General features: G+C 37.0%; 1 protein-coding gene across 5 annotated transcripts; it reads right to left on the reverse strand.

The window, feature by feature from the left end:
- Window positions 1-52,188: 52,188 nt before the first annotated feature.
- On the reverse strand, window positions 52,189-243,580 carry C2H8orf34 (chromosome 2 C8orf34 homolog). 5 transcript variants are annotated; one of them, XM_064507424.1, is made up of 14 exons: window positions 242,997-243,580; window positions 213,602-213,749; window positions 212,653-212,784; window positions 204,345-204,473; window positions 190,982-191,010; window positions 183,937-184,106; window positions 180,164-180,330; window positions 138,401-138,536; window positions 118,523-118,608; window positions 113,157-113,230; window positions 103,619-103,739; window positions 99,110-99,612; window positions 93,784-93,877; window positions 52,189-52,428 (listed from the first exon to the last, which is right to left on the reverse strand). In XM_064507424.1, the coding sequence occupies exons 1-14, from the start codon at window positions 243,063-243,065 to the stop codon at window positions 52,343-52,345; spliced, it is 1,944 nt and encodes a 647-aa protein (XP_064363494.1). In that variant the 5' UTR covers window positions 243,066-243,580; the 3' UTR covers window positions 52,189-52,342. The 5 variants fall into 5 exon arrangements, with proteins under 5 accessions (XP_064363494.1, XP_025971022.1, XP_064363492.1 ...); XM_026115237.2 differs by lacking the exon at window positions 52,189-52,428 and adding an exon at window positions 81,947-82,975; XM_064507422.1 differs by lacking the exon at window positions 52,189-52,428 and adding an exon at window positions 82,984-84,860.
- Window positions 243,581-243,793: the final 213 nt, after the last annotated feature.

Here is a 243,793-nt window from a genome sequence, read left to right on the forward strand (position 1 = left end):
TGCTGTTACAAAAACCTTCATCAGCACTGTATAACAGTAAAATAGATGGCTGTATACCATCCATGAAACAATGTTATTTAAGAAAATAAATGTCCTTCTTCTCTCATGACTTTTTAACATATGTCTTGCTTTTGCACTGTATCTTAAATTCAAATGTGATTAGTTTCATTTATATGTTAACATTACTTCCATTTGGCCTTCAGATGGGTAACATGATTACAAAAAAAGCAGATGTACGGGGTGGTAGTTGTTCTGGCATTTGGTCATGCTCAAGAGTAATTTCATCTGATTGTATTTGAGCCATCCCTCATGAAATGATCTAAATCCTGCAGTGGCACGGTGTTGGCCTTGGTGATCTAATAGGTCACTGTTTCTAATCCTGTGATCACAAGCCAGCATGACAGGAGCAACTTTAACAGAGGTTAAAAAGGTCGGGGCTTGCATACTTAATTCCGCAACATGAAACTTGATAAAGTGCTGTGCTGAGACTGAATAAACAGTGAAGATACATATTTTCCTCAATATACAATGAACCTGCATGTGAATAATGACGGCACTTCTCCTGTCCAGAGGGTGAATAATGAGGGCACTTATCCCACCCAGGGTGCACCGCCTCTCCGCTCCACTCCCGTCCGGGAACCCCGCGCCGTCAGCCTGTGCACACAGCATGGACCCGCGCGTGGCACGCGGCCAGCGGTTAATCGCATCGGCGCTTCCCGTTGTTATACAACACCACCACGTGCTGTCAGCCAGCTCAGGGATATGACGCACCAGCACCTCAACAGCATCAGGCTGGCTCAGCACTAAGCAAACCAAGGCCGTCCTGGGGAAGGATGGGGTAAGGTGTCTGAAACGTGCAAACACATTTCCTATTTTTCATCCTTTCATCTTCATCTTTTCATCTGCATTTTAGTTGTCTCATAAGTTTTGGGTTCAAAAAAATATAAAATGCAAAAGACAGTTGCTTGAAGACACTTTCTCTTATGCCCAGACTGAATAAGGTGGCCAGGTACGGCCTGATTCCTTTGCTCGCTAGTCATTACACACATGCAGTCCCACAGGAGTTTCGTGCCTCTAGCACAGGAGAGGGCTGCGCTATGTGATAATCGGCCACGTATCTCCCTCTGCCCTACGCAGATCACCGCTGCCACTGTGTATCTTTTTAAATCTCTTCCAAGCCATCCAACTACAGTAACTCAGCCTCAGACCATGTTTCTGGGCTCACTTTATAACAAAATTAACAATGCTGTTGTTGTTGTTGTTGAGGTTAAGAATTCCTAATAGGATTCATTTTTAAGAGTTGAAGGGAAACCTTAAATATCTGGTGATTGTAGGGAGAAAGTTCTGGGCCTGGTCCTGCTCCTCCTTGACCTACTCTGGGCTTGCATGAGAAAATGAGAATAGCACAAGGAATTTCCATCTCCACAGCAAAGCGTTTCATATAATAAGAGACAACTATGAGAACAATTTTGAATAAAAACGGAGGTCAGAAAGTATTTGGCTTTTTACCAATTCAATTTGTGGATGCAAAACTGATGATATTTCAATATTCTGCAAGAAACTTTTTGCCATTGTTAACAGTTCTCTGTGGTCACTAGTAACCCTTGTCACTAGGCAGTAAAACAACCTCATCAGATTCAAATAAGTTCAGAATCAAGCAAAATTAAAATGAAAACCTCCCTGACCCATCTTAATAGTTCCTTTCCTAGCCTCTGGAATAGACCCAAACTGAGCAAAGAGACTAAGAAGTGAAAGAGAGTAGATGCAACACTTCCCTTCCCTCCCTACTGAAGCACTGCAATTTCAATTGTAGAGTGAAAAATTACATTCTACATTTATTAAAAGAAGTTGCCTTATATAACACAAGTACAAGAAGTATGTTAACCTTGCATATAAGTTTTAAAATTAAGAAAATATATGTTAAACATTAAACAAGCACTTCTAGGATTCTATGTGTAGCTGCAGAGTTTATCTCCAAAATGGAAAACATAAATAAGTAGAGTGTGATTCCAAGATAGGTCTCTAAGCTACTGGAATAACCTGCACACTAGCTACCTCTGTTCTCACCACTGAGAACAGAAGATTCAGGACGATTATCTTGGAGAACACAACTCAGGCTTAAACTTCCTACTATGCTCTAGCTATTGCTTCCATTTTGGGCATGAAAATCCACACTGAAAATGCCTACTGATGTCAATCCTGCTAAGACTTCATCTTGCTTATTGTCTTAAATGTCTGAAAAGATAAAAACTAACCAAGAATAAGACAGTTAATTATTAGTAACATGATTTAAGTGTTTTAGAAATATTCTACATGCTGCAAACTTTTGGTTCACATGGTGCACTGAAGAAGGGCTAGGAAAGCTAGGGCAACTATTTCTATTTTCTCTTCAATTTGCTGCAAGAGTCACCAATCAGGTTTGTGGGGACACATTTTTCAAAGGCTGGCATGTTGGATGTATCTGCAAACCCTCACTTAGATTTATTCAGATTGCCTTTTTGTACAAATGGAGTTGCACAATTCCCTATCTGTGCATCCTAAAGAGAGAATGCTTTTCCTTCTCTTTTCTGGCAAAAAATTATCTGTTCATTCTGTTACTTTGAATGCTGAGTCCGCAAAGGAATCTAAGCCCAGGAGTCGCTGACCAGCTCTTGGAAGCCTTCACTGAGATCCAATGCCTGAAAAGGTGGCAGGAATTGTAGTGGTGCTTACTCAGGCAAATAAGGGATTTTGTATCTCATTCAAGCACAGCTAAGTGAATAGCTGTCCAGATACATGCACAGTAATATCTGTAATAAATGTGGATGTGCATTTATTTAATAGTTATAGCTTTTGGGTGATAAAATGAAAGCCCTGCTCAAAAAAATACTACCTTTATGGATACATTCTTTTGCTTACATACACAACATTCACTTCAGAAAGCTAAGTGATTTTCTCTACAGCTTGTTTTTTTGTTCTTCCCTGCCGTACACTGTGACTGAACCAGTCACAGCTATAAGAACTTAGAGATCATAGCAGTATTTGGACTTACATAAGTCATAAGTAAGACATGAAGTATGTCAATGACTACATGCAGGATGATAAAGCGTGATGGAGAAGAATGCCCTCATGCATTCACCATTTTCCAAGTCAAGGACACACACAAAGTTCTGCACCTGGGATTGAATAACAGCATGCAACACTTCAGGCTTGGCACTGATGTGAGAGAAAGCTCTCCAGAAAACAAGCAGAAGTGAACATCAGGTAGCAGTGTACCCTGCAGATATGAAGGACAGTCACATACTGGGCTGCAGTAACAAAAGTATAGCCAGTAGGTCAAGAGAAGTGATTATTCTCCATTCAGCACTTTGAGACCACATTTGGAGTACTGTGTCCAGTGTGGGGCTCCCCAGTACAAGAAAGACATTGACAAACTGGAGAAAGTCCAGTGAAAGGCCATCAAGATGCTGGAGGTTGTTCAATTCAAAAAGGAGAAGGCTGAAGGGGGAAATATCATTGTTGCCTTCAACTACCTAGCAGATGGTTATAGGGAAGATGGAGCCAGAGACACACTGTGATATTATAAGAGTTACCAGACAAGTTGCAGCAAGGGAAATTCCAATTGCAAATGTGGAAAAAGCAAAAGGTTTTCTAAGAAAGGTTATGGAATCTCCATCCTTGGAGATTTCAAAACTCGGCCAGACAAGACCCTAAGCAACCTTGTTTAAATGTGGAGCTAGCCTTGCTTTGAGCAGGGGGCTAATCCAAATGACCTCTACAGGTCCCTAAATTATTCAAAAAAAAAAAAGTTATAACAGTTGAAAAACATTCTTGATCACAGCCCTTCCATGCAGTATAGAGATGCTAATACTTTCACAGTGCAGAAGAAAAGATAATACAAGTTAGGTGATATGAATACACTGCCACTTACTGAAGTTGGATGTAAATTTATGATGAAAGGGGTTTACTCTGAAAAACATAGGTTCATCAACATACTTTGTGATATATATGCCCAGCAGCTGGGCAGATCTGGGGAGTCGGCTCTAAGCCCATGCAGCTAAGCCTTGCCTGGGACCTGTGCGGCTTCCTGCCTTCCTAGGCACCAAATGCCCTCCTAGGCCATGGGCGAGAAGGCTGTGAATTACACTGCATATTAATATTCATTAGTACCTCCCATCAATTTCATGTGTGAAATTTTAATTTTCTTTCTGATGTTTTATCAGAAACCTTTTAAGTGGCAAAATAAACATCATGATCAGTTTACACTGTTTGGCAACTGCCAGGAAGGGCAAGCAAAAGAAAAAGTTAAGCTTAGCCTTAACATTTCCAGGACTCAAGGCTGAAAATATATTGGGCTCAAAGGCAAGTGTCTTTACTTGGGATCTAGAGTGAAACTTGACATTCCTTCAGTTCATTTAACCTTACCTGTCAATAACATTGCTGTCACATTAAATTTCTCTGTTATTGAAAGATTACCTCTCAGACCGAGGACATCTACAAGTAAATGAAAAATGTCTCCATTTGCTTTGTGAAATCATTCCCTTGTCTTCATGGAGTACAGCCAAAGGACTGTTTGTGATGGAGATGATTTATGCAGAAACCAAGTCTGATGTGAAAAGCCCTGAGAACAGTTATTTTATCTTTCAACTTTTACTTTCTCTTGCAGCAAGAAAGACATACACATTTGTCCTTCCATGGAAACCAAAGCCCATAAATTATTATAGCGAATTCCTTACTGCTGAGAATCTGAGATGATTTTTATATATGGACAACATCACATAGTGTCATCTGGTTCATTACTGAAAGCTTTTAGCTGACTGTGGAGAACAAACACACACACACACACACACACACACACCCTCCAACCCAGCTATGGGCTTTCTCTTTCCCTGAGTATCATTCAATTTAGAATGGATCACCATCATTTTGGTGAGACTTTCTGTTTCACTGTACTAGAATAGTGTTTTTACCCCCCCATGTATGCATCTGGAGAATGCTCTTTTACCTTGATCTTGCAGCTTCTTACACTGAAAGCAATAACTGTTGTTGTCATATATTATTAATGATAATGTAATTTATTAATTAATGATAAAAGCTTCATTCTTCTTATGAAAGGTAAAATAAAAATTGCAGATGTTCATGACTCCTTCTGCATTTCTTCTATGCAATCTAGTTTCATGGTTCCAAAGCAAATGGGTGTTTGGAATCTCTATCTTTAAGTCAAAGCGGAGTTCATAGGTCTGCTAACATAAATAACAATTAAAAAAAAAATCCTCTGCTATCTATCACTACTGGCTACAGAAAACTTCTAGAAACTGACTGGGAGATTCTAGCATATGGAATTAAAGATTTTCTTTTCCTCATCCAAAGTTGAAACCCAAATCTTTAACTTTTGAGCCAAGCAAAATATAGTTTTGGCAAAGGACATTCGTTAATGTTGCTTTTTTAAAGAAAGTGTACAATTTCCAGAGCTAGCAAATCAGCAATTTTTTTTCTAACTGCCAAATCCATTGCATTTTATGCTATTTACAGACATGACATTGACTTCAATTTGAATAGACTTAGTCTTATGAGACTGGACTGGTGAATCTGAACTTCTAGAATATAATTGCTGCCAGGGTAACTTAAGGTAACTCTTCAAACATGTCTTTCGTACCTCAAAGGTTTCCCCTTGAGGCTTTATCTATCTTTGACCTCCTCCTTGGGCAAAAAATAGTAGTTCTTTCTTATATGAGGTAACAATGAAAATATTAAAAGAAATGGTTCAACATGCTTTATTAGGAAACTCAGGGTAAGATTTAATGTATTATTTAAAGATCTTGTGAATTGCATATGACTGTGCAGATTACTTAACAATTGCATTAAACACCAAACCAAAACACCTACAATTACACCCACCCTCACCCCCCCACATATACACCCCCCGACACACACCCCAGCTCAGTTTCTTTTGTGTATTTATGTACAAGCAATTCACACCATTAAGCAAAAAGACTGAAGCTCATCCACGCTTTTAAACATGTGCTACTGTAGTGTTTCTGACTACAGGTTTATCAGCAACAAAGAGGTCTGAGCAATGGGATTTGTGCCTGCCTGCCTCCTGAGCCTAGTACCCAGCCAGCTACAAGAGCTGCAGTGCTTGTGCCTCTTCAGAAATTAGTGGCTGAGAAAGCAAGAGTAGTAGAGCTGAGTGTCAGCAGGAGAAAAGCAAACTGCAACTTTCCTAAGGATACCACTAATAACTGCGGCTCTTATTCGCAATTTGTCATAAAGAAGCCCATCTACCTGTCTCCTCTAGCCACTGGCAAAACATTGAAATACTATCATTCACATGTTTGCCACTGCAGATGGGAAAGGGCATGCTAACCTGAGTTTTCTCAAAGCTTTATCGATGTAAGAATAGGATCTGCAGATTCTCTCATTGCTGCCGTTTCGCTAAACACCTTATTACGCTAAAACTCCAGCACATATTAGGTTTCCATGATGCTGACTAGCTGAGTTCTCACACTGTGTTTCTTAAACATTAACTAACACACTAATGGAAGCTAGTGAAAATAGTCAGCTATTACCTAGCTGAAGATAGTTTGCTTAAAACAAATTGCTTTGAATTGTTGGATATTATCTTTTCAGAACTGTCATGTTGATGGAATATCCTGAGCAGAAAGGGAAGGATAACTTACAGCTAATACCTTTCTCAAACACACTTTGGAATTTAACTTCTACTTCACTCATGTTTGTAACATGCCTCTTCTGATGTTTGGGCTGCACAAATATTTTAGCAAACCAGTTTACTGGGAAGAATGCTCTGTTGAGAAGGCTTTCAAGAAAGTTTTAAAACTTTCCGAGGGAAGAAAATGAAACGGGAAACAATTTGTCTCATTAGAGTCTCAAAAGCAGTTAGTATTTACTTTTTTCAGTCAGAAGGAAATGTGCTATGCTATAAGGTCTAAATCCCTCAGCTTTCGACTGAGTTCTTTTATAAGCAAGCTACAGAGCAGACAAGTATCTATTTGCAACAGTTTGGAACCACAAATAAAAAAGTGAAGAACACACTGTTCTGTTCAAGAATAAAATGCAAACAGGAAGGGATGAAATTAATGGAACAAATTCTGAGTTTCAAGTGACCCCTTTCCAGTGATAAACAAACCACAGTTTTAAAAGTTACCACCAGAGAATGTGAAATTTTCTGAAGACAATTATTTCCTCTGCATAATCACAGCTTTGGTATCTGATACAAGGTCAGGGCTGTTCCATTAGAAACCTGTGCCAAACTAATGTGCTGATTTTGCATATTAAGCAGCATTAGAAACAGCTGATGTTTCAGTGCAGAAGTTAGCTCTCTGTGTGTAAAATCCACACTAAATTAATACTGAATTATTTTCAATGAGCAGATGTCTGATATTGATTGTCTTGATTAACTTCTGTTGTACCTGGGCACCATATAATGCCAATGAAGTTACTGAAATTGAATTAACTTTGTCTTTTCATGGTACATTATCCCTTTGATGACTCTAGATCATGGTTTGATTTAATGCTCCTGGTGATCAGAGACACTAAACGTTAAAGCTTGCCATATGTGATCAGAGCTGAAAAACACTTTAGCAGGGACTTTTGTTAACAAAATAAAAGCTTTTCAATCTACCTCAGAAAAGATTGCTAGAGAGAGACATCCTTTCCGTTGTACCTTGGCAAGGTATCTTGTACCTAAGTACTAAAATTTGCTTTGTGGATTATTAATTCTTCAGCAAAATTCTCATTTTTATTTCCATCTGTTTCTGTATTTTCAATGGAGTTGCTTTCAAAGAGAAACTGCTTTTTAGGGGGGCAAAATAGAAGTGAAACATTAGCCACAAAGTTTTGCATCTCACCTACGAAAACTCTCCTGTCACTACTGGGGAAATGTATAGTGGAGAAGGCACCAAGATTTTAGTCCCTTAGTTTCAAGCAAATCGTGGCTTTGTTTTGGGTTTTGGGTGTCTTTTTAATCATTTCATTAAGTGAATATTTTTTCTCCCCTTCTTCCCCTCCAAGTTTGTTAATGTCATTTTGATCTAAGAGAGGGAAGCAAAAGCCTGAAATTCTTCCCTCTGGCAACAATTTTATTTTTTAAAAAGGCAGCAAAATTAATTGTAGTAACGTTTGATGTGATTTAGCATGTGGTAGAGCCCTTTGTACCTTTAGAAACTTGCATGGTTTCTTATTGTGAAAAACCGTCAATACTCTAAAATACATGACACAGCCTTATTTTCAACTCTTTGGAGCCATATCTGAGGGAAGAAGATATTTTACAACAGACAGTCAATAGGCAATAACTCATACTGAAGACTTGAAAACGAGAACATTAATTTAAATGCCTAACTACATATTTAGGAGAAACATTCTGAGGCATCCCAGCCTGAAAGAGCATGTATTTACACATGCTAATGAAATATTTGTTTATGAATAGAAACATGGTGGATAGGAGGATGTATTAAGTTTGTACTACAGAACAATTCAATTTATAAAAATTATATATTGGTGTTAGACACAGTATATGAGCTAAGTTTCAGTGATCCAGTGGGAAGGTGATGTCTATTGACTCTCTGTATGTTTTGGACTCTCTAAAGCTTTAAAAGAATTATAGATTTTTAACTTTCTTTTCTCACATGACAGCAAACGATAAGATCATATAGGCTACTTCCATATTCAAGAAGTTTTAGATTAAATATTTTACTGAGTACTAGTTAGGAGGCAGTGAGAAATGTATGAAAAGCTGCAGATTTAAATGTGTGCCAAATGTGGCATACAGTACGCAATTAAATAAAATTGTTGCTTAACATTCACAGTTCTAAGAGCACTTAAAATTTTATTACTCCACAGATTGTTTTTCCCTGAGAGGAGGGGTAATTAAACCCAACTTTCATCTAATAAGCTATTTTAATAGAAAGCTTCTTGTTCACTTGAAAAATGTAAAAGAAAATAAATCAAACAATGCCTATACTTTTGAACTGATCTCTCGGCTATCGAAATTACGGGAGGAGAGGAGAAACAGAGGAAGTGTAAACTTCAATTTAAGGAGACTAGATGGAAAAGGTGAAATTCTAGCCTTCTTGGCCATATATATACTAGTAGGCGCTGTTAGATTGCTAGAAGAGTCCCTGGCATGATTTTGGCCTGGGACAATTAGCTCTCACCAAATCAACTCTTGTGTATGACTCAGGAGCTTGCATGGACGCAGAGCTACTCCCAGGAGGCAGCTTGAGCGCAGCAGCGCAGAGAAGTCCCAAGCATTTCTGATCTACTGGCACAGTCAAAGCTATTCAAGTCAGTGACTAAACTCCCACTATGTTCAGTGTAGCCAGGATTTTACCCAGAGCTTTCTGTTTCTAAGAGAGAACTTATGAGAACCAATGAATGAGCTTAAGGAGCAAATCTGCATGTTAGAGCTCATTAGTTCTCTTCAGCTGACACTTCATAGTTGGTCTGTGTAAAATATGGTATTCGTCACATCTATTTTCTTACAGGCAGATATCAAGCTGTAGAGGGCCATTATAAATGACTGTTTTATTTATGGTCTCAGGAACTCCTCCTGAAACTTTGGGCGTGGGGGGGGGGGGGGGAAATCACTGTTTTAAGCTTTACAACACCATGGTAGGTTGCTGTTGTTTGTTTTTTAAAGACTCTTAGGATGAACTGTACCTTAAAGTAGAACTTTTTTTTTTAAATTAGAAGTTAGGAATCATATTTTGACATGTTTGTCAGCTTTTAAAAATGTGCTATTGAATCTTATTAAGCTGTCAAAAGTATGAATAATACGTTAAGAAGTAACATGATCTTGCTGTAAATCAGTATTTCAGAGTAACAGATCTCAGAGCCAGGAGAAGAGGGAAGAAAGGCATATGTTTGTAAACTTCTTACCCTGACATTTTGTCCTCTCTGTAGAGGCATTTAGATGCTTTATGGACGACGTAATCCAACCTAGGAAGCTGGACACAAAAGGAAGTGGGGACAGGAAAAATGGAGAAAGTACTTCCAAGGTAGCACTTTTGGTTTTCCTGCAATTTCAGCTAAGAGTCGGCATTTTCTACAGGAAACTGTGATTCACAAAAGAGTCATTCAATAAAAAAACAAACTGTCCTTAATAGTTTTGACTGAAGACTTTCAGTAAACCCTGATATTAAAGTAAAGGATATCAGGGAGAATGAACCTCTGTCAAGATTAAAGCTTCAGCAGTCAAACACAGAGAAGCACTCTACTTGTTTGCTGGAAGGGGCATAGGGTTGTATTCGTTGACTACAGACAGAATCACAATTGAATTTTTGTCTACATTAGGAAAAGGCCTCTCAGGTTTAGTTTCATTAGGAGTGAAATTGCTTGTCAGATATATTAAGATAGAATACTGGGTCATACTTTGTTATTTTTATTGATCAAATGATCTATCTTCCATTTGCTCATGCATTCCCAATGTGAAAGAACAATTGACATCTGGAACAGTTTTCAAACTATTTGATGTAACCATTTTCAAAAGAAAACTAAGCTGAATAAAATAATTATTCAGTCAATTGAAATCAGAGTTTATTAGTAACAGCTGACTCTTGCATTTCTGGCTTAGCTAGAAACAGCCCTGTAATCCCTGCTATCTAACAATTTTCAGTGGATGCTGTAAACACAAAAGGTATATTATTTGTAAACAGCAAGCTCTTTGCTGTTTTGAATATGTAAATAGTAACCTTCTAAAGGTTACCCTCCTCTCTAACTAGTTTTATTTCCCTGTATACCTCCAAAAAGTTTTGAACAGACTTAAAAGAACTTAAAGAACTGGAGATGATGGCAGCACCTAGTGAGTGCACACCATGGTTTGGCTGGGACATGGATGATGGTCACTGCAGAGTCCTTCTAGCCAGGGCTTTGGGGTTTCCTTCCCCTGGAAACCTGGGTGGGCTGTGGCACACTGGGGTCTCACCCAGAACTTGGGAGCATGCAAGGCTCCATATGTCCAGCCATTTAGATGTAGCCACCACTGTTTCTTTCACTTACAGGGTGGTGGCGGCAGCAGCTGCTGCTGCTCCTGCTGCTGCTGCTGCTGCTGCAGCAAAGAAACACAAAAGACTGAGTTGTTCAGATGCTACAGGGAGAAGAGCCAGGTAAGAATCAAAAGGAGAGAAGTATGTGTTAGGCAGGAAACAGTGTATTGTTTCAATGAATTTTCATCATTTACTACCCCTACTGTCCAAAGGAGTTCAAGCAATTTATTTTAAAAATAATAAAAAAAAAAAAATCTCAAACTACTTCATGTGAAGAGTCTTCAAATTATTACTTGAGATTTCCTCACATGGACCTCCTGGACGTCCATGAAAATTATAGACAGTACCAGTTCCTTCCTCTAGCCAACCTATTCATCACATACTCAGCCAAGCATATTAGGGTAATTTGGGGTCTTGGCTACGTAAAGGAAAATGAAGCTGGATGCCTCACATAAATGAGTCTGTTTTTCCCCCAGTTGACTATGTGACTGTCTTAGAAAGCTCTGATCGTGGTTGTTTAACTCTGCAAAGTATCTTGTGTGCTTGAATGACTATTTACCTTTCAAATCCTGGGCCAATATCATGAAACCAGATGGAAATTCTTTGAAAATTGAGTAAAGGATAGAGTTACTCCAAAATCAGTGCCCAATGAGCTGGGAGTTTAAGAAAAAGAGAACCAATTGAATAATTTTTTTCCAAATTTGGTATGCCTAACAGAATTAATCCAAAATTGCATGTGATCACCATATCCACATTCTTTTTATTTTCTATCTTTTATTAACTAAAAGAAAACAATGTAATTTGTCAACCCATTACCAAAAAAGCACATTTTATTTTGCCTACTATTTTTTATCATTTAGTTATTTCTTCACACTTACTCCATGATTAAAACATAACAAAATACAGTGTTCTACTTGAAGGAAATATTCCTGCTTAAACTAACAAGCAATATATTCTATTTTGATGTAATTTTCTGTAAACACTGCATAAACATACCTATATTATACATTCCAATACAAAAGACATGAAAATATTATAGTATCTGCTTTCCTTATTTTATACAACTTTAGGTTTTGTATTTTCTGATCAATCAATACTTCTCGAAACTTTTTTAATGAGGGAATGTTTAACTATCATAATTTCCTAAATAAATACTTCACTAGGATATACATGTGTACACATATTTATTCTTTCTTTTGATCCTCCTCAGTACTTTTATGGCAGTAGGTAAACCTCTCATGGTTTCGTTTTAGGCTGTTATGTTCATTTCTGTGTTCCTAATATAAACCAAAGATAGCTGAAATATCAGATAGGTGTTTTTTGATGTTTGTATACAAAATCCAGTGCTACATGAAATCACTAGACTAATGACTATTTTAGTAGATGCAGTACCAGGAAAAAGAAACTTGCCTATTGCTAATGGTGAGGCTGTCTCAGTTGTCTATCAATCAGAGCACAGAAGCAAGTGCTTATTTTTATGCACAGCAGACAACAGAACAAGCAACAAGCCTAAAATAAAGCCCATGTTTCCATGGTGGATGCCAGTATTATGCTCCTTCTACATGAAGAAGCTTTCAATGGGCACTGAAGGTACCTGCAATAGGCATTACAGGCCATACATGGAGATACTCATAATTTTAATATATATTGGTATGATTCTTACATGACTGCTATGTATAGGGAAGGTAAGAGCCACAGTGACCAGTTGTACTGAGAAAACTGAAGGAACAGAAAAAACACATCACTAGATAGAAGATATTCTGTATCAGTGCTGCTGTTTTATAGGGCAATTCAGAGCAGAAGTCTTGACTACAGGTAATTTGAACTGTCTTTTAGAGGAACCTATACAGACCTTTAGCCTACCTGGTCTACTGCTGGTCTTTGTGAATACATTCTCCCTTATACATTCAGATAATACATTACCCAGATCACCTTGTGACTTAATCACTGTAGTTAGTCCTAGGCACTGTAGTGCATTTCTGGCCCTCTCCAGCAGACTTCCCTTTGCTTCTGAAGTAGATATATTACATGTCCTGATGATGTGTGTCTGAAGCCTGCAACTTTCTTGTGACTTTTGGCAACAGTATTAGTGTTCAAACGTTATAAATCTGTGTGCTAGGTTTTACAGAGCAGAACATTCAAAAATGATCACAGTATTGTGGGCTGGTTTCAGCTATGGTTTTGATTAAAAGCCTGATAGAAACCTCAGAAAAATGACAACATGGTTCCACAGATAAGCTCTGCAACATTTATATCCCACTTCACTGCACTGAGTTGATTCAGAGTGTATTTGCTTTTCCTGGCCACAATTTAAGTGCTCAATAAAGTTACATTCTATTATTAAGTGCTGACTCTTTTTGCCTAGATGAATGGGTTTTAGTTGTCCAGAGAAATGAAATCTTTTGAAGAGGATGAAATATACTGAACTGAGTAACATCACAGATATTGGGCTTTTGCCCTTTTATGGTATAAAGGAAAGAAAAGCTTTTTCCAGACCTGTGGCCTAAGATTATTTTATTCTTTGTGCAATTTCTTATGAGTTTTAGGAAAAATCAGAGTATTTTTTCTAATGAAAATGGTTAAATGTGCCTTTTTCCACAAATGCCCACGAAGTAGGCTTGACACTGTAACATGACCCAGCAATGTAAATGAAAGGCTAGCTTGGAGTGATGATAAAGAGCTGAACAAATTCAATTTTCCTTACCCTATCATTTAGCAAATTTTGTGATTTCTAAATGATTAAATAATTTTATATATTCATTCTGTGCTGCTTGTCTGATCACATACTGTTAACAGACGATGAATCATGCAGGACGTAGCTATTTATCTACAGTCACTCTAGCAGGACTCTGAGCAGTACATTTCCTATCAAATAGCTTGGGAGCAGACTACTAAGTGTCCAATTTCTATTTATTACCACTACATGGCTATCTTAGTGCCACCTGAACATATTAGAAATGCTAGGGTAGCAACATCATCATCCTAGGCTTCATCACTGCATACTCGTTGCATACTTATCACTTACCCATCTGAAATAGTGATACAGTCAAGAGCCCAGTTGCATATTTAAGCCAGATATTGGCTATTATACTTCTTCTTTCTTTAATGAGAGGAATTACATATAAATGTAAAACAGACACCACTGCAAGAATACTGGCAGAACAGCAGATATGACTCTATATTTGGAGAAACTCTCCAAGGAAAAATATATGTTGGCAATATTGTTTCATCTACATCTTAAGTGTGGGCTTGAGGATACATACTCAGTGTAAACATAACATTCATGCAGGAATGTTCTCAGAAATAACTCTGTAGGTCATATCTTTTTCCCTCTTCCAATAGTCATGCCAAATGCTGGACATTTCAGGAAGGGAGAGAGAGAGAGAGAGAGTACATGCACAACAAATACCTCTGCAAAAGGCTAAAAGAACTAAGAATAAAAAATTCAGGTTTGTATAACTACAAAATGAAAGTACTAGTGAGAAAATATCTGCCATTGTTGAATGGGATACATCCTGAGAAAGCCTTTGTCTTCCACCTGCTAGTCAGAGGACTGAACAGTCACAGGCCAGCACGAAAGAGTATGAGGACATCCTACTGACACAGAAACCAGCAGACACTACTTCTATGTCCTTGCTGTAGCAGCTTGTTTTCAACAGGAAGAACACTCACGAACAGCTATATATCTTGGACTTCAGTCAGCAGGTGCCTGGTAAGCACAGTGCACATCTCGCAGTCCAAACTATTGAAAGAATGACCTCTCCTCCTTCCACCTGGCCCTTCTCCATCATTCTTATGTCTATCTGAGCCTACTACCTACAGGAAGGAAAATACCTCCTCCAGTTTCATGTTGCAGTCTTCCCATGTCCCAAGGGATTTGTGACTGACATCCTGTCTCACTGAATTAAACAGCAAAATTCCCCATTACTTCACTAAAGTTGGAACTTTTCTCCTTGGAGTAGACCCTCGGCTGGACGTAAGTCTCAGTTCAGTTCAAGGCAACTATTGTACCAGCTGAGGATGTTCCCTGACATGTCTTTCCAGGGCAAGAAAACTGTCACAATCCCATTTCACCTGTGTCGGCTGGATCTTCAATTGCAGCAATCTGGCAAGGGGAAAGCTAACAGCAACAGCCCAAATCTAGAATTCTACACTGAGTTCATTCATTTACAGAACATGACATTCCCCACTGTCTTTGGCTTTTCAACTGGAGGTGCACTTCTGCAGAAATTGATAGCTTGGGCACACTGCTGGGAGTTTACAACTCAGTGCTGGCAAAGGCTGGAGCAGCTAATTCATATGCAGCAAACGTGGGGGGGCAGCGCTGCTGAGGTAAGATAAAACAGGTGCTAATTCCAGTAAGCAGCCGTTGTAAGATCAAGTCATCATGTAAAACAGTCCGCAGATGAGCAGGGGCAGGATTAGTGGGCATTTTAAACGGAATTTCCAAGTCAGGAGGCCCCTGCAGGCAGTATAATAGCAGTGACTACGGGAGGCCCCAGAGGCTGAAGAGCATACAGACTGCAGGTCGCACATCTGCATGCCTGACCTGCACACTCATATGCATGCACCAGTGCTGCTTCGGCACTGGGATGTGCTATATGGCAATATATGCAACAGAAATAGCTGTAGCATCAGCAAGCAATTGTTTGTCTCTCGACTTCGTTATTATGGCCTAAGAGATGACAGGCTGAAAGCACTAGGAACTGAAAGCTGCTTTATGTAGTGGGAAAGACACTGAATAAGAGGAGGCAGGATTTCTCCACGTGCTTTTGTCAATACAGCTGCTTGTTTTTACTTTCCTTTTTTCTTCATGCTTGGTTTTACCATTGCAGAGTGAAGGAGGGAAGCGTTAACAGCTCAGCCCTCAGACCGGCACCAAGCTGCTTTCCTGGATAATTCTTCCTTGTCCTGACCCTCCCGCTATACGTATTCATGCTGCTTGCGGGCCAGTGAATTTGCTCCTCACCAGTCATTGCTTTTACCAGGTTATGTTTCCACAGGGGGTTTGGCCCCACCAAACATAGGTCTGCTGAACTATTCTCTCCAGCCCTGCCAAAGGGATCAGTGTTTCTTCTTCAAATTAAAGCTAGTGCCTTTTGCATCAGCCCCAGCTCCTGCCAGCACTGCCTCTCTCCTGGAAACTGCCGGCAGTATGTGCACAGGCCACGTTTGCACACAAATGTCTACGTGGAGTAGATTCCACCCAGGTATTCCGACAGCCCTTGCTTTTATCGGTCTCTAGGGAAGATGCATCAGTCCAGAAAAGAACCGTCTACATGGATCCTGATCTAAAAAAACACATGCACCTTTCTTGAACCTTCAGAAAGGGATGTTCGAAATTCCAGGGTGGCCAAAAGCTCTTTTCTGAGCACAACAGGGTGCTTTTAGCAGGTTCCTTTGCAGAACAGTCAATGAGGCAAGTCTCGGTGATGGAAAATGTTTTGGCTCAAATTCCCCATACCCTGTGTCATATTTCCATCTCAATGACATGAGACTTCTATTCATGTTCCTAATCCCCTAATCAAATCTCATTCTGTTTGTCTGGGTCATATCATAACATTTTGGTCTACAACAAACACACTTCTCAGTAACAGTGAACTCACTTCAGCTGAATTTGTGGGGCCCCAGACCGGCTGAAGAATTGCTCTACAGTTATAGCAAAAGGAGTGGTACCTGTGCCTGCTGCTATGAAAAGGTTTAACAAGGTGGACTGCAAATATTATTGGAGAATGCAGGCTGTAATGATTTTTACCTGGTGGGGAGTTATTTGTCTGAATGTCGTTTTATCATTTCAAATGTTACTTGTGGGAAGGGAATGTCACAGCTCGCCAAGAGCTACATTATGTCAGCTGCCATACTCTATAAATAGATTACACACACCTTATATAAACAAACTGTGGTTAGCTAATTATCCTGAACAAAAATACACACACACAGAAGAAAATTCATTTCAAAATGATTAATTATATAAATTTTAGTTTCACTTCAGCAACATATTTCCAATATTCCCATGTGTAGCTGCAGCTTAGTAAAACTCCCTATAAGATTACCACCACCTAGTTGGTTCCACAAGTTCAGATTGTTGTACGGAATCATGCCATGTTGTGAATTCAGTACTAACCACATTATAAACTATGACCTAACTTGGCGGAGAGGATGTATATATTGTAAATAGATATTATGACAGGTGTATCAGCTAGTGCCAACAATCAACTATTTAAAAATATACAGTATCAAATGCCTATGGCCATAAATAAGCTAGAAAATTATAAATGGCTTATTAAAATATTCAGCAAAAATGCTTTACTCAGAAGTTCATTTCTCATTACCCATATCACCAAGTAACATTTAAGAAGTGAAATGCCAAGTCAGGCCAATGCATTTTACTCCTTTTTTCCACAAGTTAGATGTAGTATAGGGCAATAGATCCTTAGAAAAAAAGGCTTAAGAGCACTATAATTACCTTTTGCAAAATAAGAGGGAGTGCAATAAAAACTGTTACATCACTGCCTTGTATATGTCTTCCTTTAAGAAAGCTTAAAGGAAGACATATACAAGGCATTGATGTAACAGTTTTTAAAATCTGCATTAAGAGTATGAAGACTGAAGCAAATATCACTTTAAGCAAGAAAAAAAATATGACATCCAAATAAGATCATAGAAGTTTCTCTAAAAATACGTTCAAAGCATGATTCACTGGAATTCCAGGACCAAGATGCTCAAAGGAAGAGATTAACTAGTAAAGTTATTGATTTTAAATACATACTTCCCAATGCTAATGTACAGCATTAAATACAGCAAACAACTTAACTGATGTTGATAGAGCTTACGAATGGTCCCCATATGTGGTTCCCAACTATGTGTATACTGGGTAGTATATTTATTCCAGCGGTAAATAAAATCTTAATTCAGCAACTCAGCGGTTTACCGATAGGGTATGTGTGGATATCCAGCTTTTAAGAAAAACATTCATAGCGGTATTCATAGCCACATTACAAAACCCTGCAGACAGGGTGTCCCTCATGAATTTCCATTGGAATTCCAGCCTAATATGGAACTCATGAATATAATAAGGATTTGATTTTGTGACATCTAAGGCAAAACACTGGTTACAAACTGCTAGAAGTTTTGCATGTAAGTACAGAATTGACATCTTCAGCATATTCTGCAATATAATAAAAGTACATACCGGTCAGGTCACAGATCTCATGGAGTATCTCCATAAAGCTAATTGTAGCAAGAATTATGTCAACATAGCATAATAAGATCCTATTTTATTCCAGCAATAGTTACCGACAAATATTCTCATGAAAGCATTTCTTAGGAGAACTGAAGCACTAAATATAATTATGAGGTAGTGGAGATGCTCTCAGTTCTAAGAGTTTATTTCACATTGTTATACCAGGAATTATTTACAAATATATAAGAAAATATTATAGAGGAATGAAAACGGAACTTTTCATTGACTTCTAAAATCACAGTTAGATTAGTATACTGCTTAATTTAGCAAACTTCTCAAAAAAGAAAAAAGACAAACTTAGAAAACATTACTAAAAAGTTAATGTTGCAAAAATTAAGAAAAGTTAACAACAAGATAGCCCATGTGGCTAGAAGCTACTATTCTGCAAATATATTGAAGAGACTGTGAAATTAAAGACCATAATGTACTATTTTTTCTTCAGGGCTTCTATCTGACTGACTGTGGAAAGGAGACAACTACCTAGCGCAAATCTGACTGTGAGTACCTATTAATTGCAAAACCTCTGCTCACACATTTGCTGCAGAAGTTGAATGAAACACAGGGTACGGTGTAGTAAAGTGTCTGGAAAGAAAAATGGTTCTCATGGTAAGCTGGTTTTATGCTCCCTGCCCCAACGTTCCTAGGTGTTGCTCAGCAAGACATGACATCCAAATGCATCACAGTGGTCACTTGGTGGAAGCAGCTTATCACTATGTGTTCAAGTCATGACCTGGAACTGAGTACCCAGAATGAACAGACTACTTCTTTTTAAAAAAAAATCCATCTTAGTATTTTAATATTTAGATTAATACTGTTTGAAAAAGCTTGATAAAGTTAATCTTTTACCTCACGGCAGTGTTAAAAAATAGTGGATTTTTTTAAAGCATTTTTTTTTAATCTAAGTGATGAATCTCTCAGAAACCACTATGAAGGGAGTAGCAAGGTAGTACACAGCAAGGCCAGCAGAAACACAAAGAGGAGAAAAAATCAAATGGTTGCTTATTAAGAAAGTACTCTGTACATTGAATAAGGCAGAGATCTTGTGGGGGAAAAGTACATGATTGCAGAAGTTACAGACAATCTAAAAACAAATCATTGGAGAATTAAATTTATTTTGCAAAAATAAACCTTAGTTCTGATATTTTCTAACTTACGACTTCATGAGCTTGCATCCAAAGGCAGTCTTCAGTATTTGATTTATTTGCTTTGGAGGGATGAGTTAAATCTATAACTGAAAATCTTTCCTGTGGATTCTTAAAAGGCATATTTCTAGGAAAATTTTAAGATTCACAACACAAACTTTATCTGAGCCACAAGTGACAATATCAGTTGGTTGTCACTTGTTACATATACCAGATGGAGGGGACAAAACCTGAAGTTTCGTCAATAAGTGGCTTAGATGTCTGCTGACAGCATAGAACCAGGCAGACCGAGGAATCCCAGGCTCCATCCTTAACAAGTTCCCTAGTAGTGATGGGCCTTTTTCCCCTCTGTTCCCAAACCTGCCCCAACTTTCACTATTTGTTCCATTTTCTTTCCTACTTAAGCTAACCAAATATTCCTTCTCCCACCTCATCCAAGGCTTTCAATGGCTTCTCTAGAGGTTTCCTAGCAGAGGAGACTTCCAGAGGGTGCAAACACAATACAATAGACCTTATGGTATTCTCCCCAGTAGTTTATAAACGAAAGGGAGGTTTGGATCCAATCCAAGGCCTGCTGGAGACCCCAACTTCTCCCTCTCCCCTTTCCCCACTTACTGCACCCCACCATAACTTCAGGCAGGAGTCACAAGGCTCCCACACTCCAGTCACCCCGTATCAGCTGCTCCCCAGAAGCTGCAGCCTGAGGGCGAAGGGAGCACATTGCACACCTCTGAACAGTACCTGAAGCAATCAGTTATCTCTATGCAGCAGCTCAACAGAGTGGAACATGAGAAGCAAGAGAAAACACAGGAACTTGGGAGGCAGATGAACGAGGGTGAGCATGCAGCTGAAATACATAGGGAATAGGACTGGAGCTTGCAGCAGAAGAATAGGAGAGGTAAGGAGCATTGGCAGAGCTTGTGGTTGAAGATGTGTGACAGGACGGAGGAGGACATAAGGCTCATGATGGAGCAGCGGACTAAATGTACAGCAAGTTATCTGTAAACTTTACTTGGAGTCTTGCCCATATTTAAATGACTACTTTCATGTTAACACATAATTCAACACAAAGATAAGCACTAACCAATAGCTACAAGTTACCAGTAAATATTCAAAGCAATGCACATATTTTCATGAGTTACTCCAGCAAGGCAGGCAAACAGAGAACATTGTGCCTTGCTTTTCCATGAAAAGAGAAAGGCAGAAAGGCGCAGCTCCGCTAGGCCAGGATTTCAAGACAGGCATACCTGACTCCCAAACACACTCGCTCTTTCTAGCCCCATCATGCTTCTGGTTTTTATTCAGGATATTTTCTGTATTGGGGGGGTTCCCACTAAGCCATTTCATGAGGCTCTGATTATGCATTATCATCTGCCAGCTGCACCATGCAGCATGTCTCTGTTCTCTGCGCAAGGAGGGAGGGAAAGAAGGTTTGCCAGTGTGCAGTATTTTGGTCTTGTCCTACAATCCTTTCTCACCTAGCTACTATATATACACACACTGAGTAGCAATATTTAAGGCTACTTAAGTTTATTGATTCATTGTTTATCAGGACAGAGAAAGCCAGTTTGGTCACTGAATATGACCTCTTGCATATGAGAGGTCATCCTGCATCTAACCATGAGCTGGCCTTTCTAATAACTGCCTTGCTAAAACACCCAAAAAGCTTTCTCTTCTCCAGCTGTTAAACTTCAACTGTAGACACAGCGTATATGATTTAACATTATCCAGGAGTTGCTTAAGGGTTAAACTACAACTTTTTCTTCTCTATAAAAGCAGGGAAATCTCTAAGCAACTGACAAAAATATTCTCAGGAATTGTTATGTTCAGCAGTAACAGCTGAAAGCATTTAGTTTATGAGCCAGTATTCATCTTCAAAGACTTCATTCTGCCCAGAAAAGAAAGAACAAGAGATCAATTAAGATCTCATCCAGTGTGCTAGTAACAGTGGGAAACATACCTCACACAAGTAATATTATCTTGGAACACATCCTAAGCAAACCAAAGTCTGATTTTCACTTTCTTACCTTTCATAGAGTGTAGAGATGACCAATTTGGGAGAAATGTGAACAAAAAGAACTTTGAGGCACAATTGCGAATAAGGCAATTAAATGCAAGGTTCATCATTATTTAGCACATGTTATCCAGGTGGCAGATGAGCAGTCCTCCTCCTCTTTTACAGTAGGATGTCATTCCCATGTAAAAGCTATCATGTATGGAGGCCAAAAACGGCATGTGGGACATTTCCCTATTTAATCCTCAGTGCAACGCCATGCAAACTGTCATTTTTATATTAAACATGGAGTTAATTATAAGATTATAACATTTCATAGCAAGGGTTATAAAACTACTGTTTATTCAACTGAAAATGCTTAATTAAGTTTATTTATAACAGGTTTTCCTATTTTGTTTAGAACATTCCATTATGTTCCATGAAGAAATACAGTCCCCTTTGACATGGGACTCAAGCACAAGTCTGGGAGCCACGCTTGAATTTTCCTGAAGACGAAAGTTTCTCAGATCACATTCCAGCTTGGCTCGCTACAAAAGTACAGACAACGACTCTTATAGTGGTGAGAATTTCCTCTAACTTCCAGAAGGAGAGTTGGTATAAGCTGCTCTCTAATTTTAATGGCAGTAAGGAGCTGGTCTTCTGCATGGAGAATAAGGGGAACAGCCTCTCCTCCCACTGGTTTTCTATGTCAAAATCAGAACTTTTGCAAAGGTGGGTTGTATTTGGGGGGGGGGGGTGCATTTTATGGCCACTGTAAATTCTGTGTTCCAAAGTCTCGAGACTAAAAGGACTAATGTAAGAAAACATATAACATGTAGCTGTGGCCCTTATAAATCTTGGCTGCACACAAAAGAGCAAAGAAAATAGAGAGACAGTGAACAGACTTTAAGACCAGGAGAATAAAAGAAAGTTTATTTAGAGGAGACTCACTACCAGACTGGTTTGACTTCAATGACATTTGTAATCTGTAAAGAGGCTATGTTATGTGAGGTGAATACAGAGAAATATTCCTCAGGGGGGAGAGAATGCTTTTTAGAGCTTTATCGTAACTCTAAAAGTACTTCTTACTGTGGAGTATGATGCACAGCACAGAAATGCAATTCTAAAGCTCTTATAAAGACTGAAAGTAAATAATCCAATAGAGTAGGATTCACCAACATGCATATCAGGTAAATTATATTGGTTGCAGATTACTTGGCTATTTTTAACAAAAACATTAGTTAAACTATTTAAATAAATGAACCTCTTCCCTCTCTGGTTCACTGTGCAAGCAAATGCTTCTGCTAGCAGAAGGCAAGGGAAAAGCATGGCAAAAGAAAGTGGCTGGATAAGACATTTTCAGTCCTCATGTGTTCAGTGGGTTCTATCAGCTCAAAATACAGATGCAGCTACCATAGTAATCTAGTTTTGAGTCCAGGCTTTGATTTTTCTTTTAGGGCAACAGTTCAAACACAGCATAGTTAATAAGCAGCATAAACACCTCCATACCATTTTCAGACCTGTTCTTCCACAGATTTTAGGAGAGGTATACCTAAAGATCTGTACTTGTAAAGCCTTTTATAGAATGCTCTCTCAAGTCCTCTCATTTACTGCAGGCAAGATCTTTTTTCAGCAATTCAGTTTAGACAAGCTGTGGAGAGCCTCTCACAATATTCATCTGCAAGGAATAACGTTATCAGCATATTTTGGAGGAAAAATTATATAATTGGGCAGAGGATTGATTTGACCTACACTAGTTAACAGAAAGTTAATTCCAGAGCTTCTGACTTTGCAGACACAGTTAGAGCTCAATTTGGTCTTAGAAATCAGGAAAGTGGTTAACTGTTTCCAGCTGGACTGACAAGACAAGGCCACTTTCAAAAGAAACTTTTACTTTGAAATTTTTAGACGTGACACCCATAGGTCTGACTTTACCAATTCTTCTGTAAGAGACCACAACTACATCTTATTTTTGTATGTAAGTACATATAAAATCATATTTCTACTTGGGTATGAACATGTTTACACAGTCATGAAAGTTTTGGAGAAATACAGATGTTAACATCCTACTCAGTGCAGGTGCATTACAGTCATGATTTTTCTTTATAATAGCATGATTCATCTCATTTAAGACACAAAAATGAAGACAAAAACCACAGGCAGTGATGTGCTACATTTCAGTATCCTGTGTATAATCCCTGCAGGAAGAATGCCTGCATAGTTTATAAAACCTTCATCTTTTTTATCCACTCTAAACTTCCTGAGAGTAATTTTATTAAATATGAACAACTCCCAAAGAATTCTTTCCCTGACCCAAGACAACTTTTTCTTCCCCAAAAAGCAGATTGATAAGAAATCCTGCTTGCACGTTCAGCTTCAAAAGCCACCAGACATTTCAGCATGTGGGATGGGCTGATGCTTTTGGCAGGATACATTTCATTTTATTGTAAGTTGTGGAAAAAGGCAAGAGCACCCTGAAATGGACCAGCTGTTAATATCTGTGGCAGCTATTTGTAAGGTATTTCACTAGTATATGGTGGGTGCAGACTCAGATTACAGAGTTGAACAATTTGCTATGTAGAAAATAGGAAATGGTGGTTGGATAATGTAATACGGTAGTGCCACAAATTAGCATTATAAGATGTCAGCAACTTTTTGTTGAATTATAACATGATTTTCTAGGTACCAAATACAGTGCAGTCTCAGTGCTACTACTTTACACTTTCCCTGTGTGCTTTTCATCTGAGAACTTCTAAAGACGCTTTACAAAATAGAAGTGAGATACAGAATACACTGCCTCTGGGGTGAAACTGAGCAGCTGTTTAACATCATGTTCAACAGCACAGTTTAGGACATCAGTTGCTAATGTGGGAAAACATACCCAGATGTTGACTCCTTGTCATTTTAGGATCACATCTTGCTTAGATATTCATGCTCAGAAGACTGAACTCTTTCATGCCTTCAAAAATTCTCTTTTCTCCTCAAATTCACATACAAGGGGAAACCATTATTTTTTTCCACATATAAAAGCAAAAAGTATATATGGCTTTACTGACATTTCTTAAAGCTCCTGCTTTCAAGACTTTGTTTTATCAGTCTTCAGTACTGTGGTGACCCATACATGAACATTTGCACCTTGAAAGGCATTGGGAGGAGAAAGGATTTATGGCCTTTACTTCCAGATATAGAAAAATCAGAAGGGATCTTCACAAGGGTCATGCAAACATCCTTAAGGACTGGCAACTAATTTTGATGGCCACACTAAAAGTTGTCTCAAGACCAGAAACCAATTTTCCAGGCTAAAGCAATTTCAAATCCACAAAGCATTAGCAACCTTACTTAAGTCCTTTAAATTTTTATTTTGAGATTCTTTTACCCACAAAGCAATTCTAAATCATTTAAACGTGGAAGGACGTCCAACATGCCTGTACATGAGCAATGCTTTCTAATAGGATGAGCAATGCTTTCTAATAGGTGCTATGACTCAGAGCCACAAAATGCTCCCAGGTGTTCTGCCTGACTAGAAAGGCCACAGATTGCCGCTTCATATATAGAATATATGTAAAAGGTACTTTATATCCTGAGCCAAGTGTAACCCAGGTTACCCAGCACACAGCTGGAACAAGGTCACAGGAGCAAGCAGAGAGCTGTGCTTTGGGAGCACCGCTCCAGACTAGGCAGCAGCTGGCTTGGTCCTTATCGATGCCCAGTTCATTCAAACTGTCTGAATATCCTCTTCGGCTCATGCTGTGGCACTTTGCTAGGACTTAAGCTTTTCCACAGGGGACTGTTGCAGAGCTCAGTACAAGTCTATAGCTAAGCAGGGACTGGTTTATTGCATGTAAGCAAGTCTGACAACAAGCACAGTCTGGCACTTGACCGACTGGGTAAATATAGCTCAGTTTTCACCTGGAACCACACAGAATAAGTGTGACTACAGAAAAAGCTTAAAAGAAATCATTTTCTTTCTCCTTCATGAAGCAGTGAAATTACTCCATGTTATTTAACTTTAATGGGCAGGGGAAGGGGGACACAATTAATCTGAATGTGTAATTTATGCATCCATTTTGCCACATAATTTTGATACTTCGTCACACTTCTCCAAAGCCCAAACACTAAGTGTTCAGTTTTACATTTACCAGTTCCAGCAAATCTCCTATCTATGGGTTGCACTAGCCAGGCAACAACACTTCAAGTGATAATGACATACCAGCACTGTCCCAAAACAGGTGTTACAAGGATGTCACCCTTAAGGCATGGGTTTGGACAGGAGACTGATCCCCATGAGACTGTCATATAGTGCCATTAATAATCATCCATTTCTCAAAGTTTTTGACTCAGTCTTGGAAAGTTCAAGGGCTGAAACAGACCTGGAAGAAGTTCACCCCAAGGACTACCATAAGGACAGCTGCTTTGGGGTGACGAAAAGCAGTGACCCATGCTTCACAGTGGAGATGGATGGAGTCCAGTCAAGAGACAAAGCACAGACACAAAATTAATAGCTCTGCTTTTAACTGTGAAGTTTTGATACAAAGGTGATTCTGAAGCTCTGAACAAAGTAAAAGGTCTTAGGAAAACCTGGCTAAAGGAACTAAAATGCTATGATTTCCTTAATGACGTCCCCCTAAAATATTTCTGCATATGGTAGTAGTTTAAATCAGAGCCTTGGAGCTGATATTTTAACTAGAGTTAACTAATACAGTTAGATACACATGTATACCATGTGAAAACTCAGGGCAACTGAAGGTTTCAATGCATAGGGACAGGTATATCTAACCTGTCCTATTCAGGCAGACAAAAAAATGCTCAGCAAGGTAAGAAGCACCAAAACCTTTCCGAAAAATATTTCTTTTTAAATCGCATCAATGATTTTAAACTTAAACATTTAAAAACAGCAAGAAGCCAAGAGCTAACTAAAAAAAGCAAATGGTACCAGACCAAATCCTTCAGGCATCCTGGGAGAACACATGATCATCCAAACAGTCTTATCTCTGGTCTCCTTCCTAGACTAGTAGGAAGGTTTAAAGGAGGGTAAGAAGGTTAGAAGGAGATTTTCAAACCTTTTTTCTCCATCTCCTCTCCAGAAAAGAGCAAAAAAAAAAAAAAAAAAAAAAAAAAAAAGGTAGAGATTAGAAAACACAAAGACAGAAAAACAGTTTGCTAGGGAGAGAGGAAAGATTATCACATCCTTCAATTACATGAAAAGCTCTTGTCAAGAGGAAAAGAATCATCTGTTCTACTTGTTCATGGTGGAAAGAACAAGTAGTGACAGCATCAAAGGTTAAACATTAAGAGCAAGCATTGAAATAGATTTTCTGGATAGGTCATGAAAATGGAAATCACTGGAAAAGGTTAGACAAACATCTTTCAGGAAAGAACGTAGGTATAGCTCATCTTAATTTAGGGACTTCATGACCTCGCAAAGTCTATTCCAGGCCTATTTTCTATGATTCAACAATTTAAGCAGTAATGACAAACTTTACAACCTTTCCTTTGAACTCCTCAGATGTCATTAAGATTATCCAGACCCTCTATTCTAACAGTTCCTCATTATACAGATAACCAAGGCAGAGTTTGTAGGGAGAGATGACATCTTCTATTTTTGCAGTGACATTGGTTGGTATAAAAAGGTTTGGGGGTGTGGGACACATGTGGTTCTCTGAGGATAGCAGACACAAAAGCAATACACTCCCGTTGTTTAAAAAGACTGTGAGATGCCAACTGGAGAAAAGTGGGTGTACTTTGCACTAGTTTTTAATATGAGATCATGATATTACATCATTTATATGGAAACAGCAAAAGTTAATGTGTTAAAGCATCATATTTAATACCAGAAACAGATTATAGTTTAGTTAGCATCTTGACTACTCCAGTTAAAAATGTACATTTACCTGCACTGTTGCTTCTCTTCTATATTTCATACTGAGAGCGGAGATGTAAGGCTCCAAGGGATAAGGTTTGCTCATGTGATCTGAACTATGATTTTTTTCCCATGTCTTTAAGAGGGGGATAAGATAAGGGTCAAATGGGGATAATGGAGAATTCAGGCATCACCCTCAGCATATGATGAAGGACTCCAGTGACATGGAGAGACAAGCCTCAGCCTGGTCTGACAACATGGCTGCCGTTGACACTTCTGTAATATAACTCCTGAAATGTGCACTTGTATTCTGGTTGTGACAAATATTCACCCGGCTGTGCATCCTTCAAGAAGAGTACAGCAAGGTCCATTACAAGAGCAATTCTTTCTTCCTATCCTAGTCTGCACCTGAGGACATCAATAGAAGGGAGAAAGAAAAAAATGGGAAGGATTTTTCATGAAACTACAATTTAGCCTTCTCTGTGCAGAGGAGATTACTACAGGAATAAGTTATGCAGAAAAAGCACTTGTAGGAAATTTTTTGCATGCAATTATTCACAATTTCACTGCCTACAAGAAGTATAACCATTTCAGCCACATGAAAGACAACAGTGCTATCGCACAATACTGTACCTCCCACTTCACCCAAAATAAAACTATAAGCTAATGCCTGTAGCCTTCTTTACAAATCTTATATTTCCTTAGCATTGTTCCCTAGTACATAATCAGGCCTGCACTTCACGCTAGTTATATACTTTCTATTTATCTCTACAGTGGCCAAAGGAAAGAATTCAGGAGACTCTTCTGGAAACTGTATTCTACAAACTTTACACATCTGTTGAGAATGAGTTTTCCTCAATCTTCCTTGAATAAGCTTTCAACAGATTTTTCTCCTTTCCAGGAAAACATACATTCTAGCTTGTTTCTGCATCCTTGATCTCAGTCAGAAAAAGTCTCTATCCCCTAGATTTGTATTCTTGTACTTTATAGGCCTTGGTACCAGATATTTGAAACATGACATCAGGCAGTATCTACACCACTGGACACTAATCACATTACACCATTGCAGACCAGCCTATTAGATCAAAATTTAACTAGCCTTTCTCCTCCACTACAAACACCATGAAAGAGCTGATACTGCCATTGAAATCCCTTTTATATGCAAATCAACAAGTCTAAGACACAAACAAATATAATTTGAGTTGTAAGCTATAGCCTAGAGACTCTGTTTGCCACATTTGGGCAAACAGAAGCAGAGGCTTCTCCCTGGTGATCTTCTCTTTTACACAGATCAAAGAGTCTAGCCTTTTATGGGAGCCACGTTAAGAATTAAAAGATAGCTCAGTCTTATTCAAGCATCAGACTTCCATAACACTGGAAGGGAATGGAATGAGAAAGCCTTAACAAAGGCCATAGATTAGAATTTCCCCTCCATCCAAGCTTAGGATAAAATCATATTTTCAATGTTAACTATATAGAAAGCAAAACAACCTCTCTGCTAGCTAATAAAAAATTTAAGACATTTTAGCTATACAAAGTCTCTAATATGTTTATCTATTTGAAGGAACTAAGCCCTCACTTCCAGATGGATCAAGTTCAGCACTTATTAAAATTAAACCAAACCAGTTTATAGAACAGAAATGACGTCCTTATTTATTATCCAAGTATTTTTATCTACTGCTAGTGAATATATGGGGTCAGCTGTACCTTTGTGAGAAAATAAACATAGGAAAAAAATTCAAAGTGACCGCTCATGCAAAAAACTTCCAACTAAGCAGACTAAGTCTTCTCTGGAAGACTTCAACAGATCTTCCTGTGTAAAATGCCTGTGTATTAGTTGGCTACAGCAGCATTTGGCTCTCAAAGTATGTCTCAAAGACAGCAGTGAACTTCAATATCCATATAACCCTCATGCAGTATAGCAAGACATTGATTCAGCATCCTGAGCAATTGCACTGCCATGGAGAGAAGCTGCACATGCAAAACAAGCACTACAGCATCAGCATGGAAGAAATATATGTCAATAAGAGACGAATGATGCAGAACGCTATTTGTCTCCAACTCCAAACTCAGATGGACTATAAATGATTACACTGAATGGTGTAACACTGACTTCTGCATTTTCCCAGATCAGAAATGGACTTTACATTTTCTGAAAGTAGAACAGTCGTCTGGACCTCTATCTCCCAATTCATTTTAGGTAGTACTATGTAAAGTAACATCTAGTTACCAGGCATGATTGAGTGAAGGGAAAAAAGTACGTTAAGCAAAATAAGAAGTAATTATTCAGATAAAGTGCCACTACATGGCAGTCTACAACTACTGGAGCAACATGCTAAAGCTATTCTGTCCCAAGGATACGCAATAGTTTTGTTTTGTTTTAAATTTTGTGTTAAGAACAGCTTATTAATTTAAACATCTTCAGGTAGAAGAATAAGAGTGAAAGCTATCTTTGGCTAATTTTCTTATTGGTCATGCACAGCAAATTAGATCTGCATTACCATTTGCATTACCACATTGTAATAGCACAACTTCTACCTATGATTTTGAGGAGTAATTTCAATAAATAATGTATTAATGTATTTACCTAGCTAAATATTACTGCACATTTCCTGCTCTTTCCTTCATACTCCATACATGTATTCATGTATCAGTAAGCCCAGTGCATTCTTTTGCCAGAAGTTTGTTCTAAAATATCCTTATTTATAACATACATTATCTCTGCCTACTAAGTAAAATTACAGAAACTCTGAGAGAAGAGAGGAAGATAAAAGAAGAGGAGAAGAAAGAACAATATTCTTTTAATCTTCTGTGGGTTCTTTGTAACGTCAGGTACTAATAGATATCCTCTCTCCAGAAACTGGCATGTGTCTTGTTCCAAAGACAGATGAGCAGAGAGCCATGCACTAGGGAGGTGGGGGGGAAAGATGGCATCAACTGCCTAAGAAGGTATTCCCAAGCAAGCCAAAAGCCTGGTTTATAAGGCTTGCTGGGATGATCATCCTTTTGGATATCTGCAGACCAAACCACAGAATGTCTTTTCTTCCTAAAAAGAGGAATAGATTTAAAGTCAGATGCACAGAGAAAAAAAAATTGTTCTCAAACACTTATGCCAACAAAAAGGATTTGCAGGTTGCATATCCTATGATTTTTTGTTCTGCTGCCTATTTATCAGCTGGGAAAAAAAAAAAAAACATATTACCAAATGATAGTTCATAGAATTTCTTCAGAGTACAATCCAATATGGCACTATTCTGTTGCTGTTTGCCATGTTTCACATGAAGTATTTCAGAAAGTTAAAAGGACAGTGTAAGTGATACATGAATGGATTTGCCTTCACCCACTCAAAAATCAGCAGTTCACATATACACACACTGTAAAGCTTCAGAAATTGATTGCTGGAGAGAAAACAGGTAGATGAAACACCACAGAGACAGCCTGGCTGCTGTTTGGTGCTCCTAAAATGTCTTCTAGTGCCCAGCCTCCCTGAATCCTGGAGTCCTGGCTAGCGACTGCCTCCAGACATTCTCTAGAGAGAGATGCGAGTGAACAAGTTTGCCGCACAGTTCAGCTGGGGCTACGAAACAGGACACTTATTCATCAAAAATGGAGCCAGAAAGGATCTCAGAAAGTTATCTAGGCAGTTCCTCATTCCTGTGCAGGATCCCCCATGCCATGCCAGTCCAGGTAAAATCCAGATTGTGTCTTCTTGTATGGGGAATAGTATTCAAGGAAGCATAGGGGACAGTTGCAATATGCCCTATCAACAGTATTCCTCATCAATTATTCTGGTACTTCATGGGTGGAAGCGTGATGCCATGGAGCACAGGCTGAACACAGTAACAGGCAGGAATTAAGCTGAATTAAAGGGGAAATGCCTGACAGTTAAATCCATTCTAATAATATAGAATAACATCATTTAGTTTGCTGGAAGCAAAGGAGGCCAAATCACTTTACAGCATTCCCTCTCTCACAAAATTTCACAATTTTCCTCTTGATGACTACCACCCTCATCCCTCTTCTCTGTAAATGCCCTTTTGCAATGGTCCTTCCTGTGATTTTGACACATTGGAATTGCAAGCATGAACAAGTACCGTGCTTTTCTATCACACCATGTAAGTACAGCACATTTAAACTAATAAATGTTCATTCTTCCATTTTTTAAATAGTTTTATTACTGATAATGGGAGCTTCTGTACTTACCCATTACATTTGCCAAGCTCTTCTCTAGCAATTGATTCTGAGTTTATATTACAGTACGTTCTGGATTAATATTAACTTATAATTCTAAGCCACTTTTGTCTTGCCTGACTGGAATTATTTAATGTCATTTTAAAGGCACAGCTCTGTGTTACATCAATGTTACATCATTACACTGCCAGATTTATAATAGTCAATGAAGTCACCATTATAGCTTCTCATAATTTTCCTCTTTCACCAGTGGTCTAATATCCCGTTAGTCCTACTTTTCAATTATGAATCTAGCTTTTGGACAGGTAACCTTTACTTAGAATACAATATTTAACTCACAATAACAGTAAGAATTACTTTATAGTGACATTTTGATTAATAAACCACAAATCAGTATTACCAAATTCAAATATATTTCAGATGCAATGGAAATGAGAAAGAGCATTAAAATATAAGGGTTAATATTGAAAGTTTTGCCAATGTTTCTGCAAGAACTATAATTCTTCTCAATTTTTTAAATCTAGTTCAAAATCTTGTCATTTGTAGTGTTAGTACGTATTTGTAGCATAGAAGCTTCTTGGTATAAGAACATGCAATATGAAGCTAGAATCAGCATTATATGGAAAAAATACATTGCATATTGTGCTTTCTGTTCTTCTACCCTTGTTAATGAGTGATTCAATATGTTTGTGCTTATGGCATTATGTCTAACATTGCTGATATATAGACTAGGTGTGAAATTAATAACTTTCTGTAAAAACATTGATTTTTGGCAGTTCAAAAACTTTCAGCTGTAAAATGTACACTGGGCAAATGGTACCCTTATATCTGCATGCTTGCTCTAGGCTGAGTCATGTTGTCTCATTTGCATTCTCTCAGTTTTAGGGTATCTTGGATGACAAACAGGGCCACATGCCTCTTCTTTCTGCCCCAGTGTAGTGTTGGAGGCCCAAAATATTTATTCTCATTTCTTAACATTTCGGCTTTTTAAACGTGTGTGCTGAATGGTGCCACAGTTTTGATTGATGACAAAAGGCTCAGATCACAATGAAGTAGCAGATGAATAGCTGACCGTGGTGGTCGGACAGGACTAGGTTTTCCTCTAAAAGGAGGATTCTTTGTCACAACAAAAACTAACAACCAATGTATCTGTCTACAGAGATAATTTGCATAGCTATGCCTCAATGGGTTCTGAAATTAATTTCAGATCAACAGTCATGATTTTGATGCCCGAGGCTAATACGGCAGTTGCAGATAGATTTATGTTGTCATGGTTTCTGACATTTTTGTAAGCAAGGGAAAATAGCTTATTGACAACCTAATCATATGAACAGTATTTTCTGTTCCAAACTTCAGATGTGCTTAAGAAATAAACAAGCATTTGTGTGGTCCTTCTCCCCCTTCCTTGCTTAACAATGATTCTATCTGTTTCTTGAAGGATAGAAAAAGGAAGATAATGGAAACATGGTGACTTGGAAAAGTAGCAACAAGTTAGAGAATGAACAGAAAAGAGGAAAAACCTGAAGGACAAAGCAAACTGAGTACTACTCCTCACCAAAGTTTCCCTGGATATTACAAAACATACATTATACTATTATACACATTTTTCATTTATTACCAAGCCTCCATTCTGCACATTCAGCCATCATCTCCGTGCATCTCCATTCATTTCAGAGCTCAAATGAGAAACAAAGATGTAAAGGTTGTTCTTTGCATAGCACCCAAAGTATTTATGGGCATAATTTTCCTTCAGGATCTCTCTGCAAACTCTTCTCTTTGCCACTGGGTGAACTGTTGCTGTCACACACACATCAATGACTACTGTCAATGTGAAGAAGAAATACTGGTTCCACTTTTTACATTTAAGCTTTTCGGTCCAGGGTTAAATTTACAAAATGTCATCATACATATTTTTGTATCCTTGCTTACCTTTCAAAAAAAAGGGGGGGGGGAATAATATTTCCCCCCCCCCCCCAAAAAAATGTGTAACTTTCATGAAACAAAAAGTTGAGTACCAGTCACTGGTTTAACTATATTTTGCATGAAAGGATCAAATGTCCATATCCCTCACAACTCAAGATAATGAAAAAAATATAAACATGAGCTTTGTCCTTTGTTATGGGGTCAGGAGATACAATCACTCACTTAAACTATCAAATGTAATGCATACAGGCATAGGGAGATGAAAAGTGCCAGTTTAAATTAGCTTGACCTGCAGTGTTGACTCCTGGACAGATGGCATAATATACCCTGACTTCATTGCCAAGGCATTAGAAGTACACAGCAAGAGCCCATTGTGATATTAAGAAAAAGCTCAGAAGCAAATTCAGACTGAGAACCAAAAACCTGCTGGCCCCCCGTGAGGCTCTTGGCTTCCTTTTACCAGGCCTTTTACAATACAGAATGAAGTCCTCTCAGTTTTAGCTAAAGCAACGCGGTGCTCAAGCAACAAACAGTCACTTTCTACTTCGCCATCCATTAGACTTTAGGATGAGATTCAGAGTCCTAAACACGAGGCTGACAAAGGGCAAACCAATCAAATTCAATATATTCTTCCTAGGAGAAAGAAAAGCTAAACGTATCAGAACCCCACTCTTGACAAAACTGGCAATCTGTTTAAGAGGAACCCCACAGGCATAAAAATTAGGTAGATCTGTAAATCTGCATATAGTATTTCTAAAGTGACAGCAAGAGTCATCGAAAGAGTTTCTACCTACAAAACTTTCTACTGTTAGCAGAAATTGAAGCATCTCCCCCCCACACTCCATACACATAGGTCTCTTTAGTAGATTTTAAATTAGAAGAAAAACAAAGTGCTTATCCAACTTCCCCTTTTGCATTCATTCTTGAAATTGCGAGGGATGTCTCTGAAGTGAATAGATAACTCACTGTCTAACATCCTGAGAAACAGAAGCAGGGGTACAGTGCAGCGCAGAGCACTAACAAAACAGTATGTAAAAACAAAGAACTGAAGGCTAATGGCAAGTGAAAGGCAGTTGGGAAAGAAAAGCAATTAGCCATTTTCACAAAGCTTGAAAGTTGGCATCATGAAAATGGTTGGCTCCAAATATCCATGATTTACGTCCAGCAAAGGTTTGCTGCTACGCACTTGGGGAATTTAGATATTATGGGATCTAAGTGGAAAGGACACCTCACAATACAAATGCTCGTTGCTCCTCAAGCAGGGTCACCCACAGCTCTAAAGGCCATCTGGGATCTGTTTTGTTATCAGGTCCCTTTATAAAACTAGAGAAAATAATATCCCTGAAATCTCCTCATGTTGCCTGTCCTGCAAAGGCAGAAAGCATAACAAAGGGCAAAGAGAGCCAAGAAAAGATATGGTGATACTGTATGAGCCTTGCACAGAAAGGAGTCATGCTCTGCATGCCATGTTTGCATTATTTTCAATAACCCTGCCCAAGTTTCTGATTCTCTTTAGTCATTTTTTCATTTTTTTGTACTGAGACAATCCTACAAGAAGCCAGAAAGTGATTTATTCCATAAAATGTATCCGATTCAAATTGTTCCTGCCAGTGACCACACTTTCCATTTTGTTTTGGAGCACAGCATAATCCTTCCTGCTCTCTCTCTTCCCTCCCCCCCACCCCGGTCTTTATTATTTTATGGACCATAACCTTGTGGAAGTTCCCATTTAAAGGAAGAAAAGAATAAAAAATGAGAGAGAGAGAATATTTTGTCAACTACAAATGAGCTTAACATGTAACTACAATCAATCAGCCTCAAAGCCCCACAGCAATTTGTGGCTTTCATTAGGGGCTTCGCTACATTCTGTGGATTCTCCAGGCATTTGCCCTTTAAAATTGTATTCTACCTTTGTTAAATGGCTCGCAGAAAGTCTACAATCAAGTATAAAGTGTGGCTTATTTTCAGCACAGAACATCTCTTAAAGTGTGAACAGTTTGTCCAAAATTTTCAAAGTATATAAGAAGAGAAAGAATTATGTTTCAAAGTCTGTTTTTTCTAACTATATCTGTTAATCTAATAGAAGATATTTAATCTGACAAATACTGCCTTGCCTAAAATTACATACCTGAGTAAGAAGTCTGGGTTTAGCCCTCATCTAACTGAGGCCTTCTGGCACCTGCTCCATTAACTTAAAGCACCCTCTTAAACATGGTAAAGCACCAGCTCCAAAAGGGTTGGGCAGTTTCCATCCATATCTGAAGAAGAAGGGAAAAAAAATTATTTCCCTGCCTGAATTTAATCGTGCATATTAAAAATGTTGGCTTTTATGACTAATGGAAAGTCAAAATACTTTCTTGGTATATTATTTTAAAGGGCTTGCAACACAGTGGAGCTTTCTGAGCGACCACAACACTGCGTGTATGTACGCTGCCTCTTGTTTACGTGCGGTAGCGCTGAGGCCGTGCATAATGGCCCCATTGTTGCAGTTACTGTACAGGCAAAACTTCTGCAGTAACCTTTGCCAAATGTACAGTTTGAACTAATACCAAGCTGGAGCTGAAGGGCTAATCAGAGCGCACTCAGAGCAAGCGAGGGAATATTAAAAGCTCCCTCACAGTTCAGAGCAAAGGGAGGCCTCTAAGTAGGGCAGATCTCCCTTCCCGGCTGTCAGAAGGCTGAGTTGTAACATGAGCTGGGCTACATTTGCTTTTCCATTTATATAAAAACCTTTTTGTTTCTTTTGTTATAAACTTAGACCTCCAGAGTAAAGCCTGGTGGAGAGAGGGGAGGGGGAGAAACACTTGCTGCCTGAAAGATTAGTTTGTTGTTTGACCACCTTATACAGCACGCAGTTCCCAGATAGACGGGGAACTCATAGCAGTCCCTCCCTGCCAGTTACAATCTGCTAAGAAACAAAGTACTTTCCACATCCAGAGAGCCCAACCCAGTCCCTGCCCCTAGGACGCTACACTGCAGAGGACAGGGAGTAAAGCACAGCAGGAGAAAAAAAGCAGGCAAAACTGTCTTCTTTTAAAATACTCCCACTTATGGAGTAAGTCCATCCTTAGGAGAAGTTTTATGATGGGAAGACCTTGGCAAATCAAGACTGCAAAAGCATTGCAGGGCAGAGAGGAAGAAATTGATAGGATGGGAACAGGGTTAGCCTATTAAGAAAGCCCCGAATTTAGCATTACTGAAGGCAAGGGAAGCAAACCTTGGAGAGGAGAAGATAAAGTTGGGGGAGACATCTTAGAGAAAAGGCTGTCTCCAGGGACAGCTATAGTCGTCAAGAAGCTAAGAGGAAGCAACATGATAATAAACGAAACTAATATATTGATCATGCCAGAATAGTATATCTTGCCACCTTGCTACACTTCAGATTAGAACAAGAAGAATAATAAGTAAAAGAAGAAAATGAGATTACAAGAATTAACATGAGAGTTGACAAGTGAAAGTGCAAATATGAGCATTTTAGTTTTCTGCAAGAAAAGATATGTTTCCCTTTTAATCATGCAAGGAAAGAAGCAACACAAATTCTTCTCAGCATGGATGTGTCCAGAAGGGAACTATAAAGAGACATAAAGGCTTTCCTGAGTCAAGAATTACGAATAGTAATAAACAACAGCAACTACGCTTTTCATAAGATTTCAATTTTCATCATTGCTTTTATGAGGAGCCCATATCATTGCTCCCTTTTTATAGATGCAGGAAAAATTATGTGTACATAAGTGATAAAAATCACCCAAAGTTGCTGAGGAGGGAAGTACAGAGGCAAGAACGGAAGCACATTTCACTCATGAAGCTATATGCCTGCTGAAGCCAAATACAACTGCTGCTAAAGGTAGCATATAGTGAAAACTCTTTCAACTCAGCAAGTGATGTGAGATGAACAAGGAGAGACAAGGGGCCTCCAGGTGAGACCTTCGTGTGTGCCTGTGCATTAGATGGACAGATCACTATATAGAGGAACAACAAAATCTGTCCTCTCCATAGATTCCATATGTAGTATTCTATATTGAAGTATTCTTTAGTTATTTAGTTACTCCTGTTGGAGTATCACTGGCCTGTAAAGACAACAAAACCACATCTCGAATCATTTTTGCTGGAATAAGATATGTGTTATTATAGTTGATAAGAACCAGATATATAAGCAAACCAAATAACCAAGCAACCCAGAAAAACAAACACTTCTAACACACTAAAGAAGAACCTAAGTGCCCGAAATGAGAGAAATTACTTACCATTGCTTTCAGAATCCTAGGAAAGCACCATCTTTTTAGAAACCATCATAAGAAAGTTATGTGTTGCAGTAGCAGAAACCAATGCTAGACACCTGGAAGAAAGGGAGCCACAGTAAATTACAACCAATTATTATACTCTTTAGGACTGTGCCTGTTTTACTATGCTAAATTTAAAGTGAAAAAAGCAAAGATGGGTCTCATAAAAGGCTATCTCCAGTTTGGAAACGACTACTTCTCTGTGTTTTGTATGAGCTCTATAACTTCAGCCACTAGAGGAATTAAGCAAGGTTTTAGATTTATCAAATGCCTACCAATCAGGCTTTACAGAAGATAAATAGCCAGCAATTTTCAGAGATCAGCAGAACAATAGGAACTTTGATTTTTCCCTTATCTCTGCCCTCACATGTGTTTTCTCATTTAAACGTTATAGGTTATACGGGAGAGCTCCTCATCGCAAGCACTTTAGGCATTATGCATATTGTAGATTTGTAAGGCTATATGTTTAAAGGGGAGGAGAAAGAAATGAGTGATCTGGGAAATAGCTGCCATATTCAAAGGCAATATTTAGGGTCTCTTGAATTAAGTATACACACTTCTGTGGTATCACATAAAATGGCAAGTAGTGGTTTATTACTATATATGTCAATGAAGCAGCCTGCTCAAAAAGACAAAAAAGTAATGTAATTAAATATATGTACGCTGAGGAAGCTAGAGGAAATATAAAGGCGGCATAACATCTCCTACCACACTCCGCAAGACCCACAGTGCTTGCAGGAAACATATGGGCTGAGGGAGAGTTTGTAAGGTTTGAAAGGACTTAATATGGCAATGGTGAAGATAATACTTGGATGATAGTTCTTCCGTACTCTGCTCCATTGGAACCTCTCTGCTTCCCCACCAATGGAGCAGAAAGATCTAAACAGCTCCAGCTGGGGTAGCGGACTGCATTGGTCTGAGGTAAGAGGAAAACAATGGGAGAAACTAAGCTCGTTTTTTCCTTCCCTTCTATGAATCCCACATGGTCCTAGAAACCACATTTTACATCAGTTTTTGAGGGCCGAGTTCTCAGCCAGTGTTCTGTAAAACATGCTTTTTCATGTTATAAAAACAGAAAAAGCCAACAGCTTTAGCATTTAAAAGTCTATTCTGTTAAAACAGGCTTATTTCTACTTTCCCCTCAGTTCTCTCTCTCTCTCTCTTTTTTTTTTTAATTGTTCCAAAGCCTATAGTAGCAAGTTTGATAGTTGGCCAAGCTTCAGTTTGAAATTTTATGGCTGAGATAATATAAACTTCTATAAATTGAAGTAGCAAAATGCTGCCAATTAGCTTTAACAATAACCGGAAAAGGGAATATTGCTTCTGAAATAAGAGCCCCTTTCCCCTACTTGTGTTAATATAAGTGCTGAAAGAGATTACTTTTTATAGGTACTATTTCTCTTCTGCTTCTCCATACCATTGATTTATAAATATATACATAGATATATTAAAAACACATAGAAGTAAAATATTGAATAGCACAGCTATATGTAGGGTAAGTCTCAGGGTCTTCTATCATCCTGTTTTTCAGTAGCACAGCTCCATGCATTTAATTGACCTATTCCTGATTTATAAGCAACAGAAGGAGAGCAGAATCAGATCCACAGAGCAATAGGATCTTTCTCTCTAAAATTTGGTTTTAAATGTTAAATAGTCAGTGCCGCAGTGATCAAAAGATGCCACAACAGTAGCAGCATCTCTGTTATTCTGAAATTTTCTTGCTTGTAAACTTCAGACAAAACCTCTTTTTGTTTGTTGATGTGAGCATTTTAACAGGAAACAGGAGTTCAGCCACTAAAAAGCACTTTTTTTCCGACACAAATTTCACCATTGTGCTGTGATTGACAGCCATCCCAATGTCTATAAACAACCTACAAGCCTCCCAAATTGACCATTCAGTTCCTGCGTCCAACATTTAAACACTGAGCAGTTTTTGCGCTCAATAAAATTCCTTTTCATTTCACCCTGGGTTGCCATGTCTCTTCAAACAGAGACAGAAAAGCAGTGCTCTGTGTCAGACAGATTTTAATTTTCAGTCCTCATCCATTCGTTCAATGTAGACACAAGCAAACAAACCCTACCCAAAGCCTAGCAACCCACAGTTTAAACAGTCAATGCGTATGAGCTACGGGATGAAGGCCTGGACCTGTTCACACATGAATAAAGAAGATTAAGATTTTCTTTCAAAGACATGAAGCCTTTTTGACAGCCTGTGTCAACAGCGCTGTCTGCCTCTCAATGTGAAACAGTCTTCTATCACAGGTTCCCACAGGGAGGTCTTGCTTATTAGCATGCTTTACACTTCCATTCCTTGTCAGTATTTAATTTAAGAATAAGGGTGCAAAGTTTTGCAAACCCTTACTTACCCACAATGAAAGGATAACTTACTGGAGACGCTGAAAGGAAATACCAGCTAACAGGAACACCTACAGGGTACATTTTTAAAAGAGGATAACCTAGAAGCAAAAAAAGCAACGGATACAGTGGTGTTTTCTGTTAGCCATTGCTGAAATGTACCGGTGGATTTGTAGTCAAAGAATATCTCTTTCAGGAGGTTGCTCTCATAGAAGCCCTGACAGCCTACAGTTTAAATGTAACACACGTGCTCTGTGCAGGGCAATATTTCAACTAAAATTTGGTATATGAAAGCAAAAATCCCTATCCAAACGATAATACTGACCAAATTCATCTAGAAGCGCAGGACTGGAAGGGATCTCCAGAGTCATCAAGCTGAGTCCCCTGCTCTCACAGGCAATGTCATGTAACCCTTTTCAGAAAGTGAGCCAGCGCTCTCTTAAAACAACTGCCTTTCTCACAACACTGTGCATCTCAAAAAGTCAAAAACAAGATTTTCACTGAGGAGAAAGATTAGTCCTAGCGGAAACAATTTCGACTCCATTCTTCTAATCGAATGACAGCATCAAATCACCATTACGTACTGATGTTATCATATTGTTTAAAATCAAAATATTCTAAGACTCCAGTCTTCCAAACATACTTAGGGAGCTGTTTAGATAACAAAGTGAGTGGTCCCAGCAAAGGTAATTGCCTCATACAGATGTAGAGCACATGCAGCTTTCTGGATTAGAGTTTAAATTTCTTCAGAGCAAAAAATAGTAGGGATAAAAACATACCTCCTTCAAAACTGGCATAACTGTTGTTTTCAAGAACACGGAAATGTGTTGTATTAACTCACTGCCTAGGTAACACCGCAGATTTGTTATCAATTAAATCATTTAACATAAACTTGAGAATGTATTTTGAAATTCTGACAGGAGAAAGTTACAATGCTCAGTGCAAAAAACAGTTTCAACAAGGAACTGATTATGTCTCAGTGAAATAAGTGGGAAATGCTCCAATTTTTCTCAACATTGAACTTAAAACAGCAAGATTAAATGACTATAGTCCTGTAAGCCAAACCATAATCCATATCACAGGAAGCAACATCTCAGGCAAGAAAATGACAAAGATTTCTTTCCCAAATTACTAAGAGTTTTGTTAAGGCCCAAAGAACTGTGCATCTGGATTTTGAGGGGGATTTTTTTTTTTTTAATCTTACAACCAAAATAAAAGGAAATGAGTTGTTCCTGGCTGTAATGTAAAATTCAACAAGTGAGGTACAGGAAAAGAGCAGAATGACCTTGTAACCAGAAATAAACAGTTGAGACAAGGAAGGATAACTAGGATTACATGGATCAACATTAAATACATCAAAAATCTTCCTTTAAAACTATGTACTATATACAGTACTGATTCACAATCTTTCACAAGTATCTGCATAGGAGATGCATTTTAATAGGATTCTTGATTTCTTCCTCACTCTCTGAAATTTGTAATTTAACGTATGAAAGCTAATAGAATTACACCAGAGATTCACCTCCCTTTTATCTTGGTATAAGATATAGCAAAGAAATAGTCTGGGTTTTTTAATTAGTTGTTTTTAAAGCAGTACACTTGGAGTTCTACAATTTGATTCTAGCAAATTAAAACTTGAGCCAACATTTATTTCTGTCAAGCAAATATGTGACTTAGTGCACTGCTGTTATAATTTGTAACATATTTAGTTATGTTCTCAAAGCTACATATTTGTTTAACAGAAATAAACATCATCTCAAGTTTTAGTTTAGTAAAGCTAAATTTGCCTAGACATCTAGAGAAAAATTACATAGGTCAAAACACAAAGATAAATAAGTAAAGAAGATGTACAAATACAGTTTGTGTGCAAGAGTCTGGATTTTATTCTCTCCAGTGTCAGTTATTTATAGGTATTAATTTTCAGATGGAACATTAGGTTCTAGCAATAGTTAGTGGCAGGCCTATAAATAAAGCACCATTTCCACCATGAAAGCAAAAAACAAATAAAATTGTTGATTTTTATTTTTTGATCAGGTTTTTAAAGTCACAACATAACAAACGATAGCATACATCCATTCTTTTTTTGAAAACTCATGTAGGTTTTCTGCATCTTTTTTCACAATTTAATTCATTCACTGCCTTCCAGGGTCTCAGGGTGCAGTCTTTTGTTTTGCTTTCTTTCATTTGAGAAAGATGGATTATTTGGAATAAAACATGCATTTTAGGTTTAGATGTACTATCTTCAAGAACAACTCTGAAAACAGTTTGGGGAGTCCTGTGTAATTTCACTCACAGGGAAGGATTCCTCAGAGCCTCCACATTTGTTTAAAAAAAAAAAGTGCTAAAAAACCCTTGAGTTAATATAGGTTCTTAGCAAAAGAAAAATTTAGAGATTTCCTGTCATTTTTCTTTTGTGATCATTAAAGAGGTTGAATAGTAATGTCCTTCAAGAGAGAAATTTCACAAAGCCTTGTGAAGTCCCCCTTTCAAAATGGCTGGCATCTCCCCTTGCTCTTCCGCAGTCAACCCCAGGGGCTGTGATTTTGCAAATGGCATTTCTAACCTTTTGTTCTTAATGGGACTCTCTGGTCTCCATCTCCTAACCAGATGGGAGATCATCCCTTGCCCTACAGGCATTTGGCTTTACTGTCCTTGAGTACAAGGGGAAAGAGCCACCCTTCAGGCACTTCTCAATGAGTTTCATGCAGTACAAGATTTGAGGGAACAGTGTTGTTGCTATTTCATAACCTCCAGTTACAGCAAGCAGTAGTAAATGTGCCATAAAATACTTCTGAGACATCCCTGCTCACACTAGATCTACTCAATGCAGTGGGCAGAAAAGAGGAAAAATTTTTTTAAGTGCACACCTGAGTGACAGAAGGGAAAATTTAGGAATATGTATCAGGGAACAGGGAGCTGAGAGAGACAGGGTGAAGGCTGGCAGATGGAAGAGAGAAGGAAATAAGGGCATGTTGCTTAGCTGTGAGCAGCTACTCCCACTCATTTTTATCTAGAGTATCTTTAGAAGGCCTGTGCTATGGCATATAGGAAGAACTGCTGGTTGCCAAATGCAAGAGTGAGCAGAATTTGTGTGTGATTGAAAAGTCCTGGCAGTTGTAGACATTTTAGTCATCAGAGAGAAATCCAAGCTCCCGTCATTTAGCATGGGCACCCATGCTTCAGCTGCTCACACTCACAGGTGGCATCTTAGCGCTGAGGTGCCAGGCTGTCCTGACCAGTCACAGACACTCAAATTCGGTAATCATAATCCTGCAGTTACTGTATGAGACATGTAGGGCAAAATTAGGTTGAAGTGGCTGTTCTAATTCTGTATTTCTGTAATTTAGCAGTTGTAAAGCCCAGTTCCAAACCTTTGGAGTACATTGTCCCATGCGACCATAGCGCCTCTCCATATTACTTTAAGCCACATGTGTTTCCCTCCTGCAGGCTCAGAAAATCAAAAAAAGCATGTGCTCTGCCAAAGGTTTGGACTTCTTTTAGTGAACTATGGTGACATATTTAAACTGAAAACCAAAATTGCTTATTTTGAAATACCATTGCTGTACCTTAGACCTTCTCTCATATGCCTGCTTCCCTGGTCAAGCCATCATTTCCTCTGGAGTTCCATAAATTCCTCTGCTGGTACATAGGCTATGTGACTTTAACACCCATTGGCAGCTTCTTAGGAAATTTTGTTTTGAGGATTGAAATGTTTCTATACCCCAAAATGACATTTTACAGATAGTTACTAGGTGTCACAACTGTTGTGATGTCAAGGTGATCAGGATTCACACCTCTCAGAACTAGTGCTCCAGGACCTTTTCAAAGGTAGTTTTACAAGCAAATGTATTTCAAACATATTTTAAATGACCCGAAGATTCAAGGATGTATCACTGTGTGTATCACTGATGAATTGCATGCCTTTGGGGGTTCTTCAGACTGTGTTCATAGTCAATGAAAAGCTGTCCCTACAGAAAGCAATTTTTCTTTGGAAAATAAACTCCTTTAGAGTGGCCAGCTACAGGAACATGATATAAAAAGTGAGACTGCCGTGTCCATTTTATCATATGACAATTCTCAAACCTTTACTGATCCTTCTTATTGTCATATTCAGGCATATTCAGAATGCAAATGTGGCCCAAAGGTTTAGAGTACCTACCTGATAGTCTCTCTTGCAAGCCAATGGACAAGAATCAATCAGGTTGAAGTTAATAAAGAGCAGTTCTCCACTCCTTCTACTGTGAGGCTAGTTGACCAGACCCACAGGAGACAGTAAATTACTTCAGAAGATTTTGGTGCTGCAGAGCAAATCTGGGAGAAGGAAAGGAAACTGAGGGACCAGAACAGGGTGAGAACAATCACTTGAAGAAAGGGAGAGCAACAGCTGCTCATGCTGGCATTGGCCAGGGAGCCATGGCCCCAGATACCATCTGAGCACACCAGGTACCAGCTTGCTGTTTAAGCCACCAGTACTTCTAGTTTCTGAATCCCAGTCAAGAAAGGGAGCAACTATTCCTTGGATCCAGATGCTTGGACTGGGGCAGTTCTCAGCAGGTGAAGAATCTCAAGCACACAAGAAGCATCACTGAGGTCCAACAGGATGATACCTAGTGAATGGTTGCACCCGTAGAACAAGGATTTTGTAGGAAAAAAATGAATGTTGGACCCAATTCAGAGCTGAAATTTAATCCATAGTATTTCAAAATTCTATGACAAGACATGTTCTCTGATCAAACAGATTCCCAGTTGTCCCAATACTTCTATTAGCTTCACCACAAACAAGGGAAAAAAACAGTTGCTTCATGTTTTCGCAGTTTATAGTATGTTCAACATCCATCCAGCTTACACATCTTCATAATCCTAAAATACTCAGCTTTAAAATAGGGTATTTTACAGATTTTTACAACTTAAAAACATCTGCACCAAATATTGTGGGACCAAAGTTCCAAAATTACACACTATTTAATAAAAGTTGTTTATGTTGGTTAAACAAGAGTCAGCTATTGAAAACAGATTCATGGAGGATAAACAGCTCTAGTATATGAATTGTTTAGGTTTATTGCATTGTCTTTAAGTATATTTAGATATGGTAAGTTATTAAATTAGTTTACTAAGCTAGGTCAGCCTTATAAATCCATATTTGGAGACTTTGTATAGCATTTGATTATGGCACAGCACTAAGCCACTTATTAGCATTTTAAAATTAACCTGTTTGAAGAGTGACTAATAAACAGGAACAGCAATAGCAGGAATTGTTAAACAGCTATTAATGTGTTTATCTGAGAAGTTTTCCTGTCCATTTACAATTATACAACCATTTCTGCATTGCCGCTGATGATGACTGATTGTGATGAGTTTATCTTTCATAATTACGGCTCCTTTCAATGTGTATTTATGCTAAATCCTCCAGTACAGCATAGATGTGCTCTCTTTAGTACCAGAAAAGTTACTTAAGGCCCCAAAAGAAGTGCAGTGAGATCTGTCTTAGTGAAATAATTTATTTTTCTGGATATTGCTCAATGTAAACTATGTTTTCTCTGCTATTTTAGTGTAGTTTTAAGAAGCTGTAGTAAACTGCAATTCCTGCTCCAGCATGCCAATAGTCTAAACTATCAGAAATATATTCGATAAAACAAGCAGACAGACTAGTTGATATCAAAGTATCAACAATTAGTGGCTTTCTTCAACTTTTTTGTCTGCATATACTTTTCTGACAGTAACTACTAGTATCACACTACCCTAATGATTGTACTCAGTCTATAGACTAGTGAATGCATAGATTACCTTTACAAAGCATTGCTAGCAGATGAAAAGTAAGGAGTGGAAATGAGGGAGGGAAAAAAAGAAGAATGAAAAGGATGTACTGCCATTAGCAGGCATCTTTCACTTAGAGTATACTTAAGAGGGCATATGTCACGTGTTTGCCCAAGTACTTGTTCTCTATTCCCCGTTCACATGTCCTCAGAGGCAGCTGGGCATTCCTTTATGAGGGCAAGAAGAGCTTAGCTAAGTTAACATCAGGATTGGGAATTTCTCTCCAATGTTCTTTTTCCTTGAAACAACATATTCCTTTCTCCTTCAACAATACTTGGCTCGCTAATGGGGGAACATGACAAAACCTGTTTAAGAAGGCATCCAAGGTTTATGGATGGAGCCAGCTCTTCCCACCACTTTCTGCCAGTCACTTAGCAGATGTTATTCTGCAGGTAATGCCAGGGTCCGAGTGCTGCTCTTGCTGGAAAAAGCCATCCTACTCATCTGCTGGAGACAGGAACTTAACTGTGACTGTTTCTGCAGGCAGCTCATTTACTCAAACTAGAACAATCCAATCTCTCCCCAGGGTTAAAGGACCCTGGACCGTAGGAGACACAGATGCCTTACTGGATAATTGAGACCTGAGCATGGCTAGACAGGAATTGCAGCCTCCTGGGTTTGCACACAGCTGCAGCTTTCCTTCTGCCAGGGACGCAGGACCTATGCACACTTCTGAGAAAACATCATTTGATAAACTCCCAAACACCCAGCAGTGGCATACTTCCTTCTTTGTTCTCTGCAGTACAGAGCAAATGGTTTGATTTATGCCTTTCCATAGGCAAGACTAACTGTCTCTCAGTGTATCTAAAGAGCAGTACCAATGTGTTGAGACTACATATCAGACACGGTAAGAGCAAAGGGAGGCACACTGATGCTTCGGTCCCTGCAGCCATCAGCAGGGACGGAGATTTGAACAGTTCCCTCCCAGAACAACACTGAACCTCTTATGACATAACACAACATGCCAAATAAGCGGTGAACAAAGGCATACACATGCCCATTTGGGTCATAAAAACAGAATAATTACAAGTAACCAGGTCCCACATTAATATCATTAAAACCTTTGGCATTACGACTTATCACAGCTTCGTCAACACCATGCATAAGTTCTTGTTTAATACACACAAAAGTCTACTTCATATTCAAGGAATAAAACAAACCCTTCACAGTTCTGAAGTTTATTCTTTCCAGGTTCTGACAAGACCTGGTCATAAATTATTAGATAGGATGGGACCACAGCGTGACTGTAGGCAGTAATGGGAGATCTTAAGCTGTTCAGTAGGTCTAATAGAATAGCAACAAAACACAGCTGAAGAATACAGTACCACAAACCATAAAGCCTTATTGTCAGTACTGGAAAAATCAACTTTTATGTGACTAGCCCCACCTCTAACAAAACATTCACTTTTTCCACAAGTGAAATATTGGGTGATTTGGTTGTTGGGAGTCAGCTGAGGTTTGATATGCCTGGTTAGTCTTTGGTGGGTAATTCATTTAGATCTTGAACACCTAAACCAGATGTTTGTATTTAATAGGTCAGTGAGTCTCATAAGCAAGTCATTATTTAATAGTAGAATTGGGTATTTCAACATCTCTCTCTCCTTTTCCACTACCAAGCAGACATGGTGTCACACATACATACTTTTATCACTTGTGTGCAGCATACTCTAAGCATTTAATAGCTTTAAGAGTTGTATGTAGAAGACTGATGTAATTTTTTAGCAGTTTATTGGAGCTCTAACTGTAGGTTTATAGGATACAAAGGTTTAAGTATTCTATGTCTGGGGCAGATTCAGAGGTGAAATGAAAAAAAGAAAGACATGCTTGAAATATAATACAGATACGTTCCAAATACCACAACAGTAATCTATTAAGTCCTCCTCCTGACTAATTTGAATCACTATTCATTCAATTCATTTGAATGAAAGACTAATTTGAGTCTGTTGTATTCATTAAATTGCATTCACAGCTAGATACTTTACAGAGCTGTCGGCCTTTCTGTAATGTGAATCTGGAGTGAGTTTATTGGGGTAAGTTGGAGTTCCAGGTTGAATGTTCATTTTCTTTACTGAATTATTTTGGATTTACTCCAGTTTGGCCCATCATTTCAAAGATTCTAGTAATTTCAAACATTGAGTTGTCAGCAATCCTATGGTATCCGTAATCTATAGATATATCTATTTACCAACTGAATTCAGATTTAGAGACAAATAAGTAGAAAATGGTCAAGATGTGCAAATTTGAAGCTCTACTTTGCCTCTTTTTCTCCACTCTAAAAGCTCCAGTTCACATTAAACATAAGCAGTTTCCAAGGTGACAGGGCAGAATTTGGCCTCAAAACTGCCAAAGAGACAAAATAACCCCAATTCTTAATCCCAAATGTCTTTATTTTTAAATATTAAATGACAAAATCACATTTTCAAGTTTTTTTATTCAGAAACATATCTTGTATAATCCAGAATTTTAGAGTAGGATAGTCTCCTGCCAAAATGTCATTTAAAGACAGTTTTTAAAATCAAGAAATGGTCCCTTAATATGAACAAAAAGATCCTTATAGGTACATGATTTAATTAAAAGCTAAATATTTAAGCCTAGTAATGTAATTGTAATAGATAAACTTTGTCACAGTACAAATAAAAAATTAAATGGTGGAATAAACATTGAATTAAATATGGAATAAATTCAACAGAATGCCAAAGTTCACTGCATGTTAAACAGTAGTGGTAGCAATGCCTAACTGCCTGACTTTTTTTCAGTAAGTTTCTGTTTTGAGTTGTTTAGAACTTTGCCACATTTAAACTGTTCCTGCTGAAGTATGTCATGCTGTTTGCTTGCTTCAGGCTGAGCTCTTCTAGGGCGTTTCAGCTAAAATGGTTTACCTATTTCCAGAAACAATGATAAGAGCTATGGCACTATTTACATTAAAATGTTTCCAGCTGGTTCATTAGGAAATCTAGTATCTTTACATCTTGGAATAGGGGCATGATACTGCCACTAGGTTTCTCCCTACAAAAAATCTTGCGATTAAAGTTGATATAGACACTGGTGGAAGGCACATGCTCAGGAGCTGGAGCCTGGCAGCTAAATTCTCCAAGGATCCTGAGTGCCTTGAGCATGCCTCATCTCCACAAAGCTGCTGTGTGCTGGCCACAGGGCAGTGCTGACAGCGCTCCTGACTCTAGCCCCTCTCTTGCGCCATATTATGTTTTTCTTAAAATGCCAACTTCTGAAGTCCTGCTGCTCTTAAGAGAATCTTAGCTGCCAATATTTTTTTAGAGTAGGCTTCCAGCACTCACAATTACAATGAAAAGTTTGAAAACATGGTGCAAGTACATGTTGAAGTCTCAGAAAAAGATTTTGAAAAACCTCAAAACCGCAAAACTCTAATATAAGGAACAACAGAAGTGTTTTTTTTTTTTTAAGTCTTAAGACTGTAAAGGGAGTTTCATGATTTGTTGTGGTCTGCCCCATGATTTTTTAAATGCTTGTGGCTGACAATACTGAAAATAGGCATGCGCTTCCCTGGGAGAAGGGCTGCACGGGCTGCACTAGTGTTGTTGCGCAGTTACTGCAGAGCTGAAGTCCAAAAACCATTTTCTAATGGGCGTGCTGTTCACATTAGTGCACTGGCAGAAAAGGAGGCAACAACTTGACTCAAAGGCAAAGAGAGATGGATGAGGAACAGAAGGAGGTGTGCTGAGAGAGATCAGAAGTAGAAGCTAGGGGCCAACTGAAAGCAAAGGGAGCAGAAAAGCACTGGAGAGCAGAAATGGAAGTGTCTATAGCTGGCAGTGAAAATACTCCCTTCAGAAATTTGGGAAGAAATGCAGCAGTCCTGAGTCTCATATTCTGCTATTGTTTAGTGCAGTGAAACCCACTGCTGTGAAACCCATTGCTAAAATGTGTGGCTGGTCTGCATACTAGATAATAACCTACAACTGCAACCATAGACAACTCCAATGGCTGAAGGAGTTTTACGCTTTTACCCTCATTTTACCTGGCTAAAAACATACAGAATTAAACCCAGAAAACAACATATCCACCCCCAAAAGTAAAAAAAAAAAAGTCAGAATTAAAGTTGTTACAAATCAATTCTTTGCACTGCTTCATTATGACAGTCTTCAGTGACACAGTCATCTCTTTCTCCCACAGCATCCTTCATGTGATTACAGACTATCATCACTACGTGGTTGGCTATTCTATATTTCTTCTCATATCTGAATATTCAGTGTGCTAATTTCACATCTAGCTAAATCATGCTAAGTACAGGATAACTATTTCCTTCTGGTTTTTGACTTCAATCCTAATGTTTTTTCTGTTGTCATGCTTCACAAATAAGCACTTCTTTTCCTGAAGGATCACGCTCTACATTTTTTACAGCTAACACTGGAATTGGCAATACGTGGCCGTGAAACGGTTAATTAAAATGATTTGATCACTACCATATGAAGAACTCCATAGCAAAACTAGAGATAAGTTCCAGTTCATCATTGCATTGTTTTCAAGTTTCTCGTAATACTAATATTGTCCTTTCGCTTCCTGAAAGCCTCTGTTTTATTCACTGACACCTTTCAGCTTCTGCAAAAATATATTGTGTTCCTGCAAGCAGACTCGTGCAATAAATCCGGTGACCAAAGCTCTGTAGACACAGGACTAACTCTTGCTCTTGGGATTTCTTTTAGCAGGTTATGTTGGCACCATGACTTCTGGCTCTAAGCCTGGCCATGCAGAGAGACACGTGTCTCCCACCTCCTCCTTTCACAAGGATATCATCAAGGCAACCCCTCAATCTACGCATCTGGCCAGATGGAAGAAAAATGATAGACTAGATGGAAATATCACAAGCCAGAGCTGGATTAACAGTTTGATCTTACTCTCGTAAACACAGTATGTTCTACGCACTTAATAATTAGTGCATTATCATGCAACTAAAGAACACCATAACATGTGCATATAAGTAGGCTGAATTAATATTGCTTAGGCAGCCTTAACCCCAGCATTTTTTAATTTCTGAGTGCTTGACTTACAATCTTAACATTCTTTTAATATAATTTTCTGGATGTAACAGTCCCTGCATATCTGAAAATGTTTCATGCTTCATTTGCCAGAAATGTTATGAGCTTTGAGTCAACACATTAGGAGTATGTCTCAGTTTTCAGTGGCAAAAGGCCAACTTTTAATTTCACTTTTTTGCCATTGGCTAAGCTTTGTCATTTCCTAAACATTTCTTAATTTTTAGAATAAATTTCTAACCAGTATTGCAACATAACAAATATAAAGTTCAAATGACGGTAAGCAAGAATAGAAATACTTAAGGTATTAAAGCATTACATATAGTGGAACTCAAAGTTTCCACTCCATTTTTATTTTGATATCATGAGGTGAAGGTATTTGTATATATTCTGCTGTGTTTCAATTTAAATCTTTTTTGGGATTTGGCCCTATTCTGCTTTGAGCAACATTTTGTTCAGTTGGCTTTCAGTTTTGCATTCATGATATATAATGCTAGAGAACAAAACAGCAGTCCAAACTGCAGGTAGTTTGGGTGTCCTTAGAGGAATGGGTAATATGGATCAACAAGATTTGGCTGTGCCCAATAAAACATTTGGCTAAGGATAGATAATAATATTAAGTCAGATGATTTTACTGTAACCAGATCTGTCAGAGATTGTACTGTCGTAAGAAAATACACATGGCTGTAAATAAAATCTTAATATTGCATAGAATTCACAACAAAATAATAATATATAAGGCAGCCTTTTCTCCTAAAAAATGAAGAGATGCTTCACGAGCTAGCACCTACAGTATACATAGCAAATGTGGAATATAGCCACTGCTGAAGGACAATGTTGGGATTTTTTTAATCTACTGTTTTGGAGAAAAAGTGAAGCTGAACCTATCAAGAGGAACTCATGACAAATGGGATGAGAACAATGTTAAGAATTAAATGTGATCTGTAAAGAGAATTTGTATCTGGAATAGCAGGAAAAATATTACTGCCTAAAGTGCACCAGATTTTCACTAAGTCATACGACAGTTTTAATATTCATCTGAATGTTGCGCCTTCAGAAAAAATGGACTTTTCCTTCTTCATACTAGATTAAACTGTTGATTTATTATTGAATTTGATTACTGAGGTATCACCATCATCATTCCCAGAGGTCACTCCCAATAAAAAACAGGTCTGTTTGACCTTCTCCAACCTGACTTTTTAATTAATTTTAAGACTTTGTTGTATTGAAGTAATTTTAAAATCTTAAGTCATCACAGATTGTAAGCAACTTCAGGGAAGATCCATTTCTGCTTCAAAAGAAAATGGCCTTACTGTTCTACAGTTAAAGAACACATAGTAATTGAAAACAACCTGTAGCAATTGTCTTTTGTTTTCAGCATGGTAGGTAGGTGAAAGATACTGAGCATTAAGACATCAGTGAAAGTGTCCCAGACAGCAAACAATCATAATAACTGATGTCAGCAATTCTTAATTTTATAGCCCTTTATTTGAAGTACTGTAATAAAAAACCTATAAGTCAAATCCTGAAATGTGATTAACATGGTCCTATATTGAAAAGTTCATTCCATATTTCCATTGAAATTTCCATTTCATCTTCTCAAATATCCATTGCATTAATTCAACGTTTCCATCTGTGGGAGAGAGACAATTTACTTTAAGTATCCATTACATGTATTTTTTAGATTGTATTTAAGGCCCTCGGGAAATGTATATGATGTCCACTTGAACACCAAATTAAGTCATCAAGATAAGCACAATTTCGTTAGTGTTAAATCAATATATAGTAAAAGGATGCTTTTTTGTACTGATAATTTATGGAAAGATTTGACTGTTATAGCTCCCAGGAAATCCTTACTAGTGTGTCTGTAATCTTACTATGCTGAAAGTATTATAGATGGTAAAAAGATGTTTAGGTATCAGTCTTGGAGAATATACTATACCTTAAGGCACCATGGAATGTTCATCCTCAACATCCTTGTTTTTTACTTTAGGGAACTTCTAAAATATTTTGTGAAGTGGGCTCTTTCTTGCCTTCTCCTAATGCTGTCTTATCATTCTATTATGTGAACCCTCCACTGAGAGGAAAAAGGGGTAACAGAGGGATAAACCCAAGAAAAGATATCATGCAAAGGGGTTTTTATGAACTGTGCCACAATTATTTCTATTAACTTGAAAAATCTCAATGTTATCACAGTTCATATTTTGAATATGAGGTAAGTGTTTTCCAAAATAGGTACCAGATACATTTTTTACTTAAATTTTACAGGCCACGCTCTTAAATCAGTGTCAGTCCATCTGCATTAGCTTGCAGTTCCACTGCAGTGTAAAGTAATTTAAGTCTGAATTATCATGGTCTACAATGATGTCCCACCATCCTCCTTGCACCAGCAGCAGGACTGAGAGATGGCAAAACAAGCTGCCAGAGGGAGCTGACTTGCTGAAAGCACCTCCACCAAAAATATTAGATTTAGGTTTTTGGTCTGCATCAGCTCCCTGAACCACCTCACTGTGCAAGCATTTGGGCAGAACAATGTGGCTAAAGACAGAGGCTCTGAAGGAGTCAGAGAAGGCAGCCTGGACTTCAATCAGCTCAAGCCACCGTGGAACTGCATCTCTGATATGTGTCACTGAAATCTATCAAATCACAATCCCAAATCATGTTGCTTTTGTGCAAAACGAACCTTGCCGCCACCAGAACGGGATAGTTTTTGAGGTGAAAGATGTTTAGATAACGTATAACTGGTCTGTAAAACCCCAAGACCATGATAGTTTGAGAGACTGATTAAGCATGGCAGACTGATCCAACAAATGCTGGATCATCCAGCTTCCTGATTCCCTGCTAGAAAAAAAAAATTAAAAAACCAAATATATCATAATTCTTCAGTGCACAGATGTGCAGCAGAGATGTGGGTTAATTGCTGAGGCTGCAGTTACAGTTTGCTTTGTAGTAAGATCATGAGGAACATGATATGTGGCTGTATCTACACTGGCAAGTAGTACAGCCCAACATGAGTGGATCTGGAGACTGAAACAGCCAGTGCCAAGGACCTGACTTCCAAACTATCTGTGTTCTAGGGGAGTGGGGGCCTAGTTCAGACTAGCTCTAGTCTGGCCTTGTGGAACAAATGCCAGTTAGCAGTTGGGGTGCAATAGCTCAGCTCTTGGAGCACATTTTCCAACTTGGCTTAATCCAAAAGGCAGCCAGTTTGTGCGCTCTGAGAGCACTCTGTGATGCAAATTCATGGCAAGTGGAGATGATTCTCTTCAGAAGTGCTCTACTGGTCCAGACTAAAATGCTGATAAAGATGCACCAATATATGTGTACAAATGCTTATTGTGATGGAGCATTTCTAGAAAGAGAGAGTCCATCAGGGAAACTGGTGAAAATAATGTGTGTGGAATAACGCTCCATGTGTTCTCTTCATTTTTAGATATATGTACATATGAGACAAAGTTCAACTTTGATACCTGTAATTGCTTTTGTTAATGGTGTTTTTTTCTTCATGGCCAAATGTTATATAAAGCCCTATATATCCTCCAGCTTATTTCAGGCATTTTGCCTGAGTAAAGACTTTAGGATCAGGCTATAGGTTTTAAATTCTTATGATCCTTCGGGAGACATAAATCATGACTGAATATAACTTGGCTGATTTAAGTGAAAGAAAATACATGTAAGAATGTGTACGTGTTAGAAAAATATGTTTAAAGATGTATTGAAAAAAATCACGTCCTGTAGCACTGATGTCATCTACAAAGGTGGGGCACTGCCTGTGAGGTACTTCAATGTTTTGTGGGTTCCTATAAAACTTGGCCAAGGAGCAAAGGCATTTCAGTTTAACAAGCTAATAAATAGCTTTGAATAACCCACCTTGTGTCTCATAACATCTGGAATTAAAACATAAAGCAAAGGTAAGGAGGACAGAAAATAAAGAAATGCAAGGCTGCCCTCTGCTTCTTACACTGGTAGGATTATAGGTGATAGTGATGGAAATGGTCACTTTTGGACATATGTCCTCCATAGGCTTTTCTATTTTATACCCTCTGCTTTAGTAAATGGGGAAGTATCGTGTATTAGCATAAAATTTAAAAGATATTCTTACACAGATGGAAGATTTGCTACAGAAAAAAAGTGCTGAGCAGGACAGTTTTCAGAGAATTATTGGATCTCCACAGCCATGCAATAACATTCAAACCGTGCATGAGGCAATCACACTCTATCTTGAGATCCAGCCTAGAATTGATGGAGTTGATTTGCATTTAATATTTATGGTCAACCCTTTTCTAGGGCTTTTTATGTTTTGGGGGGATTGCGAGAGTTACCTTGGTGATGGCATTACAGAGTCCTCAGCTGCTAGATAACCCGCCAATGCCAATATGACCCAGCCAGATATCTCCAAAGTGTGAGAGGAAGTGCAACAGAAGGAGCAAGGCCATGTTCACGTAGGACAAGGGCAGCTGAGTGAATAGACCCTGCATATTACCGCTAGCAGTCACTATAAAAAGCAACAAAGTGATTTAGTTGTAAAACAAGGACAAGTGAAAGGAGCATTATCTCCAAAGTTTTCATTGTTGATTTCATTTATGGTTGAAAACCAAGTTGTTTAAGCTGACAAGTTTTAGCTTCTAACCTGAATTTGAGAAACAATGTTTATTTGTAGCTGGTATCTAGGGTAGGAGGAATATGAGAAGTAGATGACTAGGATAATACAACTCAGTGGTAGCCCTAATTATACCGCAGTTGTTTTGATCTTTAACAACTTGTTTTAGCTATGTTTTTTGGGAACCCTTAGGCTTTTGCATGTGGAATACCAGAAAAAAATAAAAATAGTAAATTTTAAATATCAATTTCATATATGAAGTATCATGCCACAGGTAACATCTGCTTTTTAGCTTCAAAAGGGGCAAGACTGAACCCACACATAGACTCTCAACCAGTTCTTCTTATAGTTCATATAAGATCACATGAGCATTATGTGACCACTGTGGGGCCATTATGCAAGTTAAACCTACAAATCTTTAAGTGTCTTCCATCTTCAGTAATATCTGAGTGCCCTAATTTAAAGCAGGGAATTAAACATGTAGCAAATGAGAATCACATGGGCAACATTTGGAAAATAATTACAATAAGTATGTTGATGGAAATCATCCAAGAAAAGCTTTGGTAAAATGAGCCCTGAAGTACACTTCATCTGTGTTTACATTTCTAACACTAAAATACAAAGTTTATATTGTTCTCCTTTAGTCCACCTGGGAAGCAAGGGATATTTCTCTTCTGTGTTTCCAAAAAAACAAAAATAAGATTGGAAATAAATGTTAAACTGCTAGCTTAATGGCATATTTTCATCTTGCTTGGAGCAATAATTTTTAATAGCATTAATAAGAGGCACACATACTGGGAGAATAAATCCATCTGGGATAGTGTGTCAAAGGTAGGTGAGCTCAGCTGTGCATATGTCTTTTTGTGGAACTGATCCAAGCATACTTGTATCTTATATGCACAAGTACCTCAGTGACAGTCTTTGCCAGTTAGTCCCTGCAGAAGTACTTAATAATTTGTATTACTTAATTTTATAGTATTTCAAAAATAAATTATATACATTGCACGTTAATTTTCACAGTGGAAAACACTTATGGAAAAAAATACTTGCCAAAGCCTGCCTATGTGACTATATTACAAACACAAAGCTCAGAAGAGGATGAGATCTCAGATGAAGGTGTTACTGTTTCTATTTATTTCTCTACTAGAGAAGCATGTACAACTTTCAAACAAGGGCCTTAGTGTAGCAAACACTGTACGTAGCCCAGACTTTGCCTTGCAGAGACCTGTAGTCTTCTCCTGTGTCCCAGCTGTTCACTAGTACCTTCCAAAGACCCGTGAGGGAAGCTATGCAAGCACCATGCAGTCAGCTTCACTTCTGCTGACCAAATAACTATCAAAAAAGTTAGAGGCACAATATACAACTTCAGCTAATGAAATAAGGTAAGGCAGCTTCTCAGCTAGCATAATCTGAGATGGACCATAATCACAACTTGAAGATCTGTTTAGCTGATGAGTTTAGAAGAACAGCTGATGTTTTGACTTACCTCTTGCTAGTGCTTACTCTAGTAAGCTAGTGCGCTGCAGTGCCCTACAGCGCTCTGCTGCTTACTGCTTATGCACTGCAGTAGAGTGGCAGGGATTTAAACAGACTAGATGGGGCCTGCCTGCCTGCCTGGAGTTTTCCTGTGAAAGCATGAAAGCATCTAAGAGGCAGCAGGAGATGGCTGCTGAGGCTGGCAAGACTGGCTTTGCCAAGGCAGAGGTCAGATGCTGGATAATCCAGCAGAGGCTAAGTGGTACAGGAAGGCTAAAACAGGGGTGGATGGAGTCAATAAACAGATTAACACAAAGTGGAAGGTAAGGAGAGGATATGCGCTCAGGTTAACAAGCTAGAAAGAGGATCCTAGAGCTGACATTTTGAATTCACTCATGTTCATGGTTAGCATGAAAGCAGGAGGGAAGAGATTACAGGATCTGAAGTTGCTCTCTGTAGCAATTAGCCACCTGAAATAGATTAAACAGACTTTCTTCTGTGACCTAAGCAGCTATAATTTACACCTCCAACAGGTAAGACAGCTAAGATACAACCAGACCTGGCATGTAATTACATGTACTACTAAAGTCACTGTGATTTAAAACAGCAAAAGGAGATATGAACTGCACTGAGGTTAATAAGCACAGACCAAAAGGCAACAGCATAGATGACACCATTCAAATAAATTAGTAAGAAAATAAACAGAAGTAACCTAATTTTGTGAACTAGGAGTGGCATTACTCTTACAGCAATAGCTCTGTTAATACACAGATAACTTTTGTGTAAAATGATTAAAGCCAACCAATACAATTCCACTCTCAAGTATTTCACTACAACCACTCAGTCAAAATTAGCAAAACAACTACAGTAGAGTCTTCACAAGAGGGACACAGTTTTCCTCCACAAAAAATAATCACCTTCTAACCGACACTTAACTTCTGAATACAATTAAAAATTAAACCTCTTACAAGTCTCCTTCCCTTTAATTCTATAGACTTGCCATGGCAGATCACATACACACACACACTGCAGTGCAAAAAACTCAGAAAAGGGTCTGTAAAGTTCATTCATAAATCCTCGAATCAAATGCAACCTCAACGTCAGCACATGCAAGCTTCCTCCAGTGTCAGCAGTGGGAAAACTATGTGAAATGTAAATTAAACATAGGATTTGCAAACTGATAACAGGTGATTAGACTCTTAGCCCTCAAGCTTAGCTTGATTTCAGTTCAGCACATACCTAAATTACTAAATTGTCAATCGAAGAACCTGGTCCTAACTTTCATGGTTCACTATTCTGGAGAGAAACAGCAGTCTGTGTACTCCCCTACTTCCAAAGTCTCCCAGTACAGACACCAGGTGCCATCCTTTCTTTTTAAGGCTTTTTGGGAAATCAAGTAGGTACTGCCCACCTCGGGACAGCAAAGAGGCTTTCTCTCCTCTTTCAACAGAAGTGGAACCAACAAAAGTGCACTTTTGTTAGTGGTAGTGATAGACAGTTTTCTTCTGCTCTGCCATATATATTGACGCCTATGTGAATCAGCAACTACATACTTACGATGAGGAACTAAGGCACAGAGATAATGACATTAAGGCATTTAGGATTGCCTAGTGGAATTTCCTACAAGTGGAAATCTTTGACATCTACTGAATTATTTTAATTGTCTTCATGCTTGACTCTCCTGGAAATCCTGCCACAAGAATCTCTAAGCTCCTGAAAACCTGCAAAAATTTGGCCTCAAATGACTTGACCTGGGAAGGTCAGGGCAGGTCAGGTAACTCAAAGTGTGTCTCTGGGTCACAGTCCCATCTCTCAATTCACCTGTATATAAAATTACATAACATGTCCCACAGCACTGTGTATCATAAATGTAAAGCCCATTGAAAAAGCCTTGAAGTTTTCTTGTAATTTTGATGCTCTGAATCATCATACATAGGAGCTCTTCTTTCTCTACTAACTATAGAAGGACCTGAAGGTAACTAGCCACCAAACTCCTCACGGTCTCAGGCAGACACTAAATCATCACAGTTTTTGAGGACAATAAATGAAGAACAAAATCAGCACAAACTGTCTGGGTGACAACACAGTAACTACCTCTGCAGCAACACATGATACATTTAAATGTGCAGTGCAGAAAAAATAAGAAATAACAGATAAGATGCATCATAGTCTTTAGAAAGACACAAACCATAATTTTCTTTATATATGCAACCACATGCTGTAGAATATTTGCTTCAGCGAGAGCTAAGCAAATGCCTCATAAAAATATTTGTGAACTTTCCTTAGAATATTTAATCCAACCAGCTTTGAACGTGGCTTTTCTTGTATTCCCATCTCAGATAACTGGAATATTCATGGAAATAGGCAGCCAATTTTAAATCAGTACTGGACATCATCAAATAGAGGAAGAACAAAGGAAACTTCAGCTCTGTATGTGTTGTTAAAACCAGAGTTAGAACTCAGCCAGTTTGTTCCTCTACTGCTCAGCTTCAATAAGTTAGTCACTAAAAAATAGTTACTCCCTATTATACGTTCATTGGCTGTTTTCCCCTTTGCCCTTTGAAGTATACAAATGTTTATTGTCCTTTACAGAGAAAAGGCAGGAGTTCAAATTCCTGAGGGAAGTAAGGAAGGTAAATAGCAGAAAAAGAACCTCGACTTCACAAAAGTCAACTTCAGCTTGTTCAGGGACTGGGTAGGCACGTTCCCCTGGATGGCTGCCCTGAAGGACCCAGGGGAGCCAGTTGACCTTCAGGGAAAACCTCCTCCAAACACAGCAACAATCCATTACACCTGGAGGTGGCAGGAGGTTGGTGTGGCTCCTCACAGGACTTAAATGCAAAAAGGAAGTACGCAGGAGGTCTACAGGCATTGCCCTGGTGAGCAGGACAGGAGCTGGTAAAGCTGCTTTTCAGATGACTGAAGTTCAATAAGAAAGGCCACCAGAGGTACAGCAGCATCAAGAGTACAACTAAGGAACATGTGGCCTCCCTGCTGAACAGTGTTGGGGGCCTGGTGACAAAGGACACAGAAAAGGCTAAGGTACCAGCACATGTTTTTGCTTTTTGCTCTTTCCTGGCAAGAGCTGTGCTGAGCTATTCTCATTGATTTTCCTACTCAAAGACCACTTCTAAAGAGACATCCACATGGAAGGTTCAAAAAATTGTGTCCTACCTTATATGTGCTCCAGCATGCCTTATATTTTGCTCTGTCATGTTGTGTCCTTGCCTTGCAAAGTAACTAGTATGGTGGTTACTTCATACTCAGACTCATAGCTGTCTTGAGTATTCTTTCTGAAACTTTTTAAAGCTCTTGCCTTTATTGCAACTAATCTGGAAGGAGTTTGGCTAACACTAGAAAATATTCTTGGAGGAGGTTGCGTACTGTAAATTTTTTAAAAAATTGTTAAGTTGGTAGTAGTGCTGATGATAAATATCCGTATGAGGGACATACCTGAAATTAACTATCTCTACTTCCACCATTTTCTGGGACAATAAAAGGATAGCAAGGTCATATTCCTCAAATAATTCGCAGCTCTTTGACACTTCTTGAAGTGATCTATTGCTTAGTAAATTGCTTTTCTTCTGCTATTGATTTTGAGCAAGAGCCATTTTGTGGAATCTTTCACATATTTCAGGAAAGGGCCTTCATTTCATCACCATGAGAAGGTGACCAGAGCCTCTGTGACAGAAGAACCAGAAAGACTCACACTATGGGAGATAGACTGTATGTCGAGAGCCCTTTGAAATGGATTTCTGTCATAAACAAACTGTTACCACTGGGCTAAATTTTACATGCACATATACAATGTTACAACGTGGAAAGAAAAAGAAAAATCCATCAAGCTCTCTTACTGACTGCGGAGTATGCATTTTGTTTACTCCCTGTACAGTTTATAGGAAAGTCAACAGAAACAAAAATGTGTTTTTAAGTTGCCAGTTGCCAACATGATATCATGCTTACAAACAAATCACAATCTTCTTTCTAAATTAAAAGCATCATAGATAGATAAATTATCTAACAAACTTGCCAAGCTTTTTCTTTCTGTCAGTTTAGACACAGTAATAAAAATCAACTTGAAATAATAAAATGGTTTATGAAATGCAGCTACTGTCTGTTCTACATTTTTATTTTTAAGTAAACTTGTGCCAAAAGGAAAGCTCACATAGAGCCAGAAAGTCTGTATGAAATCATTTATTACCCCCAAAAATGCACTGAAACGAAATTAAGTTCTGAACTTACACTAGTCTGTAATAGGGCTCCCTACAAGAAGTTTATTGTTCATGGGCCAACACTAAAAATGTAATTAATTCCAATTTGGAAAATATGCTTTGATCATAATTATTACATCTTTGAATGAATCATGAAAAAAACTTTTGAGATGGGATTGCAAGTAGATTGTTCTAAAGCAAGGTGTAAGTGGGGAGGAGTGGTTTGGAAGAAGAAAGAGAGGCAACAGGTAACTTGCAAAACAGGATGGCGTGACTTTGCATGCACTAATACTGATTGCAATAAATCTTTTCTACTTCAGATCAGACATTCCAGGTCTCTATCACTGATCAAATTCAGATCTCAAAAGGCTGCAGCCAGAAAGCCTGGTTTCAATCCACCATTGGAATGGGGGCATGGGTGGAGGGAAGGAAAAATGAATTTAACTGAAGATGATGAGATCAGCTTTTAAAATGCTTGCATGTACTGTACAACATAGTGTATTTTAACTGTGGTTTAAAATATATAAATATATAAATTCAGGATGTCAGCTGTCATGTTCAGAGACAGTATGAGGTTGGTCCAGTCGTGGCTGGTGAAAGTGAAACTCTAGCTGAGCAACATAACGGAAAAATAAAGTTTTGGAATCAAATTAGATTAAAAAAAGAGGTGATTGATTCAAAGTATGTTCTGAGAAAACTCAGAAAATAACAAACTAATCCAGACTTTGGACTGTTCCTCTCAGAGTCCAAAAAAAGCATAGGCTACAAAACTACAGCAAAGCTTTAGCAAATACTGATTGCTTCAACACTGACATTTTGGCAGACTAAAGATAAGGTGGGTTTGTCTTTGCCCTGAGTGCATTCAGCAGGAGTGCTGGATTATAGTATTGTCTTGGGATTGGTGGTACTGTAGTGATTGTCCAAGATACATAATCTATTTGGAATAAGACCTAGACTATGTAAACATCACGGCATAAATCATTGCATGTCTGGGTTTAATGGTCAGGTGCTCCAAGGAGATCACAAGAGCTTGATTACAAACTTAATGTGAATTAAGGTGGCTCAATATATCACAGCTTTGAGGATTTCAATGGTAACAGGGTTGGAACTAGCATTCTGATCCTAAATTAGGTGGGAACTGAAAGAGATGATGTAGGATTAACCAATAGCTAACTACAGACTAAGTCAGGAGAGTTTTTCAAAAGCCTGCAAAGAAACTCTAATAAAACATTTAGAATGCGTTGCAAGGTATAGGACAGAGAGGGTAAAATGAATTTCAGAATAAAACAAAACAGAAGTATACTGCCCACTACTCACAAAATAGTATAAAAGGAACAATTTACCTCCTGACAAAATGACAAATTTAAGTCCTGGCCATAAAGGCAATGTTGGAAGAGGTTCTCACCACAGTGATGGGTACAGCTTAGAGACCCAAACAGAACAGAGCACAGTCCCAGTAGTACTTAGGAAAAATATGGTCTTCGGAGCTCACAAATTCTTGCAGTACTGCAGTCCATCATAGCATCCATCATTTTGTATATGGAAAAGTTACAGTGGTTATGCCAACTAGCAAGAACACACTGGCAAAAGGTCTGCAGGGAAAAAAAAACGTATTCAGAATTAGGCTTTAACAGTGTGGTACGTTGGACACAAGGACAGGAATGGTTGACCTCCCCTCAAATAAATTATGAAGAATTACTTGTTGCTGGATCCAAGCTCTGGATGTCTTTCCAGAAGCCAGCACCCAAAAGCTGGCACTTCACCAGCTGATTACGAGGACCTTGAGATCAGTACTGGATTTGTTCCTAAGTAAGATTCCACCTGCAAAAATACATGGTAATGCTACGTGATGCAGGTCACAGACTGTGTGATATTGCATCGGACTGAAAAATAGCTCTTGAAGTCTTTACAAGGCGAGCTAAATTGCCTTTCCTAAGTATAGGTCACAAATATTTATATCCTTATGAGAATGGTTGGCCTTTACAGTTGATTAAATGCGTCAGCGTGACACTTACCTGAATAAATGTAAGATCTGCAAATCTAAATGGATGAACATGTCATCCACTAACTATCAGTAGGGAAATCTGTATTGATTAGGACAATGGTGTGATCTAGAAATGTCATTTAGTAACGTCTACACTAATAATTTCTAAATTTCATGTTGCCTTGGCATTAGCAGAGCTGGTTTTTGGCTCAGTGACACCACATGGCAGAAGGCCAGTAGTGCAGAATAAAGCAGAAACATGACCATTCACACATCTATTTTGGCTACCAGCGCTAGGAACTTGTGTACCTACTAGGTACTAGGTACAACTCTTCAAAACAATTTAAAAACTTTAACCATTCCTTCACGAAAGCACTCAGAAGTAGAGAGGGGCCAAGAATTTCCAATGAAAAATTTTATAACTGGAAAATATTAATTACAGAATCTTCATGTTGGAAAATACATAGCCCTTCAGAGAAGGTTGGGCTGTCTCTTGAAAAAAAAAAAGACTGAGTGGCCATGAACCCATACAAGTGTGTATCCTCACAACTAGGGCACTGACTGTTCTGAGACATGTCTTTGGCCTTCCAGGGCAGTTCCATATTTCATAAAATTTTGGTATTCACAAGCACAGAGAAAGTGAATGGCAAAGCCTAGTTTTGTATCCTGCTACCTGAAGTTGTTGGAAAATCACAGTCAAAATCTTGTTCTGAATCAAGAACAGAAACATGCAGCTCTCTTTCTGTAGGAAGTCTCTTGAACACCAGAGAGAGCTAGAGAGGAACCATCTTGCTCTTTCCACCTTTCACTTTTTGAAAGACCACGATATAGTACCTATCTAAAGTGCTAAATACTGCTTTTCTATCTGAAAGGATTCAGGACATTTAGTATCAGCTTTTACACTGGAGCAGTTAAACTTCAACATTTATGTGTGTGCCCACTAAAGTGGAATCTGTGTAAATAACTTGGTTTGCTTTGGATATGACTGAAGCTAAATCAAAATAAGACTATGTTAATTCTGAGAGACTCTGCATACACATTTAGTGACATCTATCAAAGGAATAATGCATTCTGTTCATTTGGATTACATTGCCTTAGTGTCCCTATGTAGCCAGAAATATGTCTAGCAGTTTGAATTCCCTGAAATTGCCTGAAAGGACAGGAATAAAAAAAAAGGTAAGAGCTAGTGGTTCCTTAAACTGTAGGGCTGTGGGAAAAAGCACATGAAAATCTTAATGCATACACTTTGAACCCCCATGCACATCTCTCCTTGCTCTCAGTGGAAGTAGGAATACCTACCTTAGAGAATTAAAAGACAAAAAACAAAACCCAATTTTAGTATAGCTGAAATATGGACAATAGCTTTGCTGTGATCACAATTTCACTTGGCAAATGCTAGCATTCATGTCAAAATTGAGAAATAACAGCATATTTTAAATGCTGGTTTGTGTTTTTAATGCTCCAGTTTGTCTCTGTTCTGCACGGGAAAAGTGGCTGAACTATTAAACTTAATTGTTTTATAATACAGTGTAAGTATAAATGGAGCTGTTAGAAGAGATTATTTAACCAATGTCCACATGAGACCTGAGATAAACCTTTTTTAATTAGCTGTCAAGTTAGGTAGATACAGTTTTGATGTTTTTATAAGAAAAGGTCATTAAAAGTCTACCATGATCTCTGTTGGATTTTATTGATAATGGGTAGGAAAAGAACTAGTGCTATAATCCAGCCAGGTCCCATGGGGAGCTGAATAACATGCTATTCAGAAATATCTCACATAGTGAGTCATAATATAGCTATTTTCCATAGATTCTATATGAACAATATCAAAGAGACCACAAACTGTAATAATCAAGTTGGCTCAGCTTTAGAATAATCTTCTTATCTGCTCTATTACTCTACTATTCAGACATTGTTGTTAATTAAAAAAAATTAAATCGTTAAATAGCTTAACATGAAAATGTGAAGTACAGCACAGTCTACAGAATTCTTCATTAAAATCACACATGAATGCACAAGTGCCTTGCTGTATGCTATTGGTTGCCACCGTCGGTTATGTTTACACTGTGAATGGAAAAGTACCTTTGAAACTAGATCTGATTTTGGTTACAAATACTTTCCAGTTTTGACATTTGAATGGACTGATTTGTCACCTCTACAACATTGATTTAATGTAAACAGAGGTATACAGCAAAATAATTGCAAGGCTCCTCTTTTGGTTAGGTTACAAAAATAAGGTCTAATTTAGTTTGGGATGATTCTATATTTTATGCCCTAAAGACCTTGGTTAAAAAAAAAAAAAAAAGAGGGAGCCCTCAAAATGAGGCCATCTAAAAATGCTCAAACTGGAAGTATTTTACATTCTTTAAATCTCCCTGGCATTCATCTTATGGTTGTCCCCTTGGAATAAGATAGCACTGACTGCGCCAACAGCACATGCAATATCAGCTGACATGATCTGTCAAAATCTTAAAATATATACCAAAAACATTTACAACCTAAGTATTAATCATAATGGAATTTAATTTAGCATTTCATGATTTATCTACAGCAGGACAGTAAGAGAAATCTTTTTGAAGTATGATTACTCTTAGCATGGGATTTTTCAAATTCCTGGCACACTTTTAAAACTTATGTTTCACCATTCATTTGTGTATGTTTTTATGAACACACAAATCCAAAAGAAACTTCTTCCATTGATAGAAAAAGGTGCTGATGGGTGAGGCTGCAATGGATTGCAACAGCACATCCAGTTGGGCTTCAACCTTAATTATTATTGGAGCCACAATGCATTCTGTATTTCTTTCAATTCTGCTTTTATCAGTCATCCGAAGCCAAAGATTTTATAAAATGAATATAAACAGATAGGAGGTACTATGAAAGATATCTCTCAGACCTACACAAAACAAATAGACTTTAATATGACCTGACTTTCTACCATTGTCACACACTAGTCAAAAACTTAAAAGCAGAGAAAGCAGGTGCTGTACTAGTGAGCAGCAAAAAAGCCATCTTATGAAATTCAGTTATATTCTCAGCTATTATGAGAAAAAAAGGTAAGTGAAATTTGACCAAGACTTCTCCAAACATGCCTATTAATAGAAAATGCTATTGCTGTTGTGTATCTTAGATAACTTTTATTTGGTGTTGAGATGTAGTCATTTATAGTGTTTCAAATTAATTACAATATAAACATGAAACAAAGGAACACATCCATCATAGATAAATACTAAATCCCTGATAAAAAATGATCTTATCAGATCATGACCTATTTTTCTGGATGTTCTTGATTAATTGTCAGTTTTATTCAGAATAACTCACTACAGTATCATGTTGTGCCATGTTTACAGCATGCGCTTCTACAAGTACTATTGGTAACCAAAAAGTCAAACAGCCTGGAAAGGTTCCCAAGATGACCAGTTATTCTTCTCTCTGTGTCACAACTTGTTACCCCTTCAGTTTGCTCTTTTGTTTTGGGGGAACTCATCATCTGAGTGATCTGGTGTGGAGCTTGGATACCTACCCTTCAATGACCTCACTGTGCTAGCATGGCTTTCTGGGATTGTGCTGTGAAACAGATCTGTGTGAAAAAAACCCACTATTTTTGGTTTGCTACTTATTCCTCCAACTGGGAAAATTTTTCAATCCAGCTCACATTGCAACCACCACAAACTGTTGTGCCAGCAAAATTAAGAAGGGCAGCACACATCAGCGATGGCAAACATGTAGTTGGGGGAAGAAGGGCAGGAATACTTATACCAGTACTGCGGTAAGCACTCATTAATCTCAAACCAAAGTGACAGTGAAGAAATGTCACACTTGATCCTTTTAATGGCAGGAGAATCCCCACAGGAAGCTTGTGGGTGAAACTGTGTAGGGCCCACATTTTATCTATATGGCATGTGTCCTTGTTTCATGTGTCTGTCCTTCCTTCCTTCCTTCTTTCCTTCCTTCCTTCTGTGAGTGAAATAATATAATACAAAGCCAAGAACTGATTACACAGGTAGTCAAATTATGTTTGTTTTTCAAACATCTACTATCAATTAGGTAAATAACTGTAGGTAATAAGAGAAATTAATAAGAAATGATTGATTAAAAAGATGATACACTGAATGCATCAAGCTCTTTTTATGATTCATTGATGATTCTGGACCTCAGCATGGGATAGTTACCCATGTTCTCAAACTCATGCACACAAAATTCATCCTGAGACATGGCCTGCTGATAAAGTAATGGTCCATATTTTGTTATTGCCCATTTACTTCAGACAGAGGCACTTAAGTGCAGGGAAGCCACATGAACAGCAGCTGGTTCCAGGAATAGACTAACCAGGCTGTAATCATTGCACTGATTTCCATCTCTGTTCTTCCCAAGCGCACAGCCAGCGTGCCAGAAGTGCCACTTAGACATACGGTCCCTGGGCCCCAGGCCGAGCTCCCACTGGCACCTGTGGAAGTCTTGTGACTCACAAGTGTTCAGCGTGTTTATCTGGCAGAGCTGTTGTAAAACAACACACTCGAAAGTGTCAAGATGAATGTGGAACAAGCAAAAGGGTTAATCTGAGGATCCTGTGTGAGGCGAGACACATCACAGAGGTACCTGACTTTACTTTTAACAATTACCTGGGAAATGAGTTTACAACTGCTGATGGACTATTTCAAAACCTTTCCCACAAGGTACACAGTGCACTTAGTGCTTTTATATACATATATATACAAGTATGTTTTGAGTGTATTGGATGACACGAGGGCAGAACCTGCTTAGGACACCAATGTATGAATTCTCCACAATTTCAATCTAACTATAGCCATGAGCAAGGGAAGTATGATCGAGCGCATTAATTGGCAAATGCAACTCTAATGAAGACTAGTAGCGGAAGAATCAAAAGCTTGCATTAAGAAATACAGCACAAGATTGTCTTGTTAGGGCAACCCAGAGTTGCCCAAATATGAAACTGTCATGTGATGTGGCTACTAGTAACCATAGCTGTAGACCACAGGAATGGAAGAAGATGAACACCCAAAGGCATGGTGAAGAATGTAATCAAAATGCACCCTTTACAAATAGAACGTAAGGATACTTAAGTTATGCACTTAAGTATTGGGCTTTAATGTGCACCATTTTAAAAGTACAGAACTGCAGCACATCAACATCTGTATGCAAAGGACCATGAACAGGAACAAAGAATAAAGTAAACCAGATCTTTTCCCCAAGACATCAGCATGCTCAGGACTTCCCACCAGCTATTCTGTGCTATGGAATTCAACAGGCTAATGAAACAGGGCTATCACAAGCTACAAAGAGGAGTGTCACCAGAAGATAGAAGAGGATGTCACGGCAATTTAATGACAGTTTAAAATGTTAAAAAATATTTTCACCTTCACTTACCAGAAATACTCCTTCCTTCATCATATCCTATCCTGCCTTTACATCTAGAAAACAGAACTGGTAAGAGACATCTGGTCCAAGTTACAGAGAAATCATCCCTACCTGTGTTGTTCTTGGCTGTAATCAGCCTTCTGAGAGAACTGCTCTACCATCATTTATACTTGTGTTCTGCCACAGAGTCTGTTTGAAAATGGTGCTGCAAAACATAGGGAGAGTTTCTGACTCTTTTTGAGTCAGAAATACCTCAAAAAGTGACATGTTTTTGCCTTCAGGGTATTTCTTATATCCTTTCCATCATAAACAGTCAATATATTAGGAATTTTGGCAACTGTTATTTGCTATTCTACCATCACAAAAACTAGTAAAAAGTAGGGACAAGCCCATTTCATTGAATAACAGCTATCCCTCTCTCAAGTCTCTTGGAAAAGTTCCTATTTACAGCCTTCACTGGTAATGGCAAACTGGTGGTTGAAGGAGATCAAGGACTTCTCACACCAGAGTAGCACAAGCAGAGAAAGCTGCTTTTCTTGCTCATTAATTGTAAGAAGATAGTGTTGTGCTAATATCTATTAAAAATAGATGGCATTAGTTTAAAAAAGAGCCTGGAGATTTTCCAGAGACCCTTTTAGCTAATCTTTCAACTCACTCTGTGGTTTTACAGCTAAAGTGAGCTAAGAAGTTATTCAGCTAATTTGCAACTGGGTAAAGTAACTTCTCTTCCTTTCTGTCTCCACAGGAGTCAAACAACTTTGGGAAGTTTATAAATGTTCAATGAAACCCACCATATAATTTGTCTGACTTCAGATGTTCCACTTAAAGATTTTTAAAGAAGATCCAGACTTCTTAATCTGCTAAAAAAGAGATACAAGCATGCTGCTGATGTCATTTTAATTGCCACAGAACAGTTACTAAATTTAAAGGATTATATACAGTAAACAAATATAATGCTTGGCAATAATGGTGGTAGTAGTTTCTTCTGCTTTCTGGAAGGTGGCATTATGACCAACATTCTTGGAACCTAAGAGAAGACTCTCCCTCTTGAATTAGTCCCAGATAACTAACAAAGTCTGACCACAAAAGGTATGAAACCCCGCTGCTGGAATATCAAAGCTCCTAAGGTTTTAGTGGTTTCGGTCTACAGCCTATAGTTTGAAGTCTCTCATCACTTCAGTCTAAAAGCTGTATCTCTCTAATCAGCCAAGTTCCTTTTTTACTGCATTTTCATCAAAGACAGTAAAAAGTAACTGTACCTTATTGTACAGGATAGTTGATTGCAAAGAACAAGAAAGAAAAAAACAATTCCTTTATGTGTTCCGTTTCATCATAGTCATTCTTTTAGTTCTGTATCCAGTAAATACTGGTGTTCAGCTTAGATGAATTTAATATATGTTTATCTTTGACATTTATATAGGCATATTTGGTATCATTTTCATATTTACTTGGGCAGAATTTAAGATTCTCTTTCCCAGAATAAAATATTGTTTGTCTGAAAAAGTATAGCATTAATTAGTGGATCAGGCAAGAATAATGAATTCCCATCAGCATTCTGCTAAGGAAATATTATATTGTTTATTATTATATAATCATCATCATCATCACCACATTTTATCTTCATGCCAACCCAAGGAAATATATCCAAATTAATGGCTTGACAGTGAGAAAACTGCTGTAGAGGCTCTATTGGAGCTGATCGACATCAAATGCATATCTCCGTATTTCTTTCTACACAGAGACACAAGAAACGCACCTCAGAATCCAGCCTCCCAAAATGTAGGCAGAATGCCTTAGAAATGTGTATCATCCACATTAATATGATGCAAAACATGAGTAAAATTTTAAATAGTACACATCGAGAAGTCATATATTTAGGAGTCTGAAGATGCTGACAAGTTCTTGACAGTACTTAGGTGCTCCTTCATTAAAAGGTGCTTCTTCATTTAGTAATAAAATTACTAAATTTATACAATAACAGATAGTAGTAGACAAACCATTGTGGTTTGATGTAGCTGAAATGAATACACAAACAACTGGGGTGGGGGGAGAGATAAAGATAGTACTTCATTGAATAAAAAAAAAACATCAGGAAGCCATTTAACTGCACAGGTTAATTTATGGAAATTTCTACATAAAAGTTCTGCAGAGATAAGGAGCAGGAGTCCAGGGAGGTGCTCCTCAGATAACCTACTGTTAAGTAGTCATAAGTCTATCCCCTCTGTGACATCCGATAGGGATGTTCAGAAAGTTTTGATGAGACCCATCATAAAAGAATACTTACTCAAAATTAAATGCCAACATTTTGTGTTCAAGATTAATAAGTATTTTTGTGTGCAGGGGCCTGCAAACAACTGAACATTGGAAAAGTGTACTGTGAGTCTCATCGAGACCTCGGCAGTGTCCAGCCAGTCCTTATTACCATTCTTGAGGCAGAAGGAGTTGAATATATACCTTATTTTTCTACCAGGTTAGTCCATTTTCCCGCTCCTCAAGTACAAAAATTGTCACTCATGTACTTCCCAGAACTTTTTTCCCCAATTCTAACATCACAGCACTCCATTCTGACTGCAGATACAGAAAATGTGTTTTGAGCTCACTCTCTCTTATCACTTAATTCCATTTTCCATTAGAGAAGAAATTATGCGATCAGAAAGTGCCTGACACAACTCCCAGTAAAGTCAATGGAAGTTCATAATTGATTGCGAAGGCAGCTTGGCCCAGAGGAGAGGCTGCAATCTCAGAGAATGTATATTGACCACTTTTGTCAACATGTGGTTTTACTGTTTGTTTATTTATTGGATCAGCATTCCTCCCTGCCACTCCCCCGGCCTATATGCCTACAGTGCAATCTTGCAATTTGCATCTTGGATCCAAGACGGGACTGAGGTTTATAGAGACCTGGAGCTAGTTCAAATGCAAATACCAGTACACTACGGTAATATGCAAATGATGAACCAGATCATGAACCCCTAAGGAACCAGGTCCAGGAAACAATCTGGCTGAAGGTGACTGACAAAAGCCAATACTTAGTTTTCAGATCCTGATCTTTGTCACCACACAACTATGGAAATGTTAGTGCTGGCACAAGGGACGGGGTAGTTTCACAGCAGTGGCTGGCATGGATCCAGTACTAAGAGAAGAGGCCCTGATGACCAGAGGATGCTGCTGGCAACCGAGGGGCAAAGCTCTGCACGCACCATAATAGGAAAGCAGCACAGAAAAGTTGCCAGCTGGGGACAAATATGTTGAGCAGCATGCCTCTGCATGAAGATGGTCTGGGATGTCTAGTGGCGACATCACTAGACAAAACAAAGAACTTCCCTTTTTAACTAGCCGCAAGGAACCAGTGTATAAATAAAGTGCGTACAATTAAATACCAAATTGACCTCCTTTTAGCCATACCACAGTGCCCTCCTACAGTCCTGCATGTTAGCAGTCACTGACCTCAGTGAATTCCAATAATAGATATTTTTACAAGTCAAAACAAAACCTTTCCTCTTCAAATTCTAGGTCAAGTTTTCATACCTCCACTCTTGTTCCAATATGCAGCACACCATTTAGAGCTTAAAAAATAAAAAGAAATTACACGGAGGAAAATTTTTATTGTGAAAAATTTGGGATGTTCTCTCTGAAGTTGTGAATGTTAAGGGGGCCTGATAGGAACATTTCCCCACACACTCACCCTCTCCACTTCTAGTATAAATTAAAACTATCTACTGATATAAATTAAAATAAAACTGTGGATTACATTATGAAAATTCATTCTATGACACTTTTTTGTCATCATGTATTTCAAAAACACAGTTTGAAAACAAGCTGGCACACTCGATAATTGAATAGTGTCAGAATAATGCAATGAAGTTCAAAAGCCCAGAGCCCAGTTATAAAGAATTCGGAGTGATATAATTATCAGTGCTTTCTGCTATCAATCAATGTGCCACAATGCAGCATCCTCTGTCTTAGTGGAATCGGCTGGGAATAAGGTTCACTGCTTTGTGTGCTACTGACATAGGTCTTGAACAGTGTAGGTGGTGAAAATTGCCATATGGTGAATATTAAATGAAAGTTGCTCTGCTATAAATCAAAGAATGGTGCTGGCTGTCATCCCTGGAAATACACAATCACTTTCCAGTAGGGTAAAAGGCTGCTACTTTTTTGTTTTTGCACTGGTCTACATCTCAAGAACTAATTTCCCTCATACAAAAATATATTAAATTTTACAGTGATAGTTTAAATATTGTATCTACCTGCTTATTCTACCTGTTTCCATAGTCTTCTGTTATCCCTACCTAAAATCTCATTCCTCTGAAATATGCCAGTATTCCAGTCACTGAAAGTTATTCTATGCAATACAGAACTCCATAATCACACACAGACGTGAGGAATATTTTATTAAATCAATAATTTAAACTTCAAGGCAATACAAGCAAGTAGAAAAGTCTTGATTTCCAAATATTTTAGTATAGGGCCTTTATATCTTACCAAAAGGGAATTTTTAGAATGCAAAAATTGAAAGTACAGAATAATTTCAGAAGGATGTGTAACACATTGGCAAGGATTCCTCCTCTTTGTGACATAAATTTTCCTTTCCACTTTTATTGACAATACAGTTTCTTCCTTCTGTAAAGGTATAGGATCACTGACCATCTGAATAATTTCTCCCTCACCAAAGAGAAAACTGGTACCTCTTTATACAAATGCACAAAGTAAATGACAGGTGTGAAAACTCTGCAGGTCAAAAATGCATCACAATAAATACTGTCTGCAAGTCAAGTGGTGGGATTGGGTGAAACAGTTTCCGCAGTGCTTTACCACATAAAAATCTAACCAATCACAAATCAATGGTTTTCAGAGAGCATTTTTAATGTCTTCTAACACTCCTGTCCTGAGCTATATAGGATGAGCTCAGCAGCATTGGCAACATTGAATTTTATCACCTTAAGAACAACATCCTTCACTTGTGAATTTAGCTTGTTCTCAGGCATTCCTGAGGCAGGAACATACAGAAAGTTTTAAGGAGACCCATCATAAAAAGGATTCTTAGGAACATTCATCTTGGGATGGTAACAGGCACCCTTGGGGTACACCAGAGTGGGATGATCACTGAAGACTCAAAGTGCTGTCAGTGGGGCAAGGGGACTATGAGAGGTCAGTGGATTTGAGGGCCATCAAAGGTTTTCACTGAGGATCTTTTTGTTTCCCAAACTGATCGAGTCATCTGCTTACTCAGGGGCCTTCAGTTCACAGTGATGAAGCTAGCAGCAGTGGCATGGGCCCCGCAGAAACATATGGTCAAGCACTTGGGCAAGTCTGGATGTTCACTGTGAGCAACATGGAGACCTTCTATCTGGTATAGGGAGAATTCCCACCCAGCGCCACTTGTGCAAAAAGACAGAAATACAGAGATGTACAGAAATATCCATATACACACAGCCCACACAGAACTACAGAAACACACTTGTACAAACTCCCTTTGCTTCCCAATGCACATAGAGACCTTTCTATTCCTATGAACACACAAGTTGAGGCCATTCCCATACTCCAAAGAGCAGAGCTACAATAGCAACAGAGGAGCCCAACATACCTACAAAAGGAAAGGCTTCAAGTGGCTACATGCTGAAGACAGAACAGGGAGAGCAAAAAAAAGGGGGGCTGCATTAATGCCATTACCACAGCTTTAGAGGCTTGCAGAACTTGGAGCCCTGGAAGGAAGAAAAACACATTTACAGCTCGTGGAGCTCAGGACAGATTTTCACGCCACTCTACTCTCCGCCCTTCAGTCTTGTACACTTGGCAATACCTACACTCAGGACCTGTAAAAAACTATTAGCCCCTTACAGGTTGCCATAATCTAAACTGAGGCTCAGCTACATATTCCATGTAGCTAAATGCCAGAATATTCACCCCAGTAACTAAACTAAACAAAACAAAACAAAGCAAAACAAACAGCAATGTCTTCCTACCCCCCTGAAAGTTCCTCTTATGTGGAAGCATGTGATATCCTAATAAGAAAGTTAATACAAACTAAAATATAAGTGAAGCCCACTTCTGTTTCATTGGAGAAGAATGGAGAAGATCAGTCTCACTAAAAATTCACACTAGCCTATAAGAGTTAAATTTTAGTTAGCTGAGGAAAAGCCTAAATTTGACACTTAACTGAACTGTGATCAAATTTCTCCAACAGTGAAAAAAGATGAAGACTGCAAAACAAAACACTATAGAATTCATATGACATCATAAAATATGAAATTGTGTGCCAAGTCTTTGCACACAAATAGATCTTCAGTATGAAACAAACAGGGAAAATAATAGTGTACTATTCTTATCTGTGCTGTATTAGCAGCATAATAGTTCAAATATTAAAACAAATGAAGTATCTTAAGCATTCTTATTAACAGCCTGTCATAGTTGTATTTAGACCAAGACGTGAAATTGGAAAGAAGGATCTCAGCTTCCCTTTGGAAAGAAATATCCTAGGGTTTGGGGTGGGCGGGGGGTTCCTTCCTTGCCAAGGTACTAATGAAACATGAATCCATGCAATCTACTTCCTTGTGCTGAAAGAAACAAACAGCTGTGTTCCAATTCAGTAAGCAATATTTTAAAAGAATTAGAGGGACGGAGGGGGGAGACCTAAATATGCCCCTTGTCCCTAAGCACCTTTAGTAAATTGAGCCAATTTGAGTTTCAAGTCTATCCCAGTCATCACCCTAACTCTCCTCCAAATCCTGTGGTATTGGGAAATTACAATCAGAAAGGTAAAACTAATATTGCTTCCCAGAAACACTCAAAAATGCTTAATTTGGATTAGAGTAGCCACCTCAAGTACTTCAACCAGTATTTAGTATGGGGGCAGCAGGAGGAAGGGGAATAGCTATTCTAATATCTATATGGAAAAATTGTAGCCCTGTAATTAATCTGTGTCAAAGTTCTCCTATCCCCCAAAGAAATATTTCCGAAAGAATGATTAAAACTTTCAGATGACATTTAATAAATGTCCAAGAATAAAACTGGATGACTTCCAAGCTCATAAAACACCAGGACTGAAAGACTTGGAACTTCACTGTACAGTGTAGAGTCTACTGCAAACAGCAGCAAGGATATGGATAATCCTTTAGTATGCCAAGAGGATGGAACTGCTGGGATACCACTGCCTACTAGGACAACTTTGCCCACCAAAGAAGCCAATACTCCTGTTTAGAAGGACAACAGAGAAATCTGGATGTGATGCTTTTAACAATTCGGAAGAAAGTTGGTTTTTTGAGCATAGAATTTGTTAATGTTATAAATAACAGAAGGCCGTTCTAATGGAAGTAGCAGAAACTGTGTCATGGAAGAAGCGAACACTATGCACACAAGGGTTAATAGTAATATTTCCTCTCTATCAGTAACTACAGGAGAAAACTTTATTTAAGTCTCTATGACAATAGACCTATGCATTTTAATAGATGACATGATAACAGACTTAGGCATTAATTTAATAGATATGTTTATCATATTTTTTATTTTATTTTTTATTTTAATTAATAGATGATATAATTAATTTAATAGATGACATAACAATAGAGCTAGGCATTTTATAAATAGACTTACTTTAGGGCAGAAAAGTATCAGAAGGCAGCTAAGCAGTTTAGCTGATTAGCTAAAAGAATGACATGACCAGCAGAGTTTGAAGTCAAGCAAAAATCCACATCAATATCCTACATACTCCATGCAGTTTATTCCTTGGTACTGGTAATCTATCATTGCATCTCTCTGAAGAGACAGGGACCTTTCAATGGCACTTGTCATGAATTTCAAATTTCTGAATCACCAGTGAAGACAGAATTACTATTAAAAGTATATTAAAGGTCTTGGTAAAGTGTATCTTATCTACATGAATGTGGTTCCAGTGGAATGGGGCAGAGAAGGGTATTGCATTTTTTTTTACATGGAGTTAGATTATGCCCCAGATAAAACATTCTGACCACAACTATCTGTTTTGTATTTAAGAATAAAAAAATCCGCATTCCTGAAATTGATTCTCATATATTTTTTTAATCTGCAGGGTACAAAATTTACTTTTCTTGAATGAGTTAACCTTGTTCTGACATTTCTAAAAGCTGAAAATCAGTATGTTCCAACATCTGAATTTGGTATTGTCCTCTGCAAACATTTAGCATACAGAATAGGGGATAATAGATAATGTTTAAGTTGGCATTGTTTGAACTGATTTTAAAAGGAAATAGTGAGCATACATCTCTATCTGGAGTTCTGGCTATGTTCTGACCTGAAGAGCTTTAGCTCTGTCTTTTAAAAAGCTCACTGTCTTTGGGTACAGCAGCCACAGAATTACGGATGAGGTTGATGCTACAGCCTCTCCCAAAAGGGCCATGTATCACAATACCCCAGGCAAGCCCATCAGATGTTTTCAACACACAGTCTTAGAATTTTAAATTCTGTAAGAACTGTGTCCAGATGAAAAGTCAATAACAGATAATGTGTTCTGGACACGGAAACACAGCATCACCTGAGGGGATAGGAAGTATAAGTTGCCTTGGAATCTCAGCTAAACGGCCCCATACTTTATTAAACCTGGAGTTGTGAGCGTGTAGGTGTTGGATTACACACATCAATAGGAAGAGAATGATTTCTGGAGGCACTTATGGAGAGATTTTGAATTATGGCACTTATCAGGCCCCAGGGAGAATTTTGGCAAGTTTTTGAAATGCGCTCTTGAATTCCTCATGTAGTTCTTGCAGACAGCTATGATGACTGAAGCATGGAGGCTTGAATGACCTTTTGCTGTTTCATCACATGTGATTCCCTGTGCAAAAGCCAGGGCTTCTCAGAGCAGCAAAACGCGCACCCTGCAGAGCACAAGTGCTTGCTGTCCGTGGCTGACACATCTCATGGCCTGTAACAATGCTTCTTCAGTAACCGTGTCCATATCACTTGGGTGAAAATCCGGCCACAGTTAAATGAATGTAAAAATTCAAAAGATTTCATGGGACCAGTATTTCACACTAATGTTTTTGGGTAGCATCTGAATTCAATGTTATCTGAGCAGAAACAAGATGAAAACAATTAGGATGTGAATAATCTCTTCAAGGGGAAAAGATTTTGTCCCAAGAAAACACCGTCAAGCAAAAATACAAGCACATGGCTACCTGTCCTCGTAAACGTAAGGAGAGGGAAGCATGAAATAGATTGCCTGACTGTGGGTTCTCCATCCCCAGATGTTACCCAGACCAGACTAGACAAACATCTGTCAGAAATGGTTTAGCTGGAGTAAAGCTGCTTTAGAGTTAGAGACTGGATGATATCTTGAAGTCCTTTCCAGCCACATATCCTATTACACTTTCTCTGTAGGCAAACACATGTGTACACTTATGGGAGAAGAGGTCTTTGGTTATAATCCGCCACTGAGCATTCAAGTCACAAGAGGAACTATTTATGTTCTCTCTCCTGAGGTATCTCTTTAGTGCTGTGCTGCGGTTTTCCTGAGCAAAAAGAAGATACTTGTGTCTATCTTGCAATTTAGAACAATATTAAATCACTACCATGCTCTCTAAAGAGGGTCCGTGAATCTACAAAGGACATTTATTCCACAACTCTACCTAATTATTTCAGAACAGGAAGCATTCTTCAGAATTGGTTGATGATTAATTACATTATGAGAAAAACAACGCGAAGCTCAAGAAATGTGAGAAAGATTCTATTCATACAATACATATACATTAGTTGGAGAGTGTGTCAAACGATGGTAAAATTTCTTCTGGAATAGAAGATGGCATAAATCTTTAATATTAATCATTAAAGCACTGCCATTTTCCAATAACAGAGATAAGTAAGAAGCTTTCTAGATGAAATTCCAATTCACAACAAGGCCAGATTTATAGGTTTGTACTATGTTTGCATCAGTGAAAACACCCCTACTTCTTTGCCTGTTAAACTGAACTTAAGCTCTAGTACAGCATTTTCACTTAACAATCCATTTTGATAGGTTTAAAGTTGTCATAGAGGAAACTTCTATTGATAGTATGCATGATAGAACTTGTAGCATGCTCTCTTAGGCACACAAGCCAGATAAAAGAATACTTGACTATACTACCCAGAGGGCAGGGTTCATTAAACTGGGTCCTATTTGGTTACATTTTAGTCTTATTCAGAATATCATAAAATAAAACAGCAAGCAAAGTCACAGTGAACAGAGATGTGTCAGAATTCTAACTTATAAAGAAGATATAATAGGTCTTCTTTTAATCAGCAATTGGGTAACAAAAATACTTAAAAATAATTTGACTAACAGTTCAGATAATATGACAGCAATATCCTATTAAATTACCCAAGGCTGCCAGACCAGTGTTTTATTTTAAACATACTGGATTAATCTCAAGCTTCAGCACTTTCACATAAAAGTATAAAGAATAAAGACATTTACAAAATTAGGTATTAGGTTAGGTATCAGGCATTAGACTAGCTACTGCCTAATCCTAATAGCGTAGAATCCAGGGCCAAGAGTGAAGGGGCAGCAAACTTTTACAAGCATAGGAAGAGCTACTTGTCCCAGAACAGACATTTTTAGACAGCCCTATCTGGTGGGACACCGCCTGGAACTAGCTGCAGAAAGCTCCTGCAAGCGTGGTTCTGCAACCCCAGGGTTAGTGTACTTGCTGCAGCAAACTCCAGGTTGCTGTAACCAGTTCCAGGGGCGCTTTTCTGTATTTATATTAAAAGTTCATTGGATTAAATATATAGCATGTCCACATACATGCTATACAGTCACAGTAATGAAACAATACAGTATCACATACACACATGAGTTGGCTTTAAATTAGTTCATACACCTCTATCAGTTTAGCTGTTGTAATAGAGAATTTCCCATGCTCTTAGCTGTTACCTTTGTAACTGAAACATAGACATACCTGAAGGAATGCTCCAGGGAGCAGGAAGCAAGTCTCCCTTTCTCTTTTGTAATTACTGACTCAGGAGAAAGAGACTTAAACTGTGAATAAAGCCAGATTGTTATGAAGCATATTCCCACAAGGCCTGAAACCTTTGTTAATAGTATATGTGCACAGAGCAGCTGGTTGTTAGGTGTTTTTAAATATTGCTTAAGTTTTTCAAGATAAGGATTTGCTCAGGGAAATCTTCCAATGAATAATATTTCAAAAGAAATTGTTTCACTTTAATAACTTCTGCAAATAAAATTTCTTCTCCAATTCTCCCTCAGCCACACACACAAATCCTAGAGCTAGACACTGCAGTAACAAGAAGTCATTCCATCAAATCTGCCAGATAATGAAATTACTTGATATAGAGCAGTACTGAAGGAAACCTATTAATATTATGTTATTGAAACAAATAGAGATATATTAGGATTGCTTTTATGATTATTCAGATAATGTATCAATGGTGTGAAATTTTTAAAAGGGAAGCAGCAGAAACACATATGGTAATAAAAACCATTTAATCATAAATAGGTTTTTGAAAGACAGTTGTTTATTAGACAAGCTACATGCAGTTTCATATACTGAGAGTAAAATGTTTGCATCTCAGTACTACTGAGAATATTATGCCCCTATATTACCGCATTAGAAAATGTTTTAAAAAATTAAGATGTATGGCTAGAAAATTGTATCTGTTTATCATGGCTCTTTTTCCATCAAAAGCAATAAGTGAATAGCATTAGCAATGACCCACGAAGTATCATTCTAAAAAGCACTAAATCTACTCTATTCCATACAACTAGAAGGAAGCACATTTCTATACAGCTTCCACTGAACTTTTTGCGTTGGCTTCAAAGTGCTGCCTGTTGCAGTCAAAAACAAAACAAAACAGAAAAAAAACACACCTTGATACTCTTGCCAAACCAACTAGAGCAGCATCAGCTTGCACAGCTGACTCTCAATTCAGTTAGGCACCATGGAGGCCGAGTTTATTCCATAAGCAACTGACAAATGGAAACTGCTTCCTGAAGCCAAAAAGGTCAAACAGAAAACAAGCATGGCTTCCCACAGCTCCCCCACCCACAAGGTGAAAACAAGTTTATCACACATGCCTTCCGCATGGCCTTCCCAGCTGCTGTTTATCCTCCCCAGTCCCTAAGCCCAGCTGCTTGTTGCCTATTAAGCGCATCTCAGCTCCTGCTTGGAGCTCTGCTGACTTGTTACGCTTCATCGCCAGCATGTTGGCAGTCGGAGTACCAGGTGGCTGCTTCCTTCTCCAACGGCAGCGCTGGTTGCTGGCTGAGCACTTGCAGCCGCCAAGACTGCTTGCCATACGCTTTAGAGAGAGTAGCACCCGCCACAAGTATTAAAAAGTTATGAGATCATTTGAAAAACCATGAGAATTAAAAGGAAAAATGACATTGGATTTTTTATATTTCATTGTGAAAATAAAGTCATAATTTTCATGCTTTCATCCTCTACCCTTCAGGTTAGAAAGCATGTTAGAAAAATACTCTGATCTCCTAAAATGAGAAGAGCCAGGAGCCCGGGGCTTCACAGATTGTTTGAAGGAACATGTGTAGAACTGGGAGCCCTGAAGAGTCAAGCCGTCCTGTCCCACTTCGTGACACTTGCACACAATTTGCACTTGCTGAATTATTACTAGTCATTCTAATGAGAGTTGATGGTGCACACTGCATCCGTACCTGAGCAGAAAAGTTTTTGTGTTCAGGAAAGCAGGAGCAAAATTTATATTCTGCCTACCTGCATAAAGCTTGTCTTGTGTTTCTGCACATACAATGAAAATTACAAAATAAGAGATATCCCTGACCAAATCAGTCTGCATTACCTAGCCAAAAGTGTCCTTCAAGTTCTCAGACATGTACGAGTTTCTAGAATCAAGATGCTTCTGAATTCTCATTTCTTTCTCAACATGTTGTGGGCAATCTTAGCTCCACTGAAGGCAATGAGATTTTTCCCAGGATTAAATGTGATCATAATTTCACCTGCAATATTTATGGCAGGTGATAATGGCATGAAACAGAAAGAATGGAGCTTCACAAGATGTTCAGTGAAGCAACTGGAAGAAGAAAAGAAGACAAACCTATCATATATATTTTGGTTTTGTCAAGGTAAAATATGAAATGCAGGACACTAAGGAAGAATAAAACCCACAAAAAGGGGATATTATTTTCACAGGAATATTTTACAGAGCCTAACTGGCCGAATACAACATATCAGTGAAAATATATTCCCCCATATTCAAATGTGTCTTCAAGCATATTTCAAATAAACATGATGTAATAAATTTTCTTCACTGATGACATATCAAGTGAAGCCCCTTCCTGCAATGCACTTCAAAGGACTATTCCCAGGGGGCTCCAGTAGGCTGAGCGTTTGACATAAAGGAAGTCTATGCTGCGATGATACATACAGCAAGTACCTGTTCATCAGGATGCTATCTTCCCTGACCAAGACAGACCATACACTTTTTAAAATACATTTTAACTGCTTTCTGTGCTAGTACTGTATGTTTCTGAGACAGGAAAAAAAGTTCACACTGTGGAGCATTCATGACAGAGAATTGATTTTTATTTCTTAAACAAACAGATGGTTAGTTATATTTATTTTTAATACTTGCAAGCGATTTCTTTATATCATTATGTCTAAGATACCGAAACCCAGCATACATAACTGAAGACAAAAGAAACTGAAAACACGCTTGACAGAATTAACAGATAAACGAAATCAGGAAATGCAACTGCCACATTCCTTCATTTGGTATCTGTGCAAAAGCATCTTCTAAAATTCCAAGCACACAGCATACACCAGTTAGCTTATTGCAAACAGCAAATTTGTTTCAGTAATCTATATGGGTAAATAATGTTTTATCATATATACGAAATTCCTTTAGGTGCTTTATTTTCACATGCATGCTTCATTCTATATTGATATGCTCCCTTTTTAACAGAGTCTTTATTTGTTTTAAAGATCAAAGTAGATAAACTCAATACAAAGCTATGTGACACAGGCAACACCTGTTTCGGCTACCCACACACATACTCTTTCACTCACTGCCCCTTCTGACCTCTCGCTGCAGGTGACTATGAGTGAACAGCTAGTTCTCTGTGAGACCTGAATGGGACATACATATTGGCAGATGTGGGCAAATACTTTAATGTTTATTAATCTAAAAAAGAGTAAAGATTACAAAAATATAAGGAGTAGAAAACCTTAGACAAGTTAAAATACATAAAATCTCTAGGTAAAATTTATTTTGACCAGGCAAAGTTTAGTTTATCAAATGTCAATCCAAAATAACAGGGGTATAAACTGAACAAAAACATTATAGTAACTTTATACTAAAAGGCAACAGTTACCCTTCTTTCCTAAGGCCACTGTACCACAGTAAATACTCTGCTTCAGTGCATTACAGCATCCACATATAAGAGTGATTCCACTTACGTACTGCTGATACTAGAAAAATAACTTGATTTTAAATTATGTATAAACTAAAGCAAATTTGCATGTGTAGTTTCGATCACCATTATTTTATTTTAATTAAATTGTTCTTCAACAATCCCACTGATTTCACAAACCTGTGAAATCAAAAAGAAAAACACAGAAATTAGAGCTGAAATTTAATGAATACAAAGATTGGATTAAAAGGAAGATTAATCTTTTGCTGTGTTTGCATTTTGTAAAAGTTTTCCATAATGCTGGACTCACAATGAAATAAGCAATTTGGATCAATATTTTGATGAATTTGGATTCTTTTTCACTACGAAAATGTTCAGAAACACATCACAGCTTCTTTATCTTTTTTTTCAATTATTTAGTGTTTTGGAGGTTTTTTCTACCATTTTTTTTTAAATTAGTGATAGATTGCAAAAAAGGAGCAGTTTTGTTAAAAGCATTAAACATACTAGGTAAGTGCAATTAATCAGATAAGCTGAGAAAGCAATGTTTTCATTTCTAATTATGTGTTCGCATATTGCAAAAATTCACATTGAAAACCTTCCCCAAAGCAAAATGGAAATTTAGCTTTTACAAACATTTACATATCCATACTGAAGTAGATGTTTTGCAAATGTTGCTGACTGTAGCACAAATCAAAAACCGCAAAAAGTTTGTAGAAAATAAAGTAATGCTGCAGTTGGACCTAGTACATGGATCCACTTAGAGAATCTGGGTTATAAAAGGGAAATAAACACCCCAACCAAATTTAATTACACAGACAAGGTCCATTAGTTATCTTAGAAGCCTTTACCTTGCCCTTTTTAAACACTGAAGGAAGCAGGCACAGTGACTTCACATTTATTCACTCCTTTTCCATACACAAATATGCGGCCTCACTTTGGGAGAGCAAAGACACTTGTCAGGAACAAACTATTCTAATCATCTCCTGGTAATCAGTTAAATACAACTGGAACAAGATCTTTAGTTTCACTTTGCCAGGTGATAAGCCTCGATTTTGTATCTAATACTGTACTGTATTGATATACAACAGAGTAAGGTACCTACCTTGAAAATCTCTGCATCAAAAAAGAAATAAAGCCTGGGAAATTCTAGCAACATTTCTTACCCTTTACTAATCTTATATGTATTTTTTGTCACTTATGTTTTATGTTTAACAACTATTTTCTCTTGAGGCACTTCATTTAGCAGAGATTCAAACATTGTCACAGTTTGATTTTTAAGTAACAAAATTTCTCTTAAGGGGGGAAAAAAAGAAAACAAATATATGTAAGCCTGGTTCTTTCGCAAATTCTTCTCATGACTGTTACCCACAGAAGTCTGGGGACTTCTTAGCTGCAGAGGTAAATGGGATCCCAGCCAGAAAATACATTCCATGCTACCCCATAGCCATTAGACAATTCATGACTTCTCTCCAGTAGAAATGACATTAATAGCATCAAATCAACTTTGAGATGACATGAGATAGAAAAGGGTCTGGCTGGAGATGCAAGAGAGGAAAGAGACACCTCTGAAGGGGAGGAGGGATGCACTGCAACTATCTCAGTCTCCCAGCTTGGACTAGACTCCTTCACTTTTTGATAGCTGAAGTTAGGTGAGATGAGTCACACCTGACAGCCTGATTTTTCCAGTGTAAAAGAGAATGACAATAACACAAACAGGAAGCAACCACTGTTTAGTAAAATAGTTGAAAAACTACAGTAATTTTAAAGTAGCTGAGATCAAAGCAGAAAGAATTGGGGCCTACAGTCATGACGTATTATACAAACTTTAACTGGTGATTTCTCATAGTTTTGCTGTGAGTTATCACATTTTATCATCTTACTTCACAAATAAGGAAAATGAAAAACAGAGAAATTAAGTGTTCGCAAGATTCTGCTGTAACACTCACACTGGTACTACGTATTGCCGGACAAGATCTAATCAAAACGAACAGAAGTCTCATATCAAGGATCAAGCCTCCTCTCTTCTCCTTTCCCCCAGTCCCCATATTCATTGACCTGCTTACTGACAGGGTTAACAACAGTCACAGTTATTAAGAATTCATTAAAAATTTTTAATCTTTGCGATTACAGACTTTTTCCTATTTGAATGCAAAATCTTTCCTCTTCATGATAAAGAGCAATTTCTATAGTTTTGGCTTAGAATAAATCTCAGCTTTGTAAAATACATTTACAGCAATAGGATAATAAGGAGTGTTAAACTTTTTAGAGCGTGAAGAATTATGGGCCATTGAAAGAAAACACATTTCTTTCATAGATCCTTCACCTCCTGGTCATTTTTGTACCCTGGGACTACAGTCAAGCATTCTACATTTTTTTCTGTTTTCTGCAGCAATCTGACCCCTCTGGTGAATCAGTCAGTCAGCTGTGGAGCCAAGAGCCTTTCAAGGACTTATTTAATGCAAAGCAGTGTGCTCCCTGCTTGCTGCTCCCAGGGTCTAGCACTTCAAGGGGGCATGCACACATGCAAAGTGAGTGAAAAGTACGTGTAGGACATGAACAATGTGCTTCGGTTGGACTTCAGGGCCATTTCATGCTCTCTCTTCACTGCTGCAAATGACTAAGCAAGGCACTGGTGAAAGAGGACTGGGTTCAATGTCTCCTGAAAGAGGCTGTTACAATTAAGACTGTGACAATTAAATGGAGTAAAAAATATACATTGGTTTGCAGCAACATCCTCTATGTCTATGGTGAAAGAATTCAGCCAGTGTAGCAAAGAAAAGAATCAAGAAAGACAGAAAAGAATGAGCTCAACAGTGTGGTTTTGTGTTAGCTCTTTCCACTGCTCCGTAGTATGAAGGACACATTAAATAGCCAGTTCTTTCCAGATGAAAAGTCTGTACAGTAGCTCCTGAGCAGAACAGCCCATTGATTTGCACCTCCAGGCCAGATGCAGTCCCATAGGATGGCAGCACACATCACAAGCTTCATAGGGCTATAGTCAGTTGGGTCTTTACTAAAACTCTGAGAGTATGGTTTCATGAGCATTTTTTGGTTGAAAAGCCAGCTGAAGCAGTCTCAGCTCACCAATGCTAGACTCTCAGATCTTCTCCATACGTCTTCCTGACATACGCTGCACAAATGTCAAGGCAGCCATAGGGCTGAACCACAATAGAGGACTGAATAGCTGCATAAAAACATTGTAGTTTCGCTAAGTGATTTTTCAGCCAGATCAGTTCTCTGCTTTGCTTCAGTGCCTGCCTTCACAAAGAGCTACATTTAAGTTGTTACTTTTACTCATCAAAGCAGATGTTTTAGAAAAAAAAGTCTAAAAGTGGATCATCTGATATAATCAAAATTAGATCAAGTGATTTAATTTCTTTCATCAACATGCAGCAAATTATGCTGCATTACCATTAAAAAGTTACATTTCTTTGTTATAATGGCTAGCCTTATTAACTGGCTACCAATGATTAGCTAATGAAATCTTTAGTTTATTTTATTCTCCTAAATTCTTTAATTACTATCAGAGAAGAGGTTTACTTTCCTAGAAGATTATGGGGTTTTTGATTCTGATCTTTCAGACTAATCTTTTAACAGCACAATATTAAACAACCTGTGTTTCAAAACATAGACCATACTTTGTGACTCAAATTAGAGTTGCTGTATCAATATATAGGTTGCTATATCAACATATAGCTAGTGCAGTATTTTTTTGTGATATATGCAGATCATAAAACAGGTCTATATTCTTATTTGGGGATAAAATTTTAATATGGTTCAGTAGAGTTTCTGGACAATCAGTATAGATAATTATCTGTTGCATTTACTGGTATAGCTACCCAGAGTGTTTTTTATGATTTGAAATGTACAAACTTTCGTGATTACCTAGAACATATTAAAGCCTTAATAATATTTTATTAATATCTTTATTATGGTCAATATGAATCCAGAATTCTCATATCTTGTATTTTCCAGGTTTACTTTATTTTAGACTACTGAAGACACATATTACTTTATTCAGAGGCATTGTGCCATCTCCAGTAAATGATCTTTATTAATATTTTATATTCTGAGGAACAAAGTATGATAATAAAAACAAATGGTGGGAGTTTTACAGTCTAAAATCACTATATAAACCTCAGCATAAAAACACAATGTGTGTATATATGTACATACAGTTATGTGCATTTTCAAGGGTTTGTCAAAAAACAGGTGTTTTTCAGTCCTAAAGACACAGCTCATTCCATTTTTGACTCAGTGTAATGTTCGCCTACCTACTGTTGGCAGACTAAGAATTACTTCGAATGTGTCAGTTGAAACTCAGATATAAGGAAGCTTTTGAAGAAAGTAAGCCAGCATAAATGTAGACTCATATGATCATTACATCATGCTCTGCTTTATCAATGCCTAGCAAGCAGTATGCTGGAAAGCAACTGAAACAGCACATCTAGATGGCCCTTTATGAGCATAAATAAGTACATTCATAGACACTAAGACAAAAAATTCTACTATGATCATCTATTCTGACCTCCTGTGTACACAGCACACAGAATTTTTCCCCTGGATTTAAAGCCTGTCATTTAGAAAGCCACATCACCTCACCTTAGTAACTGCAACTTCATTGCCACCCTTAACTTGCGGCTACAATGCTTAAGGCTCCTGGTTGCTAGGAAATAGCATTTAATTTCCTTTTTCACAGTTTGACGAATTGCATCCTCTCCATTTGAGTATCTGCACACAAATATCTAGTAATCGCCAAGCTTCCTAATTCAACGCCTTTAGCTGAGGTGAACAGCTAACAGGGTTTCCCAAGCCCCGATTCATTTTTAGTCATCTTCTGAAATGTCTCAAGTAACTCCAATCTTTCTTAAGGGTTGGATACGAAAACTGCAGTTTTTTATTGACAGTATGTGGAAGAATTACTTTGCTATTTATCCTTTTAGGCATTCAAGGAATGCTCTACCCTTCTTTGTGAGAGCATTACGCTGAGAGCTCATGCTGAGATGACGTTCTACAATGATCCTAAATCTATTAGGTCACTGCTTTCCAGGACAAAGCCTCATTATTCTGCAGAAGAGACATACCCGTTTCTCTGATGCCAGATATATTTCATTTGGTTCAAATATATCTCATCTGGTTATAATAAAATGCATTTTACTGGAATGTGGCCATTTTACCAGGGGATCCATATCACTTAATAACTTCAGCTTGTCCTCCCCACCAATTATCCAAAACTAAGAGACCCTAATGAGCCCCATTCATCTACATCTTCCCATTAAAAACTTTATTTTTGATTCCTCACTGAGTCATTTTTTAATCTACATAATGTGTGCCCTGATAATTCCATATGTCATTTTAAAAATTATAATGTCATTTGTTATTACATTAGATGTCTTTGGGAATCCAAGTTTATTATAATAATACAAGTTGCGGGAAAATATATTCTTTGGTTTGGAAAAAAAAAGCTCGCAAAAAAGCTTTCTGCACTGATTTCTTTCTCACTACAATGGTTCCTCCCCTGCCCCCGCCCCAAATATTTAATTCAATGTGAAATGAAAAAAGTATTAGAAGAAACAAAAGTGACATGAGCTAAAGTCAAAAAAGCTTAAGGAGAAAATGACAGCTTTGGATTTAAGAACAGGAACATTTAAATACAGGAATCCTCAGTCTGGTTCCAACATTTTCTAGCTGTATTTGAAGCCCCTCCCACACACACACTTTCCAAGATGACCTAACTACTAGTAGAAATAAAGTCAATCTCTACTTCTGTTTCACTGTCTATAAATGTTTATACCCAAGTGTCCTATTCTTGGGCAAGTTTCCAAGCTAGAAAATTGTTCTTTCTCTCATTTTCGGATTAAAAATATGAAATGCTGCAGCTTCAGCAATGGGTATACAAGACCTCCAGCCAAGAAGATCCAACAGGCCGAGACAAGCGCCAATTAGAGGTAAACAATCTTGACTGGTATCCCATTTCCTAAGTGGAAATAGAGCTGGCTTAAACTGATATACCTAGCTAGGCACTGATAATGAGAGCGAGAAAAAACAGCTCTTTAAACTTGTGGTGAACCTGTAGTCTCTATCTAACATGTATTTTTTAACATATGTGCCCACAGGAGAAACTGAGAAAATGACTCATACCCCAAAGCAGACCAAAGCCTGATGGCACTTCCTAGAAAGGTTGTGTGGGATGGGGGGAAATGACTCATTGACTTTTTTATTCCAGTTTATATTACAACTCTTGAGATATTTGATGAAAGGAAGGTACCAGTAAGTTTCCCATAAGTTTTGTGAATGTCAAATTAAAATATCCCAGAAATTCAACCTGGATTCACTTTTGGGACAAGAAAAGCATATTTTTGTGAATTTACTATTCATTGTGAAAAATCTCCAACAATAAATTCTATGTTCTTATTAACAAGACCTGTAATTGAGTAATATCTTTGTGCAATGCCTTAGAACTAGCTTGCTCTCTAGAGAAACCAAATCCGGTCTTGCCCTAAACTCATACCCCCTGAAAGAGATTTTGCCAGTGCTGGTATATTCCATCAGAGCACAAAGAACAATACAAGTAGCTGAATTTGATTAATAGAAGTGGAATGTGTTTGAGCTGCTGTCATAAATATTGCAATCAACTGTTGCTGCTCTGACCCTGATTCCATCAGTCATCTTACTCATACTGAACAGTACCCAGCTCCAGCACAAGGAAATTTTCTCAGCAAAAATGTATTCCAGCAGTACCCTCTTCTTTATTAGCAATTCTCATCAAGCAGTTTTCTAAATCTTAGAAACATTTGTTTGCATAATTAATCAAGAAAAATAACTGTTTAACCACATGATTTTGCTCAGCATAAGGAATTGTACCAATGGACAAATACTTAAAATTTGGAATTATCCTGGAACACAACCTGAATTTCTCCAGTGTGCAAAAAAACTGTCTTTGATTTCCTCAGTCTTTTTCTTAAGTAGACATTTGGGTAGAATGGGAAAGTGAAGGTTTTATTCAATGCCTGTTGAATTCATTAGCCGAATGCCTTTGACTGCAGTGTTTCAAGACCAGCACATGAATGAATGCAGTGGAAATCCTACTTTTTCCCAACAATTAGTTTTGATTTGTCAGCAGTAGACCTTCCACTGCAAACCCTTAGAAAAGAGTTTGCATCTGTAGAATGGCAAAATATTTAATTTTCTTGCTACAGATCTGTAGGTGAGAGTTCAAGCCTTGTTCCAGATGCGTACAGAAATATTCTCCATCAGCCCAGCTAGAAATGAGTATCTAGTGCTGCTGCTGGCAAGTTGGAGTGAAACAATAGAAGCTACATCATTTTGTGTGCCAATAACTACAGAAACTGATGTGCCTTAACCAGATTAGGGCAAAGGAATACATCTATATCCATATCTATATATATGTGTCTACATTAATATGGATTAAACAAGCAGTAAGTTCTCTAACAGCCCAAGTTATTCACCTTTCATGCACGTCTGACAAATGGATTGATTCAGGTAGGAATACTCAACGTCCAGAAATCTGCTTTGTGGGTCACTTGTAGAATTAGGCAGCTGAGATTCCAGCAGAATCTGGCCTTTGGGCAGTTTGTCAAATAAGTCCATTCCAGGGCTACAGACAGTAGGTGAAATTACCCCAGAAGACTGTCTGTCTTTTCAAGGCCCTAGCAAGTCAGTGATACATTAGAAAATTTCAGCCAGCAATATTTGCAGGACCTGTTCTCGGGGGACGAATTAAGGTACAATCAAACTAAATTTCTTCTCATAAAAGCTGGCTAATTAATGCTCTGGTGACTGGAGATGCAACTCTTGTTTCCTTGTATCAGTACTCCATAAAGAAGAAAACTGTTTTTGCCACCTCTAAGAGCACTCAACAAATAAAATGCATTGTGGAAGTGGTGAATATTTTCTCTAGATCTTTTTTCTTTCTGTGAAAAGAATGATCTTCATGCATCCTCTGAAAACTCCCTGGGGAGAATCAGCACACAAGCAAAATACTAAAGGTAATAACGGGGAACTTCTTCAGAATGACAGCTGAGGAGAAAAAAATACACATGAGGCCCTGTCTACTGTTCATACTGTTTTGTTAGTGACACTGAAATCACAAAAGAACCACAGACTGTAGGTTTTGGATGAGAACAAACATACTGCCTTGACCATTTTCACTCCTCTGTGCTCAACATGTACAGAATATCAAAGGGGAACAAATCTACAAGCAGAAGAGATTTAGTTATTGTATGGAATTTTTTAAAAAATAAAATGTGTTGGTTCTCATTTTTTAATCACAAAATTTACACTATAAGAGCAAATAATTCTCTCTCTCTCTCTCTATTCCTCCCTCTCAGCCACACACTTAATTAACCACACAAAGAGGGAGAGGTTTGCAGAAAAATCAACAGTGCTTCTCACAACATTTTCCTTTCCTTCTGTAACATGACAAATCTATTTTTCTCTGTGTTAATTTATATCTTTTATATGAATACCTTTTTGATTTCAAATTTTGTCATGAGGCTTTAAAAATAATTAAATTCCAGTTATCTTTGGTTGTTTATGGTAACGATAAATTCTTAAAATGCTGTCAGAGGACCTAAAGGATTTAGAAAGTAAAGTCTGTTTCTTTTCAAGAAATGAGAACCCCCAACAATATTTCCATAAGACAATATGTATGCTGCCATATATCTTTTGCAAATGATGTTTGTTGGGAGATTTTGAGATGTTTAAGTGACCTAATTCTGTAAAGCTACCATTCATTTTGAAAATAGAATCTTTAAACTCCTACATCTGACTACATTTGAAACTATTACCCCAAAAACAAGCTTCTCATTAATTTTCTTGTAGAATGCTAACTAACCAGAAGGTATTAATTTAAAAGAACTCATGGTGACTCATATAGTTTATCTTTTCACCTTGTGAGTTTTCCCACTACCTAAAACTAGCTTTACACCTGGCTGCTATTATCTCAAATAATGTAGTAAATATTATCCACATATAATTTATTAAAAGCTGAGTCAAAGAACAGGTGTTGCTATTGTAAAGATTAATTTTGCAGATCTTCTGCTCAGACTCATAAATTATGAGCTCCTGGGCCCTCAACACTAAATCACATACACAACATCCACACAGATTTATTAACTTCAGGGTAAAAAAAGAAGTATAATCTTGCCGGATGCTCAGCCTACAAGCACTGGCATCAGCAAGTATGCCAAGCCCCTCAATGACTCTCCACTTTACAACCATTTCAGTCTCTGGGAATTGGCAGCTTCTCTTTGCCAGCAGCAGTAGTTCTGAACTTTGTGCTTGTGTATGACACCAGCATCTTCCCTCAGATGGCCAGGATAAACACATTATTGTTATTTGTTTATCATTATTAGATCTCAGATACAGGAAGCATTGCTTTGATCAAGCATTCTTGTTACATTACCTTAGTTATATTAGAAGAAAGACTGACCTATTATAAGTGGAGCTGCAGGTAACTATGCAGACCTACAGACAGTCTCAAAATCAAGGTAAGAGCATGTTACAGCTGTAAATTCTGCTTACTAATGAAGCTATATAGTTTACAATTACCTTCTCTGTTCTCTGTGAACCAGATGCAGGTAAAAAAATTATTATTAAATAAGCATCAATAATAAAGTTGTGTAATAGCTAGGCACTCGATTAAATGCAAATCTATCATCTCTACTGAACTGGGGGGAGGACTGTTGCTTTTGTCTCTAATCTTCCACCCTGTCACTCTGGGCAGTGGCAATGATCTACCAGAATTAATTATAAATCATTAGCCAAAATGCAGAGGCAAACTCATGTCCACAGGAGGGGCAGGTACCAGGCTCTCCCTTTGGCCACGTACAGTGAGCTTCAGCTCTAAGTTAAAGGTTCAGGTTCAAGCCAAAGTGGATTTACCAGCTTTGGACTAAACACAGTTGGAACTTCACTTTAACACTGAAAAAGTATTAGCCATGCTTTTGAGAATCTCAATATGTAAACTGAAACTTCATAATCAAACCATGGGCTATTTATGAATTTGTGAAACTGGTATGCGAATAGAAAATTCTTAGATTTTTAAGTGGTATAATTAAAAAATATGTTCTGTTTATCAGGCATGATTATTATTAATCCTTTGCATAACCGTTCCATTCCATGAGGAAATTGGCTCTTACTTCTTTCAAGCCTGCATGTTGAAAGCATTTTTAGTTGCAGCTATTAAGTTTTCTGCACAGCTGATTAAACAGTTCATTCTTAAGTATATCATCTAAAATATATCAGGAAATAGTTCATACATTCACCCTTGCAGATCACAAAACTACCGTGAATTAAAAAGATATTGCAAAGGATTTAATATTTTCAACAAAATTATTTCCAGGCACTGCGTAGCCAGCTACAACTTGTTAATGTTTGAATGTATGGCAATTTATAGTGTGTTTCTTGTTCTTATCTGTTCTCTCATTTAGATTATGATCCTGCTGACCTTTACTTGCATGATTAGACAACCTCTTCAAAGAGTTTAGGATATTAAGGACTACTTGTGTGTTTAAGAACTTTTTTCTGACAGAGGAATTTAAAGGAATGCAGGCAAAACAGAGATAATGGAGTCACAATCCTAAGAAGGAAGGCTGGAGCTTGCAGAGCTACTGGGGTTTTTTTATGGTTTTTTTTGCCTGTCAATGCAGATTTACTACACAGAATATCTATTTCTATTTCATGGGCTTTTTCTGGAACAGCTACTTTAACACATCAGTACAAATTGTTTCACTTAGTTAAGTAAACTGTGGTTTGTGATCACCTTGTCAATGTTCAGTGACTGTAGGAATGCTTATGTAAATCGATCCTAATTTCAATACATTGTCCCATAAACAAACGAGTAATTGGTACTTATGAGAATAGCTCATCTGAACGGGCTTGACTTCTTTGGTGATACGAAAAAGAGAAGCTAAAGTTTGAGTTGTTTTGACATATTAGCAGCTCCTAACAAGTATACTTACATTTGTCTTGGTCAGCTTCCACTCCTTCACTTTCTGTGTCACTCGGCAATATCCAAGGTTGATGAGCAAGCTGAAGCTGTTGTAAGAATTCATCCTGCCATAAACAGATCTATTTTAGATAAAGTGACACAGAATTGTCCTGTATAACTACAGCAAACACTCTAGCCTCAATTAATTGGAGAGGCGAAAGCCTTTAATAAAAAAACAATTCTCCCCACAAAATAAAGCCAGAATTTAGAGGATGTGCAGACTATCTAGAAATGTTATTTATTGAATTCTTGTTTCTTTATCTGTTTATTCTGAGAAAGTATCTTTAGCTATCTCACTAACCGCTATAGCCACAGATATCTCCATGTTCATCTTGAAAATGTGGCGACACAGAAGAAAATCTGAATACAGGTACTCCATCTGTCCCAGTACTTTAAGGGCCGTGCCTGGACAAGTCATGCAGGATCTGTTTAAGTAAGGCTTTGACTTGTCAAAACTTTCATTGACATAAATCCAGTGAGAACAAGGACCTACAGCCTGATTTAGAACCTGTGGTTTTATTGGAGAAGGTGAAAGTCTATGAAGGAGAAAAGCTATGGTGGCTTTTGTCTCCAAGATGCCGCAAAACTCTAAGCATCAAAATATAAATATTAGACACAGTTAGAGTCCATACACAACTGAGTACACAGCTTTTCTTACTGTTTCACAGTCAGCTCCTTTTTATATAAAGTATATATATATAGAAAAATAAACTTCCAAACACACACACATATGTATGCAAGCGCGCGCACATGTGTGCGCGCACACACACACACACAGAGGTATATAAAATACTAACAGTTTTTTTTGCAATATTCAAGGTGAGCTGAGACTGGAACATATACAGATAACTTCATTTTCAAAAGCAGTTCAAAACAAGCAAGTCTAATCTTTAAAATTTAACTTAAACATTGGCCAGACATTTATGACATTAAAATACAGATTTTTATAGGCTCCAAAAAGAAAAGGTAGGGAGTCCTATTTCATTTTACACCAGCTGAAAATCTGAATCTACATGTTCGAAGTTGTAAGACACAGCACTACAGCACAATTCTTATTGTTGGGTTTTAAATTGATGATCAGATTTAAAAATATAAATTGGGCTTGTGTTATTAAGTTCTATGAAACTGAGGACTGTTCAATCAAGATTAAGAAAAATACAAAAACACTAAGCTCAGGCAGAAGGTCCAGGCCTTAGGCTTGTATTGTCATTTTAAGTGTTCTCAGTATTAGAGAAGGTTGCTGACTACAGCACTGAATGGGGCAAAACTTTTTGGTTCATGGAACATGATTCTTGCAGCAGGAGCAAGTGGCACTCACACTGATCAATACACTTTTTAATCTTCCAAAAACACAAAGCAAAGAACTGAGCAAGGCAGCAGAACAGAATGGAAGAATCTGACCAAAGGCAGAATCCTCATGACATTAAGTAGTTTTCTATACTCAGTAATCAGGAGGAAAACTTGTGTCAATCAATGTTGTAATAAGTTAAAACTTCCTGCTGTTAATAATGGCAGACCAATAAACATTACTGAATGCTACTTTAAGCTATCTGTATAAACAAAGGGTTTGTAAAATTCCAACTGTTCAGAAAATGTAATGGCAAATGAAGAAGTGGGTAGTATTTTCATCTCAAAACAACTGTCACAGAATGGTGCCACTTTAATGGAATCTATCCTGAAGACAGAAGCAGGATTCAGCTTTCCATTTTCAAGCTATACAAAACACCAAAGGAGACAGTAAATGCAAGGAAGTATCTCTGCAAAAGGATTTAGAACCCTGATTTATTTGTTTTATAGAGACAATAAAACTATTTCTCTAGGTAACATTTCTTTGCTATAATTCAATTCAGCCTTGAACAGGGCGGATAATAAAACACACTTGTTGGAACATTGCAATATTATGTGTGCCAAGAGGCAGAAACTCATGCACAAAAACTCAGATCAGCAGAAGTCTCTTGCATTATTTTAACTCTCAGTCAAATTTCTTCACAGCTGATATGTTAAGTGCTTGCCAAATTATTTAAGAATTTTGCTATGACAAGATTAAACCATTTTGAGCTAGAGCACAGACAACTAAAATTAAGAACTCTCCCTGAATTGTATTTATTAGTAGTATTTTTCTATTTTGGACTTCTTATGTTACTTTGAAATAGGAAAGGAAGCATACATCTAGCATACATTCCTACAAACTAAGAAGCATACATCAAGCATTAAGAGATATGTTAAAAATCCTGAGAGCTGAGCTAGTGAGAGCACAGACAGAGTAAGTCCATGAAGATTCTGAATTCTTTAATTCAAGCTCCTTATGATAAAACACGCTCCTTGTACTCAGTCACTGCGTCCTTGTCAACTGACTCATTCTCCTCAAATATACACCAGTTTGTACTGGTTTATTCCACTAATGTCAGTAGATATTCCTGATTTACACCGGAATAAGAGTAAGGAAGCAGCAACTTCTTTTCAAAATTTTATCATAGCGTCTTGTATAGTTTTGGCAATACAACCACAGTGCATTTACATATAATGGAAATTCTTCTTTTGCACCATAAGTAGTCCAGGAAGAATTAAGGCAATTTCCCTTCTTTTATTTTACTCTTTTTATACAGGAAGGGGATACAGAATCTGCAATGAAAATTGCAAAATAATATACAGTATCAGCTTCTAGCTTTATATGTTTGTAATCTGTAAAAGTACAGAGAGAGACAGAATTTTGTTATTCTTCAGCTACCCAAGCCCACCCCTACTTTGGCTTTTTAAAATTTGTCTCCATGGTCAAAGAGACAAGGGAATAGAATCACATGGCCACAAGAAGAAGGACATGTCTAACAGCAGAAAGTGTCACTGAACAGAGACACTTACTCGGTATGTTCTGTTCATACTCAGTTCTCTTTCTCTAGGTAACCAGGAACTGGGGTGGGGAAAAATAGCTTGAAAGAGCTTCTAAAGCTCATAGGATGACACTGCAGACATAAGGGTAGCAGAGGCCAACTGGCCAGACCTCCATCAGCTACTTTCCAAGAACTGAGGGCCTTTACAGCTTGGCAGAGGAAGATCTTGAGTATGAAGATGTCATACCAGCAGTTTTCCCCTTCAGATCAGAGCTAGTCCCAAGATGAGTTTCTGTTAAATCAAAGGTCATTTGTGTACTTGTGAGCAAAGAATAAATAGCCCCAGCTTTGTGCTGGGTCACTACCAACCAGTATGCTGTTGTGTCCCAGGAGCAAAGAGAAAGAGAATTTATCACTTCTAGAAGGCAACAGAACAGAGGACAAAATTATGGACCGAAGCACTGAGATTTAACACCAGCTTTACAGTAGGCTTGCTGGATGAAACCAGGCATGTTCATTATTTATAAAATAGGGCAATAATATTGCTCTTTTTTAAATTACACAAGACATACATATATTAAAAAGAACTTATGACAATATTACTGTAAGAGATATCAGCAGAGTTTGGGATTTAGCAAACAAGTAACAATTGTCACAGCAAATAAAATCAATCTCATGGGTTATTAATACTATAACTACAAAAAGGCTGTGGAAGTAGGCATTTTTAATTGTCTGCATTATTACAGAAAACATCAGAAGTGAATGAGAGATTGGACAGCACTTGGTGGAAATGCAGTGCTCATTATATGGCACTTTCAGGATTCTGTACATAATTAAAGCTGGCATCACATGACTATACACTAGTTAAGAGCAGGGCTGTTTAAAAAAAAGATTAAAGTATTTAGCAGGAAGCTAAGAAACCCTTCATTTCTTCTAAACGTTTTTAGTTAAAAATTAATTTCAACTCTTTCATGTTCTAGCGTGAGAAAATTCTAACATAAAAATGACACACGCCCCCTTCAAAAAAGGGGGATGAGGGTTTTTGTTTGTTCATTCTGTTTACATATTTTTTTCTCTGAAAATTTCAGGCTTGAAAATATATCAACTGTTAGTTGAGATACTTTCAACAGAATTGTAGCCAGCTTCAGTTCTCATGTCTTTAACCCAGATGTCCAATTCTGGCTGAAGAAGTAGCTTGAGTGATGGAGTTAGTGCAGTGCCATTCAAAAACCAAAATGAGATATTTTTTCACCACCAAATTTAAGGAAGATTTTCTCCATAAATTCTATAGTTTTTGAGTTATCAGTGCCTCATTTCCTCTCTCTCATAACACATAATGAAGGTCACATATGTAATTGCACGTTTATGCTATTTAATGACTAATTTTCCTATAATTTTCTCTGAGTAATATTATTATAAATAACTTTCTTTTTACTTTTTAAAAAATCATTAGGCTGATATAGCATACATTATTTCAAATTTCACAACCAACGCGTTTTTTGAAGCACTGATACATCTCAAAAAAAAAAAATCATCTACAGTATTTTTCTCGGTCTTGAAAAAAAGCACCACAGGCTTTCACAAATGGATTAAAAAGAGAGATAAAGTTGGTAATACATGGTGGGAACTGACTTATTTCACCGTAGCCATCTAAAAATTAGGAATCTAGACATAAAGGTCCTTCTCAAGTCAGTGGAGAAGGACTGGCATTTCCTGAGACTAACTCACACCTTTGTAAGGCAAGTATGCAAGACAGACAGCAGGGTACAAGCTAAAGTTATCTTTAAGGCAGCTAAGGTTAGCGAAGAACAATTCTACTCAAAATTCACAAGGCACTAACTTCTTTTTTTAAACAAAGACTAACCCTGTAACAGCCATTAATAAGAGACAGGAAGTTCCTATGCTCTGAACCAGGTTAGTTAACATGCATAAGAGTCTTAGACAGTGACTCAATAACATAGGACATAATCTCACTGCAGGTCAGTTTTGTGTTTTGAAAAATCTGTCAATTTAATGGTGTCTAAGTAATCACTGCAATGTGTCAAATAAATGAAAAAATAAAGCAAAACAAGGAAATCTTATGCTCTGTCATTATAGCAGGAAAAAGTTGTGCTTAATATTCCACACATACGCACCTCTTAGAAACAGTAAGGCTAATGAAACTGCTATCTATTATGCAGTCAAAACCATACTGAGCTCATGAAAAATTTGGGGGGCATGAGTGTTTCAAGATGATTTCTGTAATAATCCTGACATTCTCCAAAAGCTTAACAGCTTCAGTACTTCTCAAAGCTGAGCAGTATTTCCTTGCTAATTTTCTCACCATTAGGTTTAAAGTTCATCTCCAAGTAGTAAGTTATATTAGGTATACTGATATTACTTTAACGTAAAACACAATCCAAAACAACTCTAGTCTTCATATTAGAGTAGGTCTTAAATATAGCAAAAATATTAAATTGAAAATCTTACTTCTGATAAACTGCTTCTCTGAGTAGTGACAGTTCCAACAATGTCTCCACTCAGTTGCACAGACAGCCCTGAAGCAGCGCTGAGGGTCCTCCCCAACTGGCTCTTAGATGTCAGAGATCTGCTTCTTTGCATACTAATGATGCCTTCCTTATTTCCCTGGTTGATAGGGGTAAGAGGTCGTGACAGCAAGCTATTTGGGGTCACAGGTCTGCTTCCCGGAGCTGAGGGAGTCGGAGGCCTGTTGGTTTGTGTGTTGGGTGTCAGAGGCCTACTGTTTGCAATACTGGAGACCTGTGTTCTGCTGTCAGCGGGTAGTGGTGGTGATTTGTTTCCTTGGAGCTGAATGTTTTTCCCCATTTGAGTTGGCACCTGAGGCCTTGGATTTTGGCCTTGTGTAGCTTGAAAATTGCCTTGATGATCAGATGTAACTAAACTAGGATATTGGATACTAGGGCTTCTTGACAGTCTTGCTTCTTCCCATAGCGCTAGGTCCTTTTCAATATCTGTATGCACACACACACACACACAAAGACAAAAGTAATATTCACTTCTTAAAAAAGAAACTTACCTCCATATCTCTCTGATTTTATACTCTTATTGATTTTTCCCAATATGAGTGAAAAATTCCCAAATCTCAAGTTTATTTTTGCTTCTAATGTATTAAATCAGATACATCCAACAATGTTAGGTGAGGGTAGTTTAGTATTTAGTTTAATATAGCTAGCATACTGAAAAGTCCTTACAAGTAAAAATGTCAGGAAGCTTAAGGAACAATTTACTCAAGCTTACTTTGTTTTACCCAATATTATCAATTTTTCACTCCCACTGACATGGACCCTACTGGAACTTGGTTTTGATATGGACAGTTGGCTCCCTTTAGAAAAGGAGTACTATTTTCCATTACAGGGTGTAAGCCACAGTCTTAGAAGCTCTAAATCAGCAAGGCTCTACTGATTTAAACTCCTGTTAAGTAAACCTATATAAAATCTGGATTTCAACAGATATGCAGATAACATATCTGCATATAACATGCGAGCCTGCATGTCACAATAACTTCAGGTACTAAAAGTCCTAAAATAAACAAAATCTGATTTTCCAATATATAGTTCAGAATCTATTTCACTTGTGTTTACTAGCAGGCATAAAAATAATGCTCTGTGTAGAATAACTAAAGATGTGCCACCTTTAACATTAACTTATTTTATAATAACACTTTGGAAACATGAAAGTAAGCTATGTCAGTTTCACGGTTGTAGTCTAATAGAAGATATTCCACACATTTAAAATGCTATTATTAAAAAAGATGCTAAAACTGGAACAGTTGTGGAAGCCTTGGATAAAACCCTTTCTCAACTCCTTAAAGATCGAATGTTTTGCTGCTGGTAAATCTTGAAATGTAGTTATTGTTTTTAGCACAAAGTTAAGAAGGTTTCCAATTGGCAATTTAATCTAACTAAAAACTGACCTCACAAAATCAGCTAGTTATTTTCATTTTGAAATAATTATGTCTTTAAGTACTTTTCCATTATGCTTTTAGAAAAAATCAATACACATCACTTTGGAACTTATAAGATGCCTGGTTCAAATCCAGGGGCGAATAAATGATAATGTGAGTTACCCAATTTAAACCAAATGAGGAATATGTTCTTCTAAAGATTCTATTTAGCCCGTGTCTCTGCAAAATTACAGACCTCTAACTTCTCCATGGTGCTTCAGTATGCTAAAAAATTATCTGAATATCTAATGATTTAATATGAACTCAATGAACATTTTATTTTGGCTCATGTTTCTGAATTTCATATAGTAATTGAGTCTGCAGATAAACAAACTGTTTGAATAATTTCTCCACATATAATTAACATGTTCTCATAATTGTTCACTTTTATTTAGCACACATTCTCTGTTTGATTTTACTTCAATATCAGATTTTCAACTAAGAAAAACAAAAAAGCAAATCTCCAGTCTTACAGTGTTATCAGATGTACAGCAAATACCAGAAGTGAATTATGACTTAGGATTTTTTAAATACCTTGTCAATGCCATTTAAGGAAAACAAACCACAGACAAAAGAGCAACACAAAGGCGTTTTCTTGCTTATCAGAAATATCAGAATAAGAATATGATTCATAATACATTTAGAAAATGATTATGCATTCAGAAGTTCATCTTGTAATAAAATATATTCCAGAAGCATGCAATTACTGAAGAATGAGTACTACAAACCATATTGGCAAGTTGCTGGAATTAACTACCAACAAAAAATAATTCTGTACTTTTGTGTGCTATAAAGTAGTCACAGTAACATAAGAGACTGGATCTCAAACAAAAGCATTATTGAGTAATATGCAGAGAAGGAAAAGAAAACTGGTTACTTCAAAATCTGAGTCGGTAAAAATACTGCTTTCAGATACTGGGGTGTTGAGTCACTTGCTGACAGTTGGTGTTAATGCCCCATTTAGCCTCAGGCACCTACCTGTACCTATGTTTCATCCAGCACATAGTCCATAAAAGAAAGGCACGCTCCTTAAGAAGGCATTTAGGAGCATCTGATATAGAGGACTACTTCTCATCATTATACAGGTAGCCCAAATCCTAATTTAGGCATATAAGTGATTGCCTAATATTGAATAGAATTAATAGGTTTCATTGCATTTAATAGAAGAACTGAGAAGAAGATTTGCTCATATCAGAGACACTAAAACTTTGCAAATGTACAATGAAACAGATAAGGCTAAACAAGAGCACGCCATTATTATCTGAGGTCCTTTGAGTTGATGCTTCATGGAAATTAGGTAATGCTTGTCTGTCAGGGGAAAAATTGTCTAAAGTAGCAGTGGCATCATAATAGGAACTCAATTAATTAATTAATAGGAATAAGAAAATCTAATACCTAATGATTGGACCATTTTCTTGTGAAGGTCTCAGGTAGAAAAAAATTACAGTGTGGTAAAACAGCTGAATCCCAAATATAGTGTAAGTGAAACAACAGGCTTAAAGCCAACTGACAACAACAGTACTGATATGACAGAGAAGACCTTGCAGGTCATACAAAGGCACACTGAATCTCAGACTAAGAGAATCTCAGAGACTAAGAGAATCTTAGCTTATGGTTAATTGTTGAGTATTTAAAATTCCATGTTGTGTTGAATATGGTAGTTGTTATTGTCAGCTTTGTCTAGGGACATCTAAGGAACTGCACATTTAAGAGCATCTGGTATAACCATGCAAGAAGCAGCAGTAAGGACACAAACCAAGGTAATGAGAACTTCACCAGATCCCTGCTGAGTGCCCCTCAATGGCAGGGGCCCATGCTGTTCTCAGGTCCCTGCTGTGCCCCCAGACTCCTGACAATCATAGCTCAGTGTGCTGGTCTCCTGGCTCCACATGCCTCATTGGGTAATTAGATGTTCCCACGAGCTTCAGCTAGCAGAGAGCACACATGGATTTTCAGCCTAGTTCTGCAGCGGTACACTTCTAATAGCTACAGTGACTTGAACCTGTCACAAAAATTCTTGTTCCATTCCAAGTGAAAACCTTTCCTAAATGCTCGTGCTTCCCTCATTGCACTTACAGCTTTGTCTTTCACCCCGACTTCAGCTGCAATAGACCCTAGACAGAACTACAACAGCTGTACAGCTCCCAAGGCTTTCTGACCAATATCATTGGTGGAATAAATGACCAAAGTCTTTTAGAAAATGCCACTGAAAGTGTTATCTGCCTCACTCTATGACTGATTTGAAAGAAGGGTAAGGTAAATTTCATTTCTCCCTCCACCTTACATACACACTGTGTTCCAGTTCTGCATTACTTTTCCTAGATTTGGCCCATGAAAAGTAGCTTTATATACGGTCACCATGATATGACAAATAGCATACAATATAGGCCTACCATGCTATAGGTCTGTGTCATGCCATATACCTAAAGCTGAAGACAAGAAAATACTGATTACAAAGAACAACAAAATGCAAACCAGGATCCTCATTATCTTTTTTAAAAGTCCTGAAAGATATTTTCATTAAAAATACATTGGGTGTTTTTTTTTAGAAACAGTTGCCCTGTCAGAGATGTTGCAGAAGTTTCACTGCACACAAGTTAACAGACTTCGCTCAGGCAGAACTCTCATGACTGAGGTGGGCTCTTCCTGCAAAGCAATGCTTTCTAAAGGTCCACTGCAGGCTTTGGGGGAGACTAGTTAACTGCAGGTGAAGCATCAGTAACTCCTTATTGCATAAGTCTTAAAAAAATGTGTAAAATAAACATGTAATTAAGTTGTCAGGCTACGGGACATTTAACACAGCTTAATTACTGTATTTACTGTAATTACACTATAGTTTAAAATATTGTTATCTACAAAAACAATCATTGAATGTTGTTTCTCTTCAATGAAGAAAGAGAGAAGTTTAAAATTTTTATATGTTTTCATCAGCTTCTCAGATTGATCATCATCTCCTTTGTCTAAAATATTGACACAGCTAGTTGGGTGAGCTAGGCATTTGCTGTCATACATACCAGCTAGGTGTTTTTCCATGGTCTGAAGTTCTTTTGCTGCTAAGGAGTCCTTTAAGAGTTTCTGTCTTGGGGAACCTCCAGTTCTGACACCCATGGCATCCAGGGTCCAAACTGGCTGAGACTTACACAAATAAAAAGAAAGAGGAAGATATCTAAGTGTACTTTTACATTTGTATGTAAAATGATAAAAAAATAGTGGAGTAAGATGCAGTTCTCATTTAGAAAAGTTAATCTGGTGTTTTTTAAGTAGAATTAATATATAACATTTATATGCAAAAAATTACAAAATACCATTTTAACCTTAAACAACATAAATAGTAGTTGTTAATTAAAATCAACATTTCTAGTCTAAAGTAATTTAAATATGTACCTGCACACAAGCTCTTGCTTCAAGCTGAGGCAACACAACAGGACAAATTATTCAATGATTTACATTCTATGCAGTTACTGTTACTTAGTGGGGTTGCACTTAATTTAAATTACCATAACATTTCGTACAGTATCTCTGCAAAGCAGCACTTCTGGGAATATAATAGAATTTCCTAATCAAAATTGCCACCACAAGAAGTATTCCTTTCAGGAACAGCAACTATATCATAACAGCAATACAGCAGGGATGCTGGCAAACAGACTACCTATCCAATCATCTGACTGTTGAATACTGTGGTATTCAGTTACCTACATTTTCTGGAATCCACTCAACATGCTTTCAAAAAATGCCTTTAAAATACAACACTATGAGGTAAGCTTCTATGTGTTCATTTGAGATAAACAAAACATATGACAAGATGGGTGGCTGTGGATAGCTGCAGCACTTAAATTTTTTTTTGTGGTTGGAATCTCAGACTATAGGGGAAGGTGTATAATTCAAAGGATGAAGAAGGAAATACAGATTTGATAGCCCTTTGCTTACAAACAACTTGCTTTAGCAATAAAACCAACTAAAACATAGTAGTTGCCTTTGTTTTTGGAAAAGTAAGTGTAATTCCTGAGAAGTACACAGTTATACAGAATATACATTTCTAATCTGTTCCAAATAAACAACATCTTGTATGCAACTGATCATTGTGAAGCACAAATTTGTCAAGTATGTTAACGTATACTGTCGATTCATAATTATAAAGCAACATCTATACTGAAAAGCTGCATATTTGTACATAAAAGCCATCATATTTAGCAGCATATTAAATGCTTCATGGATGCTGATATTAACTCACACCATTGTTATTAACTCACATGATTTTTAAAACAGTAATGACATTTCTTGATTTGCCAATTGGCTTTTACAGTAGTTCTGCTTTGGTTAAAGTTACCCATATTAAAACCCAAGTAATTATAAAGGAACAGGTGAATAAAACAGTAAGTTATCCAGAAGTGGAAGTGATCCTACAAATACATTTATTTCAGATGTATCACTAGATCTGATACTTGTTTCCCCAAGAGACTTTGAATATTTGCCACTTCAGTTTGAGATGCAAATTTTATGTCCATGTCAGAAGCAGGCTGGTGGAAGTCACTAAAGAATATTTCCCTGTATTAAATTATTCACATCGCTAAATGTTTGTTTCTAATAGATTATTAGCTACTCAGTGTCTATGCCCAGACAGAAGATTATTTTATTTCATGAGCATTTCCTCTGAAATACATGAAACTAAGCAAGAGATGGAGAAGGGAATAGAGCTTGTAATAAAATTCTGCTATTTTAATTTTTAATCAGTTTTTTTTAAATACTCTTGTCCACAGATTTCTATAGGGGAAACAGGACTTTTTAAATTGGTTTTTATAGTGTATCTTCATAAAGAAAAAAACAGCAAGACTTCAATAATCACTAAAAAATCTTCAAAGTTATAAGAATACAGTCTTTTGAATACACAATTTCATGCATAAATATAATTCTGATGAAATAGGGAATAAAAACTAGTCAGCTGTCTATGGTAATACCTAAAGACCAAAGTCTCTTTTAAAATTCTTATTGTACTATTCATGTTTATCATAAAAGAATTATTATAGATTTTGAACAATCCCTAATAACCCAACCTGCTAAAAATGCAGACTTCCAGTGTAAGTCTGGTGAAAGGGTTTCACTCTCCCTTTCCCAATTTCTGGAGGTAAAATGGAGTTGTTATCCTTTTCATCTCCTCTACTAAGAAACCTCTATTGTTTCTTATCCTGTGTTTTTCCTGTACCTTATTTCCTTTCCTTTATGCACAATAATGTAATACATATATAACTAAGGTGATTGTGTGAGTAAAGGCAACACAGCCTACTGCCTGTAACGGAAACTAAGGTAATTGGACAAAAATGATTCTTTACCTAATGGTAAAAATCACAATATTGCTGTAGAAGTTTATAAAAACATGAATAGATTTATGTTTAGATTAAATCACTTGAAATTAGCAGACTTCAAATCATGAAGATCATCAAACATACGCGGTACCTTTAACACAGATTTTTAAATCTCATGTGAGTTCATGTAAGACACAGATATGCCTGTGTATGAGCACATACAGGCAAATGGAGACATGCACATACATATATATATATGCACATACATATATATATAAAAATACATAAATATTTGTGTCTGTCTTCATCTTGTTTACATACAGCTACAAGGCATATAGAGAATTTGTGTTAGCTACTTGATATATACATTCTTTCTAAGAATAAATATTAATCTTGCACAAGATTTAAAAGAAATACATTCATATATTATCACTCTCTACCATCACACATTGCTACATGTTCACACTCTCTTTCAGATATACAGTTCTAACACCGTGAAATTAATGAGGTTACTCAGGACAATTTTATATCCAGTCTATAACATTTTCTGTGCATTTCTGTGCACAGAAATACCGTAAGTTTATGGTATTTTCCAGACAATAGCATGACAGAAAGCAGAATAATATTCCACTGCTAATTACTGAACATGAGAGATATTTAATATTTGCATTTTAATTTAGTGATAAATTATGTTTATAGCAGTGCCTTATAAATAAACATTTAATTGTTAGAAAAAATGATTATCAGAAAAATTAGAGAAAAGTAAGAATTACACCTGCAGTGCAGCCAATTTTTTGTTCCTTCTCTGAAGCTGGACTTTTCAGGGCTTTAACCAAAACCATTTTGCTTTTTTTTAAGAGGCAGGCTGGGGAAATTTTTTTTTTTTTCTATATCCCTAAATACCAAATACAAAAAATATTTTTTTTAATGTGTGAGTTCATCTAAGTGAATTTTACGTAAACATTGATGGAGGTCCTCAGCATCTCCAGCCTACAACTTATACAACAATCTTATTTCTAAAGAAAAAATACAAGCTGAAAGTAGACAGCAATAACTGAAAAAGAGGATGTTAAGAAGCAAGCTTCGGAAGCATGCCAGTTCAAATGCTCTAGCAAGAAGAAATGAATTTATACATTTCTAGCAGAATTCACTGGAGCCCCTTCCCTCCACTGGATGCCTGAGAATGAACGGCAGCAGCTACATCACTGAAGATATATACCCAGGCTTGCAAGCAATTTATTTAAACCTTCTTCTTCCACTTAACCAAAAGCTATCCTTTGTCTACTGGCCAGGTGTAGCAAAGATAAAACACTGACTTCAGTTAACTCTGACTTGAGAATGTATGGTGATAACAGTAGACAAAGTAGGTGGAAAAATCTAGTATGTATGTATAAAGAATGCATAGAGGTAATGCTTTTCAATACTTGTAATATCTTCCAACCTCCAATTGCTCTTATTGTTCATTAAGCTTTAGAAACAGCCTATTTAAACTAACATAAATTTTATAAATGGCCTATTTATATTAACAAGTTTTTAGATCTTAGTATGAAAATGTTCCCGAAAGACATCCTTGTCTTTTCAAGTTCAGTCTGCAGCACAGTGTTAATTTGATGGCTATACTTCAGAACAGCTTTTACTCCTAGAAAAATAATAAACATACAAATGCCTTGATCTTACCATCAGGCTGAACTGCCATGAGCTGTCATACCTGTGTAAATACCCCCACTGACTCCTGTGCAATGTTTTAGAAAATCTAAGCCCAAGAGGAAGGCCTCCACGTTCCTAACTTATAACAACATCCAGAAATCAAATGCCTGTTAGAAAACAAATTACTCTTTGCTGGTGACCATAAAAAGTATTATTAAAGACTGTGGCCTGTACTTCTATGTCATTTTGGCCTACTTCAGATTCAAACACCCACATATTCACATGCACGTGCATGGGCACATATACATCCTTTTTCAAGTGTAGTTTTGGGAACTCTCTAAACAGAGAGAATCCCCAACTCACAGGAGAAAGTGCTTCTTCATTTTAAAAAGCTTTTAACGCTTAACTGCATAATCATCGTGAAACATGTAAGAAATCACCATGAAAAGGAGAGCAATATTAGTTTCACCTAATATTGCAATTATTTCACAATTAAAATCATTAGTTCCTGATGAGTTGCAAATATATACAATGAATTTTGATTTAACTTTTTCTTCTACATAGTTTTGCTAATCAAGTGCAAATTATGCTGTTAATATTGATGAGATAATACTGTGAGAAAAACCACCATTCTTAATCTTCTATGTACAGTCTACCATTTCTTGGCTAACCAAGCTTAAACACAAAAATTTGCCAGTTTTCTTCAACTAAAAAAGAAAAATTTCCATTTCTTCAGTGATTCATTTGTAAACCTCCCTTCCATGTAATTCTGACCAAGAAGCTGAGGACAATTGCTATTCAAGCAGATGAACTTTTTGTATACTCTTTCAAAAGTTCCTCACACAACAGTCATTTCTCCATAAGGGTTCACCAAATGTTTAATCTTTCAGCTTCCAATGTGGTTAGGCACACAGGGTGAACCAGTCAACTTGTTTTTTTAAAGTACTCTAGAAATAAATAATCCTCCTCAGAGTTCTGTTCAAATTTGGCAGCCATCTCTAATCTCCACCTTCCCCATTAGGGCCTGTTCTATTTGAAATACCATGTAATTGAAATTACAAGCTTTCTGCTTCCCATGGCAGTCAGCCAGCACATTTTACGCTAAACCTACATTAAAAAAAAAAGTGTTAAGCTAGTCTTCTCCATACTACAATTTGGGCTAACTTGTATGTGGGTTTCCTATTTACAGGCAAGAGAGTAGGACGAAATATATGGGCAACTGGGAATCACATTTGTTTCAGCATCTGAAATGTAACCTGAATAGTTTTCTTTTTAATGATTCAGCCCTGTTTTATTTACTGTCATTTGGAGTAATATTTTTGAATTTTTCATGCCAAAGATACCAAAGTCTTAAAACACTGAACCTGAGATGCAAGAACAAGGCACTATTAGATTTTTCTTCTAATTTTTTTTAAAGTTCAGAAAACTCTCTCAATTTATAATTACATTTTAGAAGGTTAAATGTTTCAAAATAAGAGTATTTTTACTCCAGAACACATACGCTGTTCTATCTGAACCAAGAAATTCTGAAGGTTTCCTTGGAAGCACTAACCATAATCTGCATGCAGTGTCTGCCAGCGGGGCTGACGAACTACGCTTCTGCGGGGCCGGGGCCTTTCTGTAAGCAGTCCTGCCATGCACAGAGCCTGCATCTCAACAGGCCAACCGGCCACCATGCCGGGTCTCACAACACTCAGGCAGGCACTCAGATGGACTAATTTTTGCAATATGCAAAATGATATCCACAAAAAGGGTACCGGCAAGTAAGAAGTGAAAAGTATTTTTAACTACTACAGGTGCTCTCCAAAGCAAAAGAGAACTTTAAAGGTAAGAAGTTATTATTTTGCAACTATATATATATGAATTGTATTCATTTTATTACATTTGTTTTATTTAGATTAGGTCTAGATAAAAGAAATTCAAGGTATGTAATTGAAACTATTTGCTTAACTACTTGCAGGAAATTATTCCTGTTTCTCAAAGACCTTGATATTATATTCTTCTATTATATTGTTTTGTTAATGTAGCTACAAAAATTACAATTACTCATTTACAGGGGTGCATTTACTTTTTGATCAGTTGCAAGTGAGTTATACTAATCTAATCTTATTATTACTATTTAAATTTAAGATTAAAGGGCAAAAAATTTCAACTTTGTGTGCCTGAATTTTCAGAGCTAAATCCACTCACTTCCAAAAACAAACTTGCGTTTGAAAACATTTGTATCAGAATATACTAATTTTGTCTGGATATTATATAAATATGACCTTCATAATTCATACTACCTCACAGACACACCACTGCTGTTCCCGATGTGGCGCTGGAGGCTTGAAATGTTTACTGTAATGACTAACCTGCTAATTGCTAAACAGTGGCCCCAATCCAACAAATAATTCATACCTTGAGTTAAATACTCAAGTTTAGGTTTCTTAGAGTGGTTGACTATGCTCAAATTTGTACAACCATTAAGTTACTTCCCACCACTGTTCCCAGAGAGAATAGTGAGAAAAGCTAAGAAAGTCTGTGTGAATTACAATTAAAATTAAATATCACTGAAATATAGCCGCAGTCAGCATAGATCAATAGCAAGGGCTAAAAGCTTAATTTTTCTCAGTGCATGAAGCATCAAATCATTTCAGAAATTTAATTATCCTAAAGGAATTTCTGTATTCATCATAGTAAATCCGTGTGTATATTCTTACTAGGAAAGCAACTGAGAAGTTCCAAAGGCAGTAGCGAAAGCACGATAAAAATATTTAAAGCAAAACACCTCTATAAAACAACTTACTATTATTTTTTCCACAAAGAGCAAAAATTCAAGGCCAATTCATGCAAAAACGCCTTTTGCAGCTGAACAACTTTTTCCCATAATTTCTGTTACACTTGGATTAGATCGGCTTACAAGGATAATTTGCAAAGAAAAATATGTTTTTATGTGCACATGAAAGGCAAGATGAAAGAGTGCAAAGATTTACATGAAGAAAAAAACAATAACCAAGAGTCCTGTTAGGTCCGGATGAAGAAAAAAAGCAAAACTACAGAGTGAAGCCACAGCCACTCAATAAAAGTGCCCAGTGCATGTATCCTGCTTCCTTCTGTTAATAACTGTAAATCCAGTAGCTTCCTCTGATAGTTTACTTTGCTACTTCTACCAGAGTTTCACCTTGCCACCTTATCTTTTCTAGTTTCATTTAAGCATTTTCCTTAAAGGTTGCTGGCCAAATATTTATCAAACTTTTATCTTCAGAAACATAAAGCAAATGAGGGCACTGAGTGCAAGCCACAGCAAAAGTCTCAAGGGAAAAAAAAAGCTCTGCATTTTGCCTAGCTCCTTTGTTATATTAAATTTTTGTCATAAAATGAGCCCTGTAATAAACTAAGACCTCTAAGTAAGTTTTGAATGTTTGTTTCCACTTTGAATACTGGCAAAACACCGGAATTTGGGAAAAGTGCTGACTCCTGTTAATACTTCAAGTTGCTTTCCATTAGCATTACTTATTTATTCAGTAATCACTTTGTTTGGCATTGTGTGATATTGAAAATATAAGATCTAAATGCCCCAATTTTTTTATTTCTATGACTAACCTTATCAAAGCCATGAAAACTCTTAAATCAAAAATAATATAAAATTTCAGTTAATAGAAACTACTTATAGTAGAAGATGTTAAAGCCTGCAGAAAACGTGTGCAGGATGAGGCCCCAAGAGCAGATAAAGATGACGCAGTTGGAGGAATTTAGAGATTCAGAAACCATAATCATTGTCTTGTTTGTTTGTTTACTGAGGATGGATTAATACATGAAAACCTGCAGCCACTAAAAAAAAAAAAGGTAATGATCTTTACTTATGCTCCACATTTTACAACATGTCCTTTCAAGTTTGACATTTGGGCATATTGTGGGAATTACTTCAAGGACAACTCTTACAAAAACCTTTTAAGGAAAAATGAATCTAAAATACTAGCACACCTTCAGACTTAATAACTGATTGAATTGGAATGAAAAAGTTCTGAAAGTTCTTGATTGTACAAATATCACCTCTCTTTGTGAAAAATAAAGTGTAGCAAAAATTCAGTTAAAACAGTTTAAAGGAAAATGTCTAATTACAAAGCTCTTCATACTCTTGAGAAAGAGAAAACATAAACAATGTTACAAGATAATCATAATAATGATAGTAGAAATTACATTGAATCATGTTGTGGATGTAGATGGTACCTATCTGTTCCAAGCAGCAGCATCCAGCTTGCTTTAGTGTCCGCATCACAGATCTTACATGCGGATTTATACATTGAACATTAAAAAAGAACCCTCACAGCTCTTTTTATTTTCTAAAGAAACTCTTGCATCATTTTTGCTGATTTATCCCATGGTTTTCCTCAAAACATCTCTTCTCTGAAGGGAGAGACACTTTTAAAGAAAACTGGTCAAATATACATAAGAGTAGAGAGATATTAATGATAATGACCAGTTTAACTAACAGCAGATTCATATTACTGTGGTGGAATGCAGTATCAGCATTAAAAATGGCAGGTCTTGAATGAGATTAGCCATTTCTAGATATAATATGCCTATCTGAGTTACTGTTAGGATCTAATTTGTCCAGTCATATGAAGTCTACAATGAACATCATATTTATTCTTTGTACTCCTCATCTTATATATAGTTGCAAAGCATGTATAACTGATAAAAATGTATTTTGCATATCAATTCTGAAGTCATTTTACAGAAATATTTCTTTCTATTTTAAAGAATTTGTCAGAATACATTGCAAGAATGCATTTATATCCACAACTTCCATACGCGAAACCAAAATTCTGTCTCTATATTTTATTTGTGAGGACTGAGAAAGAGTAAGTCTCACTGGAAGTCACTAGGGGACCATGGAACAGATCCCTACTTCTTCAGGAGCTCAGATTTCTAACACAATACAATTAGCTCCAAAGTTCCTATTATATCCATTTCTGAAAATTACCTCACTGCTGGTTATACTTTCTTAAAACTGTAGAGATTTCCTTAAACTTCAAAATAAGAAATACTGATGAAAATATTAACAGACATTTCCCTATTTTTTAAAAAAGTTAATCAGAACTTTTAAATAAATACCTCTTGTATATTAGTTCCAAGCAAATGTAACCAAAGGCTAAATTATAGTTGAGATGTTGAAATGTCAAATTTCATAACTAAGAAAGAATTTGAATTATTTTGTTGTTGTCAATTATTAATTATTATTAATTATTAATAATAATGTTGCAAAATTGAAAATTATTAAACTAGCAAAATGTATATTTCACCATTAACAACCATTAGAAAATATACAAACATAATCTAAAATGACTGCACTTTCAATGGAAGATATGCACATAAGTCATTGATAATGCATAGTGTCATGTGAGATAATAACAATAGATTTCAAAATACTATTGTTCGTAGATTGAAAAAATTAAAACTGACATAGAACTGGATATTCAGAAGGGACAGACAAATTAAGGAGGCTTTTTTTTTTTCAGATGACAGTGCTGGCAAGCACAACTTTATGTTTATGCAAAATCCACTTTTTATCACATTATTTTCAAAAATTAGAGGATTATCCATACAGAAAGATACTTACAGGTCCGGCTACTTGAGAGGCACTCTCAAATTCATCAATGTCTTCCATTAATGTTTCAACCCCAGATACTCCAGCTGTTCCAAAGTGGTAGAAGAACAGTAAGTCACTCTAGTTAATAAAGCATAATTAGTCACCTTGAAAATAAAATGCCTGTAAGTTAACTGCTGGGATAGTAGATGTCACTACCATACAAGCACTGCTTTTCAGTTACACTTCGACTGATTTTAATTTATGTCTGGGCTCAAACTCATGAGCCTAATACAATGTGGAACAGTGCGTCTAACACTGCTATAGTGATGAGCAAAGTACCTTCAGCTGCCGAGATGTCTTGAAAGTTGTTTATTATTTTTTACTGTTGAAATTAAATACTGTTTGTCTTTTACACTGTAGAGCTCTTCAGTTCTAATAAAAGCAATTAAACTTAATTTAATTAATTCAGTTAAACCAATTAGAATGTAGTTAAACATTCTTGAAAGAAGCAGTTCTGGTCATTTTAGCAAATATTTAAAAGCCATGCAGGCCATGATTTTTTCCCATGCTGACACAAGTGTAAAACAACATGACTTCATTAGAAATCCAGAATGTCTCTTTAACACATACAGAAAGACTTAACACAGAATTGATGTGCCTATGTCAGAGAAAACAATCTCCAAGTAACACGCTAGATAGTGTCACTGCTTGCCTGGCAGCCTGCTGGCACTCAGATGTTGTTCATAAGCAGTCTAAAAAGTAAGGTGCCCTGATCTTCCTTGAGTTCTGCTGTTATTCAGACACTAGCAGGAGGTCCTTACATTTCCAAAATGACTTGATTTATTAAATATCTCAGACTCTGTTTGGCATAAAGACAGAACTATGCAAAACTGCAGCAGCCATGGTCACCACTTCCATTGCAACTTGAGAAGGAGGAAGAGATGATGATGTTGCCAAGTCGTGAAGGGGTCAGAAACTGGGAGATCTCTTCCTTCTTTTTTTCCTTCCTTCCTTCCCCCCCCCCCTTTTTTTTTAAAGGGACCCTGTATGAAGTCTGTAGTGTTTTCTCCTGCATAAGTCTACATAGGTACTTGCTGAAGATGTAGGTTTTCTGAAACACCTTTCGGAGAGGGCAAGCGGCTCTATAAGTGACTCAGTTACAGCCTGCTGTTGAATGAACCCAGATTTTTGCCACGTCTGGTTCTCACCCCTAATTCCCACCCACTTACTAATTTTTTACTCTAGTCATAAAGTTCCATCTGGAATAGCACTATACATGTTTGATGCAATCCTATCTCCAATGAGCATCCCCAATTTCAAACTCTTCCTCTACATCCAAATGCCTGTTTTGAAGTTCCTACTATATTGGTACTTTAACAGAAAAAACAACTTAGAAGCTATATTTCACAGCCTTTTCAAACATACTAGATAGAAACAAGAGCTGATTAATTACAAATAATAAAAACTAACAACTGTTTGATTCATGCAGATAGGCACTGAACAACTGATGTGAAATTTGCTTAGTAAAATTTATTTAGCACACTAAATGTAATGTATCACAAAACAATCTGCAGACCTCACAACACAACAGAACAGGAAATACCGCATGTACACTGTGCATAGCACCATACAATCTGTCATTTTCAATCCAATTATGTTATTCCAGGTCGAGTTACAAAAGAAACAAATCTTTTCCCACACCTCAGAAATATGTGGAGCTGCATACTATACTGCAAAGTGGCTCACTTTACAAACACCTTTTCTCAGATAAATTGGACAGTGTTTTAGAAGTTTAGAAGTGCTATGCTTTTCCTTTATCCAACATTGAGTTTGCTCCCTAACTAGACACTGTATTTCACATTTCATTCTACAACAATGCACTGACTGCAAAGATCGTAGCTGCAATAGTTTTTTTCACAGTAACATTTGCGTTCTGGCTTATATCATGGCTTTCCCTTGCAGGGTAAGGCACTTAACAGCAAAAGGGATGGAAACAAGTGCTAATGCACAAGTCCATATGGTACTTCTAGGCAACCGGGATTAAATGAACATTATGTTTTTAGTGACAATATTTCATAATATCCAAACTGAAAAAAATACACATCGGTAGATGAACTCTACACTCCTCCACCATCAGAAACAGAGTGGGGGCTGACAGTAGCAGATTCCTATTGGATCAGTCCTGTTGCAGTGTCTATCTTCTGGAAATCATCTCCTCACCCCTTCCCTTCATCTGTCTACACAGAAGAGGAAGAAGGCATTGTGGAAAACATTCAAAGATAGAGTGGCTTAATGGAGGACTGATCCATGAGAGAAATCTGGGAGGCTTGGCATCTACAGTGCAGTCACATTAGTTATTTCTAGTAATCAGAATCAGAAACCTAGCTATTTAATTCTTCACTTAATTATTTTCTGTGAAGATATATGACCCTATAGAAAAGAAAAACAGTTTTGAAAGATTTTGTTTAGGATAGTAGAAAGAAACCGCAGCATTAAAAAGTCTTGTTTTCAGATCTCAAGGCCTGATTCCCCTCTCATTTTTATTACTTAGATCAAACACAACTCTGTTTAATTAGGCAGGATTACACGAGAGAGAAATCAGTGTAGTGGTTAATTAGAAACAGGTCCAGACTGTCAGCAGAGACAGTATAGTGCCTGACATTGCAGATGATCTTTCTACACAAGCTATTGCATTGACTTTATTAGGTGGAATTGCTTCAGTAAGGCTTATTTATAAGGGCTGTTAGATCAGATATGCAGACAATTACTTCTGGACCTAGTGCATCCAAAATCCACAAGAGAGATGTTTCAGGTCTAAGAGTTTAACAATTTGCCCACTAACCCAGGAACAAATCATTATCCAGAGAGAGATGCCTCAACTTTGCTGAGCATCAGCACCCTGCATGCATATTCCTGAACCAATGGTCTGCATCAGCACTTCTCAATGTAGGGTTTTCTCTCTGTAGAATCACTGGTACTGATAAGTAAGAGCAATAAATATATTCAAATAATCCTGGAAAACCCTGGTAAGTGAAACCTGTTGGTCACATGCTTAGAGGATATAACTAAAAATTTAAAACGCAGCATGACTCCTGGCTGTTTAGGCTTTTCTAACAATAGTTTTATTTTACAATCTCATTTATCATCTTCTTCACATAAACATTTTTGGAAATAAATATCAGATATGCAGAAAATAGGTTATATGCTGCATTTATAAGAAAGATTGATAGAGCGGGCAGCTGCCCAAGGTTTGCGTCTGTTTCTAGACTGTGCCTACTTGTAAAAGCCAGCTGTGTTTTTTTAATCAAAATGTATTGCTAGCCAACATTTTAGGAAAAAAATACGTATTTTAAAAGGCAGAACATTTCTGAGAATGCTTCTTGTCAGAAATTTGGCAGTACCTCACTGCTGACCTCAGTATTTCTCCCCTAAGGGCAATGCTATTTTCTAGCTATACGGCTAACAAGTTCACATATATTCACATTCGTGAGATAGATGTAGGTATAACAGTATAACAGTATGAATTTTGTTGCCCCATCAACCTATCAACCTTTCCCTCCCCATATTTTATTTTCCTTTAGGGAAAAGGTGCTCCATTTTCTCTACACCCATATTGACCAGAGAGTATCCAGAAGCATAATAAAGTGATCAAAGTGAAGAGGGCTACAGCAGTCTGTGCTCCATACTTTGTGATCATGATAGAGGCAGCTTTGTTATTACACAGCATCCAGCGCCTCCTGACAGTTTCCTCTTCTTCCATCCTGGTGCCTCTACCCATTAGCAACATTGCAAACCTTCTGCTCCCACTAATCAGAAAAGCCGCCTAGAGTTTCGGAGGGTGGCACAGCAAGGTGGGCATGCTTCTGCTTTAGGAACTAAGGTATGCAGGAAAGGAGTAGAAGGGCAGAGATTTGTTTAAAACAAATTGTTTCAGGAACAGCAGAACTTTTTTTTACAATATCTGTGTCTTACACCTCTACTTTTTATCACTGCAAGAATCTCATGCTCACATATAACAATCTATTCCACACAAGCCACCAGCATCTCTCTTCCTTGGGATTACTCTTGCAACAGAAGAATTTTGCTTTCCTTTCACTGGGCTTACGTGCAGTCACCAATCTGAGTCTCTCTTGCTGCTGATTTTCATCAGACTTGTAAAAACAATACGTTCTGTGATTTTGAGACCTCTATTAATTTTGTTTAAAGTGACAAACAACAGATGAACAGAAAAACAAATTGCATGACTGCATTAAGCGACGTATTCTCAAGAAACCAATTTAAAAAACTTATCTTTAAAGACATACTAGTTACTACTGCTGACATATGTTCCTTTACAAATGAAAAGAAACCAGCAAAAGATCAGATTGCTATCGTACCTAACAGCACTAAATAGCAGACATTTAGTAGAATAATTAAAAATAATAAAAGCTGGTTCTGATTTGTTTTGCTTTAAGTAGTTGAAATGGCCATCAAAACCTCTGTGGCTGCTGAAGACTAAATTGCAAATCAAATCTTCCTATTGACAGACTTTGCTGGTTCTGTCCAGCAGTAAGGGAACAGACTGAAAGATGCATCTTTTAGGAATCTCTGGCCAAACCTCTATACTTCTGTCTCCCTTCCAGTGATAGCTAAGATCAATTTCAACATCGTTCATAGGAAAGCAGGGCATTCTCTCACAAGATATCCCTTAGGAAGGACCTTTTCCATTAGATTTTTCCTCATCCCCATCCAAATTATTCCAGGTGTTGCTTTGTTCAAAAAACAGAGCAGAAACTGGAACAAGGCTGAGTGTCCTGACTGCTGATTAGCACAATATGTGATTAGGCTTATAAAAGGAGAAGAAATGTTCTTTAGAGCTATCGTATAAACTCCTTCTTAGTGTGCTTTTGATTCTTGTCAGTGGTACTCAGAGGGATCGGAGAAGCATTTTTTGATACACAGTTTAAAAACAGAGGAGAAATTCTTTAACTATTTTTATTTTTACTGTATACCATTTGGACCCTACACACACACACACACACACACACACACACGCTCTCTCTCTCTCTCAAATCAAATGTTCCAAAGACCACTCTTTGGCAGCTTGCAAGGAACAGCCCATGTCTACCCTATTAAAACTTTCTTACATACAAAATAGCATGGCCATATACAAACTGCCTACTAAGAATGATTCCTGATCCAGGGCAGCTCCCAAAATTTGCCTTGAAATTATCTGGGAATGCTAACTGGCCAAGGCCAATACCGTACTCGGAACTCTTCTAACAAATTTGAAGTGTAAATGATTGAGTTCAAATGCCCAGGAACATTCTCTGGAAGTAAATCTTCTTATAGCCTCTACTCTTCAGTCTAAGTTGCTGGTGGTTGTGTTGGGCAGAAATATGTAGTATATAACTTACCATCAGAGTCTGATGTTGCTGGCTCAAGAGTTTGAGATACCACTGAGACATCTTCTGGTCTTTCTGCCAAGTTATCTCCTTGCAATCTAAATTATGAAAAATTGAATAAAAACATATGTAATCATATTCCATAGATAAGACACAGAAGGAGGTTAGCTCTGACTATATACCCTACTCACAATGTGCTAATTAAAAAGCGTAGCTTTGTTGAAAAGTAAGCATATATGGTCCAATCATATGCAACCTCATATGCAACCTATTATATCATTTTGGATATCTAGTAATCAAAATTATCCTCTAAGAGTCAACTGAATCCTAGCTTATATACTTTTGTAAGATTTATTTTAATAAAAAAGTGGGCTTTAAATGGTTCCATGTACACAAGAAGCTCGGCTAGAATCCTTCACTATATTCAAAAATATGTTAATAGAACAGGAAAATACATGCAAGAATCTTTCCTGCTTTGTTACTTTTTGAAGAAAAATTCAGTATTTTTTGCAGGCTTGGTCTTCAGGCTTTCCCCCTGCAACTGCTGACTGCAGTCAACGCCTTGGCAGCACTTTACAAAAATACTCCTTGTATCTGTTCTTTTTGAATGAGTATCCCAAGAGTGCCATCATCCTTTTTCAGAGTCCTGTGAATCCGGAGTGCAGATCTTGCTCTGAAGAAATGGTTTGTAGCTCTTAACACAATATAACTGTCATTTACAGAAAGGTTATCTTAAGTTGAATTTATTCAGACATGAAAAGAATATGAAACATGCAAGTGAGTTTTGCAGAATCCAGGAATCATAAAAATGCACTTAAGTAGAACCTTGGTGAAAGAAATAACTCACATCTTAAAAAAAGTTCCTCTTACTCTCCTTTCTCACTATCTGCAGCTGTTTTACACTAAACTTTGAATCACCCTTTGAAACCAAACAGAACCCCCATATCTGCCCTATCTCATTTTCTCATTTTATGATTCTCACAGTCATCATATTCAGATATTAAAACATTTCCTTGTTTGTTTGATTCTCAAAAATAATGTATTTTCCTAATAATTACTTTATTTCCCTTTATCACCTCTGGGAAAATTTATTTCCGACAGAAAGCTCAAAGTAAATTCATGACTCTTATCTGAGGAGGTGATTCCACAGAAAACAAAATTCCTTAAGGCAACAAAAGTGTAAAACTTAGAACCTGTAAACCTAACTTTGAAAATGATTTCTGTGAATCTTTTATAGATCTATAGCTCATGTATAATGCTCTAGTTACTGACTCTTCCCTACCTAATTTGTAAAACAGGCTCTTCTAAGAATGACCATCAAGCAGAAGCAAATAACATTGTATCATTATCATAAAGATATTGAAGTAGAGAGAAACCAACCTTCAAATGCAATAAACATGCAGAAGAGGAATGCCTCAATAATTATATCATTTCCATTTGCATAAAATTCACCTGTCCTCCTTCATTACATACAAACACACATGCTTACTGTAAACATATATTCAAGCTTATAAGGATATATATGGAATCCCAGGAACCAGAAGTGATGTACCCTTCTCTGCAAACATGATGGTAGTTTACCTATGTTTAATTAAAAAGGAAAATCACCCAACCTTCTCTTCTCAAGCTGCAGTCATAGAAATAGGTAGGAGCTTCTTCTTTTGGGCCAACAGAATTTTCAAGATTTTGTAAGACATTCCCGTTCTGAGCTTTCATAAATCCAAATCCCAGAAAATCAGACATGAACAACTGAAGCTCTTCTCATTTTATTCCTGAAACTACATACATTTAAGTGGCCCAGCTGCCTAACAAAAAATATGCAAAAAATTCTCTGCTAAATGGGTATAGTCCAAAAATCCATTTCATATTTCTCTTTGTAGGAGGAAATGGGTGGGTGAATTGGGTCGGTGGGTGTATGGGTGAATGAGAAGTTTGACAAATCTGGACTTCATTTTCACATGCAATTTTCAACTTATTTAAGTATTTCTTACACGTGGATTGGTATTGGAATAGATTCTCATGTGACTTAAGCAACAGAGAGTCACAAACTTACTCTTGCTCACCAAGAGAATGCTATTATTAGAACTATTCTGATCTCTTCTTCAAAAGTAATACTATTCACATAACACCTCCACAGTAAAACAAAAAAAATTCTTAAGAAATAGACTAGATAGAAGCATTCATCTAGAAGAGCTTCTGAAGCCTTTAGAAGCAGATTACATATTCAGAGATATATTTTCAAATCTATCCTTGCTCATTCTAATTTCTTCCCAAGTTCCTTCTTGTTGAACATATTCTGAGGAAAGAGTGTTGCACTATGCTGCAAATGTCATTAATGTTGGAAGGTCAAAACTATGAGCTCCACTTATCTGGTTCCTGGTCCTACGAATGCATTTTCATCTCCAAATCTTTCTTGAGGAATAGCTGCTGAGAGGAGTAAGTGTAAACTCCAAAGTAGACTTGATTCTTTATTGCACAGATAGAAATCCCTCTGGCAAATAAACGTAGAGTGATATCAAATTGCTGAGTAGATCTTTCCATCCATTACTTTGGAAAAAGTGATTATAATAAGAGCAATGTATAAAAGAGTCACATCTCTGTTTGCAAAGCAATCTAAAAAAGTCAAACTTTTCCAGACTGGCTTTGAAAATCTTCGCTGTTTTTTCAATACTTATTCTTTTTCCTCTTAACTTGATATCTTTTGAAAGAGCAATGTTTGCACAAGTATCTAAGACTTATCACCTTCTAAAATAATTGATATGATTTGCAAGTAAGTAGCCTTTATCTACTATGTTAATTATTCTATTGGTAGCAGTGCAATATTTGAAAGTAGGAGTAGCTTACCTAAAAAAATCTGCTCTTTTTTCCTGTCTGAAAGTTCAGCTATCTTAAGTTATCACTAAAAAAATGAAAAATTACTTCTACATGCACAAAGGTGATACAAAACAAATGTTGCAGTTTTGATTAAGCAACATGCTTACTTAAATACTCCTCAGTCTAAAGTTAAGTGAATTGCTGACCTGGAGCACTTCGAATGATCTTCTTTCCTAAAATGCTGACTATTAGAGATTATTAGAGAACTGTGAGTATCATCATGATGAGGATTACAGTACAGTCCACCCATTTTACCCAGATGAAAAAGGCCTAAGATGAAACCATTATTTGGAGCCAATGCCATGCTTTATGTTGCATAACCTCTCACCAATTAGACTGTGTGAAATAACCGATGAAAGGCTTCATTTTGAGTAATACTACAACCTTTTTTTTAACATCTGCAAAATTTCCTTGGCAATTCTGACTGTCTTGTAACACCTCAGAACAGATTGTTACATGGTACTACAATTACCAACAGTCTTACTGAAATGCTTGTAAATCCCTGTGATTACAGAGGTGGAAAAGAACTGAGGCATTGATTTCATCCTGCTGCTAGTGCAAGAAGCAGTACCCTAGAGAAGTATCAGATACTATTCCCTACTCTAGTTTCATTTGCTTCAAAACCAAGTGAAATAAAACAGACTAACGGCAATAAATGTTTCAACTTGTATCCATTTTCAAGATGACAGGATGTTCCAGGGGAATTTTACAGGGATTAAATATGAAGCATTTAAATATTTGTTACATGAGTTTAGTATTAGGCGCATTCTACACACACACAGGTGGGCTAAGGATCCAGTGCAGATCTGCATTTCTTGCCTGGTAGATGAACTCTGTTGAGGGCTGTCTGGTGGAGGTCAGCTGCAAGAGAGACTGATCAAGTGCTACTAAGTCACAAACTTCTGTTGTGACTAGCCATTCAGAAAGACCCATTCCTGCCTTCACAGAAAGGCTCTTGTGCTCCTCTGGTGGAATATCTTAATATAGGGAATGCCTCCAGACTACCTTTATTCCCCTTCCTAGCCACCCCCTCATTCTGCCATCCTGTTTTCAAATGTACAATAACATCCCTGTGGCAACCACACCAGCACTATCAACAGAAAATACTGGGTGCATCATATCTTTCTTCTAACATTAGTTAGCAGCTGGAAAGAAAGATGGTACCATATGAGCAGTTATTCTGCGAGACCAACTTTGCTTCGAGCTTGAGCAGTCATCCAACCTATCATTCATTTCCAGACAATACACTCTGCTTGAATTAGATGAGTCAGATTCCTCCATATATTTGTATAAAGCAAAGAGCATTCTATCAGTACTAAAGAAGGAATGAGCAAGTATGAATGAATACATGCCATAAAGCTTTTCTAAAGTCACGAATGAGATTTCCATAGCAGCAACATGTGCCCCAGTAGACGACTTTGAAAACCTCAGACAGCCTCCTTTATATTTTCTGAAATTTACCAGTAAGTCTTTTTGTTACTATAACGCTTCATACTTAGTGATGCCAAAATATTACACTTAGAGCTATCTATGTAATTTTATCTAACTATAGCTATAAAGAAGTAGAAACAGGAGAGGATCCCTATGTAAGGAAAGTCTGTTCTATGCTATTTGAAATGGCATCTGCTCTTTCTAATGCAGTTCACTAGGACATATTTCCTAATGATCCTTTCTTCTAATCAGTCTGATATAACTAATATTTTACAGAATGCTTAGACCTGATATGACACCATAACAAGGTAACAAAGCAGGCTGTAGATTCTGCAAAACTTAACATTAATTCCTAATATATCTGTTCAGTTCAGGAAGTGGGTCCACAGTAATTAGTAACAACTGTCCAGATGTTCGTATACTACGTGTTCTCACACAGCTTTACAGTATGCTCATCAAATTGCAGGAAAGTCTGAAAGGGTATGGAAATACATGAAGAAAAAGGAGGAATGAAGAAGCTTAGACTAATCTTGCATTATTATGACAATGAATATCTTAAAAGAACAAAACCTTGTCATGGCTTTGGCACAGAACAGCCTGAAGCATTAACACAGAAAGATTTTTTGAAAAAAGACATATATTTTCTGGAAATACATGAATATTTTGGTCATATTGTTCATTGGTGAACATCATTCCCACAATGTTAACAGACAAGAAGAAAAGAAAGTTACTTAACAGAAATAATTAAAAACATGTAGCCACAAGCAAGGTACTTTTTAACATCACGGCCTAACTAGAAGGAATACAGTATTTTGAACAAAGAAATGGAAATGTTTTTGATACCTGAATATTGAGATATAAGTTCTCTACTATTTTTTGCTTTGTGTAAATTACTAATTAAAAGTATGTATGTGCATCACAAATGCTAGTGTCGGTTAAAAGTTGTCCTTTGAGAATGCTTTTTGTGTGTGTCAAATTGAATGCTAAATAAGAGAGGAGATTCACCCTCAGAGGAGGGTTGTGGTTCATGTACAGCCAGAAGAACTGGAACAATGAGATTAGTACAACTCTGACAGGTAACCTGAACTACCCATATTCCACAAATATGTCTTTTCAAAAAAAGCAGCTAACCAAATTCCCATTCTATTCCTTCCAGAAAAGAAGCAAAAAAACCCCAAACCAAAAAAGGGTTGGTATTTTTGAATAAGATTCCTCCAATACCCAAAATATACAACTTCAGACAAATATTATGAAATTACTGTGCACATGGCTGGCCTTTAGATTCTGGGAAGTGATTAAGGGACTTTTTTTCCTTTTAAGCATAGCAAACTAGATGGACAAATCTGCTCAAAATTCTGATATTCCTTGCAGGTGAACAACAACAGAAATTTTGAAATTCTACTTCAGCAGAAATCCCACCAATCTGTTATTTCAGGACAATAAAAATGTTTCTGTTGGCTTTTTCAGTAAGCAATAAAAGTTGCAATGGGGGCTCCAAGAGGGTTAGGGCACTCCCCAGGAGGAAGTGGGAAGGTACGTGCCTGAGAACTACAGCCCCAGCCACTCTTCCTGCTCTGCCTTGTGTCAGCTACATGTTGTTGAATCTGCATAATTTCTGTAAAATATTTTGGTTTCTATGGAAATTTTTGGTTTTCTATTACTTCCTAAAGAGCACACATTTTCTTGAAAAATTCCTGATCTGCTTAGCTGGAGATTCAGCTGACTTATTTTAGGTAAACATGGAGAGAAGTAGGCAAAAGTTTAGCATTAGTTCCTACAGCAAAAAAAGCAGTAAAGCTGTTTTTACTTTCACCCAAGATCAGTGTATGCTTTTAAGGTTACAATGACAAAGTTCTCACAGTCTAAAAAAACCAGGCAATGTTACGTTTGTATTAGAATCCCAATTAAGGGAATTTTGGTCTGTTGAATCACTAATTTTGCATAAATTATTTCAAAGTAGGTTAACCATGCTCTTGAACAAATCCTAATGAATATTTCAATGATTTTAACATTTTTTTCTTAAGAAGGAATTATTAAAAAAAATCTCACTTTCTAAAGTAGTTACTAATTTGGTTCAAAAAAACATAATACAGACTTTGTATTATGTTACAGTTAAAGACTATTGAGAATTTATTAACAAAACAGACATAAAAATATCACATGATGATGTTTCTCTGGCAAGCAAAAGAAATTTCAGTCACAGATTAGGAGAGGGGTAAGTTGGACTAATATATATATATATATTTTTATCATCTGCTTCCTTTCTGTAATTTAAAACACTAACCCTTCATCTGACATGTCTCTCTGATATCAGTGGAATACAGACCTATAATTGCCCTAAAAAAAATGTACACATCATTCCAGGGAAGTTATAGCAACAGAGGTCAGAGAACCAAAGTCTTGAAAGCCCCCACTTGCTGCTTTTAGGTTACAACAAATGCTTTCTTTTACTTTTCCCTAGCAATCTCAACACCACACAAGTAAGCATGCTCCAAGCTTACTAATCATTTCTTGTCCCGACTTGCCTATAATATGGTGAGTTTATTTCACTCTTTGTTCCCAAACCTACTGATCCAAATTCTGATCTCATGTATCTTGACTTGCTGTCTCCACAAGTTCCACACTCAGTTACGCTAGTGTGAAATCCAAAGCTTCTCCAGCACCTACATATAATGCCAGGAATTTCTGACCTACTCCATTTGTTCTACTAATGTCTTTTACATAAATAAAACGTTAAATATGTGCCAGCAAAATCCTTAGTGCATTCACAGGTACAGAGGCAAAAATGTCAGTTTTCTGGTACAGACTGTCAGTTAATATAATGGTAAAATTATCTTAAATAATAATTATTAAATAATATACAGGCAAAAGCACTCTTTTGCTAGTAATCCTCTCCATCTCCCTTAGCTATACTCTAGCTTCCTAATGAAGATTTGGTTTTAAAAGAAGTTTGTACAAATTTCTGATCAATAAACTACAGAAGAAAAATGCTTTAGACCTACAGGGGCAAATAAAATCACAGAGGACTGTGAATTCAGTAAGTAATAGGAGTGGCTGCCACTTCTCAGGCATAAAGCAATAATTGGAAAGCTCTGCAACATATCGTCTTGTTATATCAAAAAAAAAAAAAAAAAAAGAACAGTATGATAGCTTCTATTTTCACCATAGACTAAAATACAAGAAGCATCTCCATTAAACAGAAATGAAGCAAGAGTACTACTGGATTAACCTGCAGAACACTATCCAGGAAGGCAGATATTTCTAAAATTAAGTCTTAAGATTAAATGAAGAAACACAGATATTTAACAAAATTCTGAATAAAATCCAAGAAAATAAGTAACACATTCAGCATGCTCCCTTGCTGAGATATATAATTCCTTTAAATACATTTTAAACAGCGGGCAAAGCTTGCAAGAAAGTGTACTGTTATCACCATCCATTCTATCTATGTGAGATGTACAGAACTGATATTCTCTGAGCTACACTCTGATCTGAGGTACAGTATAATCTAAAATAACTCCATTTTCACTGATACTAATGGGAAACAAATCTGTCTCTTATTGCACTCACCTTCAAAAGGACTTTTATTTCTCAGTGGTTGCACACTGAAACACAGCAATTGATTTGCAAATGCATAGTAACCATAGTTAAAAATGAGTTCTAGTTGTAGTCCATTCTTTCTGCAAATTAAAAGTACTATTTTCCAGTCACTCTTCAAAGATTTTTGTGGATAGTGTACATGTCACCAGTACACAATTTAGAGCCATGTTTTCAGCTGGTAGCACTAGAATATTCACTTGCTGAGCAAAAGTTACACATTGACACAGCCTGAAAAATAATCTTTTCTGTGTGCTGTTTGCCTTTTCAAAACATCTGAATGCAGGTCTTTGTGCATTTAAATAAGTATATTCTGCAGCTATTTCTGAGAAGAACCAAAAGTAGAAATACATTTCCCAGAGTAAGGAATCCATAAAGAGACTGAATTATCTAATCCTTTTACAGGAAGGGGAATTAAGCCATTCTTATGGCAATCTTTTATCTTCTGCTGGCTTAAAACCATTATCTCACAAGAGAAAAAAATACAATTATTCGTTGGTCTTTTCAGACTTAACACTCTTTCTTCCCTGCAAACCATTTTTTCTAAAATTTGTAAAACAAGTGTGTGTGTGTGTGTGTGTGTGTGTGTGTGTGTGTGTGTGTGTGTGTGTGTACATTTAAGAGCTACATCAAGCTGCTATCCAGAGTCTCAAATTCTGACCAACAATCTTCCCCAAGCTCATGAGCTCCCTGCTATCCTTCCAGTATAGTTCACACCGAGAAACAACTGCTGTTGCTGATATACACCACAGTGTAGCACTAAACAGAAAGAATCTATGAACATTGCCATGGAGAATTAGCTTGCAAGGCACATATCAAAGAGGGCAAGGGAAAGAGGCGGGGAAAGGCTTGGGAAAACATTTGGCTTCCGAAGTTATTAGGAGAGGTTAAATGTGTTTTGTTTTGCACTATATAGTACTGAAGAGAAAAAGAGGTATCTTGATGATAACTACAATTGAAAGACAGGATGAAATAGTTTTTACCCTCTATTAAATGGGAAACTCTATAATAATTTTCAGGACAAGGTAAAGACAAAGCAGTATTAATCTCATTTGCAAATATGGTCCTATCCATCTCATTATTGCAAACCAAGACTGGTACACTCAAAAGAGATGAAAAGTCCTTTAAGTCAACTCTCCAGGACACCTGAACAGCATTTTTTGAATGTTTAGAACCTTCTCTTTCCAGTTCTTTTTTTTTTTTTTTTTTTTTTTTTTTTTTACAAGCAGCTTGAGATAAGAAAAAGGCAGTTCAGCTACAGTTGAACAATAGTTCTTAGAGAAGATGTTGTAGTGAGATGTTATTAATGCACAGCATCTTATACTGTATTTCTCCTTAATAACCAAAACCAGAAACTAATTCTCAGACACTGAAGTTAGAGTAAGGGTATCTTGGGGTGAATTTGGTGCAGTAAGTGCCACATTCCCAAAAACAGTCCTATCAAAAGAACAATATGTAAGTGTGTATGTAAAAGATGCAATTGCATGTACAACCAAATTTTATTTACACAGGCTACACATGTTTACAAGTACCACTGTCCATTTGCACAAACATATTCTTGAATATAAAGTGCCTCTCACTCTGAAATTGATGCTATCTGAATTATATATTGTTCCTTTAATAAAGATCGCACACAGCAGCATTCTAATACCTCCTACCTGCACAATACATGCACACATTTAATTTTGTGAGTGCATGTGTATATATAAAGTCATACATATGTGTATATACATACACATAAATGTTCATCTTCCTTCAAACAGAGAGAGTTCTTCCATTTTTCTTGTACCGACTGACAGTTGTTTATGTCAAAAACAACAATTCTACCCTATGTACACAGCCTTTAAGGAAATAATACAGCTGTTAATCCAAACTCAGTGGGAAATGCTTCATCTCTAAAAATATTATGTAACATGAAGACGCAGACACCTACTTTTCCTTTTTCAGAGAGATACATGCTTCATCTGGAAATACTGTTTTCTTGACAGCTTACTTAATTTTTGTAACAGAGAACGTTTTGATTATCACAGCATTTCATGGAACTTCTGAGAAGTCTGACATTAATGCTTGTTGGATTTACCTAGGAAGAAAATCTGGTAAAAAAAAAAAAAAACAGGAGGAAAAAAGTCTGTGCCTCCTGGGCTTTCTCACTGAATACTTGATATAAATCTCCTGTCTTTTATTGTTCCTTTCCCACAATACGGTTAAGGTTTTGAAAATAAAGAGACATTGCTCATTCTTTTAAAACAAATATTCATGGGGAGTTTGCCATTAAATTGATTAAGGTTTAGGATTAAAAATGAGAGTATCTAGTGCATTTTAGAGGTCAATCTTGGCTCTATGAACTCACAAAAATAATCTGAAATTACAATAGCTATTGTCTATTTTGCATATAGTAAGATGTTCAAAGGAAACACTAGTCAGTGAAGAACTAGGCAATGTTTACAGAAGAGGAAAACTCAGCATTGTTACTCTGTCAATTTAGCAAATTAATCAACTAACTCTTCAAAATTCATTTATGTTCTTTGCCTGTGATGACCCATTTCTTCTGGGTTATTCTTTTTCTTTAGTGTGTTCCTATTCTTTGGAAAGTACTCAAATAAATGTAATCGCAAGTAGAACAAATAAGGTACCAAAGTGGCATACCACTCCAAAAAGGAATAGAAAGGATAAAGTGGTTTATTTAATACTTACAAAATCAAGAGAAGACAAGAAAGACACTATTATGGTTATTAATGGATCAAAGCTGGAAAAAATTATCATTGCCCAGACTCGACTCAGCCAAAAAACTAAGTTAAGATTTTTTGACTGAATTTTTTTTTTCCATCAAAAGTAAGGCAAGACCAAAACCTTTTGCATGGAAAACATATTTACCGTGATTTTTTTTTTGAAAAAGAAACCACTAAAGATTTGCTTCCTAATGACACCTTTAGAAATGATCTCTTTTGTCACTGAATATGAAATACATAGCAGTGAAGGGGTTCAGATCCACATAATGAACATGTATATACAATGTACTTCCTTTTCCTTCTTTTTCTTTTTTTGTGATTTTTCTAGGTTTTCTATCTTATAAAAAATTCTAAGTAGCAAAAGGAAAAATACATTTTTTTTCTCCACAGTTTTTCAAAGTTGAAGGAAATTTTTAGAATTTACAGAGCACTAATATACAGAGTTTCATTTGCTTGTTTGCCACTCTTTAAAGGAAAAGATGCAAATAAAACCCTTGGAAAAATTTGATTTGTCATGATTAATGGCTCGGTAATACATTTTTCCAATACTTTCAGTCTTTAAAGAAACAACTTTTCCTTTTTTCTGTGTAGTGCAGACAAGTCCTACACTTTTCTGAAATTCACTGCATTATTCCACATGCTTCACATTCTCTGCCTGGTATCTGCTATCCCTAAACTTAAAGCCATTGACTGTTTGGGAGATACAGGATACGCTGGCACAAACAAACATGAGGAAAAATTCAGCTCTTTGAAACAAGAAGTCCAATAAAACTAAGAATACAAAAAAGAAACATAAAGGAAAAAAGAATGAAAAATAGTGACACAAGCCATCTGGAATGTTCACCACTTTCTCCTCTGTAGTTATAGTCACTTAGAAATAGTATACAGACAGAAAGCTAATAAGAAATGCAAGACACAGAAGAAAAAAACATATGTATATATAATCAAAAGTTTTGGTCAAATTTGAAGAAATAACATTCATGGCTTCACAACATTCTGTGTTTGAACTCCAATCAGAGAATTTTCCCCAACTAAGAGATTTCTGTACCAATGACTTTTAATTTATAAACATTTTTTTCTCTGGTACGTTGAAGTCATTTGGCCTCAAATTTTAGGAACACTAACAAAGCAAAAATTTTCTGCCAGAAAGACTGAGTCACACAGCCAGCCTTACCACTACTGGGCAGACCGACAAAAACTATTCTTTATGCACATGCATACAAAAAAACACACATATATCCATATCGATTCTCCATTATTCCATTACAATGTAAAGAGCCAAACAAGGGATCATATGGAGGATTTGAAGATTATTCTGACACATCTGTATATTATCAATTAATTATAAATGCAAATTGTATGACAGGATATCTTCATGTTTCCTATCTTTTTGGTGCACAACTACAGGCAAGACTGGCTGTTTACTTTATACGTTTACACATGTCAAAGGTATCTGCACAATGAAAAAGACAAAAAAACTTTTATAAAGACAATAAACAAGCAAAATTCAAAACCTGGGGGTGGGGAGTTCCCTGATACATTTGTGTTTAAAAGGCACAGATATGTATCAGATAAAGATACATTTTTTGTGAACAAAGCAACACCCATTTAAATGTGGAAAAGGATAAATTAATGCTTTAAAATTCACCATGGAGAATAAAGCTAGCAGGGGAAAAGGCATCATAATGATTCAAAAATCAAGAGGTCAGTAAAAAATAGAAGATTACAAAATGGAACTTAGTGGGAAACAGAATAAATGATTCAGATACAAGTCATCTGTATGCTCTGCACCCTCTGAACTGAAAGAATACTCACTAGGCATTTACACAAACATTTCTTTAGGGAGCAGCAAAGAAAGCTAGTAAAAAAAGGAATCAAAAGTATGGTCCAGGTCTAAAGAGGAAATGCAGTGTTTAGGTTTTCCAAATCGATATGTCTTATTACACCATGATTTTGATATCAGAAATGTACTGTCCTTAAATTCCCAATTTCTAGTCATGTGTATTCCTGGATCCACCATTTCTAGGTTACCCCCTACAAAACACTAAAATTAGGAAGGAAATTAAAGTCTACAAAGTAGAAGGAAGCTTTATAAGCATCTTTTGTAGTCACATGTGCAGTGTTTTGCTCCTAGGTCTATTTAGAAAAGATCACTTTATATTCCCAGCGATCGAGTCCTCTTCTATCTGTTTCTACAATCTCTTGGTTTCTGCTATCACTGTAATTAAGAAGATGAGTCTAGTTTCTTTAAACATACCTGACACACCTTTACATTAGGTTCTGCAAATACTATCACTGTATAGTTCTGAAAATTCATATAACATATAGCTAAGGAATTTTTAAACAAGCAAGAATCTCCATTCCAGGTTTCTAGGTTGGTTTCCATTTTATCATCTCGCCCATACAGTTACATATTTTCAATCCAGGATAAGTGGAAAACTGTTCATGGACTTTTAATGTCTATTAGCCCTGCACACATTTTCAAGAAACTCCTTTGGAGTTTGCTGAAAGGGGAAGAGAGGGGTTAATGGGGATGACTTGGTCTAATTTGGCAAAGCATAAACCTAGACCACCTGTTAAAACACACACCAGTAGCAAGGCTCTGCATCCTCCCTTCTTCCAGGATCTATGGCATCAATATGGGATGCCAGAGGCTGCCCCTCTTCTTCACCCCACCTGATCAGACTTTGTCCCAGTGCTGTATCGTGCAGCACCTATTTCCTGACAGCTTCCCATCCCCAGCTGCATAATCAGTTTGGATTACATACATGGATGAGACAGGAGAACCTATTTCAAAAGACATGTCAGCCATCCTGATAGCTTCTGCACAGGGAACATGATGACAATGAGCACAGACAGAAACGATAAGGATAGAGTCTGGTGCACGGCTTTGATTGAGGAAGCCCGGTTTTCTTTTACATCCTTCCTTTGAGGAAACTTTACAGGAGCCCAACATCTTTAACTGCTTTTTAAATGTAGTCTTTTGTTAGTATTTATGTTCATTCTTCCTCACAGAGATAAGTGCTTTCATTAATTTCTCTCTTTGTTGTCTGGAGTTTCTGTACAGTTGTCTGTGGACAGCACATACAGTAGCATGGCTTGTTGAACAGCAGTCTCTTCTCTAATTACAGACATCAGCTTTTCTGCTTTTGATAGTTACATAAGATCCACTTGTCAAGCTTCAGACACTATTGTCTGCATAGCTCATTATCAAATTTTCCACCAAATGGCTTCTTAATGACCTCAGGTCTCATTAGTATCGTTATGGCTTTGGGATAGTCAGATAAAGCATCTCCATACAAAGTTTTCCTCCGTTAGAATCTCAAATGCCAAAGTTAGATTAACACCAGAAAATTCCCTGATCAAACAATTCATTTCTGTTCTTTTCTAAAGAGATGTATCATGGTCATTAGACAACAGTTCTATTCTCTCAACAGTTACTTTGCAATTATGACAAATTTGTAGAAATTAATGTCTTTGGCTGATGTAATTGCACAGAACTTTTAGTTAAATTTCCCAACAACTTTCCTCTCGTTGATCCCTTTAATTCTCTTCTCTCCTTCCCCACACTTTCATGGTCCCCATGACAGTCTGCCATGAAGATTTACTCAAAGGTTGGCTGTGAATTTCAAAGCATCCACATATGGTTCTTCATTTTCACATAGTATTACTAAGTTTATTTGACTGTGTTCCAAGTATGCATGGAAGTGATGGAGACTCCATCGTGGAAAACACAAATTATTAAAATATTGCAAAAATCTAGATGATTAAAGAAAAGTTAACCATGCTTGGTAAATAAGCAAATTAATTTGAAGACTAGTGGGAGAAGAAACCACCTGAAAGGAGTCAAAGATACACTTACAGACAGATGACAAGTAAGTCCATCTTAGGTAAAATAAAGATGTCACACGAAAGGGCAACTGACATGAGAATTCTTGAGGATTTTTTCCTGACTAGGTTTTCCTAAGAGCATGTGTAAATGGTAGCATGTACAGAACATTTAAATTATTCTGCATTATCAACCCAAGTACCCAAGTTACTAACCTTTAACTGTATTTCACATCCCAACAGTTTCTGTTAGAAAAGCTACGTTTACCATCTTAATGTATCAGTATTTTGTTTGTTTATACTTATACATTTGATTTCTCTAATATGTTAAAAAGCTTTAGGACGGTACGCTTTTGCTCTAGCTAATCTTAGAGCAAAGTATTAATCAAATATAGTGCATCTCAAACCTACATTTGTATGCAACTAGTGCTCCTTCCCAACATTCTCGTTCAGAAGCCTTCAAGCTTGTGGCACGGCATGTTTTCTATAATCCCATTTCCTTTTTAATCACATGCATCCCCTTTTTTGTATTCTATTGATGTTAAGAAGAATGAATGCAGCCCTTGCACTGCTAAAAACAAAAAGCTTCTTAGTTCCAGGAATGCATTGGCAAGACTCCACAAGAACAAGATTTAACTTTTGAGCATGGCAGTGGGCATACAAGGCTAATGGGTGGTCCTTCAAAAAAAAAAAAAGGCCTTAAATTCATTCAAATGGCAATAATACATTAATTTTATCTTATAACTGACAAAACTCTTGCAAAACTCTCAATGTACAAGTCACAAAATGTGAAAAAAAAATGACAGTGTTGTCTGGTTTTACATACTGTCATTTGGACCTTCATTTAACCCATATGAGCTTTGCTTGTGTGTGAGGGTGTCTTATTATGACTCATCAGCCAAACCTGAAATTCATTTGCTTTGCCTGTATGTGAGAAAGGATTCACAAAATCATGCTATAGAATCAGTTAGTCTGTTCTCCAAATCAGTCAGGACAGTTATGCCCCTAGATGAAAATGGAGTTTTTGTTGCAAATACTTCACTCAAAAGAGATCTAAATCCAGCTTTCTTGCACTAAAATTGTCTTTGCTAATTTTCCTGACTAAATTGTAAAAAGTACACCTTCCAAATACAGTTATTTGTATAGCCCCTTTTTTTCTGTAATCTATGAACCTTGTTTTGTTCCACCTTGTGAATGATGTCACCCTTTTATTTAGATGACTTAATACGCTGCTTAACTTGCACTGTAGTCCAAGAGTAGCTATGGGAATAACGTTGTTCTATAGCTATTTTCCCATTTGAAAAACCTCTTAAAGCTGTTATCCATCTGCATTTCACTCACCGTGTGTGAAACTTCTATAGAGAAAACAGTAAGCTCTCTGTTTCTTACAGCTATATTCCAGTCAACAATCTCTTTATACTCCAAGAGAATTAATCACTCCTTTTATTTCTCTTTCTCTGTCTCCATTTTTTTTTTTAATCATAAGCTGTATAAAACAGCTTGGTGTGATAGCTTGAAAGAATCCTACATCTTTATTTCCTAATTGTCTGGGTGGAGAACTTAACCTTTTATTAAAATTACTGACCTGGGCCCTGATGATTCTATCTATTATTTGAAGAGGACTGATGAAATTATCAGCATTCAAAGTTAGATACCAGTTTCTAAAATAACATAAAAGTTTTTTCATGCTAGTTCAAATTATGTCCATTCTCAGTGTCATTTCTTACAATTCCTGAAAAAGCTCTTACTTTTGTAGGAGAGATTTAGGGCAAGGGAGAGTGTTCTGCCAAACACAGTGCCGCAACAACATTGCAGTTTTCCCTCACAATATAAGCTGGATTTTATTTGAAATACAATAACTTTGTAACAAATTGGATTTAAAACTATAACTATATTCATTCCCATTTGGCATTCCCTTTGAAGATCTTCCTCCGCATCAGAAAGAGCAAAGGTGAGTTCAAAGGGAAGATGTATTACTGAGCAGAAAAACAGCCTAGTGAAAAATCACAGAAAACCAGCTACACAGAACATTTAGTACTAGCTTAAACTAAATGCCAGTTACTACAAAAGGAATAAAGCTTTACTGCTAATATTGTCCCCCTGTCATTAAATTCTGGGATTTGGGTCCTGATTTTCTCAGGTATTTAAGCAGTATAAAGGAAGCTAAAAAGGAGCTAAATGAAATGAGATGATAAGTATTTCAGCATGGGAAAACAGTTCATCCAGACCACTATTCTCACAAGTCAGTGTATCCTCATATTTAGCCTATTTGTAGGAAGCTATAGAAGAGATAAGACATACTGTTGCACCATACTCTATTCCAGGTGCTCTCAGTGGACACATAAAATTAAACCAACACTTGTCCCAGGCTAAAGAAACCTACACATAACTGCAGACTAGTTCTCTCTATTTCTCAGATAATGAGGGAGCTATAATGATCTAAAAAAAAATGAAATATACACCTGATAAAACTTACACAGGATTTTAATGAAGAATTAGGGTGGAACTTTCATAAGACAATTTATCCTTTCCAAGTGAGACCAAAGAAATTAATGATTACATGAAAGACTAGTCAAAACTAGTAGTGAAGAATCCTTCAATCATCTAAATGAAACCCTCTCAGAAGGGGCCCACAATGCCCAAAGAAATGACCTCTGGAGGAAGTATCATTGGCTGCAGGTAATTTGGCTGGAGAGTAGAATCAGAGTGGAGCACTTAAAAAAAAAAAATATGTGTATAGCAAAGTGAAAGAACTATATATGCAATTCCAAGAGTAAAATTACATCTTTGTCTGAGCCAAGAAACACATTTCCTAACATTTGGAACTCTGCCAATCAAATTTCAGGTAAAAAGTCATATTACCCCTAGAAAGAGCAATACCTGCAGTAAAAGTAACCTGATTTGACAAGCCCTATTACCTACAGAACACCCACTGCCATTAATAAGTCCCCTCATTTGCTTTATACAACCAAAAAAAAAAAAGGAGCAAAGTTAAGAGGAAAGACACCTGTACCTAAAAGTGTGCACAACAGCAATTTATACTGACTTCTATTTCTTTTTAAATCATATTAAAATCTGCCTACGGTCAAATCCCATGGTATTTATATACAAACAGTACAGCATGCAAGTCTACAAACACTACTTAGAGATGACAATATGAGAAAATAAAAATATCATTTTTAAACCTCAGCCAAAGTCCAATAATATAAACAAACCAATAAATATACTAATAGATTCTTTAATATGACCTTAAGATAAATGCTAGGCTTTGTCATAATAATGAAAGAGATAAATGCAAACACTGACGAACCTTCACAGATATGACCTAAATACTCAGGCTGTGGTTTCAAAATATGAAATTGCCGTTGGCTATTACACTACCAGCGTATTGAATTGCACTTGGAAGCAAACGAAAAAAATCTGTGTGCCCTTGGAGCCATTTGCTTCATGCAGCTCTCTCTAGCCACTCTTTCAGCTGCTGAGGGTAGAAGGCACTGGACAAATCCACTGCGGACATACAAAAAGACATAGCTAAGTGCACTAAGAACTGTATCTTGAAGAGGGAAAGGCCTCCTCAAACAGAGCAAGAAGAATGAATGAAAGCTTCAGAAGAATCAATAAACGTTATCATCTTGGAGAATGTTAGTTTCCTCATCATTAGTATAATAGCAATTGCTGCTTCTCTCTTTAGGCTTCCCTTGTTATTGTTGAGATGGTACATTTTTGATTTCCTCAGAAGTTTAAAGAACCACATAACGCAGTCAAGTAGAGATCATCCAGTTCCTCACTAACTTCATTAAATAAAGCAGGGAATGAAATAAAGGTGTATAGGTGAAACAAAGCACTGCTTTGTGTTCTCTGAGCATTAGAGTGAAGTGAGAAAAGGGGATTTTATGAGATCTTTCTCTCACAACTCATATTTTAAACTCCCAAGTCATGTAGAACAGCCAGTTAAAGAACAATAGTGATAGCCAAGGTTGCTAGGTTTGGCTTAAGATCCAAGCCCTTTATTCCCTGGTGTGCAAGACTGAATGGATATATAGTATCTTGGCTGTTAGTGGCTACTTCAGCGAACTTAGAATTTAATTAACTTTCACAGTAATCCAAGCAACATTTTAGACCAGTTCAAAAAAAAGAAGCATACAGAAAACTAAAAAATTCCTTTTCCTTACCTTACTATCTGTTAATCCATTGGCAATTAATGCCACTTGAAAAAAAGGTGTAACACTTTCATGTAGTTAGTTGTTTGGAAACATTTTACAACATAAGCAAGTTGCTCCCTGAGAACAGGGTAGGATCCCATGACTAGTATGTTTGCTCTTTTCCTAAAGTATAAGGCCACACTGCTAGCAGCAAAAGTCCCTAGAATTACAAGGCAGCCTAGTCACTACTGCTCTTTCAGTACTGTGAACTGAAGTCTTCTGAGCCATCATAACCCAGCTAAAGAGATGCTACTCCATGGGCCATTCAGCGTGCCTGTAGTTATGCTCCCAGGGCATTAGAAAATGTTTTCAAGACCCTCTTCCTAGATAAGTGCCTTTTAAAAGTAGTAATCTTCAAGCAAAGTGGAAAAAAAAACCAGAGTGGCATATGGCCAAAATTTGACTTAATTTCACCACAGGTTGCTTTTTATTTACAAGCAGCTAATCCCCTCTCAAACTACACAATGGAGCAGCCATTGGCAAAGGCAGACAGATAAAATTAGCATGCCTCTGTATTGTTCTTTCTAATCTGTACCATTAAGGAAGGGTGAGAAGGCTAGTTTTGTCATTTAAACAGGCTTAAATCCTTTCTCCAAATGAGCTTTTGTCTACATAGAAGAATGCATCTAAGAAATTTAAGGGGTTTCTGTTAGTGTTGCATTCTCAAGTTGACTTGGCTACAGGAATACCACCCTGTTTATTTGGCCCTCCTACTGTAAATGCAAGAATTATTTCCAGCTGCCAAAACCAAAAGGGGTTCAATCTCATTAAATTCTTTCTCAGAGGTGAAACAGGATGAGATTATGAAGTGCCAAGAAGCAACTACATGAAATCCTGAACTGCACCTGTGCAACTAAATCTCCATTTGTACAGGTGCTTTTTAAATTGCATTTGAACCTTTAAATTCCCTGATTCATCCCCTGAAAAGCCACAGAAGCTCAAATAACTAATGAAATTCAGAGACAAAAAGGCTTAAAATAGTTTCAAGCTGTGAAGTATGGCCTCAGACTAGCTATATGTTTTGTTCCACTGTTGGTGCGACATATCAAGCATAAATATAAATTGCACAACCCAGTTGCCAAAGGTCAAAGGGTGGCCAGTAGCTAAGTAATTTTCTTTTAGCACAGGAGAGGTCATCACCTGGCCCATAACTAAGCAGAACACATATCTGGAAACCTGGGGAAAATAATGTATTGGCTAGCATGATCTGGTTTCGCTTTGCTTTTTACCTGGCACATCTTGCGCAGATATTCAATGTGACCTTTGCTTGAGGCTCAGCAGGATGAGTACTTCGAGTTTGATTGAATTTGCTCCCAGAAGACATCACACTTGTTACTCCTTCCATTCTTAGATCATCAAGATCCTCTGCAACAAGACAGAATGACTGGATGAACACAGTATTAAATTTTTTAGCAATAAAGGTACTTCCTCTGTAGAATCACTAAGCAATGGAAAAATCAGGAAGAAAATATCTAGTTACTTGTATAATAATAGAAAAAGACATTTAAGGGGATTTTATTAGCATTAGTATCATTCTGATACAAGGGTTCTTTAAAAATATTCAATACCGTTTCCATTTCAAACTGTGTTGCCTATTTTTTCAATCTTTATTTATCCAATTCATTTATAAAAAAACTTACAAATTGCTCTGTCAAGAGACGCTGTCCAATAGTTTCCATTTGACACAGGGATTCACATCAAAGAGGTCATTCAATTTTGTGAGTGTATGCCCCTCCTCAGATTTTTTTATTATCTATTCACCAAGCAATGAAAAGTATTGCTAAAACAAAAGTATTCTGCTGAACCTGGAATATGTGAAATGGATACATATTTTATCATACTGAAGGGGACCAAAATGTGCATACTCACCACACTGTTGTAATATCTGAGCAACTAATGATCATCACTGGATTTTACACTACTGTAAAATCATTCCCATTTTGCATAAAGACAACTGAGGCTCACAGAAAACTGGTTAGCCAAGATCACACTGGCATAGTGTGGCTGAGCGAGGCTGGGGATCAGATCTCCTGGTTTACAGTCAGAATATTCCTTACAGATAAACTGTTAATTTTTTACTAACACATACAAAATATGCATACCTAGTGTATCCATAAAGCACCATTTTCCATCATTTATAATTTGTTCAGGTTCTAGCTGTTTGTGCCAATATATTCCAGACTAGGTGTTGCCTTCTGAGATGAATTTTTTGTATTTGTTGCTATAGTTTAAAATAGTTCATAAACTGAAAAATAAACAAACAAAATACTGACCAGCTGCTATTGAATGAGCACAAACCATCCCATGCACTGATTGATGTACGTGGTTTATGGTATACAGTATGTGATTAAAATGTATTTCAGATAATGTGTACACACATTTTTTGTGTATTTATATTTACAAAAGAAACTAGATATTAAAGGATCTGAACTTTAGGTCCTGACATTAGAAAGGGAAAAGTCATGGAGAACTTTAAAATCAGACGAGGCAATGCTGAATTGGAATTTAAAATACACAAGGATATATCCATATAGGTATGTGGTGGAGTACCTCATACACAAAAGAATAAGGTACACCCTGCTGAATCATTGCATGAAATGCTTCTGGTTTGACTCAATAGTTCACAGACATTACTCATATCACTGTGCTTCAAAGTATGGGCAGTACGGTCAGACTGACAGGATGATTACACATCAACAATACTCCTTTTGGGAGACATCCATTTTAATAAGCAACATCTATCCAATGTAGTGCTCAAGAAAGAACACGAACAACAAACTTAAATGAATTTTTAATGAATAAAGCCTGTAGATTCTCTTACCTGTAAAGTTTCATTTTTCTGCCTAAGAATGTCCCTCCCTCTTCCAGAACTCCTTGTCTTGGTCATACAAACTGACATAGTTTCACTGAAGGCTCTAGCATGAATTTATATCATTTCCAGACCTTTTCCTTTAAATTTTATCTATTGTTGATATTGCTGATGCAAACTAATTCAAATGACTTGAAAGTCTACATGATAAAGAATTATGAAATCAACCATCTATGAATCATTTCATAAAAGGTATTACATATTTGGAACAGATTATGCATTAAAATAAATAGTGTTTAACTGTGGTTTAAAGAGGTGTGAAAAGTTACATATTTTTGAACAGCTGTAAACCACTGGATGGATTAGGGTTTAAATGAAATGGAAGCATATGCCTCAGTTCCCCCCTCCCCCCCACCAACAGCTGTTATTTCTTTAAATGAGGTTTCCAACAATTCTCTGCTTGATTAACTTTTGGCTCTCTGATGACTAAGATTGTTTCAATAGAGCGATAACCTAAGCTGTCCTCCATCATACCTTTTATATTTGATTCTGTGTATCAAAGACATACCTTTTTCCTTTTTTAGTCAACTACTAACATTTCCTTCTCAAGAGGAAATCAAGTGAAATTGAATGCATAAAAAACATCGATTTCAGAGGTGTCTGTAGTTGTATCTAACAGAAAAGCATGCACAATACTACACAGGATTGATTTACTGTCACAAGCTGTTAAATCAGTAGCAGAAATGTGCATGCTAAAATCCAGATTTTTTAAAAAACACAGCATATATAATTCTTAATTTTTCTCAAGGAATTCTCATCCATCTAATTCAGCACTGGGCATAATCTCACTTTGGCAAGCTCTACAAAAAAGCTGTCAATATTCTAACCATACAGAGAAGTATAATTCCATGTACCAAATCCTGAAGAATAACTGCAGTTTTTAATTTAACTTTGATTACACTACTTCTACCTTAGTATTGAATGTTTTCAGTTTCTTCTGGATGCCTCAGATTTCCAATGCAAATACTGCACTTTCTCTTCAGTAGAGCAAGTGGGCTTTAAGATTTTGCCCAATTCTGAAGGTGGGAATTTTTGAGTTGCAGACGAGTTTACATGCCATCTGGCAGTCTTTCTGATTAATCACATTCATTATTAAAGTCCCTTAATTCAAGAAAATAAAAAATCTTACAGTAATTTTAGTACTAAACAGTATCAAAAAAGATTGTTCAACAATTGATGGACATTTTGCAGAACAATACCTATCCCTAAACAAGGGTGTTATTAAAATGAATACACACAACGAGTGTAATAATGCCTTTTAAGAATAAAAAATAGGTTCTCAAAGGTCCAAATGCTTCTATGTAACATTGAAGAGCATCAGTCTTAGTGAAAAAAGGATTTCACTGGGAAGTCAATTCAGTGATAGGGCCTGGAACACTGAATCTTTTCTCTTTCTTTGTACTCTTTGCTACACCAACTAGTGATGATGCAGCTGAGTGGTTCAGTGATTTTATTAAGCAGCGATGAGGCAATTCACCAAGAAAAAGAGAGAAAGAAAAGCCAATTTGATGACTGCTTCTATGATGGAGGAAAGGAACACTGTGAAACTTCTCAAATCCTTACAAAGTTGTTATCTATCTTTGTACAATGAAGGCTGGATGTTCCAGTACGCAAAACACAGTATCACTAAACTTAGGTAAACTTGCTATTTTAATGCAAGATTGTGCACTGCATTTCTTCCATTTAATTTTATTTCTAGATTATTCTCTAAAATAACCCAATTTTGGTCTTATAGCATTTTTCATTCAATATGCTCTCTTAAAAATAAATAAATAAATAAAGTAATTCCATAGTTTACCAAACAGTTAGAAGAAACAATAGCAGAGTAATAAGTGAAAGTTCCCCTCACCAAACATGAGACCTTGTCATCCAGTCACTATCAACTTGTCTGAGCCAGTAAAAGACCTTACCATAATTCCAGAGTAAAATACCTCTCCAACCCTGTAATTTATGGTTTGTAACTGTAGCAATGAAGAGAAATTAACATTTAAACACCTAGATTTAAACGTCAACTGTGGCACAATACGGTCTGAATAAACATGGATATTTGTCAAGGCAATAGCGAAAACTGCAGAGTTACAATTTCTTCTATAAAGGGATACAGTCTTATCACTTCAACTAGCCTGCAACTGAGCAAGATTTCTCAAGAAAAATTGTAAACAAAATACATATCTCACTGCATATAAGTATGTCAATTCTAAAGGTTTCTAAATTTTTTAATTAAATGTTATTATTTCAGCTAAAAATTTTTGTAAACATATTTTATATAAACAGGGCAAGACAAGATTTAGGTTTTTTTCTTGTGCATTTGTAACTCTAAGTGCAATTTTCCTATGATTATATATAAATTTTTTCTCATGTCATTGATTCATGAAAATAAATTCATACAGCTGCAATCCTCATGCATTGCCATAATAACAATACACAAAAACACTTAAAAGTGAGAAAAATATCTCAAATGTAACACAGCATAGCACAAAAACAGATGTTTTCTATATTAATAATAATGCAACACTAAATTAAATTCTTTGTGCATTTTTCCCGGAGAAGTTTCATCAACAAGGGGAGGGGGAAAAGGTTATCTATTTCAGCTAGTAAGCAAGTAATTGCTTTTAAACAGGACACTGTTCGTAATTATTTACTTTCTTTCTGGGGTGGGGGAGAGAGTAAGGGGCAGGAATGCAAAGTGTTCTAGGAACAGTGCAAGATAGCTTAATCTCTTGGCATGAGCGGATGTAAAATCATCTGACTTCACCTACAGTACTCTCATACCATTTAGGGCCAGGGCCATTCTTATGCAAAACTCCTATAAAATACAGTGAATTTTGGTTGCACAGAAAGCTTGCACAGTCAGGCTCTGTGCTAGTATTTGACATGATCCAGTCACTTTTGTCACTTTCCACCACTGTAAAACATGTAGTACTTTCTAAAGAGTAATTTTAAAGCATAAATCAAGAAGTTTAAGGTCTAAAGCTGGGAAAGTCCTACTTCACCTTTAGAAAGGTTGCAACTGCTAAGAGTTCTTCTATTCAATCTAAGGCAAAGAAGAGCACTAAATGTTTTCATTTGAAGGAGAAAAATTCAGATAATGAATCCTGATTTATGTTCTTGCAGGCTACCAGTCATTTCTGATCTATCAGTAAAATAACGGCTCTTCTTTGGAAGCAGTGAATTTCTAAAGGCAGCCTTTCTTGATAGACACTGATGGATTCTGCATATACAGCACTGATTTGTCATGGACTGTTGACTGAGGCCTGGATTCTAGTACGCTCTATTACTCTCATAAAAAAGATTCTTACTGCCTATAGCAGTTCTGCATGTGTTCCAGGAATTTCTGCTGCCCTGGATGTCATACTTGAACGTTTCTTATTATGTTAACTAGTCCTCTCTGTTTTAAATGAATTTTCTTACCCATATCAACATATATAGCCCACAAAAATTACACCTTAACTCCAAAACAACTCCTGAGACAAGCAGGAATTAAGCTTCAAAGTAAAGAATAAGCATTAATTTAGAAGGCCTGCTCCTTCATCCCTGAAAGAGGTGTTTAATCATTTACTCCAGCTGAAGCACAACTGGAGTTATCTTCTGCAATACACTAGCTGCAGGATATCCCACTTTGCTTCCTCTTATCCTTCTATGGCTTCATTGCTACAAAGTAGGCAATGCTGTCAGTCTGGTATGTATGTTCTAAAATTCAGACCTAAATTCAGTTCAGACCTTCTCCATAGACTGCTGATGCAAACATGGTCCTGAGCAGATCCATCAGGAGATTTTTGTTCCTAAGAGTCATTTTAGTTTCCTGAACCCACCGATCTGGAGACATCTTACTACATAAGCATCTAAAGTTGTCAATAAATTCCCTAAATGTTTGTGCTTCCACTGATGGACACATGCAAAATTAATTGAACCCTGATGCTGCTAAGTGCCTGAGTTTGTATGTCCGCCTCTGCCTACCTCATTTGTCAGAACCAGTCTAGCAGAATCCTACCCCCGATAAAAAAAAAAAAAAAAGAAAAACAGAAACAAAAAAAAGAACCTGGGACAACAGAAAGCAGCATTGTTTGTGATACATGCAATGGATCACTGATTAGAGTTCTCACCTTTAATCAGCAAGGGTGAGACGGATCTGTCTTTAGTTTCTCCATCTGCCTGTTTTAACCTGTGACTTAAGCTGGGAATTAATGTAGGCAACAGATAGCCTTTTCCATTGAAAAAATTCTATTTTTGTTAGAGCACACTTCAGAATCTTAGGCAACTGCACTAAGGCATGGCCCACAGAGGCAATCTCCTGCTTATTCTCTCATTTGCTTGTAGAAGGAATGTTTGTTTACTACAGAAAACAAAACACTTGCAACAAGCAAGACTGATGGAGCACTGCCTTCAGGGATAAGGGATTTATGTCTAAAATGTCTAAATGTATGGCTTCAGGCCCCTGGTCCAAATCAGGCCGATGAAGATTAGAAAACAGGCCTCCTGTTTCCCAAGGGCCCAAGCTACTGACTGGATGCAAAGTTGGTCTCATTTTATTTAAATGAGAAAGGTCATAACCACATTTGAAATGGATTGGTGTCATGCCCACATATCATTCCCTACTGGTTATTCTAGGACAAATGATCTAATATTACCAAATAACCATTTCTCAGCATTCAGCTAACAACAATAACTGACTATGTAACCACTGTTACTCCACACCAATAGCCACTGGAAACACATTGGCACAAACTGCCAGCCAGGTAGTTTCATTCAATGCAACAGAATTACTTAAAACACTGTACTTTTACAATAAAGAGAATCTACTATTGACTAAAGCACGTTAATGACTGCTACATTTCCAATAAAACAAAAATTGGAGTATTTCAGTTGCATTATGTCATATTCTATAAAGCATTAGTGCAACTGCCATAATCATGCAAAAACACTTTTGCTGTAATATAGAATAACAAAAAGGTTACAATGAGAAAATCCACAAAATAAATAGAAATTCTGGAATTCACAAGATTTCTAAAGGAATTTCTTTTAATGGTTTTCATTGTGAGGTTTTTTTTTTACACTTTAGCTTTAATTAAATCATCTTCTTAAATTAAAAACAAATTTAGATCAGTATTTCTAATGAGCTCCACCTTTGATGATATTTGGTTATGCAACTGCTATATTTAATTGAACATGCAATTCAGTCCTCAGTCAAAATCTGCATTCTTAAAGAAAACCAACAAAACAAGATTTGCCATGATAACAGAATAAGAATATTTAAATTAGTTAGCTTTTTTAAAAACCATTTAGAATATCAAAGCATAGGAAAGGAATGTATATTTAAAAGGTCTCTTTGTTTTTTCTTTTAATTTCAGTTTGCTTTTCATTTCCTTCAGCCATAGTACTTTTCAGGCAAGTTTGGTTAATGTGGTACATATGTCGACTAAAATATTGGCAAAATATTGAATTCCACATGACATTATTGCTTACATATTTCTTCATTAAATCAACTTTGAATGAGACGGATAATTTGCATGTTGCTTATATGAAATTTTAAGAAACGGGCTAAGATAAATAAAAATTCATTAATTCAATAGTACTGCCCATTAAAGATAAAGCAACGACAGTGAATTTTTTTCAATTTCATAGTTGAATTTTATAGGCAGAGAAGATATTAAAGAATTGTTTAGTTTTGTATGAATCAGTTTTTGCATTGAGGGCTACATTCACATTTCTTTGCATCCACATGGTTTACTCTACCAGCCCCTTGGCAGAACTGAGCTTGCCTGGCTTGTCAAGAGGCCCATGGCAATTTATATAACTTTTATTGAAATGAAAGTTGAGGCAAAGCATGAAAATCACAAATAATCTAATGCCAAACATTTCCAGTAACACTGAATCTTCCAACATCTTTCTTCTAAAAAATTATTAGTACAAGCATTTCTGGAATGCCAGTCACTTCCGCATCCGTATGCTCTCTTTCATAAATTTATCTAGCACAGGGATTTCTACAGTGGAAATTTCTCTCTTTCCCCAACTTCTTTTTTTCATAATTTTTCATTAATATGATCAGATTTCAAATGTAGTCAAACACCATACTTGTCCTTCAGAGAATCTTCTTCATGAAGACAGAAGCTCTGAAACACACTAGGGAAAAAGCAACTTACTTGTATAGCTTACATTTTTCTGCTCAGAAACTACTGCATTTGCCATTTGAGAAAGTGCTTCTCAGGCATGTACTACATTCAAATGCACCTGGCTGCAGAGCAAGGTCTTGTGTTAGCAATGTCCAAGTTAATTTAGGGACTCAAAGACGAGTGATCTCAGGTCAATTTGGGCAGGCAGAGAGAAGGCAAAGAAATCTCTAAATTTTCTGTTCTGACACATTTAGCAAAGGATACATAGTGTGCTGTACATGAAAGCTGGTCTTCCTCATCAGATCTAGATGTACAACAGTCCTCTCCAAGATACTCATGTATCAATAATTCTGTGATGATCACAAAAAAACTTAGATGATAAACTAGAAGAAACAAATTGTGGCTCTTTGTTACTGCTTTTCAAACTTCCACCTAGCTGTAAAGGGACAACTGCCCTCCTTGGTATCACTGCTAACCAGGAATCAAAGATTAGACAATAAGACTGAAGCTCTGCCATTTCTTCCAGTTCCATTTCTCTATCAGCCTGCATCAACTCCGCTTTGCTCTGAATGAGACAAGACCATCTGTTTTGTATCATTATCCCTATTTTGGCTAGACACAGGGACATCTGGAAGACCGCACTGTCTACACTCAGAGAAGCAGACATCAGCATACCAATGGCATCACAGCCGACAGTACATGATCCTCCTCACTCATTGATTAAATTCGTACCACCAAGGTCTTTCAAGAAACGCTTGAACAAAAATTTTTAAATATAATTTTATCTCCCCAGCTGGGTCAAGCAGACAAACTAGCAGGTATATCAAAACCATCACATAAGATCTAAAAGATTAGCCAGAATACTGACTCCAGTAATACAGTTCCAAATAAACCATGAGGTTTTGTAATAAAGTTTTACTGAAGAAGGAGATACGCTTTTTTAAGAAATCTTTTGGTTACTGAAAAACCTGCCTAGCTGAGGGTGCTTTATAATCACCGCTTCTTCTGTTACATTGTTTGTGTAACCTACTGGTTCAGTGCACTATTAGGTTATGTTTGCTCATACTTTTGGCTTGGATAAGAGAAATCTAGAAGGGTTTTGGTTTCCCTAAAATGCTTGTGCAAGCATACTGCAATACAAGGAAGAAAGCTAGCTGCAGTGGAACATAATCTATAAATGTGGTACATATAATATGTGTGGTTGGTAAATTTTCACTGAATACTGCAGGAGAGGGTTATCGCATAAAAAAAAATCAGTCATTGCAGCATGTTAGTTCATGCAATGTTAGCTCATGCTTACAATATCATATAAATCATAGATACACTTGCTTTTATTTAGTACGTTATCTTCTGAACTTGAATTAAAATGCACATTTTCAGATTATCTAATTTCAGAACTATTCAGAAACAAATCTGACATTAGTTGAGAATTCACCTTCTCAAGACATCCTAACTTAAATCATGACTCTACTGAACTCAAGCAGAGTTTGCCGTGGACTCCAGAGAGCCCAACATTTTATCTAAAATGTTGTGATATTCTCTCTCTTGGGTTTTAGCTCCTTACTATAAGACTTGTGAAACTCCCATAGATCTTGAGATGTGTTTAACCTTGGGGTCAATGGCAGTGGAACAGAACACGAGCCGCATCCCCTGGTGGCCACTGTATGCCATCCCCTGCAGAGTTCAAAAACTGCAGGCTAACCATTCAAAGCAATTCTTTCAATGGAGTGGGAGGCAGAGATCCCAGAATGAAAAGCCAGTTGAACATCAGATAGAAAATGTTCCTCAGAGAATTGTAAAAAACAAGGATGAAGAAAACACAAAAACCTTAGGAAGCACAAGCTTCATACGCTGGAGAGAGGCAGGAGAAAAGAGTACATCCTATCATAAAAGACGAATGACACATTCAGTGTATTTTCCTTCTCTAAAAGAACCATCTGTGCTAAATTCCTGGAGTGCAGACAGTTTGACTGATAGATAACCTAACAATGAAATGAGGTCAAACTTGCAGTACAAATCATATCAAGAGGAAGAACAGAGAAAATCAGAAAATTCGTAAGTATAAACAAAAAGCATCTTCAATAATAGATAGAAGGAGAGATCTATTTCAAGCAAAAACAACAGGTCACATTGCACCAAGAAGAAAGTTAGACCAACACAAAAGGGACAAGTGAGTCACAGTTTTTCAGCCTTCAGGCTAGCTAGCAAAGCTCTTTGGCCCTGAAGTCCTATTAGCGCAGATGGTGGATGAATGAGGTCCAACTCCAAGGGGCGAACCAGCATTCACTGAGGGTGTGGTTCTGGAAGCTTGTTGCCACTGACAGGGAAAGTCCCACTCACTTTCATCCTCCTTCCCCTTTCCACCATTCTCAGTTGAGATGGTCCCTTCCCATCCTTGATTCCTGCCTGACCCTGCTGTGAGCTCATTCAGGGGGAAAAATACTCTATTATTTGCTGGAATCTTTTGCATCCGGTTTAGTGAGCTGCATTGGCTCACTGAAGGACCTCTCAATGTATGACCATAAAAGCATTCAAATCATTTTAAAGGAAACAGCAGGTGTGTACAGCCCTTGGTGGAGGAGAAGGGGAGGAAGTGGGACCACCTTCTTTAATGAAAGAAATCTATCACATTCAATTAGGCGCAACCCATCTCCTCGAACCATACCCTAAGGGGTAAAACATTAGGTAGTTAGGCAACACTAACAACGCAGATACCAACGCATTTCTTCAGGACTCTAAAGCACCAGAGGAAAAAATACTTCAGATGTTTACCAAAGTATCAGAGGTAAAAGTAAGCAAGATACCATTTTTACACTGATGGAAGGATACCCCACGGCCAATGCAGCTCTGTTATTTTTAAGGACCTTAAAACTTCAGGGAATTTTGCTTCTTTCAAGACTCAAGAATTAAAGTTTTTTAAAAATGGTATTTTATCAGAATATTCAAATATGTATTCAGGAAAGCATTCTTAGTATATTATTAAAATATGATTCTTAATACTATGTGTTAAAGCATTAAAGATATGATTTAGAATTTTTTTCTAAACAAATGTATTGCATTTGCCAAGTAATCATTGCCTTTCTATTTTCTCTAGAGTAGCATTTAACTAAGTAATACCAAGCTTTTGTCATCTATTGTGACTGAACTTGTAAATGAGCTTAAACTTGACAAGCAGGTTAAAATCTCCTGCTATCAAAACAATGTCTTATCATCTCATCACTTTTTCTTCATCTGCCTTTTCTTGAGTTCCTGAAATATGTTAATGTACTGCAAGATGTGATTTCTAATATTATGATGTGTCTGTGCAAAGATCTAAAATAAATGCAGATCTAACTCTGGGTCTTGCTGTATCAATATTTGAATGAAAAAATAAATGGCAACTATTTTGAAAGCTATCACAAATTAGAGAGGTCATCAGCATACTCTAAGAAGAAACTTTCAAACCTAACCCAGTAATTTTACCAGTTTATTTATCAAAGATACAAATATTATTCTCAAACTAATCTACAGCTACTTTTGCACATCCATAAAATGATGTCATACCAATTCAACTGCCTTCTTCCATATGCAACACACAAAATGCAAGAAATATTTTGCAGCACCAGATAATACCTCAGCAGGTCCACAGAAATCCTAGTTTTAGGCTTCTAAATGTTTTGTTTTAAAATATTGTTTTTAATTAGCTATGTGCACTCAAAGTTCCCTTTCAGATGAGTGAACCTCATATAACTTTACCCCAGAACAGTCCTAAGCAAGAACTTAAGCTGTCAAAACCTCCCACTATTCCCTACTACCTGAGCAGCCCCTCTGCTCCGCTTATAGATCTTCATACAACCCTTTCAACAAGCAACCTGGGTAAATACACGTAACGTAATTTCCCATCACACCACTGAATGCCTACCATCTGTAAAATGTTCTCTTTCAAGTATAACCTAATTGTGAAACATTTATAAATGAGAAGATTGAAGATAATGTGAAATATTACCAAATCATTGCTCATTTGCAAGTTAGAAATTATGGACGCATTGTCCAACCTAAGTAAATTCTCAAGGCAACAGTGGTGTAACCACTACATTTATAGAATTTAGAAGTTTTAACAGAGGAATTTTGATTCCTTAATCAAACACATTATTCGAACCCCTTCACCAGCACTTCTGAACAAATGAACAGTCAATCAGTATTCAGAGAAAAAAGTAACTACTGCTTAGCAGCCAGATGTTAAGAGTATGTCTTCTCTGGCAACACATATATCTAGAGCAAAGTTCACAAAACAAGTATTATTTTTACAGAATATTATGTGAATATTCCAAAAAATATACAACTATAAATTCAGCCTTGTTATTTGTGACTGACATAATCCAGTCACTATCTGTTTCCTGAAAAATAACAGGAAAATTACTTCCTCTCAGAGACACTCAAAAATGTCCAAAGAGTCTTCTTTCCCCCTAAGGACATGCAAGTATGCATGAAAAATATTTGGTAACATCCCTTGGAAAATACATCTCCCTACACAGACAAATGGAGAAACAGGTCTGCAAACTATTGTCAGACACCTTGACAGATCATCTCTATACCAAACACTACTTATATTGCTTTCACATATATATGATACTGATTGAATAATTAAATTTACAACATTCTGAGGAATTGCCTCTCCACAGACATTAATTCACCTTTGCCTATGGTCTCATATTACAGCAATTAACTGAGAGTCAGAAATATACATGTAATGATACATAAAATTCCTTTGTATGTGTTAAAATGACAACCATTCAGTCAACCTCTGAGTATCCTAAATAACATACACAGTAATCTATATATCAAGAAGCAGCTGTTGGTTTTGATGTGCTGGAGTAATCTTTTAAAGAAATGGCAGGTGAATGAGAGGAAACAATTCCACAGGCAGTATTCAATTAGAAATGTTATTACTCTATGATATTCTCGGTGCCAGAGAGAGAAATGAGGACTCTGGTTCACAGTCCAATATTTGAAGGAAATGTACATTCAGTCACAGTTACTGTTTTATACAATACAGGGGAACTATCACAGTGACTGGTTATCTTCTCTGAAAGCAATGTGCAGGACAAATATGCATCTCTGCAGCCTTTTGCAAGGCAAATGGGAGACTGCAGATGAAACTTGCTGACTTGCCTTCGGGTGCTCAGAACTCTACAAGCAATAGGAGAATTTTACTACATAAAAACTGTAAAGCCTGCATGTGACAAGTATACTTTATCTTTTCAGACTCAAAGCTTGATGTCCTCAGTTGAGCTTAGTTACGTAAAAGAGAACAAAAATGATAATCCTACACTTGCATTTTATATAAATCATAAATAACAATTTATAATAATATGATGTATAACAATAATTTATAAATAATGATCATAAACAAATACAAATGTTATATAACATAAATTATTACATTTTCCAGACTATCAAAGAAATAATTAATTCTCTGAACAATCCTGAAGGTGAAATGTCACACCAGGAAAATCTGAAGAAAGACTCAAGAAAGGATTATACACATTACTTTTGTACTTCAATGGCACCATTTATAGTTTCATAAAATAGGAAAGCATAGGAATCAATAATACTTAAAAATCCTGCAATAAGGCAGGGATGTTTTGAACAGAAAGAAAACATGTTCTTTATCTTTCCTGAAATGACAAACATGTGACTATCACTTTTTTATTATGAACTATGCCTTTAAGAACAATTTTGTATTCTTACTGTTTCATTTACAACATCTTTTCAAGTTTTTATTCTCATTATATTAAAAAGAGAACATTCACTTTGTAGCTTATGGTTTTAATAAAATAAGAAGAAAACCTTTTTGAAGTCACAACTGGATTTGTCTCTCCTTGCATCTGGTTAAAAATAAAACTGAAAAATCCTATTATTTGCATATTTATTTATATTTAATTTTTCCCAGAACTGCAAACATTCCCTGATGAGAATAAAAAAACCCAGAAGAATATAATTCTTTTCACTTCTATTTTATTCCTGCATGATTGGATTACTTTTTGTACAGAGGATAAACTTAGACTACATCAATGTTATCCAGAAAACAGTAAATCAATAAATGCCATCTTCTTTTTATGCTCAGACCTCCTCCTTCTGTCACAAATGAGCATCTTAGCCTCAGCTCTTCAGTCCAGGAATGCATTTAACATCACATACATACATACATACATATCCTATTAAATTTTCTCCCTTTCAGCTGCTTGATATCTCAGTATTTTCCTAACCATTTCCATTCTCATTTTTATATATTCCTCAAAAGGTGACTCACCATCACTCTTCCCATGATCACATTCTCTCTCAGTGAAATCTTGGCTTTATAGCATCAATGGCCAAACTCATATTTCATTGCAGTGAAGCCAGGATTTAACTCTTTTAAATGTGCTTCCTGGTTATCTTATTGTTACAAAATAGTGATGACTTAAGGTGCAGTTTCAAAATCAGTTTAAGCTAAACTAAGTCTGCACTGCCACTGAAAGATCAGGTCTACCTCTCTCCCACTACAGCTGGCCAACACTTCGGTGGCCCATGGAGGAATGACTGAAAGTTAATTTTTTGTTGTTGGTGGTGGTTGATTACTGGCCCAGCCTAGGTGACTGCTTGGACATTTCACAGAATGGCTGAGGTTGGAAGGGATCTCTGGAGATCATCTAGTCCAACCCCACTACTCATGCAGGGTCACCTTGAGCATTGCCCAGGATTTTATCCAGATGGCTTTTGAATATTTCCAAGGATGAAGACTCCACATCCCCTCTGGGCAACCTGTTCCAGTGCTCTGTTGGCCTCACAGTAAGGTTTTTCCTCATGTTCAGACAGAACTTCCTGTGTTTCAGTTTGTGCCTGCTGCCTCTTGTCCTGTCCCTGGGCACCACTGAAAAGAGTCTGGCCCCATCCTCTTAACACCCTCCCTTCAGATTCTTAAACACATTGGTAAGATGCCCCCTCAGCTTTCTCCTCTTCAGGCTAAACCATCCCAGCTCTCTCAGCCCTTCCTCATACAAGAGATGCTCCACTCCCTTAATCATCTTGATAGCTCTTCACTGGACTCACTCCAGTAGCTCCATGTCTCTCTTGTACTGGGGAGCCCAGAACTGGACACTACTCCAGATGCAGCCTCACCAGGGCTGAGTAGAGAGAGAGGATCACCTCCCTCAACCTGCTGGCAATGATCTTCCTGATGCACCCCAGGATACCATTAGCCTTCTTGGCCACAAGGGCACATTGCTGGCTCACAATCAACTTGTTGTCCACCAGGATCCCCAGGTCCTTCTCTGCACAGCCAGCAGGTCAGCCCCCAGCCTGTATTGGTGCATGGGGTTATTCCTCCCTAGGTTCAGGACCCTGCACTTCCCTTTATTGAAAATCATGAGATTCCTCTCTGCCCATCTCTCCAGCCTGTCGAGGTCCCTCTGAATGGCAGCACAGCCCTCCAGTGTATCAGCCACTCCCCCCAGTTTTGTATCATCAGCAAACTTGCTGAGGGCGCACTCTGTCCCATCATGATGGGACAGGATTGGACCCAGTTTTGACCCCTGGGGTACACCACTAACTACAGGCCTCCAACTAGACTTTGCACCATTGATCACAACCCATTTGAATCAGAGTGCTGGCATGAGGGAAGTGGCAAAACTTCCCCTTTCCTCAAAAGTCCAGATTTAGATCAGTTTAAACTGCTCAGCATATTCCATTCATTGAGAAGAAAGGTTTCAACCACTTACCCTGGAAACCAGCAGGCTAAATGTCATAACCCCATCCCGACCAAGCAACCTTACAATTGTACTTTTATTGTTCCCTTCAGGATAGAAATACACATGAAATCCTTGTAACATATCACATATATTATATACCCCCTCACCTACATGTCTTATAAGAAAGCCTAAACCCAGTATTCTCTATCATGTCAACTGGGTACCCATGTTTGGAGGCCAGTCTCCCTAGGATTCCTAGGCAGTTGGAAAATGAGATGCACCTCAGAGACTGCTCACCATTTTCCACTGAACAAAGAAGGACTGCAAAAACCTCCAGACTGAGGCAAATCTGTAGTTTAAGTGTGATGACTCTGACTATAAGGATCCATGATACAAACTAGTGCTAGGGATGAATTTTTAAAATGTATTAATAAATTCTGCCTTCATGAGTATAACTGGGTCTCCAACTCTAAAGTCTGAGGTATTTAAAATGTATACACCAGGGGATTTTTTTTTTTTCTTAATGCACACAAAATTATAATGAGGGAATAAAATACGCTACTTAAATGTGCAGATTCACTCTCTAATATCCTTTTTGAGGTTTCTTGTTCAGATATAGTCTGCTTTAAATAGGCAATCAGAATAGTGGATATTCAAATACAGTTTAAATTTTTTTCAGTTCAGTATTTGATGATGTAAACCAGTTAAATTAAACCAGGGTCATAAATGGTTAATGAAGTTAGAATAGAGGATACTATCAGAAAAGATCTTCATAGAAAATAACAAAATATCTTGGTCAGAATGAAACTGTATTTTGGTGGAATGTGCAGCTGAAATCCTGTAGGATACGATTTTACGATATAATCAGTATATAATAAGAAATTAGTGCTGGAAGCAATTTTAACGTCTTTTGTTTTGGATTTAGTTTGTGCAAAAAAATACTATATTTATCTTGAGACTACAGCAGCAGCAGGTAAGTACAGAGATCACATACAGAATTTGCCATGACTTTCATAGCTTCAAGGCAAATGTTTAGAAGATAAAGTTGCTTCAAAGACAGATATTAAGTTTAAACTAACACTCCCTCTGACAACAGCAAAAATTGATTGGTATAATAAGGACTCAAAATACAGTAATAAATACAACAGCTTCCAATATGAATTCATACCCACTATAACTCCACAAACGTCAAACAAGTTAATATCAAAGATGACTTAGATCCTTATAATTATATCTAGTATTTTCCCTCCTTCTTGCCTCATCCTTGTCCACAGGCACACTTTTCTTTTATAGATCTGGTATCTAGACATATTCTCATTGTACTTGCCCATCCATCTCCCTCCCGCTCCTCATGAATTTTGCAAAGTATTTAGTAGCTGTTTATGACTTCAGTTGAAATGCTCCTTCAGGATTTTTTTTTCCTGACATTATTATGGTGTGATGCTATAAACTGATAATTTCCCCTATTTCCCTTCTTAACTTATTCTCACTTCTGCCTTCTTTTGAACTTCTCTTCTGTATCCTCTTTATATTCCCATCACTGTTTTTCCCACCCATAGGCTCCCACTCTATCCCTCTTGCAGTATAGCCCATGCCACATTTTGCTTCCTTCTCACCTTTTCTTCTATAAATAGTCAAAATGTCCAAGAGATAATAACACTTATTCCTAGTATATTCACATACAAAGAACTGTGCCTTCATGAATGCAAGATCATTAGAGATTATGCAAGAAGAGAAGGTGGTGGTGCTACTCTTCATGTCAGTAGGTGCACTGCAGTTACTACAGCGACCTGTCTAAGCTTGCAAACTCAGGTACTGTGAGCCATACAACCGCAGTGTCCTTGTGAATCACAGGAATGGCTAATGAGCTTCTTGATCTCGTCAAAAATGCTACATATATGCTACAAAAGCTGGCCCTGCAGCAGCATCTGATTTAGACTGAAGCTACCCTGGTGGTTTTTGTCTTTGTGGTCAGTCATAGTATTTACTGCAGTGTAGACAACACCAGCCAGTGAAAGTTTTGTCCTGTAATTTGTTAAGAAGTCAGAGCACAAAGGAGAGAAACAGGTTCCTCCTGGGGATCATTCAAATTGTAGGTGTGCTGATCTGTTGTTTAGAGGTGCTTTTATTTCTTTGTTCTCTCAATCTGTCTCTTTCTTCTCATTTTACCAAGGTTTTCACAAATTACAAAATCTGAGTAAATGTTCTGTATCAGAAGAGTTACCTTTCTGAAACAGCATTTGTCTCCTTTCCACTTTGCTATAACTTAAATGGTACTTTATTATTTTTTCTGCATGCTTATTCTTTCTCCCTCCTTTCTTTTTCCTTTCACTAATTATCACCATTAGAAAACATTTCTTCCACTTCAGTTTGATTTTACAAAACAGAACATTCGCAGAATCTCTTCAAGTTCACAGCCTTTTAATATATGTTGAATCAACTGTCTTCAAGTAATAATAATCTGGATTTTGTCATACCATTTACTTTGAACAATCTAAAATTGCATTTATTCTGTAATTTTAAAATTTAATGTTGCACTTGATATCATGCTCAAAATTAAGAACACAGATCTTGCAACAAAAAATAAAATCAGAATTCTGCCTGGTCACAGAAAGAAAGAGAAACAAAAAAAAAAATTGCAACAAGATATCCTGTAAACAGCAAACCTAATGAGTTCCTATGGATGTGTTACATCCCAATAATTCCTTCAGGTTAATTTCAGCTCTTTCCCTCCATGTCTTTTAGAGTCTCCTCTCTCTAGTAATGCCACTGGTTTCTGCCTCTCTTCCTTATCTTCCTCTCCTGTTATTAACTCAAGCAGCATGTCCCAAATTACTTGGGCAAGAGAAAGCAGGTGCGCTTTTGTTGATTCAGAGCCATAATACTGATCAATCAGCAGTAGTATCTCTTTAGTTTGTACTGACGCTTCAGAAGTGTACTAACTAGACTGTACTCTATCCAGATACCAATTTTCAGGAAACTGGAAGAAATTTCATGTATATGAGAATTCTATTTGAAACCTGTCAAATTTTGTTGAAATTGATAAATAGATTTAAAAGTTATTAGGATTAGAATTTAAAGACAGATGGACACACTGTACCAAATTATATAAGCTCATAGAAAACCAGACTTACAGGAAACCATAGGCTAAAACCTTAGAGGGAGCAAAACAGTATAGAGGAGATATCACTACCGGTTTACATCTTACTAAGGCTTTGCATCTGACTGTGAACAGTCCCACCAGTTAAATTTACACTGGATAAAACAAGTACTTTCCTTTTTATCAGATTTCAGTAGTTTCAATGCAGTTTTGTTAGCTTTTGTCCTTGAAATATCAAATGTGTAAGGTCTCTGGCAGACTCTGGCTGATGTTGCTACCAGCCAAAAACACCTTCCCCTCCTCAGACAGACATTGCTGCCCCCATAGGCAGAAAAAAATTTCCTTAATGCACTGGGCTGAAAACTACTGTGGTTCACAAGCTGATTTACAAGCAGATCAGATGTCTCTTCCCTAAGGGCTTCCATATCCATTAAGGGTGCCGTGCAGGGCACATGGCTGAGGGTGGCAACAGCTTCAGCCAACAAGGTACAGCTAAAAGTCTGTCAGAGCTCTAAGAGCAACCAATTTATCCTCACTACTGATTATTCATTCCCTTTTTAATTCATTCCCTCTCTAAACTGATATGTACAAAACTCTTCAGTTCCTTTGTGCATCATTTTCAAACCTCCTTCCTTTCTGCTGTATCCACTGTGAGCCTATGGTGAGTAGGATGGAAGACCATTATTGTAAATCAGGCTATCTTACAGGATACACATAAGGACAACCAAAAAAGGCTTGCAAGAAATCAAATGGGAAATGCAGTGTACACATGTTAAATTCTGAGCCAACAGTATGGATCAAAGGTACTTTGTTCCCTTTTTGTTCATAGATGTTAGGGGCCTGCGGACACCTCATCACAAGAGTTTACCTTAATTTAGTATCCTGAAAATTCTGAAGGAGTTCAAATCATTCTTTTCTTATATTCCGTTGCATTTCTCAACAACAAAATCCATCTACTGTTATGTTGTTAATTTTTGTGTAATCTGTGAATGTCAACATTTCACCCATCACCGCCCAATGATATAAATGTATTAAACAACATGGTCCTGACAGAGGTACTTTACTTTTCAATTACTGGATTGTTAAAAATAAAGAAGCATCATGTATTTATTCATTTTTATTTTTTGCCACACGGGCAGCTTTTAATCCATGACAACACTTTAGTTCTCACCTTTTGACTACTTAGTTTCCTTAATACCCTCCTGTGAGAGATTTTGGCAAAGGTGTTTTTATGAAAGTCCAAATAAGTCATATCTACTGGCACTCCTTAGCCAATATTTTGTCAACACTTTTAGAGAATCATAATTATACATACAAAAAGGAAAGGACAGCTGCACTCAAGCCTGGTGAATAGAACAGTCCCCTTTTTATAGCTTTCCAGGAAGAAAAATAAACTTGACGTCATTATGCACCTCCACCTTCAAAAAAGCCTCAAATTGGGAGGAAAAGTAGGGAATGTTATTCCCCTTGCTAAAATCATGGGTTTACTAACTAGCTGGAGAAAAGGGAAAGCAATGATTAAGTGCTCAGTGTTTGAGCCCAACATTAACATTAGAACCAATGTTATAGCTCACATGACAACCACTTATTACTTATCAAAGGCTATAAGATTGTGAAATGTTTATACAGAAAGTCTATTGTTATCTTTTTTTTAAATCAAAATTGGTTCTGATAACTGACTAAAAATTAATCAAATGGCGTAAGTGCACAGAAAATTTTTAATAAAATTTTTTCAAGTGAATCACATAACTTAAAATTAAAAATATAAAATGGAATTAATTAGGAAATCTGTTTTAATATAAAATAAGCATTTACATTCATAAATAAATATTTTCTATTTTGATTACAAAAGATGTTGGTTAATAAATGAATGTTGGGCCCTGGAATGTTTCATGCAAAAGTATTTGTAGTAAGATATTCAGTGGGAGTTAATAGCCCTACAACATTATAACCAACTGACAAACAAATCCATAAATTTTCCAAGTCTCTAAACTAATGGTAGTAACATATAAGGCAATACTTACATTTTCATAACCCTTGACAATTCTTGGAATGGTACAGCAGTGTACATTTACAGGCAATAAAAGTGTTTTTTATTTATGTTGATAAAATGTGTGGGAGAGGGGAGGTTTAACAAGTAAACAAAACAGAACTTAACTGACTATTCACTTATTTCCAATAAGACATTGAACATGTTTAGAAACTCTTGTATATTGCTATTGGAGAGTCATAATTAACCGTCATACACGAGTGACTTGAAATATTGTATAAACATGATGTTACACCACTGATAGTGAAAGCCTAACTTCTGAACTTTCTGAAATTTTATTCTGTGACAAAGATACAAATAAAGAAATGTATTTGTGCATTGCTTTCATAGTTCTGTCAGCAGAACCCTTCCTTGTATTTAATGATTTGGTAAATCCTGGCAGCTTCCCCTTTAATGCAGCCATATTAAACCAAAAAAACATCTATTTGACAGCCAAGACCTATTTATTTTGTGCTGGACAGACTGCCTTCAAAGAAACAGTGCAATGCCTAGGAGGTCCATGCACTGCTTATTCTCTATCCAAATTACAGCTCCTTTTGTTAACTGACATACAAATGGACTAAAACTGGGAGCCCTTCCTCTGAAAAATATGTAGGATCATGGTGAGAGGTATTTGCTATATTGAGGTACTCATGTAGAGGTAGGTTTGCCACATGAGAGATCTCCTACAAATGAACTTCACTTTCTGCATATGAAGTTATAATTATGCCTTTCTTTTCTCTTGAATGCTTCTCCTGCTCATTCCAACTTTTTCCAGTTAATATATGGCATGCCCTGAAAAAATAATTCACACTCTTCTCCATTCTGCACTCTTTTCCCAAAGAATTACAGTTGTCTTCTGCATTAACAGACGCAGGCAAATACTTTTTTCTCTATAGCAAATTTTAGAGTCAAGCAATTGATGGTTTTCAGCATCATTTTCTAAGCAAGCTTGTACCTGTTTGAAACTATCAGTTCTTAGTTTATTATTTATGATCAAAGAGATGATGGACAATGCCTGTGCTATAGAAATAGAAATTATTTAAAAGTATCTTTTGATTAGTATTGGCTTGTTTTTTCCTCTAATCTTCTGTGAGGAAGCTATCATAAAAGGTCTATCAGGAGTGGCTTCCACATTTAAGACTGTTGAGCCTTTTGTATTCATAGGTCAAAACCTTCTGCTAAGCTTCTATTAATATTTCGTGGACATGTCTCTTTAAAGCATAAATAAGTATATCCCCTACGGGCAGCTCCTCATTAGCAATGCTGTATTTCTTTTTACAGAATACTTCGTGCAAACTATTTTTTCACTTATAATAACGCAAAGGGAAGTTTTTTCTTTAAACACTGATCTTTCCAAACACCACCTTATTTCAACAGCCTTAACTACCTCGAGCCAGTTATTGAAAATAGGCTTTTGTACAGATTAATCAAACAAGGAAAAACCCAGAAGCTAAAATACTCATCCAACAATCTACACAGGTCCCCAGAAAAATAGTGGCAGCATTAGAACTACTGAAAGTTCAATTTCTCTACATGATTCTAACAAAGGACCAGGTGTGCTACAAAACCAAGTGTGGAGTAAAGCCTGAAAAGAAAAAGCAATAGGTACATAGTGAAAAATTTGCTTTGCCAAAGAAAAGGAAGCCCTTCAAAATCTTAGGAGAAAACAAATTACCTAACCAACTGCTCAGTAAGAGAGATTAATAATTTGACAGCAGCTGTATCAGTAAATTCTATCTAATTTTTACAGTGACAAACATATTCTTAATAAATTTATCACAGAAAAATAGCTTGTACTTCATTACTTTTACTAATGTTTAAAAATCAAACTGCCCCTTATTACTCCAACGTAGTATGTCTTTCCAACATTTGCGGTTGAGCAGAAATCCAACAAAAACATGTTGATTTTCATGAAAAAGTATCAAACTGGTCAGAATTCTAAATAGCTGAAGCTGGAGACGCTGAAAGTGGAGATACTGAACCATATTTTTCATTTCCATACATTCAGTTTTTCATTCAAAGAGTTCATTTTTCTGGCCTTTACACAGAAACTATTTTTAAATCTCATTCTATGATAAACACTGTATAGAAATTATACCAATTTCATCCCCAGGAAAAGGATACCATAATCAGTGTAGCTACACAAGGGATGAATTCAACAAATTTTGAGGTTGAAGGACGAATCAAAGGTGACCATTCCAATGACCAGTCTTCATTTTCTACCTCCTTTGTCCCAATCAACTTATTTCAACTATTATGATAGAATTAACTGTACTTACGTACTGCGTAACACTACACGCTAAATTAAGCATATGTTACTTCATATAGAACGTCAGGACCTTGATTTGTAAACCATTTTCAAGCACTAGCTAAATGTCACAATTGAGAAGTCTAACATTAACTACATACTAAACTAATTAAAAATGCTATAAAATTAAATTAAGAAGTGCAAATATTTCACACCAACAAAATCCCATTCTTGCAAAACATCATTACCAGTAGCTCAGTATCAGTTATTTCTTCTCTTCCCTACCAATTTTATCCCCTGCTTTAGCTTCAGCAAGTATTTTTCCACTAGGTTTACAAAATTTGGAATAAATTTCATACATAAGTGGGCAGCAGCAGTCTTTATGAGCAACAATTGCTGATATGACATGATTCTGCCATGTTTTGACAGGTGTTTCTCTCTGAGTCCACTTGCCTCTATATTAACTAGGATGACACAAGCCAGATATTCACAATTTGAATGATTAGATGAGTCATGCAACAGGCTTACAGGCTCATGGATGTAGACTTGGAAAATGTGGCAAAGAGAAACATATTTTGTCAAAAAAGACAAATCTAGGCAGTTTCAAAGACTGTTACTATATCACAGGCTATATGGAGGTTTCTGAAGCCAATTTTTTTGCTGCACATTACAGCACTTCTTGATTGCATAGAAAAATAAGCTGTTTGCTTCCTTACATGGAAATATTATGTCTTAATTTCAAGGAGAAATAAATAGATCTGTTTCTCATTTCTTCTGCATGTTTCTTTTAAATGATGTATAACATCTACAATTACAGGTTAAAAGTTATATACATTGTAACAAATAAAAAAAGATAGTGTAAAATTAGTATAACAGTGAGCTACAGTATACTAAAGTAGTTAAAAAATTCTCAGTAGTTTTTGCAATCACATGCAGTCTGCGGTGTGAATTTGTTATAATAAATACCTATTAAAGTTTCTATCCTTTGAAAAGAAAAAAACTCCACAGATTTTTCTTATTTTCTTGTAAACATGGTAATTTTGTGTCTGCAAAGTTAAGCATTTTGTTTGCTTTTTGAATCGATTCAATCTAATCTACATTTAGATTAATCTAACCATACAGAAAAAACACTAGCGCCCTCTAGTGGACACAGCTTCCTTTTGACAATATAGTCTTCATTATCCAGGGATTATTTCATAAACTGTTGCAAACTCGAAATGAAATAAAGAGCAAAAGAATGAGAGGCTGAGAGCCCAGTCCTCTTGGAAATGGACACAATAGGAAGAAACCTTGTAGGAGCATTCATGTAATAATAAATAGCCACTTTGCTTTAGTTAGGTTGTTTGTAGGGTCAAAGCCTAAGTGTATGCACAGTAAATGGTTTCATACGGCTTTTAACACTGCAGATCCATATAAAATGTAAGGTTATCAGACAAAAATATCACCTGAACATAACTCCCACTGATATCATTGGGAACTTCAGGGTAAACAGCAGTCACAATATCCAAATTATGATGTCTTCAGAGTAGAAAAAGTTTGGTGCAGGATAAGTATACCATTGTAGTATCAATGAGATACAGAATGAATTGCAAATCTGCAACAGCACGTGAAACCAGTATGCGAAAAGCAGTTATCCTACTTAGGAACACATTACTTCACTCTGTAATTATATTCTTCTGTGGACAGAAAGATGTCTGAAGTCACATCCCAAGGTTCTTAGTGAGGCAGTAAGCCAAGCTGTTCTGTGTATTATTTCCAGCGTATTACAGGAAACTCAATTCTGGAACTACAAGGAAACTGTGCCAGGGTGTCAGAGGAGTAAATGACATTAGCCTGAGACAGTAACGAAGAGTATGACAAAAGATTTAGCCTGTATCAATCATCTTCAGAGAAAATCATGATTTTCTGAGCAATGGAGACTGTGTATGCCCAAACACTTGTGCTAGAGGTGATGCTCAAGTTATGAGATAATTTTACATCCAAAGACAAACTGTTAAACAAGCTCCCATTGAAGTCACTGCACTGTTTAAAATTAATGGGAAGTGTCTTTGTAAGAGATCAGCACAAAACAAAAATAATTTAAGATTTGGGCCACAGAATCTTGAAACGGAAAAAGATCTCATTATTCTCCCTGTTGATGTGGCTTCTTCATCATGGGTTTAAAAGAAAATATTATCTATCCACCAGAAGGTTTTCCTATCTTTGGGTTATTTCATTTCTTAAACAATATTAATCTGACCAAACTTCAGACATTTCAGTCCATATTAAGGACTCAGAGGAGGGTAACATGTGTAATGGCCTATAATAGTTTTATGTTAACTTTTATCTGTATAGTTTTAGCATTCAGTGTATCAACTTCTAAAATGCGGCATTATAAAAGTATGTTTTTTCTGCTTACTTGATACTATTCTTCGTCTTTTTCTTTTCCTTCTTTCCTTCATCTGTTTTTCTTTCTCTTTTTAGCACACACCAACATTTTGGTTCTGAACCAGCTTGCAGCTGCTTTTGGCCTCACATTACAGAGACAATCATGAGGTGTGACAGCATTTTGGCAGTACCAGAGGGAATCTAAAAGAGCTAAAACAATTCTCATCAGAAAATATACCTCCATTCTGGATGACCAAACTTGTAATCAGCTATCATTTAGATTAAACATAACTTGCACCTGTAGCACTGTTATCAGATTCGAGACTGGCATAGGATATTAAATAATATTGATTATGGAAGGAAAGACGGAATAGAACAATCACTCTCTTTTATTAGAATATGTTTTCATGACGCATATTCTTCTTTTACAGTTTATCCAAACCATCTAATATTTTAAACCCTTGTGCATGTGTTGCAATCACACAGAGTTTTTCCTATTTTGTTACCTGTTTCACTTTTTCATCCTCCTGATCTCCAGTTCTAATACATTTGTCTTAGCCCGTATGTTTTGTTTGGCAAAATGTTTATCTGCACCACCATCTCCACAGTAGTTCCTCTAATCAGATACAGACCAACATTTACTTTCTAATGGCTTCATTTTCAGTATATTTTACAAGCGGAGTACAGTAAAATTACTTCTCAAGGGACCATGGTCCTCCCGAGGCTACCAATTCACAGAATCATTCAGGCTGGAAGGGACCTCAGGAGGTCTCTAACTTGATTTTCTCTTCAAAATAGGGTCAACACTGAATTCAAACCAGGCTCAGGGCTTTTTCCAGTTGAGTTTTGAAAACCTCCAGGTTTTTCACATAGTAACTCCACAACCTCCCTGGGCAACTAGTTCCAGCAGTTAATTATCCTCATAGTGATTTTTTTTTCTTTATGTGTAGCTAGAACCTTGCCTCTATCAATTTATGCTCACTGTCTCTCACTCTCCCGCTGTGCAGCTCAGTAAAGAGCTTGGCTCAGTCTTCTCAGAAACGTCCTTTCAGGTTATAGGTACTGGAAGGCTGCTATTATGTCTCCATAAAAACCTTCTCTTCTCCAGGCTAAACAAACTCAGTTCTCTCAGCCTCACCACACAGGTAGGACCCCTACTGTATGAATGCTGGACCATCTTGAAGGGTTGTCTTCCACTCTTAGCTACTAAACCTCCTCTGGCATAACTTCCACAGTATCTTTGCTACCACAAGTTACACCCCCTACAACAGACCATGAAATTAACTTTTTTCAGAAGGGCTACAGAAAACACCAGCTGTAAGAACAGGGTGAATTTCCCCATGAAAAAGGCAGCATCTCTGATCCTGTACTATCACCTTATCTCAAAACTGCCACATCACATCAGAGGAGACAAATCTGCAGCAGTAGGTGGAACTTCAAGAAAGCTGAACTCCTCATTTGACCCACCTTTCTGTTCATGGGGTTTCCCATGTTTCATTCTTCCATAGCCTAGAGCAAGAAGCAAGGTGAGACCTTATTTTTCTATTCATTCTTTTAACCACACTATCAGTTCTTTTCTAAATCATGAATACTTCTCTCTGATTTCATTATTTTAGCCTTAGTAGACAATAAGATGCTCATATGAGACATCAAATGTTTTAAATACCAGTTCATTGTGGATTTTATTAAGAACAGTTCTTATTCTGAAATATCCATGCTTTTGCAGACAAATGTTTTGAGTAAAGCTTCAATGCTATTCCCCTGTGCAGTTATAGAGCCTGTCAGCTTCAACTTCATTGTGCTAGGAATCATACTAAGAGAATGGCAGAGAAATGAGTTTTACAGTTCTAGCACAGATCTTATGATCCAATTGCTTCCTCTCATTAATGTTATCCATATAATTTTCAGTCTCTTTCTCATACTTATAAATCCATATTGCAAATCCGTGTATCAAAAACCAAATAATTAATTCCATTTTAACACCTGAAGTGATTAGTCTTCTGGGGTTATTAACATCAGCAGTGCCCAGTGCGACATGTAAATTTCAACCCAATTTCCAATGTAAAAATATGAAAATATCTGAAACCTATAAGATTTCTTATTTTTTTCAAGTCTCTTCTAACAGCACAGTAGCTTGTTATTGTTCAACTTTTGGTCACTTTGTAACCTTAAAGTAATCTTATTCAGTAATTGAGAATGCAGACATTTGCTTCAGCATTGTCAAAGAAATAGGAGAATAAGCCTTTTTTTATTGCCTACATTTTCTCTGAGACTCATACATTCCCTATGTATCCTGTGATTTTGAAGCAATCATATATTCATGTAGATATATGCATATGCGCTTGCTCATCGAAGTTGCCTATGGAGTTCTCCCTTCTTCCTGGAACTACCAACACCAAGTGGGCGCAACTCTATAAACTTCAGTGGAGTTCTGTCTAATATGCTAGCAGTTAATTTGGTCCATTCTTTGCAATTATTAAAAAGACATCATCAAAAGCAAGAGGAATGAGAAAAATATAGAGCACTTGATTGAAAAGATACGGAACATCATGAATCCTATGACTTAGACTACAAGAAACACATATTGCCATACATTTTATCAATGTCTCTTCAGCGTAAAGAAAGATCGGTTCTTTAACTATGTATAATGAGTGCTCTCAAGGCCATCAATCAGTATTTGCCAGGACAGATGTCTGTACATACTTAAAGAACAGAAGATTTTCTTTTTTTTTTAATTAGAATTTAAGTCAAAACACTGACTGAATAACACAACTAGCACTCCACATCTGAAGATCTCAAAGCATTTTGTAGATAGCATTATCACTGCTTTTCAGAACTGAATGACAGAGGCCAAACATGGCCAAACTGAAGTCATGGAGCAAGAACCAGTTTCACAGATTCTCACTTTTACACTCTTTCCACTAAAGATCCCTATTTTCCTCATAAAGACATGCCATACACTTGTTTTCAGTTTCTACCAATCATTTGGTAGAATTAACTGAAAAAATCACAATATATCCATAACATGCTTTTTTAAGCAGAACATTCTCTGAGCAATTGCTGACGCCCTACGTAACTGGACTTAGTCTGGTTTGTAAGATGGCTACTAAATCTTCTAGTTCTGTAACTTTTTGACTTAATTAAATATTCACCAGTTTTCCCACGTTTTAAGATTGATCTAAATTTGTATGAGAAAATTCCTCCCTTCTCCCTGCAATCTATCCTGCTCCTATAGCTGCTTTGCTGGAGTCAAGGATTGCTTAGTCTCCTGAAGGAGAATTAGCCTCCAATGAATAAAATCTTGAGCAGCCCTTAAAATCCACAATACTCGGATCAACACAGTAGTAATTAGCTGAAATAATCTCTTGGTTCTGTTCAACATTAGTATCATTATAACATGGAAGTAGTTTAAAAGTATTACATTCATTGCTTTAAAATCACATTATCCATTTTGCACAGTCTCCATGCTTATCTTCTAAACTATGTAATTAAAAAAGTGATAGTCATGATATCTTGGCCAAACCAGTACAATGTACTAATTACACCTAAAGATTCAAAAGTAGTTTGACTGCATGTATATTTTACCTAAAAATAGTAGCTATTAATCATTTCATTTCACTGAATAGATACTGCAACTCAATGCTTTTATAACATGTTAAATGCTTCCTAAATAAAAATACTTAGTGGAATCTTTCATATTTTGATCTTATCATCTCAGGAAAAAAGAATAAAAAGTATGTTCACTAATACCTTCCCTAATTAATTACGCACACTTGTGGCAGCAAATAAAATCCTCTAAAAATCACATCAGTAATGGTCAGAGAAAGATGTAGTGACACTGACATAAAAAAGCAACCAGAAAGCTTGAACTATCCTGCACACTATTTTTTTCAGTTTCCTTGGCTTTGCTTTGCATCCAAGCAAGCTTAGACAACTACATGTAATGTCAGAGCACATAAATAGCAGCAGAGCTAACATACTGAAATTATCTACAGAATGCCCAATATACAGGAAGCTACCATGGAAGTATGCTAATTTTAATGAGGGAAATCAATGCTAAGATTACTTCAGGTACTTTGTGGAGATAATTTCAGGTACTTTCTGGAATGTATTCATGTACAGCCTTTCGTATCTTTGCCCATATATACTAGTTGTATATTACTGGCTGAATTTGCCACACGAGACATCTGTTGCCATATAGGCACTGGTTCTTTTTATCTGGAAAGAAGGTCAATCTAGAACCTACAGAAATTCAAGGGTGTCTTTAAAATCCTTCCCTCATAGAGCTGTACTCATCCAGGAGATGCTACAGTGCAGAACACTAGCCTTATCCTTTGTAGCTATCACTAGGTTGCCATTGCAACTTTCCAGCAACAGGGTTCATTCCTATAGTCAGTCTGGCTGCAAAGAAGGTACAGGCACCACAGTCTATCAGAGGGGGATCTTCAATTTTCCTGTTTGGGGCCTCTTTATACAACAAGAACTGGGTTCATTAATATCAGCATAGATGAAAAAAATACTACACATTCACATGTTAATTTGCCAAAAGCTATATGAAGATTAAAAATGTTTAAAATGAAAATCCACATACATTCTTTAATAAACAGCATTCTTCTTGAGAACTGTGGACTGATAAGACACAATTTTCAAAGTCATCCACACTCTGCATTTGTTCTTTGAGGTTTGTATGCTCCAGCACAGATTTGTCTGTGCAGATGAATGGAAGTTAGAACACCAGATAACTTGATGACAGTCTTTGTGCATGCTAATATTACAAACCCAAATTAAGGGTTGGCTTTTAGTAATCAGTTGTATGGATATTTGGGGGGGGGGTTCCTGGCAATCTATTATTTACTGCATGCTGCTTTCTGGTATTTTTTGGTTTTGATGCTTGTTATATTACCAAGTTATATGATTTGCTACCTATAAATCTTGGGAGATGTAACATTGTATTCCCTGTTATCAGGCTAAATGAAAAAAAACTACCCTGGAAATAGAGGCCAAGTTAATCTGAACGGCACAAAGCGTTCTCTATAAACAATGAAAAAAAAATAGAAGGGACTAATGGAATAATATCCACATGACTTTTAGATCACCTTGCCTTTAACTAAAAGCATTTGGGGTGGATGAGGTGGGAAATCCTGGAATCAAACTGTACAAAGAGCTGCAATGAGCAAGAAGCAATCCTTTTCTGCCCAGAGAGAAACCAAAAATATTCACAGTCCCTTTCCTTATGGGAGAGAGAGAAGGAATCAGCCTTCAGGGAACAAACTGTAATTCAGCTGTGCATCATTTTCCCATCCTGTCAACAAAACAGGAATAATTGATGCAAAGATGAATTCATGAGTGTTTTTCAGGCAGACAGATACTACCTTAACACATACCACATAAACAGTAGATATAGAAAAGACTATTGCTTAACTTCAAACACTGTAAGAGATACTTTGCATTTCAAGAAGAAACACACTTAACTACTGCTCATGAAGTCCACCTAGTACCTAGAGAGTAAATGCTACATTTCACATCAAATGACAGCAGGTTGTATGAAGGAGAGTGAGAGGATAGCAATCTATTAGATACCCAGTTTCTAATAACTGTGACGGAATGCATAAAATCCTAGCTGAAGGCCCAATTCTAGCACTACCACACTTGGGCTCAACTCCATTAAACATTCCACCTGAAATAAAGACATTTAACTGATCTGAGAGACAGAGAGAAAAGGCAGAGAAAATAGTTAAAGCAAAGAATAGAAAAGTGAACACTGCTCCTGCCACAGAGTCCTCTGCCCTGATTATGCCTTACACTATTTTAAGACCAGATATGAACTTCCGTCATACACATTCTTAGATTTGACAGGACTTTTTAAGTTATAGGCTCAACAAGAACCAGCCTTTTCATGGCTAGTCACCTAAAAGCTGACTCAGGCTTTAGGACTAGGTCATGGTTCTGTTAAATTTGGTAAGCTGGCAATTTGAGGATATGATGTATAAAAATACCCTTCCTCCCTTCCAGAAGCTATTCAATAGGTGGTAAACTTAAATAAAGTTCTCACATAAGTGATATTTAGCAATATTAACATGTAACAACTTCAAATTTATCTTCTCTACGCTATTTCTCTTTTCTTTAATGCCACAAATTTTCTCATTATAAACCTCTCTTAGACACTACTGGTAGTCATCACACTAGCTGCAAGGCTCCTAGAAAAAGAAACACGATTTATCTGAAAGGAGGCAGAGGAACAAGTAGCTTGAGCACTCAGTCTAACACAGGAAAGTTACTAGTTTTTCTCAAAACACTGCTGGGGGCCACAGTCCTCCATATGAGAAGGAAGTATGCTGAACTCTTAAGAAATGCCCATACAATTTCACTATGTGATGTAAAGATAAGTTTACGAGATTATGAATGCAACAAGAACATACATTTTGGTGATCATTTTCCATGACGTACATCACCAGTGTTGGAGGGGAAAACAGGCTTAATTTCAGTTTCAAATTAGTTTCAAATTTAACTCTAACAGAAGTCACTAACATCACTGTATAACATAAACATAGCAGTCATTAAAAGTCATTATAACATGTTAATTAGGAATAGAACAGAAATAACCTATGACTCAAACATATTTAAAGTACCAAACTCAACTATCAGAACCAAATAAAATAGAAAAATTAGGAAAATATAGTGTAAACTCCTGGGAAACAATACATATATAATTATTATAATTAAATATTTGTTAAGTAGGGTGTTTATAAAATACTGGACTTTCACTATTACTTCCTTGGGTTGAGAGTGCTTTAGTTTCACTGAATGTTTTACTTTAGATATTTGACACACTTTTCATTATCTGTACCAGAACCTAGAAGCTCTATGTGTGTTAGGTGTTAGTCAAAAATTATTTTCTGTGACTAGTATTAAATTACAATTTCAGTCATTGGAAAGTATTAGACAAGTAATGAATGCACCAGAAAACCATAATCTGGATGTTTGGAAAGGTGCTGTGGTGTTGTGCAGTAGATGATAATGGAATCAGTTTTTCTACAGAAATATCCAAGAGGTTCCTGCCAACAAATTCCAGAATTTCTCATAGAACACATTTTGAAGCATTTCATTCATAGTTTTGTTTTGGTTGATTTTGTTTCAATTCCTATTTTGCATTGCTATATATATCATATTCTGTCAGATAATACAACTAGTACCATGAGTTAGAGTCTAACACCTAGGAGCTTCTCTCGCAATAAATATACGTTCTCCATTGCCACCCACCAAAATTCTGGTAAATTTACACCTCCCTGATTGTTCTTACTGGCAGTATTTATCCTCCTGTGAACAATATGTCTGTATATATATAAGAAAAAGAACAACTTATTTAGAGGAAAAGACACATTAATTCAGAAAAACATGACACTAGTTAGCCACATATTAACATGAAAAATAATTTCAATCTCTGCAGGGTCTGGATATAACTTTTGCCTTCATATCTTTACCTCCCAGTATAAACATTAAATTCACAAATATGTCTTTGAATAGCCTTCTCCCTCTTCACTACTCTGACAAACAATCCCAAAGCCAAGGAATTCACTCAAGCAGGTCAAAAACTAGCTTATGATGCCTGAAATTAGGTAATCATACTACCTCTTGCTCTGTTCTCACCTCCTTAAGTTGTACTGACATCTCTGCATCAATACTGTTCTCCCACTACACACACAGTGATTTCACGCTTGTGTACAATGAGTAATAAGAACGGCTCACCAGACCTTGCTCAGTTCCATTTCTGCGTTCTAAATCTCCAAGCAAAGAAATCCTGTCATTCCTTTACTGAGGTACTACTCTGACAGTTGTAACTAATTCCTTCCTTTGTGCTTCCTTCCCCTGAACACTCCAAAGAGAGAACGAGATTGTTCAGGAACTGAACATGTTTGTACATCACTCTTCATAAACTATTTAAATTTGCCAATCAGCTATGCTGTGCCTGAAAAATACAAGCTAGCTTGATCAGAGCTAGCTGGAGCATCCCAGCACAATCTAAATTACCTTGCCCTTCTCACACATGACCCCTCGTTATATCTATTCCTACTGCAGCTGTCCCATTCTGTAAAAATAATGAATATTTATCAAAACTCTTCAGCCATTTCTTGGAAAAACAGAGGAAGTTTCTAAACCTGGGGTGTCCTCCACATCTTAAATCAGTGCCCCCAATCCACTGGCAGCCAATTACTGGTTTTCCATGGGTGGGTCTTTTCTCATTTCTGTTCTCAAAACTTCAAGCAGTTTATTTCCAGGTGAAAGATTTAAGTAGGCCTCCAGCTAAGAAGGAACACTGAGGGCTAGACAGATACTTGCATCTCAAGTGAGTAGTCCTCAGAAGTTATGCACAGAGAATCAGAACAAGGCTCCCCCTTAAAAAGGCAGAAAAGTACCATTGCCTAACCTGAAAAAAGGCATTCTTTGTTGTCTTGTATCAGGAGCTGAACAGAGTTGTCCTCTTTTTTTGTTTCGTTTTGTTTGTCTGGTTTGGAGTGAAAATAAATGATTAATCAAGCATTTCCCACAGTGGAGTGAAGTCTACTGTGTGGAAGAAGCCACAGATTACCTACACCATGAAATTAAAGGAAAGCAGTTTTTATGAAGGATAGTGGCATCAAAAACACAGCAGGTAGAAAATGCCAGAATGCTGAAAAGATCTACTTGAATAAAAATTAATTCATCTAACACTCTAGCTAACTATCACAGAAAATAAGCCAGAAGATTTGGTCATATAATAGTCCACAGAAGCACTAGAGGAACAAACTTTTCTTCTTTATTTACTTTTAAGACTCACTAGTGCCAAATTCAGCTTCCGAGACTCAATGAAATTTATCTTACATTCCCAGCTGTGTGTAACTGGGACTTCTTAAACAGAGTTTAATTAGTGTCACAAAAGGTGCTTGACATAAAGAAGAAATAACATCCATTTTTTATTAATTTGCACAGTATTCTATTTTCAATAGTCTCTTTTCTCAGGGTCTCAAACAATTTTAGAGAAATCTGTTCCAAACAAAACAAACATCTACCGCACTTGAGAATAAAGATTCCTGCTGAAGGAAAATTGGCCAAGCAAGATGCATATCATCTAGCAGTTAGAGTATCACCACAAACCTGAAAAGCAGATGAGAACAAACTGACATCAAAAGTTCAAAATTATCACAACTTTTTGTGGATTTTTAAAAAGGTCAGTGCATTTCATGTAATTTCTAGATGCCAATAATGTAATGTGGAAAGGAAAATGATACCTTTTTGCAAAGACTGCAATTATATTTGCTGCCAGATTTACAAATTTCCATAGATGGCTTTCACCTCTAGACACCACAAGAATAGCAGGCGGGCAAATGTTACAAAATGTGTTCAAACAGATTTGACAGGATATGGTGGGAAAGTATGAGGTAGTGGTTTTGATGACGATTTTGATGTCATGAGAAGACAACAATTTAGGGACCATAATTTCAAGGATCAGCATTATACATGATGCAGTCCTCAAACATACAGGTTCAGATTATGTTTCTTCAAATGATGGAGACATCAAGCTATATATGTATTCATATTGGATCAGAGCTGAGGAAAACCTAGCATAGTATCCTAACTGAACGGTCAGCAGCATATGGAAATAGGAGCATAAGTAAAGATCCTCCCAGTTACCTGAAATTTCCAAACTTGGGACTGACATAGAGAATGCTCCAGAATCAACACATTTAATAAAATTTTATTGATCTATCTTCCATGAATTTATCTAGTCTTGTATATTTACAAGCCTCCACAACCATGGCAACGCATTCCACAAAACAACTGTGTTGTACTCATGAATAAGTACTTCCTTATACCTCATAGCTTAAAATGTTACTTAAAATATGCCACCTAACTCCACCACGGCTCTGTACTATTCTTCTGTCATCAGATGTGCTTGGCAAATCTGGAAGCTGGCAGAGGTAAGATGACTGGAAAATGGAAGGAGTTGGCTGTGTGAATCACCTTCCCCTCCTTTTCATAAAAAATGTTGCAGGGCAAGGCAGGGAGGAAGCTTCTTGCTACAGCTTCTCTCAAAGGACTCCTGTATCTCCACAGCCATCAAACATAAAAATTGTGAACATTTCCAAGCGTATAGCAGCAACCAGCTGATCCTATGAGACCTGATACAAATCATGTTGCTGTGTCCCCCTGCTTTCCATGAGAAGGAATCCCAGGCATACAGACCATAAAAATCTATGTTAGTACAGCCATTTAGGTCTCTAATCTTGACAAACAGGGGACTCGGACTGTGAGGAATGGTACTCAGGGTCCCTGCTCTGTTTCCTAGATATATCCTAAAATAAGGTTAATAACTTGGTTAGACTTGGTTCCTCCTGTAAATAAATGGCACACATTTTAGGCTGTTGTACATCATGATATTGAGTACACATCTATTTTTTGAACATGAATCATTGCATTGAAGATTTTTATTACCTCATGTGTAACTCATTTCAGCTGAAGAGAATCTAGTATCTCTATCATTCATTTTCTCTCTGCATTTTCCCTTTTTTCCCTTTAGTAATATTAAGCACAATCAACTTCAGTATCAACCCATTTTATGCTTATCAAACCAGAAATAACTAAGCAAGTGAAAGGCAGTGTTGCAGTAAATGACCAATTCACTGAATTTCTTCTAAACCTTACAAATACTCTCTTAATCAAATTATAAAATTTATAAACTTACTAAAAGTTATTGTGAGCCTAAAATTTTATTTAAATATCAAATACCTGAAGTAATTTGCCAGCCAGAGTAAAATTCAAGAGCAGGATTCTGTTATTTTAAGACATCAAGCATCAAATCGTATTCTTTGAATAACCAGTTAGTTTTGTTTAAACTCGGATGAACAAAAGATTCCCACTGATATTGCTGTCTTTTAATATACAACCACAAGATGAACTAAAATCAGTTGAACTCAATGAATGACATTAAACAGATCTGCAGATCTCTATTGCTTCAATGACTTCATATATTGGCAGAAAGAGAAAAGTACTGAATAATATGATATTTGTTAAGTTTTTACACAGGTATTCAGTGACAGGTGTAATCTTCAAAACGTTGTGTTAAAACTACTAGATTTCAAGTTTACAGCTTCTCTTTAGACAATAGTCCTGCAAATGAAGGAATCTGGTAATAAATGCTGCTGACTATATCAACAATTATGTCATAGTTAAGATCTCAGTGAAATATCATACACAGTCAAAAACTACCTTTTGAGGTTATTTCTCACCTCAGATGTTTTGCAAGATTAATTATTCCAACTGATTTACCTATCCTGACATTTTTTTGCAGATTACAACTTACTACCAATTACCATTTATTTTATTAATTGTTTGAGGCACAGCATACCAATTCATACATTTCACTAAAAGCAACAAAGCTTAACAACACTTCAGGACTAGAGCTATGGCAAGCTAATCACTGTAGTCTGAACAAGATAGAGATATAAATTATTCATAATTACCCACTTTAAAAATAGAAATTCCTTTTCATAATCTTTCCCAATATGGGTCTTTCCCATACTCCTTCCACCAGACTTCAATATTTATAATGCATTTTCAAAATCAGATTCTGTGTATGGATCACTACAGGTAAACTTCACATAATCAACCATATAGACCCTCGCTGACGTCAGTGGGGATTCAGGTAAGCTTAGAGTGTGTCCACATGGGTCACATTATCATTTTTTACAGCAGCGGACTGTGTAAAAAGACCAAAGAAATAACTGAAAATACATTTTAAATGGGGAAGAGTGAGAGACAGGAAAAGTTACTACAAATATAACTGCCTGAAGGAAAAAATGTTTCTTTACATAAGTCCATAGAAGTCCAATAGACCTCTGAATTGTAATCATAATGCTCTTTATTGAGCTCTACAGCTCTTACAGTCTTCACTACTCTGCAACAGCGTAAGAATACCAACTGGATACTTTCACTTCAAAAGACAAACTGTACCCTCTCTGACAACTATGGTCACTTCCCAGTGATACGCTAAGGCCTATGTACACAACGAAGACTAGTTAAGAAGCAAGGAACGCAAGGTATTGACCAAGGGTGAAAGACGTTCTGGAGTCCACAACTATGGGCCAAAAGACCACTGGGGACACCAGATTCAGTTCTAGGTGAAAGGCAGCATAAGAAAGTGGCGAACGATGGCAACAGACCTAATCATACACTGATCAAGCTACCTAAGGAGGAAGAGAGGTGCCTTTATTTAACAATGTCCCTGGAGCTGCCAGAGAGGGTGGTTTTGTTTTCAACTGTTAGTTGTCTATCCAAACCCAAGATCTTTCAGGAGTCTCAAAGTGCCTGATAATTTAGATGATCAGAAATTGCAGATACACATTGGAGAACAGACCTTTTAAAAACTGTGGTAACAGTAAACTCCATCTATTGATGTTTTCCCTAGCATCAAATAATTCTATTCAACTTGGGATGAATAATTACATCTTTGGCACCAGACCAGAGAAGAAAAAGCTAATTAGTTGCCACTAAATATCAGATACTCCTCAGTTACACAGTTAAATACATTTCACAAAGGTAAATCTTAAGACATCTCATTCATGCTAGCCATATTACCTCATCGCTCACACAGCAGTAACATGACTGTTCCTATGCTAAGTCTGGTTCACATAATGTAGTCCTTCTATTCCTCCACTAATGCCTGTTAAGGAGCACAAAGCTCTAAAACCCAAATTATGTAACATTTACCACACTTTGGGATGTAATGGAAAGGAAAAAGAGCAATCACAGAGTGTATCTCCAATAAAAGATATTTAAATCAATACCTTACAAAGTCTGAGTGCCTACCTTACTGGGCTCTATAACTATTGCTTGCACTTGTGCATTACACTGGCCACTGAGGGTTTTGCAACAGATAGTACATCCAATCTCCGCATTCACAGGAAGCCTGCTGTGCCCCCATAACATCAGCTTCTGTGCATACACTACACAGCAGATGCTCAGAGGTAATGCTGCCTATTTCTCAATAGCTCCCCAAAAAGGAAAGTCAGCAAAAGGGGGCCATGATGAGCAATACATACAGCTCACTTCCAGACAATCATTCTCTTTAAATCCCAACGGGACAGGCTGTGGGCCAGAAAATTGTTCTGTTGGTGGTAGTACAACTTATATGCCATCTTTCCCAAGGTCTTTTGGCCTTTCTTCTGTTATATGATGTATTCCAGTCACATAGTGGAGGAGAAGTTTTCAGCCATCTGGAGAGACGATAAAGAGGAATAACCTGAGGCTACTATTGGAATGGTTCAGGTCTCAACTCTGTTTCCTGCCTGTTGCCAAAGACCTCTAGGAAACAGGAAGATCAAGAATGTATGTTGAATCAGAAAAATTATAATGAAAGGACAGTAGAATGGGTGCCCTTTCATTAAGGTGCTGATAGACTTACTAGTATAGTATAAACTATATAAGCAATGGACTACCACACACTGAGTTATTGTCTTATCCTACAGGTGTGGACAATCAATATTAAATTCTCTGTTTATCTTCTCTTGCTATAAAATGTAAATATGATCACTTGCCAATCTTTCAGGGTTGTTACAATGAATCAGTAATTAACATTTGGGAAGCTCTTGCAGAAAGGAAAAAAAAAAAGCTTTTGAAGATTAGCAGTACAGTTTTATGTTAACACTGTTATATTACATACCAGTACATTAACATACTGGTTCTGTTCTCCCCAGTTAACATACTGGTATGTTAACAGTACTCTTTCACATCTTACCTTATAAATGGACAGTGATAACTGAAATCAAAATGTAGCCCTATAACATTCTTTTTCATCTTTGCAAATATATTTCTTTTGAAATGGATCCTTCCCATTAAAAATATAATAGCTTAATTGACTCTTTTATTAGGAATGTTTCATTCTAGTTAAATCTTCATTGACAATTCTGATATGACTACTAGGAGGTTATTAAAAGAAAATACATCAACAGTCAATTTCATATTTTAATAGCTAAATAAATCAGCTAAACTCTGACAAAGAATCTCTTGAATACACAAAAAGATACAGAGTTCTTGTTCTACAAAAATCTGGATTATTAAGAAGGTATGGATTAAAATCATCTGTTATCAATAGTGGAATTTGTTTTCCCAAAATTCGAACTTAGGGGCATAAGGTTTTACAGTTTTTCAAGGAAAGGTTGAATAAGCAACAAATAATGAACTCTAAAGGGAACAAGTCAAGTAGCTATATGCAACAATGGCCTGCAATTCAATGATGGCAGAAAGCCATGACTGGAAAGTAGTTATACTGCATGTCTAAAAAGCATCAAGGCAGTTAATGGATTAATGCAGTACATAATATAAAAATTCAATCCCAATATCATAGAGTCACTGATCTGGAAAATATAGCAATTAAAGATATCTATGTTTGCTGATAGAAATTTAAGTTCTCTATGTTCCCTTCAAAAGAAAATAAAATGCTTTTCACGTCACATCATAGCCTCAAGTTTTGAGAAGTTCTGTAGCAATGTAATTCTTACAATTTTATTGAACCTAAAACATGTACGGTCAGCAAAATACAAAATGAGAATTAAAATAAAAGCCAGTGTTTCAGAAGCACAGCAATTCTAAAAGCAAGATGTATATAGTGAACTTTCTACCACTGCTAGTTACTATAACGTGGCTATACTATAATCATTCTAACCATGGTTACTCAAGGAACATGCCGTGATTTGCTTCAGAATCTCAGAACTGTTTAGATAAAACTCTGTCTTAGGCCAAAGGTCCTGTCTGTGACCTTTCATAGCTAAGTTTATACAAAATTAACTCTGCTGATTTTCTTTAAATGTAGGATAGAAAAATGTTCTAGGTTTTGCATGGCACAAAACCTGGCTAAACCCCAGGAGGGATTTTTATAGCTGAGTTCTTACAAAAAAATATTTGTTTGTATACAAATAATATTCTGACCAAAGCCCAAGACACTAGAAAATAACATTTTCTTTATATTGCCTTTCTATTTCCTGATATCTTGAGGGATTCAAGTGTCCAGAGGGAAAGACATAGACATAGAAGAAGCAAACCTGTCTGGGTACCTTTTCCTCACTAACCCCACGTAAGTTAAGAAAAGCATCTATTCCGTACATCACACATAATGATGCCAATAACATCAGACTTACCTACTGTACTGTTTGGATGCCACAGAATCCTACTTTAGAGGAGTCCTGTGAATTATGCCAGTTCAAGATACCCATTCAGCTTTCTTTATATATCACACTGATAAAGTTGAAAAGATTTATAAACTGCAGGAGGAAATAAGGAGATAACACTGCTACAGACAAAAACACTTATGGCCTTTACTGGAATCCATGGATTAAATCTGGAAATACCAACTCATTCTACAGAGCAGCAAGCCTGCAGTCACAAATAGTGTGACTTCCTGCAAACGCAAAAAACTGATTAACCCCGTATGGCACTGGAGTGATCCAGCCCATTATACCTTTTTTCTTGTAAATACAATTGCATGAATCAAACTTGAAATTACTGAAAAAGTATACATTAATTCATGATTATTTAAACATAAGAAAAAACCTGTTTACGGTGAGGGTGCTCAAGCACTGAAGCAGGCTGCCCAGAGAGGCTGCAGAGTACCCATCTTTGGAGATATGCAAAAGACAGCCGAGTAGCCTGCTCTAGCTCATCCCGCTTTGAGCAGGGGGGTTGGACTAGGTGATCTCCAGCACTGTCTCCTAACTTCAGCTATACTCTGACTCTGTGATTCTGTGATTATATGAAAACTGCAATAATGAAGCAACAGAAATATAACTACATTGAAACTATGGAATCAGAATAGAGCATCAGGTGTTATTCTATTTTTAGATTAAGGTCCAATCTGGAACTCGAATTCTTTATGAACAAATAATTTGTGACAGAACTCCTAAATACAAGACTGCTGAGCTATCCTTCGAGATTGCCTATTTCATATACTTGAATCCTACATTTTTCTATATAGCAAAAGCCATAAAAAATGAAGTCAATGACTATTTTTCAAACATCTTTCTTTGGAGCTTTCAAAAATGGCAAAAAAAGAGAGTATTAATTAACTTTCTTCAACAACTCCCCTCCTTTCACTTGTTTGATATTAAGTAGTTATTCCAAGAAAAGGAGAAAGCAGTGAGCACAGAGCCTTCTAGAGTACAATTTAGCATATAATCCAGTCTATTAGAAAATTACAATTAAAACACCTGCAGAGGTTACAAATTTACATTGCCTAACCTATTTGTAGCTAAGAAGCCTCAAATTAATTATTTTAAATGCCTGAAGTGTTCAATTTTTCAAGGCAGTTTGATGCAGCTAACAGTTTCTTCACAATATATAGTAGTCTTCATTATATTCACTCCTGAAACTTATAAATTAAACCCTATTAACTTTTACACAGCTGCTGGAAACTTGTGCCTCAAAAAGAGGAAGCAGATTCAAACTAATCTGTGTTTCATTGGTTATTATATTTTTTAGATTAATCTATAATGAAAAGTATTAGAAAACGCATATAATTTTTGCAGTTACCCAACAGTTCCATTGCATCATCTTCATTGTCAATATCTTCTTCGGTTACAGATGGAGCTGTGCTTTGGGCAGAATCAAAGGAGTCCTGAGAAAGCATGGCAGCCAGCAGTTTCTTATGTTGCTGCTGTTGCTGTTTTAGTCCTTTGGTCTTTGGCTCCATTTTTAAGCTGTGAGGGAGGAAAGCACAACTTTCTCTTACTAGGACTCTCTACAAAATTTGTCAGACTTTTGTCAAATTACTGTTGCCCGTGATGTCTTCCAGATCTGAAGATTAATACCATCAGACCACAAACAATCAGCTGGTTATCACTCATCCCTGATCATTAGATGTTATATGTCAGTTCATGCTTTCTGTTCCTATCTAAAATTTTGATCGAACAACAATGGGAAATCTCCTATTGACTTTATGAGCATTTAATCAGGTCCAAATACATTACATACACAGAACAACAGCATGTCAGTTACTCATTGCTATTGTTCCTTAACAATAGTAACTGGGAACTAAGAACTGCTGTGTGTGGTTTTAGTATCCTAACCATTCAGGATTAAGCACTGCACAGAGTTATAACAATCCTCATTATTTATTGTTGACTTGTGTCCCCAACCTAAGTAACAGACAACTGGAAATGCATAGAAGTTAGCAGAAGGGTCTAAGGCAGGACTTGCTGCAGCTGGCAATTTTTCTGATTCTTTACATTCCCAAGATAAAGACAACGGGAGAGTAGTTTGGTGCCCCTCAAGAGTGTGTCTGAAATGCCTCAGACTGTCTTAAACCATGTTGCAGGAATGTGGATCTGTTGCAAACATCTGAAAATTGTTGCTCAAATTTAACTCCACTTCTTTTTAAGGAAGTTGACCTGATTTCAGATACGCAACATGTCAACTTCCATTGCTGATGACTTCAGGAATGTATGTTCTTAAGGAGGCAACAGTGGTTCTTTTCCACTGTCCACTACTGACTGGAGCAAAAACTGAGGTTCATGGTTGCAATGACAGAAAAAGCAGAAAAGCATAGATGTACAAATTTCATGTACTACGAATATTTGCTATGCTCTGCCTTATGCTGAAAAGAACTATACTGAAAAAGGGAACACGTAACCTAAAGAGCAGTGGTCCACAGAAGTATGCCATTCTATTTAGTCCCCTATGGAACGCTGTGTTTTTTAAAGACCAAGACTTCTCCTTCCACTAAAGACAAAAAAACTTGTACGCTACACTTTGTGAGAACAATATACAGAGAGGGCCCTTGGCTTAAGGCACTGATGGCAATTACCCTACCAGTGATGTGACACTCTTACTCTGCTACTCTACTGTTACTCTACAGCTTAATTAGGATTAGTTTCAAGAGCTTGCTGGCATATCACATAAATCATGATAATATATGACCAAAAAGCTATCATTTTTTAATAAAAGTGTTTTATAATGTTGATAAATCAGATTTTACAACACATAATCAGAAACATTTCAATATGCATTTTGAATTGCTCCCTCTTTCAGTTGCCAGATGAAAATGTAACTGAATTATTTGGCTCTATTGGCTGTGAAATAGATTAATGGTATATAGATGAGGTAGCCAAAAACACTTTGTAAGTGGTAACAACTTTGCTCTTTTGACAGTTTCATTTAAGTCTTACAAAAACAATGCTCCTCCCATTATTTTTAGAGATACCATGTGCATGCTACATTAAAACTAAATTATTATTACCTATTACTTGTCTCATATATTTGGAGTATAGCCAATTCCAAATTCTATTAATAGTATTTTAATTCCCAGTAACATTGAATCATACCTTGAAGAAATTGCCTGTTATTAGTGAACTGTTATTAACATTCAGATTAACCTCGGTCAATATGGGTCTTTTGAACTTCTATACATAGGTCACATCACTTTTGGTATCATCACTATCTTGACGTTCTGCAATTTTACATGTACTTTGTAAGACTGCAAACATGGTTTTTATACTTGCCTTATAAAACCTGATGTAATGCTAATGAAGAAAAGAATTATCCCAGACGTAAACTGAGTCATCCCAATGTAAATCCATATGCTGCATGTAATTTAAAAGTTATTCATTTTCACTGAAAATCAGTACTCCCACTTAATGACACATATTTTTCAAAAGCTCCTTAGCACTCACTGCAGCTAAAACTAGAGATACCAGTTTCCCGTGAATCCTTCCTGACATCAAGTACCACATGTTCTCCGTACTCCACACAACCAGGCAATGGCAATTTTGTCATGATATTCAACAAAGCTTTTCAAATACTTCCAAAGCCATTAATCACGATCTTTCATTACATCACTAGCTGTGAGGCTTCTCACAGCTTGTACCACCCTCTACAAAGAGAAAAACACTGTTTTGAATCTTTGTTACTCAGCACTAAACCTCTGTGCATCCTATCAGAGATCAGATACACATACTTCTGTTCCTTCCCATTGAGAGAGGGGATACGACATCCACTATGCTCTCTGCAACATCAAACAGATCTTTATTGAGTTTCCTTATTGGACTGCTGAATAAGGAAAAACAGAAAACTAGGCCCCCACAATCAAGCTGCAATGCCAGCTGCTGACTCCATTACTTTCCCAGCAATAGCACTAAACAGGCCCAGTGTTTGACTCCTCTTGGTTCCAGTCCAAAGTCTGGCTGAGGGATTATTACTACACACTGCTACTTCTTTGAAATAGTAGTACGTGCAATTTATCCCACAATAATCTGATTAAAAGAAGAAGTGTGCAGTGATAACGAATATTCCTAACATGTGAGGAAAGTTAATGAATGCGGACTGTAAGAGGACAGCAAGTGACAGACTAGTTTCTCTGTTACAGGGAGGTGAATTCCAACGTAAAAGACACATCAAGAACATAGTGAAGTAATATCTTAGACCTTCTCAAAGAGAAATTGGAGGGTTTCTGCATTCTTAAAAGAAGAAGAAAAAGTGTCTGTTGAAGTTAGTGTACTAGTTATAACCAAAGAGAAAGGCTACAATTTTGAGGGAAAACAGGAGATGTTCAGGCAATTAACAGAGGCCCTGCAAAATTTTACACTAAAAAAAAAAAAAAAAGCATGAATCATTTTTAAAGACAGGCTGTATATATTTCACTTTCTGTAAGAAACAGGCATCTTTAAACTGTGGGACATGTACTCATTGGAAAAATGATCACCTCTTCTGTGTAGCTGAAGGACATACACAAAGAAGCATACTGCCCTCATCCTCAGCCAAGTTACAATTGACTGCAGTGAATCATCAGAAGGTATTTACTGCAGAGAATACAATTTTCTCTTTGAGAAAGAATTACTATTAACACCAAAATGTTAATTTTAAGAACTGAAGATGAATTTAGGAAATCCTGTTAAAAGTAACACGGATATTGTGTCCCTGGTCTATCTGTCCTTTAAATGAGAAAATCAGATTTATCACTAACATATCAAGATTAACAAACAGCTACTACCAGCCACTGAAAGACAGAAGGGCTTGATTATCAGTATCAGATTAAGGCTATACATCATAAAATTATTAAGCAGTAGATCCCAATCTTATCAACATACACTTAGCTTTACACATAGGAATAAAATGGTATTGTAGATGAGCATAAAGTTAATCATAGGCAAAAGCATTAGAAGACATATTAATGACTCCCATACATTTTGCATGCTGCCACACTATACATGGAAAATTAAAAGCCCTGTCTTCCGCTCCTAGAAACAGGGCATTAAAGAGAAACTTCTTTTCCACAAATAATAAGATTTCTGGGAAAACTGAAATCCCACCTTCCTCCAGGACTGCTGCTATCCTCACTGTCCCACTGTTCATTTTTACTTCTTGGTATCGGTGGTTGCAACATCTCAGCAGCCAGGGGATCTGCATCATTCTCTTCACGACCAACCCACTCTCCAATCACACGAGGTCTGAGAAGGGGGGTGTTAAAACCTGTTGTGTCCTGAAAAGAAATAAAAAAAACCTCTGCGTTCCTTGTTCCCAACCACACATGTAAGCAGGAAAAGAAAAGAAAAAACATTGAAAATAAAACTATTTATTAAAATAGTACAACACACTAAAATTTCAGAGGCCTAAGTAGTGCCCAGGAACAGTCATGGACTAATGAAAAGATTCCCATTAGCAAAATTCCAAGAGATTTGCCTATCCTGATGCTTGAAATCTCTCCTCTTCCTTGCATTTCAAAAGCAACGGTAGAAATCTGGGCTTTATTTAATTCCATCTTAAAAGACTATAATATTTTTTTTTTTAATAAACGCACCACTCCTAGAACAGCTTTGTTTCAGCTACATTAAGCAACAGATGAGGTCACTTGCATAAAGAACAGCACAACCATTATGAATTATTGTGAAATTAATACATCTTCATTGGGCATTTTAAAAGCAACTGTGCTGGGATTTTACATAATGTATCTTTCAATTCTGGAAATGCATTAACCTTCTAATGAAGTGCATTTCTGAAAATAGTAATCATATTTTTTATCACTTACTGGAGGAAGATAGGTGGAGATTACAAAAAGCAAGCAAAATGTATCTGCAATATTCAAAACAATATTGATGATCTGCATCAATATATTAGGAATTTAGATTAAAGAAACAAATTGTCCCTCTAAGTTGTATGGTAAAGCTGTTCTGATTCAGTATGTATTCTCTTTTTTCATAGTGTTATGGTTGCATGCAGTGGAAGGTCATGTACAATGGCATAGTCAAACTCTAGAAAAACGCATTTATACTAAAAAAATTGCCATAATGAAATAATGGGCTAGGAATATTTTTTCTGTTTGAATTAAATCCATTTCTAGGTTAGGAAAGATATTTCAAACACAGTGTTCCTAATTAGGAGTGATATATTCTATTCCTGTCTTTTAATGAGAGAAAATTTTAAGAAGACAAATCCTTTTGGCTGTTATCTAGCTCAGTGTCTCATTAAATATTCCTGCCATAAAACAATGCTTTCCAAACAAAGAGCATCTGGAAAAACTATAGCACAGTGATTACTTAGCCTAGCAACCATATTTTCTTATCTTCCTAAAAACAAACCATTTTTAAAGTCTCTTACTAATGGTTAAATCGATTCAGATCATACTGAAAAGCACAGTTTGAAACAGAAGCCTCTACTCCTGAAATGGAAAAAAAAATTGTGAAGTATTTTTATATGAATACATTTATCCCACTCTAGCTAGATGCTATAATTTCCTTTTGCTCAGCAGAACCCCAAGAAACTTTATCTGACAGAGGCAAACATGGAATAGGCCCTGGATTAGGCTCATTCACCTTTGTTCTTTTGTTCTCTCTTTTTCTGTGATGTGCTTTTGAGGGCATTACCACTCCACTATGTTTGTTCAGAGTTCTCCATCACTTGACTAAATTCACTTTTTACAAAACGTCCATTTTTGGACAGGAGGTTGACAGCACGACCACTGAAAACTGACTGAAGCTAATACAGAAGAGAGAAATCTGAGGAAAACAGCATGGGTTCAGAGGTTTTAGAATTTCTAAGCATTAGTGTATTTCTTTTATGTAGTTAAAATATACATTCTACTTATCTGCTTGTGCTGTGTCAAAGTCAGGTAATTTAAATTAGATGAGTGGTCCCTGTCACTTGATAGGTGTAATCCTGACTACTCTAATGGGCCTATGAGCTGGGAAAATTATTCCACTGCACAAAATACCATCATTGCAGAAGATGCCTATATTGGTTTCCTTAAGTAAGAACCTGTGGCCCCTTCTGAAGTTTATTCCTGCTACTCTAGCTGTTTGCTCTCCTCCCTTTCTCCCTAGGATAATTTCTAGCAGTGTAGACACTGTAGGGATGAGACCACTCTATACAGCAGTGCTTTCAAGCTCTATTTAATAGAAGCGTAAAAAAGTCATGTCTTGCCTCACCGTATTCCCTTGCCAAGATTTTAGAATCTTGTTAGATTAATACTCCACAAATTCAATGACCTAATTTATTTTCCTCCTTTCAACTATATGAGCAGCCACAGTGAGAACAGTAAATGGAATAAAACAGAGAAGGCTCTATTAAAATGACCATGCCATTATTTGGCACCTTACTTCACAAGCTTCAACAAATTCAGATGAAGTATTCTGTCACAGTCAAATTTATATATGTGTTTTTATATAAACCTAGAATACTAACCAATTTCCAATTTTTATCCCCATAAATACCAGAAGAGATTGAAAGTGACATTGGTATACACAAAAATCTCTTTAGGATAAGTAGGTATTTAAGTCTGCAATGAAATGAATCTATAGAATTATTTTATAGTGGACTGCAGTGTCCTGGTCCATTTATCATCCACATCAGTGGCTACCAACTTGACATGCTCAAGTTTCATTTACGTGGCAATCAGGAGAAAAGGGGAAGACAGCTGATTCTCATCGCAGTGTTGGGTTGAGATGTGGTTGTGGTATGCATTCCATTCCTGGGAGCACAGCAACATTTGTGCATCCCTTGATTAAAGCATATCTTAAAAAGCTCCATGTTCCAAATCTCATCTGTGCATTTTGACAGAGCCTCCATAGTCAGAAAAAACTACTGGATGAGCATAATTTTGTTTTTCGATGACTCAGATATTTCCTCTATTTTATTAATTAGCACTCGTGTTCATTGTAGTACTACCTATTTATTATATGTAAGAAGAAAGTACACCCTAGACTCAGCATGGAAAAAATGTGTTAATATTAAGCTTGAGAGTCAAAATCTGTTATGATTTATTCGATCATATTCACTCGTGTCTGATTCTGGATTTCTGATACCTTGATATCTTCCAGTTATTGTTTAAAGTGACTGAAAGAAATGGTTTGGAATTCCAGACAAATCTCACAGTAGTGTGACAGGTCTCACACTACACAGTATTTTCAGTGAAGGTCCAATACATGGAATATTATGACTATGTGAAAATCTCATATTTTATTTCAAAAGGATATGTGTCTCCCTCTTATATTTGCAGGAAAAAGAGGCTTGGAAAACATTTAGAAAGCATTCTTTAGAGAATCAAGAAGTAGAAGATGAATAACCCTTCCCCTACCCATCCCCTTTTAATTTTTTTTAAAATATCATTAATTTAGTCAGTCTCTGACTCCGTCAAGAGGCAGGGGGGGTTGATTCCATATTTTGTATGGTCTCATTCAGAAATATTGCTAATACAGGTAAAACTGTATAAATCCCATTTGAAATATATTTCTGCACTGCAATATCCCAGCTACATTTTACTGCTATGTATCTTACAATGCAGATATACTACAATACAATGTATGTTACAATTTAGTTTGTGACATATAGACAAACAGGGTCTTCCAGTGGCAGCGAATTCTAGAGGAGGTATATCTTTGCATATGACTCCTTTTATTCAGTAGTCCCATGGTCAGAGCATTCACCTAAAATGCAGGAGCTTCAGTAGTACGGCTCTTTTACACTTCTGTGTGAATTGGAACTTCTACTTCCCAGGCAAGTGTCCTAACAGGTTTGGGAAAAATCTTGAAACTCATCATGAATTTTTATTTTTTCTCTATAGTTTTTTTTAACCATTTCATAAATTTTCAGTTCAACAATTTCATAAATTTTCACAGCAAAAGTAACATCCTAGCTCAAATTCTGTATCTCTTTAACAAAAATTTCTGACATTACTAAGGTGCTTTAGGAATTCTACACTTTCACAAATAGTTCCTGTTCAGTGGTAAAGAGGGTGACTCAATTCAGGACCCTGTATTACATTAACTCTGCACTTTAGTCTTAAAATCTGTGAGTCACAAGTCATGTCTCCCCATTTTCTTTCTGTACACACAGTACTTGCAGTGTCAGCTGCTCATCTTATTTGGCTTCCAGGGTGTAGAGAAGGAGTCCGAATCACCAGAGAAATGGAACAGACATTAAAAGTCTAAAGTAAATAAAATGAAGAAGGAGGAAAACGATATAATAAATCTGTTATAATTGCAGCAATCATAGGGATTTTTGTTTGCAACGATATCAACAAAATTCTGAAATGTTATGAAATTGTGTCAAACTGAAAACTTCCCTTCTGACTGAAACTGACCTTGTCTGCCTATATTTTCTTTGTCCTATATTTTTTCTGTCTTTAACTGAAATCCTAAGTAGTACTGGCACAAAGCTAATAATAGCAGATATTTGACAAGACTCCATTTAAATGAAACACCCTTCCACAGAAGTGACTGTAATTGAGAGCAAACTGTTTGTCCAAATCCAAATGCTGAAGTAACTAAGGAAGTAACTAGTTAACTGGATTATCTGGAGGAGGAGGTACATCAGCCAACACTATTGATTAAAACTCCCCTGACAAGGGCAGCTAGAGTTTACTGCAGCCAGAAAGAGGCTATTTTACAAACACACATAATAGGAAACAAAAAATAAATAAATGTATATACACATTGTCTGTCTTCCCTGGATTCAGAATCTAAACTGCAAGAAAGCAAGTTTATAGGCTCTGTCCTAATTCCCTAGAATGTTCCCACTTGTCAGAAAAACAAAGCAAGGGAGAGCATGCAGAAGTATTTCTTATTGTGCTTAATTTCATGTCTCTCATGACACCTAAGCAATACCAATTTTATAACAGAATCCAATGCCAAGTTTGGGCATGCTGTTCTAGACCAATCACATGCACCTGAAGGGCCAAACAATTAATCCAAAACACAGATTAGAATGTGGTTTGAGAAAGGATTCAGTGCTGCTGCAGCCTAGATAAGGAAGCTGTAGTATCAGCAGCTATCTCTGAGAAGGGAATAACAACGAACTTGGCTACACTTATACCTAAAAAAAAAAAAAACAACAACAAAAAAAAATTGCCTAGGACATGCCCAGGTGAAATGAAACTAAACTATATACACTGTTAAATCATTGTCAGTTAGTCCCCACTTCTTCTTTGGCCTAAGCCAAATAGCACTCTTACAAACAAGTCACAGGTGTAGTTCAGGAGTTAGCAAATGCAAGGGATCATTCCTAGGAGGCAGATTGCATGCAGCTGCCCTGCTGTAAAGGGAGCTTTACAACATGAATTTAGGCTGTTCCACACCACAGAATGGTCCTGCCTATGCTTTATCTCTCAATACAGAAGTAGCCTTTATGTCCACTAAAAATCCCTAAGAGGGAAGACAAGAAATAGCAGTGAAGCTCCCCTAAGACAATGGAGACTACAAATTACATATTTTCAGTGAATCCAACCTGGAAGCCTGTAAAACAAGGCTGAAAAAACAAGAATGTTAAGAGTTCTGTATTTCATTTATTTTCCAAATACTGTTTGATTTCAAGCACGTTCACTTTACCTGTTTCATCAGAAATGGATGCTAAAGTAGATGCACTACTGTAAAGGTGCCAGAGAGTATATGCTATTGAAAATATGTAACAAGTTTTATAATAAATATTTCCATTTTAGATTATAAACAATAAAATGATGTGGTAACGAAAAGAAAATTCACTCTTTGATCAGACTGGTTCCTTAGGAAATTCACCGGCGATGTTCCCCACTTCAATTTTCAGACAAAAACGTTAAATTTAAAAACATGAGTGATTTTTGAGCAAGACTATCATCTTTTAAAAAGAGCTTTAACACTGAGAAATATCTCCTAAAAATGGAAGCAGCATGTTGTAACAGGCTCTAGCCCAAAATGTCTTTTTCCTCCCACAAAGCAGTGATATTTCATGGTTTTTTTCAATAAACAAAACCAAATTAAGATGAGTTGTTTGTAAATATTCTTCAAGGTAAGAGTTCTAATGGAAGGGTTTTGTAATTGTATTTTTCATACTCTTCTGAGCACAGTTGAAGGAACAGTAGGAAGGACGGCTTAGATTCTCTTATCCACTCAATGTGAAAAATGAGATACAGCAAGATCAAGGCCAAAATGATGTCATTGTTTTGAAGGGGCAGCCCCATGTGCATAGGATTATGTGGCAGCAGTGATCAACCTTCTCTAACAGGCCCTTCCTGAGAAACCGCCAGAGGTATTGCATAGGCATTGGTGTCAGAAAGGATGGCACCCTCATTTTACCATGAGAAAGGAAAGACGGGGGAAAAAAATATCTCCTATATTAATAATTAGTCCTGTTTCACACTTTTTAATCTTTCTTCCCTGATAGTAACAATTTCTGATACCAAGAAAATAACCCAAGATTCTTGGTATTAAAAGAGAACTGCTGTTCAGTGGCGAGAACTGGGAAAAGAAAGGTGTTCTATACCCTTGGAACTCTGAAAAACTAGCTTAATTACTCTTTCAGTATAGAGTCCATTACAGCTAAAATTTAAATTCACATGAACTATGTAACTTTTCAAAAGGGCCGAAACAGAAGAGATCATTACATATTGCATTCAGCAAGAAAAAGAAGATTGATTTTTATGGATTGTGCATTCCTAGTCAGATCTGGAGACCAAAGAATATTTCTAAAGATTTTCATGCACCGTAATAATTGAGGTAAGGTAATTAAGCAGAAGCTACCCAAGAACCTGACTTCATGAATTAAAGGTATTTAAAGCTAAATGTTCCCAACAGTATACCACTAAACTAACCCAACAGATTATATTATGTATAGATGGTATCAAACTCAGAAGCATTCACTTGGCCTTGTTAAGGGTTTTTTAAACTTAATGAGATTTTTTTCCACAATTGACAGCCCATCCTGGATTAAGCTCTTAATGTATCCACATGTACAGTACTTACCCAACAGCTCTCCCTACCCAAACTCCCTCTGAACCCAACAGAACTGAAGTGTGTATGCCAGAGCAGGGAGATTTAGTTCTCATTGCCCAAAACTGCCATTACCATCTATCTGTTTTTTACTGTTCATTAGGCATACAGTAAATCTTACCTTATCAAGTTCATCAGAAATAGCAATGCCTGAAAACAAAGCAGATTTTAAAAAAATTAGAAATATTATTTCTGGAAATATTTTATTACAGTAAATAAAACTGATGTTTAATCTGAAAAGTTTACACATTTTCTGCACACAGCTGAACAATACAACCTATATTTTGTTCCATTAGTGAAACTGCCCACAAACAATACACTCTTAACTTTCCTCAGCTACAGTACAATGAAAAAGAACTTTCCAAAAAAAAAAAAAACTATGGAAATGGAAATAGCAAATGTGTTAGTAAAGTGATGACAAGTGTCAATATACTTGTACCTGCTTTCGAAAATTAAAGAAGCAACTTAGTATTTACAAATGGGCACGTAATTATGCAAATCTCGCTCTGACTAGCATATGTAATGGCATCCTGCAATTACAGGGCAACATGGCCATGACTCTTCTTTCTTTTCCCATGGTTCAGAGTAGAAATAATTTTATGAAAACCAGTAGAATTAAAACCAAAGAGAAGAAAATCTCAAAGTAAAATTTCCTAATGTAAAGCAAAACAGTTGTTCTAAATCCACTGAATCAGACCTTGTTTATTTGCTCTTCTTTTGTCCTCTCTGCTGATGCCTGCCTGAGGCTTTCCCATGCTTGCTTTCGTCAAGTCCTATCATTTTTACCAATGACTATTCTGTGGCAGGTTAGATATGCACAGCTGGTCTCAGAACTTATGACACATCTACGTGCCTCAGCCATGCTTGATAAAGTAATCATATATTTAATGCTTTCACGTTGAAAATTCTGACTTACTGAAAGCAAACCATTTCTAAGGTTCCTATCAGGTTTGATAAGAAACATTTCTAGGATAGAACTTCTATTCAAAAAGCAAAGCAAAGAATCTCCTGATGGTCAAAGTAAAGCAGTGAAGCATACAGGTATAGCAAGAACATGTTCTTAAAAGCTGTTTTCTAATTCATATGGTGTTATCAAGACATCTTTTTCTAAGGAACACAAGAGGTGATATGACAGAATACGTAATATCAGCTGAACTGAGAGTTAATCTTTATAAAATCATACTAAAGGTTGCAGCAGTACAAGCTTATTTCTAGAACTTTCTTATTCCTCATTTTTGGTATACCATAACTACATGAATTCTTTTTTTAATCACTGTGCTTTTAATCACCTGCTGTATGTTGCTAATTCTCAGTTTAGATGACTTCCTTATATTGTTTTTTATTCTAAAATCAGCAAAGCGTTAGCAGAATTGCAATTAGCATTTTAAGACCTGATCAACACAGAACAAATATGCCAGTAGTTAAAAGAATATTTTCAGTCATGCAACATTTATAAAGCAGGTTATATTGAACAAAACATTCTGTCAAATCCTCCCAACCCCCACAGCAATGACCGTTTTTAAATTAACCTGTTATTAAAAACTTAAGAGTTTCATTTACTCCAGACACTGCACGAACATCCATACAGTGCATCCATCAGCAAGTTGCACCAACCTGAGTCATTCAACAAAACATTAATGTGTTAGGAAAGCTAATTTCTTCCATCCTCAAAGTTGTATGGGCATTTACTAGAAAGCAGATTAATGCTTTCTTTGAGGCAGTGAAAACTTAATTTGAGGTTCTCTTTATCTCAGGCTGAACACCTCATTTACATCAACCACATCTTCATACCATTGGGTATATTTTGGATAAGCAAAGTCAATCCATTTTACAACCACAGATGTTCTCTCCAAACAGGCAAACTATGATTTTTCCTATGATTTTTAGAAGTTGTTTGTTTGTTTATTTTGATACGAGTTTTTTCCTCAGATAGGAGGTCCCCTTTTCTTCTACTTTCATTTCTTCCTCTGGGACTGCATCTTTGAGACCTGGGAGCGCATAATCAGACTGGTCAGGAAAGACGCAGACTCATTACAGAACACAGAATGGCTGTTAAGATTTAAAGTAAAAATAGCAAGAGTATTTTTTTTCCTACCCTGATTAACTTGCTAAAAACATTTATTTTCAATTATGGCAAAGAAAATCATGCTGAACTACGAAAGGTAACCCTACCATTTGCAAACTTCACTCCAAAAAATGCCAAATACTTTCACTATTCAACTGCTATATTGGTAATCAAAGAACAGTACTGAAAGCACAGGATGTCAAATGGGGAAAACTATATCTACCACCATATGCTTTGACCAAAAGCACTAATCACTTCTCTGATTAAGTTGCATATACATACACTTCCATAATCTCTAAGAGTGCTTTTAATAAAATGGTTTTTTGTGCAAGTTCCATCACTACACCAGAAATTGTTCTGAATTTTACAGAAAACTAAGCTGAGTAATTGAAGCGTCCAACCAAAACTAACTATATTTCATAGATAAGCATGTAGACAGACCGCAAGATATCTGAGAATATCTCACCAAAACAGAATAAAAAGAAAAAGCTTAGAAAATTTTTATATTTGCAATCACAAAACCAAACCTGAAATCTCTTTTTATATATCTTTTTCTGATGTGGTATCAAGAGGAAAGAAAGAGCATTCTACAGAAGAAATTTCATAAGAAGCTTATTACAATGACATTAGCATGGTGATTCTTCCAGAGGCAGGATTTGCCATGCTGTCAGTCATACAGATATTTATGTTATGGCTTGAGCCCCATCAACACTAACACAACTCCATCAGCAGAGACCAGGATAAATTAGCCCATTAAAAACTGGGAGTAAAAAAGCATATCATTTTTTTCCAAGATTTTACTGCGCCAGGCTGCTTCTGTCAGTTTTCTTTCACACCTGGCAAACTGACAAAATAGCATTGGTGAAGCTGAGAGAAGTGGGAACTTGCATCTCTGTGCAGCAGGGAGAATATCACAAGAGTAAGGTCCTTTTGCAGGAAGACCACAGGTGAGTAATATGGGCTCCAGTTTTCACAAAGTGATTTCTCAAGTAAAAACTTAAAATGACTAATATGAGAATGAATCTCAGAAAATGCTACCCATTGCATATATTACCATAAAATTAAAAAAGAAAAAAAGCTCTTAATCCAGAATCTTGACAATTCAGATGCAAGTAGAGAAACTGATACCCATACTTACCATACAGGAATATGTAGGGTAACTGTTACTCCCTTAACTCTTGGCACACTCTTGACTTTTTCATAGTAAAATAGATTATTGTCAGTTATTTCATTTTATGGTAGTAACTGACAATTTAAAAACTGCAAAGTAATGATAACAGTGGTTGTTATCATCACTTCATAGAATCACTAGTATTTAGAGATCAGTGTTTTTCAAAAAACTTCTTTTCACTTATTATTGGACAACAAATAATTGGTTGTACTCCCTGCACCTTGTATAGTTATTTCCAGTTCTCTATGGCTTTCATACAACAGAAGAGAGGAAAAATATTTATATAATATACAAACATATACTATAAAGATAATAAATGTGTGCATATATATTTATTTTTATATATTCTAAATAGGAAAATATCACTGTAAAAACACAGGCTGTTACAGAGACAAAGGGACAACCTATTCCATGAAATTACTTGAAATGGAAAGTGGATATAGTTCAGGTTTAGGTAAAATGCCCATAAACTAAAAATGTGCAAACTTTTATCAACAGTTTAGTCCACTTACTCAGGCTGTGGCCTTTTTTTCATTATGATTTAATCCTAATCTCCAACAAACTCTCATACCACAAAAACAGACATACCTAGTTTGTTCAATCTTGAATTCAAGGGATTTGTTATATTGTAAATTACTAAAAACAACTGTTTCTGACTTCCATCAGTTAATGCATTTAAAATTAAAATGCAATCAGTTAATGCTGAATGTAAAGGATGCAAGTTTTAGGGTTACTTCATCTTCGCTCTGCCTCAAGCCACTGAGAAGGGGAAGGTTCCAAAAGTTCTCTCTTTTAGGGGGGTAAGTCTTCTGATGTCAAACACAAATCCTTCCAAAATAAGTGAATGTACTTGGCTCTTTCTCTTGCAGCAGCTGTTTCTCACAGACATTTGCTGTAGTTTTATATCATACTATATGATCATATATACATATATACATATATACATATATAATCATACTATATGATCATACTACATTATATATAACAACTGTAGAATAGTTCTACCATTCTCTCTTTTTGCAATGATAAATTGCAGCGTTCTGATTTAAGTGGGGGTGTTTTGCCTGCCACCATCAACTAAGGCTCACAAGCAAAGTTTACAGCAGGAATTAGTTAGGCACCTAAGTGCCAGTGTTTTGTCTTTGAAAATCCTCCCTTTTATCCTTAATTAAGAGTGTTGAATTTTGATCAGGTATCACAAGTACCTAGCCCACTTAGATGCCTGGTGAATTACACAGACAGATCTAGGACACAGTTTCTACTTTTGAGCATAATGACTCTCTGCTTTATGAGGGTGCTGAAACAATAAAGTACTTGGTCTGAGCATGTTCTCACAGTCCATGCTCTCCACAGCCACAGCTACTGCCATCTGTTATCATGAACAAATATGGAGTGGGGCTATTCATGCTAGCACAGCCCCTCTTCACTGGAACATTTTTATCCTGCCAATAGCTTGATTTTTGAGGAGATGCAGAAGAAAAGGGTACTCTCTGACTGCAAGAAAGATTTAGCTCACAGTAAAAACAATCTTGTCCTTCAGAAATACTGCTTAGCTTCTAACTGACCAAGAAGTGAACTTTTTCTCAAAAGAAAAATGAACATTTTTAACAACAATTCTATCAGTCTTAAAGATACCTAGCTCTTTTATATACAGGTCTCAGCAGAAGAGTTTCATGTATTGATGCTCTCCTGCAACAAGTACAACTAATGCATACACAATGCCTTTCCACTCATGGGCCGTATTCATCTATGGAGTGATTTTTTGAGTTTGGTGCTTAAAATTAAATAGCAGAAAACTAATTTTCAAAATACTAGGTACTGTAACAAGTTCAAGTCTGTTTGAAATGCCAAGAAGTCATAAAATCTCCGCCTGCTGCTTCATTCCTGACGAGCTTTACACTAGCTGAAGAACTTGCAACACCTTCATATGCTATGCACACCTGAAAATATAGAATAACTATTCTGATGAGGATGAGAGTTGTGAAACTTCAGAGAAATCTACTATTTTCTGCTTTTCTCTTTTTAATTCATTATATAAAGAGGTAACACAAGAGTAACAAAACATTAGTTGTGTTTTTCTCTTAGGACCTACTTTTCTGTAAATGCACATATATCTGACAAGTCTAATCTGTTCCTAGTCATACGAAAATAAAACACTACTACTTGTAATATTCGCCAGACTACCACACTCAGTGGGAATTGCAAGTAACTGATGCATTTTCCTAAACTTCCAGAAGATGGCCACAGAGCTCCCGATAGCCAGTTTTCCTACGTGCCCAACAAAGCATTCTGGTTTTGATGTAAAGAGTTTCAGAACTAAGAAACCCCAAGATAACTCCAACTAACATAACAAATTACATTCTCAGGATCAGTGTGGGCCACGGGACTTGAGGACTGCTGGATTCCCCAGCCTCCTAGTGCATCACAGGTTCTGTAACACACTGCAGAGAGAAACAAAGAGCATTATTGTTCAACCATTATTAATGTTGCAACTTTGAGCATGGACACAGGAATACTTTACCATATATCAACTGCCACACAGCTAATTGCCCCCATGCATTCTCCGATACATTGTAAATGTGGGGAAGCTTATGTTTCTTTACTGGTGGGATAGGCCATCTTAAATTTACTTGAATTTTCCACAGCCAAACCTTGTCCACAAGATAGTTGCCATGCTGTAGTTGACAGCATGTAAATTGCTAGCCCCTGTGCCTGTCTGCACAAGCCTATTTTTGCCATGTAGTAAAAGCAACGTACACTGGGATTGCTTATTCCACTCCATCCTTGGACTATAAAGGATGGAAAATGGTTGGCCTTTTCTGTAGCAAATAAAGCATTTCCCCTGGATTTGGGAAAATATGTACACAACAACCAGTTCAGTCACTTCTGTGTATGTATATTGTAAGAGACTTGTCATTGGCTGCCATAATAGATGCTCAATTATTTAATTTCTTTACATTGAGTCGCTGACAATTTCCAAAATTAGCCTTATTTTCTCCAATAATAATTCAGGGATTTTTTGTGAAGGCATGTTGAATAGAAACCTCAGTGTAGTGCTAGAAAAGAAAGGGGCATATTTCCTTATATTATTAAACAATTTTTTTTACAAATTTTTGTACTGAGCTTCTGCAGGGGTTTCCAACTTAAATTAGGATAAAAATTTTCCCAACTTTTAGCCACACAATAGCAAGGGAAACACTGTCATCTACAAGGCATCATGCATTAACATATCAGTACATACTATAGTCACTATCTAGGAATGACATAGGAAACGTGGATTTAATCTCTCCTCACCATGATGACTTTAAGAAAAATAAAATTAATTAAATCCCCACATGATGTGTACTTTAGACCTGCATCATTTGTATATCCAAATTTGTGAGTGGCTCCAATGGAGAATACAAGTTTCAGGATTAACTTTGGGGAGCAATGAACTAGGGGAACAAAGAAAATCAACATGCAAAGTAGTCACTGAAAATTATTGCCCAGAGCCTCTGCTACCCCAAAGTCCTGCTTTTCTCAGCAAAAAAAGAAGGAATATTGTAGAATCTTGCAGTCTTCCTGATTTTAGGGAAAAGTGCATGCTAAGGTAGATTAGATGAAGGTGGGTAACCCAGCTGGCCGCCATGGATGGAGTCATGAAATCCACCCTTCTGCTACCTCCTGAATGCCAATCCCCTTTTTCTTCAGAATAGAGTCCCATCTGCAATGCTAGCTATAGAGTCCTACCTCTGCAACAGCGTTAGGGAAATTTTTAACAAGCTAAATACCATTCCATAAAAGACCACAACCAAGAAAGAGACTCCGGTCTCTTAGACTGGGACTTACTGAGGCTCTGAGACTTACAAGTAGGTTAAAATGGCAAATACCTCAGCGAAGGTAATTAAAAATTTAAAGCATATAAGAAAAGAAATACTTACAATAAAAATCACAGTGATCTCCATGCCATATAAACCCTACTTTATAAATGAATAGTGATAATTATGTCCACACTCTTCCTGTTTCAATCTCAGAAAATATTATTTTGTATTATTACTCATACATCACACTAAAAGCAAATGGATAGTATGAGCAAAGGCAGTATCATATAACAGCTGCAGTACAGGGATAAAATTATCTTCTTTAAAGGTTTGATTGAGCTTACCCAAAAATGTCGATCTCAAAATAAATTGATCTCACACAAGCATAACATGATTTTAAAGTTCAGCCTGAACAGAAGAAAGCAAAAAACCTTTACAGAATGCTGATGACTAGTTTTGTGGTTCAAATAGCAGAGGACATTTAGGGCAAGATGCTCAATTGATCATGGGTAAGTCATTTTTACAGACTAAAGTGCATTTCAGACCAACTGTCTGGCTGAAAAAAGTTCGTCTTCAAACAATGCCTCCAGCATGAGGTGAACTCTAGTTACATGTCATGCAAATGTGCATTTACAGTTAGATCACCATCAGAAACGCCCAGTTTCAATGAGAAAATTCAGATGTCTCTGATAAATGTTTGTGGCACTCCACTCAGCTATACATAACCTGTATGTATTTCTTTAGTAAGCTCCCATAGCACAGAAGTTTATTAGTGGGGGAGTTTACAAATTAGTATGGAGAAAACCCATCCTAACGCATTTCAGAGAGAGCTAAATGTACTGAAGCAGTTCATGACGCACATATTAATCTTCTCACACCCCACATACTTGCAGATTCATCAATAAACAGAAAATGTGATTCTAGGAATCTGTTTATGTATTCTCATCAATTCTTGAACTAGTTCTATCCTTATTGTTACAAGAATTTTTACTCTTGTCAAAACTTATCTTCTTCCCTATGTGGGGGAAATAGAAGATATGGTCCTGGGTTTCATTATATTATTCTTTTTTTAAAAGGGGTAAGCTCACATTTGTCTGTCTTAAGCTATGCATAGACCAGACAACTTCAACTGATTCTATCATTATGAGAAGTACCTGTTACAGATACTCCAGAGGGATTTCCAGATCTTTCATTTTTTATGCTCCCTTACAATATTTCCTACTAGATCATAGTTGGCTTTCTTATTTACTGATTACTGATTTACTGATTACTACCCTTTCAAGTTAAGGAACAACTGGAAGACTTTTCTCCTACTGGTTACATCTAGATACCTTTATTTCTGGGATTCCCTCACACTGACTTGGCTTGGTTTCCAACTATCCTTGGTTTATGTTAGCTTACTACCATTTTGCTGACCTTAGAATGTCCACTGAAATGACAACATCATAAATTTGTGTCTTCCCCTCTAATTTGCCATATACATCTGGCCTCAGCTAGGATTCAAATGTTACTAACAAAATGTTGGTTATCTGTGTTTACTGAAAGGCTATGTGCAATTATGTGCAAAAACAACGTTGTCTCACAGTACAACACATTACATATCATCAAATGCTGTTAAGTGTGTTCAATAGCAAATCCAATGTGCATACATATTCAATATGCACTCCAGTCCTTAACTGTTCAAATAAAAGATGTAAAGATGTTCACAAAGCAGTCAGACTTCACACTTGTTTTGCAGCAAGCTTTTGCTGATTTAGTCCTCAATCTTCCCAACACTCTTTTTATCATTTACTATGTTACATCTCTTGCTATCTATCTCTTCATCCTAGGAAGACAGGGGAAGAAGACAGGCCTGTTCATGAGCAAGATCCTTAACTATTTAGGAGATTTTAACGCTCTTAATTCTTTAAAAGGAATTCAGGCCAGAACAGGAAATAGAAGAGCATGCACTTCAAACAGGGTGGAACTTTTCTTATTTGTGACCAGCAGAGGAAGAAGAATGATGGAAATAAAGATGACACAACTTGTATTTGCAGAAGACAACACATGTATCAGGGAGATGCAGTATAACCTGAACCTTGTTTCATAAATCAAAATCTCTCCTAAATAGTTGAATTGATGGCTCAAAATACATTGCAATCATTATGGGTCATTAGACAAGCAAATGAAACCCAAGTTTCCCATATCACTGGAGCTCTGGGAAATGGAATACTTAAGTCATCAGGCTCCAAAGCACATAGCCTATAATTATGGCAATACTCTTCTCCAGTATCTTGATACTCTTAAGATAAGTTTAACATTGAGTGTGAAGTCACTCTTGGTTTCTGAGATACACCGGACCTACTGGAGCACAGAATTACTCAAAATCAGTTACATATTGTCTTGAGAACTGTGCATGAAAGGTGGGCACTAAATATAAGTAAGTTCAGTTTCAATCACTAGAAGGTCCAAATATAGAACAGACCAAACATCCAAATACTTGAGTCTCACCAGCCAAAGCTTTCAGACAGTTCTAGTTTTCTATGAAGTGCACAGGTTTCTCTAAAAGCAGAGATCTACATGCACAGAGAAGGAAGCAATAGAAACCGGAGTTTAAATCACAGGCTGTGTCAGCTGCATAGCAGATAATGAAGTCTGTGGAGGCTGGAAACTTTACAGCAAGATCCAAAACATACCTTTAAAAATGGAAAAGGAAGTCCAGGACTTGATGGAAAATTCACTTAACTTCAAAAGTCTACCCTTATGCTGTACTCTTCCCTGTTCAGATACTGAAGAGTGAGATCACAGGATGCTGTAAAAAGCCATTGATGCTATGTTGTGATCATTCACACTCTCAAGTATTTGTTGAGCCAGCTGCCTGTCCCATACTGCTTGGAATCAAGATTAGTACCAAACGTAGCATTAGAATTGTATGCTTTACAGACATACTTGTAAAATCAAAAGGGCTGAACAACATGCCCAAAGCAATCAGCAGCACTGGAGAAGGTAGCTGTGAGACTGTCACAGTCTTTGCAAAATTCACCATATGGGATGCTTACCACTCAGCTGTGTTTGAGCAGCACAAAATTAGATTCATATACCTTAAACTTCTTAAATGTCTGAAAGTGTCTCTCCTTGAACCTCTCTGAGACATTTGCTAGGTGCAAACTCTATTGCACCTTTGTGGGCATGCTAAGACCAGATTTATTTTCAAAATTACACCTTATTTTTTTCTTCAAATTTCTCATATTTTTAATTTTTATTTTATATCATCCTAATATGGAAGAAGTGACAGCACAGACTGGATTTCTTTCCTAAAACAATCTGAAAAATCAGGAGTACAAAAACTGGGGAACAAGGACATACAAATTAGAATGAATCTGATGCAAATGTTTAAGTGATACAATCAAAACGGCTAAAGCACAAAATGAGTAACAACTATCAAAGAACAAAAAGAAGTCACCGGAAAAGAAATTATAAATACAGTAGGAAAGGAGAACAAAGTAAAATACAGAACTACTACATCAAAGAGAAGGAAAGCAAATAATAGACGATAAAAAGAAATCTCAGTGTTGGATACTTAACACTTCTGTTTTTAAGAGACAGAATTGCAAGCCAGACGAGGGAAAGAACAAGCTGAAGGATATTCTAGATATATTCAAGTTGACAGGATCTGGTGAAATTCACTCTAAAGTACCTAACAAACTAGATGAAGAAACCTCTGAACCACTAGAAATTGTCTTTCAGGAAGAAGGAGGACAGAAAAGGGCAAATACTGTATCTTTCTTTAGAAAAGGGAAAAAGGAAGACTTGGGGAATTACTAACCAGCCAGCCTACATCTGACAGCATCAAGAATGTTCAACAAGATTGTTAAATAAACATTTACAAACATCTAGTGGATAGAATATGTGGAACAGCAGACTTGAATTCATCAAGAACAAATCACATCAAATCCATCTAATTGCTTTCTCAACTGGGAAATTTGCCTAGTGGATTAAAGGAAGAGGTAGATATAAAATACTTAAGCTATAATAAGGCTTTGTTTGCTGTCCTAGATGACAATCTGATAAACAAATTAGAGAATTATATTCTAGGTGAAATCATTACAAGATAGATAAACATCTGGAGGGAAAAACGCACTTACTGGGTAGTTTTCAAGGGCTGGCTGTCAGATCTGAAATGGAATCATGCAGAGGTCTGACAATATTCCCGTTAACGATCTGGATGAAGAAATAGAGAGCACACTCATGAAAGTGAGGGTAACATCAGGCTGCAAGTGGTTTAAAGCACTCTGGGGGATAGGATTAAAGTTTCACATTATCTTGACAAATTGAAGGAACAGCCTGAATAGAACAGCTAAAATTACTAAAAGCAAGTTCAAAGTACTATGTCTCACAAGCAAAAAAATGAATCACACAAATATAAAACTGGAATAACTGGTCAGTAGCAGCAGTGAAGAAAGGCATCCAGAGGTTAGAGTAAACACAAACTGGACATAAGCTACAACGCAATGCTGCTGGAAAAAAAAAAAAAGAAAAGAAAGAAAAGAAAGAAAAAATGCCATTCCTAAATATATTAACAGGAAGTGTCACATGTAAGATGTGCAATTATTTCTGCTCCTTTTGGAAACAAACAAAGCCTCAACTGCAATGATCATCTGTTCAGTTTTGGGCACTAAACTGAAGAAATACGGAGGAAAACTGGCAAAAGAACAGGAAGGAAAGGGACAGCGAAAGTAAAACTTTTACAGTTATCATATGCAGCTTAGCCTACTTTGTTGAATAGCCTTAATTCACCTTATAATAGTTAAATCAAAGCAAATCATCAGGGACAAACCAATAGGAAAGGACAGTGAAAAAGATAATAAATACATCATCAGAAAACATAAGCACTAAGCAAGAAACAGTGAGAAATGTTTCGTTTGTGAAATAACCCTGTAAGAATCTGGCTCAAACAAGATTCACCAGGTATATTCAACTCCAGTCCAAGTGTAAGACTCAAAAGAGCTGCAGTGTTTTGCACATCAGTTGGAAAACTCTTTGGCAAACAGTGGTACAGAATGCTGCAAATGGTATTTCAGGTGTAAGGAAGCCTGAGCTCAGTGGAAACTACACAATAGTCACAAGGGAAGACAAAGACATAGGATTGGATAAAGGCCTTTATTGTTGAACTCTTGCTTCTGAGTGCTTTATATCTCCAGTTCTGAAACTGAAAAAAGTGCTCTCTGATTCTCTATGTGCCTGGTTGCAAGTCTCTAAAGGAGAAAGGCTTGGAAATGACAAACTCATTTATACCTGTCATGGTAATATGGTTGGGCAATAGCGGGGCTGCAAATTAGGGACCCTAATCAGGAGTGGTTTCAGCTTTTTAGAGAATACAAGGCAGATAGACCAGTTAACTAGAAATGCAATTGAGAAGAGCTGTGTAACTATACTACTGCAATTAAAACAAATAGGAAAACTGCTCAGAATATAAAAGATCAACCTTAAACATTTGGGAATTTTGACAAAGCATTTCTGTTTCTTCCCCCCAATCTGGAAAAAATGTCAAAGCTCAAAATTCTCCACAAAACAGATCTTCCATCCTTCATTCAGCTCTGTTTCTGATGACACCATCTGGAGTTTCTTCCATGAATCAAGAGGTGCCAGGAATAAAATTTAATGAAAGGAGAAAGAAAATATTTCTCATTCAAACATCTCCTTGACTCAGGCTCACAGACCACAGCATACTTAGTTTTCCTGTACCATGGAAGAATACTTTTCACACTTTGCTAGCTGGTAGTAGTGTCTGCTCCTACCAATACATTTCAGAATTCTCTTTTACAGAAAGAAAAAGCTTTCTTTATCATATTCTACTCAGTAATTCTCAGAGCTACTCCTTACATGACAATGCTGTTTTTAAATACTGCATCTGCTTGCTTGTCTTTTAAGAGATAATATTTATTTTTTTATGAAATAATAATTTACCATGTTTCTGAGTATTTATTTGAAATGCTCTAAATTATTTATTTGAATTGCTTTTCAAAACTGTAAGGAATTAACTGGGATCAAGGTCATAAAATACCTAATTGTTCTTCAGTGAAAGGTCTGATCCCCATCAATGTGGTTAAGGTGTCACAAGCAGTTAAACCAATCTAACTGCTACCACCCAAAGGAACAGTCTCACTGCTGCATGTTCCCATCATTTTCCTTATACCAGCTCTGGTGTTTTTTCTCTTTGTGAGCCAATTCAGCTCACTAAGCTGACAGAAAATTAATGCAACAAAAAAAGGAGGTGGAGGGGAAGTAGATTCAGTCAGTATTAGAAGTGCTAAATCAATCTCAGACATTCTGTGAACCTCATCAACAGTAATGTAACTGCTGATGTCAGCAAACTTAAATGAATGGAACACGGCCTTCTTGATATATACTTCCATATTACAATTCAGGCTGCACGGTTACATTAAAATACTAAAATCAATCAACTTACTGCGAGACAGATTCTCAAGGGCTTTTCCAAGTTTTTTGCTCTCTTGAAGAATATGATTTAGTTCATCAAAATCATGGCTCTCCGGTTTTGTCCTCCAATCCCAGTTAGGATGCTCTATTGACCTTGGCACTAAATATACACAGATATATACATGAAGTTTAGATTTGGTAGTTTAGACACCTACAGTAGAAAAAAAGTTGCACAATGAATTTAAGAGCTCAAGAATCTCATGAGCAGAAATGACTTCTTTCTCTTCCTATTTTAACAGGTGGAAATATTTTCTTTGGTGAAGAAGTAAAAGTAAAAATATCTATGAATAAATGCATATACAGGATGACTCTTGTGACTGAATTAATTGACAAACAGGAATAATTAATACTGACAAACATAAATTAATAAAAGATCGTAATAAAATATTGCATTTGATGGTACTTCATTTACACCAAATAGAAGTGTGTGTTCTCGGGGCCAATAAGGATAAAATGACAACATGAAAGTAAACAATAGGTACTTTCCACTTTGCTGATCATTTTATCCTAAAGAAAAAGTATTTTTTGGTTTGGATAATGCTTTCAAACTAACATGTATAAAAAAAATATTATAAAAAAATGCCATAAAGTGTAAATAATGATCAATAAAAACAGTGAAACAAAACATGTCCCTATTGGTCAGGCTGTATAAACCTATGAACTCTATTCTGACACTTAAAGAAAACAAACTCTGGTCTTTGGGAAGCACAGCCTTGTACACATGACATATTACCAAAACCTTGGTTTAATTTTGAAAGAACATTTCTCAATTGCTGAGCTACCCTCACCTACAATGGCAGAGAATGAAGAAAATCAGTTTCTGAGCTCTTTAGGACCCACAATATACAGAGCTGTACTGACCAATAAACATCTTGAACAATTCATAGAAATGAAAATAAAAACAATGCTGTAACTCATTTAACACGCTGTTTTTCTAGGGTACTTAAGTGATCTGTTGCCTTATCTACAAAATGTAATTGTTGGGTTGTCTCTAGATGCAACACCACAGTGCTGAGAACTGCACATTCTTCTGTGAAGATGATGCCTAGTAACTTCAAAAAAAGGTCTATAAGGATAGGTCCAAAGTCTCTTAGCCAGCTTTGATGTTTTTATTTATAATTTTAACAACTGTCAACTAACTTTATGCTTCCAAACATCATTTTTATCAAAAACAGAGATGAAAATTTGCTGAGTTCTACAGAATGTGTAACAAAAAGTGATATTTTACAATCATTTGGAATATCAGGATGCTTGTGTGATTGTATCAGGAAATTCTGTTCTAACTTTGAGTTCTGGTAGCCGCTACAAAACGTGCTACATAATAGCTGTCACTGAAATTTGCCTGACTGCTGACTGCACTCTATGTAAATATAGGGTCTACTCTACTTTGGATCTGCTCCACAAGGGAAAGTTGAAGTTAAGTCATCAGCCACCTTTTGCAGGTAAGGGCCTATGGAACAAGGGCTTATTTAAGTGCTTCTGTCAGAGAATGTGATTCCAATGCTTATCAACATAACCTAAGCTATCTTTAAGTCTATACAAACTCTGACTATCTAGAGTTTATTCTGACCTGTAAAATCCACTCAGGAACCTGGGTATATACCAAGGGAATTACTATCTTAGCCTGCAGTTACAGATATGGTCAAAGAGAGAAGACAAAGAAGCTGTTAAAAAGAACACACAAAGAAAAGAGCAAGGGGAGAGAGACACAGGAAGCCTTGGGAAGTAGAAGGGAAGAGAGGGGCAAGCTTCTAGTCAGAGTGAGAATGCCAGAATTTGGTTCTGCTTTGTGTTCAAAGAAAGTACATCATGCATTTGCTTTTGAAGACAATGGAAATAATGAGCTATGGTGTTTTCTAGTGAATAGACATATTTCAAAAATGCAAGCTGTAAGATATTAGGCAAGGCAGCGACTGGACTCTACTTAGATGGAGAATTCATAATTTTCCTTGATGCTTTTTTAAATGTTGATCATTTACTTCATAATTCCTTACTTTTGGAATCATGAGGTTCATTAAAAGCTATCTAAAATTTTATGTGATCAAAAATTGCCTCCATTCACAGATCATAGCATAATTAAATTCAATTAGATAGCACGACTTCAGTATTTCTCAACTTTTTTCTTATTTTGGAGGAGAAACCAAAATTTTCCTTATAGTACTTTTTCTAAACTTTTATTAATTGTTAATATATTTAGTAGAGTAGTAAAGAAATTCTATGAGTTCTTTCCATTTTTGCTCATCTTTGGTTTACAGTGAGATCACATGTGCCTTTACTGTCCACTTCTCAGCTGTCTCTCCTTCATTGCATCACTCTAGCCTGCTAGCAATTTGAGTCTTTTCTTTCTGTGTTTGTACTGAACTCACTGGAGCACAGACTGAAGCACCACCAAAACACAAATGAACTGCCAATAATTTAATACAGTAAAACCATGTATAAAAATGGCCAAATCTTAGACTTCCTGGTTTGCAGGGAATTACGACAAGTTGGAATTTAATTTATGTCAATTTGAAACAAATTATATTTTTCAAAATACCAAAGGGACAGAAGTTATGAGAAATCATATGATCTCAAAATGTGTCTTGCGATCCACGACAGATGCTGAATGAAAGACATCAGTTTCACTCAACAGCAGTCAAATATCTGATGGAAATCTGCTCTGCATACTGGTTAGCATGGTCTGTGTTTCAGTGAACCCTTTTTGTTTTTCAGTGAAAATGTATCAAAACAGACATACTGCCATGGAACATTTCTGTTTGAACAAATCATTCTATTGAGCCAAAACTAAGTGTGGAGTTATACAGAATTAGAACTGACTAGAATTTTATTACTTCTAGAGAATATATTTTTTCATACTTACCTACTGTTGGTCCAAGTAATGAATGGACACTAAAACTAAAATCTACTTTGTTCCATTATGTGATGTTTGTCTCTCCTTTCAAAGTTCATTTTCAGTGCACATACAAAAACTTTCAAAACCTAAACTTGTATCTTCCCAACTATGAGATCAATAAATACTGGTCATTTTCAAACAGATGGCTTTGTGCAAAGCATACAGAACTGTACACAGACCATATAAACCTGTGATCTAACGAAAACAGTCTTCTGTACAAAGTCCGTCATACACCATTTCCACCCATATCTCACTACAGATTTAAGTAAAATCCCTTCACAATATTCCAACTTTCCTTTTCCTTTATTATACTCACTCATTCCTCAAAATCATTATGTCAGTATTTTAAATCCCTTGTCATATTACCTGCCTCAACTTCATCTCTGTTATTTGAGAGATTTATACAATACTTTGTCTTGAAATTCTGTGACTACAGTTCAGTAGAAGTATGACATCTACTCATAGCATTTGTATAGAAATATTTAGCTTTTATCTTTACGGAGTTGAGATTTCATACTAGAAATAGTCCAGTTTTATAATCTTGTCTTAGAAGACTGCAAGAATGCGTTTTGCAGTATTTCCGATTTTCTGGCTTCCTACCCAACGAATGCACGTCAACAGCAGATTCACTTATAGATTTGTTATGAATTCTCTGTCATAAATCAACAGACCACTATTTTCTATTGGATGATAGTACAAGATTAGTACTGTTTTTATCTACATATACATGTCTTTTCAAGACATGATTTGTAGAAAGAATCAGACCAGTTACTCATTAAATCCTCCAGCAGTAAGTTCATGGGAAGGTTATTCCCATCATAAGGCACCTGGCTACTCACTCATGCACATACATGCTCACGGCACTACAAAGGTCCTTCTCAGTTCTGGGACTACATTTCATGAATACATTCTATGGCCAGCTGGCATCCCAAAGAACAAAAATACAGGTGTAACTATTGATCATAAAAATATCCATGTATTTAAATCTCACAATAGCATTCAGAGTACAGTTCTTATTGTGATCATAGAGCAAAACAGTCTTACAAAGTACTTTGGATACTACCAGAGTGAGGATATAGAGTACTAGACGTCAGTCTAGTCATGGGCATTAGGAAGTAACAAATGCTGTAAACAAGATATTGGAAAATCTGGGAAGAGAATGGTGAACTGAAGCAGAGTGAAAACATGATCTGTGGTCTGATTTAATATGGAGGTGGAGAAGGGATTTACCTACTAAGCCTAAGAGTAGCTAGCTGGGAAGCGAGAATTCTGTTTCACAAACTATTCAGAAACTAAAAAACATGTTCTTCTTCAAATACAGAATGTGATGATCTAAAAATTTAATTAAAAAAATAATACATACACTAAGTGGTAGAAGTTCTCGCTTCAAGCCTCTTCCCTTGTCAGACCACAGAAGCAGCAGAAGCATAAATATGTTTTTGCACACACCACGTGAATACTCAGATCTCTTAGATACCAGGTTGGTTTGTTTGTTTGTTTGAGGAGGGACTGAGGTGGTAACAGGGAGAAGCAGGGACTAGAGGGATCTTCCCAGTAAAAAAGTTGAAGGAATTCTAAGTAAGAGGCAACTTAACAAGGGTCTTGCAGTTACCTGCATAAGGAAGAGTAATCTGTCCAAGAATAACATACACACTGCAGTGAACATCAGCTCTGCTGAAGGAAAAAAATATTTTCTGTTTAAATAAATTCATTCTTCTGATGTTTCCTGAAGCTTCCCCTGAAATGTGGGTTCTTCTCAGCACTGAATAAAGTTTCAAGTCTAGTAACATTTAAACAAGATAGTCCTAAGACACAGGCTCTGCAACAGAATATGGAAAAAAAAATACGGGAAAGGGTATGAACAGGAAGGCATGAAATCAAGGAATAAGTTAGGCTGGAAGGGACCTCCAGAGGTCTTCCAGTCCAACCTACTGCTCAAAGCTGGTCCATTTAGATAAGGTTGCTCAGGGTTGAGTTCTGAGTATTCCACAGCCTCTCTGGGTAACCTGTTCCAGTGTTTGACCACCCTCACAGTAAAAGTGGTTTTTGCTGCCTCTTGTCCTTTCACCACACACCTTTGAGAAGAATTTGGCGTTGTCTTCTCTACACCCTCCAATCCAATAGTCAAAAATGGCAATAAAATCTCCCATTAGCTTTCTCTTCTTAAAAGGCTAAACAAACCCAATTCCCTCAGACTCCCTTTGAACACCATGCACTCCAGCCCCCTCATCAGCTTGATGGACCTCTGCTGGGTTCAGTAATCACTGCCTTTAGTGTGACATACTCCAGATGCCACCTCACAAGTGTCAAGGAGACAGGAAAAACCACTTCTTCTGGCCTGCTCATTACACTCTTGCTAACGCAGCCCAAGATGCAGTTGGACTGCGTCACTGCAAGGGCACACAGCCACCCCAGCTCCTATTCACCTTCTCGTTCATTGGCATCCCAGGTCATTCTCTGCAAAGCTACTTTCTAGCCAGTCAGATCACACACAGTTCATAGTATTGCATGGGGTTATTCCACCCAAGATGCAGGATTTTGCTCTACTTCATGAGCTTCCTGTCAGCTGATTTCTCCAGCCTGTTGATGTTCCTCTGAATAGCAGCCCTGCCATCCAGCATATCAACCATTCCCCACAATATGGGCTCATCTAAAAACCTGGTGACAGAACACACTATCGAGTTGTCCAGGTCATTAATAAAGACTTTTAAACAGTATTGGTTCCAGTACTGGTCCCTTAAGGATACCACTAGTGACAGGCTTACAGTTGGACTTCGTATTACTTATAACGACCCTTAGAACCCAACAGCTGAGTGAACATTCCACCTGCCTTGCTGTCCACTTAGCCAGTCCATATCTCAACATTTTAGTTATAAGGATACTATGAGAGATCATGCCAAAGGCTTTGCTAAAGTCAAGGTATTAAATATCTACTACTCTCCCCTTCACCATAAAGCCAGTCATTTCATCGTAAAGGGCAATCAGATTAGTCAGGTATGATCCGGTAAATCCATGCTGGCTGTTCCCAGTCCCCTCTTCATCCTTCCTGTATCTGAAAACAGCTTCCAGGAGAATTTGCTCAATAACTTTTCCAGGAAGTGAGGTTAGGCTGATCAGCTTGCAGTCCCCAGATCCTGAGTCTTGCCCTTCATAAAAACTGGTGACTCTTTCTAGCCATCAGGAACCTCCCCCAATCACTATGACCTTTCAAAGATGACAGAATGCCCTTGCAATGACATTGGCCACCTCTCTCAGTACCCCCAGAACAAATCCCATTGGTCTCATGTATTTATATATGTCAAATTGCCTCAAGCACTCCCTAATTCTATCATCCTCTACTGTGGGTAAAGCTACACTCCCACAAACTCTGCCTGAAGGTAAACCTGAACAGCGAAAACTGAGGAGAAAAAGGCAATAAGTACCTTAGCCTTTTTTATGTTCTCAGTCACCAGGCAGCAGATCCACATTTTCCTTAGCCTTACTTTTACTGCTAATGGACTCACAGAAACCCTTCTTGTTGCCTAATACAGGAAGAGATGACTTTCACTGTTCTGGAGAAATTCAAGATCTCTGACCCTGGGCACAAAGATTCAAATTCAGAATCTGAGATGCCCTTCAACCCATGAACACAGATCCTTGAGTCTAGTCTTACTATGTATATATAAAATTATTTCCTTGCTTGATATGTCACCAGGCAGCTTAAAGTGCCCGGCCCCTTCTATGTCTCTCTCACATCCTCTCATGGGACAACGTAAGGACAGCTAAGCATGAAGCTTGTAGTGGACATCCAAATGAAGGCATACCCCTAGCTGGGATCAAGGCTGAGCACTTGAGCTCTTTTGGAGATGACATGGGAGTTACTTGATGTATAGCACAGGCTCTGAACTGCAAGCACTGGCAGGGAGGAACAGAACACTTTGTATGATGACCAGAGAAGCTCAGACCACTGTGAAGCATTGTTTCTAGCTCTATACCTCCATAAGTTGCTGTTGCCAGCACACACTGTTAAATCATGAGCAGCTATGTCCACTTCTCCGAAAATCTCTATTTAATCTTTAAAGTGCGCTAAAACCCACACTTCTTTTGGACTGACTTAAAAATTCATGTGCCTAGAGAGAGGTACAGCAGATCTGATGATCAAATTTCAGCTTTTTTGAAGCAGGGAATGTGCTTCATGGAGAAGAAGCAGACACACAAGCTCCATTTCCAGAGCAAATCAATAAATCCCAGGATCATGCCAGAACAATACAGCCCTGAAATAAACTGTGTTATGGGACACTGCTATCTCATTTTCCTATACTTGTTATGGTTATTTATTCTTCATCAAAAAGGTTAGGCTTCCTAACCTTACAAGATTGGTAATTACCCAAAAAACACAGTATCTCTTTCACTCATAAATCTCTCATGATTTATTTTTCCCATTGCTCTGCTATATTTTAACCTATTGAGGCCACTGGGAGATTCTCCACTGACTCCACTGAAGTCAAGACTCCCCTATCTTGTTTTTAAGGGAAAGACAGCATGCTTTCTATTGCAAATATGTTGTATATCTGTTCTTATCTGTTCCACCTTACCGCACTTAGAGTTACTAATCAGTTTCGCAATACTACATAACAATTTCAGAAAGCTACAATACTCCATAGACTAAAATATAATTTTAAAATTTACTTACGAAAATAAATAATGTACACATATTTGCATGTGTGTGTGCGCATGCATATGCATCGCATATTGTATACAATATGCTTGTCTAAAAACCTGATAAAATTTAAAGCTTAAAACAAAATTTCTTTAATAAGCCTGTACCTTAAATCTATACACAGGAACTACTATATTTCATTACAACTTTCCGCATTTATTTTTACTACTTCTATTTTACAGGTCATCGACAATTTTCTCTTCAGTCATTCTATTTCTTTTCTGCCTTTTCTTTCAGTGTACATTTAGACTCCTTCAGCAACTCTCAGAGCAGTACTTACTCTGCTGACACCAACCCCGTATCTTGAACAAAATGTGTTGACAATTCATGGTCTTGCATCACCTGACCCACTGAAAAATCTATTAGAACCACTATCTAAAGAATAGATTTTACACATGTAAAATGATAATGGAAAGAAAAACATCAAATCAAAACCAGCATCTGAATGTAAAATTGCACATGACAGCCCAAATATTCTTCTATCTTAATTATATCTGACAACATAGAGTATGATTAAAAATTCACAATGCAAGTGAAAATAAAGCAAGAGCCAAACTCTTCTAATGTTTATATCTACCCATTTCAACTACCTGTATTTTGCTTTTCATTTTAATCCTAATTCAACAGAAAAATATACTAAAGATTTGGAAGGATGCACCAATTAATAATGGACTGAAACTTCCTTACATGACTTGGACTCCGGTGACGGTGGAGAAATGTTGGACACGGCAAGATCACTCTTTGATTTTTTAGGCTTCTTTGCATTTACCTGCCAAGGTTTATCATAACTTCTGAAATCTCTCCTTGTTCCTTTATTTTCTGTTGAAAGAATAAGATCAGGCAATTAAAACATTCATGGCATCATTTTTCAAGGATTAGATAAATAATTAATCCAGAAAATAGTATGTCCTGTCAACTCAAAACAAACTCAGCTTTTTTTGTTCTCCTGTTTCTGATTTATGCTACATTTCATATTATCATTTCTTTGAATTTCCTAAACATAAAAATTAAGAAATTTCTGAGAAATCGGTCAATTTTTAAAATATCAAACCAACTTTCTAATAACAGCTTATACCAGAATATCAGTTAAAATTTCTATTTTAAAATCAGAGTAAATATTATTTCAGAAGATTTTTTATGCTTCTGAAGATCTCAAAAGGTAAAGTATTCACACTGGTGTTCATAAAGTACTAATAAATGTTGGAATGAGGAGTGTTAAAATGTGTATTATTAAAAAAAAATCTCAATATAGCCTATCCTCAAGCACAAATCTACCACAGGAGGGAAAAGGAGAACAAAGACAATGGAACAGGAAAGCAGAAAGAAGAGCAGGGGAGGGAATCAAAGGAAATTTAGATGAACCTGCTTTCTCATTGAGACCGGGGCTGTTTCCATCCCTGTAACTCTTACTCATCCTCACATCATACATCTACAGGCTGACCTGATAATCAGCAAAATACATTAAATCCAGTATACACTGGACAAACAGGATTTATTATGCATGCACTATACTAAGGAGTAGTACATGTACAGTAGGTGTGCAGGCATCTAGGCAATCAAGAACAAAAGTATGGAAAGATCATACTGAAGACTAGCCCTTTCCAGTATACAGAACATAAAAGCATTTCATACACACCTGATGTTTCACTCTCTGCCCAAAGGGCAGCAGATCCAGACAACGTTCTCTGAAGTTGACTGCGGTTCCCCTGTTTAGACTGAAGATGATCAATTAGAAATGGGATTGGCTGGTCAGGTGTCTCTGTTATCAGCTTGGTCATCAACTCCTTCAGAAAATTAAAACAAAAAAAAAATTAGTGAAATACTGCATCTAACCTTATACTTGCCTAAAAGTAAAGAAGTATTAATAAAGGAAAAGTCTGTTTTAAACTTTTGAGAAAAGAGCTGGAAACAGCAATCTCTTAATAAACTACAGCTAGCTTTGCCCTCTGAAGTATCCACATATGTAGTATTCTTAGCCTACTAGAATTACCTACTACAATTTACCTAAAACAAATTGAATCCCACTCATCTAACCATTCAGAACAATCACCTTTCAGAACAGTGAATAGTTCCTCTCTGACCGGCATAGCCAAGTTTCTTTTGCATGGAAACTGGTAGATCAGGAGGGCTGGTGCATTTCTTGATCCCACCCAGACATGGAACAGAATCAGTTCAGAGTATGCATTCAGATCCAGGAACTCATAAGTCTGATCAAATGGGCACAGCCATTTTTTAAAGTCAGTCCTACAGAACATGACTGCATGAAACCAAGCAAATCTGGCATTCTTTCTCACAGACATAATTTTTGATGAGAATCTTATTACATCACTGTAGAAATGGATGCAACACCAATGTCAACAGAGTCATTCCCACTCCATGTATTCACACTTTCTTATTGCTGTTGTACACTCTGGTGTTGGGGGGCTGCAGAAAGAGAGGCTCTCTCACTCCTTATTGCTGCTGAGGTCCTTCCTGACTCCCTACGTGACTCATGGATTAGGAATGTAGAAAAAAATCTGTGGTTCTATGCTGGGCACTAACAATGCATGGAAATCTATTACTAATGTGGGAAGGGACCTTAACATCCATATAGTTCCACAGGATATCTGTAGCTGTCACTGCAAAACAAAACAAGCTCCACAAAAGTCAAAAAATTACAACAATATACAACAAAATCAGGACAAAAAGAAATGGGTAAGTAAGTTACCAAGAGCATTTATTCTCTTTGTCTATCCCCACACATATATCTTATCATAACTTCCATACACTTAAATCTGTCTCCTCTTCACGTTTTTCATATTTTATTCATCACTTTATTTAATGAATAATTTTTTAAATACCAGTAGTTACTTGGTGTAACAGTCAGTTGTGTTGGAAAAGATAGTTAAAAGGGAGTATAACGAAAGTTAGTAAACATGAGTAACAGCATGCAGTGCTTTAAGAGGCAGCAAGTTATTTTGGTCCACTTTAAGATTTTTTGTTCTTTTTATTCAAGTAACTGTGTAAAGAATTAGGTTTAAGCAAAAATGAAATAGAAACAAGCTTTCCATTTGAGAGAGAGAAATTTAATTTTAGAAAACAAAGAGGAGAAAATATGCTCAATCTCATTTCTTAAAAACATTAAATGAAGATCATCTGTGATGTGATTTTTTATAACTATCTACAGAGAATCAAAAAAAGTGTCTTTGGTTTTGAAATTGAAATCTACAGGAAAAAATGGAGCTACTAAACTTAGAAATGGCAAAGCTTTAGAGTGTAACTTCATCTAGACTGTCTCTCACGAATGTAAGAGAAACCCTCTGGTATATATCATATGGAGAAAAGTCCAGAAGTTGGAGTAATTCATTTTTGGTTGCTTGGCAATGCTCTAACAGCAAACCTTTTTATTTCCTGCCAAAATGCAGAATTAGTGACAAGTGGAGAGATGTAATCTTGTGCTTGTAATGGACCACAATAGCAGCAGGAATTCCATTACACACAGAGGAACCTATTACAAACAGAAAAGTGTCAGTCTGTAACAGGTAACTTGTGATTTAAATCATTTCTCTAAATGATGGTTTGAAATTTTGAATATTCTGTCTTAAATTAATAAAAACAGGATGATGAGAATTAAGAGACATGCATTGATACTGTTAACTTTTTGAAGAGATGTATGGGTAACAATCTGTTAATACATTATGAAATTAATGTAGCATTAAGAAGATAACAGAGCTGAAAAATTTTAGAATGTCTGCATGTCAATGTAAGAACAATGCTTGCTACCCGCATTGTAGCATTGTGATAGCTACTGCTATCACTGACGTATTTGTCATGGGCAGAAATGGTCTTTAATTAACAAAAACAAACCTAACAAGATAAAGCTGATTACAAGATTCCTTACCTTATATCGATACATAGCACTGAAACTGAAGAACACTATAGCATGAGGTAAAAAAGTGCTACTGCAAAATTTCTTGAAGTGAAATTAGGTCCTGTTCAAAAGGACCACTTCTTTATCTACTATTTACATGTTTATAATAGGGCCTAAGTGATACAGAGACTTGTGCTGGCCCAGGGCATAAAGAATTGGTTCATTCTGTAAGAGCAGTTAGAAAAAATTAAAAGAAATACAGATAGAGGCTATTTTCATCTGTCTAGACTAACAAATGAGCTGTATCAATATTGTACTCATAAACAGAAAAAGAAAACACTGCTCGAATCCTCATAAACTGCAAATAGTAGGTAGTTCCAAACAAAATACAACTGATTTCTGCAGTAAGTCTCAAACTGATTTGCCTCAAGCACTTCCAGAGATGGTATTAAAAGTCAATATAATTTAAAGTCAATATAAAAAGGTGGCTCAGATATTAAGCCTGGCATTATAAGCAAGACATTATTGTTTACTATGGCTCATTGCAAAAGAGGAGCAAAGAAACTGTTAGGGATTTGTTTCTCAAGCTGCTCCATTGAAGATGTTAGAAAGATCTCCTGTTTACTACAGCAGTGTTCCTGAACTTCATGGAATTTGCAAAGAGCATCCCCACAACAACCAGCAATAGTAACAGCAGTGATAATAGCTTCAGATATAGTCTACTCACAAATCCATATTTGCATGCAGCTGCTTGCACATCCTCCTGCCACAAACACTATCAGAGATCCCAGAAGCAGGATCCCAACTCCATGATCCCCACTGCCATAGTCCTCCTACGACATTCTGCCACCAAGTCCAACAAAAGACCTAACTCCATCCATTCAGCACCCCCCCGCACCACTCATCATCCCCAGCAGATAGGCAATTGCCAGGAGAAATATTATCTGCCTGTATTTGGTTGCTTGGCCAAGGGGAGAAAGGGAAAAAAAAAAAAAAAAAAAAAAAAAAAAAAGGAACTTCATGTAGGCACTCCACTAAGTGAGCACTCAGCAGACATGTCAAAGCAAAAAACCTCACCTTCAGTGAAATGCATATTACAGTTTGGAAACTCTCTTAGAGGAATTCTCATCTTTTCACCCCTCCCCATTAAAAGAGAAAATGTCTTAAACTTTTGCTGAAACTAACCACAGTTTATTTGATGTTCTTATCTGTTACTCAAACAACATCTTGGTAGACAGCTGGAATAACATACTCCATGCTACTCTAAACATACTCTTACAATAGTTCAAAAAAGATTACAGAAGTGAACTTATTATATAAGAAAAACTAAAGCATACAACAGGTTACAAAAATAGAATTCCTTTAAGGTTAGTAGCAGTCTGATCTAACTCATAATGTGCTAAGCAGGTGAGTTTTCACAAGAAAGAGAAAAGAAAAAAGACCAGCTAGTCTCAAATGAAGCCACCTCTGCATTAACAGCACAATAAAAATGGCACAAGCTCATTGAAGCTAACTGAGATTCATTTCATGATGCACAATCCAACAGGTAAGTTTCAACAATTTATTATGTATAAGAACAAAAATGCAAGATGTTTATATGTCCCTAATAAATATTAGCTCAACTCTTTGCCTTCCAGTCCAAATTTTTACATTTTCTATTTTTTCCAATTTAATCTAATTCAAATAAGAAGAAAAATAATTTTTCATCTACCTTTACAACATATTCTTCCAGGTACAGTATGCAGTATCACAACAATGAAAACAGGTCATATGACAGATTGGGTCTCCATGCTGCCAGATGAATTGCTCATTACCCTTAATTTATTTCCTCCTGTCTTCTTTCCATTGCTGCCTACACCTTTTGCTCTATATCCTTTCGTCTTTTCTACCAGTGGGGCTCTCTTCAGTCTCCCCTTTCTAGTTGTATAATGGGTGAAGAAGCCTGGTAACTCAAAGGTCTGTAGATGTTAATTCCCACCCTGATATGCTGCAGCACAGAAAAGGAGTAAAAGGGAATCTGCATGATAACTAGAGGCTACAGCAGTAGGGTGAATATATTCATTTCTGCTGTTTCCCTACTGTATCATCCCAAATTAGGTGCTGTCCTGGTTAGAATGAGAAAAAATGGGCAAAAATGTGATGAGTTCCAGAAAAACTGGCAACTAACTTCTCCAAGGATCGCACCTTGCACTATACAAAACTGAAATAAAACCAGCTACTTTTAGTTTCTCCTGTAAGCATATACTCATATGTTTTTATACTCACTAGTTTTATTAAACTACATAAGCTCGACTGTTTTAAAAGAAACTTGCAAACGTTGATCTGTCAATATTCCTATGAGAGGGAATCATGCATATATTAGTAAGGCTGCAAAAGATCTTGAATCAGGTCTGAATCAGTGACTTAATAAACTAATTCTTTATAAAGAAGTAATCTTTCATGATTGTGCTGTCCTGAGGTGCTCTATCAGTGATTCAATGCAGGCTTAAAATTTTAATTTTCCAGTGACTGTCCATGCATTTAATACAAATGAAAGAGTCTTCATAGTCTATTAATCATAGGCCCAATTACAAGAAAGCTCTAATTAGCTATGTCTAAGTGTACCTATCAGGTAATTAAGTTAATTAAGAGGCATTCTATCTTGCTCTGTAATTGATAACAGTAACCACAGAACAATCGCAGGTTTTATTTTTCATAATATAGACTTCTATGGACTATGGTAGAATGGGCAGAGATTTTGGCTCTATTACGCTATCATTTCATGATTTAAATTAGATGTTTGAAATAGGTGGAGTGAATTGCCCTCAGCAGACGTCTGTCTCTCTCTCCTGACCAAATAAAGAGACCAGATGGCTTAGCTTAGACTACAAGGTTTGGGTGGTATTCAGTTCAAAATTAAAACAATTAAATACCAGAGTCTTCACACAGATGTCTATGGCGATCTAGTCAATGAAGTCAACGGAGCCTAGAGAGCTGCTCAGCTGACTAGTGAATGTATGCCCACTTAGGGTATACAGAATTCCTCTCCGGGCTCCACTGACTGTATTGACTAGACACCCATTGACCATAGGAGCATCCATTGCATCCATAGGAGCTTAGACACTTAGAACACAGGCAGACATCTAAATTTCGGTTTGCTGATCACTTCATACAGGCTGTGTGAACAAAGAAGATGTAAAACAGAGTGAAAACTGTGTAAGAAAAGGAAATTTAATAGAGAAAGTTTTAGTGATTGCCACCTCTAGAATTGCTTTCTGCTTTATGCCCACGGAAAATGAAGAAAAAAAATTTATCAGTTTTTATTTGTAATGGCTAAAGGAAAAGTTTGCAATTCTGAAATGAGAACAGACAGGTAAACATCACTGGCTCTACCACAAGAAAAAACATTCTGTGGCAATGAAAGGAAAAATATCAGCATCTTTATTTCAGAAAGTAGCTAGGCTTTAAATCTACTCGAGAAATCAGAATTAAAAGAAGAAATTCACACTGCAGAATATATTCAAAATGGACTTCCAGGCATTCTAAGTGTTCATGAAATTATCATCACTGTTCCTCCCTACAAAATAAATTATTCTACATAAAACAAATCTCTGTATAAACACTAGCCATGTTCCTGCACTACACAACTCATTTCAGACTAATCAAGAGGTAGACAACCAGTTGGGAGCAAATCCCCAAAGGATTACTAGTCCTATTCAGCTTCGGTGTTTGCAAAAATATTCAGATATTTACCTGGAATTGACAAAAACTGTTCATACAAACTCTTCCTTCATTTAAAACCCCAACACTACTCATTCCTGCCATTTTAGCCCCAGCCATGCAGCTAAATTTAATGTCACAAAACTGCAGTACATATTATAGCACATACCCTGCAAAGAAATTACTTTGGAAGTACAACTAAAGAGAAAATACAAAACTGATGTTATGGCCCTCAAAGTTCTGGTGCAAACAAAATTCCCCCAGAGGTGATGCTGATAAGTAACTCCACAACACGGAAGTAGAAGTAATGGTTTCAATCATACAATATTACCATTCTGAGTCTCAAACTGCCTTTTTCATATCTCAAATCAGGATGATAACAACTCCCAACACAGAAAATTGGTAAACTTTTGGTTCATACAATGAGAATAGTAAGAGGGATTCTGAAAACAAACATATTTTGAATAGCTAACAGTCTTCCCTAACAGCTCATGTATTCCATTAAATACCTGAAAGTTTCTTTGCCACTAGTTCAATAACATAAGAACAATTTCTGGGACTATGTTACTAACCTTACCTGGGGAGCAGACTCTGGAGAGCAGAATGGAAACAATACGTTCTTTCCACTACAAACCCCTTAGATGAGCTAGCCCTATCTGATACAAACACAACTCTTGTGTGTAATGGTTGATGAGATATAAATCATTCAGTCACACTTGGCAACTCAAGAACGAAAACTTTTTGCATAGATGAGGTATGGTGGACAATTCTGAAGTTTCAGTCAGTAATCTCACGACAATTTATCCAACTCTGCTCTGCAGATCATAACGTGAGCAATTGCTACCTAAACCTCTTGCTATATTTTTCACTTTCACATTCTTTGCAAATTTCTTCCTTCATATTTTCTGTTTAGTATTTCAAATATCTTTGTCCCAAATGTATTATTACCCCTTCTGAATTCACAAAATAGCTTCAAACACCTTTGCTCTCTGGCTTTATTATTAAAAAAAAGTCCTTTTTTCCACTCAATCATTTTAGACAAGAATGATATCAAAAGGGAGATCACTGGTACCAACTTACTGTAAAACATTAACTACTTCATATTAGAAGAACAAACGATTAAAGATATCTCAGATATGCTGTCAACAATTTCACTTTTTCCTCTACAGTTCTTCAATCACAAAAATTTCCTATGACAATATACATTTCTTTCAGCAGCCCTATCTCTCTGCATAACAATACCACAGTTGAGGTGCTTACCATATCATTACCTGAACTTTAACAATTTATCAAACAAGGGTAAGTTCACTTTAAAGCAGAAACACTATAAAAATTATTCAGAAATCTTCATCAGCTTCCACCCACTCTATCAATGGGTGGAAATTCTACCCTGAAGACAAAGCACCTCACAGTTCATCCAAGACAAAATGAAGACTATTGCTCTGGTTTTCTGGAAGGTTTGTAGAATCTACATTGAAAGGAATATACTCACAGATAAAGGCTAGGACAGGTTATTACAACCCGGTTGATTTCTTTAAATTACAGGCCATAAAACTTTACTCACTGCTTGTCACTGCCTTTGCTAAAACCTAACTCAACATGTCTGGTATTTCTCTGATTAACTGAAGTGATCTTACCCAAATTTCAATGTCTAAGGTGACAGAAAAGCCACTTGTTCCACTTCATTCTATGATTCATTACTGGAAGTGTTAAAAAATTGCAGCACATTTCCAAGGTAGACTTTGCTGACTTAGCTTCTACCTACCCAAAACAGATGGGATTTTTTGAGGGAGGAACTAAAGTGGTAGGTATCTTTTGTGGGTACCACTACAGTAACAGTTACTGAGGGTTTATAATTGGAAGTCTGAAGGATAAGGTTGTATTCAAAAAAAAACAAAAGGTATATTAAGGACTGACTCAGCAAAAGACGTAAGACTTAAAGACTGTTTTGACACATCAGAAGTAAATGATTATAAAGCTAGTTGCATGTTTAAAATGCCATGGTGAATTAGATCACTGTTCTGTAACTAAAGAATTTTATGCATTTCTTTCCAGGAGCCCATCCAGAAAACCATTAGTCCTTTATTAGAACCTAACTATATAAATGATTTGAAGATAGATAAAAGCCCTTTCAATTGCATCCAGTCCTAAATTAAGACAATACGCATTCTCAAAATGTATGCAATAACCAACCACACCTGTCTTTTTTTTTTTTAAACTGGATCACTAATCCCAATAAAGTTAAAAAATGTAAATAAAGTTTCGGAACTGAATCACATATTGGATATACTGCTGATAAACTACCAGATGAAAAGGTACATGTTGAACATTTATCACCTCTAATGCTTTTTGCTGATTCCCATTTTCACAATTTAGGAGAATTAAACTGCCTAATTTGTCAGTCCTTAAAGAAAATCATTAAGCAAGACATGATTTTATACTTTTTTCAACATAAGTCTCATTATTATTTCTAAAAACACTGTACCAGAAGTACGACATTGATAAATTTGGTCTAGGAATTAAGAGTTCAAATTTCATATTACTTAAAAACCTAGTTTTCAACAAGGTACTCTTAATTTTCTCTGACAGAAGAGATGATTTGGTGCAACTCTGGTGAAAGTCTACCTGAACTTCTCTCATGAGAAGGCCGCACACCTGCCCCATTAGTTGCCTGAAGCACTATTGGTTCTATCAGCAAAGGGACCAGCATATCTGTAGGACAGAAGGAACATTCCCTAACCCCCCTTTCTTTACTGCAATTGGAGTTTGTTGCTCCAACAGCAGCAGGGCCTTAAAGTAGGCATTGCCAAACCAATTTTTAAAGCAAACTCTTAAGAACCACGGGTCTGATAACCTGTTGCTGTGATCCCCTCTCCCGCTTTCATATGGGTCTCTACTACTCTTCCATCTCCTGTACACATATAACATACACAATTGAATAATGAGATTACATTTTTGCCTTGTGGATAATCACAAAAGTACCTAGTAGCAACACAAATCTAATATGCCTGTGTTTGAGAATCACTCTTCACATTCTTGATTGGCTTGGTATCAATTCCTCATTACAGAATAGGATTTTCTGCTCTTAGGCTGAAAACATGCATTGCTGAAAATATTGAATCTAGTCAATATGTTCCTTTTAATTATGGGTACATATGCAAAAAAGTGAAATAGATTCTCTGGTGTTATGCATATATTCAAGGGAATACATTCGTTATCATTGCAATGGCTGGACAACTTAGGTAAGTAACATATTCATTATTCATAATATGCAAACTAAACTCTTCCCATAAGCATAAAAACATAAACTCCTTCTGTTTGTGAAAAATATTTATATGCTCAAAAATTACAATGTAATTTTATAGGCTGTGCTGGATCTTACAAGTTATAAATGTGCATAGGTCACGAATTTCTCACATAAGCTATTCATCAATTTAATACAGTTTACACAGAACACAAAATGAGCTTTAATATATATGAAACATTGACATTAATATATATGAAACACTGACATTCAAATGAATAATCTAAAACTTCTCCCCTTTGTATTTCATCATTCTAAATAAACACCTGTCAATATTTTGCTAGTTGTACAACAAAAACTAATGATGAATAATCACACTAAAAAAGTCTGATATTCTACTCAATCTTTTCTTGGTATAGCAGTATTGAAGAGAATAGAAAATGACAATATGACATTTACATATCAACAATTAACATTAAAAAGTAGGTTAAAATCAGTTCCCTACAGCTTTTTCCATTTCTATTTTAAAAACTATCAACTTTATGGAAAACCACAGCACTATGTGATGGAACCCGAGGTAGAAAACCAGCAGAGCTCTGCAGCTGTCTTTTCTGAACAAGGATTTCCTGAAGAAGTTACTATGAGTATGTTAATATTGCATACTACAGCAAAGAAGAATGCTAAGCAGTTACCAATACAGCAGAAGAGAAGGAAAGAGAATCACACTCAAGATTTACCAGTGAGCTTTAGACATGTTTCAGGATCCTACATCCTTCAGTAAGCTGAGACATGTAGCTTTGCCTACAGTGTTCTTAGCATAGCAGACACACTATGAGACATCAAATGGTCATTTGTCCAAAGACCAATTTACCAGAAGGCACAAGGAAAATTCCTAAACCTGTTTTCACACATAAATGACAGAAGACAACAAAACAACAACAACAAAACAAATTAGTATAATATAACTACAGTAAGTATACTAATATAAATATGACTTTTTGGAAGTGCAAGTGAAAAACAGAACTCGAGGGTCATAGGCCTAAGGTCTGAAACAGCCAATCTTGCTGGCCATCTCTCATGTGTATGCATATATGCATTGAGATTTCCAGTGTTTAAGTACTTTGCAGTTCTAAAAAAACAAATTCTAGTTTTACTGGAATGTCCACAGGGCAAATTTCAGCATACCTCTCCAGATCTCTTGGGTCACTTTGAAGCTGTCACCCAATTCAGACTTTGAATTGGTGTTTAAATCATTCTCACTTTGTACAAAGTGGTACTTAGGTGTTGGCTTTACTATACAAGCTGTTTTGAAATTACCCATCAAATTAACATACTAGAATCATAGACTGGCCGTAAAATTTAGAATTAGAAATAATGTTTATTTCCACTTCTATATATACACTTTCTTTAATGAGGTCCCTTACAATAAATTTACATCTGAAATACCAGCACAATCTAATGGATAATTATGGTTTGTTTGTTTGTTTTTTTAACTGGGTGTAGCTTATTACAAAAGAGACTGAGGAGATCAGTTTAATTTTTCAGTCATTTAAAATTGAAGTTATGGGTTTTATTACCAGATTTCAAATAATAACATCCAAGGATTGTATGGTTATACAAAATTGTACTAGGAACACTACTGGCCAATAAAATGATTTCATTATCTAAACTGAGAGTTAGGGGAAATTTAGTTACCCAAAACCAGAACTCCATCTTGACAATCTCTGTAATATAGATACCACCAGTTTAAAACTACTCCAGATATATAAATTGTAATCTATAATAGAGTGAACTTTTGTAATCTGATGTACCTAAGGCGTTTAAGCCAGATGCTTTACTATCAAGCAGAGCAAATCATGCAGAAGTGATCAGAAGTCAGGATTACTTTCCAAGATATGTGCCTGAATAACTATGCTACAAGCTGGTGTCACTCTCCTGGGAGGTAAGAGATGCAAGTCTGATGCCTGCAGGCTGAGGAGGGCACTGAAGGCAGGATCTCATAGCTCCTGAGCAAGGGAATGAAAGAGGGGTTCTGTGACCATCTCTTCTGACCACATTGTTTTTAAAGAAAAGAAAACCATCATCAGTGTTTTTTAGAAAGACAGCAGATCCCAATCTGAATCCAAGAGGATTCAGTGTTCTAAAATCTGAGCAAATTGGTTCTTTGCCTGCCTAGATAAGGTTTTGGATGGTGCTTTGGAATATAAAACTTAATTGTTCATGATATTTATTAACTCATTCTAAATAGTTTCTAATTCTTCTATGAACTGCAGAGGGACACCAGCATCTCATGCAGGGTTCGGAATTACACTCTAATGTAGACACCAAAAAATCTGCAATTACTATACACAACTTTAAATCCTTTCGGTAATTTATATCAGCACATTCTTAAGATAAACATATCACCATTATAGGAGTCTTTTTCACAGAATTCATTACCAGCATCACTGGACAACCTTCCACTACTCCTCCAAACAGATGGAGTCACACGTGCACTGGATGTACTGGACAGTATCATGGGGAGAAAGGAACAGCTCATATGCAGATATTCACCAAATCGGCAATACTTGCAGTCTGGACACAAACTTTACCAAGATTGTCCTAGCTAATGCCTGAAAAAGGTAGAGATACAAACCTCTTTCTTCAGTGCTAGGGCTCTAATGAGCTAGGGCTCTCATATGATTACTTCTCTTTAACCAAACATTTACCTCTGGAGACTGGTTCCAATATTCCACTTTTATGAAAGCAATGGTTTCCTAAAGTTCCTATCCTAAAGTTCCTAGTTACTAACTAGATCCATGCAAACCTGCCAATAAGAACTACTTCTTACAATGTCTGAAAATAAACAATGCTTTTCCCCTTGGATACAGAAAACAATTAGGCACTGGAGGTTTCAGAATGCTTGGTAATGAGAAACTACAAAACATACACTAGTAAACGTAATGGGATACCTGGGAAAAAATGCTAGGAAGTATAATGTAAATAACAACACTGAACAGGCAGTGTTGGACTGAATGAGATGGCAGGTGGAAAATACCCATGAATATTAAGTTAGCATAAATGAAAATCTACATCTTTGCTTCATACAAAGGTCTGGCAATCTTACGGGAAAAGAGCAGCAAAAATGATAGGGGATTTCAGTTTTCTGAATAGGATTGGACTCATATAGATTAGTTTGAGCTTCTTAAAGTTAGAGATCTGTTAAATATAGAAGATTATAACTTTTGAAGATTTACAAAACTCATTTAAATCTCAGTTAAAGTTGTAATAACATAAAAACAGAATTCAGAATGTTGGTTTTATAAGGCCATTACAGGATCTTCTGTTCATGTAATAAAATCTTTGGATGTAAACAGCTGTGGAGGTTAGACACTCAGGTGCTGGAGAAGATAACGGGATCTAAAAGAGATTTCTAAGGATATATCTTCCAGGTTAAGATAATCACAGCTTTCTTTATTAAAAAAAGTTCAAGAAATTGAATTTGATAATTGCTAGATAGTGAAAAGGAAGAACCACCACCTGCAGACATAAAAACAACTTAAAGGAAGATAATTCTCACAAACATTTTGGCGAACAAAGAAAATGCTGTAAATAATTTTTTTTAAATGATTCTCTTAAATTATACATACATATATATGTATGTATATGTATATATAAACACCTGCATACACATACTTTCAAAGCTCGGTTTCATTAAAGATGGTATCAAAGCATGACTGACACATCTTTAGGAGCCTAAAGGACGTTAAAGACAAAAAAGAGGGGTATACAAAATATAGAACAACTAGTACCTAAGTTACCAGAATGCATTGTGACCCAATAAGCTCCCACTCTCAGACCACCTTATTTTTTAAGTAAATGTCAGTTTGTTTGACCTATTAATTGTCCAGAAGTCCACTCTTCTCCTCATTCACATAAGCAGAACTTTCTCAATCACAGCAACGAGTCTTTCAGATCCTGCAAAACCTGATGAAGTCTACATGAACTGACAGCTAAGACTCCTGTGAGGTCTGACTTAGTCGGTGTTCTCTGACCATGACTAATACATGTACAATAACAGGCCCCTTACAAACACAGTCAAGCCAATACTTGCTACCTGCAGATGAGGTCTAGGTCTCACTCAGGATACTGGAATCTATATACAATATAAGGCTAATGTCAGCCTGAGGAGATTCAAATCTACAGCCCCCCACCACACAGGACTTTGTTTTAAACTCCAGGGTATGCTGTATCAGTGGAAAGAAACTTTCTATGCTGCCTGCTAAGCCTGTGTCATGGCACAGAAAATAAATAAATAAATGGGAATTCAGCCAGTGACATAAAAGCTTGTAAGACCATACAAAGCAGTAGCTATTAAACAGCATTTAGATAAAATATTGACACAGTTCCCTGGCACTTTGGAGGGCTTTTTCACTTCTAGCCATGCTCGGAGAGGAAGCAAGAAACTTGAATCTCTCAAACACTGCTAGCATCATCTCTCAGAGAAGTATTCAAAACTTTGTGCCTATGTGCAAAGCAACACCAGCTTACAATGGCAATTTGACACTAAAGCTCTAGAGCTGGCTAAGACTTCAGACCTTTCTTTGTGCTTTTGCATGTATTACTACACCTGAGTTCTTCCTTGTTTCATGGGGTTTCTGGATCACCACTTTGATTAACCTGCTACTACCCTGGCAGTGTTACAATCTAATAATGCAACTAACAAAACTTGGATTCCACTGGAATTTTAGCAGTTTGTCTTGTAACTACAGGCACATCATTCCTTGGATCAGCCCCTCAATAGATTTTGCCTTGTTGTCTTCTTCAGAAAAGGAGATCTTGAGAAATCACGTAACTGCAACTCTAGAACTATGAACAGTAGGGTACCTCTTTAACTTAGTGCCACTTTTACAACAAAATCCCATTCAGACATTAAAACTTGATTTTAAATGGAGCTGTGCCATGATGCTCATTCCAGAATGTGAACCTTGCTTATGGAAACTGCCACTTGCATGTCTTCCACATGTTTCACCATTTATTCAAGTCCTATAAAAAGATAAATATGAGATGATGTTTTAAATAAATCTGCTGGTCAATGTGTATTGCCAAAGTTTTTTAATATTTTGTATTAGTTCTGTTTACTAAAATAATTTTAAAATTGTATCCTGAATTTTTTAATCTTGATCAAGAATTTTTAAAATATTCATATGAAAGCTCAGTTAATAGAGAGCAATCGCATGTGACATGAAATGGAGAACAGGAGTTTGGACCACAGTCCACAGTTGGGAAGTTCTAATAAAATTTTAATTTTCCTGACTTTAGCTGCCTAGATAAATTAAACCTAAACTTGTTCCAGTAGAGATTATTAAAAAAAAATCCAATGAGGTTAACGGATGCTCCCTGATGCTTAGCTTTTACTTAAATTATGTCATTTAGAAACTTTCCTTTAATACAGCACCTAAACAATTGCTGGTAATACTCAGTCTAATTAAAAGTTTTATTCATACACTTTGAATAGATGAATATCTATTCACATATGTATCTTAATTTCCTATTATTTACCAGTGAGAAATTGACTTGGTCTCAGGAGACTTCATACCAATATTGTAGTCAGTTTTTAAATAGAACTAAATGTTTAGCATGCACTGATACAACACAGATTTCTGATTTGGAAAGGTCAGAATTTGTTGCCGTAGGAAAATATGGAAATTCATTTCTACCACAGCAAAATACAAGGGGTTTCTGCAGAATTTACATATTGCATATGTGGCTGGAACTCTTTAAATGAGACTGAGTATTGATCAAGTTAGTTTTAATACAGCATGTTAAGAATACAAAAGCTTATTTCACATATAAGCAGTCATTTGACAATTTAAAGGTACTTGTATCCTTTTTTTCCCCACAGTAAAGGTCATGCCAATTTGCCTTTTACAGGTAATGAAAGATACATAGTATCTTATCAGAATAATCACCAAAGCCATTGAAGAATATCTGCAGGCAGATATCTGATAGCTCTCAAATGCCTATGAGAGCACACAGTCATAATCAGTTTGGCTCTACATAACTCATACTATGTGCAAAAGGCTAATAAAAATCTCTCCACTTACTATTTTAAGTAACACTTTTACACTAGCAGTTATTTTAACTTATCCATTGGCATTCATTACCAAAATGTTTATTTTTTAATACCCATGGGGAACTTCCAGCATTTCATGTACTACCATGCATTGTGTGTTACCATGGGATACCGGCAGCTGTCATATTTCTGTTGGGTATCAATGTACCTGCATTTATCTTCAGCCCCAACTGGGAATATATATTAATAATTCCAGTTCAATTTGAAATAAAATCCAGCTGTGACTGCTTCCATATGCACTTTTAACATCCATCAGTTAAGCCAAAATTATTTGTATGACTTTCCGTATAGCAAGCGAGAAGACAGAGAAACTGCTTTAATGATACCTTTTTTTTTCTTAATATTGTTTTCAAAGTTCTGGCAGATCACTAACGTTTTCTGCCTTCATGGATAATCTCTTCATTTCAAGCCAAATTAAAATAAGATATTTTTTCTGCTCAAAGCAGAGAGACTTCTGAGAATGAATATCCCATCATACTCAAACTAAAAAAATAAATTGCTCTATACAAGGAAAAAGACACACAGATGTCCACTTTGACCTAAACTGTGCAGGCTTGAAGTATTCAGGTTTAGAGTGCAACGTGAACCATTAAGAACCAGGATTGAGAGATGCAAAACCAGAAATGCTAAGGAAAGGAAACATTAACCCTGAGCCTGGAGCTGCCCATGTACCACACTCCCTGAGCCACCTGGCCAGGGTTCCCAAACTGGTTTCCACTGGCACTACCAGGTTCATTGCTCTGCCTGAGGCCTGTGGAGGTGCAAGCAGTTGCTGCCTCATGCCTCTGTCTCTGTTCGCAAATGGCCTGGGGTTATAGAACACTCTTCAGACCATGGATCTGCGATTCTCCTGAAAAAGCAAACACTTCAGTGTCAAGGTCTGAGTACACACAGACCTGGCAAGTCTAAGGCTAGAACCCTGCAGAATAGATAGTCTACTAAGGATGAACAGCAAGCCACCTAATTGACTGCTCCTACAAAGACAAATCTAGGTTTACAAAGCTGGCAACCAGCTTATCTTCTGAAAAATGCAAGCACATAATATTGCTCCTCCAAGATCCCGTCACCACATTTATTTGCTTACCTCACCTACCTGCTTTGTGCTGCCTTGAAATAAAACTCTAAAATCCTTGGGCAAGAGTTCTCTTCTGCAATGTGTCTGGACAGTTCCTAGCTCAGTATGGTACCTTTTGCTTGCTGAAGCCAGCAGATGAAAATATAATATCAAGATAGTAGAGTTCTTCACCAGCTGTATATCTAGCTTTATATAGGAAGGAAAACCTATTACATTCCTATTGCACAGCTAAAAAACACACCCAGAAAAAAACACCATAATATTCCCTAAAAGGCATGAAAATACAAGAACAGCAGGCATAACTCAGTAGTCACACTAAGGACAGCACTGATGTCTAAGTAATCTTTAGCTTTATTCATGCAAGAAATATTATGCTTTATTTTAATTCTGGAAGATTCAATTTGAACACTTGTATCAGCACAGTCTTCCATTCAAGTAATCAAGTTACTTCCATATCCAGACATGAATTCTCTTTGCCAAAGCATAGTTAAAACATCTCGTGTGGAACTGTTCTTTGAATGAATTTTTCACCCATGTTTGGCTACTGGAATCACAGAGCCAAAAAATACCTCTAACCAGCACACAATTCCATTTATACAGGTGATGTTACAAATCACAGAGAGATCTAATGATCGTCATCAGAGGAGGCAGAAGACAAGCCTCTTACCCCTTTCAGACTCAGCATATTGCAAAGCATGTTTCCCTTCCTCTGGAGCACCGTGTGGAAGAGCAGATCCTCACATAACTTCTCAGGAAAAGGAAAGAGTGAAAGACTTTCTCAAACAAGATACTTCCTCCTCAGTGGCTGGATGTCACATGATCACACCCAGAAAAGAGTACCCCAGAAAATGACTTCTCTTTTCAACAAAAGAAGGAAAAAAAGAGCCCATGTGGAATAATAGTTTATCTGTTGTATTCTACATAGGAAAATATCAAACTTTGTTAACAATATATGATGGACACAGCTGAGCACAGGTTTAACAGAAGAGATGGTCCAATGCCAAATGCATGTTCTAAGCACTCAGCACTGTACACCTGCACATTCCCCTTCTGGCTGAGGTTGTATTTGTCCCTGGTTTACAACTGCACATAGCTGGGTTCTGTCTTCTTCATTTTCCGTTTGGACAAATTTCCTGTTTGTTTGTTTCAAATCTCATTTCCTATGTTAAAAAAATTAAGCTTCAAAGTAAAGAAAAAAAAACTTCAAAGTTAGGTTTATAAACCACTCACACAAATTTACTTTGGTTCACTTTTTTATATTTATCACAGTAATCACATATTACTTCTAAAAACAGACTCTATAACACAACTTGAAGGAACTGTGCTTTTCAACAAGAACAAAAAAAGAACTAAAAATTTCTGCCCAGATTTAATTTGCACATTGCTGCTCAACTCACTACCTACCAAAAATGATGACTATAAATTTCATTTTCTTAGACCTACTCTCATCTGCTCAGCAGCATGTCATTACGAAGGAATTTGAGGTGGCATACCCTGCATCCTAAGCACGCACAAAAAAGTGCATAAAGAGACATTAGCTAACATAGAAGTGACCCAACTATTATTGATCAGATTATTTTATCTTTTTCCTTTTTAGCTCTTGGTATATCATCAGCACTTCGTGACTCACACGCTGAAATGAGATTCACTGAAATCTAGATTTGTATATAAAGCTACTGCAAAAAAGCTGAAGCATGTAAATAGTCTTATCTTCGTGATTTTCTCATGGATTACTCATGATTTGTTCTGTCCAAAAGTTACCTGCAGGCTCAAGCCTTCACAGAATCTTCACCTAAATAAGTAATGTGAAAAATTTTGCTCACACTACCTTTAAAGAACAGTTGAAAACTGAGAACTATGTCAATACTGAGCTGCAAAAAGTCTCTGAAATGAGAGGATGCTGTTTGGCCTTTGGGAGAGCAAGTGCATTGGTCGCGCAGGCTTAAGGCTGACACTTACCATATCATGCCCACAAATAAAGTAGGTCTGAGATAATGAGGACAGCTAAATAAATATCAGCTTACATAAGCAGGATGTACTTTCTACTCTATAAGTTATAGGTTAACTAGGTTACATATATGACAGCAATATTCAAGCCATTCTTATTCTATGCAAAATGCAAGTATGAAATATGGAAAAAAATGAATCTGTGTAATAAAAATGTAAACTAATGAATAATTTTTTTTGACGGGAGAAAAAATGGCAATAAAAACACAAACAGTTTTAAAAGAGGTCATCATAAACAGTGAGTCCTAATATTTGAATCACATGGATCTATTTTTTTAATTCACTTTCCTGCCCAAGCAAAGTAGCAGTAGCATATAAACAAAACTGGCACATTTCCAAAAATCATTTGCACTTTTGGCTATCTCCTCCAGGTAAACTGTCAGAGGCAATCAGTTGGCATGCCCCACTAAGCTACACAGAATAGTAACTGGCACATCCATTAGCTGTCCTCTGAGTTAGGTTCTAAAAGACTAAAGGAGTATATTCTCCAAGAAAGCTACAGCCTTAAGTGGATGCTCTCATCACATATTTAAATAAGTATTAGCATATTAACAATTGAGAACTTTAAATTGCTAGTAAAAGTGATTTTTAGCAGGCAGGGTAGTTGAACAGTACTTTTAACTGCAGTTAGATCTATCATCTCACATCAGGTATTTCTACCATCAAGACTGCAATGGCTTTGGCCACTCACAATCCCTGCACTTCTAGAAGCTGAGATCTATTTACTGTCTAAGGTAATTTGAGAAGGCACTCTAGGCTTTTGGGTTGTACAGCTATTTTTAATACCAGCCAAAGCATTGTTAACTTCATTTTCTAACTCTTTTTATTAAGAAAACAATGCCTGCAAAACACTTGCATATATTTTTACTTGTTTGTTTCTAACACAACAAAGTAAGTTCCCAGCCATGACAGTGATTGTCCAATTAAAGCTTCCTGGTGATTTGATTGCTGTAATTTTAATGGAAGACTAAATCTGCCTGGTTACAAGTTAAGGCCTTACTCTTGTAAATCAGGGCCTCATCAACTACAGCAGAGCTCCCTGTGGGAAAAGAACGTGCTCACACGGACTGCATTGCAGCCTTGAGATTTCTCAGTGTTCTGAATGGCCACACTAAGCAGGGGAGAGGGGAGGAGAAATTAATTTTTCAAATGTGTGGCACCAATTAGTGGGATTAATAGCACTACCAGGCATTGAGGCAGTACAAAGAAAGAACAGGAAGCATAAGTGCCATAATGAGCTCAGGGCCTTGCTGTGAAAACTCCTAAATCATATGAAAACTGTGAGAACCAGAGGAGTTTGCAGTCTCGTGCTGATAAACAAGACAGACAAGGGACGAGTAAACACAAGCACAGAATAATACATCTAAGCAATGCAGCAGGACATCAGTAGTAGAAGTAGGAACAGAAGTCAGATAACAGACTGCCATTTCAGGACCCTGGCTACTGTATGTTCTATTTTCTCTACCGACTTAAGTTTTTCTTCAGTGTTTAAGTAAATGTTAAGCTGATCTTCATTTTAACCAACTTCATTCTTCTAATCTTCTTTCTTTTATCATAGGGAAACACAGAGGAAAATAAATTCTCTTGAGTTTCTTATTTACCTTTGTTCCTTTTTCTCCATTGCTATCTTTCTCTTTCAGGTATTCTTGTTTCACAGGATAAGAAGTCTAGATTAAATCTGTTGCCCAGGCAATTTTGTCTTCTCTTTGTGTATTCTTGCTTTCCTCTGTATTGGTAAGTCTGTACTCAGCCCTAGTCTGATACCTTCACTATCTTACATTTTTCAGTAGACTGTACCTACAGGCATTATTCTGAACCAAGGCGCTCTTAGAAGGAGCTCAGAAGGAGCTCTAAAATACAGTTCTTTTATGGGGGCTCTACATCATGCAAAGGGTATGTCTTTACACCAAGTGAGTTGTAGCTTGCCTTCTCTCCACAGTTAGTCATATGCAGAGTTCGTCCTCAGAGCAATTACGGGTAGCACTTCATGATAGCAGTCACAAAGAAATCTCAGCACCTGCAAAAAACATGCTACTGTCCGCCGCTTGTGTTTCCCTGGACATGCCCTCTTTGTTCTCTTTAGAGTAGTAAGGACAAGAATCTGTAAAGTATTTAGCAAGATACATACCCAGGTCACGTTGGGTGGATCGAGCGTGTCATGCCCAGCTGGCCTGGAAATGTGCAGTTAAAACAATGTGGCTGAATAGGAACATAGGGCACCTACTGCATTTGTACAAGATGTTTGCGCAGCACTCATGGGATTCTCAGGTATGTCCTGATGCTTCAGAGCGCCTACATGCACTGCATAGTGTGTGCACTCACGCAAACACACATGCACACACAAATATTTCAACCTGAGAACTCCCAATAATCCCAATCATATAAATCCAGTAATCTTGTCCTCTCCCACTCCAGCCTTACCTATACCCTTGCCCCTAAATTCTATCTCTACAAAACCATCACAGAATCCATCACATTAAATTTATTTCTTCCTAACCTGCTTATCCATAATTGCTTGCATATGTTCTCTCCTAAGGTTATCTCCAAATGAAACTATCCTTCCTTTTCAGTTCTATGAACCATCTCCCAAGTCTCCAAAAGAGCCATCTTAACTTATTTAGACTTCTAGGAAGAATTCTGCTATCAACAATACAGAGCTGTTTTTTCTGCATTAGTGCATCAAAAAAACATGGAACTTAAACATCATTCAGGTTTTCTTTCTTTGAGATGGATATCTGACCAGAGAAATCCTTCACAATCATCAGTTTACCCCTCCACTCACACGAATGTCACCTGAGATGCAATGCCATCCAATGGAGTACAACACAACATGTGATGGAGGAGTTTGTGTCACAGCAGCCAATATTAATAGTAGTGTTAAGAAGGAAAATATATACTCAAGCAGTATGGCCAAGATCAATTATTAAAAGTATGAATCATGCACTAAAAAACATGAACATTTCTTTAGATGATAAAAAGTTATAATTTCTTTTATTTGGTCTGTATTTCTCATTCTTCAGTTATGCTTTCAGCATAGCACTAGAACCTTACTTTAAAAAAGGAAAGAAGAGATTCCAGGTAACCATTTTACTCTAGGGACTGAGATTATAAGAAAAAAAAATCAAAGAATAATGTCTTGGCAATATAGCATTAATCTTTATCATCTCATCCCTTTCCATTTCCTGTCATTTCTCACTTCCACACTCAGTGTATTTGTGTGGTCCATTTCCTCCTAATCCATTAGATCATATTCCCTAAACTACTAAATTCCCTCTGCTGCTGCGGTTCCTTCACAGAAGGGATCAGGCTGAGCTCCATGGCATTCCCCTCCCCTATGGGGAACTGCACCTTTAAAAGGCATGAGCCATATGAAGCTAACTTTAGGCTTCTTCCATACAGAACAAAGGCAGCCATGCTCCTCGCTCTCCTTCCCCTCACCCTCTGGCCACATACTTTTTACTTTTTCTCCTGATCCAGTGGTGTGCTCCTCATCAGACCACATGCTGAGTCACTGAGCTAAATCAACACAACACTCTTCACTTTTTTTGCAGGATTCCTTTTCTTCCATTTCAGCTCTCCAAACTGGTTAGCAGTAATATCAGACAAGCACCAGTGCTAGAACAAGAACGGCAGGAATGGTCAGCCACAGTTGAAGATGAGCAGGACATGCAGCAACTGGCTACCAGATCAGCCTCAGAATTTCTCACTCCAGAGTACCTGGAGTAAAACAAGCTATGAGGGGACGAATGATTCAATTAAAAAGGCTCCAACACAGCTGAAAGACACAAATTCCAATTATTCCTGCCCCAGAAAAGAGCTCCTCCAGAAGCTAACAAAAGAGCTTGATAAGCTTATTGTTCCAGCTACTATGGAGAAATCTGGTGAGTGAATAGAGTGATTTCATTCGCTGAATACTGCAGGGAGCTAGCAGTATAAGGAGAAAGAAAGAATCCTTCACATAAATACACAAGAAGGTAACAATTTCCACTCTCCATATGGACAGAAATTTTGCAAAAAATGACTGATGGAAAATAGTCCTCTATATATTATATATCAGAAAATGTATACACATTGTTTTGTATGGGCACTTCCTATAATTGTAACATGTTTTCCTCACATTGCTATGTAAGGTTATGTTCAAAACTCAGGTGTTTCACTGGGAAGTATAATAAATGTTTAGTGCAAAGACAATACTTCGCATTTTATATGAACAACGGAAAAAAACCTGCCAAAATAACAAAAAAGCAAAACCAGAGATGCAGTATAACTTTAGCCTAACAACTCTGCCTGAACATCTCTGGATGTAACTAAAGACTGATGTTCAATAAAACAGAGTAGCTAAAAGAGAAATTAACACAGCATGGCATACTGTACCTGTCATAGAAGTTAAGACATTAAAAGGTGTCTGTTGCAAGCTTTTAATAAGGATATTTTCCTTCATACCGAGAGCAAATACGGATGTTTTGGGCGGTCATCTCAAAGACATATAGGTGTGCTTTTCAAACGATCATGCTCTCCTTGTACATCCTGGAATTAAACTTACAAATTTTATTCCTCCTATCAAATGGATGCTGCTTTTCATTTACTTTCAGTAAGTCTGAAACAGCACAGTGTCTTCATCAAGAGGCCAACATTTTTCTACAGCAACTGTATTTAAAAATAATTTTCCTTCTAGTAAGGTTGCAACTGTTTCTCTCAGTTTCTGGTAGCAGAGAAGACAAGCCTCCCTCATATTTCATGGCTAGAAGAACAAGAAAAGAGTGCAACTGTATGCAAGGGGGAGAATACTCAATACAGTAGATAATACCTCATTTTTATCTGGATAGTAGCAACACTAAGGGTTTCGGGCAGTCTTTGGTCCAGAAGTTGCTGAACATAAAAAGTCTGAGACCATCTCTCAAGTCCAGAGATAATAAAATATCTCCATTAACCCTCAATCATACAAAAAGCACATATGCTTTCCAAAAAAATCACAAGACCAATCACAATGACTTATTTGTCCCTGCTTCTTTGTGTTTGGTGTCTGGGAATGGCCTCAGCAAAGCATGGTAATACACAAGGTAAAAGGAAGCTGCGGGTATACAGCAAGAATTTCAGAATTCAGAATGGAACACAGGTAACAGGAGAATATGTTGGAATGCAACAATGGAAGAAAACTGCGGTAAAAAAGCAAAAAACAGTGGAGATAATGAAGAAACAAAAGATACACATTTGGCCACTGGGGGACTGGACATTCAATAAAAAGATGTGAGAATACAAACAAGACAGAAAATGGAAAGGAGCAAGTGGGAAGCAAAGACATGGGAAAAAAAGAGAAAGAATCTGATTAGAGGGGAGATGTAAAACAATGTGATATTAAGATGCTCTTGAATATTATACTTCTAACTCAATTTTTGAGTGCTTCAGCTTGCAAAGTACCATTCTAAAAGAAACAAGCACTAATAACAGGCACCTCTTCTGCCACACTATGTATGTGCATTCAGCAAATCTGTAAACCACAGATATCATACTGAAATGAAGAAGCTAAGAAACCCATTTGTTTTGTAACAGTATAGAAGTTTTCTGCATGCTGTAGAAATTCTGTTTAAGGTACTGGCTGCCCAAACCTTTCAGAATTGTATTCCATCTAGGAGGTACAAAAAAAAAAGACCGAGACTGTGCTGGCTCTGGGGTACAGATAGTATCTAGCACACTTGGAAAAGCATAAACCAGTAACAGCAAAGAACACACAAGAAAAAATTAAAGATCAAGTTAAAGCCATTGAAGTTTCTTTTATTTAATATTGGATATTTATATTTGTCCATTGTAACAAAAGATTGGATTAATCAAAAGAAACAAAACAGCTGAGGAGCTCACTTCCAGTTTATTTAAGACATTCACATGATCCAGAGCAGACTCTTGCATGCTAGGATCAGAGTCTAACCAATTAGGCATAAAACCAAAATAAAATATAACATGAGCAAATCCAAAAGAAAACAATTCTGTAAGAGCATCAGTATTATCCACCTCACAGATATTACACCTTAAAACAATCTGATACTGTAAGAAATCTTAAACTGGTAACTGAGACGCTCAACTTGACAGTCTCTGCCTCTGTGTATTTAAGACCTGAGGACAAAGGTTGCTTCAGAAAATGATCCAAACTCCAAGATTCACTCACAAACTTTGACTAACTGACTCACAAGACACACTATAAATGCTGTTATTCACCAAACAGATGCATTAGAATGTGTCCAGGTTTACATTTAAAGTTATAAACACAGTTATTTTGGTTAAATTATCTACAGGAAGTCAATGGATAATATACTTTCACAATACTCTCTCATTTAGAAAAAAAAAACCACACTAAATATAGAACAGTTTCCTTTTATATTTCATTCAGGAATTTGTCTGCCAAAAGGAAAAAAGCTAACTCTGGTAGTATGAACTTAGTCTTTATTTTGTTCAAAATGAAAAATTATAGTTCCAAGCCCACATTTCTTTGAGAAAACAATTCTCAGATAGCCAGGGTTTTCATATGTTTATTTTCAGAAGAGTTGTTTTGGCTTTTTATAGCTCAAAGGAATTACAGTATTCTGGTTTGCATGACAACAATACACCTGCTCAATATTTTAGCTGCAGTTCTATAAATAAGAAAATTTAAAAATATTAAATTTATCTAGGAGCTCTCAAAATTTATTGCTATCTGTTCTTAAGACTGTTGATCCAGCTTTCAAATTCATAGGAAAAAAACTCTCCAGGAACACAACTAGATCCTGAAGAGACAGAGAGGTACAAAAGTCCAGAAGTATAGATACTGACAGGCGTCAGGATTATTCATTGAGATTATTAGTACAAGAAAGGAATTTGTTGGATTGGACGCTTAAAACACAAAGTGGGTCAATACTTCACTCAGACAGAAATGAGTGGGTGCTGATTCTGAATACTCTGTCCCAGCCAATTTTAAGCACACACCTCCTGTTCACATTTCAGAAAGATGGAAAAAAACAACAGCGAAGCTTCTTCTCAGAAATAATTCACATTTAGAATTCTCGTTACATTCCGAGAGTTCAATGCAAAAAAAGATCAGGTAGTGCTATGATGAGTATTGCCACGAAATCCCAGAAGAGAGGCGTTTCTAAAGGGCATTCCTCAAATCTAAACTAGGTATCCAACCACAGTATTCTCAGACACCAATAAACTCTTACAGGAAGAAGACTAAGTTTTCAAAATTGAAAGGAACAAAAAAAAGCCCTGCAAACCAGGATAAGATAAGGAAGAGCCAGTTCACGAAAACTGACAGAATTTAGAGGGTTGGCTTAAGACCATATTACTGTCAGCACTACCAACACCTGCACAGCTTGGGGCATTTAGAAGTTGCCTATAGGTTCACAAGGAATTTTAACAGCAAAAAAACCTTAGGCACCTGTAAGCTGAAATAGCAGCTAAATAAGAATTTTGAAAAGCCATGATTTGAGGACCTACATTAAATGGGGGGAAATAGTGCTGAAGGATCTCAGTTGTCTTAAAATCTGCCTCAAAGTCCCAAAATTGACACAGTCTCAGATGTAAACACTAATTCCCACCCACCTCCCTTCCCACCTTTCAGCCATAAATAAGAATTTAACCGGTAAAAATGTCTGTAGTCAAGTGAATCTGGGAATTACCTTTTTCAGTTGGCTGGATAGGACTTTCTACAATGCGTTAAGTGATACTGGTAGTCAGTAGGAGACTGATGCCTGCTGAGGCAGTCTGATAAGCTCATTAATTCCTTTTCCAGAAGGTTACTCCTACCTTTCTTTATACAGAGATGGAAACAACTTTTTAACAAAGGGAGGGCCTACAGCCTATTTGCATTTCACATATCAGTACTTCTTTTGAATGCTTCTCTCTTTTACACCAATTAGAAAGATAATACAAGTGTCAAATCACACAAAACTTCAATGAAGAAGTAAAATGTACTCATCTCCATAAACAGCATATGCAGAAGGAACAAAAGATGAAGTCCCAAAGAATAGGTAGATGCTGCTGGCTAATGAAGTATAGAAAGCCCTAACAATGGTAAAAGAGGGGAAAAAATACCAGACAGAAAGGAGAAAAGATACATTATCATAGAAACTGCAAGCAACTGTAACAGAACGACCAAGTGACAACTAACAGCATCTAGGGCTCTTGACTATAATACAGGGCAATTATACTTCATCATCAGAAAACAGACTAGTAGTATTCCTGCCATCAGCTCACTGTGCCGGCATTATCATCTAAGATATACAGTGGTATTCCTCCTGATCACTTAGCATTCATTTGTGCAGGTGTGCAATATGATCTATTTATGCATCACCACTGCTGCCTTCTTAAAAAGCCTTCATGTCCTGCCTTCATTTTCTTCTCTCTTGTGATTGCCCTCAGTTATCCACTATTATTTTATGCATTCCCTAAAATGTTGAAGTATGTATTGAACAATTATAGTCTGCTCTGCAAATAACACTGCAGAAAACTGAATCCAAGCCTACTGTGTTCTGAGTTGGTATTAGAAAATTAGTACTCACTGCAAAAGAAGATGGCTGTCATCTATGACAACCGGTGATTCATTAGCATCAAAACCAGAAGTGGGATAAACCTATCAGAAACAGTGTGAAGACAATGCTAGTTGTTTCTCAATGAAAGCTGAAGTGCACGTCTTTTTTCATGATGTGACAGAACTGCTACAGATGTGGAAAACTGATGTATTACTGAATATATCTGACTGTGATCATACATTATGCCCGATATGCAACAATTCCATATGCAATAGGAATATTAGTATACAGTATAAGCTTTACCTTATGCACAGTCTTTGATCAACTCTCATTAACTTTAGAAACATGCCTCCCGCTTACTAAGGACTACAAGATCAAGTACAAGTTGTAGATCTCCAAAAAACTGTTGAGAACAAAAAACACATTACCAAAATGAAATAAACATGAATAGAGTTTAGGTAGAAGGTGGGGCTATTAAGGAAGTGGAGAAGATAAGAATTAAGATGCTTTTTCTCACAGTGTTACGGACTAAAATAACTTTTGCCAGCTGCATGAATGCTGCAGCACTGCATCTTAAATTCACTCCCTACTATTGAGGTCTATGTGGGTTTGGCATAAAAATTTCTTCACGGTATAGCGGAGCACGCTAACAACCTGTAGACAGTCTACAAGGTTTAAGGGATGTGAAGAGCCTTCCACAGGCTCTTTATACCAAGACGAAATCTCTACATTATTAGTGATTAGTGAAATATTTAGAGACATAAGGAATGCTTAACAAATACAACCTCTTCATTTTTTTCCTCCACTGTTGATAATTAAAGCATCCTTCTATTTTACTAAAAGAAATGAGCACCTTACACTATCGAGAAACTAGGTTAAAGGACAGTGATTCGGAACAGCAATGTCAGGTAAAGTTTGAATTTTTATATGTAAAATGACAGGTCAATTAGAGAAAATTCAGAAGAAAATGACAGCTGTCAAAGGCCTGGCTCCTCAACTACATCGAGGCACTTAATTCTCATTGTAATAAACAGGAATCAGTTAGCTATATAGGCCTAGCAACTGCATTGATTAAAACAAAGTCTTCTGTTCAGAAATTGAACCACACAAATGTTTCAATTTTTATGAAAACTAGAAGTAGAAAACTCACCAACTGCTCCCTCATATCAATTTACAGTTCTTTCAAATGAGGTCTTACTTATTGCAAAATGAAAATATCTAACACTTCTAATACTAAATCAACATAATTGGTAATAACAGCTTCAGTCCATGCAAAATGTAAAACCTGACCACGGGCAATTAGTTTTCTAAAAAATTCGAATCTTGTAAGGGTTTGCAAATGCCACTCAAAACATGTACTGAAGACAAAGTATCCACCACACTATTTGCTTCAATAAACCAGCAATACACAGATTTCATATGTAGTAAGCTTGACTGAGAACAAGTTAAATACCGAAAAAAGGAGACAAGTCTTAGGATAATACTGCTGAGTATAACATATGTGCATTTAGATGTAAAAACAGTATTAGAAAAGGGATGTTAGAATAGTAATAATTGTGATTGCTCTAGTACCTTTTCAAATCGTAAGTATTCGTAGTTTATGCACAGAAATAGTAAAATATGCACATCTGTGCATCTTCATAATACCAAGGGAAATCTATAGCAAAAATGCTGTTCCCAAGTGTATGATTGCAGATAAAAATTTTACAAAACATCATCGCCACACACTTTTTCGTAGGACAAATTTACTCCCAAGTGGCCCTTCTTGCTTGCTTTAGGTCTCGCCCACAGGGCAGTGGGGCACCCACTGCCCGGGCTTCACCGCTCAGCGCTGCCCTGGGCTGTCTCCCTAGAGACAGCGGGACTCGGGAGCACTACCTCTGCCTCACATCGCAGGGAAGGGCAGCCCTCACACGCCCCCCACGCCGGGACCGGGTCGCCGTCCCACCACAGCGCGGCCCCGCGCCCGCCGCCCCCTGCAGCGCCCCGGGGCTCCGCAGGCAGCTCCGGGGCCGGCGCCCGGCCCGGGGAGAGCTGCGGGGCGCCTCCAGGAGCCTGCGGTGCCTACGGCCGCGGGTGGGGGCGAGGAGGCACCTGTTTCACGGGCCGTGGGGCAGCACATGTGCCGCGGGGAAACGAAGCCGGGCACATCCACGGGCGCGCCACGGGGCAGCGCTGCTGCGGCGGGACAGCGCCGGGAAGGGGGCCAAGGAGCATGTGTGCGAGGGGGAGGAAGGAGTGCCCGGAGCCCCGACGTTCAGAGGGATGGGGAAGGGGGACACGAGGGCTAGAAGGGCATCGTCTTTCCTGAGGAACATGGGCGGTATGAGGCAGGAGGGCGGGGGGAGGGCAGCGTGTGCCGAAGTGCCGTGTGTGCAAGGCTCGCCCTCCCCTTCCCGGCCGGACACACGGCAAAGGGACCCCTCCACTCACCTTCCCCCTGCGGGGGCTCCCCGGAGGCGGGGAGCTGGGGGCCTCCTGGGCGCACCCCGCCCCCACCGCTGCCCTCCGCGGAGGAGCCGGCCGCGATGAGCGCACCTTACCTCGAAGAGGGGCCCGATCTTATTCTTCTCCAGGTAGGCTTGTATCCTGGTCTGCTGGTGAGACGCCATGAAGAGCTCCGGGGATGGGGGCTGAGGCTCCTCTACCCCGGCCACGGCGGCTGCTGCCAGCTCGCTCCCCCGCCGCCGAAGGGCTGCCACAGCAGGAGCGGGGGCAGGCGCTGCGAAGGGACGGCAGCCCAAGTCCCGGGGACGGCGCTAACTCAGGTAACAGGGCGCAGGGGGAACGAGGTGGGTGTGAATCGCCCGCTCAACTAGGCAGAAGCCGGCGGCGGGCGGCAGGCTTCCCCTCAGGGAGCAGCGGGCAGGCGCTGCCTGGAGCAGAGCATGGTGCAGGGAGGAGAAGAGCTGCAAAGGCGGCCCCCGAGCTCGCTTCGCTCAGTGTTTTGTGTGCGTCTCTGGCAGCGCCTTGGTTACGGGAACAGCACCGGCTCCTGCCGAGCTGCCGCCCTAGCGACAGCGCCGCCCCCGAAGCCAGTGGCCGGGGGCTCCCGTCAGCGCGCGGCCCAGCGCCGCGGCCGTTGGCGGCCGTTAACGCCCGGCTCCCGCGCGCAAAAGGCGGGAGCGGGGGGAGGGGAGCGGGGCGGAGACGGCTCTGCCGGCCTCTTTCCGCTGCCGCTGCCTTTCCCCGGCGGAGCGGAGCCTTCGCTCCGTAGCGGCGCTACCTGCTTGCCGGTGACCCCATGCCTCGCCCCCTCCCCGAGGCTGAAAGTTGCTTGGTGCAGGGGGACGCCCGGCGTGAGGGGCTTCACAGGCACACACTGAACTCGTGGGGGCTT

Source organism: Dromaius novaehollandiae, chromosome 2 (assembly GCF_036370855.1).
Source record: "Dromaius novaehollandiae isolate bDroNov1 chromosome 2, bDroNov1.hap1, whole genome shotgun sequence".
Classification (NCBI taxonomy): Eukaryota; Metazoa; Chordata; class Aves; order Casuariiformes; family Dromaiidae; genus Dromaius; species Dromaius novaehollandiae.

What these genes read in the sequence shown, in the direction of transcription:
- C2H8orf34 (XM_064507422.1), bottom strand. Translation starts at nt 243,065, where the DNA reads ATGGCGTCTCACCAGCAGACCAGGATACAAGCCTACCTGGAGAAGAAT. An exon ending in AGATCGGGCCCCTCTTCGAG is followed by an intron (nt 213,750 to 242,996) that starts GTAAGGTGCGCT and finishes AATTTTCTGAAG; the next exon opens with GAGTTGATGACCAAGCTGAT. An exon ending in ATCTGCGCAAGATGTGCCAG is followed by an intron (nt 118,609 to 138,400) that starts GTAAAAAGCAAA and finishes TTCATAATTTAG; the next exon opens with ATTGCAAGGAGATAACTTGG.